Raw genomic sequence first — 288,358 nt, 5'->3', positions numbered from 1 at the left:
GGCACAGAGGTTTCCTGAGCCAGAGCCAGTGGGGAATCCAGCAGCTCTCATCTTGTCCTGCAGAGACTGCCAGCAGAAGAGACAGTGATGCACCACAGCTCCCCAGGCACCCTTATGCAAGTGAGCACTGAGTGAAGGAAGGAAGACAAAACAGACGTCTTTCCCTACAGCATGCAAAATACATAAAATCTGGGGAGGTAGATGGCAGGGAAAAAGATGTGAGAAATGGTTGAGCCTATTTGCATTATTTAGTTCTACCTTGAGATGTTTAAATTCTTTTGTATATTCTTAGATACAGTAATTGATTCTTTCTCTAACCATTCTGGATGTTATGCTATCTTTTCTGCACCTTCACACGAGAGCTGGTGTACTCACACACATATTTTAAACATATAAAGATTAAACTTCATTCTTCCTGCCTAAACAGTGTTTTATCTGCATCATACCTTTCCTCAATTTCACAATATCACGGAATAGGAAGAAAATTTCATTGTCTTTTGCAAATAAAACAATGAAAACAAAGGCAAGTGAAGGATCAGTCAGTGGAATTACAAAGTCGAACATTGCATAGGTTCATGTTCTTCAGTTATAGAGACATGTCTCCAGATGGAACAGTCATGAAAAATTTCAAATCTGGGTGATACCCTGGCTGCCTCAGTGGTCCAGGACTAAACTCTAACTCAGCAGGTATGGGGTGAAAGGTGTTTCATGTCCCAAGCTTCACTTGTTTTGTGTCTATATTGAAACAGAGGAAGTCAACATCTGGAGTAAAACTCTTGTAAATTTATGGAAATATCTGAGAAATGGTGCCAGTATCCTTCTAACACAGGTTTATATTTTTATGTTAGTAGACTGTGCCCTGAACTTGTAAATTCAGCCAGCCATGTCTATAAAATGCAGAAGAGACTCTATTAAATGTTTTAGTGATTAAAATGTAGTAGTTTTCATCAAGTGTGAAGGCAAGTGTTGCTGAGGAAGAAAACTAGATATTCTTCTCCAGATATGCTTGATGGCGAAACAACTGCCCCAACTTGAAACTGAGAATCCGTGAGATCAAGCCAAAACTCAGACAGCTCTGTCCTGATTTGGGGGTAAGTAGTTATCTGGGCATGGCTGAGGTGGCTGTTAAGTGTGGGGCAAAAGTTTTAGTGAAGTGAGCAGCAGAAAAGATAACACTTCAGTCTAGAATGCAGAGTCAGATTTAATATAGATATTATTATAAACTTTAAACAAAGTTTTCATCTATTCACAACTTTGCTCAAAACATTTTAATGAATCAGTTGCAGAAATAAGAAAAAGCCAAACCTTACTGCTTGTTTCTGTGTCCATTGGCTTTTAAAGGAAGGGCATATTCAATCTCCTGTATACTGGGGTCATTTCCTAGGAACTTTACACCAGACCCAGATGGTGAATTTGGGGAGGGAATGGGGAATGAATGTCTCCTTATTCCTACAGTGCCCAGAACACTTTGGCTTCTAGTGCCCAATAAGCAAAACAATACCTAACAGGACCATAGGTGTCCCACCAAGCTGTTGTAGGAACCTGGATACACACAAAACGTTGCTGCATGGCTCACCCTGATCCAGCACCTTGGGATGATAATGCCTGAATGGCCAAACATCATCTGGTTGACCAGCTGAACTCTGTTTCTTAGCCAAGCCAAGCTCATTACCAGTCAATGATCACTCGAAGTGTCTTTTCATGGTCTTTATAATTAGGGACAAATGTCATGATGCACCAATGGCTGTATCAGGCCCACTAAGCCTCATTCCCTAAAATGTTGTTTTCTTTAATTCATTCTCTGAAAGAAAAGTGAAGGAATTAGGGAACATCATGATGAAACAGTGTGATTTCCTTATCTGTTGTCTAGATTGGAAGTTAAAACCTAAAGCTGCACTTATTATCTATCCAGTCCTCTTGTTTTAGGAGCTGGATGTATCCCTGCTATGAAATGTGTTTTCTTTCCAAAGGATTATTTATCCAGATATAAACAATAAAAAGGCAACAGTTTTAAAACCTTTGATATAACATGCAAAGTATTATCAGCTTTCCCCCCCTAATCTTCTTTATGATGGTGAACCTAATGAAGAGCAGAAAATTTATTGATGTCTCCTTCATATCCAGGGGTATAAGGAAGAAATTTTGCTATTAAAGAATAAAGTGAAGTTCCCCAACCTCCCTGCATTGCACACATCCTAGATTATTTAGAGCTCTTGAAATCAAAACAAAGATATAGAGTAGTGGGTGCTTCATCATGGTCATTAAACGATTCTGTCTGCACTGCATCATTTCTTACATGGCAACAATTAAACTCTGAAAGACCTGCCCAAGCAAGCCTTGAACTTAATTTTTAGAAAACTTGAGAGGAATTCTCTTGAGGGGCAATCATTTGTTTGTCTCTTTGGAAGTCACACTGAGGAATTAGAAGGGGATATATTGTGAGCACTGTGCTTAGAATAGGAAATAACCACGTGGTCCCAACAGGCAGCCTCTTTCTGAGGCACAGTCATGTCCTGGGAATGGGGAGATAGAAAGCAAGCAAGCAAATACTCTAAAATATGGATTTCATTCTATCATTCCAGCCCTGGTGACCTCCAACATTGATGGTTTTCTTGTATTTCAGGACTGTGAACCAGTTTGCAAAGAGTGGAGCTAGAAGTCTATTTTTTCTTTTTTATTTCTTTGGTAGGGAAAGAAGGAGGGAGAAGATGGGGCAACACAACAGCCCAAAAATGCAGTCAGTGCAAAACAGATTAGTACTTTTGGGAAATGCCTTGCTTATAAACTCTACCTTAACAGTGATACAACTTTTTCAGTTCAAGTGACATGAAACATTGACACAGCACAATGAAGTCTTTTCAGACTGGTTCCACACTTCAGCAAGTAACCAAAGCCAAGTATCATGCATCCAACTGGTAATTTTTTGCTTCTGTGCATGTTAAAATACCCGATATGCCCCTGGCACAGCCAAAGCAGGTTTGATAGCATCCGCAGGAAGGAGGCCACTTATTTTTTCATGCGTAATTTATCACCACAGGCATTTTTGCCTACCTATGTGTCCTCTGCTTAAACTCATGGTAGCACGTACATTTGCAGCTGGACGTGCTGTTGCTGTAGCAATCATGCTCCTCCCTTCAGCTCACTGGCAGATTCCGAAACAGGATGTCAGCATGAGTTGCCTCTCTGCAGAGCTACTGTCTATCAGAAAGAAACAGTCTTGAGACACCCTGTGGGGCACTTTTTGAGAGGAACAGGGGTAATTACTTAGGATATTTAAGTATAACATTAAATATTTACTTCTCCTGAGAAAACATTTAAAGTGGCAGTGCTTTATACAATTCCTGCAAATGCAAACTCACAAGCTTGGCCAGGACATTTTTCTCTTATTCTTCACAGAAGTAAAATTCCACCTCTTATTTCATATGTATCTGCATTTTTAAGTTTTATTGCTTCTCACTAGCCACCTTACTGAATTACAGTTTTTGTGAAGCAAAAGAGAACAGTTCTGAAGCCTTCTTTTCATCTTAGGCTTGAACCTGTTTGACAAACTTCTGTGAGCTTTTGGGAGAGTTCTGATCAGCATGACAAGATTTTCATTCTCTTTACTTTAGATGTAGGCACACAAACCCTGTGATTATGGCTGTGCAGCTGATTTTGCTTTCCCTCACTGATTTTGCCTCGCCTTATCATGAAAGGTCATGGGAGGAAGTCGTGATGATTGCTGTAAAGGAGTTATGATGCATTTGAAACACAACTTGTGGCTCCAAGTATGTGTGCATGGGCACACACCCCTTTGCTCCAGACATAACTCATTGTTCTTTACAGGCCTAACCAAATCTCACTGCACCCTCTTCCCACACACTCCAAGTACTTCCAGTTTGACGTGTTACCTCTCTATACAGCTTCAGTGGTGAACAACAATCCCCCACCTTGTATTACAGACTTTAATAGCTGGAGTCTGTTGTGACAGGGCATGTGACAAGGAAGAATGCCATAACATGCCTATTATGTACCTTCCTCCACCTAGGAAGATTTCCCTCCATTTTTTTTTATTTTTTTAATTTTTTTTATTTTTTTTGGTGATTTGGACTGTGTGGGAAGATTCAGGGAGTGTTAAGACATGGAAAATTAAATCTCCAATTATCCAGAGGTCGTGACAGTCAGCCAGACTGTGTGCTTCCCTTTCCACCTCTACACCCACTGCACTGTCCTGCTGCTGACCCTGAAATGGAAAGACCACCCTCCTTTGAAATGAAATCAAATCCTCAGAACTTGCTCATCTTTGGGCCTCTCCCAAAAGCTCGTGCTGCCAAACATGCCTAATTTCTGCAGTAGTTTCATAACCTGGTGGGTTTCTACTCTCTTGCGACCTGAGCTGAGGTCATTGCATTCATTTCCATTTACGAAGTTGTCTTGAGATTAAATCTACGTTGTCCCAGAGGCAAATGTGTGTCTGAATTTTTCCCACTGCGTGTGCACTGCCCTCCTCACACAGATGAGGTTTTCTGGCAGCCTTCTGTCATGTTGTTATGCTTTGAATAAATTTTTTTTTAAAAAACTCTCCGGTCCAAAGTTCATTTTTTTCCCTTCTCTCATGCTTTCCCCCCCTCTTCCCTTTTTGACTCCATCGCCATCCTCAACCCCTCCATTTTATCTCTGTGTTATTCTTGGCCACTCTAGGTGCCAGTTGGGAGCTAAGTTAATTTAGGTATTTGTCTGCTTGCCTGTCAGGTTCTATCAAGAGTAAAAAGAATGGCAAGTTAATAAACCTAAAATTATGTCAGGCATGAAGCAGACTCTTATCCCGTGCTGTTTATCTGGCAGCAGGTGCAAAAAAGGCCAGTAGAAGAGAAGAAGTATGGCCTTTCATGGGCACACACAGACACACACGTGCACACGCTCTGAAGAGAGGGTGAATGGCTGCATGTTTCTGTCAGGTGGCCAGCACTGGATTAGCTGGTGGTCTCAGGCCAGACTTTATGGGGCAGGTGTCCATGTTACAGAAACCACAAGCACCATTCACAGGCTTCTTGGCAGCTGCAGCACAAGGACTGACGTGCACTCAGCGCTCCAGGCGAGTCACTTGGTAGGAATTCAAGAATGGAAATGGGGAGGAGAAGAGGGCGAGTTTGTTGTGCTGCTGGTCAGTCACCATTAAGAAAACACATGGCCTCCACAGACAACAGCGTGGTTTTGCTAGGAAAATGGGAACCACGGCGGTGGCCTGGTCCTTTGGAGAGTGTGTTGTGGACTCATGAAATTTGGAGCGAGCACTATTGTACTAGAGAGAAAAGTGTCAAACAACACTACACAAAATCCAGCTTCTGGCATCATGGGGATTTTGTTCAGCTTCATAATGAAAGATAAGTAAAGCTTTCTCAATATATTTTAGATAGTTCAGAACAATATATATCGGGATCAATACTAAAACGGTGCTCTAGTATGGCTAAGTTTAGGATTAAAATGGGTTTGGAGATGTCTAGAAATCTACCCAGGTTCTGATGCGATTAAAACAGAATCACCTAAATGGGAAGAAAGCAAATCCTCCCTTATTTTCCTCTTGGTTTGCTTTATAGAGCTTCACACCTGTAATTTCCCTTTATCTTCTCCATGAGAAGCCTAATGTCCTGCCTCCCAGGCTTCAGGGCACAGTGTTTCTCAGCCTCCTTCCCTCAGCAGATGTGTTATCAGTTTCTCTTTATTCATATCTTCCTTCTCTGCTTTTGCTCCTGGAAAAGAATGTCAAACTGTATCTTTCCTTATAGCTTTGGACAAAGTGCCCAACATGATCTTGAATGAGACTTGTACCCAAGGAAGACCTGTGACTTCAGGCAATTGAAAGCAGTGTACTTTTTGTTTCTGAGTTATTTTCCCCTTCCAATGTCTTCCTATTTATGTGGAGTTATCCTAGGCAACTGACTGACAAAATCAGAGCCTGGCAACTAAGTGAGAACATCTTAATGATATCACTGCCGATGCATCCAGCTTTTCAGGACTAAACTGCTGAACTGCATCAACAATCCAAATTTCCAGTGGACTTTATGAATGCAAGATCAGCATTTAACAGCTGAGTAGTTACTGAAAAATTAAAGTCTTATTATGTCAAAAGCCTTCAAAGGTTTGGCATCTGTAGTGGGTGGCAAAACACACATAATTAATTCATAGATCACAGCATGCCTTTCAGCAGCATTGCATATTGTGTTTGATTATGTATTTCATCTGTGTTTATATGTGTATTCATAACTATATAAATTAGACTTGTATAATTATGTATAATTACATAATTTGGTTTACATTTGTGGCTGGGATTTTCCCACAACCACTGCTGCATTTTTGAAGTCACACACTTGTTGATAAGGATATAAAAGTTCCAATACCATCTGGAAGTTCATGCAGAATATCTTTCATTTAGACACTGGAGGGGCATGCTGAAAACATCACCATTATATTTGGAGTGCAGGGAACAATTTCATTCAAACCATGAAGAAAATTTATATTTGGTGTTTATGTATATTAACATCCTACTTACTTTTAATATTCTAAATAATACTTAAAATATGACAGATGACCAGCCCAAGGGGAAACCACAATCTAAAGAATGCTTTTCTTTTTCTTCAAGGTTGTTCTTCGGTTTATAATTGTTTTAACTTCCTTTTAGTCGACTTCCTTAACCTTATTGATTTTTCTTTCTGTTCCTCATTAATATCCTATCTGGTTATGCTGATCATGTTTTTACTGACACTATGGCTTAAAAGTGATGAAACGGTGCTCTTAAAATCTTCCTGATTCCAAGTATTGCTGCTCAGAGTGGCTACATATTTCAAGCACCTAATTAATAATACCTGTCTTGCAAAATAGGCATTTAGTAAGGTGACAAAGTTTGCTCCAAAGGCAAAAGTGGTGGAGCAACTACACTGGAGGCTGTCTTACCTCAAGAATATAAACTACCCTGGTTTTCTAAGGAAACAGACTTCTTTACCTATCATACCTGTTCGATCATCTGCATCTTTCTGACAACTTTTGAACCCAGGCCTGGATCCACCAAGTAAACCTGACAGAGAGATAATGGTCTCATTCTGGGCATAATGGAACAGTAAGCTGTTATTAGTTGGGAAAAAAGTTGGTATTTTGGGGACAGGAGGAAGGAAGACACCCTGACAGAACCCTAAAGGGAGGACTCAACCTTTAGACTCAACCTCATTGCCTCTGTTGAATGTCAAAAATATGAAATAGAAGTCAGTCAAATGACAAGGGAAGCCAAAGTATGGCACTCTCACCATACTGCCCTGCCCATCTCCTGCTGAGATAGCAAGGCTCCCAAAAACACATAGGAGGTGAAAAGGGCTGAAGATGACCTGGGACTGGGTGGTTTGGGCAAGGTGGAACGAGTTACTGTCACTTTTGGGAAAGTTCTTCCAGGCAGTGGGGAAGGTCCCTAGAGTGTGAGGATATAGGGCATACTGGGAATGTATTAATAAGAATCTAGGCTTCTTTAGTCCTACTGCTGATGGGCCAGCTTCTGTTTCCAGGCTGCTGGGCCCCAGTTCATCACCATGCCATGGTGGGTGATTTGTTTTATGCAACTTAATGACAATAGTGGCAGCAGTGGGACTGTTCACTGCTTACAGGCTTGCTGCAGAGCAGTGCTGGAGGATGGCCACAAACGACCGCAACAAAGAGCTGCGATGTGTCCCACAGATAAAAGACATCAGTTCAACATGTGTAAACCAGCCCAGTGTCTCTTGCATTGAATTCCACTCTTGTTCAACATATCGTTTACAGCACCAGACCTCATCCCTGTGGAGCAATTTCTTTCTCACTTGGTCTGCTTTTGATTAGCGTAAGAGAATGACGTATAGAAATGACACTGTAATAAAGATGATGGATAGGCAGTGAAGCAGCTGCAGATTAGGAGAAAAGGAAGCTGACTACTGAAGACTGGCTTAGCAAAAAACAGAAAAACAAAAACCACAAACAACAATACAAGGTTCTAACTCTCCTTACAAAAGTCACTTGAAATTCTCCTACTGGTATTCTTACTGGCATGCCACTCAGACCGTGTAGAACAGTAATTTCCCAGTGGAAACAAACTATTCAAAATCATGTTAGGGGACTAAATGCCTTTTAGATCTGGCCTTTAGATCAAGCACTTACCCTTAAAAGCCTTCTCCTCTGAAACTCATACTTAACAGGGAATAGGAAAAAAAGATGAAACAGCTTTGAAAAACCCAAACAACATTCTCTTTAGATAAAGCTGTTAGACCAGGGTCTTAGTACGTCTGTGGCTTCCTTAAGCTCATACATGGATTTTACAGACCAGGCTGAGTCAGTCTAGCGTGGGATGAGTGGATGACTTTATATCCTTAATCAGATTTTGAGTGAATAGTTATTTTCCTTCTGTTTGCACCTGAGGAAAAGCTTACAAGTATTTGCACCACCTTCTAAGCGAACAAAATTAATTGGGCAGCAGCAACCTGGAATTCTTTACTGTACTCCTGATTCTGTGGGGACCTTTCTTGCTTTTGCTGCCTTTCACTAAGAGGTAGCCTTTCATTTCAGAAGGTGGTTCAACATGCCATTTTGAAAACAGGGAAGTGAAGTAGAAGAGAGGATGAGATGAGGGTGGGAGGGGGGCCACAGAAATTTTTACATTATGAGTCAAGTAGCTGAGCTGTCCAAAAATTTCCCATAAGATATTCACTTATGTCTGTGTGAGCTCCTACAGAAAGGAATGGAATGTGCCATGGTTTTCCATAAAATCCTCCAAAGAGAGAATTGATCCACTGCTCTATGCTGTGTTTATCCCCTGGTTACAGCAGACTGCACTAGTTTTAGGCCATAGTCTGTTCGTTGAGTTTCTTGAATCTGACATACATTCTCATAAAAGGATTTGATACTATATTTCTCTGCAGCAGAACTGAAGATGATAGTAGCTCAGTCCAGTTTTTTCACTCTTTTGAATCCTTTTCAGAGTACTGAAGCAAAACAAGATCAATCTCAATCTGCAATCTCTGGATGTATTAAAGAAGCAATTTTGTCTGACCACACAAAGCAAAGAACCACACACCACACTCAAAAGGAGCACACACCACAGGGATAGGAGGTGTCAAATTATTTTAAATAAATCTGTTTGAAGAAAGCAGTTTAGTGCCTGTTAAAGAAGCTGACGCAGTGATGGACATCTGATTGACAAGGCATTTAATCAGGCATTAATTTTTCAACTGCATCATAAGGGATGCTGTTGGGCAATTTGTTTCCCTTGTGAGCTGTGAACCTTTCCTCCAATGGAAAGATTGTAGCTAAGATGATGTCCATTTATTCTTGTACTTTCTCCTCAGATTTCTTAACACAATCTTTTACGCTAATGATATGAATGCTAAGGAAAAAAGTCTTTTTAAGGTGGTTGTGATAACATTTATTTCAGATAGTTTTTTGGATCATCATCATAGATTTCTTCTTTTAAGTCATTAGTTTATCTGAACTTAATTAAAACATGTTAATTTAAGCCCCTTCTGTTCAACTAGTTGGCTGCTGGTCCCACAGATGTAATAAATTTTGACATTTTACTCGGTCTTTATGTAGTTTACAAATTTTCTGTAATTTCTTAATATTCAGCCTTAATAGTTCAGGCATTGCTTAAAGGTCGTTAGTGGTTTCTCTGCTATGATTTTAAAATCAAAACCAGTGCCAGCCAATGTGTCACGTATCTTAGCAGATGTAACCAGTCCCTAAAGCAAACTGATCTCCACACTGTAGCACACACGAACAGTGTTATAACAGCCCTTGAACAGCACCTCAGCTGGGAACAACTCACTATTTCTCGGGCAGTGTGTATGCCCCACTGAAATAAAAATATATTTATAAATGAGACACAGACTTTTCAGTTTCAGGATTCCCAAGAGCTTTTACAGAGCAGCTGAGGGTGAAAAAAAAATCATTAACCATTTCATCAAGAATAACTCCAAAATCCTTTGAAGGATTCAGTACATCATCAATGAGTCATTTTAATGAGTAACTTTTTGGTAGCCAAAACATTGGTGGCATTCATGGAAATTCACATCATGATGGTGGCTGATCAAATTTTGCTGTCATCATTATTGGTTTTGCTCACATGCAGAAGTAGTCAAAAGTGGAAAAAAGCAGCCCACACTAACATCTAATTTAAAAATAGTGTTTGCACTACCCAGACACAAAACACTTGTTTGTTTCACTTCCTTCCTACCTGGTTGTTGCAAAAGGTCCGTGGGGTGGGGAGTACTTTTCTTCTGTGTTTTGTTCTGGGAAAGTCTGAAGTAAAGGGAAAGTGTATCAAGGTGTCAGCAGTGTGAAACTGTATTGAAGACAATGGTCAAGAGGCTGTTGATTTTACTGGACCCAAGGTTTTGCCCCATGATCTAAATTGCACTCCTCTGAAGTGCTTCAAAGATCTTCTCTTTCAGTGATCACATATCAGGTTCCCAATACAACTTCTTAATCTACTTTTTGAGAAGACAGAATTAGATTTACAGATGCTCTCACAACTGACTGGAGCAGAACAAGTGGGAGAACAAAGATTGTTGGAAAAAACCCCCTATGTGCCTTTCTTTTCAGGAAGGTTTGTGTTGCATCCTTCCACCTCTGTCCTGCTCCTCAGTCCAGCCTATTTTTAAATTTGGAGGGACAAAGAAAATTCAATGATTTTTCTGGAGTAGCTACTGGAGAATTTGATCCTCACTTCACTAGGAAGTTTACTTCCATAAACCATCCCACTCAATTCTGCAGAACAAGAAAGGCTGAAAGCCTTGAATAAACTGTAAAGTTGTTGAAACAAATGTTTCAAAGTTCTTAAGCTCTACCCGTGAATCTTTGTCAGGTCATTCATTATCACTGTTTGCCCACTTGGGAGAATAGAATGAAATAGATCCCAGTGGCTCAGCTGAAATTATGTGAGCGTTAGTGACACATACTGCCTCATTTTCCTTCAGGGAATATTGAGAGTACCACTGGATTAGCCATGAGCATAAACCATGATTTGGAAAGTAGACAGGATTGCTCCAGATTCTCTCTGTACCATAATAACGTTAAAACTTAACACTACGCTTCCTGTATGGATTAAATGCTGTTGAAAATGGGGTACTTACTTTAAGAAGCCACTACCTCTTGTAAGGAAAGTCAAGGGTGTCAGAGCTAAGGCCACCAGCCTGAAGTTTTCAGAGAGAGGGATGGTGACACCGAGGTACTCAAACCATACCAATACCTAAGTCATATCTTGTTTTTAAGGTAACAGGTACCTGACAGCTTTAAGGTCACATGAAACTGCCTAAGAACCTACCTGCCTGATAGTGGGGAAGATGCTTTAGTAACTTAGGCATAATCCTGTGCTTCATATTTTTCAAAACCTTGGCTGATGACTGTTGGCAAAAATGCTATGCTTTCAGTAAGGGAGGCGGAAAGGGTCATGATTTGGTCATCAACATTTGATGCATCCCAGAAGAGGACCTAGAAAGGTATCCTGCTAGGAGTGTTGTGTTGTTGTTGGCTGTCCTTGTCCCCAGCTGTGACTGAAATAGATTCAACATTTTAGGAGAGAGAATAAAAAAGTAAATAGGTAAGTCCCTTATCTGTTTTTTTTTAACTTGATTTTAAAAATTATGAACTACTGCAATCTTGGATCTGAAAAGAGACTATTTTGTCTGTTTGATTGTTTTGAATAATTGTCAGTGAGATTTCTTTCAGTAGGAAAAGAACATGGTAGGTGTCTTGTTTTGGATACTTAGATTTAAATAACATAAGGCACCTTTCTGCCTTTCTGAACTTAAGCTACTCTCCATCTAGATGTAATTTGTAGGCAGCAAAGCAGCCAACAATCTAAAGTGGCAAAGCAGAATCCATTCTTCCCACATCTTCTAAAACTGGACCGTCTCTAAAGTTCTTCACCTTGTCTGTCTCTACAGTGCCATGTAAATAGCAGAAAGCATTGTTTCCCTTTCGTTTCCAGTTTCCTTCTTTAAATTATTTTTAGTTTTAGTGTGCTATTAAAACATTATTGATGAAAGATGCCGAGTCAGGAGTGACTGACAGGCAGGTCAGTTCTCTAGTAAGACCAAGCCTAGTTTTTGCATTTCAAGATGATGGTCCAAAATGATGGCCTGAATATATCCCCCTTATCTCACACTTGTCAACATAAATCCTTTTACCCTTTCTGTCCTCTCAGAAGATATGCCCTGAAAAGGACCAGACAACTTTGTCACAGCTGTGTGTAGTCCCCAAGTCACAACCTTGCTGCATGCATCTCAAAAGTGAAGTATGCTACAGGGTGGCTGAGGCTGCGTGGACTGGTAAAATCACAAGGCTAAAAGTTCTGTTGGGGCCAGAAACTGATTTTTCTCAATTATTTGAAGCTAATACAGAGTAGAAACCAGGTTCATAAGTCCTTAGAAACTAGAAGAGTGTTAGAATAGACAAGAGTCTGTGTTGGGGTGGCTTCAAGTCTAGAAGATGACCGTTATATCTTTTCCAGAAGGATAAGAATTCATTTACTTCTTGAAGTATTGAATTGACTGTTGTCTCTGCAGATTCACTTACCTTTGGCTGTGGAACAGAAAGGGATATCTAAAATGGTAAAAAAAACCAAAACAGTTGTGAGTTGCATTGCCTTTCCCATGTTGCCATTCCTTCTGAGGGGTACTGTAGCACTCCATGATATAAACTTCCATGTGAAATCACTTGGTGGAAACTCTGAGATGGACTGGAGAAGCAAACTGTTTATGTATAAGACAAATTTTACTGTTTTACTATTTTTTATGGCATATATGCAGATAAATCTTAAAGGATTCCTTCTATTCAGTTTTTCTTTTTCAGAGGAGAACTGGGCTCAGTGGGATGCACTACAGAAAACTCTATCTGAAAATTCAAACCAAACCAAGTTCAATTAAAATTCCCAGTGAGCTCTAGGTAAACAAATTACAATTAGAATGGTAACATCCCTGACTCTTTGACTGAAAGATGCTGTAAATTGTGGTCAGCACTTGAAATATTACATTTTAATCAAGAGAAGGAACCAACAGGAATCTTTGTTTTCTTAATAACATCCCTGGGCATTAATGTGAGTGGTGAATACCACCTGTCTACAGGATGCTGTAGTTTGCTTAAAAGGTCAAATAGTGACATGGTAACAAACCATGACTTGGTTTGTTGGATCTGAAGAGGTTCTGCAGTGAAGTGCATAACAAACTACTTTGAAATCGTTGACTTGAGCCACAGAAGAAAAACTACTTCAGTGTGAATATTTTACATGGAGTGAAGACATAGAAAAAACTTTAATTTCCCACTTCATCTGTCCACCAACAAGCCCCTCCTTCTAGTGGAGAAGAGACAAACACATTTCCTTTTTTTCTGTGCCAGTAGTCCATCTCGTTTTCCTTACATGACAGCAGATGTGTTGAGAAGACAGTAGCCTTGACGAGCAGAAATTGTGACTGTCTGTGTCGAAGTTGCAAAGGCATTCTCACAGCTTTTCAGCTTGGGTCTTCTTTTTAATCCAGGGATGTGCATTGTTTTAGTTGGGAGTAGGGAGACTTCAAAGTAGGGAGATGAGGAGCACTGCTGGGTTGCACTTGGAGATTGGGTTCTTCCTTTGTCACATTGTGTACAAGGTGCAGGAAAGTCACAGAGGAGACAACCAACTATATCACAGTGAGAGGTGGGTAGAATTCTTGGGGTTGTGCTGTGCAGGGCCAGGAGCTGGACTACAATGATTCTTGGGGGTCCCTTCTAACTCAGGATATTCTATGATTCTAGGTGCTACAGAGGTACTTGGGCAAGTGCAGCCCTATTTGCATTACAGCCAGAGTCTAAGACATTGTTAAGTGTCACTCTCCATCACTGAAACTTCTTTAGTCGGAATTGTGCCAACAAAGGAGTTCTGCTCTGCTCCCCTCCTTTATATGCAATTTCCCCCTGCTAACCTCCTCCACCACCCACTGTGTTTTCTATGTCACCACTGAAAGCAAGACACCCTCAAAACGGAAATAAGCCAGCAGCAAACAATGGCAACACTAGATATCTCACTGACCATCAGCCTGCCTCTGCAAGCGTTCACTTTGCATCCCAAAGTCAGGCAAAAAAAGGTCTAACAGTCCAGAGAATGTCCTGGGAAAGGAGAGTCACAGCAAAAGACAGCAGGACACAGACTGAAAATGTGTTTCTGCACTGTCAGTGACACTTCTGAGCAGAAGGCAGTGGTGAAGTCCAGAGATGTCCTCAAATCAAGAGAACATTCTCTGGTGAAGGTGAGAATAAATGCAGAGAACTCTAGCTCTTGTTAAGACAACACAAGCTCTTCTGCAAGATTAGGATCACCCTTCCTTAAAACTGACAAAAAATGTTATAGGTGATGTCACAGAATGTTAAGGAATGAACAGGGCCTCTAGTTCCAACTCTCTCTGCCACGGGCAAGGACACCTCCCACTGAACCAGGTTGCTCAAGGCCTTAGATAACCTGATTTTGAACAGTGCCAGGGATGGGATATCCACAGCCTCCCTGGGCAGCCTGTTCCAATGCCTCACCAATCTCACAGTAAAGCATTTATTTCTAACACCTAACTTAAATTTCTCCCCTTTCAACTTGCATCCATTACTCCTTGTTCTATCACTGCATTTTCTGATAAAGTCCCACTTCAGCTTCCCTGTAGGTCCCCTTCAGACACTGGAAGGCTGCTATGAATCCCCCTGGAGACTTTTCCAGACTGAACAGTTCCAATTCTCTCAGCTTTTCCTCACAGCAGAGCTGCTCCATCCCTCTGATCATCTTGGTGTCCCTGCTCTGGACTGGCTCCATGTCCCTCCTGTGCTGGGATCCCAGGGCTGGAGGCAGCTCTGCAGGTGGGGGGTCTCAGCTGAGCAGGGCAGAGGGGCAGAATGCACACCCCCCCCTCCCTTCCCTACTGCCTTTACTGGGGGCTCAGCTCAGGACACAGCTGATTTCTGGCCAGCTCATGGTGAGTTTTACACCAACCATCATCCCCCAAGTCCTTCTCCCAGAGCTGCTCTCCATCACTTCTCTGCTCAACCTGTCAGTGCTTTGGGGATTGCCCTGGCCCAGGTGTAAGACCTTGAATTTCACTTTGTTGAACTTCATGAGGTTCACACAGACCTACATCCCCTGCCTGTTCAGGTCCCTCTGGATCCATCCCTTCCCTCCAACGTACTGACTGCACCACACAGCTCAGTGTCATCAGAGAACGTGCTGGGGGTGCGCTGATCCCATTGTCCACATCACTGACAGAGCTGTGGAACAGTATCAGCCCCAGAACCAACCCGAGGGACACCACTCTTCACTGGTCTCCTCGAGATGAGTTGACATCCAAAGTTACTGTCACTTCCAGTCTTTCCTGACTTTCCCATCTCTATCCAGTAGCTTGCCTGTTTGAAGAATGCAAAGATATTAAAAAATCAGCTGCAAGTAATTTCTCCATAATAAAAACAAACAGAAATTCTGAAATTAATCCCAAGGCAGCAGCAGGCTATGAACTAAGATCTAGTTCAAAGCCCGATCTCTATCTGCTCATACAGCCAGTTCAGCCAAAATAAATCTTTATTTTCACCAGATGCTACATGTGGCTTAAGTATTCCCACACATCTGTGTTAGAATAACGTTCAGAGAGAAGATAAGTCCTTTCTTGGACAACATAAATGTAACTTTTTTGAACTGGTATTATTATGATCCTTGATTTTCCAGTCTTTTACACAATCCTCTGGCCTTTCAGGGATTAGCACACTCAACAAAGGTGGGGTCACCTCTCAGACAGACTTGACTGTTGTGCCCAAACGATTTCTGGTGATGATCCAGACAGGTTACCCTGTGCCAGCTGACATACACAAGTGCAGTTGAGTGAAGCAACGTGACAGAACTAAGACTAATCATTTTGGTGTGTTAGTCACATTTTTTGAAGGGCTTCATGAGTTGAGACTCCTAACTTGCTCTTAGTTTTCACAGAGAAAGAAAAAGTTTCTGATTTATTTGAAGGCCCAGTGCTCAGTGTTCTTTTTTTCATTATGGTCTTGAATTGAACTGAGAGCAATACTCTTCAGGCCACCACAGCCTAATAAATAAAAATAGAGAAAGCCTGAAGGCATTTTTAATTGGCTTGCAATCTTAAAAAAATTAGTTCTTAGAACGTATTTTCTTTAAATCACCAGTTTCTTAAGAAAGAAATGTTGCTTGCAGGACAGCAGGAATGAGGAGAGAACCTGGGAAAAAATGTACTACATTTTACATTAGGAGAGGGAGAGCTAGAATAGCATTCAGATGTATTAAATAAGAGTATCCAAGACTTCTTGTTCATTTTGTTCTGCCCTGCTAGTCCAGGATCTTCCTTTCCAACGTGCTGCTGGTGTTTGGTGCTTCACCCCAGGTTTAAGTATGTTAGCACTTACCTGCCATAGGGGTATAAAAAGAAGACAATGATCTCTAATTCAATTTGGAAGGCAAGAAACAACAAAAAAAGATGAAGGTGAGGTAAAAAAGATCTGACAGCCTAAAGGGGAAACGTCAGTACTGGAGACACTGCGCAGAAGAAAGACACAGTGTTTGAATGATGTGTTCTTTGTCACAAACTTTAATTCTTTAATTCTGTGTGTTGAGACAATCTTTAAAAAACCCAACAGGAAACAACCAACCCAGAAAAACAGCAATTTTGACTGACAGCTTTAGCAGTGAATGAAAATTCCCAAGCCTTCAGTGAGATGTAGTGACTGGAAAAAGTAAATATTAATGGAAAAGTTAGAATGAAGGATTTCAGGGAAAAGAGGCAGTTGTCATCTGTCCAAAATATCTGTTGAATACTCTGAAAATGTGAGTTTCAGAGTCCCCAAGCAAGACTTCCAAGCCTCTGGAACAGCCCAAGCCACATGAATGTTAGGGAAGTGTACAAAACCACTGCTTTCCTTTGGCCCATTCACCTAGAGTTGTTAGAGTTTCCTGCCTAGTGAAAAAGAATCCACTACAGGGAATTCAGGAAAAATAGCTGCCTGGAACCACTATAGCTTTTTTCCTAAAACTATAATGATGCCCAATTCACTAAAAAGTCCAAAAAGATAATTAAAGTATTTTAATCAACAGCAGGGAATTTCACTGATTTCAACACTAGCCAACATAAAAATACTGCATTTATTAGAAAATCCATCAGAAAAAAAATGTCCCCACAGCAACAATGAAATATAAATGAACATTTAATTCTTTCTCACTTGTAAAATGTCATCTTTCTATGAATCACTCTTCCTGCCTCTGTTGTGTACTAGATATGAGGCCATGTCCTTAAAAAGGCTCCAAGCAAAACTGGTACTAAAAAATGGGTAAGGACAAGGAGAAGGAAGACAGACTGCAAGAAAACAAAGTACCAAACCCTGCATTTTTACTGAACGTGCTTATTTGCAAAGAGTTTTTCACATCACCATAGTGCTCAAGAAGACAATGCCAGAGTGTTGGTCGTGGAGCCTGTTTGTAAATCACGATGGGCAAAGCGGTGAAAGGCGACTCCAGTTTGCTGAACCTGTGTTGTCCTCTACAGCTCCTACGGCTTTCATTCCTCCCTTATCCAATGGAGTTTGGTGAAAAGAGGGAGTGAAAGGGACCATCTATTGTGGGATCACAGATTGTGCTGTGCTGGAAGGAACATATGCTTTGAGACTGCTTTTTTTTCAGGGTTTGGTTGGTGATTCTTATTCCCTCTTCTCCATCAGATGGACAGATGGATACTCTGTCCTCTATTCCCTAAATGATCCCATCATGCCTGCCTCAACTTTCTTTCACTTTATTTAACTTCTATAAATTTCCATCTCCTCTACCATTCTCCCCTTCCTAATGGTGTCTCCTCCAGCTTGTGCTTCACACAGGCCAGAAACTACTTTGGAAATATCCTTCTAGCCCTCTCCCACAATGAGTTAAACATAACACTAAAGGGAAATACAAAATTTTTCAAATTTTAAGTTCTGTGGCATTCTGTCTGCTTTGGCCAAGAATCCTGAGTGAAAAAGTTTGTTCAGTGGATGAGAGGTAGCATTGGGATAGCTTTTGATTTCTTGCTGGGGAATGGATAAACTTGGGTTGAAATGGGAAGCTGCAAAATGTGGCAGCAAAAACACGTCTCTGCGAAAGTCATGTGTTCACTGAAGGGAAAATGAGGGGTTTGCCAGGAGGCCCCAACAGCCTATTGGTGCACTGTCAAACTTTTCACCCTTGCTGTTCCACCACACCCTATTTTAAATCCCTGCTCAGATTATTTTTATTTTTTTTCAAACAGCTCATGATTTTGTTGGGCCTACAGTTCACGGAGACTGTGTTGCCACTAAAAACACATGGCTAAACACAAGCGGGTAGGATTCAAAGGAACGAAGCAGATATATTTATTTATCATCTATTAAAAGATTCTGAATCCAGATTAATGTTACTTACTCGATACATTTTTTTATTGTTTCACCTGCTATACAGTGGGAATTGAAAAGGCTCTCCAGTCATCTAATCTGGTTGTAGTTGCTTGAAGTGTCTGAGGATTCTCTGAGGAAATATAAACCAAGAAACCACCCACAGTAATACTTCCCAGCTGCCCTCTGAAGGTCAAGGCTCCCTGTGGGGCTGCTCCAGGCTCTCCCAAGTCACAAGAGAGCTGCTTCCCATGCCCTTAGTGACAACCACACCTTCTGCTGGTGTTTGCCCGGTTGGATCAGAGAAGGTGGCACAGATATGTCCTGCAATTCAGGCAATGAGCCACGAGTCTTATCCTGGACTCCCCAAAACTGCCCTTCAAAGTACTCATTATTTTTTTATACAAAGGTATATTTTTTGATGCTCTTATGGATTCTTTTGGCCTTCTCTGTGCTGACCATCTGGAGGCCAGAAGCAGCAAGCTCAAATAGGGCTTTTTCATTCATTCTTGCAGGCACACAGGGCAATATTTATGAAATCCCAAGTGGTGCACATTGTTTGGAGTTTTCTGTTAATTATCCTCTGTAATGCTCTTACATATTCCCTCCAGGCTCTCATTCCTTGTTTGTTTTCAGGTCTGTGTGTTGTATGTAGTTAGATAATGATGGTTCCTCTATGGCTTCTTCCTTTTTCTAAGGCTATTATTGAACCTTATTTTTGTAATTTCTGGGCCATCTCTCTGTTACCAAAGCCTGTGTTGTATTATTCCTAAAGCCAGACTGAGATATACTGTATTTACTAGAGGAATCCTGTTTTTTAGTATAATATTATATATAAAGGGCTCTGCATGCAGCCATTGTTTTGCTTCTGTGAACTCAGTCTGTGCAGAAAAAAACCCCAGATTCATATTTCACTCCATAGTGAGTATTTCCCACACCTAAACCAGACTGCAGACACAATACCCATTGGGCACACTTGGAGTTGGTATACTATTTTTTCTCCTGGTTTCAAGTTGTCACCTAGTAGCTGACCCTGTGTTTGGCCAAACATTCTTGGCTTTATCTGGAGAAAAATAATTCATGTCATGATCAGGCTTCCAATGGTGAAAAGTATTTCTCAAGTAGAATAAGGAAATTTCAGCAATTAAAATCATTAGACCTGATTCCACTGAGACAGAATTGCATTTTGCATGCCATGCTAGCAAAGCCAGGATTTTTGTTAGGAGCAAGCAGTTTTGTTTTCCTTTTGCTTTGGGACTAAAGAATCTCGTATGAGGCAAACAGGTTTTACAGAAAAAAAAACCCAAAAAGCTGTAGCACAAAAATTAATGAAATATCACTTTGGGGCTCTGTAACAACCATCCTGCCCAACTGGGAAATTATTATTATTATTTCTTTAAAGAAAACAGAACAGGAATCTCTTGTGGACTTTTGAACCTTTAAACTTTTTTTTTCCAATAAAAATATCTAAATTAACAGAGGAAAAATGAAGTTTCTAAATAAAGTCTTCCCCTAGGACGGCATTTTTGTCCTGCCAAATTAAACTAACCAAAACTTTTGTTTCTCTAGCAATTTAGCTTCCCAAGTAAAACACACCTGCAGCTATCAGGAGCTTTGCTTGAGCATGCAGGCCTTCTGTTTCATGAACAACATTAGAGGGCATTTCTGCATTGTGGGAGGTTTCAGCCAAAGAAAGGGACGAGCCAGACCTTCCCAGCTGAAATGGCACCTGAACTCAGAGGAAACCTGAGATCTGTTCCAGCCTTACTTGGGTTAATAACTTGTTCTGCAGGCAGCCTCTTTGATCCTTTCAAAGCTGATCCTGAAGCACAACCTGCTGCAAGGGCAGGTGGGACCTGGGGTTTGATAAGCAGGTCAGTGCTCCAGGATGTGAGGCTGAGACATGGGCTCCCATCCCGTCTCCCATCCCTGTGCTCCTGCACTGGAAGGATCTCACCCAGGGCTTCACTGATTTGGTGTCTTTCAGCATCTGGTACTCTTACAGCTTCCTTTGACAAAGGCAGCTGATCGAGTAATAATCTCTGCCTGAGCTGATAATAAAACCTACCAAAACATCATCAAAAACCTCTTTTCAATCTGGGTGATTATAGAGAAAAACCTGGAGAGGAGATCTAAAAACCTCAGAAGGTCATTGGAAGGGAGAGTGAGAACTCAACCTCAACCTATGTTTTTTCATTTTTTTTTTTAAATGCCATGATTTTTAAAACAATTTTCTCATTTTGAGGGTGCTGACTCATGTTTTACAAAAGTTTCAGGTTATCAATGCTGGCAAAAGCAAACAAAAATTATCAATATAATTAAATAGCTCTAGTTTATCTGAAACCCTCTAAGCAGCCTTTTCAATATATATGCTTTTCTTCAATGATGTGATTTCTTTGAGAGAGTCATACAAAATTATCAGCACACGCACAGAGGGCTCATTGAGTTAATTTTCCAATTCTTGAGTTTATTTACCACTCCTCAAGGCCTGACCTACAGAACTGAGCTCCTGAACCCAAACTGCTGGGGAAACGCAGTTGTGATTCACTCAAAGTCTCTCTCCCCATTTCAAGGCTGGATTTCACAATATGCCTCAAAAGCAACTTTCAGTGGTTATTATCTTACAGACTAACTGGATCAAAGTCTGCTTGGATCAGGTATCAAAATCCCCTTGGCTTTGAACCTCTCCTTTCTCACTCATAATTCCAGGGAAATGTAGGAACTGTTTGAGTATTTCCTCCCAATCTCCCTGTGGAAGTGAGGAAGTGAACATTGACAGGCCACAGTGAAAACAGCACTCATTCTTTTCTGGACTGAATGACTCTGGCGTCTTCATGGTGAGCTCCAAATTTAGACCTGGAACTCCAAGAATAAGCAATTTCTTATCAGCATTTGCTTATTATTCAAACCATTATTAAAATTCAGCCTTCTCTAAGCACAGAAATCATGGAATCACAGAATGGCCTGGGTAGGAAGGAACCTTAGAGACCATGTGTCTCCACCCCCTTGCCATGGGCGGGGACACCTTCCTCCAGAACAGATTGCTCCAAGCCTCATCCAACCTGACCTTGGACACTTCCAGGGATGTGGCAGCCACAGCTTCTTTGGGCAACTTGTGCCAGGGCTTGACCACCCTCACAGGGGACAATTTCTTCCAAATATCTAATCTGAATTTCTGCTCTTTTAGCTTAAGACTGTTCTCAGTTATCCTATCACTATGTGCCTGTGTATGAAGTTGCTCAGACCAGGACCCCACACAGATTCCCAGTATTTCCTTCTGGGCTGCCTCATTTGCTGTGGGGGGCTGCATCCCACCTAGCTCCACTTGTACTTCATCTACCACATAAACAGCGAGTGCAACTTGATGTGGGGGAGCCGCTTTCTGAATTTGTGGCATTTCCTGGGCAGGGGTCCAAGATTTGGTATGGCAATGGTGATTAGGGTTTTTCCTGTCCTGGTCTTGAAGCCATCATATTTAGACAAATTTGTGAAGCTCAGTGAAGGAAAGGTATGAAACTTCCCTCAGAAATAGGTCAGCTCTGAAGACCTTGCTGTCTGAGGCCTTCATTGACCCACAAGACAGGAGTGAGACATGAACAGCAGTCCTGCAGAGGAATGGGGGGCCTGTTTTGGCCAGGCACTGGAGTGAACAACAACCTTGTAGCTGTGTCAATAAAGTGGCCTGGTACAATGCACGCAGCTCTGAGGGAGCATGAACACTTGTGCATCTGTTCATCTCCCCCACCCTCCTCCCGATTCAGAAACCTGCCTGTCCCTCATCTTGGCAGCCACTCTCTTCAAGTTCCAACCATCTGATTCACGCAGCAAAAAGTCTCCCCACAGAAAACATACTGGCTGAACCGCTTTGTTTTTCCTAGGGCAGTGCAAAGTTATTGCAAGGGGAATTTTAGGAAGATTGTGCCTGGCAAGGAAAGCTCACTAAATAAATACATGATGTTAATTATCCTTTGCCTATTTCAACTGAGCAGTTCAAAGTGCTTTGCAAACCATTAATTAAGCTGCAATTTAGTACCATGTGGTAGTTAAATATTATCAACACTGTTTTCTGCAGGTGGGACGCTATGACACAGAGGGTGAGACAACCTGGATGAAGTCTGTCACCAGCAGACCTGAGCCCCAAACCTACTAATTTTGGCTCACCAGCTCTCTACTCCATTAGACCTTTGTAAATGTGAAAAGATGTGGTTATCTTGCAGGCCATGGTGCATTATCTGGTTTTGGGTCTTTCCTTTGACACATCTCACATCAGATGCTACATTAGTTTCTATATTCTCCCACCATCTTAGCCAGCCTTCTTCCTTTGTTTAATCAGTTGAAGCCTGTTCTCAGTGGTAACTCTAAATGAATGAAAGAAAAAAAGACCAGGAAAAGTTAAGAGTGAAGCATTCAGCTTTGAGGGTTCATTTGTCAGAGGGAGATTTACAGCAAAGACAAGTCCAGGTGCAAATGCTTTGGAACTTCTCACACATTCAGCCATCTCTCTTTTCTTCTCCTGGTTTGTACCATTTTGGGCTATATGGGTATTTGGATTACAGAGGTGGGCGATATGGCAGATGGACAGATGTGGGGAGCCACTAGATGGGGCTCCAGGAGGAAGAAGACAGCTGTGACATCATAGGCAATCCATCAGGATCAAGCTGAGTAGTGTGTTTGGTATCCTGGCCTGTGTGGGATCTTTTTTGGAAAAGATCAACCATAACAGCAGCACGCAGCACCTGTGCTCTCACCACGGGAAGGGAAGGAAGCATGCCTTCCAAGCCAAAATGCACAGTATTTTAACAGGCAAAAAACCCCCAACATTGTATACCTTCAATTGTAAACTCTGGGTGAATGTGCTTATACATTCAGAGCATGAGGCAGATGGTAACAAACCACATACTTGTGGATTATCCCACTTTTTCCACATTTGCATTCTCAAAACCACTTTTGGTGCCCGTGGTTTAACCTCTGTTTCCATAACTTCTGTTTATGAGTTGAATGGTCACATGTCATCATGTTGAGTGGGAAAGTGTGTTCAGGGGATAAGGAGGTAGAAGTGGTTCCATATGGTGAAAGAAGAGACTATGCCAAAATATTAAAAAAATATAGAAAGAGGGAAAAGCAGGAGTAAAATCTTTCTAGGAGATCAGGAATCTGAAATGCTTATGGCCTCCAAGGAAGAAAACAGTTGTCTGCGCCTGAAAGGGAAATTTATGATTTGAAATGGTGATAATATAAATTTCAGTGTTTGTAGAAGGGTGAATGTTAAATAGGTTTGCCTTTCTCTGCTCTAGGCATGGTTCAAGCTGAAAGATTCCAGTCAGAGGCCACTGAGATGCAGTGAAAATACCAGCTTTAGTTCTTCCAGTTTTAATCTATTGATCATAATGGAAAAAAACCCCAACAACACCCCCCCCCAACCAAGCAAACAGACATAAAACTAAAGAAAACAAAACAAAAACCCCCACCAACAAAAAAAACCCATAGAAACAAAAAATAAATCCCCCAAAACCAAAACCCAACCCCCCCAAAAAAAACCCAACAAAAAACCACCAAAAACACATTAAAAATTAGCTCTGTTCACAGTAGTATTATGAAGTTGCTGGCATGGTATTAAATACATGCTTCTGGTTTCCTGAGAAAATTATGCTAGCAAAGGAGTCCTTATGCTTCAGGGAAAGGCGGACAAAACACAACAGATGCCCTTTATTGAGTGTAGCTTGGGTCAAATTTATTGAAGTAGTGGATAGTAAATGAAATACCACAAAACTATGAAAAATATCCCAAACTAATGAGAAATGGCCTTTTTTAATATATGTATATGTGATGTTTTAACAAAAAGCAGAAAACAGTATAAAAATACATTATTCCTGGGCAGGAATTTAATAATCTCTATCCTTGCAAGAAAAGCTTCAGAACCCCTTTTGCCACCATAATAGGTTACCAGTACTGGTAGTTTTTTTTAGAAAGACCAACTGAAGAAACATGTCTGGAAATTCAAACCCAAACCATACTTCTATGATACAAGCATTCCTTGGTGTTATGTGCTGTAAGCATTTGGTAAAGGAAAGGATATTTCAATTACCAAAAGTGGCTGAGGTAACCAAATTTTTATTTAGTGCCATGAAGCAATCTGAGAAGTCAAGATTTTTAGAAGTAGGAAGCCTTCTAAAAATCAAGTCTCTCTAACAGGTTTCCAGCTATGCATGCAAAAAGCAAAGCATTTCTGAATATTCAGGTCAAAGGAAAGGACTTTGGTTTTGAGAACCAATTATGTAACCATAAGCCAGTCCCAAAACAGGGTTCAAAGGCCAGATCAGCTGGCATTTATACAGTTAATTATTGGTGGTCTTAAGGGTTGCAGTCTTGAACTGGGAGTGGTTTCAGAAGTGAGACTAAGAAAACCTGCTTGTGGTTCCAAAGCACTTAAAGGCCTTAAAGCCTTCAAGGGGAAGCAGACTTTGCAATAGTCTTTGCCAGTACAGCAGATGATGCATAGACATTGAGCTGAAATTCCAATTTCTCTTTGCCATCAGCTTCAGTGTGGCCAGGATTCAAACCCAGTTATTTTAGGGACACGTCCAATACTCATTTTATCAACTCAAAGACTTCCATTGACTTAAATGGGAGATGGATCTCGGTCTCAGAGTCGCAGCTCAGGAAAAAGTGTGCCACTTCATTAATTCAGAAGTGGAAGTAGAATGGATTAGACTGGAAATGGGGGAGAAAGCAAAATGACAGTCACAGGTCCAGACTACTCCCTTTACCCCCAGGGTGGCAAACCCAAACCTGCTTCATCCCCACGAAAGAGAATTGGATTTCTTGCGGCAGGCCTGAAACTTTCCCAGAGGCAGATTTAAACCTGCAAATTGTACAGAAACACTTTCTATCCAACAAGACATCCTATTACAGACCTGTTCTATATTCTGTAAAGCTGGTGGTGGGTGGCTTTCAGTTGACTTCCTCCCCACACACTTTGCTGCCAAGTCAGAAAGACGAAAAATCATATATACTTGCATTCATCAAATGATCTCCAAAGCAATTTAATAGTGGTTCAAGTCTTCCTTGTCTTATAAATCAGATTCTTTCTGTAGATTGTTTACCTACCACTTCTAGTGTGTCTCCAATAAATTAAATCCTGCTGAAGTGGTAAAATATACGAAAGATATACTGAATGGTCTGCAGGCTGTACAGTGGAGCCATTATTTCAAGAGGAAGTAGGAACGACAATCATAAAATTTTGAAAAATTATGCAATAACTTTGTAGTTATTGCCCATCTGTATTCATTACAATGATCTACTTCACAGGCGTATAAATACAACTGGCAACTAAAAGATGTGCTGTTTGCCTCCAGACATGGCACTAGACTTCCGCAAATGAAATTCAACTGAAGACTCTAGAAAAACTGCTGTAAGTGTTCATCCACAGATGGAGTCTAATCACCTATCTCCCCCCACTTCTCCTCCCCCTGTCCCCCCACCCTGTTTTACATTCTCCCATGCTTGCTCTTACCCCCAGTCAGGACACCTTTGTAAGAAAGATGACAAAATTTAATTACTTCATTTGCAGGGCAACCCTGATACACTGCATGACTTCATTCTCACAAGGCAACAAGTCCCATAAATCACACCTACTGAGTGCGCCCATTAGAGCTCCAGTATGACAACTTTATGCCTAATACTCTCCAAACAAGGACCACACAAAACTAAGACGGTAAAATTACTGTTGACTCACAGCAGCTTTTATAACAGGCACTCAACTCAAAAAGACTTAACTTATATGGGATTTAATCATATTTGGGCATAGTAGACCTCTGACTGATTCAAGACAACATATGTTTAAAAAAGAAGAAAAGGCAGAATGTATTTGGCTTAGCTCTTTCCCTTGCAGTTCCCAGAGAAATACATCGGAATTTAACGGAAAATTGACTGCTTTATTTTGTAATGAAAGAAGATTCTGAGAAGTGTTTCTTCCTAAAATTGGAGGAAAAATCTTATTTTATGCCACCATGGGTTGGGAAAGGTACTGTTTCTGGGCTAGGTGCGTGCTTCACCAGTGTATATCTTCACAAAGTCCAGGAGGCAGCTGGAGCTACACACCCTTCTGAGGAGTTCCAGTGCTACCAGGTGATGTGGTTTAATCCCAGCTGGCAGCTCAGTGCCATGCAGTCACTGCTCCCTCCTGCTCCCCTGGGTGGAGGACACATTCAGAACAGCAAAAGTGGGAGAACTCCTGTGCTGAGATAAAGACAGTTTAATAGGCAAAGGAAAAGCTGCACACACAAGCAAAGCAAACCAAGGAATTAATTTCCCACTTGCCATGGGCAGGCAGATGTTCAACCATCCCCAGGAAAGCAGGGCTCCAGCACTCAACAATGGTGACGTGGGAAGACAAACACCACCAAGATTCATGTACCCCTGTACCTGCTTCTTCTCTCAGCTCTATATGCTGAGCACAATGCCATGTGGTCTGGAATGTCCTTCTGGGCTGTTAGGATCAGCTGTTCCAGCTATGTTCTCTCCTAGCTCCTTGTGCAGCCTCAGCCTCCTTGCTGGTGGCATGAAATGAAATCCAGTAAAAGCCTTGACCCTGTACAAGCCCTGCTCACCAATAATGAAAACATCCCTGAGTTACCAACCCTGTTTCAAGCACAAGTCCAAAACACAGCCCCACACCAGCTACTATGAAGAAAACTGAGTCTGTCCCAGCCAAAACCAACACAAAGGGTACATCCTGCTCAAAAATATTTGCCTCATCAGGCCAGTGCACAACCATCACTGTAATGGCCCCCCTCACCCTGACTGCATGGACACAATTGCATTGTGAAGCTGCAGCAGTGCAGAACTGCACCAGAGAGGAGTGAGCCCTGGCTGGGGGGACTGACTGATGCTGTCCACACAGTTGGAGAAAGAGCTGGCCTGAAGCCCTGGGTATTCAAAAATATCCCATCCAAGCCTCCCTGCAAAGCTGGGAGTCTCTGGAGCAGAGGCTGTCACTGCAGGCTCCTGTGTGAACAAAGGGTGCCTGTGAGTGTATCCAAGGATTTCCATGTGCTTCAGAGCAGGGTTCCCATTGCTTTCCTCCAGCAATGTGACATGCATCACCGCATTTCACTGAGAATCTCTTATTTCTTTGCACAATGGCTTTTTTTCCCCACCCTCCCTACGGCTACAAAGGAGACAGAGGGGGTGAATCTTCCATGCTGTCCAACTGACTTCCTTGCATTTGGAAGGCAAAACCAAGAAGTTAATATAATCAGGCTAGCACGCAAACCAATTGAAATTACAATGGTATGTTAAAGTATATTCCTTAAGTATTCAAACCACAGTGAAAAAAATCTCTTCCACTAAACTACAAGGGACTGACTGAAATCCGCAAAATCTGGGAAACATGGCAAGGTCTGACTGAAAGCTTGTCCTTACTTCACCCCTGATGAAAAGAGTAGAGAATAGAGATAATACTGGCTGCTTTTTGGTGGTCCCTAAACATATAGCAAATTCCCACTAAGTAAACAGGAGGCTTGCCACCATATCCTCCCTCTCATTCCCACACAACCAGACCTCTAACTCACAGGCTTGCAGGGCAGCTGCTTTCTCTCTGTCCAGGACTTCGTTGTCACAGGCATCAGTCTTGGCTCTGATTCCCTGTTTTATAAGTTTCCAGTTAGCACCTGCTATGCTTTTCTCGTTCCCTGACCTTGCTATAAAGGATTTTGATAGCACCAACTCCAAAGAAAATGCCAAAAAAAAGTGCAAGAACATATCTGGATTCATGGTTTCCTATGGATTCTTCCCAAGTTCCCAAATTCCCTGTTCCCACCATTTTTATCTCATCCACAGCATCATTCCTGCTTCCCTTCTCCATGGTGGCATACTGTATATCTTAGCAGTAGGCTGGGCCAGTGGTCCCAGCTATTTTAAGGCAAAGCATGTACTGCCTACTCTGCTGATTGCTGTTTTTATAATGCCCAAGGAACTAAGCTAGAAGTGCCATTTTCTCAGTGAAAGAACTATTCTGAATCTTCTTTCTCCATTCCACTGCCCCTTTCTCATGAAAATTCACATACACCCACCTTCACTTTCATGCCACTGCCAAACTGAGCTGAAATGAATAGTGAGTTCAGAGGTTATCATGAGGGGTGGATGAACACACCGTATGCTTACAGGAACATTATTTCTATTGAAAACCAACCTAAAAATAACCCCATCACAGAAGGCTTTAAGACCAGTATTACATGAACCAAAACTGTTGAGTTATGCACAGATGCCTCTGTCTTTTGTTTTCATCTAAGATTTGCGTAACTAAAGCTACTCATCTGTGTAAGCCTCACCAAACTATCTCTGAGTCTTCTGAGGTAGCTACCACGGTGACCAGTGAAGGAGGGATTAGAGTCCTTTGGGTTTTCCATCTAAAAATACATTAATGTGTACACACGTATGAATCATACATGCACACATTGGGCCCTCCTTATTTCTTCATAATTGCGGGTTCCAAGCTCTTCAACATCTTTTATAGTTTTTTTTACAAACTGTATTTTCTAATCCCTAAGGTTTTGAAGTACTCCTATTTCTGTTTGTCAGCTGAAGAGCTGAAAACCTTTGACTATAAGGATCCTAATAAAGTAACCAGTTTCTTTGGCTCTCAGGAACATTTAATGACTTATGTACATCTGAGAAATTAGCACTATGAGCCTCAACCAAGGACTAAGGAGAAATTAATTGGAAAGAAAGGAGTTAGATGTAGTTCCAGATCCCAGATGAATGTTCTAGTTCCATTGTCTTCCATCCCTCCTTTAATGAATTACAAACCAATCAGCTGAGGGTGAAAAGAAATACCCCAATCAAACTATATAGGAAAATGAGATAAAATAAAGAAAGGTTCCAGTTTTACTTGTAGAGTTTTCCAGTTCTTTGTTACATTCAGTCTAGACTCAGCTGTATTCTGAGGACACTTTAAATCACCCCAGTAAATCTGAGAGGTCTTGAACAAGACAAAGATTTCTTGGAGAAGACAAAATCTCTTTCTGCCTTCTCAACCCCTCCTGCTATTTAAAAGTTACTTTGGCCTAATGAAAATCAGATTATAAGTCTCCATAAACCACACAGATTAACATCATTAGAATACGATTTTTTCTATGATGCTATCTTCTGAAAGAGAGGCAACACGCTGTACAGATGGCAGCAGCTTCAAACTCTGCTTGAAGCTGCGGGAACAAAAGTCTCCCTGCAAACAAAAAATCATAAATTAAATTTAAAAAGAAATATTTCACTTTCTTTATGGGTTGGCATGAGCCTGCAGGCCCACGGTTTGAGACATTAAAACCATGGGTTCACCCCATGAAAGGCAACCCAAAAGTTCTGACGCTGAAGCATAATGGTTAGGGCTGCTCAAATATTTCATCTGTTTTTTTCCTGTTTTTAAATGAGTACATCAAAAATACATGAGGTTTTTTGTGGTTTCTTTTTTTTTTTTTTCCCTCAGAGAAAGAGAGGGTATTGTTTAGCTGGTAGACAACACAACTGGGAAACCTAAGGACACATGGAATAAATACAAAAATTGGTATAAAGCTCCTTATATCCCATGTAGTCTTATCTGTAATCAGCTCTGCCTTAAAAAAAGAGGTAGTTTCCAGGTTTGCAGAACTAGTGAAAAAGAAAGGACTTCATTTTAGAGAAAAGTAAATATCAAGGGACTAGAGGCTATACAATATCACAGCAGTTTCGAAAAGTGAGAACAGTCACATTCAGGACAGTTAAAGGGCGAGTCACTTAAATATGATGAAAATAAACACATTTTAGCAGGACATGTGACTATGTCCTTGAAACAAAGAATTTAGCAAGATGCAAACAAGATATACATTTATATATATGTGAGCAACAACACTCTCACTGTTATTTATGTATAAAAGGGTTGACAGTATAATTATTGGGATCAGAGAGCTGGATAAACATGATTAGTTTTTCACATGTTTGGAAGATTTAACAGTCACAAGAGACACTCTTGCATAGTGTCGCTTATTGTCACTCCAATCCCCTCACACTAAACCCAGACACTTGAGCTGCAAAATTTCTGGTCCCGGGAGAACATTCTGAACACGGTGAAGGGAGAGCAGGAGAGACTTAATTGCCACTAGTACCTGAGGCACATCCTTGCAAAGACAAGGAGAGGGGGACTGAAACTCTTATAAAGGTGTGGCTAAAGTGCCAGACCACCAATTTGGAGTAATGGGGTTCAATCTTTTTAGGTGTTTGCCCTTAAAAATGTTCGTGTAAAGAGGACTGGGGAAAGACATGTACCAGAAATACATTGTTTTCCAAAACATCAGTGCTTACTGGGATCTAAGGAGAGCTCTCAAGAAAAGCACATCCTTCAGGGATTTGATGCTGACTGTTTTTTTGTGTGGCATACCCATATCTTCTTGAAGATGAGAAGCTTCACATGAAGCTTGCCCAAGATTCTGCTTTTCCCTGCATCCTGCCCCACTTCTTGTGCATGTTCTGTGGCTTCCGCTGATACTTTTGACTCTGCTGTAAAGTAAACTGGGAAAAGAGGGAAGAAACCACCATTAATCCAGGGCACTTATGTAGAGAGGAGGAAGCACTCCAGTGTGCTTGCCGTGATGCAGATGAATGTATAAATAAATGTGCCATGCCACTGTTATTGAAATCAAAGTTTATTAAACCAGATTCCTAAATCCCCAGCCTGGCTGAAAAACAATTTTCTCCTAAAAGTTCTTTTAATGCTCTGTCTGTGTATCAGCATTCCTGCTTTTTCTGTTTGAGCCTTTTGAAGTAATTTTTTCAAGTTATATATATTTATTTTTTTTTTTAGGTGAAGAGCATTGAATACCTACCCATGTATATAGCAACATATAACAACAACAAAAAACCAACAACAGAACAGATGATGCTGGAAGCAGCATTCTTGCCTAATTCCTCTAAAACAGGAAGCACTTTCTGAGTGTCTGATACTGCACTTTCAGAGACGAAAGCCCTTTCTGTCCATCAAGGAGTACATCAAGAAAAGCAAGGGAGATATATTATTTGCCACAGTACACCCTCTTGAAGTTAATTCTGTACTACTTAAAACACTATTTATTGAAAATACTTGTTATTTAATATTTAAACCAGTTTTCAACCAATCATAGAACCGTGGAATAGTTTGGGACCTTGAAGATCATGTTGTTCCAATCCTCCTGCCGTGGGCAGGGACAGTTTCCACTAGGACCCTGATGTATCTCGTACATTCTAGAAAATTCTTTTTTATTATTACCTATATCACACTTTTTTGGATTTTGAATGCTCAGTTTATCAGCAACTTTTATTTTGAGAGATAGTCATGAACAGCACTTGCCTAAAAGAAATTTTGGAAAACACAGGTTGTATGTGAGACAACTTCAGTAACCACTCTTACCAGTTAAGAGGTGAAATTCTCCACTTCTTTATAGCACCAGAGTTGTATTAAAACTTTAGTTTTTATAGGCGGCAGCAATGGATTTATGTAACACCTTTGATCTCAAACTTCTGCTCTGAAGAAGCTGGAAGTTCTCGATAAGAAAAGAACTTTATGACAAAATCCTCTCAAATTTCTCTGCACATACACGTGCATGTAAACATAGTATGGGGTAACAAGCTGCATAGAACTTGTATTAATTCGATTGCACTAGATTATTTAATTAGATTTAAGTCTGTCAAGAAAATGCACGAAATATATTTGAAAAATGCATTCAGACTTTGTACTCTAGGCCTGGTTCCTATTGTTTGGTATGGGATATTGAAAGTCATACCAGTGTGGAGAGCTATGGTCTTAGGGTCGTAAGGAGAGAGAGGTTACAAGAATACTTACTGAAAAGTGCCACATAATTAATATAATATCAGATCCACTAGAAAATTACATCTAAAGTGGAAGAAAATACTTGGGGGTATTTGTTTAAGGACTTGTACATAAGTTTTTTAAACAGGAAAGGGAAAATAATGAAACCGTAAGACTTGCAGGATGACTCAATGAACTGTGAAGAATTCATCCCTTCTGAGGAGCACAGCATGCTTTTAACTGAACTGCCCAGGCCAGTTGTCTCCTAGCACGTCTTCCCAGCTGACAATGAGATGAATTAGGTGAAAGCCAAAATTTGTTAGCAGGTAAGAGTGAAAAACTGTTGGTTTCATCCATGGAAAAGTGGTTTTCACGTTTAAACAATTGTATTGGACTTACAGAAAAAGATTTTGGTAGTGGGGGAAGTATAGGGGTGCCTTCTCTGGGAAGCTGTTGGAAGCTTCCCCCCCGTCTATCAGAGCAAATTCCAGCTGGCTCCAGGACAGACCCACTGCTGGCCAAGGCTGAGCCCAGCAGGGATGGTAGTTGTGCCTCTGCCTCTGAGATAACATATTTCAGAAGGATGGGTGATAAAACAGCACATTTTGCACCTGGAGAGAGAAGTGAGAACATGTGAGAGGAACAGCCCTGCAGACACCCAGATCAGGGCAGAAGGAGGGGTAGGAGGTGCTCCAGGTACTGCAGCTGAGGCTCCCCTGCAGCCCGTGGAGGGCACAGGGATGCAGAGATCTACCTGCAGCCCATGGAGGAGCCCATGCTGGAGTAGGGACATGCCCAAAGGATGCTGTGACCGTGTGGGAAGCCCACCCTGGAGCAGATTTGTTGCAAGATTGTGACCCAATCTGGAGCAGTCTGTTCCTGAAGGACTGACCCTGTGGAAGGGACCCACTCTGGAACAGTTTGTGTAGAACTGCAGGCATTGGGAAGGACTCAGGTTAGAGAAGTTTCTGGAGGACTGCCTCCCTTGGCAGGGACCCTGCACTGGAACAGGGGAAGAATGTGAGGAATCCTTCCCCTGAGGAGAGAGGAGTGGCAGAAATAATGTGTGATGGACCGACCGCAACTGTCTTTCCCTCTCCTCGTGCACTACTGTACAGGAGAAAGCAGAAGAAATTGGGAGTGAAGTTGAGCCTGGGAAGAAGGGAGGGGTGAAAGGAAGATGGTTTAAAGATTTGGGTTTGTTGCTTATTGTGCTACTCTGATTCAATTGGTAGTAAATTAAACTATTTTCTTCCTCCAGGTCCAGTCTGTTGTGCCTGTGATGTTAATTAGTGAGTGATCTTTCCTTGCCCATGAGCGCTTCATTGTTTTCTTTCCTCTGCCCAGCTGAGGAGAGAGAAATGATGGAGCAACTTTGGTGGATACCTGGCATGCAGAAAGGGTCAACCCACCACAATAATTTTCTCTGTGTTTGTGACACTCCTAATGAGAAGCTCAGAGCCATGTCACACTGTGGGAAGGGATGTTGGTACCCCATTGTATTCAGTAGAAGATTTACAGCAAGGCTTGCCCATTTTTCCCTTGATGTGCATTATGACCTCGTGACACTCTGGAATGAACTTTCCCTGACCCTGCCTAACCAGTTTTGTGGAGTGCAAGGGCTGTGTTATTCTCCTTGGAGTGCTCTTGGGCAGCCCAGTGATGAGCGGTGGATATAGCCCCTTAGCAAGTGTGTCTTCCTAGACCATTTGGAAATGTCCTTTATTTCTGTCATGCTCCACCAGTCCTGCCTGCCCTGGCTTTGTTGGCTCTTCCATCTGAAACAAAAAAAGTCCTCTCACTTGTTTGCTCTGGTAGTCACTAGAGAGTTAGAGTCAGAAAACCAGGACTGAGCTGCATCTGAGAAACCCTAACTAAAAAAGCTCCAAACTCCACCTGCTTCTGGCAAGTTTTGCCTTGTTGCCAAGTGCAAAGAGGTACAAGTGCCCCTTGGAGCAGCGTATCACATCTTCTCACTCTTCCAGCAAGTGGTTGCAGGACAGTGAGAGAAATAACTAGACTTTTACCCTGGTAGTGTGAGAACCATCCTTTGAAGTCTATAAGGGCATACTTGAAGAGGGGAAAAAGTTCTGGCAGACAAGCTTTAGGTGGGGTAAGTTTGTAAAACCTCATGAATAGCCCTGTAGCCAGACTCGTGGAGATTTAAAGAGATGAAAAAAAATTTGCATTAAACAGCTATTAAAGTTTGAAAAGGTCCAAATACTTACAGGACTGGTAGGTTTTTTAAATTCTCAGTCATATCAGTCATAGTAGGGCTGCAGAATCTGTCCCTACGTGGGTAATAGCCTTTTTAATTCCCAATATTTTTTAGGGAGATTGAAGAGGTTAGTCTTTCTCTCCCTATGTAAAACCATGATTCATCCATCATCAAGAGCATCATAATAATAAATACACCACCGTGGCTGGTGTTTTCCACTGAATTTGGCAAGTCTACTTAGAAAGAAATGAAATGAAAATTTCAGGAATTTCCAATTGGGCTTGAAAGTTGTGAAAGAAGAGTGATGACTGCTATCAATGCAAAGAGTTATGAGCTGCCTGGTTCTTCTGTTTTATGGAACAGCTTAGCCATAGCACAGGATCTACTTCACTGCCACTGTGGCCTGGTCCTGGCCATGGCCTTAATTTTTCTGAGGATGTTATTCATAAATGTTCTCTTAATCAAGCTCAGGCCCAGAATTTTACTGTAGAGGCCAAACTAATTGCCAGGATACATGAGAAGCCAAACCCTAGAAGGTAAAGCTAAAATTTGTGTGTCCTGGCTCAGAGAACCACAATGTTTCAAACCTGAAATAAAAAGTGGGATTTTACATTTCTTAAATAGTTGATTTTTCCGCTTCAACAATTAAAACTCTTTGCTTCTCAAAGAATTCACACTGATGAACTACATATCCTTAATTTTTTTAATTCGACCACAACAAAAATCTTTCTTTTAATTTTTTTTTGAGAGAAAGAAGTAAGGACTTATTCCAAAATTATCCCTGGCTAGTGTGCATGGTTACCACACTGAAAGAGACAGCAGTTTTCTGGGTGGAATGGCATTGCCCTGGGTGCCAAAACCCACATGGAAGTTATGCCAAGGACTGTGGAGATTTTTATGTCTCTCCTGCCATCATAAACACAAATGTTATACCTTTCAACTAGGCAGCTGGCATGTACCCCATTGATTACACCCTTTAATTGAGAAAGGGAGAGATGAATGGTTTTCTGTGTTCTTTTCACATGTAAAAGCTCCTAGGGGATTAGCAATCTCTTGGTTCCTGATCAAAATACAGGCTACAACACAAAATTCTGTAAGATTTCATTATATCTTAATAGTCTGTTCATAGTATCATGAAACTCTTGTGCTGGAATAGTCTCATCCATCCTTAAGGAACGAAATGCTCTTCAATAAGTGACATAACATCCACGGCAGGTTTTTTTCAGTTGTAAATCTGCCAGCTCTCACTTCTGTGACAGTGGGAAACATTTTGCTTTGTCATCCTCAATCACATGTGTAAGAAGAAGTGAGAAGAGGAGACATGAGGTGCATTGCCTGGACAGAGAAGCTGATGAACCCGAAAGTCTTTTCCTCTCTGTGTCATCCCTTGGTTTCATCAGAGAAGGCCACAACTCCCAGCAGACCATGCACCAGATCTGTGAGCACACCTCCCTGTCTTATAAAGTTTTTCTGCCTGGGCCCATGGCCATCTGGGATATGGCACATCCATAATATTCCCTGGCTCAGATGCTTGTGAAAGAGCAGCTCTGGAGCAAAATCTCTCTGACTGTGTGAGGCTTCCTTTTCTTGGAGATCACTTTTATGCTCAGCCCCTCATCGCTCACCTCAGTTGTGTGGCTGGTACATCCATGCCCAGTTTAACACCTTCCATATTTTGGCCCTGATCCCACTGATTCAACTTTCTAGCTTGGCCTCATACCCATCTCATCAATTTGGACTTTTTGACCAGCATGAGCTATGAGAGTGTATGGGATTTTGTGATCTTTAATAAATGAATGCTGCTGATGCAATAGGAATCCTAATCTGTCATCAGGAAAGATACACAACCCAGAAAACTACTAGGCAGATACATTAGATAGATATTGTCATCCTAAAGGAAAAATTCCTACCCACACCATTCTTGCACAAGGTAAACTTGAAATATTTCACTTGTCCTCTGGAATTTTGAAGAAGATTCTTCTGTTCTGTGCAGACAGTTCAGGTCTCTAAAGGCTGGGTCATATGAGGGAAAGCTGAAAGATTAGTCAATGAAGAAAAAAGCTATAAAAGAAAAACCCACCAAAACCCAGCAGAGAGCTACAAAAAGCACTAATTCTGTTTCCTTTAATGTCAAAGCCAAAAGGAATTTTGCCACAGACTTGACTAAGAAGTGTTTAATGTAGAAACATGTTCTCATCAGCAGTTCTTAATTTATCCTTGCCTGTATTCCAGAGCAGTCATTTGAAATTTTGACACTAGCTGCAGGATTGGATATGATTTGAGTATCAGGAACCATTTGCAGAAGACATAAATTAGACTTCCTGCATGTCAGGAGCAGGCTTTGTTGGAGTTAGATCCAAAGCATTAATGCTGGAGGTTAGGTTTCTCTACAAAAAAAAAAAACCTCACACAAGGCACCACTGCTTTTCACTGCCCTCTCTATCTTAGGAAGTGGTGTCCAAACTTAAAATGTAAGTTTTGCAGTGATCTTAGAGAGATGTGTCTTAACATTGCAGATGCTCTTCCTACAAAGGATCTGCAGATAACCAAAGATTAGTTTTAGTGCCTTAAACCATGGTCATATCTTGGCAGCACAGACAGGCTTTTTCCTTTCTGCCCTTATGCTGCCACCTCAAATCCACTCTCCCACTACTGCAGGGTCATAATGAAACCAAGGAACTAAATTAAGGAAAAGCTGTGGATTGAAAATGACACACCAGGGAAAATAAGAGTTGACTGAAAAGGATAAATCAAGGAAGTCCACAAGTAATTGTTGCCAGAACGATAGACAAGAAAGTCAGGGAGTGGAAATGAGCAGCTGGTGTTGCAAGGAAGGGCATGGAAAGGCTTAAACTGATTTTCTCAATGAGAAAAATGTCTGTGGAACTGTGATGTGACACAGTGTAAGCATCACTGATTTCAAAGCTTGCAACTTTGGGCACCATTTTCAAGATAAAGCTGCAGGTCCTCGTTTTCTTAAGGGGGTCAGAAGTATTACTCATTTGCCACGGAAGTAAAAGTGTAGATTTGAGCTCAGTATGCAAATTGAAAGAAACCATTTAAACAGTCATTTCCCTGTCATTTCCCCTCTTTCCATTTGTCATGATAGAATATCACAGAATCATAAAACATCAAAGTGGAGAGGACCCACAGGGATCATCAAAAGATGCCTAAGGATGGCTTACAAAATTCTCATCTTTGCTTTAATTCAAATCACTTGTGAATATCCTCAGTAGACTGGTGCTGTTGTGGAATATTGTGTGGAATATAGAAAATTTCCATGTACACTTACAACATTAGGCACTACAGGCTGCGTGGTTGAATGGAAAATTGAAGAGTCACATTGCTTTTGGCCATGCAGTGAAACGTTACTGTGGACAGCTCAGAATTCAAGCTACAGGAAAAAGAACGTGTTTTCCATGAAAATTCTGCTAGGAAAGCTCAACCGTTCAGTAAAAGTGTACAATGAAGGACAAGAAATGCATTTTTGAAGTTAGATGGATAGCTATCTGACTGATAAACTTTTGTTTTATTCATTCAAGCCTATAAACATACATGATATTATAATAATAGATGAATAGGAGAAACATTGTGTAGTTGTTCCAGCTAAGCACTCAGAACTGTCAGTTCTTATCCATTTATCTGGATCATTTGGGAATGGAAAAGCTGAGTGGGGAATTGCATGAGATCAGGGAAGAAAAGAGGAAAACTCATAAGAAAAGGGCTGCAAGGATCACTGCTTAGAATGTTTTGGCAGTTTCTCAACCCAGAAGCACAACAGCAAATGAAAACTGGCAATAACAAACTCCAGATACAGTTGGGAATTAAGCAAACTGCCAAGAGCAGGACAGTTTCTGGGACCCTACACACAGATAGAGAGGGCTTGTGGCATGCCATCCTCCGCTCAGTTGCTGGTATAATTGTACAGGAATGGTGTTTACTGCTGACTCACGCTGGCACACAGACCTTATTTATTCCAAGCATGACACAAGAGGGTTTGGAGTGTGCTGGCTGCAACAGAGGAATCCCCCAGAGACAGCTCCAAGAACAATTAAGCTGGAGAAGAATAGCTGGACTCCGTCCTAACTGTGTCTATTGAAATGACAGAAGTGAGGGGATTTGTCTCAACCTGCAGCACGTAGAGCCTGTTCAGAAAAGGGTGGGAACTTCAGCTGCTTACGAACACTTTCCTGACCTGTATCACTCATTTCTAACAAACAGATTAATCATTTGCAAAAGCAGAGCCCGCTTGTTCGTGGTCTACTCTAACCTTTTGCATCATACCAGCACTGATTTTATTAGCTTCAGTTGCTCCCCCTCTGACACATTCTCTTGTTATGTTGGAAGGGGAACTTTGAACACAAACATTCTCATGTGTTTTTTGTTTCACATTTGTCCTGCACTGAGTAGAAATTATTACAAGTACTATAGGACAAAGAAACTCAGAGTCTGAGGGTGTCTCATGGCAACCTGGTAACCTTCCAGTTTGGTCTTCAGGATCTGCTGTTGATCTCTTGGTATGAACCCTTCACAGATGGAGCTGCCGTGAAAAGAATTTGTCCTTACATTGGGTCCTATTCTAGAATGACACAGGTTGGCACAGCCCCAGTAATTCTGATGCAGCTGAGCAGTCAGGAGCAGTGGAGGAGCCCAGTGGGTTTTCAAGGAATACATTGAAAATACGCCCTCCTAATAACAAGGTGACATCATATGTTGGCATAGTCTCAGAACATAAAGGATCTATAGGACCTAGATGATGTGTTCCACCACGGTAAAATAAATAATAGAACTCTCTGTGTAGTGTAGAGAGGAAACACACGCCCTCCCCACACCAAAAAAGGGACAGACCTCCACCAGCCCGGTGAGTGCTCTTCTGCCTCTTCACCGAAGGTTACCAGCAGTCAGAGCTCTTGGTCTCAGGGTTCAGCAACACTAGGGTTTCTCTGTGAGGCAGAACAAGCCCAGAGCCAGAGACATCCCCAGCTCAGGCAGTGATGGTGCCTACAACCCTCCCAGGACTCAGTTCCAGAGGTCTGAACAACCTGGTCAGAGCAGGGTGCTCATAACAGGGTCTGTCAGTCCAGGCTGGGAATAAGCAGATGGAGCAGCCCTGGGAGAAGGACCTGGGGGTACTGGTGGTGAGAGCTGGACATGGCCCATCCCAAAGACCCTGCCATGCCCTGGGCTTATCCCCCAATGTGGGCAGCAGGGGAGGGGGGATTCTGCCCCTCTGCCCTGCTCAGGTGAGACCCCACCTGCAGAGCTGCCTCCAGCCCTGGGCCCAGCACAGGAAGAACAGGCCAGAGCAGGGACACCAAGGGCATCAGAGGGATGGAGCAGCTCTGCTGGGAGGAAAGGCTGGGACAATTGGGGTCAATCAGCCTGGAGAAGAAAATGACTCAGTATGACCTAATTTTGGCTATCTCCTACCTGAAGGGACCCTGCAAGAGAGATGGAGAGACTCTTGACAAGGGCCTGGAGTGACAGGATAAGGGGGAATGGCTGCACACTGATAGAGAGGAGGATTAGGTTGAATATCAGGAAGAAATTCTTCCCTGTGGGGGTGGGGAGGCCCTGGCACAGGTTGCCCTGGGAAATTGTGGCTTCCCCGTCCCTGGAACTGTCCAAGGCCAGGCTGGATGGGGCTCTGAGCAAGCTGGGCTAGTGGAAGGTGTCCCTGCCCATGGCTGGGGGTGAAAATGGATGACTTTTAAGATCCCTTCCAACCCAGACCATTCCATGATCCAACCCCAGGTAAAATTAGCAAGACTAGGCCAGCAGCAGCAGAAGAAAGCTTCCTACAGCATTCAGGTAGAGTCCTTCAGCCAAGTCCTGTGAACAAGCAGAAACAGTCAGGCCTGGACACATGATAGGACTAGAATTTTAAGTGAAGCTGCTAGGGCAATGGGCAGAAGCTTTTGGTGCTTTCAGGGCATTGATACTTGGATTACAACAGAAGACAAATCATTATGTGAAATTGATAGAAATTCAAAGCCAGCTGGCAAAAATATGCTGCTAAAAATTTGTCTCTCTAAAAAGGGCAAGATGTTCTGCTCCTAAGTTTCATGACAGATTCATAGTTTAAAATAACTTTAAGAAAAATGGTTAGTTTGAAAATTGTAGACGCAGCTGAAATCACCTCAGTTTTAGGGTATACACCACACTGCCAAGTCATCAGCACATAAATGGAATGGAACAGTGGACAAGGACTGTACACATTTAGTCTGACCTTCCAGTGTTTCATACTTTCACAAGTACAGCCTAATGAATAGTCACCTCATGAAACTTTACTACCATTTCTACTATTTAGATCTAAAAGGAAGTGCCTCTCATCGTTTTGAACAGGATTTGCAGTTTTTTTCATATGACAGAACAATGGGCTGCAGCTTCAATATCATTACCTTTAGATGCAAAAGAAGGTAATTTATGATTAAATAAAACTCCAGTGCTCTCATGTTACAGATATCGACTCTAAGAGTCACTTGGTTTTGCTTGAGAAAGAGTCTCCTCCATATCATCCTGGAAAGACTAAGTTTTCACAACATGTACTTCAAGCAAATGGGAACTGTCATCTTTGGTTTTACTGCAGCACTTTCAAACAAAGACATCAAAATCAAAGGAACAGGGAGAGGAAGAAGGAGAATCTCTTAACTAGTATTTCTGTACAATATTCATATTAGATTATTGAAATCATCCCTCAGAAGAGCTAAATTAAATGATGCATACTGTCTGAAGTACATTTCTGAAGTATTTCAGAATATCTCTTCTGCTATCAGAATATTGATGTAGTGTGGGAGGGGAAATGGCATTCCTGCTTTTTTTTTAATATTACCGAATTAATTCATAAATTAACTGATTAGAAATTTTTCTATTGAGCTGGTGCAATTTCAAACAAAGTCTGATACTCAGCATGATTATTGTTTTGGAGACAGAGTAAATCAGGTGTAGAAACTGCTCTGTAGAGGACATTATGATGACATCTCCTGCCCTGTAGGCATCTAGCACTGGTGTGACTCTAGGAGTACTCACAAGTCCACTTGTGGTTGTTTTCAAAAGAACCTCTGACAGAATTTTTGTGTTATTTCTAAGCCATCATCAGGCTGTGGCTTTAACCATTCTGTTTCTCCTCAGGTGAGATGGGTAAATTTCCTTCAACCACACAACATCTGGAAGTTTTTCCCCCTTAGAATAGTTCTGCCCAAACAAATTCCATCTTCATTCAATACAAAAGGCAATATAACAACAGTTTATGGGAAAAGAATAAAACCCATAACAGTATTGGTTTTTATACTTACAAAAAATCACAGCCAATGGCAGAATTAGTGACACATGGATTACATCAGGTTAGCACTTCAGGCAGTTATGTGTGTGACTCCTTGTTCATTGACATAATAATGATCTCTTTGGCAGGACCAGAATACATTTGAAATATTATAAACACATTGTGTCACATTCTACCTATTACATCTGAGACTATGGTAGTCAAGGTGCCTGCCACACACAAGATATGGAAGTGAAATTGGTATTTGATCTGAATTCTCCTTCCTGCTGGTGGATTTCTTTACTCCCCTTGACCACTGTGCTTTTGTGTTGCCACAAAATCAAACTGATTTTTGTCTCTTAGGAAGGCTTTGGATATGTCAAGCATTTTGCCAGTATTAGGAAAGCCACTTCTACCCAACTTCACCTTTACCCTGTTGAGTTCTTTTCCATCATCTTACTTTGGAACTGTCATGCTTTGCTTCAAGTATTGGAATGGCCTTGCCAGACACAATGACCGAGATTTCTTTGCCCTCTTTCGTTGCCAGTTGCTGCAGCTGGTTGAATTTAGAACCTCTACTGAATGCCTGGCCTAGAATCCAAAGACTGGTTGTTATCCCTCCCTTGAGTGGAACAGAGTTAATTACTAGTCCTGCAGAATAACAGGAAACCCACAGAATTTCTTACAATAAAAAATCATCATAATTTTACCATCTGCAGAAGTTTTTCAAGCCACAGCCATCCAAAGGCAGGATTTCTGATGTAAGTCCACCAGGTATTCACAGTTTTAATTTAATTAAAGACTGTAGAAGCTTTTACTCCACTGGCTCTGGGCATGAGAAAAATCTAAATTACCCATGCGTTCAAAACAAAGAAGGATCAAATGAATTTCAGGTTGTCATGGAAGCAGATTGTTGTTCCAATGGCAGACCTCTGTAGTTGCAGATAATTAACCTTAATTACTCTGACGTACTGTTACCGAAAATATTTGGTTACCTATGATGCTTGCAGTGCATAACTTTGACAATTGTGCTCACTTTGGGCTGTGCGGTTTGATAGCTAAACACATTTCACTAGCAAACCTGAGACAGAAATTTGATTGTGCAGTATGATAGCATTTTAACCGCCATGCTCAGGCTACCAGTCCACCTTCAAATATCACTGCATCTGAACACACTGATCTCCACATGTTGAAAAAAATTATTCAGGAAAAAAAAGATTGGCAGTTTCATTTTTTATTCTTGAGGGTTTTTTTGCCAACAAATATACACTGTGCATCACCTAATTCTTCTTTACTAGCCTGGCAGAATGAGGAGGAAAACAAGTTTTTCAAGTTCCAAATACCAACAAGAAAAGCCTGGAAATCAACCCCATATTTTACCTCAATGTGAAAAAAAATCAATTTTGCATTTAAAGAATAGTGGGATAGTGATGCAGGAACAACAAAAGTCACACTGCTCCCAGTTAAGGCTAATAGTTTTCCAACTGCCATTCTGAAGATCTAGCTCTAATTTCTTTCTCCATTTCCCTCCTTTTATGACACTCCATTTCAAAGGCTGGCACATCAGCCTAAATCCCAAATTTTTATGGCTTGCACAGAATTGAGAGACAACTTTTATGTGAAATGAAGTGGTTTGGAAGAATAAGTTTAGACATACGATTTTAGTACTTAATTTCTTTCTTGTGATGAGTGGGATCCAGTAATAGAAAGAAAGAGTTCAGGGTTCAGGTCACATTCCTGAGACTGACTTAAGACAAAAAATGGAGCACCTACTGGTGCGCACAGCGTATTTTAGGTGCTTGGTCTCTTTACGTTTTTCTCTGCTTTCTAAAGAGTTCCCAGCAGAGACTGAGGTTGTGCTAGATTCTGTAATTTGAGCTGAGGATGTTGCACCCCAGGCCACGCTTACCTCTCCACCTGAGGCCTTTATAAAAGCTTTTTGTCTTTTCTGGCAAAATAAGCAGTTCTGAGCCCCTCCTGGTGGGTGCCAAGATAACTCATTCCTTCTCATGGCCAAAATACAACTGTATAACCCAGGCCCTCAAAACACCAAAATCGATATACAACCATAATCATCACAAGAAGAGGATCAGCCTTGCTTTAGGGTTCCTATCAACCATTTCATGCCTTTCAGCACCTTCCTCAGATAGTTCTCATGAATTTGTAAAGAATATGGTAAGTCTCAGAAATGGATTAACTCGGGGTTTGTAAAACCTGCATTAACCATATTAACCATGACCAAGCATATTAACCAGGATTAATATGCTTTTTGGTTTATGACACTATGGTAAACCCTAGTTAAAGGTTTCAAGTTCTGAAACCAAATCAGAATAAGAGAGGAATATTAGAAAGATTCTAGTAAAAGCCTTGTCAGAGGGTTTTACTACAGCAGATAAGTTGTCTGTCACTCACTGTTGGCATCAAAACGAACACAGGTAACAGGCTGCTGTTTAGATCAAAGTGCTGAGAATAAAATATATTTGCAATATATGTCCTGGGATAAATATTGCAAATGACTTGCCTTTCCCTTGACCTGCAGGGAAATGATCTGCAGTGTTGGTTGCTAAGTTATTTTATAACACAGACAAAATTTGGAGGGATAAATGCTAAATAATGGTGAAAAAAAATCTACCCTAACAAAAAACCTAAACAACAGCCTCACAAACAACCAAACAACCAAACCAACGAAAAAACAAACAAACAGACAAAAAAAACACCTCCCCCCCAACCCCAAAACCAAGTGACTGGATAAGGAGCAGTGGCCATAAATACAAACACAGAAAGTTCCACCTCAACATGAGGAAGAACTCCTTACCACTCCAAGTGGTAGAGCACTGGAACAGCTATCCAGAGAGGTTGTGGAGTTCCCCCTCTGGAGACATTCCAAACCTACCTGGATGTGTTCCTGTGTCACCTGCTCTGGGTGACCCTGCCTGGGCAGGGAAGTTGAACTGGATGAGCTCCAGAAGTCCCTTCCAACCTCAGGATTTTGTGATTCTGTGAAATGCATGCAAAAAGTGACACTACTACTACAGTGCTCGTGCATTTTTTGTTTTGACTTTTGATACTTTCATGGGAAGGTAATGCACAGTATTGTAGCCAGTCACTCCTGTGGCTGCCTCAAGTGTTTTATCCACTGCTTGCATATTTCTTCCAGAGAAACAAATGGATTTAGAGTAGGAAGAACTGGCTGTTGAATTTGACCCTTATTCAGGTCTTCTTTCTCCTGGTTCACCAAATTCCCAATAATTAACCCACTGCATGGTTTTCAAGGTGTATTTCCAGTGATGATCTACAATTCCATCTTACTTACAGAAAGAGGAAAAAACGAATAGTTTAAATCCTCAAGGCTGAGTTCTGACATCAGCAAAGATGTTTCATGTTGTGATATAAAATACTCTACAATGCCAGGATATCTTGAAATAGATGTCACTTTGAAGTGAAAGACACGTCCTAGAGTAACTGATACACCTTTAAAATGGAATCATTATTTGAAAGAAAAGCCCCCTAGGCCAGAATGTCTCAGAAATGGTTTTTGGTACATGTCAGAGTGTGCAGCATCTTTGGGACAAAAAACCTTTGTCTTAGTATTGTACAGTAGAAGGGAATAGCAGCTTTTGGATTATTATAAAACAGTGTGATAATTGAAACCTGAATTAAATAGTATGCAGATAAAATGATTTGTGTTGGGTATGGCACTGCCCATTTTTGTTTCTTTCACATGAGTGAACCATATGAACACAATTTGCTGCTATGAACAGTCTCAATAAATTCTGAGGAACACTAAGAGAGCATTCATTAGAAGCAAATTCCTAATTCTGACAGATTGAATGAATTCAGAATGAATTCAAAATACTCCTTTAGCACAGACCTACTTGACATCAAACAATGCCATGTGATTCATTCATCCAACTGAAACTGGTGACCAAAGATTAAATTTCAATTTTTAACAGGGAGTGGCTATCTAAACCATTTATAGATGTGACTTTACAGCACAACCAAGCAAAAAATGAATTGAAGAACATTGAAAATTCCTCATGGATGTGCCATAAAATGTAAGAGTAAATTGGGTGAATAATGATTGTTCACAAAGGAATAACATAACACTTTAGAGCAAGTCATTGCTTCAGACAAATAGGGGAATTGGAGGCTGAGAAAAAGGTAGAATTTTGCAGAGTGATGCAAAGAAAGCCTGGCTTCCAGCAGCCTTGTGTCTCATAGCTGAATTCCTTGGTGTCTAAATAGGGAAGGACTCATAAACCACCCCTTTCCTCAGAAAGGCTCTTTCTAACCATTGTCAGAAAACTTGGTGCAAAATTCCTATGGTTAATACTGTAGCTGCATGTCTATGTTCAGCTCATGGTTTCTTATCTGGTTAAAACACCAGCAAATCACAGAATCAGAGAATGGGCTGGGTTTGCAGGAACCTTAAAGACCATCTCATTCAAACCCATCTGCCATGGGCAGGGACACCTCCACTAGACCAGGTGATTTCAAAGCTGCATCCAACCTGGCCTTGAACACTTCCAGGGATGGTGCAGCCACAGCTTCTCTGGGAAACCGCTGGGTGAAAATATACACACACTTTTGAAGGTGATCTCAGATGCACCACTGAACTATGCACAGCATAGGAGAAACCTGATTTAAATGACATTTCTCCCAAGGATGCTGTGGGCCCAGGCAGACTTCAGCTGCTCTCAGACACATGGGATTCTTGGGGTGTCCTGCACAGGGCCAGGAGCTGGACTCGATGATCCTGATGGGTCCTTTCCAGCTTAGGATATTTTTTGATTCTATGATTTCCTTGACGTTTCTGCTGACACACAATCATCCATTAACCCTCCACAGCTTAGTTAAATTTTTTTGAGAAGGATGATTCATTCTAAGAAAAAGTTGGGGAAAAAAAAGCCATAAGAAATGTTTATTTCAAATAAATTTATAGATCTGAACTCTGAGCTGGCATCACCGTGAGCCTGGGAATGGGATATTACTGCCCTCTGGGGAGACAGTGCTGATTTCTGTTGGGTATTTCTAAGCATTAATGTTCCAGGCTGGAGAGTTTTTCATAGTTATTCATTAGGTGGGTTGCTTCTTGGGAGGGCAGTTAATCCCTTCCTTTACCTCTGTGTTCTCTCTCTTCCTCCCAGCCTCCCATAGAGCTGACTCCAAACAACCAGGATGCCCTGCCTGGGTGTTACCACACAGAAACTCACAGAATTCTTCTGCAGGCTTTCCTGTAAGTGAGGAGAAGAGCAGGCATGATGGAATGGTTGCAGTATTACAGCTCTGGAGCAGTGTTGTTCATGGAAGTGATTAGAAGCATGTTTTCTACCACCTCCAAGAGTCACTCCGGGTATCCTGCTGGACAGATTCCATCTCCCTTAATATGTCCTTCCATAACAAATTTATAAAGCCACCAGAGGCCTGTTAACTAGAAACAAATCTCAAATCATTATGATGCTACAGCTATTCACACTTTATTATGGAAATAAATCAAAAGTAGACTTTCAGAAAAAAAAAATCCCCATGGCTGGAATAACCACTGCCAGGTCCCTGAAGATGCCAATGCCCCAATGTCTTTAGCATTTCAGTGTGTTTTGGCCACTGGAGGCTCAGTTTTTCAATTAAGGATCAAAAACTCAGCTTCGGGTAAATTTCCCAACCTAGCCAATGAGATTCTTGTTCTTAATGAGAAATTGTATTTATTTAAGCTTTAAATTTGCGTTCATGTTTGCTTTTAAAGAGTACAGTGGTGCTGGAAATGGACTGTATCATGTTTAAGAAAAAAAATTTATGGGAGCTGGATTGAAAACAGAGCAAGAGTGTCACATGAAGATGCTGACAATTATGTATCATAGGACAAGTGGCTTCAGGGAAAGGAGAATTTCAACTCAGCTGGAAGTGAGGGCTCTTTTGCTTTTCTCCTGTCTTCTCTGTGCTAAGGAAACACATTCCTTGATCAAGCCCAACCCCCAGCTCCCTACAGCCTATAGGGAACCTTCTGGTACCACTGTCATTGCAAATAGAGAAAATAATGGGAGGGCTTTTTTTATCAGTCAGAAAAGTAAGTATGTTCAAAAATCCACATCGGAACAGTTCTTGGCCCTCATATGCTGCACTCAGGAAAAGAAAGGCTTTTCTACAATATATGGTAAAGTTCCCAATGAAGAAAACTAGGTTTAGCAGGTTCTGGGGTACTGAATGCAGATCTCCTTCCTTCAGAAGAATGTTAATAGTGCACTTTGAGCTGCAGACCATTTATCTGACTTTTATACATTTTCAGGATGACTCTTCCCATTCACAGAGACACCTCTGGGGCCCTCTCCAAGCCTTTCCCAGTCTGCAGCAGTAAAGTTAAAACCATAATCTCCTCTTTTACCCTCTTTGTGTTTAAGTCTTTTTCCAGTCATTTTCCAGCAAGAGCTGGAAAGATGCAATGCCAAGGGAACACTGGTCAAAAGTGGATGAGAGAAAAATTCACTTGTGATTATCACAAGAGCCCCCGTGATACCGGTGGGTGTAACACAGTAGAATCAAGAAGGAATATTTTCACCTCTGCTTTAAAATCAAGAAATCGGAGTATAAAAGTGCTCCCAGAACCAATAAAACCACAAAAAATTGTGTGTAAGATTATCACAGCCTATTAACCCTTTCCTATCTTCAAATATTCTGCCTATAAACAAAATACTTTGCTTAGCTTTGGTAGCAAATATTTAAGATATTTATATAGGATTTCAAGCCCTACTTTGAAGCAATTATGGATATCACAAATATCTGAACATATAAAGTATAGTGGTCATTTGAAGGCACTCAGGAATTCCAGGTTCTTCACATACTTTCCACTACCCACGTGAAAAGTTCCAGTATCCATATGAAATAAATAAAGAGATTGTTGCTGTGGAGAAGTCTGTGGCAAGTGACTAGAAGTAGATGGTTACCCTGCATTTTAATACCTGGCACCAAAAGAAAATACCTGATTATCTGCGTCACTGATTGCACATGGATGAACAGTTAATGAGACAGGCAGGTTAATGTGCACCTTGCACTTTCAGAAAAAAGAGCCTTGTGAAGAGATGTTAAGAAGGCTGGAAAATCAAAGATGCTAAAACATAGACAAGAAAGGCTGGAGTTTGGACTATACAGGCAAGTTTCTTTCAATGCACGTTATTTCAAAGGAGGTAGGAGCTTGCTAAAGTTTTTTATTATTTAGTATAGAATACAGATCGCGCTGAAATACATTTTTTTTCAGAATACTGAAAAAAATTATGCCTTTCAAAACCATCTGCTAGACAGAAGCAGAACAATCAGTGTATCTGTGTAGTACACTTCTCTAATTATGAGGTGATTCCCTTCTCTACTTGCAGTGCCCTATCACATCCCAAGTCATTCTAATTTTGTTCATCTTTTTCAGCACAGTGGATCATTTTATAGAAAAAAAAAACAGATAAAATTCTGTACAGCACTGAAGGACATTTGGTATCCGTAGTATGACTTCAAAGGTGAAAACTGAGAGATGTCAAAGAAGTATTTTCATTGTGTTACAGTCAGATTGCCTGCATTAAAAAACTCCACACCTGTGGCTTTAGTACAGCTTGAATGGACCTTAACAAAAGTGATGGCAAGCAGGAACTTGCAGTCAATGAAGACAGAGAAATGAGGTTCAAACAGACTTATACTTCCTACAGTAATTTATATTTTCTTGATATTCTGCCTGAATTATTTTTGGTTTTCTATAGGGCTTAGATTCCAAAACTTCAATCTTGTTTTTCGAATTTGTAAGTTTTAATTACATAGTATACACTCCAGAAAATTATCACATACTGACTATTTTATCCTCTTTTGCTCTTATTTCCTAAATATAAACCCAAGTAATTTATTTAGATATAATTCTATTTTCTATTACAGTCTCTTTATTCTTGATGATTTAAATCCCACAACTTTCAGAGAAACTTAATATTCTTAGTCATTGCTATAAATCACAACTCTGTTGGTTGAGTACACTGAATATGTTCTGTGCAATAACTGTTGCCTGGTTATTTATAATGTAACAGTAAGTCTAGTTTTATAAGAAGGCTCAAGGAAACAGATACACTCTCTTTCTGAGGGTTAAATAATTTCAACTTTGGGTCATTTTCTATTCATAATCCTGATTTAGGCATGTAAACATTCTGATTGTGAACAGCATTGTAGGATTTTCTGTAAAACTTCTTTTATTTTTCCTCCCTCTGAATTGTGCGACTGTCATTTAGGTATCTTGGAATTATATAATTTAGGTATCTTGGAAATAAGGACGAAAAGATGAGGAAAAAAAAGGAAATGCTCAACATATTCTTTAAAAAAGGAAGTAATAGAAAATGTAACATTAGATGCAAAGTAGATAGATGCAAACATCACAACTCTTTGAGTTTTCTCTGCTCTTTAGCAATTTCACAGAAGGGTGATTGTCAGATAAGCAAACTCCAGAGAAAAAAGAATTTTCCATACACTTCATTATAAAATTCACATCTTTGTTCCTCAGATATAAGAAGGCTTTAGTAGCTCTGCTACCAATGCCTATGAGACTGGAGCACTGCTGTTATTTACTCGGAATCTCAGGGATTGGATTTGTGGTTTCCATCACTTCTCCAATCCCTCCATTTGACTGGGTAGAGAAATAAAACAGAAAGGATTGAAAGACCAAGTTAACTGAAAATTTACAGTTTAATGCTGGAATCCAACAAGTTGCTGGCCAAAGTTTCAGTTTCTTTAAATAAACAAACAACCCAAAAAATTACAACATAAAATAAACCTAAAGTACTAATGTTAATATTAAAAAGGCTTGAATTGAACAGCTAGGTGATGCAGTTCACAATATAATACTTTATTGTGTTCATTAGTGGTAACAGTAGTACAATCAATGTTTCGATTATGGGATATAAAAAGGAGCTAACTAGGATGGGAAGGCCATTATACAACATGCTGTACAAACAGGGGAGGATGCAATAGCATATGACCTCCTGCTATTTATACTGCCCAACAAAAATTATTTCCATGCTTAGCTTCTTCTGAAAACATGCTGCTGAATGCAAGTGGCTGATATTCTGTACTGGCTCTTCAGACTGAGGTATGGATTTCCAAAGCAGTGTAATGCTGAGCCCACCAAACTGTGAGTCCAGATTCTACACATTTTCTGAGTATGATGTGTTGACAGGGTGTTAAAATAGATTTTAAGCATAGAAATGAACTGATTGTCTTGCTAGGTTTTGCACGTTAATATTGTGTCAGGGGTGTGAAGATGCATCCTTAGAGTTAATGTTTTTGACTGGTGGCTGAAGGTGATGAGCACACAGTGGTGTCAGATTTTTTGATGCACTTCAGGTTCTGCAGCCATGGGAGATTTCTTTTTTGTTGATTACTGCCTTCCTACTCCTGCTCCCCTCCCCTGTTGTTCGAAGGTATCAATACCTAAGACCAAAGAGCTAAAAGACAAGTAAAAGAACACCAAAATATTTTTTCGGTCTCATGATTCGTAAGTCTATCCTGTGATCCTGGGAGGAAGGTCTTCTGAATTTCAGGCATTTAGATTTAGCCAATTCCAAGAATAAGAAAGAGTGTCTGTATGTTGCTATGAGGAATAACATGCTTGGATGTGATACTGCCTCTTTCTACAGGCTGGAGCTTATTGCTGCTAAAATGCCACAGATGCCAGAAGGGAATCTGTACTCCTTGATAAATGCCTAGAGCTTGGTAATTATGGGAAAGCGAGCAAGCATGGATGTCTGTGTAATTACAATGGTGCATGCTGGAGCAAGTAGGTGAATAGAGTAGGAAAGTCAAATCCATTGGGTACCAATTTCTTCTAAAAATGTGCCTGAAGGAACAGCAGAGGTAACCAACTAAATAAATGTGAAAAGACTTTATACTCTGGAAAGAGAGGAAGGGTTTCTCCCTGTTATCCAGTGGCTTGCAGCTGTAGAAGACTGGACTTGGTGTCCTCCTTGGTGGTTCCTCCAGGTGCTCTGTGGAGGATCCTATCCCATCCGTCTGTGGAGTTTGGTGCTGTATCCCACTGAGTTAGAGAGGACAAAAGGTTCGCCAAAAACATCTGATGGGCATCTTGAGTTTGCTTCTCCCACCTGTTAAGGTTTTTGTCTGCCGAGCCAGTACCCTAAGGCTCAGGAGACTGGGAATTCCAGACTTGGTGCTGTGTTTGAGTCTAGGCTCCTGATATGAACTATGGACTCTCTTGACTGGTCTGATGGTCTGGCAAGTAATGGTTACTGAGGAAGCTTCTTTCCAAAGAAGGCAGTTCATCCCTTGCATATTTCTGGTACAGTTCCACATATTCATAAGAATATTTGAGACCCAACACCTTCTTAAAGCCTTTTTTGTGGGCAGAAAAGTGATATCATATCAAGGACTATCAATACAGCTGTTAAATAAATTATTTATTTTGTTTGGACCAATTCAATGTCCAGTCATTCAGGTTTCATTGTGGACTGACAAATGACAGCAATGGGACCAGTTGGGACAACTGGAAACTGTAGGCCTCAAAATATGACCAAACCCAAAAGTTTTTAAAATAAGATTTTCTCTTTTTTTCAAACAAACAAACAAACAAACAACACCCCCCCCAAAAAAAACCCCCAAAAAAACACCCAAAAAACCCTAACAGAGTACTTATATGATTTTAATTTCATTCCAAGAGCTGCTTAAAAATGTAAATTGCTTCCCAATAGCTGAAATTCAGACCTTTGAAAAATCAAAGTGAAATCACTTCAAGCTAGTCCAAAACTAATTGGGTCAATATTTTTTCCCACTTAAATGTATGCAGACACAAAAAAGAAGAAAAATCTCAGTTAATTAAAAAAGTAAGGTGACTTTTGATGGTCATATTGGCTCATTTCAGTAGTTATTGTGAAAAACAGAAGTGCTTTTTTGTTTCCTTGAGTGGCTTTGAACATGAAAGATGGCATAGGTTGAGCCACATCAGCACATAAGATCAAATTCTAACTTTTGTAACAGGGGAAAAAAAAAAAAGGAAAAAAAAAAGAGGAAAAGATTAACTATGAGCATTTGCATGGATTTTTTGTTAAAAGCATCATGTTTTTGTTCACATTTCATGTCTCTGAGAAGGAGAACATAGTTGTCTGCTGAAAGTGGGAGATATCTGTAATTTAGCAGAATGACTATTTTTTTGTCCTAATACTTTGGGGTCAGGCAAACAGTATTGCACCTCCTCAAAAGACCATGAACAGTGGTTCAAGCACTTTTTAACTCTTTCTTGGAAGTACAGGTTGGCAGCTATAGTAATGAATCAGTCAACAGGCATAGCACTTTAACAAAATTGGCCTCTATATTTTGCTGTTAATAGCCCCCAACCTCTGTCTCTTCATGCAAGCAAGCATCTTCTCTGGGCAGTGATGTTACACAACACACATCTTCTCTTAAGTCATCTCTGTCATGACTTAAACAGCTCTAAATATCGAGTTTGCACTGCTATGGAGCTCTCACAGTGAATCACGTCACATGTGAATAGCGTCACTTGTACTCATGTATAGGAATTATACCCTTGGTATATGAAGTTACCGGGCAAAACGTTTCCTGAGTCCAACTAGCAACTATGCAATAATTATTGTCAATTAAAATAGAACACCTTCTAGGGGAGGAGAGCAACAAATAAGCAACCAAAGCGATGAGCGATTACCTCTATTAGCTGATAAGTTTTCTGACACAGATACTGTGGCCAAATTGTGGGTGTACAAAGCCCCTTGATTCTTGTATAGATTCCTACTGGATATTTACTCTCTGTACTTCAGAAAAAAAAATAACTTGGACTATGTGGCCAACTGGATGGATCACTTCTTCTCTCCCACTTTCTCTCCCACTCCATAAAAGATTAAAGTTTGGGGCAGTCCTGGTGGGATTGGCACCTATTTCTTCCAAGCAACATTTTATTTTGAAGTGGATACTTAGAGAACTGAAGTCAACCCTTTAAATAATCTGTTTGGGATATCTTACATCATCTCCTAGGGAACCGACTTTCATTCTAAAACCATCAGTATGCAGCCTCCAAATTTTACTTATACCTTTGGAAACATACAGATTATTCCTGGAACTCTCCTTCTCATCCTCCATGCTCCCACTTTTGGTACTATTGCTCTTGAGAAACAGAATAGTTTTTCAAATTACCCAATTCTTTGCTCAACTACCAGCCAATGCAGTCTGGCAGCAAGATGCATACTTCAAGTTGGAATTGTTCAAATGTGAAAAATGAGCTCAGAAGTATTTTATTTCAGAGGTGATTTTTTAAGTTGTTTATATTTAAAAAAAATCTTGGCTATGAATCCATTGAATAATTTCTTTAGAGGTATTTTCTAATGTAATCATATTTGTAGAGACAGAAGAGTCACCCTTGAAAGCATTCAGGGCTGTACAGCTGGATGCTCCTGCTCACAGAACACACTGTAACGGGTCTCATTTCTTGGCCACAGAGCCATGCAATGACACAAAGCAGACCTTCTTTTTTGCAACCTAGAGGGACATGTTAATTATTTATACCTTTCCTTAATGGGCCACCCCACAGTAAAGTTATGAACCAAGCTGTGAAAACACCATCAACTCATATTAAACTCGTGTTTAGACAGTGGAAGATGTAATTTTTAATAAGCCTTACCCTGTCTGTGTTTTTTATTTATTAGGGTTACTTTAGTAGCCATAATTCTATCACTTGGATCTGTAGAAGCTGTGCTCTGTCTAAATTCAAGAGAAACACTGCCTCCACTATCAACATTTCTTAAACCATTTATTTTTAAATAATAAAGTATTCTTGAGAAAATGCAACACACAGTTGGTTATCATCTAAAAAAGCCTTCCGCTCTGGATTTATGGCTTATTCTGAGCATGAAGTGGTGCTGGCACAGGCAGCCAGTAAAAGGAGGACAGGATGTGAAAAATCTCCTTTTCATTACAAATGGACTTGTCTGTCTTCTGGCTGTGGAATGCTAACAATGAGAACAATTGGAATGCCTCTGGCCAGTTTTCAGACAGGCACAGATGAATGGAAGCAGCAAGGAATTTCCTTAGCAAGGAGAAATGAATTCATAGCTGTCAGAAACAGGGAGTTCTAAATTTGGAAATTGGAAGTATGACCTAAACACCTGTTTTCAAGCCCAAATCTCATTAAGAATGGAAGCTGGAGGGAAGCAATGAAATAAATGGGAAGAAATTCCCATTCACTAAAACATTTTCAAAGACAAGTTCAGGATGGGAAAACTATCTAAGTAAAACTTTGGCTTAGAGGAGGTCAAACAATAAAAAAATCCCCTTACCTTCACTCTTGGAATATTTCCCCTCTTGGACAATTCTAGGACTGTAAGAGCTGGAACAGGGCATGCTGAGTAAAGCTTAGGCAAAAGCCTCAAAAATTCCATTATAATGAAAGGATATTGACTTCATGACTTTAGCAGACCTGCCTCAAAGAACTTTAAATTAATTTGCCTTCCCTACAGCAAAACCAAGGCGTTGCAGTGGATAATTCCCTGTACTTCCTGCAGCTGGTGTGACAAAGCAAATTTTAAAAATGAGGAATGTGCCGTAAAGGCCTGGATGGCAGAGGCTACATGGAGTCAGCTGCCTAACAGGCCTTGGATTTGGTCAACAGAAGCACATCGTAGTTTATTCACTGTAGCTGAGAATGAGTGCATCAGTTTGGTCATGAGAGTACAGGCCTGCACCTTAGCCTGAAAGTCAGACTTCAGATCCCTTGTCCCATCTCTGAGTTTCCAAGCTGAAGCGAGAAGCCAAGGTGCAAAACTCCGAGGCAAAGCCCTTCTTTAGAAAGGTCTTCCTGCTGAAAACCTGGCAAGAGGGAGAAATACCCTAAGTCTGCCACTCAGGGTGCTCTTTGTTGGAGTCCAAGGCATTCCTTTGGATGTCCTGGAAAGTCACAGACCTCGGCAGAGAGGATTGGGACCCAAGAAAGATGGTTTGAGATCTGTACTAGAGGATTTGAATCCTGGACAGGGGGGTGTGGAACTGGTCCAGGGGGGTTGGAGACCCTGGCACAGAGCCCAGAGACACAGCCTTTGACTTCAGTCCATGTAAAAAAGTTCCTAACGCTGAGAGAAGAATTACAAGTCACAAAGGTGTGACAGACAGTAGTGTAGTGTGTCACAGGGTGGAAAATTTAGTAGTTTTAGGGTTCTTAGAATACAGGTACATGGGGGACAAGATGGAGGATTTAGGGTGTTCCCCTGAGTTCTTCCATCTCCCCTGACCTCCATCTTCTGGTCACGGTGGCACAAAGTAGTTAAAGAAGACTGGGTCAAAGTAGAAATGACCCCTTTAGGATAGGTAATAGGCATTGGCACATAATTGTAATTAATATACACGTAGCCATCTGTATAAAAGGTAGTGACCTCCTACTGAGGAAGGGAGTCGTCCTGTGTCCGAACAGCTGTGAACATCTGGGCCAGGCACAGAGAACATTGTGAGATAAGAAAATGGTAAATGCGAGAAACCAAAGGAAAATAAGACCTTGAAGACTCAGCTTCTTTCTCGTGTCTGGCACAGGGTTTTCAGAGGCAGAAAAACTCTTAACCACCTGAATCTCAGGTGAGAGAACCAAACCCGAGACTCTTGAGTGATACCTGGACATATTTTTAGAAGTGTGCAGTAGGTCTGGTAGGGATGGCATTAATTTTCTTCCTAGCAGCCTCTATGGCACTGCAGCTTGGCTGGGACACTCATACGGTGTAGGTAACACGTCAGTGCTTTAGTTCTTGCTGACCAGCCCTTTCCCAGCCTCAAGGCACAGTCTCTTCTCATTCTCCATGTCCAGTGAGGAGGCTGAGGGCACACAGGTCAACAGGGGACCCAAACTGGCAGAAAGAATTGTCTATACTATACGACATAATAGTCAGTAATAAAACTGGGGGACACTTTTTCCAGAGAACCTGTTACTCCAAGGCTTTTTGGGTCTGAGTCTGTTGGTGATGACTGCTTTTGCACTTGTTTCTTTGTTCACCTTTCCCCTCCACCTTTATTAAAAAAAAGCTGCTTTTCTCTTGACCCACAATGTGGGAGTTTGTCCCTTGTCCCCTTTTGAATCTCTCCTCCATCCTGCTTTGGAAGAGTGAGTGAGACAGAGTGGGGGATTAAACTTCCAGCTGAGGTCAATATGCCCCAAAACACGAAGTTTCTAAAAGCTTTTTTTAAAATGACATTTCATGAATTGGGTGTGTAAAACCTTGTTTATCTGTTTTTTTTGTTGATTTATGGTAAGGTTAGGAGATGAGCAAAATTTCACAGACTATAAGATGAGAAGTGCTTCAGGAGTACCTGGAGTAATTTCATCAGAAATTTACCGGTCTCTGGATTTTTGAGGCTGTTTAGGAATGTTTTCTATGGATGTCATTAATGGTGTTACTGCTATGCATCTTGATGATCTCAGGTGATCTCAGGGTCCGACTCACGAATGATAGTATTCAGTTCAGAATTCTTCCTCTCATCACAAGCTTGAAACAGTGACATTTCCAAGTTCCTTCAGTTTCAATATACATCTTCGTGAATCAGACAGCCAAGACCGTCTTTTACCTACAGAGCTGACAAAGCAGGATAACGCTTGTGCAATTAACCTCTTCTTTCAGTACATTTTTCTAACTACCTGAATGAAGACATTTTAAAGATGGTAGGCCAACCCCATCCATGAGGTGGAAGCAGCTTCCTCACCTGAACTGCCTGAACCAGATTAGAGGTGACCAGTTCCTTACCTCATGGCCAGTCTCTCGACTTGTGTGATCCTGTTCAGCTTTCACACCTTTGATATTAGCAGCATTAACAACAATCTCCCCTCTCTAAACTAGAACTAAAACTTTTATTTTTGTTTTTATTTTATTTTAAGAACAACAAAGCACACGTGCCAGCAGTGGATAAGACACAGGCCAAAGTCTACAGGCTTCTAGCACTGTGGCCCTGCTTCTTCCAGCTGAGGAGTAATAATTTGACACCTCTGAAGCAGCAGGACCTCATACCCTGACAACTGCAGCCTTGTTCTACAGCTCTAAGCCATTCAAACACATGACAAAAATCACAGTCAGCAACATCCATAGTGGATTTTTTTCCCACCTTAGCAGTTCTTTCTCTCCTCTGATGTGGGCTTGGAGATACACTCTGCGGTATCACTGTTAAGCTTTTCATTTATTTTTCCACGCTAACCTACACAGAATTAAACACTCCTTTTTAGACGCCAGTCCAAATTATTCAAGAATACTTTTGACAGTTGCCAAGTAATTTAGAATGATACCTTCTTAACACCTTCTCAAAACAGGCCTGACAACTCTGACAAGTAAAATTCCCCCACTTTTAACCATTCAGTACATACTGAATTTATCAAGCCTGTCACTTTCATTGAAGCACTTTTTTTCCTCTTGGTTGGGTGAAGGGGCTTCATGTTTCTCTGGGCTAGAATGCACATTCCTATTTACAAATTATTATAGTTTTCCTCCACTTGTCACCATGAAAATCCACAGTTTGGCTGATGAGAATGGAACAAAATAGAGAGTGTTTTAAAGGATGTATTGGCTTTCAGAGAATGTCCCCTTGAAATGCTTGATGGGTTTCTGCAAAAAACATGCAAGGTACTGAACTGATTAAACTAAGGTCTTGCTTTCAAGTGCCTGATTGCACCACTTTTATACTTACAGTGCAGCAACTACAAAATCACCAGTTTTGTACTTAAAGTGCAGCACCTACAAATCAATCAGCAGATTCCAAGGTGATTAGTTTAATTCACCTTCCTGTCTGGGTTACCCTCATTTTTATTGCATCAATCCAGAGTAATTTACTAGAAAATAAGGTGGGATGCTGGTTGACTTCTTTTGCAACCCTGATAAGTGGTCTATAGGTAGAGCAGGAAAAACCTGCCATGTGTTCAGAATGAAGGCTGTCACAGAGGATGACTCACTATCAATGAATATTAATAAAACATGCAACTTCAAATGGAACCCTCACAACAATCCCATTAGAGGGCAAGTAGCCAGGAATGCTTTTAGGGATGTGGTCTTCTTTTACTGCATGTGGCCATGAGCAGAAACCCTTGGGGGCATGAGTATTTGGTTCAGGAAACAAACCCTAACTGGAAAAAGAAAAAGCTGCATCACTTACCTAAAACAATATGCCCCTGTGAAATACATGGATATGTAATACCTAGGCAGCATAAACCATGTGTTCATTATTATGGGTCAATACATCTCTCAGCACTAGACATTTTAGAAAGTAGATTTAAAAAAAGAAGCCCCAAGCTGTGTATTAAAAAAAAAAAAAAAGGCTAAAATAAAACAAAAGCAAACAAAAACCCACGAAGGACCTGTCAGTGTTGCAGCAATTAACTCTTCTGCCTTATCCTTTCAATCCTAAGCCCCTGATGACTATAAGTCCAAGAAGTAAGAAAATTAAATTTTATATATTTGTATATCTATCTATATATATAGATATGTAGTAATGAAGAGAAGGGTCAGGCAGGCTTTGGTTTAATTTTTGCTGAAGACATTGCTTATTGAGCAGATTTCTTTCCAGAAGGAACCTGGGAGTTGACATGGAGGTGTTAGGAAAGCAAGATGGTAGCTTGTACTTCAGGCCAGGCCTTGAGAGCCTCAGATCCTATTCTCTAACAGGCACACCAGCTTTCATTATTGCAAAGAGTGTTACAACCAGAAATGCACCCAAACCAAGCAGCACTTCCAGGCCACCAGCAATGACAGCTCCAGAAAGACCAGAAGCAGGAAAATTTGGTTGCTCTGTTTGAACAGACGGGTCAGATGGCTGGTGACTGCCTGTCCCCCTTCCCTGAGCCCTGAGGAGGGGAGCTGTCAGAAATCATGTTTCAAGCACTTGGTGACGCACAGGGATCCATAAAGAGCTCTGCAGCAGCCGGAGCAGGCTGGCACATGTCCTTCACGGAAGAGATGAGCCAAGGTGAGGCCAGGCCTGGGGTCAGCCATTCCCCAGGGGAGGCGGGCCCTTCCTCATTCGAACACACAATATTTGATGAGTCCCCTCCTCGTTCAGTCCACAAGCACCGTTTCAGCACAGCACTCGTAGGCATGGTGTGCTCAGATGTTTTAAAGACACACAGTTATCAGCAAGTTGGGATTTGCCTCCCTTTCTAATCTCACTCACAAGACAAAGTTGCAGTACCTAATCTCCTCTCCTTCAAGAACCCAAGGGCCAGACTGAGGAGGCTGCTCACCATCACAGGCTCCCAGAAACATTGCCTGCTTTTCCATTAAGTATTGAACTGACAAAACCTAATCCAGACCTTTTATTCTTTCATTATGCCAAATATTTTTTGTTTCGTTCCTTTTCAAACTTCAAATATGAAACCTCAAGGGTACACTCTTTAGAAAAACAAACATTTTTGGGTTTTTTGCCTTTGGGCAATAAATGTAGCTCACTCTTCCTATCTACAGACACTTCTCCTAGTGTATGGCCACTGATTTCAGTAATACAGGGAATCAATTTTTTTTTTTACACACATTCTTCTTTATATAGGGATGACTGCACACACTGCCACACATACACACCAAAACCTGACACAAGGTGGTAGTGGAGAGAAGGGAAAGAGAAAGGTGAAAGCATGTAGAAGTAATGTAGTGATCAAATATTTTACGTGTTTTCTGTGTGGAAAGCTCCCAGTAGACTGGAAATTAAGAGTCCAGCAATATGAATGTGATATACAACTTTTAAATTAATGTGAAAAGCTTGAAATTTTGAATCAGAAAAAATTGCATTGATGAAGAAATAGTGTGGGAGTCAATGTTCTGGACATTCCCAAGGAGTGACTTTGCCACAGGATGAGAAGCATGATTGCAAAGAACTAGAAAATGAAATTTAAATCCTTAGAGTTGCAACTGGAATAAGAACTTCATGATCCTAAAGTTGTAATCCCTTTGGTAAAAGAGTATGGATGGAAGAAAAGGAAGAGGGTTTAAAAGACATGCCACCTTCAACAGAAGAAGAGGAGTATCTCATCAATACTTTTAGCAGCTCTTCCACACTAGTCAGTACCTTGGAACAGCTGTCTGAAACTTTGACATGACAAAGCATATCATCTGCACAGAAATCCAGGGGAATCTGTGTGGAATAGAAGCCTTTGGTACTTACGGAACCAAAGAAGGAGTTCAAGAGTAGGGATACTGGAGACTGGTGACCTTTGTAGGCTTCTTAAAAAAAACCCAAACCTGAGAATAATTCATATTATAGAATAATAGGATCATTAAGGTTGGCAAAGACCTCCTATATCATCATGTCCAACCTTGGATTAAACAGCACTTTGTCAATTAGTCCAGAGCACTGATGCCATGTCCAGTTGTTTCTTCGATAATTCCAGGGATGGTGACTTCACCACCACCCTGGGCACCCCGTTCATCCCGTGTGAACATTGCTCAGTGCTCCTCCTGCAAGGAATAGACAAAGCTGAAATAACTGTTGGACTTTCATTTCATTGGATTTTCAATACACAAATGCTGTTAGAGAATAAAGATAAAGCAGGTAACTGCACTGGGAGTAGGACACATGAAGTTAGTCATCACTTTTGGTGCATATAATGATTAATTCACTGGCTTGGGCCAGGCCCCAAGAAAACTCAGTCATTTGCTTAAAGCAGCTATTTCTCAGCAGATGCTGCCAGAAATGCTTCTGATAGGGTCGTGAGGTAGCTGTAATTACTCAGCTTGAGAACAGCTCATGATGTAGGTCTGGCATACCAGAGCCCTGATGGGTTATCAGCAGATTTCAAAATGGGTTTTGTTTTCCTTTCAAACTTTTTCCCAGCCTGTGCTACAATCCTGGCCATTGCAGGTAGCAGCACCCATGGTCACTACAGGTAATTAAAGAGCAGTTACACCCATGCTTTGAAGTGACTGTTGTTAACTGGTGCCTTAGGTGATCACGTCTTTGAATATGACTGGAAATATATAATTTACATTCAGATACACTGTAAATAGATAAATATATAAATACATTAATATGTCTCTAGTGGCTGTCGAGTCAGTACTTCTTTCCTTGTACTGGGTGTGATAGACACATGGGAGTACCTGGTGCAAAGAGCTCTAACAAACTTGAAATTCATTGCTCCAAAAGAAGACTGGATAAATTTACTGAGGAGAAGAGCTCTGTAACTAACTGGACAAAGTGCATCAGACTCAGAAGTTACCTTAAGACTGGGAGAGCATTTGAGAAAGGATAGTACAATTTGATCTTGGCTCTGCTAGTTGAGCATCTGTTTATGGCCACTGTTGGAGACTTCTCTCTTGCTGGATGGTTTCAGATGACCCTTAGTGCAGCCACTCTTGAGCAGCCAGATGCAACTTGGATTCCCTGGAAAGAGAGATGTAATATGACTTTGTAGACAGTGCTTGTATACATGGAATTTGGGTTGGGACTGAACAGAATTCATGCAGGAACAGTCCTCAGACACAGAACCAGACTGGCATTAATAAACTTCATGCGTTTACTACAGCCTAGTGCAAAACAGGTAAAAAATATACTGATTAAACCCTTAATGTTCTGAACTACACTAAGCAGATGAATAAATTTAATAAATTATTTGATTCATGGTTTTGGCATCCTAAAGACATTCAAAATGGTTAATGGAAGTGCTTTCTACTTTTGGATAAAAACTACTAAAAGGGCTGACTCTGAAATATTTGAGAAGTTTGGTTTGTATTAATGCTTAAAGGTTGAATTCTTTTCCCAAACTTTTTGGATATTCTTGGGCAGTGGATTGCATGTGAACAAGCTTTCCCATGTGGTTTTTAGGCCTTCTGCTTGGCAGTGTTAGCATTACCACAGGAAGAGCTTTTCCTCATGGCATTTTGGCTTCCGGTCACAAGTGTAGCCTGGGAGTCAGGAGGGGTGGGAAATTATAAGAAGAAGGGAAACAGTTAACCAAAATTCTATGAAAAGGCTTTGGATTCACTGGAAATTATGGGAAGGTCAGTCCCTATTGTATCCAGATGCATTCTCCCATGACTAATAAATTACAGGATTAGGTCAACCCAGTTTAATATATAAAGAAATGCTAATATGTCTTATGTCTCTCAGTTTGCCAGCTGAGGACTTTCACCTGCCCTGTAGCCTCTCGACCAGCTGAGACAAATAGTTAACACCCTAGTTACAAGAATCCTTATTTCTTTTCCTAGGAATCCATATAATAATTAAGTTTGTAGTGCCTCAATACTTTTTTCCCCCTGGTATTTAGGAATATTGGTTAATTATATTGTTTTTTAATCTAATTACTCCTCTGAGCTCCTTTGGCTTTTAATGGATTTAGCTTGTTACATCTCTGTAAAGTAGGAGAACATATTTTCATTTTTACAAAATGCATTAAATGCCCATAAAATGGCATAAAATGAACATATGATGTGTCATAGACTACACAAAGAATCTGAGACAAATCAGGCAACAGAAGCCAGTTGCTCAATTTTTGGACAAGTATTTTAACTCTAAGTTTATCCGTGTGCTGTTGGAAGATCCGTTTTTGTCTAAACAGTTGTTCAAAATGACATCTGACTTAAATCATCAACCCTGCCCCACTCTCATCATTATCTAATCAGATGCTCTTGCCTTGGGAGTGTACCCTTCAGTTTTCTCCTGAGAGAAGATTTGCTTTATCCTTAGGGCTGGTTTTGGGGTTTCTTTTTCTTTTTTCAAAGATTGCCACAGAGCAGCTTTTCCATCAGGGCACAGATCACTCTGTGTCTTCTCTTTATGATTCCCACCTCTACCTTTTACTGAGAATGAAAACAACCTCACAGTAGAAAGAGAGAGATAGAGGTAACTTAACCTTCAATTTTAATGGAAAGTTGAAACAAGTGTGAAAATTTCAGTTGCATAATCCAGGTTATTTGGAAAGCTTTACTTTTCTGTCTGAATTAGAAGACCTTTTCAGAAAGGATTTCTAAGTTAAGTTGTCTGTTCATCAGCACCCCTTGACCCCATGATATGGTTCTCCTTTGTTTCAATAAAGTCAATCACTCAAATAAGTGAGATATCTGTTTTTGTATGGAGGGAGTTAATTTTAGAGTTGTGGATTTTGGGTGTGCAAAAGCATAGATCTGATTTAGATGGATATTTATTTCTACAAGAATGTAATCTGGAAGTCCAGCAAAGAACAGTCAGTTTCACCTTCAATAATTATCACCAGTTTCATTCTGTAGAGGGTAATGTTTTAGTAGTATTTGGAAAAAGTAAGTGATAGAGACAGTATTTTCCTCTTCTAAAAAAAAAAAAAAATTGCATATTATGTTCAGGAAAGTTAACTCATGTTAAACATTCAGATGTCCTAAAAGTTGTTAAAATATAGGAACTCCACCTCATATATGAGTTGAAAGAGAGTGACAACTAAAAGAACATTTCAGTAGACCAGAGTTTGGGCTGTATCCAGGGGTTTCTGCTCTGCAAAAAGAGCTAAAGAGATCCTGTTCAGCCCTGTCCTTCCCCATAGGTGAGACAGCATCTTCCTGTTACATCCCCTAGCTGTTAAAATCAGCTTAAGCTCCTGGCTGTGAGATTCATTGGCCCAGAAGAAAGGGAAGTGGTGGTAACAGTTATGCAATGACAACTTTCCTTAGGAAATCTTTGGTCCTTTTGATTAAACAACTCAGTATTCATCTGTCTCCTGGATTGATTGCAACAACTGTCTTTTAAGAAAGACTTCAGGGTGATGGGATATTGCTCACAGGATACAGGTGAGACAAGTGGGTCTTTGCTGGGGAGAAATTGTGGGAGAGGGACAGTTCCTAAATGCGTTGTTTTGGTCTGGAACCCCACGGCAGCTGGAATTATTGGTGTGAGGGAAACAAGATTTTAATCTTTAATCATTGACATGGAATTGAAAGTTTGGGACAGACGTCCTTTTAAACTGATTTGCTATAAATCAAATATTTGTATATGGAAATGGCATTTGATTAGAAACTGCCTACTTTTCCTCAGCAGACATAAGGGCTCTGGTTACAGAGCATCCATCTTAATATGTTTATCTTCAGAGACATCCAGAAAGTTTTACCACAGAAAAGTGATATGCAGAGATTAAATGACTCTCCCAAAGTAATATAGGAAGTCTGTGGCACAGCAAGGAAATGAATCCACATCTCCTGGATCCTTGGCTACTTTTCTTAGCCACTTTTTCTTTCCCTGCAAAACAAATTTTATGTTAGAATTTACATTTCTGGGTGTATCTCATTGGGAGTCCAGCTCCATACATTTATTAGGGTCACAGCAAATTTTATCCAAAGCTCTTCTGACTCAGAAAGTGGAAAAATAAAGTAGGCCTTTTATGTAACTGTGTCAGAGGCAACTTAGACCACAGCCAAGCCTTTCAAGGAAAGTGGATTTCCCTTGTGTGTTCTGGCTTATAAATCCTGACTCTTTTATTTTAGGAATATAATTGTTGCACCTTCCAAAACAACACACAAGGAGCCAACTACAACAGTCAGTGTCTTGTGTGCCTGTAATGGTCTTGGCCAATGCAAGGAAAGAAGGGTTGATATAAAATTAATGAAGAGGAAAGACAGAAAAACCAAAACAAGTGGGTTTAATCACTACAAATAACTCACTTTTGGCAAGACATCATGTGTAGGGTGTACATAGATGAGTCATTTTGTCTCTTGTGATCACTCTAATCAAAGGGAAGGACTGGACCCTTCCTGATGCTGATTCAGTCCTTCTGAGTTATGTTTCTAAAATAAGTGTGATGAATCATTTTCTAGCATCTCCTGTCTCCCTTCACTGACTGTAGAGCACCTTACAGTGGACACATGGCTTAGACACAAGCCAAATATTTTTTCTCTCATGTAGGTGCCAGTTGCAAAGTTCGTCCTAAGTTGTAGGTAAAGCGATTAAGGCATCTTTGTGTTTCTCACTCTGATTTGCTCCAGTCACAAGTTCATCTGTAGACATTGCCTAAGAGGAAAAAAAAAAAACAAAAACAAAAATTAAACATGGTGAATGATGAATGTCCAAAATCTTTAAATTATGCAGAAGACATTTTCTTATACATAAATATCACTTCCTGACTCCATGGATTCTTAAAATTCCTCATGAAAGTAAAATCTGTTTAATCACTGAGTTATATTTCTTCTTCAGTCAGTTAATGAAGGAAAGCGATAAACATGAAGTAAAATCAGAATCTACCCTGAAAAGACACTGTCTTATAGAATATTTTAGTTATCCAGAAAATCCTGTTTGTCACTTGTCAAAATAGAGAAAGAATTTCAAACTCATGAACAGATGAGCTGTTGCATCCTTTTACCAGGACATCAGTGACCAACCGGTTCTGCTGCCTAAGGCAAATAAGATGTTTTAGGGAAATGAAAAGAAGTAGCTTCCTCTAATTTCCTTTCACTTTCCAGGCTGCCTTTCACCCAACATGATCTTTTTTAAGGTATCCATTTAGGGCATTTTGCACTTTAGAATCTTTCTTCAACCATGTGATTTGAGAAGAAATACCTTACCGTTTGTACTGCCTAATGTCTAGCACAACAGCACTTTGATATTTCTGAGTGCTACATACATATTTATTATTATTACAAATATAAAATAATATACTGGTATTTATTTAACAAATATAAATGCTAATATTCATAAATATCCTAATAACTAATAATTTAATAAAATAAAACCATAAAGCAAATGAAAAATCTAACCTAAGTGGTAACAGTACCCACAATGCAAAAGCCCATTGCAACACCAAAAACCAATTTCTGTCCCATGATGTTAGGAGTCTCATTCCTGCTTTGAAAGTCTGTAGGTTTCTGCAGCAATTTAAGATCAAATCAAACTTTGAGGAAACTTCTGCAGAAATGTGCTTAGGACAAATGTGATTCTTTCACTTTAAATTCTAGGAACAAAATGGGAAAAAAAAATCATACTTTTTCCATGATTGTGCAACTGCAGAATTGTCGCTGTTAGGGACATGAAAGAACCACACTCAGTCAGGTTCAGAGGTGAGCAGAGAGAGAGAGAATTTATTATCATTTGTGATTTAAATAGGATTTCGAGTTTGGTCAAGGATTGGTAGATGAGAGGAACACCTTTCTGACCCTAGTGGTCAGTTCACCAGTCCATCACAGACTGGAATGAAAACAATCTACTTGTTTATGTTACATTTGTGAGAGACTCCACTAGAAATACGTAAACAGTCATCAAAAGGCTAAGGAATCAGGGCGACATCTCACCCTTTTTGCGTTAGGAAAAAAGAAATAGGAAAAAGAAAAATGAACAATGTTCAGTCTTATTGAAGGGCCATTGGAGTGAACACTCGCGCCGTCTGCATCTGAGTCACTCCATGGTTCATGCACTTTCATTTGGTCACGGTCTCCATCTTTCAGCATGACAAGGTTGTTAGAATTCTGTGGCACCATAAGGTGCTTGATGGCACATAAAGCTTTGCCAATCGACTGTGTGCAGGGTGAAACCTGCATTCCCTGTTTTTGTTTTAAATATTTTTTTTTTTGAAGTGAGGAAAGAAAGGGACATTTATTGTAGTTTTGGGTTTAAATAGGATTTGTAATTTAGTTCAGGAATGGAGGACAAAGGGGACACCCCTCTGACCCCAATGGTCATCTCAGAAGTCCATCACACATTGGTATGTGAAAACAATCTACTTGTTTATGCTACATTCGTGAGAGGCTCCACTAGAAATATGTAAACCATCATCAGAAGGTTAAAGAATCAGGGCGACAGAATAATCACATAGTTCTTTGCTACTAGGTTTTTAATAACCTTGTTTTCCTAGGGAGCTCTTTCTGCCTTTTTCTTTTGCATTGTTTACATTTTTGTGCTTCCTTTCTTGGTTCTTCTGCTGGTGCAGGTTCTTGCACCTGAGCAGCACTGGGAAGCACCCAGGCTGCCTCTGATGAACTCACCAGTCAAGCTGTTGACTCCAAAACATCCTCTGGCCTCAGGATTCCCTACCAGCAGCACAAGACCTGAGCTCACATCGTTGACAAAACAGGAACCCAGCTTAAAATAGTAGATGATGCCATATAGATTGTCTGGATTATATTTTTAACTGGGTCAACCTTGTGCCAGTGGAAGTGATGGCTGAGATGTACATTTAAAGTCATAAAGTGATTTGGGCTTGCTGGTGAGGACCATCTCCCCACAGGCTGTACCAGGGTAACCCAGTCCAGAGCTACTTCCAAGCCTGACCCTTCCATTTTTTCTCTTAATATCTCTCCCTATCTTTGACCATATCTGCTATTACCTTTGCAGTGTGCCTCAGTCCCAGCTCATCCCTTCTGCTTGCTCTTCCTGTCCTGTCTGTCTTCCAAATCCCCTCTCCTGCCTCCTGATAATTCTTCAGAGCACTCTGACACAACTGTAGGAAGGCACTTCCTATCCCACTGCAGGGTTGTTTGACCGAATAAATGGATAAATAATTCCCAGTCATTTCGTCTGTGGGTCACTTGGAGATGAAACTGAAGCATTCTAATCCTGAACGGGAAATTATCAAGCCTGGTGAAGAAAAAGCAGATGTGTACAGCACTTACAGTGCACTTGGGTTTTCTTCATTAGGAAAGCAACAGGCTTATGCTCTTTTTCAATGAAAATAAAGTAGATATCCTTTCTTCAGACAACAGATATCAAACTGTGGTGATTGAAGGAAACCATAGTTTTTACTTGCAGGAATAGATAATTTGTATTAAAGGATATTTAAATAATTGTCCAATTAGATCTCAGAAGCCTAATTAACCTTGTTTTATAAGAGAAACTGGGACACTAAGAAACTCTAGAGGTTTGATAAGAAACTGTTAACAGTTTAAAATTCAGTTGGGACAGGACAAGTTGAGCCTGGCGCTGATCTTACTAAAATCACAGAGAGGCTGCTGTGCGACACTATCCAAAAGGGATGAAGAAATTGTAACATCAAGATGAAAATTATACTGCCATAAAAAGCTTGTAACTGTTTTCTAATTATTTCCTTTCTTTTCAAGACTACAGGGTGAATGGTTAGAGATAGTTATGTAGACATAATGCTTTTAGCACTCCAGAAAGAATGTAATCCTGTGTGACCTGTTTTTACATCTAAAAAATCAACAAAGAATGCTAGCAAAAGTGAATATCAATGTAGTTCATGCAAACATAGAAAAAATTAACAGTTTACAACAGTTTTTGTAAAAAGTGGGATTCATCCACTGCTGCTAATACTGGTATCCCGTGGGCTCCTTTTCCTGGATGACTGCTACTCAGTGTTTCAATCAGAGATCTCAAAAGCTATTAGAGGGGGAAAAAAAGAAAGAAAAAAAAGAAAGAGTGCATTAACATGTGTTGGAACTGCAAGTGAAGTCATATTAACCTGGATACAAATTAACAGAGATCATAGGGTAGAGTGAGTTTACTAAAACAGGTGCATTCTGAACCCTGTGGACAAAGAGAGGTGATCATGCCTTTAAAATAGGCAAGTCAATCCTGCAAATCAGCTGCTCAGGAAAACACACAGATTCTAACAGATGGTTATTTGTGAGTTCTAGTGATGTGTTGAGACTCTCTTTACTGATACAAATTTTGGTTTCAAAAGGAACAGGCAACTGAATAGAAAAACAAATGGAATACTGCTCTTCCATCTGGTACCAGGGAGAGCTTTTTGGGAGTCATCTATCCAGTAGAATGTCTATCCTGGCAAAAAAAATAGAAAGACTGGGAAGCATTTAGAAAGAGCTGTGACAATGACCTGAGATTACAAATACTGGTTTAGAAATACCATAGCTAGAAAGCAATTTCATATAATAGATAGCTTTCTAAGCCAGCAGGACAGGACGTAAACAGGATTCAGTGACTGGAAACTGCAGTTAGACATAATCCAGATTAGAAATTTGCCTTTTTAACAGGGTTGCAACTCAGACACTGGGATTATGGTGCTTTGTTTTTCAATTGAGAGCTTGAAATACAGCCCAGGCCTGGACACTTGGCCTCAGTCAGCCTGAGCTCTGGGCTTGAAGCAGAAATTTCTGGGAGAGATGCTGTAGCCTGTACTATGTAATAGTCAGTATAATTTATAATTTTCCTGGGCAGCTTTTGAAAACTCTGAAAAACTCAATTTACTTGTTGTGGAAAACAGGACCATAATTCTTGTGTCTTCAGGAGAGATGTGGCCATCCATTGAAGTGCACTCTAAAGAACCAGAAAAGGGGAAGAGTTTTATGAGGAATGTGCCCCACTGGATTGTTTAAACTCACTACATCTGTGGCAGACCTGGATGAGGTTTTAATATACATTAAAATGATTCCGTAGGCAGTTATATACTGTGAAGCCAAAACATTTCCTTTCCTCCCCCTTTCCCTCCTCCCAAGCCCTAAGGCTTTTGATTTACAGTAGAAATATTGAGCCAGTAAATCTATACTGTTCTATAAACAGGGCAGCACAATGTGTGTTAAAATTCTGGGCAATTTCTTGTAATCGTATGTACTTAAGTAAAATTTACATGATCATTACGGGCTGCTCTTGGGCAATGGCTCTTTGTCAGCCTATAGTGATTAGCACATTGGTGCTGCCAGGACAAAATTCTGTCAGCACCACAAGAAGCAATTTCATCAGGTTTCTTTTTACAGAGGCTTGCGGCTCACACTGGCCCTGCAGCCTACTAGAATTTTTTGCTTTTTTTCCTTTTCCCTAGCCATGCAGTCTGACTCTTCGGATGGAAATTATAACAATTTCAAGAATGAGGAGTTCTATCCTGTTTCTAAAAATAGCCCTGATCTTCAGCAGGGGATGTGATTCCTTAGCCATGTGCAACAAAGATGACCTCTTTGTCAGGTCTAGCCTGCAGCAGGAGGTGTCTGCTCCTGGTCTACTTTTACATGGGTTCAAAAATAAACAGGCAGTTCCTCTGGCTGGCCTCCCTCATCCAAAGGCAGGCAAGGAACATTCTGTACAAGCAAGCTCTCACAACCATTTGAGGGGCCAAGTCTAATGAAGTTAATTGATGCATCAAGGACGTGTGCTAAGCATTTAACTAACATGTTCATGGGTTGCACAGATACATATTATATCAGTGCACAGTAAACACGGTGCCGTACATATGGGAGACCCTACGGGCTGAGTTGAAAGAGAATGCATTTATTTTTGCAAAATGGAGTCTTTGTGCTCAGATCTGAAACTTATGTAACATGCCAGGGACACCAGAATATATCACTTTTCTGAAAACAGTTGAGTAAACCAGAAATGTGTGTGATATTTTACAGAAAAACAAAAAGCAAATTATAAAAAGGGTCACTTGAGTCCTATATGAATTACATCTTTTAGAAAAACATAACAGGGAAGGGAAAATTTTAAAGTTAAAGCAACATGAAAGTCATTGCAATGTGAACATGATGGAAAATTAACCCCTCTTTTAACAATCTGTAGTATCCAGGAATTAGAAAACTACATTATAGAAGCAGGCTCACTGGGAGAGTAAAATTTGAAATGAAGAATGGGTGTCCAGTGCCCCATTCTGGCAATGCAGAAGAATTAGATAGAATAAAAGAAAAAAGTACATTAAAACATGTTTTCTTTGTGACAGAGATGCTCAGTACAGTTAGAACAAGAATCTGGGTGAGTCACTTTGACAATTAGCTCCATTAAAGTGAGTGGTGACACTAAAATATGTTGATATGTTAATATGTGATCGAAGCTCATCTCCATACAGACAGAGGTGCACAAGGAGGAAAAGGCAAGAAGGGGAGCCCAGGTAAAACCCTGACATGGAACTATCCCAGGAAACATCAACCCCTCAGTGGCTCATCTCCACTCATGGCGAGGAACAGACTGGGGGAACCCCAAAAGCTTCCTCAGAGAAATGAAGCCTAGTGCTGGCCCCTCCAAGGGCAGCCACGGGGGGGGGGGGGGGGGGGGATTGCCAGCCCCAGCACTGGCCAGTGACACCAAGTGAGATAAAATCACCCAGGACACCTCTCCAGGCCACCTCAGAAGCAAGGGTCACAGCCTGGGGGAATGGGACACTTTAACCCATTTACACTTTACGCCAGGCTGTACCAAATGGATGGGGTGTTTTGTGAAGAAACAAAAGCTGGGAAAGGAAGAAATCGAGGTGGTTTGGGAAGGAGGAAGTGTGGAATTTAAGGAGAAAGGGGCCAAAAGGGGCTGATGTAAACTCTTTCTTGCCCATATACTTTTCCAGCTGTGCTCTCTGCCTAGCCATCCCAGTCTGTCCTGCTTTTCCAATAAACACACTGCTCCTTAAGGCTTACTTATGTTTGGAGGTCTGAGTGGCAACCACTGAGAGGAGATCACTGGCCCAGGTCAGAGGCACTGCTTGGTGCTTCTTATGATGAGAAGCAAGATCTACTTTCCTTGTGAGGAATGAGTTATCTTTCTTCCGACCGTGTTAAAATTAAATAATTGCAGAACCTAATTTTCTGAAGTGATGTTTGAATAAAGAACTAGAACATGAACTTTAGCAGAAGAGTTGTGGAGAAATATCCAGAAGAGTGAGTGTGACTGTGACTGTAGGTACATAATTTAATGATTTTCTGGGTCTTTCTAAGTATATTTTTCTTTAAGAAAAATCCCAAACATAAAAATCACCCAGCAATTCTAGGCCGCTGTGCACATCATATGGAAAGCATTTAGCAATAAATGTTGGTGTCATCATATAGACATTTGAACAGAGAGTGGTAGAGTGTGTCCCTCCTCTGCTGCAGCCTTCCAGTGTGAGTTTAGATCTGCTGTTTAAGTTCCCCCCACTGTGGTTTTCCCATTTGTAGAGGTGAGATTTATCTGCCCTTCCTTAACTCACAGAAATTTTGTTTGAGGCTAAAGGATGGTATTTGATGAGGTGCTAAAAGCTGTGCACCACGAAAGACACAAGTGGGTAGGTGAAATGACAGTCTGCATAAAAAACCAAAATCTTTACAGTGAACCTTGTAGAGGGAGGTGCTTGGACAAGGTGGACAGATAGGAAACCAGGTTCTCCTTGTTGATTGTTATTTTATAAAGTTTTAATTATTTTTTTCTCCACTTAAGCATTCTATTTATCTCCATGTTTCCCATTTTCTCTTTCCCATCTTTTTCTGGCACTGGAGCCACCATTAGGCATTTGAGCCAGAGAATCCCAGATCTAAGCTGTTTCAAAGGCTGGAAGATGAGGGATGAAAACAGAGTTTTGGCTCCTAAAATGTAAGGTCAGCTGGGGATTCAAATTCCACTGAGTTTCGGATTGTGTGATTGTGAGATTCCAGTTCAAGCCCATCTCTCCAGTCATAAGGTGGAATTCATGACATTAAAATTCTTTCCACAGCACGAAAGGGATGTCATCATAAACACTACATTATGACTTCCCTACAGGTTGCTTCAGAAGAGGAAACTAACCCAGGAACAGCAGAAACATTTAAAAAACATCATGACCTTTGAGTAACAGAAAACATGGGAAAATCTAAGTCTTAAAGAAACTGATTTGATTCTGGTTTGGCACTCTGTGCAATTCCCTGCATAAAGAGAAGTTGAGGCCAGGGTTTTCAACTCTGCTGCCTCTTTAAACTTTAGGCACAGTTTTGCATATAAATGTTCTAAATCTGAGATCTTCATGTATCCCAAACCAGGCACTGACGCTTCTAAAGTGTAGTAATTAATTAGGAGAGTGTCATTGTGAGAAAGGCAACCACAGTAACACTCAAGCTTTGAATCTGGATGTGGAAAAAATAACAAAGCAGAAACAAAAACAAAGAAAAGAAACAGTCTGTGTTGGAGCCTTTCTAAAAATCATATGCAAGAATCCAGATGGAGAGAGTGCTGGCTGCTGTTCATGTCTAACATGATCAGCAGATAGATGAGTGGCTTGGAGACGTGAGAAGTGGGCTAGAGAAAGTGCCAGACTGCTAGCTGGGATTTCAAGGAGTGTTTGTGGTAAGCCACAGTTCAGATCTTTTTTTTTTCTGTGGCCTGAGTGCTGTCTTAGAGACCATGAATGGAAACTTAAGGACCAAATATTTTGGGGCTGGTCATGATTTCAAGATAGTGATCCCATTTTCCAACCTGTAAGCCATTTCCCTTTTAAATCTTGTGAGCTACACTGGATCAAAAAAACAAGCCAGTCCCACTTCACCAAAAGGCTTGTAGCACACAGACCACAGTATTAATAAAGAGCAGCATAGGTACTCTCCTCTTCCCAAGTTTAAAACTTTTCTTGTTATTACCTTTCAATTCTCCCCATCCTTAACTACCCCAGCGTTTGGGTTGGGGAAAGTCTCTCTCTTTGCATCTCCCTACCCTGTTGCTACTGGCAATGCCCTCAGCCTCCCAACTTCTTCTCCCAATGGACATTTTATGTTCCAGTGGTTACTTTCAGTCTGTGAGATTCTGATCAGGCTTGTCCAAGTGGTTTAGACCCCTTTCTTTTCCCTTTCGCCACTGCAGTTACGTAAGGAGGCAGTGAAAGACAAACCTGGTAAAATTCCTGCTGTAAGTATGTGTGGTCAGGCTTTTGTGGACAGAAGTGGTGGTTTCCTATTCCCAGACTTGCTAGAGTGCAGAATAAAAAGGATGAAAGCCAAAAAGGACATGAACTATTTATGCCATCCAAAGTATCTCAACCCTTTGGTTGGTGTCAGGTCCATTGACTCAGCCACAGATTTTTCTTATTTGCTCAAAGAGAGAAGCTGCAATTACAATTTGACAGGTGAAAATGTTATCTTCCTTCCTTTCTGTATTCTCTGGAATATCCAATACTGCTTGCTTAGACCATCCCAGGTTCTCAGCACAAGAGCAAGATCTGGAAAGGATTATTTGACATTCTGATTTGCAGCAGAACCTGAACTAACCCAGAGAGTGAGGAACCAATTGGCTTGCAGCTTATGCTTTTTATTCTGTTAAAAATCCTCTACCAAATGCGAAACACCAGGAAAGGCAAGGTTCCCACATGCTGGAATGATGTTCCAGAACCCTAGGGAAAAATAGTCATTAAGGCCTGGGCATTTACTGCAGATGTCAGGTTGTTTTGTAGGCTTGATTCAAAGCCCGTTAAAGTCAACAAGCATCTTTATCTTGACAGGATTTGGATGAGGCCTGTGCACGTGGAGGGGTCTCAAGTGACAGCTGGCCTGAGCAGGAGTGATAGAAACTCTTTAGAAAATGTCATGGAAAGGGATTTCCAAGCAGAACACCCATGGAGAATTTCTGTCTCTATACTCATGCCGTGGGTTAACACGGACCCTGCTCCAGGAAACGGCCCAGCACTCTGTGCCTCTTAGTGCTCCAGCACCATCTGCAAGCTGGATAGGGAGAAAAGTCCTTCTCTGGTTGGGTTTCCCCTTTAGCACAGCTTTATGTGCTTGTATAATAAGAAACAGCCCTTTCTATTTCTGTTCAAGATCCAGAGGCTTGGGTTTTCCCCAGAATTTTTCATTCACAACTGAGCCTAAATCAGATCTGCCTGGGGTCTCCTTTGCCTTACTGACAAATCATAATATCCTTTCATCTGCTATTCCAAGCCAGTTCCTGGTTCTGTCAAGCAACTCACTCTCCAAGAGAGACCATGTCAGTCCCTCTCTGTTTCTTATAACTTCCTGAGCTGTTTCAAAGCAGGATTTCCATCACAACAGGGAAAGCCTCTTTGTTTGACTGTCTCAGAACAAGACTCCAAAGGACACTGGATTATGCAGGCTATGAGATGGATTTTGTTAAAGTTAATTTAGCTTCTGTATGCTCAGGTGCACTTCAGGTTTACCTGGGTGGCTCAGGGGCCAACACAGTAAAGCCACAGAAGTGGATTTTCACAGCATCTCATGTAAATTAAAGCACTCCCACAGCATTAGATGGGATCTATACATTATTTCTCACCATCAGTCACACAGAGAAAAATCCCTCTGTGTGGTTTGAACTTGAATAGATTAATTTCTTGGAGGTGGAGGAGACAAGACTAAACCAAATAAAACTCATTTGACATTTTATATGGGGTGCCATTCAATCATCCCTGAATTAACTGAGTCACGTAGGAATTTTTTTTGTTCTGTTTCTGGAAACTTGGTGCAGCTTGATAGCACTGGCAATGTAAACAGCAAAAACTGTAAAAAGTGAATGGCAAAATGGTAAGATTACTTGTGCTTGACCTGCATGTGTAGGAATGCAGCCAGGACATAGCCAAAGCTCAGATGGAGTTGAAACTATCAAGGAAGGTAAGAATAAGAAGGTTTTTTGTGTACATTGGTGGAAGAAAGGGAAAAAAAGAGCGTGAATCCATTGCTCAGTGGGTTCAGGGTCCTAGTGACAAGGTACAGGGAAAAAGATGTGATTCACAGTTCGTATTTCACATGTGAGTCTTGTCCTCAGGCCACCCGAGTTTCTGAGCCTACTATTACAGTCTGGCAGTACTCACAGGAAAAAGAACTGGGGATCCTCTTGCCCAACTGAGGCATGCAGGTCCATCACAACACATAATGGGGCATCCGAGACTGCTAAAGGAGGTGGCTGATGTCACTGAGGAGATAATTTCTATCCCCTTTGACAGGTTCTGGCAATGAGGGAAAATTCCTAATGCCTGGCAAAAGGCAGGTGTTTCACCGACCCCAAAAAAGGGTGAGAACGGTCCAGGGTATTTGTAGCTGGCCATCATAACTTCAGTCCTTGGGAAAATGGGGGAGTAAATGCTCTCAGAAGCTACTTTTTAAACACATGAAGGATGGGAAAGTAACTAGAGGGAGCCAGAATTTACCAAGGGAAAGTGCTGCCTGCCCAGCTTCATTGCTTTCCACAATAGGGCCTAACATTGTGGGCAACAGGAAGGAAAGGGATGCTGAATGCCCTGATTTTCAGCAGGCCCTCAAAACAGCCTCTTGTAGTATCACAGTATTGTGAGATACGGCAGACTAAGAAAACTGAGTAAGCTTTTACTATCGCTCTTTGCCCTTAGAACTCAGCATATCAGGCCCTGAAACATTCTCTAAACGACATGAATAGTCCCTTTGCACTTCATTGTGGGACAAGATGGACAGTGGCTGTTCTAATGGAAGTTATGACCTTCCCAAATACAGAACCTGCCACTTAACTGGACTTATGGGGAGACAGCAGTAGATGAGACTGGAAAGACAGGAGTGTTTAAAATGCTTTGCCCTCTGGTTGTCCTCAGAGAAGACTACAGTTAAAACAGGAATTTGGGCCAGAATAATTTAGCAAAGCACCGATTTAAGCTGCACAAATGTTACCCAAACTCATTCCTACCACCAAGTAAGCACCAGTTAAAGCCAGAGGGACACAGTGACGGAGGAAAATCATCTTCCCACTCTATCAAACCAAGTTCAGCATTGAGGAAAGCTCAGCCAACCGCCAAGCAGCTGTCCCCATTGAATATTCTTCCAGAATGTCACATTTATGCTTTAAATTATGCTGGCCATGTTTTCTGATATTTTTCCCTAAGGATAGACATCTGTCTTTCCTGCCTCCTAATGACTCATGGAAGTTTCAGATGTTTCATTAACAAATATGTAATTGACAATTATATCGCTCCTTCTCACACAAGAAAGGACAATCAGGTAATGACTTCAACCATAAGGTCACTCAAATTAACTGGAATGTAAACAACAGAGGCATGGAACAAAACTATGAAAAGGAAAAGAGGAGTAGGGCATTACTGTACTGCTAAATTTTGTCTGGGTATTTAAAGAAAAACAGGGGTTTTTTTCCAAAAAAAAGCATCTTCTCACTTCCTATACAACACTTTCATTACATAATGTCAAGTATGTCAAAACATCTCCAAATTCCTTCATGCTGACAATCAGATTATACTTACACAAAGTTTGTGTGTGTTGTCCTCTGGCAGATACCAATTAAGTGTCACTGTTTTAAATGCCGTTTTTAGAACTGGCTTTTATTTGTTGCCAGATGAGGTCACAAACTGCTTCCTGTCAGTTGCTAGACATTTTCCTAAAACTCAGAACTGACAGCAGAGGCGCTTTCTGTTTTTCACTTGATTGCTTTACGTAAAAGGAAGTGTTTGGGGAGACGTGGAGCCATGGGACACTGGTTGAGATTGGGAAATATTCATCTTCTAAGCGGTCCTTGCAGCACAGGAAGATTTCAGCCACTCCAAGCAGACAGCTGTCTCACTTTAATTGTGGATCTTTCAGGATGTCTTGCCGCAGTGCAGCCCTCATGCTTCACACAAGTTCCTCACTCTGAATCAGACCTCTCTATAATGCCCAATTTTTGCCCAGAAGCAAAGTACCAGAGAAAGTTTACAGTCCTGTGCTGCAAGTACAACCTGATGATGTGACCCTGGGATACTTCCAGGGAACTCACTTCTCCCAGTCCCAGCAAGACTGTAGCACCCCATCACTCTCAAGGTGGGTGTCAGGAGACATCCCAGTATTTTCCCACTCATACTTTCCATGGTCTGTTCATGTGAGGACCTTCTGTTTTATTCCCCAGAGTCCCTGTGTAAACTAACACTAACTCTTGATCCCCTGTGGTACAGGCAGCCCATAACTCTCACAGGCCTCGGAGTGAAAGCTGTGGGAACGTTTGCCAGTTGAACCAGATGATATCTCCTGTCACACTTGCTCTAGAACTCTGACAGAGCAGGTGAAGTGTGATATTGGCATCCACTACATCTGCACAGGCTGACACAGTGCTTTAAATTGTCTGAGATATCCATATGAGACCCTAGCTGACAGCATGAAAAAAACAGCATTTTTTTAAAAATGCAAGAAAAATTAATTCCTCAGCCAATTACGTTCACTGGGAAAGTTTTCCCCCAATACTTTACCATCTGAAAAAGACAGTTAATCGAACACAGCTCCTGGTATAAAGTGCTAATCAAAGCTTCTCTGAAGCAGCCATTACCAGATTGATTCTATACACAAAATAAATTCTCAATGAAAATGGCTTAAGACAGCAAATGAATGGAAATAGTACAAACTAGTTTTGTGACCATCTGATCCCAATCATCTCATCCAGATGAGATTTTGTGGGATGCTGTAGTGAAGACAGAGGGTTTTCTCTCCAGTCTCTTCTACATACTCTTGTATGTAATCTTGAAAAAACCTTTGCAATGCCATTGCTCAGCATGTGTCTTTGAGCAGGAGAGCTTAGATGGCATTGTTTTTTACTCCTTCCACAGTAGTGGTCTCTGTAAGAATGAAGCTGAGGAGCTTTCAAGAAATCAAAAGAGTAAAGTGCTGTTTATGCCATGAGGGATAGCACTGCAGTACTTTCCCTCAGAGTCCCGTGCACAGCTTTGCAGACAATTCACCTTTTCCCCAAAACAGCTATCAGACCTAAGCCCATGCATTGAAGAGGAGATCATGAATCTAACCTCACTGAGGGCAGAGAGAAAGGAGATCTGGAGGGATTTCAGCAGCTGTGAGGAGTGTATTTTAGTCCTCACAGGTGGAGTCTGACTCTCAGAAGCTGCCAGCTAATTCCAGCATCCAAAGAAGGCTTATGAAGATGGTGAAGGGTCTAGAGGAGAAGCCATATGAGGAGTATCTGAGGTCACTTGGCTTGTCCAGGTGGAGGAGACTGAGGCCAGAGCTCACAGCAGTTCTGCACCTTCCTCACAGGGGGAAGAGGAGGGGCAGGCCCTGATTTCTGCTCTGTGTGACCAGGGACAGGACCCAGGGAATTGCTGGAGCTGTGGGGAGGGTTAGGGTGGATATCAGGGAAAGGTTCTTCCCCCAGAGGATGATAGGGCACTGAACAGGCTCCCCAGGGAATGGTCATGGCCCCAAGGCTGCCAGAGCTCCCCGAAGCATTTGGACAACACTCCCAGGGATGCACAGGGTGAGATTGTTGGGGTGTCTGTGCAAGGCCAGGAGCTAGACTGGATGATCCTTGCCTGTGCCTTCCAACACAGCATACTCTACAGTTCTGATTCTGTGAACTCACTACAATATCCACCTCTGTGTATCCCAAAGAACATCCCATGTTTTGATGTCTGCCATGCTGCTGAAGCTCCTCTCAGTTCAAACCAGCACCATGCACCAGCACAAGCCCCAGTTCACAGTTCTCCACCAAAAGGATTTGGCAGTGTGCACACCCTGAAGTTTAGGTCAAACACACTATTCCCGCATTCCTTGCAGCTCCCCTTTGGTTCCAGGCTGTGTGGAGTTTGTGGCAGGAGTACATCAGCTGTTTATGGACCAAGTAGATGGCTGCATGAAGATAAATCACACAGAGCTTCCTTTGTCTCACATACATATCAGGCTTTTCAGAAAATCCACTAAAACGTACTCATGAATTCAGGATTTTAGGAATATTGGGGATTATTATGTTAATGCTCTTCATTCAATGACTTCTGCAACATCTCAGGGAATAGATCTGGGTCTCTCACTGAAACCTCCCTATGACCAGACATTGATCTTTTCACTTTTTTGCAAGCAATTTGGTTGTACTGGAAATATTTTTTAATTATGAATATACTTGACTTAAAGTTGTCTTTCTGCTCACTTCAATCACTTTTAAATGTGTCCCTGAATTCCCGTTGGAAATGCATATGCAGTGACAGGGTGACTGAAGGAAACAGCTGTGCTAGTCTGAACATCTGTAAGATGGGAATGAAAAGAAAAAGAAGTTCAAGTTACCCCTCCTAAAAAAAGTGACAGATGTGAGTAAGAGGTACCGCTCATGAGACACCTCTGTGGAGTAAACATTTTGGAATAATATTCCAGGCAACAACTACAGAGGTTCTAACAACAGATTGACCAGCCATTTATTACATTTCAAACAAAATGACTCAAAGGAAAATGTTCCAAATAGGCACCACTGGGCATTTGACTCAGCCCAAGCAGTGTTTTAACTATTTCCTTGCCACACAGCATACACGTGCCTCCTGTAACCCATGCCCTTCTACATATGCACAGTACATCTGACTAGTTTTTCCACCAATTTTCTAAAGCCTGTAGCCACCACAGGGTGCTGTTGTTTCCTCTCAGTGTGGCATGCCAGGTCAAAACTAATTATTTAGCTATTTTAAACTTTTTCTTATTTTGTTTCTTTTCTTTCTTTTTCCCCTTTCTTAAATAACATTAGCATTCTGGGTTAGCTGAAGGGCTAAAACCTGGTTTTAATTTAAATATAAATAAAACCAGAAGTGACTGTGTGATTGTACTAAAAATAAATTGTTTTCTCTTCTAAATGTTTCACCGATCTTAAAACTGGGGGAGGAGGGAAATGGGACAGGATGTCCAACTCTTTTTTAGTCTGAGGGTGCCTCAAGTCTGGGGCATTCTGTCTCTAGAGAAGTGGGCTGTTTCTGAGATACCATCACTTTATCTGGAAATGTATTTACCACACTTTACCAGCACATCTATTCAGAATGTGGTTCTGAAATCATGAGGGGAAATCACACACTGTTAAGACGGAGCATTCTTGAGTGAGCCCCAGTTATGGCAAATTCAGCAGCAGAAAAAGAGGCTGTGGTGAGCACAGTTACTGAAATTTTCCAAATAAATAAAGCAAACAAGTTGCTCCAGGAACAAACTTGTACCTATATGATTTATAACAGCAGGAGTTGCGCCATGAAGGCAAGATGAACCCAATGAACCAGCAGTCACAGGCCACCCGTGGGCTGCAGGGCTGCCTGCAGAACCTTCACTCCTTGTATCCAGACCGTGACAGCTGGGACAGACCTCATCTGCTCCGAGGTGTGTGTGGCTTCTAGCAGTGCTCAGCAACTTCTACTGGCTTGCAGGCTGCTCATGAGCTCCAATGTGGGTTAGTATCAACAGGGAAAAATATAGGGATCCTATTTACAGCCTGCTGGCAGCAGATGGGTAAAGAAAAAAAAAAAGCCCTTCTCCAAAATCAATGTTTGCTTTACTGAGGGCCTCCTTAGGTGTACATTGGAAACAATTCTGTCTGTCTTCCACCACAGTTCAGTCACCCTACAGTTTGGTGTGCCAGCCAGTAGTAGTTAGCAGTCCAGAATCAACAGGTTTCCGCTGTTGAGCACTACCAGACCATATTGGCCAAAAGCAAATGGAAAATATTGAATGTGACATGGCACCTGATGAATGGTGATAAAGAACAAAAAGTAAAGTAGGGACTGTGGGCACCTTGGCTCTTTTTTACCCTATTTGTGGCATGACACACTGGCCCACACCTCTGATGTGAGGAGTGTTTCAGCAGCAGGACTTGTCCCTTGCAGCATAAACCAGCTCCTCCTCTCATTCCTTCTTGTCAGCCATTCTAAGCTCAAAGGATGCCATGAGACTGATTGTTGGTGCTGTCATTGTCACCCTGTGCAATCATTTCATCCCAAACAAAGCCACAAAAAAATAAAATCAGTGTGATTTCTGAGTTAAAGTCCTTCAATAGTAGGAACTTTACCCCTGCTGTTCAAAAGCATGGCTGGCCATCCAATGCAAAGAGAATGAGGGAGAAGTGCAGTCTCTGAAGACAGGCTGAAAGTAGGACCTGTGTACTTTGGCCCCTTTCTGATTGACTTGTCTACATGTAGTTCTCTATGACTGCACCTCTGCACATGAATTTTTCAACATGAGAGGCTCCCACATCCAGAAAATAATTGTGTTTCTAACTCTTGGCATTCTGATTTAAGGTTAAAATAATTTCTTTTCTCTTTACCACTTCAAGTCAACCTATGGGGTTCAAGTGCTACATAGTCCATGTCCATTCTGACCTCATTCCTTGGATTCTAGGTGCTAATGGAAAGGTATTATCAAGGCCTTTGCTAAGGGGTATCTGTTTTTTCTCAACAAAGTGGAGTGACCTTTCAGAACCACAAACTATTGTGTTAGATTTGCTGCCTGGTTTTCCAAGTGGCAGATGCTCCTCAGACACTGCATTCCTGGTGACAAAGGGTTTTGTGCAGGTGTGGCAACCTCTATGTTTGCTAACACAGCCCTACACCAAGCAGAGCACCTGAGAACCAAACAGCTCTGACACTGCAGGGGATGTGGCGCTGTTTGGGGAGGCTGCCTGTTGGAACCAGCCAGATGTGTACATGGAATGAAACAGGTGATGGATTTCTGTAGCCAGTCATGAAGCAAAGCAGCCCGAGGCAGTGAAGGCAAGAGTGGACTTTGATCAACATGATTTCATTAGAAGCAGAAGGAAAAACAGTTACTTGCTAGCTAAAAGCTGTTTTCCAGCATTAGCTCCCCTGCCACACGGCCGTGTCTGGGAGCAGTGGATAAAAGTGCCATCCCAGAGACTGGGTGAAGTCAAAGGGACTCGACTCAGCCCTCAGGTAGAGCTGATTGCAAGATAAGTCTGCAGGCGTTGGGAGGGGTTTTGTGCCACTGGACTGTCAGTGTGGGAGATGGAACTTCAGTGCCTCGAGCAAGGAACGACCCATGCAGTGCAAGTTGACTACAGGAGGAGAGTGTTTGGAAAAACTCCTCCCTTTCAGAGTGCCACCAAAGAAGCAAAATTGCATGCCAGTGGACAGAGATGCCTCATTGCTAAAATAGTTATTTAATCTCCAGCTTACTGGTGGCACTGCACACACCTTCCCCTTGGTGTTCTGCTAATAAACAACACACTCCTCAGGGCCTGAGCCTTCTCCAAGCTGGCCAGTTCTGCCAGGGCTTCATTTTTTCGTGTGGCACATACTTCAACGAGCCACATTGGAGCAGGCAGCTGAAATAGACTTTTTTCTCCTGTAAACCAGAAAAAAGAGTTTGTTGTAAATCATTCCAGTACTATCAGAACCCCTTTTCCTACCCACCCCCATGTCTTACTAACAGGAATGCGCATGGTTATTACACCGATTCCATGTTGTCACAATTAGATCCTGAAAAGAGTGTGAAATGTGCTTTTCCACATAATTTACTGTTTCCCTGTGATTCATGAAGCCTCTTTTCACATTAATAATTGGTCACTTCTTGTTTATGTATCACCATGGTACACAGCTCCTAGCAGGCCAACAAAATAGGCACAAAGCTAACATTTAATCATTAGAGCCACATGCAATCTTCCCCCCACCCTAGCTCCCAACTCCTTGATTTTTACCTCCTCCCATAAAAAGAAGGCACAGATTTTTTTTATGGAGAAAATTGTTCCTAAAAAATAAATCCCAACAGTTTTACCTTCCTTAGCACTCATTAGCAATTTTTTTTTTTTTTTTGCTCCATGCTTATTTTGTGTTTCACATTTTCTAGTGTAAAGAAAACAGCTGAAGAGTCCCTTACAAACAAAGTGAGAAGGTACAGAAGGAGGAATGTTCTTAGTGCATGGCTGCTGGGAATGGCAGCTTTCCAAGTAAAAATTTGTTTATTTCTCAGGGGAGATACAGTCAGGACATCACTTACCAATTGTCACCTGAATTAGAAAGTACCTCAGCATGTTCTCAGAATAGCATTTCAGCTTCTAGACACTTTATGACACTTAGTTTTTACAGTGCAGTAAACTGAGGTACAAATTAACTTATTTACAGTCACTACTCAGTGAGTCACTGCTCAAGCAACTCTGCAGTCAAGCTTTGGAAAGCTTTGATTTGCAAAACTCCTCCTCCACCTTCAACTACAGCCTCTTAAACAAGGCTGCATGATTAGCTCAATGTGACAACATCTGTGGATCTCCATGTGTGTGGATATTGGTGCTTCCTGCCTGGAAAGTTGAGGACCACCTTGTGCAATATTTTGACAGTACACAAAACAAACATACACACAAAATCAAACAGACTATTATATTTGTCTTGACAGCATCATACGGGGGCAAGCCAAAAACACATCAGAAAACAAAAATCAGGAGGGACACTTAACACCATAGGAAAAAAAAAACATATTGGCTTAAGACTGGCTATCAATCCAGCCCAGTAGGTCGTGTGATTCTACAGAATGCATGCAAAAAAATTGAATGCAAAAGAAAAGAGAATATTTGTTGTTGAGAATACATGGGGACATTAATCTCCCTTTAACCACAACCCCAAAGCAACATCAGATTTTAAGGCTGAGGGAGAAAAAAAAAAAAAAGCTGAGTGGTTTTACCTCATACAGACATGAGTCAAAACCAAAGCCTCAAGATCTGATTTTGTTAAAAAAATAGAAGGGTGAGCTGTGAAGTTTTTGTTTTCCTTTTTTTTTGGCAGCCAGGTAGAAAGAGGAGGGAACAAAACTTTTTTGAGTGTTGGGGGTTAGGACATGGGAGGAGAGAAGAGGACAAAGGAGAGAGAAAAACAACTGCTTGGAATAGACTTTTCTGATTCAAATACACCTTAGCAGCACTCAGTGGAAAGCAGACTCAGAAGTGGAAAGAATTTCTGGATCCAGATCAAGACAGCAGAAATATCTTAATCTTTTCTGGGCCATAATCTCCTGAGAAGGCTTGTGAGAATTTGATCCTGTCATTCCCAAAGTAAAATCTTAAAACTGATTTGGACCAGAACTGTAGTTGGTTTGCAAATATTATCACTTCTTCCTGTGGAAAAAAAAAAAAAAAAAAAAAAAAAAAAAAAAAAAAAAAGGAAAATAATTCAGCCAAACCCAAAGTGCATGGACTCATTACAAGCTCAGGAAATCAACTCTATTTAAGTCGCTTTCAGCACCACTCTCCAACTTTAATGGTGCGTGTGTGGAAGCAAACATTACACAGAGGTTCATCCTGGTCCCCTGCCTCCCTCTCCCCACCCCAACCCAAATTCTGCATCTCAGTGGTCACTATTTGTTTTTTCTTTATGATTAGCCTTGTCAAGCCTTTCTCTCACTAACCACCATTTTCATTCTTTTTGGTACTGCTTACTCCAAGGTTTCTGTGATCTTCAGTATGGCACCCTTGCACTCTTGTGTCCAGTCCACTCCCTGCTTTGCTGACTTCTCTGGTGCCAGCTCCCAGTGCTGCATGCTCCTTTCTTATGAGCTGCTTTGCTGTTCCCTTATTTTGTCTTCTCTCATCCAGTCTTCTGGCCTTCAGGACAGAATATCTCAATGTTGGCTGAGTTCACCCAACTTTCTGTTAGCTGTTCTCTTGTGCTGCTGGGACCCTCATCAGAAAATGTGTGCTGGGATGGAAGGACTTAGGAAGAAGGAGCAGTGTCTCCTCTGGCTCTGGCACTGGCACTGCATGCCAGCCTTTTCCTCTAGACTATGCCCTTTCTCCCTCTTTCCTCTTATTGTCCCAGCTTCTGATGGCAATAGAAGAACAGTGTGAGATGAGGAGAGAGCTGTGGGACACTCACATTGGTTTTTCAGCCTCGTTGACACCACTGGAGTGGGGATCCACTTAAAGGAGCTGTCACTGAGGCTCCAGTGTCAGTACATGTCTGGTGCATTGTCCTTGGCTGGGTCTGAATGCCTACCCAGCTGCATGCTCACTGTTCTACCTCAACAGAACAGAGGTAGAAAAACAAAGAAGAATAAGCTCATGGGCTGAGGTACAGGGAGCTCATCTTACTGTCAAAAAAATAGGTTCATGTGGAGGAAAATGAATTTAATTTGATGCCAGTAAAATTGGATGGTGAGAAACAAATTAACATTTAAAAAACTTCTCTCCGTGGCCTGTTTTTTTTCCCCTGAATTCCCCTGTGGAGACATGCAGGCTGTGTCTGACACAGGGCAGCCTCTGTAGTTGCCCTTCACCAAAACCTTGATGCCAACACCCAGTACAGTATGAATTTTTTTATTTTATTATTATTTTTTATTATAAAGCTTCAGGTTCCAGCATCTAGAAGATCACCTTTTGTTCTGAATCAGCTCTAACTTCTGCAGGTGGATTCATTATTCCTCTGCATGTTGCTGAAAAGATTGAGAAGAATTTGTAGAACTGCAAATTACTAAGAGCTTTTATATCTGTTTCTTTTCAAACACTAGCAGCATGTTTCTTATTTTGGTTATAAAAATCTAGCCTTGTTATTTTAATTTCATGCTTAGTGCAGTTTTTGCCTGTGCCATTTTTTGGCCTTGGACTGTCTTTTTGTTTAGGCAAATTTTTCTTGGATGGTCTTCATTTCTATTTAGTGTTTGATACTACTTTCTTTAGGGAAATAAACAGTTTTAACTAGCCCTGAAAGTTGATAGCCCCTATACGTTGTTAACTCAAAATCACTTTTTGCAATAATTGCTTGGGTTTTTTGTTTGTGGTTTTTGTTTTTTTTTTTTTTTTTTTTTAGCCTTGCTTGACAGGTAACTCTCTGACACTGAATTCATTTTGAAATGAGTGGATCTCATACATGAGTAGAATTCACATGTCTCAGAATTATCAAAGCAATCCATGGTCTGATTTGGAAGTGGTGAAAACACCTTTCCCAAGGAACACTAAACCCCTGATTATTCTCAGCAAGTTTACCAAGCTGTTTTTTAATTTCCCTCTAAGATAAGGATGTTGAGCCATTTGCTCCACCTTCCTTTTGCTCCCTGCAGTGCTGCTCTCCTTGGGAAATGCATAGCAGCAGACCTTCAAAGGACAATAAAAATCACTCTCCGGCATGGCCATTTTTCATATTTTCCATTATTTTACATGTCAAATATTGCAGCATTGGAAAAAGCAATATGAATATTTCACATTATTAACTCGGTCTTATTCCAGTATTAAATCATTATTTACTTACAGTACTAAGTTAAATCTTACACTGCTGATGGATAATTATTCTTCCACAATTTTTCCATTTTTTCCATTGAAAGACACAAGTTGCCTCTTGGTATTGATTTGTACAATGAGAACCAGTAATTTTCTACTATTTTTCCAGTCAATTCAGGGTGTGAACTGTGCACTTTGTGTGCTCCAATGTGTCAAAGTCCATTGCATTGTCTTTGCCTTAATGAACTTTACGAGGACACAATAAGCTTTGAACATTTCTATGTCTTCTAAGAGCCTGTGATTAGCCACTTTTATTTATGCTCTTTGTCTTTAACCTTAATTTAGATATCCATAGGGTAAGCAACAGGGAAAAGGATTGCTACTTTTCCTCAGCAGTACCAAGCTTTCCTTCTATTCATTGGCAATCATATTTGAAATACAACTGCTAAGGTTTAAGTAATAGATCCTGCAAATAGATGTTTTGACTACTCTATCTCTGCACATTTTATCTTGTTTTATTGTGTACTGGAATGAGGTAAGACTTGCAATTTCTAATGTGAGGAAACCTTCCTGTAAACAGGACCATCGACAGAACTCTGACACATGGAGCACGTCAGCTCCCACGTTTTTGCTTTATCTGCATCCAAGCTGCCTAGCAGCCTGTCAGCTTTGTATGGAAAGTGCCAAATAATGTGGGAGTGATTAATTCAGGGTCTGCATGATTTTGCTCACATTTGTGCCTGACCAGCAACAGGAACTAGCGAGGACTCCACACTCGAAACACAGATACTATAGCTCTGGGAGCTGCAGCAGAGGCAGTTGGTCAATTTTTTACACAAAGTTAAATCCCTCTGTTTTCCAGTGTATCCTAAAGCAACAATGACATTTGTGACATTTTCTTCTGTATAATCTTAATAAAAAATGTTTGCTCAGAGTTTTGAGGTTATAGGATATAAGACAACTTGACAGAGTGGCACAATGCTCATATTGTCTCACTAGTACCAGAGGACTGTAGGATCCCAAATGAAAATGTTGTTAGTGGAAAACCACAGTGCAAATTAGCCCCAAGCCCTCACCCTGAGGGGCAAGTGAAGTTATGACCACATAACTGAAGTTAACAGCAGGATAGAAGAAGCAGGACAGAAGTGTGACACCTTCTTTCAGGAAAGCCACATTCCAGCCACAGCTACTCCCTTGGTGATTTTGTAATGGAATTTACAATATTTGATGTCTTCTTTAATACCATACCTCTTGCAATCCTTGACATCTCAGATCCCGTAAAGGGGGAAAAAAGACTTTCCAGCACTTGCATTTCCAGTGGAAAGGTCAAATGTTAAGGAGTTCAAAACCATGAAGCACAGTAAAAAAGCATGATTATTAAAATGACTAAAGCCACTCTGACTTCTAAAAATACATGAAGATCTTGGCATATTTGATGATAATGTTTGGCTAGGATTTTCTAGCTTTGTCAGGCATGTATGTATTGGGGCACTAGTTTATGAGCCATTTAATGACAGGAAAACACAAAGGTAGAAAGGAGGCAATTCCTCAAACCTGTCAAAAGAACTCCACACACCACATTACTACCAAATCTGAACCTAAAGTTGAATTATATGTGATACCATTTCTGCAAAAAACCCCAAATTCCTAAATTGTGGAGGAAGTATTCTGTCCCATCAGCCAATTTTTAAGCATTGAGGACAAAGGACTCATGTTTGAAGATGTGCAGTAAGAGCCACACCCTACCCATCACTAGAAGAACGACAGAAGTCTTGCAGTACTGACAATCTCCTCCTTCTCTATGCAAAGACATACCAGAAATTTTCACTAATAAAAAAGAACAGAAAATTCAAGATCTTTCCAAGTTTTCTTTCAGTATAGCATCTGAAGTGAGTTTAACACAATGCACAAGAGGCAGCTACAGAAAACTCAACATTAAAAGGCCAAGACAGTAGTACAGCATCTCAGGAAGCACTGCTGAGTACCAGAGGTATCCTCACTGTGCAAGTGTGCTAAAACACTTCCCTCCAAGATTCAGAACATCAGAATCTGTGTAAAGTGGGGGAGCTCCCCCTGCAAATTTGGAGCACAATGACAGATTTGGCTAGACAAGCTGACAGGATGGTGTCTTTGGAGATGGAAGCACCATGTTCCCAGCTGGACTCCAGGCAGTAATACTTTTCAGTGTTTTTCTTCATCAGAGAGTCCTTTCTGAGGGTGGTATGGCTGACTTTCCCTCTAAGCTCCATTGTGAAGAAGGCAAGACAATAGCTAGAAACAATGAGCAAAGTCCCGGCCTTGCTATTTAACAGCAGGAGTAAAATCCACTAGCAAATTTTGACTTGCAAAGTCAGCAAACACATCTGTTCTGGTTGATTTCTGGATGCTTTCATAACAGTATGTATTCTTTTCAGAGCACTGTGAGAAACTTGACTGACCAACAGGCTTTCTTGATTAATAAAACCAAAACAATTGGCACTCCAGTTTTGCCTTCTTTAAAGGAAAAAATGCATTCATTTCATGGAGCTCAACAACAGAAAGTCTACGAAGTGTGGATCAACTCTTGCTATAACATAGAAAATCTTTTTTAAAGTTGTTAATTGACATTTCTAAGCTTTGTCCTAGGTACAGTAATGATTAAATTTTGAGTAAAGACTTTAATCCACTTAGCAGCTTAAACAAGATGAAAAATTTGATCAAAACATGTAATTGCTACAGACAACTGAGTTACATGATTCTTCTGAATACCAGCACAAACTTCTGGATGCTTATGACTTAAAATAAGTATCAACATTTGGTCCAAACATCCAATCACTCAATCACTCAATTATCCATTTGAATCTTTCTTAAATATTGTGGAGAAAGACTGTGTCATCCCTGCCTTCAACTCACCTGTTCTTTGCAAAATTTGTTGAAGAAAAACCATGTTGAAAATGTGCACACACATTGTGACTAAGACATTTATATTACATATTGATATAGCCAAATTGAGCACAATTTGATGCTCATCCTGCTTGTGATAATCTGTATTTTTCTGAGTAGTCTTGTCATTCCTGTGCAAGAATCAGTCCTTTGTAGACCTTCTGCACTTGCTGTCTGGAGCTTACAGGAATTTTTGTTCCAATCTCTGCAAATGAAAAATTATTTAATCCGAGAAGCAAACACATTTCTGATTCCCAAGAAGATGATTAAATGATACATTATCTTTGGACACAACCTCTGGATCCTCTTCCATTTTATTTGGCAGACACATAAAGACTTCTCCGTTGTGTATATAACTTTTTTTTTTAATAGTAGCATGACAATCAAGCAAGAATATGTTCATCATCTTGATTCAGTGGTATCCCCAGCAAGCTCCAGGGAAGCTCCTATAACATTCTGTTCAGGATTCTTAGGAAACACTGACATTAGAGACTTTGGCTGTCAGCATGTCAAGCTTGCAATGCTTCCAAGTTTTAAAAAGTATAAAATTATATTTTTAAATTTGATTTAATTTAATTTCAATTTAAATTTTATTTGGGGGTTTTGGATGTAATTTTGAAGTACAAATTCTCATGTCATATTATTTTCTGAGATGAGACCTTCTTAGCAGCAGGATAGTAATAATGAGATACAAGTTTTTCCCTCATCAGAATCTCCAGTCAGCAGCTCATCCCTCTTCTCCAGGACACCACCAACAGAACAAGTGATGACACTTTCTTCAAAGAACTGATCACAAGATCTGCTCTTGATTTCTTGGTAAATTTCTAGAACCATAAAAAGACAGAACTGTGTGTGTTATATTCATCATGGCCACAATTGCAGGAAACGTGGAAGACATTTTGAGCTGCAAATAACCAACAGTAGAATTCCTGCTGACTTCCTGGGAGTCAGCGCTTCCCAATCAGGCTCTAAATATGTGATCTATGATCATAATAAAAGACTGGGATGTTTAAGTAATGGATTTTTTAAAATTATTGCCACAAAAATAGAGACTGACCATGTCTCACCATGACCAGTCATCTTCTGGAAAATTTATGAAGCAATATTGATGTGAACACTTAACCAGTGCCCTAATTTGGTATTAGTGAAAGAACGGGAACATCCTTCCAAGTTAATTCGGCAATAACAGTTCTGCTTCTCCCTGAGTTTAAGAGCCTCCTGCAGCATTGTTTAGAGGGGGTCAATTAGGACAAGTTTCTTTTTAAATGCAATGAGGCATTTGATGACTATCAATGGACCATTGCTGAAAAAAGAATGCCATTCACTTTGTCTTTTGAGAGAAGACAAAATATTTTAACTTGATGGAAGAGAACAAATGCTAATGATCTCACTTCTGATAGTGTTCTATACCTACTACTATTGACTCATTATGAAATTGGAAAAAAAAAAAGATAAATTTGTAGCATTTTGGTGGGAATCATATTTCAAGGATATGTGTACTAAGAAACATCTCATTGTTTTACTAGTGTTCACTGCTACACTCGTTAAAATTGTAATTGAAAAAAAAAGAATAGTTTGAGTGGTTATTCAGTAATAGTTCGTGCATTGTATTAATTCATTCCAGACAAAGGAAAGCATCTAAAAAATGCTGGTTATGTAAGTCTGAAACATGAGGAATTATGGGCAATATAAGCAAATGGGAATCTCTGATGCATATTAAAATGGTTATAATTACACAGCATTTAAGACATGGATAAAATATCAATTCCACATCTATCACAAGAAAGTATTAATATTGCTACTGTCATAGGAGAATACTATAATTATAATTATTATCACGAGAATGATGTATCACTGAAAGGAGAAACAAATACAAAACCTGAGCAACTCAGCAAACACAAAACTTGATAGTGCAACTTGGGTGGTTTTTCTGTGATGTTCTACTGTTCAAATATGACTCTAATTCAGCAGCAGGACTATTAGTTTTTATGTGGGCTTTAAAATTAATAAACAACGAAAACAATGGTAGCAGATGAATCTTCCTGAAGCCTCAGAAGAACAATATTCTTGGACAGAGCATAGAAAACAATTTTTTTTTTGTCAGTTCCTGCAAGAACATTGAATTGAATAGAAGGCATGAATTGTACCCATGTAAAAAGTGTTTTCCAGTCCAGCATTTCTTTGGCATATTTATGGACCATTGATGAGAAAAGAATGTCACAGATGATATTAAAGCTTTCTATACAGCATTCAGGATGTCCATGTAAAAAAAAAAAATTAAGAAAATATCATCCACACATTAAGTCACTCCTGCATTGGAGTTTACTGCACCTAAACTAAGTCCATTTGTTAACTGCAATGACACTGTATGTGATCTGAAAGTGAGCATAAATTATGTGAATTCCCCTGATAAACAATTTATATTGGTGGCTAATTCCTTCCAGAAAAAAAGACAAAATCTTATCACACGTTCCTTTCATCCAAGGGGTAGGCAGAATCTGTACACTCAAATGTGGGCACAGGAAATACCAGAATAGCAGGGTCTTGAGTTTTGTAAGGGAGTTTTGGTGTGAAAAGGAATTAGGCTCACTAAGGTCATGTCTGCAGGGATGATTTCAGACAGTCGGGAATAACCTCACCATTTACTGAGCTGGCAGGACATGACACACTTCTGATCAGAAGCCAATGTAAAGACGCACAAAAAATTCAAAATACTAAAGTGATCTCAGCTTCTGGAATGACTACTGCTTTTTCTTTGTTCTGCCACCTAATGATGAAGTGAAGGAATTCAATGCTTCACGGAATTCAAGGGTAATTTGTCAATGAGATTCTTACAGCAAGGCAACAAGTTCAAATATTCCCATATCTTAAGTATCCACAGTATACAAAAAACACGTTGCCCATTATTCCCTTTTGTGCATGACTTGCACACACGTGGCCTCAGACCCAATCTAGAATCCTGTAGTGGAAGCAGATAAGGAGTCAACAGAAATCTACAGAAATATAACAGAATTGTGTCAGACTGTATGATGCCACAAGATTCAGCATTAACTCTGTGTAAACTACAGGCTGCAAATCACACAAATCACATGGTCGAGAACTGCTCAGTTAATAGACCATGAAGTAAAAGTGGTAAAATAGAGTGGGCTTGACTAACACCAAAAAAAGACAGCATTTTAAATACTGGATCTACTATTGTCCTGCTTTTTAAGTCACTTCTAATACACGCAACAAACTGTCCAGCCCATGTCTTTATATTACAGGATTTATGGTTTATTTCTAATATGAATTATATGACCATATAGACAAAATGTTTACTAAATGAGCTTTGTTGATGTCCTAGTTCTTGCATTTTGATTCTGAGGATTAGTTCCAGGGTTTCTTGTTCCTTCTCAGTACAGTCTTGCCAAAATTTAATGCTACTAACCAGGCCTCTGAGGCAGAGGAAGTTCTACCCTGCAGACATACAACATGCTATTTTCTCTTTTATGCCATTCTCCAGTCTCTATGTAGAAATAAAAAAAAAAAAAAAGAATTAAAAAAAAAGTGATGTCAACTTTCAGGAGACAGACTGGATTTTGCAAACTTATCCCTGGCTTTAAACTGAAAGAGAGTGGGCTCAGATTGGATATTAGGAAAGAATTCCTTTCTGTGAGGGTGGTGAGCTCTGGCACAGGTTGCCCATAGTAGCTGTGGCTGCCCCATCCCTGGAAGAGTCCCAGACCAGGTTGGACAGGGCTTGGAGCAACCTGGGATAGTGGAAGGTGTCCCTGCCCGTGACAGGGAGTGGCACTGGATGGGCTTTAAGGCCTCTTCCAATCCAGGCCATTCTATAATTCTATGATTCCCTTCTCCCACATTTCCACAAACTGCATTATCCTTTGGTTAGATAGAAATGAAAAGCATGCCTAAGCTTCAGAGCTTTGGATACAGTATGGAGAAGGTGAAAGTTACTGTATGTTGCAAAGCTCACCTACTGAATAGGTCTGGTTTAGTTGTATAAGTAAATTTTTCCTTTGAGACTTGGAGTTTCAAATGTAACCCCGGCTCCCAGTCTGGTCTTGCACATCTGTGGTCTAATCTGCAATTTTGCTTGCAGGGTTGAGAGGAAGATCAAAAGACTTAAACTTACCTTCAGAGATAAGAAAAAAATACGTACAGTTCTCCGTGACCATCACAATACTCAAGAGCTGAAATTAAATAACACATGATCTAATGGGAAAAAATATATCACAGTTGCCTGTGAAATCTTACTGACTCAAATCATAAGCTTCTTCAAAAAGTGTTTTTGCATAGTGCTGCAAGTCAGAATACAAATCTCTTTATTAGAAGAAGGTTGATGGACACCTAAGGCTCTGGCTTTGAAAGAGAACACTTGGATGACTTCAGTAAAAAAGGAATATTGTTACATGTACAGACCTAGAACAAAACCAAGAAGTTCGTTGAGGAATCTGCTCATACCACATCTCCACAATTAAACACACATTGTGAGAAAGCACTAGGCAATCAATTTCCTTTCACAGTACCTTGACATTAAAAAAAAAAAAACAAAAAAACAACAAACCAAAACTCTGTGGGGACATCTATGTCATAGTTGGTGCAGTTACAGAGACAAAAAATTCACTGGTTTAGGACCAGAAAATGTGTAGGGAACTTGTTAACACTGAAGGATTTTCTTGTCTGCCAGAAAAAATGGAAAGTGATCAGTCAATCAAGCATCAAATAGAAGACTGGATTTTAATCCATTTGCAGGGTAAGCTCATCATCTAGTAAAACCAGCACTGTTTACTTCTTCAGTGAACCTTTGTTTCCACTGAAAAGATGAAACCTTTGGGTTTGATTACAAAAATGAAGCACGGAAAAAGATTTAAATAAAAATTCTTAACTTTCTGCAATACATATTTCATACTCCCAAACACATATGCAACCATTTGGTGTTCCTTATGACTATAAGAAAGCAATTTAAAAAGTGCTGATGAAAAAAAAATCAGCTAAACAAAAAAACTCAAAACAACTCCAAATAACAAGAACCACACTTAAAAAATGCCCGTAAACTCACCATTAGAGAGATAGTTCTTAGTTTATTTATATACCTAAGCATGAACACTTATTTTTCCTCATTTCAATCAGAGCTCTTCTACAACTAAAGCCCCAATTCTACAATCAATAGAGTGTAGGCACAGAAATTCCACTCCATCTGCTGCTAGTAACACTAGAAAGACCTGTGAGTGATCCAAAGTCCAATAATGTCAGTTGGGAGCTTTTCTACTTCCTTCAATGTACTCAGAAAGGGCATGTGAGGTCAGCAAGCTGCACTCCTTATTCTGTCAGAAATTCCACTGAGGCAGTGCAGTATCAGTCTCCACATAATTACATACATCTTCTTCCTGAAACTGAGGTCAGTCAGATTAATTGTAATTTCATGATAAAATTACTTTTGGAATTGAGCTAGCTCCATAAAACAGAAATAAAATACATACTATACATTGGTCATGGCAATGTTTTGAGCGACCCTAAACAGATGCACTGTTTAGTTTTTAATTTTTTCTGTTCCTAGAGCTGGATTTGTCTATAAATGCCTGACAGCACTTTCATGTTTCAGCACTGATCCTTCTGTGTATACATCAAAAGCAATAAGAACTAAGTAAGCTACTCAGGCTCACCCGATGCAATGGACTTGGGCAGATACTTTGGAAATAGAGATGGATTTGTATCTATAACCAACTAAATGTTTGTCTCCATTGTTTAAGATATCAAAAATAATGGTGAATCACATTAACACATGGTGCTAAATTTAAAACAGACATAACAGAGAAATGTTTTCATCATTGCTGCAGTTATCTAGAACTTCAACCATGGGCTACTAGAAAATATAATGAAAACAAAATCCTAAATAAAACAAATCCTAAATAAAACAAACCCTAAAACCCCCAATTTTTTTCCAAGGATTTTTTTCCCTTCTCATATTTTCTATCTGATAATAGTAGTAAAATAAATAAATAAATAGAGGAACATCATTCACAAACATTTCTATCAAGCATTTCAGATCAATCTTGACTTAATAATACAATCAAAAAAGATTGGAATATATTCATCATTTGCTAGATGAAGATTTGCAGCTTCACAAATCACACTGTATCATCAGCACTGAGAATGTCAGTTTCTGTTTTCCTCTGGGGCTGGCTCTTCCTTTAATAAAACATTTAACTGTTTCTGTGCACATGAAAGAAAAAGTTCCAAACTATGCAGATTTCTCTGACGGACAACTTCATCAAGCTGTTGAAATAAAAGAAAAAAAAAATCAATCAACTTTAAGAAAGCCTGAAAACAAATGCCAGGGTTTGTCAGCAAAAACCCTACCATACTCAACAACAGAAACTCAACAACTAAAGAACCTAAGTCATTTCAATGTGTATAATTTAATAACAACTTTTTAATGGAGTATTTGAGTTTCTCCAAAATAAAACATACACAAGACTAAAAGTAATTTCAAAGCTCTCAAATTCTACACAATCTATTTGAGAATGCTAAACAGCCTACCTGCCATGCTAGGTAAATCCTCACAGAAATTACAACTGTTGCTTTTATAAAAAATACTGCTTCAGTTTTAAAGGGATCACTATATATTACTGCATATTCAAAAATTCAAAGCCTACTGGTAATTTCAATGGCAGCATGCTTAAGTAGTTCCCAGAGGAAAAGTCAACATATTTTCTATTTACCTAGCTTGTTCCTATATTTTATCCCCTAATGACAAATAATGTGAAATATATATATATATATATATATATATATATATATAACTTTGCAGAATAGACAATCTTCCCCACCAAAAAAGATACGAACACCATAGCAAGATTTGGCAGATTATGTCATATAAATGACAAAAAAATGGTTTACTGAAAAGCATTTGAATTTTTTAACATTAATTAATAAATAAAATGCACTGCAAAATTCCTTCCATTTAAATGTCGAAGTTCAAATGTCAAAAAAATATTATCAGAACTGAGAGATGTTTTCGATCTGATTATCCTTCAGTCAGCCCAAATTCAACTAAATACCCATATAATGACCTCACAGGGGGAGACTGAAAGGTAATGGTACAACGCTAATATGGCATGAAAGTTATGCCACTCAAGGGAAAGGAAGTAATGAAATTTTGAAGAAGTCAGCACTTCTGTCAGACTATGCTGCGCAAGTTCATATGCAATGGAAAATGGTAGGTTTTTCAAAAAATATATGTGACTCATATATCTTGGACTCATAGCTTTAATTACAGCTTTCAACAAAAGCTGATCTGTTTATCAATCAGCACTCCAGTTAATTGTTCTAACAGTCACTTGAATGCCCATTTTGTTTTATAACAGATAGGCTATTTAAAAAAACATCAATACAGAATGCAAGGTAAGGATAGTGACAGCTTCCCACTTCACTTTGAAAATGCACTCAGGATAAAGTTGCAGCGCTGTAATTTAATACACATGGAGAAACATTTTTATGACCCTGTGCTTTTCTGCTCCATAAGTTCCTCTAATTTATGCAAAACTGGGTAGTTAGAATATTTTGGCAATTTTTTTCAACAGAGATGAATATATCAAATCTAGTCACCAGCAGAACACACATGTTTTCTAAACACCACACAATCATAAAACTCTCCTTCAGCAATAGAAGGATAGGATCACAGGATGGTTTGGGTAGGAAGGGGCTTTAAAGATCACCCACTTCCAACCCCCAGCCATGGGTAGGGACACCTTCCACTGCACCAGGTTGCTCAGAGCCCCATCGAACCCGGTCTGCCTGTGTGTTTCTACTTCTGCAAATTTTCAGCTGTTCAAAATTTTGCATCTCTCTGCAAAAAGCAGGTATTAGGGCTCCATACAAATCCTGATGAGAACCTAGCTCACTGATTTACAGCAGATTTTAAAGCAGATCTAACTCAAATAAATGACAGAAAAGTCTGTTCTTTATATATTCAAATAACAGCTGCTACTGACAAGAAAATGGAAGAAACAGCAAACTAATCTCTAAAGAAGCTGGAAGAGTCTGGAACAAATGAACAAAAAAACCCACTCTGTTGTGCTGGTGCATTTTCTCTGATTTGAAAAGTATCTTGCCTCCTTCATATCTCCTGGACCAAAACATTTGGCTTGGGAAAGCTTGCAGGGGTTTTTTTGTGCTTGTGATCCATATTTCTTTGGGGAATGAATGGACAGATATAGCACAGTTCACATAATATCATCTGTTGCATGTTAAGAAAGAACATGAGAAAGGCTGTTTAGCATTCTCTTTCTCTAATTAATATAATTCTCACATCATGTCATCAGAGTCTCTTGCTTCTGGTAGGCGTATCAATTGGAGAAGCTCAGCATGAAACTGAATTTTAGTGGTTTCCTTTTATTGCATATTATATCATTATACACCTAGACAGTTCTTTATTGAGCTTTGACCACGAGCTGTGGATAACTCTCCATTTTCTTCTCTTGCAGTCTTTCCTTGCAAATTCTGCTTTAAAGAGACCAGAGCAGCTCACCAGATGTGTGTTCTGATACGCTGCTGTTAACTTTCTTTACCAAGGCTGCAATCTCAAATTGTATAGGATTAAATTTATTTCACCAAGTACTAAAATAAAAGTTTAATGTGCGTAGTGATTGGCTGCAGCACGAAAATCCAGAATTTCTTCAGGCTTAAGCAAGATTTTAAAAGTCTCAAATGAATTAAATACACATTTGAGGAGCCTTTGTTGAACTCAAGTGGTTAGTTGGTAGTCTCCATTTGTGCATAAGGAAAGTTTATTGCTTGTTAAAAGTTTATGTAAATGCAATAACATAAAACTTGAGAATGCAGTCCCCCTTTGTTTGCTCAGTTTATGAATATGCATTGCCTTGAGCAGGACATTCTAAAAATCTTCAATGCTACAGCAAATGACAAAAAAAATCCAGAAAGACTTGGGATCTTCACAAAACACAAAATGGGAAGCAACAAATGATGCTGGCTTTGAAAATGTACATTTGAATGTATTCAGAAGGAGAATGTGCTTGCTAATGAGAAAATTTGTTTGGCCATGAAATAGAAACAAATGAAGCTTTGTTATATAATATATTGCTTAATGAACTGTTAGCAAAGGACCCAGCTTTTTTGAAGACTGCTTTCACGTTGCTGTGCTCCTGCTTGCATAATACACCAAAAATGGGAAAATTTATAAGATATTTTAAATCTCACTTTTCCAAACAGTCTTCTCTCTATATTTTTAGGTCCTGTTCACTTCATGGAATGATCTCATTATTTAAACAAACATAAAGGGACATCTGGCAAATTCAAAACTGAATGTGACTCATATGCAAATGTAATCAGTATGAATAACATATTTGGGCTGGAGCATTCACACAACCAAACCAACACAACCCAACTGTTCTGATTCTGTACATGCTGAAAAATGCATCATGTTGGTTCAGATCTGCCAAGAAAGGGCATTTTCCTACACCATATTGTTATTGTTGTCATTGTTAGTCAATATTTCTCTTTCACTCTTAAGAAATCTATTAGTTCAAAGTTTCAAAATTCTTTAGACTGCATCCAGTTGGTGGAGCTTGAATTTGTTCAAAGCTTTTATGTTCAAGAACTTCATTATTTTAAGTTACTCAACAGTATCTTTTAACTCTGTATAGATTTTTTTTTCCCCTTAAGAACCAGAGCTTGCCTCTCCAGGCACATGTATGGATCCTGCTGAGAAACTGGATATAAAAGATTTGGAAAAAACACTTCTTGAATTCTTCCCACTATCCTTCAGAGATTTCATTTACCAAAAATAAGCAGAAAGTTGCAGGACCACATTCAGTGCTCTCTTTAAAGCTTTAGTCCACTTCTCAGATCTAAGGGCATTTTCACTCTGCTTCTGGCCAAAGATGCCTGGATGAGGCTCCCTCTGGGGTCTCATCTCACATATAAGCGTAGGCCACCTAGGATGATGTGTCTTTGAGCCATGAAAGGCACCACCTGAAGGCACAAGCCTCAGCAGAGTTCTTGAGTGGATGCAAGAACTGGACTTGGGAAATGAAAGAAAGAGGCACTGTATTACCACCAGGAGAATGCTTCCACCCCAGGCTGCTCTATTTCACTTTAAGTTGACCCATCTTCCCCTGCATCACTTCAGCCACCCATATCTCAAACCAAACTGAAATCAACAACTATTCATAGCTCTTATATTTTCTAGATTCATCTTACCTTTCAACTTTTCTGTGAAATGGAAAGAAAGTCTACATGAGTGATGCCTAATTTCTAAAGTAGAAATTAGTTTCTTACACAAACAACTGAGCGTGCACACCCTCCATATCTTCCCCTTGCAATATCTACTTGCAAACAGGTTTGTTTTCATGGCATTCATGCTTATCTTCTTATATTAAATATTCACCAACTTTTTAAAATACTTCAAAATACTAGAGGAGAAACCCAGTTAGAACTCTATAAATAACTCCTGTATGTCAGAATTATACTCTCCCTTTCTAGTAACTAATAAAATAGCACATGGAAAATATAATTTTAGGTTAAGAACTGAAGGATATGAGATGAAATTCCGATCTCACCACATTAAAGGTGCATTTTGTTATTAATCTCACTGTGGCCTGAAGTTCACCCAGGAAAGTGAAGAAAACAAAATTAATGTTAAATATGGCTCTTCAATTTTCCTGTCTGTATAAATATAAAACTGTTTAAAAGTGAATTTTTCACATAATACAACTTCCCAATACCAAATGTATTAGCAGTTGTAGAAATAGTAGCTACATTTATTCCAACACATACTGAAAAATTTACCTATATTTCAAATGATAATTAGAAGATTAAGGTATTCAGTAGCAGTTCAACTCACTACCCTGGCTCTGTGATATTAACAGGAGTAAAAACTGCAATCTTCTTTTTATCATGGAATTCAACAAATACAATCACCAAAGATTAAAAAAGAGCAAAGATGTTGAGGAAGAAAACCTTTAATTGTACTTTTATTACTGGTGTTTTTTTGTAGTTGAACACACATAAAATCAGTAATAGATAATGCCTTTATATTGTAATGAAGCAGAGTAGTTTCCCAAAGATCATAAAATCAGAAATGAGTTTTTGAGCCCCATTACTTTGCCAGGAAAACCACAAAGAAGTTCATAAAGAAAATATTCCAGCAATGATATTTATGCTTATATTCATCCATTCAGGAGGAAGAGTAAGTGGGGGGAGACTTAAAATCCTTAAAAGTATCCCTGTTACTCAAAGAAAATCATGTTCATGCAAAGACAGGAAAATTTCAAATGCAAAATGAATGTTTTGGGGAATTAAAAACACAGAGATGGACATATGAAGAGAATGTGCTCTGAAGGTGGATTTAAGCAGCTGATGATAAGGCTTTCCATTTATCTAGTGTTTGCAAGTGGCTGCTGGTTGGCTGTTGAATAGGAATCATCACCAAGGCTTTTCTTTGAAGTTAAATATTGATTAACCACAGGTAAGTATTCAGGGACATCAGCCTGGCATAATTTCATAGTTTTCAGAGGACTTGAAGTATAAGCATTCTTATATATTTCCTGTCCCCTCTCTGAGAAATATTCAATAGAAAAGTGACATTTTGACACTGGAGGTAAAAACAATTGAAGCTTTGTTGTAATAATTAGTAAAGTAGTTACCCTAGTTTATTTAGTCTTTAATTTCTCTATGTATTTTTATTACTGATAAATACACTAAAGCTTTGTCTCTTTGCTGTTTGCAAGTTGATATCAATTTGCTATTTTTCTTTATTTTTTTATCATATAAATTTATTAACAAAAAACCTTATATATAAAAGAAAGTAAATACAAATTGAAGAATTATGACAGGCATACTTCAGAGTATATTTTTTTACAATTTAGTTAGACATCTTATCTGAAAAAAATTAATATGCGACTAAACTAACAATTCCCATTTTTACTTGAAAAGAGTCTGGACTAATTTTTCATTTTATTCTATAGTTATAACTTAGCACTGTTTGATCAACACGTAGATGGATGTGTCCATGGAGAGCGAAATACCAGTCAGAAGTGCTGATGATGACAGATTGCTTTTCTAAATACTTCTGTACTTAATTATTAAGGACTAGAGAATCAAATTTGAGTCCCTTTGAAATCAGTGGAATCAGGAATATACATTACTTAAGTATAAGGAAGAAATTATAGTGATGCTCGATTTTTTCATGTATATAAATAATTTACTAACAAATTCTGTCAGTGGCACTCCCTCCTCTGTGCAGGGACTTGCTTGACAATGACAGCATGTTAAAAATATAGTGCGTTGCTCTTGGAGCAGGACATCCAGATGTAACACAACTTCTTGCTTAGAGTCAACCATTGATGTTGCAGCTGAATTTGCCTTTAGGTATTTCTGTTTATCCTAATTACATGTATATCTGTACCTAACAATAATTACCCAACAACAGATAATTATTTCAAAATAATTGTGGCATCAGTCTGAGCTGTAAATTATGGTTATGTTCTTTCTGAACAATGATCTGAACTTCAATTCTAAGTGAATATATGGTTGCATTTTAAATCTGTGATACTTTCTAAATGTTTTTAGAGACAAAGTATTTTGGAAAAATAATGGCTTTTCATGTACAATCACAACATTAACTATTGCAGCCTCCTCTTGGCCCAACTGATGGTTCAAAGCATTACTCCAATTTAGTGCTAGGATTCCACTGTATTGGATATTGGCCAACCAACCCAGTCCAGCAGACCCTTGCAGTGTAATTAAACACTCATCAGTGTCTTCTCACTGCCTGATTGGTCAATGCTCCTCTTCGAGGAAAATTCAAAGATAAGGGATTTGCTTTGTACAATTTTTGTGTCATATAGACAGGCTTTGTTTGGGTTTTTTCCCCCCACAACTAACCCATTCCAGTAAATGAGCCTGACACGATCCTGAAAGGTTCTGTAGCTGCCAAAGTTCAGCTACATGCTAATATTTTCTAGTAAAACTATGGATCCAGAACTCTTTCTCAGTGCACTAGCATGAACTTCTCCCCACAGATTTAACAGAAGGCTTAAAAAAAATCCCTGGCACATTAAACAGAACATATAGAAAAATTATTACCTTGAGGAACCTGCAAATCTGAGAGTAGGATGAGGAAACAATGAACTACTTCCTCTCATTTCTATAATGGATGAGAAGGAAAACAGATCCATCTGGTACATATATGCAGCAGAGCTTATTTTAGAGTTAATCCCAGGACAGGACATATTTGTCTGTCCACCTGTGAATTTCTACTATTGATAACACTAAGTATGTAAAAACAAGGTTCTTCATGGCTGTAATTTATACAGTATCTGCTACACATTAGAAAGTCATCAGTGTTCAAGACAACCTCTAGGAAAGAGTGATGTTTAATAAATTATATTGCCATGTGAAAATGTTTTTTTCCCCCTTTAAATAAATAATTCTGCAACTTCTAAACCTTAAGGATTTTTTGCTATGAATTTGATCATTAAAATAATACCATATGTTGGACACATCTTTAAAACAGATTTGCCTAGTTTGCTGAAGGTGGTGGGAAAACACCCTGTCAAACCTCTCAGAATCTCCACTGTATCCCAGCTGGACCCAGGAATGTAAGAAAACACTAACTTTTCTTCATATAAATACAAGAAAGAAATTTGCTTTCAATCAAGGAAATCAGATCGAGTGCAAAAAGGACTAAAAACGGTTGCAGCACCTGCAGAAGACTTCAGACTACTGTGGAAGGTGAAAAATAGGTATTTTCTAAGCCCACAAAAATAATAATATATATTTATGTGCATTAGCACATGAGAAATCTCTGCAGTGACCTACCAACTTAACAGGTTACAAACATGGGGTTTCTTCACCAAATTATTTATAGACTATCACCATACACTAAAAAAGGAGTTACCATAATTGCTACTATAATTGCTGATTGCTCCAGCAATCTGCTTGTTGTGGTTTTAAGTCTCAGATTCAAGATTCCTAAAACAAACACACAGAAGCACATGCATACAGGGTCTTCAAAATCGCTGACTAACAAATAGTTAGTATTTGGCCCTGGAAAATGCCTGCACAGCTTCTGAAACACAATGGATTACAGTCTCCACAAGGCAGGCACAAGCAGAAAACTAATCCCAATGTGGCCAAATCATCAGATCACCTCCTCTGATATGAAGAGAGAGAACTAGAAATTTACAACAGCACCTAACTAAAGGATTTATAAGTGAGTCAGAGTGGTTTCTATCCAGGCTTCTCAGACTCTGAGTGCTCATAGAATGTAGAAATCCTTAATAGCTTTCTCTCCAACTGTTTTAAGTAACCAAGTCAGTCTTAGGCACTACCACATCCTGACTTAATACAGCTACAAATGACTTGGCAGAAATTACACAGGGCTTCTGTAGAGCTTCATAAACCCAAATTGCCACCTCTCCAGGAAAATGCCTGAAGACTATCAGACCATGCTTCCTGAAAAGCCCTGAGTGCAGGGCTGGGTGATAGATCTGGTACCAAAGATCTGCTTCATTTATCAGTATGCAAATGTGCTCCAAATTAATCCACAGTAACCACACTTGGTTAAAAGCAGCAACAATCTTCCTACACATAAAAATTGCTATTGTTACCAAAGCAAATAAAAAATGCTATCTGATGGGCTCATGTTGAGTCATGCATTGCCTTACAGTATCCAGATGATATCTACAGAACTGGATTAATTAAGCCTAAATGAAAACCAACAGCAAATACAGGCATTAATCAGAACAATTTTTTTTTAGTGTGAACATGTATTTTGCATTATCTGTGAATAAGTATGTAAAATAGAAATAATCATTGCACCATAAGTGTTTGCAGTGTATACGAACTGAAAAAAAAAATTACCCTAATAATGTGCATGACTGAAACCACAGCTGTACACCTGCTCTTCCACTGCCACGGGTGCTTTCTAAACATCTATATCTGATGTGATCCTTCATGAACCGAAGGCTCAGCAGGAGCACAACTTCCTTGTCTCTAAGAAGGGTTAGAGGTGGTTGATAACACACGACAGAAAATCACTGCTTTAGGCTGGGAGGTGAAAAAAATGTGCTATATGGAAAGCTGAAGCTACAAATAACATAATGAGTCAGACTGTAATTAATCTACCTCGATATCAAGGAGACTGGAGTTACATCATGATTATCTGAAAGTACCTGTGAAACTTTGACACTGCCTGCCACAATCTCTAAAGCAAAGTGTCCCCTAACAACACACTGGAGTTTGGTAAACAGAAGCAGCAGGAAAAAAATCCCACTTCTTGGTTTTGAGGAACACTTGATTTAACAGCCAGGTTTTCATTTAAATGAAACTTTAAGATGTGACAGGATGAAACAGTATATTCTAGAAGTCATGGGCAAAGATGATATCACATGGAATACAGGTATCTTTCTAAAATTACCATTGTAGATTACAGTTGATGGATTCACACGGAAAAATTAAAAGAGGAAAAACAGCCTGCAGCAAATCTCTGATAAATTTAGCATTAAAACTGTGGCAATATACATGCCTTTGGATAAGTAATTACACATTAAGGTTCAGGGAATACAAAATTCATGTCCAACAATCCAGACAGAAATTTTCAAGCCCACATTTACTACAGGACTTCTTCAGTATTGAAAAGACTGAAGATAATGTTTTTTACTGACAGTAACATTTTACTGGAAAATTCAGTTTGGAGTTTGAAGCCAAGCTACCACAGCAAAATTCAGGGCAGCAGCTGGCAAAGGAGTTCATAAAGCTGGAGCTGCAACGATGTCATCAAAGACCAGAGCTGCTTGTTTCACAACACATGCAGACTGAGTACCCAGGGCTCTCAGCAGGTCATCACTTACAATACCACAGGCAGGAAGATTCTAAAGGAGGAGGGAGAAATCACCAGCAGGACACAATAATCTGCAGGATTTCTGCTCCACACAGCTCCAAATCCATCCTGCAACTGCTAGCCAGCAGAGACTCCTCAACAACAGGGACAGAGTGTATTCCTCAAAGCAGTTCCTTTTGGGTACCTGCCTGGCTATTCTGCTGCTTTTCCACATGCAAATTTCTGTCAAGGCTTTGCCGAGAAATTACACCCAGGACATACAACCACAAAGAGAACAGCAGTTTTTCACATCAGCAATACCTTGTTTCACATTACTAAAGAAAAAAAAAAAAAACAAACAACCCAAAAAACAGAACGAACTGATGCTTAGCAGAGTGGCGTGGGGGAAAAGGGCAAGGGAGGGAAAAATATGCTTGACCAAATTATATGAGTCAGTAGCCTCCAGCCAAAGCAGAAAAAAATAACACATATACTTGATAAGTCATTGAAGCATCTTGCTGAATTTCTAATACACGGGTAAAGATTTGAATGCAAAAAAGTAAACAGGGAAACACATCGTTTTGCTTCATCTAATATTGCTATTGCTGTAGGCAAGAAAAATTCTTTCTTTACACTTTTCTCTATCTTCATAGACAACTAGATTGAGTCTCAGATTTTGATCCCACTGGCTTTTCTGCAGGAATCCAATTGCAGGAAATAATCATAGGAAAGATTCATCAAAACACATATGGCAAGGCCAACTTTCCCATTTACTTTTTTAAAATCAGAGTTCAGCAGAAGGATAAAAAAAGCAAAAGACATACCTGAAAAAAAGAGCAAAGAAGCTGCAAGATTTGGGGTAAAAATACCTTTAATTTTCCTGCTATGAAAAGTCTCAAGTAATTCCCCAGCTAAAAGAGTAAGCAGGCAAAACTACTGAGGTACAAGTTCATCTCCATATAAAAGGACTTGGGTGTAAATGAGAAGCAGCACAAAAAAACCCAAACAAACCCTGGACTACGAATATTCCTCAGCTGTAGGAAAACAAAGCTCAGAACAGAATAAACCATCCTTATTCACAAAGTTATCTACCCATTTTATTTGTGCAGTGAACAAGAGAAAAAAATAATTTGCCCTCAAAACTCTACAGCTAAGACAATTTGTCAAGTTATGTGACTTTGTGGTGGCTCTGCAACTACTCTGGGCTTATCTTATCCTGGCACATGGACAGAGAAATTCTACAGAGCGCCTCATTAAAACGACTGTGATTTCTGGATCTTTGCAACACAAACACAGAGACCACGAAACTGCCCCTGCATGTCATGGAAACAGTGGAGAAATGGGCCTTCTGTATTCTGTCCTCATCTCTTTGGGGCTCAGTTCCAGTGTAATTAAGATGGTACCACAAAGATCTAGGGATGGAAGAGACAGTGACCCAACTTCCGATCCTTGCACTCATAATGAAGTCAGTCAGAGTGGAACAACTGCCTCTTCTCTTTTGCAATCTGACAGCCTTGCAGGTGCATGCCAAAATGCCTTTGCTGAGCACGGCCATCATTAACTTTCTGAGACTTTAGGATCCCCTCGGTGCTAAGAGAATGGTCCATCAGGGACTTGGAAAAAGCCAAGAAGTTGACCTATGACTAAGAAAATAAAACCGCAGATGATATTCTTAACTTTAATTAATCCAAGTGATCATATTGAACTGATTAAACTTTCCATCTAGTACAAAGCAATGTGGATAACACTAACTTAAAGATCAAATTTATAACTGCTGTTATGTTACAAAATACTTAGTTGTACATACTCATAAATTCTGAATTAAGAGTTACAGCATATAGATTACAGTTACAAGCATATAGATGAATTTGAAAGACAAAGACAGCAAATAATTAAGGTTTATTTTAATAGGAATGACAAATAATCCCCAAAGTCCTCCTCCTCCTCCTCAAAACATTCATTTATTCAGTCTCATAGAATATTACATGTTTAATCTTCAAAATTCAGCTGACCTAACTTTCTCACTAGGATGGCAAGATAAGGGTATTCATATTCATTTGCAAACATGGATGTAGGGATTTTTCTGGGGTTTGTTGTTCTTGCTCTTTGTTTTTTTTCTTAAATTAGTTACTCTTGGTTAATCAAAAGGTCACTTGAAAATGCCCATGGACAAGATCCACAAGTTGCACTAAGAATGCTTAATCCATCATATCTAATCAAGAACTTTGAAATTTTTTGTCTACTCAATATCAGAACATATTTTGAGAAAGTCAAACAGAATACAAAACAACCAGTCTTCAAACAGGTGATATGGTTACAATTCTCACATTTCCACAAGCATGAAATCCTAACATGGGGGGATGGATCAGGAGTAGCACAGGAGAGCCTCACTTACAGGGGGCCAGAGGTGTGTAAGGATGCCCTGCTTCCTCCCATCACACACAGCCTTCCTAATGGACAACAGAGACTTTTGGGAGCCTCCTCTGCCCTCTTACCAAATACTTGCAGAATAGAGGGACCCTGGATGACAGATCTTGCCTTTCCCTGGACTTCAGGTGTTGCCTAATCACCTGATGATGAGAAAACCACACCACTCTTTGCTGATAGATAAATCTGGGTGACATTAGTACAGTGCACACTGCAAGTCTTTATTCCTGTGAATACTCTACATCCACAGAGCCAGCTGAATAATTATGTGCTTGCAGAGCAAATCCAAAGTTACTCTTACAGTAATTAAGATGATACACATTGGATTAAAAGCACAATACATCTCAATCACAAGAGCAGCTTTAAAATAGTGTAGTATCCAGTCATCTCATTGCTGAACATTATAATTCATCCTGTTATTTTTCCCCTTTTTGGCTTTGATAGCACAATATTTTCTCAGTAATAACACCACTTGATTTCAGTTTCAGCTGGAATCTCGCCTGACTAAAGAGTGCAGGCATAATCTCAGTCTTTGTAGATTTATACACTGTGGCACAAAAGGATATATGAAACAGTTTTAACTTCAGTAAAGAATTTAAAACTGGCAATTTTATGCTAGAGTAATTGCAGAAAATCCTACAATAGGCTATGTATGTAGTTTCAACTAAATCGCTTTCATCAGCATAAATGATCACTCAAAGAGTTTGAAAATTTTAATTTTGGTTATTTAAAAATTTCCTTTGTATTTCAATGAAACTAAGTGGCAGAGAATTGTATTTTTCTCCCTTTCCATTTGTTAAAGACAGAGCACTGTAATTTCCAGGAAATTAAAAATTCTCTTGAATGCACAATGTTTCACTATTGAAAAGTGGCAGAAAAAAGCCAAAATGTCCTCTGAAGAAAAATGCCTGATAGGATCAATCGATAGAAATACTATATTCTTCCACAGGAGACTATAATTTCCTTTTAATATTTAGAAACAATAATTTCAAAGCTTATAGAGATCTAAAAGTTCAGGAAGAAATGCCAGGCTCACTTCTGCATCCCATGCAGATACATCACACTGCTTCAGGATCCTTATCCACAGAGGAGAAAAGGAGAGCCAGGTGCACCAAATTCATCTTACACTACAACGTCCCATAAATCCCTGGCTTAATCATCTGGATTTATACTGCTCTTTGAGTTGGGTAAAGGAACAGTGTGAAAATGCTCCTAAAGCCTCAATGTAAATGTTTCTTTAATCCTATTAAAGCCACAAAACAGGCCCAGCTGAAGGAGCAGGAAACTGAGCTGAGGAACTCTCAGTGACCCCATCACTGCTGTCTCTCTTGGCACTGACCTGTTGGTCACAAGTTCAGCCTGGGCATAGCACAGATGTCCTGACATCAGGTGGATTCAGGACATCACCGTGGGCTCCCCTAGGACACACGGGGTGGTGGTGTGTTCTGCAGCAACACAAAGTTTTGCACTAGTAACTTGCAGCAGCTGAGTTATTAAAAGAGCTGGTGCAGAAACAGAAGAAAGGATTAAATATTTTTGAATGTCACTCTGTTGCATTACACAGAACTTTATGTTCCCCAAACATGACACTGAATTCAGCCAAAAATGATACAGCTTCATTGCTTTTCTTTAAAAGTCAGAAGAAGGGGGAAAAATTTGAAAGAAAAATACTCAAGGTGACACCACACTTTAAAACTGGGAAACTGGTCTGTTAAAATGTGTTGGTGGTAACATTTAGGGTTTGGACTCCCATTAATGGGGCCCCAGGGAAAATATAAACACTCTTTCTGAAATTAAATCTTGAGTTTGCCCACCGCAGTCTTGTTTTCAGCTTCAGCTGCTGGCACGTCAGCCTGCAATTGAGGCCTTGCATCAAATGCCAAGGCAAACATTCAGGAACAAGAATGGTAATGACACCCTATTTTGTTCTAAGGCACATTAAAATATAGCGAGTATTATTAAAAAAAAATAAAAAAAGAGATCACTCATTTGAGATTAATAACTTAAGAGAAACTCGGATTTTCGTAACCTCTCCCACTTGCACTTGTCTTCAAATAATAAACCTTCAGAAGAAAACTGTGCTTGACTCTTGAAATCAAGCATACTTGCAAAACAGTAACACATATCAAAGCTCTGATAATAACTGCCTAAGGGCATAAGCTTTACCTACAAGAGTTCAAAACTAAATTCCCTGGTTTTGATACATGATTCTGCAGGTGACTTAGCACGAATGGATCAATAAATGGAAGTCACTAATTTGTAACCTAAGGTTCTCAGATGGGATCCTTCCTATTCACAGGGATATGATACACTAATATCAGAACTCTGTTACTGGAACATCTCCTACCAGCATCTCTTTAAGTTATCTCTTGTATTCTCACATTCTTTTCCTAAACACTGTGGTCAAGGTGAGAGTGTGTTGCTCCAGCTATTAGTTTTTCCCTCTCTCTCTCCCAAATCTCCAGCCTTCTGTAATCTCTCCATGTAGATGGATCTAGAGTAAGGGATGCAATGCAAGATACAGCCCCTGTTCCAGGTAAGGAATTGGGATCTCTTGCCCATGAGGGGAATAGTCAGCCCTGCCTATCCTAATCCCAGCTACTGTGATGTCTCATGATGCATAGGAACTATGCCCTATATGGGAAAAATTGCAGTCTGGATCTACATGGGATGCATGGAGTTTTTTATATAAACACTGCTCTAAAACACTCAATTCCTGATGTGAATCTGGGTTGAAAACTGACCTGACTCAGAGAGCAGACTGTATCCATGATTCAAACCAGGGATTAACAATAATTTACCTGCCATGGGCAGGGAGTTTGAAGAAGCTGCCAATTTACCAAGGAGACAGAGAAAAGGGTGCACCAGGAATTCATACAGGACTTGTTCCATGACTAACACACAATGCTAACTTGAAGAATGTAAGATATAACATACTCTAGCCTGCTACCCAATAAACTGAGTGAATTCCAACCTTTATCTTTAAAATCAGCCCCTCAATGGGAATAACAAAGTGAGACCAAGTAGCTGTCAATTCAAGGCCGAACCAACAGCACTGTGTAGAAACCCAGCACTTTCATTTGCAGACTTAATTGATTTCTTTAATCAGAGGGTGGTGAGACACTGGAGGAAGTTGTCCAGAGAATCTGTGGATGCTCCATGCCTGGAAGTGTTCAAGGCAGGGTTGGATGGTGCCCTGGGTGCTCCAGTGGGAGGTGTCCCTGCCCATGGTGGGGGGCTTGGAACCCAACATGATCTTCCAGGTCCCTTCCAAACCAAACCACTGTGATTCTATGATTCAGGTCTGAAAGCAGCAGATTTGTCTGTTTGCCATGCCTCCCCTGAAGTAAGGAATTAGAAAGAGGGCAGAGTGCTGGATCTTTATTATTGTTCTAAGCTAGAGCCAAAAATGGTTGCAGCAAACACTTTTTAATCATGCAAACACATCAATCCTCAACACGAATCACATCAGCACTCCTGCTGGAACCATAAAGTCAACCATAAATTTCAAAAACCTGAATATTAGATGCAATAACCTGCAGTAATTAGAATACCAGCCTAGCTACTGAAGTTAATGTGGCACTATATGGGAACAGTTCTTTTCTGTTGAAGACATTAGTAGGTAATTTAGAAGCCTTTCAAAGCATATAATTTCACATTCATTTGGAGCACATTTCTGAAAGGTAGGTATAGAAGTTTCCTATTTTATTTCCATTCATCATCCTGTCAGTGGTGTAACTATCTACTTTATTAGAAATAAAATAATTGAGCAAATTTACTTAAAAGAAAATAAATACTGGATACGCACAGTTGAAAAAATTAGGCAGTATAAGTAAAGCAAAAGCAGTAATTTCTAATCTAAATGCAATTAGCACCTGAAGAACCTGAGCTCTTGGGTTTAAAGCTACATTAGGATTCAGTTTCAAGAGGAGATTTTGCAGGGTTGCAATGATTACTGCCAGTAGATGTATCATAAAAGGAGTTACCATCACACATGTATGGAAGCACAGAGAGGAAAGCAAAGGTCAAGGCCAAGAAGGTCAAGGACTTCTCAGCTAAATAGAGATGTTACCCATATAATGAAAGTCTAGAAAGCATCCAATTCAATGATTTCAGGAAAGATAAAATATAGATAACCAGGAGTTGAACTCTATGCCAATTCTTAGTTGGACAGAAAGCCAAACTGCTTTTGAAGCGACTTTTTAATTTTAAAAATTTGCTTTGATTGCAGTTAGGACAATAAGCATGAAGATTCGTGTATGAATAAGATGAAAATGGGTCCAGCCTTGTGACACATCCTCGGTGGCAGAAACACCAATTACATACAGAGATCTTCTACAATGATAAAGTCACCTTTGAAAGCAGAAAATTAAAAATCAATAGAAAGAAAAAACATGGGGATTTTTCTGTCTGATAAGAGAGGCCAATAAGCCATAGTTATTTGCAATTAAACTGATGTTTGAGGGTGTTTTCTAGTAGTAATATTGTTTTCAAATCCTTTTTTACAATCACAGCCAGTTTCAGACACCAGTCATACATCTTATTTCTCTTCTGCTGTACTGACCCCCCTCATTAGCTTGATCTAATTCTTATTAAAAAAGGGTTATAAATTACAAGGTCTTTATAAAGAATGTACCTATATGATAACTAAGGTGTTTAGGCCAATATTGTAAAGAACTAAAATGTTTTTTCAACTGCAGCACTTGATATGTAAAGGGAGAACTTTCAGTCAGGTTTGTTTAAGAAAAACTTAAGAAAACTGACCATTTTCTGTAATGGTTCTGATGGATGAATAATAGAGTAACTATGTAGGGGTGAACATATCTTCTCATAAGGTCAGATTTCAGGAGTGAATTACAGACAATTCCTCAGACAGTTTGAAAACCCAAAGGAATTTGCAGCAGCCTCTCCTCAACAAGGTCGGTAAATCTAATTAAACTTGAGCTTCACACATTCTTTTTCAGTCTTTACCTTAAATAACTAAATGTAAGATATTACTTTTCATCATAAAACCTTCTCTTAGAATATCAAAGAATGAGGAACTTTCACAGAAAATATTTCACACTTTAAGAAAAAAAAAATCTACATAGATAACAGAGGTTATAGCAATTGTAAAACAGATCCCCTTCTACAATCTGTATTGGTAAAGGTGCTTTCAAGATATGTTTATACCGGCTTTTCTGCTAAACTAGAAAACCAAACAAAAAAACCCCAAGAAGTTCTAATATTGCATTCATGACAAATCAGATCTGTATGAATATATTTAATTATGAAACATAGCACATGCCACTTTAAAAAAACCTGAAATGGGATTTTGTACCATAACCAACCCCAAAAATCAGTGTATCAGTTAGAAACCTACTCAAAAGGTGAAAACAAAGGTCTACTTGTTTTCTTCAGGCAAAATAAACATACAAAATACACTCCATAAATACAGCATGTTATTAAAAATAACCCTGAAAAACAAGGATACCCATGGGGGAAATCAGCAATTTTAATCTGATTCACTGTCAGATTATGTCAGATATGTCTTGCTGTCTTGGATTTAACTTGATCACTATTTTTCTTCCCTTAGAAAGCATTGTGACTACGCTGCATTTGAATGAAATGCACAATTCCCCCTTCAAGTGGCAAATACTTCTTGTGCTGCAGAATAATCCCAATGAAAGTGGGAAAGGTATGACTTGCTCTTGCCTGGAATAAGATGACCTTCTATAAAGGTGTTTTATCAGGGTAAAACAGAATTTTCCAAATATTCCAACTCCTCTTCAGAAAAGAGCCAAAATAACTCTGGTTTTTCTGGTTACATGGCAAAGAGCCAAACTGCCTGTCCTGGCACATCCCACACATCCCTGGGATGACCCTGGAATTCTGTTTTCCAAAAGCACCTGCATTATTACCAAACTAAAGGGTCAATTCCCCTTTGCAAAATCAGAAGAGAAACTTGTTGGCTTTTTTTTTTTTTTTTTTTTGCTTTCCTGTGAGACAGACATGGCTTATACCAGCTTGCCAGAGATTCTTAAATATGAATACTCTGGTTGAAACAGACCCTTAGTTTCTGTAATATCAGAAAAAAATGACCTCTTAAATACAAAACCCCCAAATGTATTTCTTTGGCTATTCTCAATTCTGCAGTATTTTGGTAAGCATTAGTCACAGAAATGTTTAGTTCTGTTTTCTTCTAAAGGTTATGAGGCACAGCTGCACAAATCATATGGGAGCACACAGTAGTACAGTGAGTTTCGTTATGATGGTGACATCTCTGCTCTCAGAACCTGACTCTTAAATCAGGATGGGAGTGCATTTATGTGTCTGACCTTCAGGGAAACAGGGGCTGCATTAAAAGCCAATCTGTCATTCCAGTGATTGCTCAAGCCTTAACACATAGTTTTTCCCTGACAGGCCAAAATCTGCCCTTTAAAGCAAATGAGAACTGTGTACAATTAGCCAACAAAAGGTGACTGATTAATATCCTCAGCTTTGCTGTCAGAAAACAAGCAGTAGATTTTCCTGAGGGGAGATAAATGTCAATGTAAACAGGAAAAATTAAAATTTGCTTGTTGGCTAGCTACTCACCTCATGAAGTGAATCTTTGTAATTTAGAAAAGTTCTTTAAATAACCTGTTCAGCACAAGATTTTTTTTGGTAGAAAGCTTTTCCTCTTGTGACTTACTCTTGCCTGTGTATACAAACTTCAAGAATTAATTTTTATCTCTGTACGGCTAATGGTCACAAAAATTAAAAGGTACATAAATAGCAGGCACAATAATACTAGATCACTGGGTTTTTGTCTGCTATAAATACATAAGAAATAAACCATAGCAAATTAATATTTTTAATCATTCAATTGGAATGAATAGGCAGTAAATTACTGAACTATGATATTTATAAACAACTTGAAACCTGTAGCACAGGCAAAATTACAACAGAATACTTTTGTAAAACTCTATTCTACAAGATTTCCTAACATTTGTGTGCTTTTAGAACTACCAAGGCTTCATTTTTAACAAAAGGTTTTGTTGAAAGTTTGTAACATTTGCAGATTATGTTTAAGAACCAGAACTCTGTCGAAGTATGAAAAAAAGAAGAAGCAGAGCAAAGAATTTCCTGACCTTTCCAACAACAAATAATTGGATCTTTGTTTGAAGTGCAGCGGTGATCAATCAATTGCCTTGATCATCAGAATTTTTATGAGACACCTGGAAATATGAAACTCCACCAGAAATCTCTGGGTGACATTCTGGTCTGTATAGATGTTCCCTGACAAGCAGACATACTTGCTTAAGTCAGTATTACACAGCTTTCAATATTTTAATTCAGTTATTAAAAACCTAATTTCATAAAGTTTGGTTCTTTTACTTCCTATCTGCAAATTAATTTTAAAAAAATCATCTCAGCCAGTTATGTAAAATGCAAATAGATTTCAGGAATTGTCTTCATAGAACAGCAGGAGCTACACTTAACTGCACAACATTTGTGGGTCCACATTATGAATGCAAAGAAAAGGCCAACACAGAGCCTCAAAATAAGATTAAGAAGGAGTTTAATATACTGCAATACTGATATTATTTTATTCAGATATTGCTTATCTCCTATTTTACGATTTATTTTCAAGCTTATTTTCAGTTCAGAAATGAAGCATTACTCCCTTAAGTCAGCTGTCTTGGCTTCTCTCAGAGCAGAGCAGTGGATTCTGAATATTCACCTTACTACCTTAAAGCAATTCTTGTCCTTCACTCTTCAGCTTCAAGGACCATCAGGTGCAGGCAGCACCTCCTTTTCCTCTCATCTTGGACCAGTGAGAGGAGACAAAGTGCAAGCAAAGGACGAGGGAAAAGCTGTGCTCTGGACCCCACTTTACACAGGGAATTATCACATTTCTCTTTTGCTCACATATCTGGAATGCTTACAACACACCTCCAAAATTTTGGTCAACCTTGAAACTGCAATGCATCCAGGAGCAAACAACAAATGTGAAAGTTCCTCGGAACTCTTACAAACTGCACTTCAGGAAAAAACTCTGTTTATACCCACTTAATTCAGCATCAGCCAATTGAAGCAAACTGTTCAGTAAATGGGCTAAAGCCCCATGTGAAGTCCATTACAAGTGGAGCAGGGATAGGCCCAGCCTGTCTTTATACTCCTAACAGTGCAGCATGTACGCATTAATCAGATTTTAACCAAAAATTTTACAAAAGCAATGCAGCTGTAAAGGTCAGTGAAGGGCACTGCCCTGCCTCAGGGATCAGGGTTTGGTAGCTCCAATCCTAAGCCAGAGTTTAGAGGACATCAGGCTCTCCCCTCCTTGCTTTGATCCTTGGGTAACAAACACAAACATGGATTTATCACAGAATCACTATATGTAGGCTGGAAGAGACCTTCAAGATCATCAAGTCCAACCCAGCCCTAACACCTCAACTAGGTCATGGCATCGAGTGCCACATACAGTCTTCAAAGTCTTTACACCTACATGTGACAGCCTGTGTACAGATATGTAAGAATATTCTACCACATCAGCAAGATGTTTGAGCAAAATAAAACTATTAGCCCTTAAAAAACCCCTAGAGCTGCTCTACCTCATAAAAGGGAATACCTTCACAAGCATTCAGTATAAAAACAAACACTAGAATGCGAATGCAAAAAACTGGCAAACACTTCCTGGTACTCACTTAGATAGGCGCAGCCTCAGGGGCTGGAAGGTGTCAATTAGTGCATCTTGGGGCAATTAATGTGCTGGGGCTCCTCACAGAGCTGGGTGCTTCCAGAGCACTTAAGTGATCAGAAACCACAATGCAGGGCCAGAGGTTACAGGATGGTGAACATCAAATAGGTGAATCTTGAGCTTACATCAAAGCAGATGGACTTGGGATACTCAAGAACAAGTTCTTCCTTATTCTTTATTTAATTATAACCAAATTGAAAGGTTTTTCTTCCCCCTATATCTGTGTCTCAGGTAGAGCTCTATGGCACATTGCACATGCATTGAATCCAAACCAAAAATAACATTTATTTGTATGGCAGAAGTGAAAGCAGCGGCTTGCCATTTAGCCCTACTTCAGTGCCTTTTTATCTGTGTGCTACCCGTCACCTCTGTCCCCTCATTTCCCACCCCACCAGCAACAAGGTGAAGCATTGTTTTGCGTTCCTGATATTTACTGCAAATGCAGGCAAAGCAAGACCACACAGTCAAATATACCTTCAGGCAATTAATAAAGATAACTTTCTGGACGTAATGTGGATGGACCTTCGCTGGGGAAAACAATTCTGGCTAACAGTGGAAGCATGTGTATTTGAATTTGATGTAGATGGGTTTTTCAATGTGTTACAAATGTTTAAATAAATCTCTATGAGTTTGGTAGCTATGGAAGATGTTTTTGAACAGATATAAGAGCCTGACTCTAGTTCAATTTTGACGCCTGCTTTGGAATGGTGGTGGTTATGAAATAATCATGACATAACAAAGAGTTAACTCCCTGATTGAAATTTGCTTCACATCTTAGATATCCAGATTCATAAGGTGTTAGCTGTGGCAACATTAAAAAAAATGGGGATTTTTCTAGTATAAAAACCTTCATTTCTTATAGAACAGAGAAAATAAAACTTAGACTGCAGTATATAATTAGAACTGCTGCCAATATAGTGCTATATGTCCATGGAAAAACCTGGGTTCATATGGCATAATTAAAATGAATGCCACATCTTCATTTACTGTATGAAAATACCCATTTCCATGACAGTTTTTTGGTTGTTGGTTTTTTTTTTTTTTTAGCTTTAGTGGTTTTTTTTGAAGGTGGAAAGACATGCCAACAAATTCTCTCCTAGATTTGGTGACTTTTTTGGCTTCAATACAGAGGAAGTTACATTTATTCTTGTCAGCATTTTAGCATGATGGTATTTTTGCTTTTTGTTGAGCAACTTTCTACCAAGTCAAATAATCCCCTGCTAACCAAGTACAAATACTGCTGCGCTCATGGTTTGAAGGGTTCTAAAAACAGATTTTCAAAACGATGATGACATAGAGTGTCCACTACCTTTCCAAGTTTGTACCTGGAATGCCCCTGTCACTCAAAAACAAAACAAAACAAAAACCCCTCTCCCAAAGCTAGACAAGGCATTCTCCCTGAGTTCTTTCTAGGAATTCCTTAAATAAGCTGCTACTTTTTAGCACAGTCCATAAAGTATATTTATTACTCTTACAGGTGTATGAGCTTTGACCATTTCCTCTGCCTCTTATGTAATCATATAAAAGCTATTATGCTGCATGATTTGGAGTTAAACAAGTCTTTCACTTCCAACTTGAACACAGACAGTCTTTATAAATCTTATGCCAGAAAAATCAAGTTCTCCTTATGTATGATTTTTTTTGAAATTAATGGATATGTGTCAACTGATCAAAAAGAGAAAAAAGGTTGGCTGGAATATTTGAATATGCTCTATGAAATGAAAGGAATTTATGCTCCTACCAGATAAACTAAAGAAGATTTTGTTTCTTTGAAGGTGATATTTTCACTTATATTTGCACTGGACGCCTTATTTATTTATGACACTTTTATTTATGACACTTATGGTAAGTTATGGTAAGTTATTTTAACAGTAGACCTTCCCCACAGCTTATCCTTCATAAACAACTGACTTCAGATATGCTCAAACATCCTTATGGATCATGTTTTGCACTGGATTCTGTTTAAATTGTCTATCCAAATCAAACAAATCCTGCTAAAAGGAAATGTCTCCACAGACAGCATAATGGAACGAGCTCACCCAACTGCAATCTTAACTAGCAGCAGAGTGAAACTTCTGAAGGTAATCCTATTTCCCATGCTATTATTTAACCCATAAAAGCAGGAAATATAGAAGCAGAGACCAAACTCATTATTAATTTCTCCTTCCTTCTCAGGACAACATTCCCCATTCGATTCAAACTGAGTAATTTTGTTTATTGAGAATACTGAAATTTGATCTCAGGCTGCTACTGCCATATGAAAGAGGTTTTTAAAAATTATTTTTTTGCTTATGTTTTTATAAAGTGCTTCAAAGGGGAGAAGTGTGTTATTTTTTTCTCCTCCTCCTGAAAGCAAATCAAAGTCCCTTGAGCTACATTTTACTGTTTATACACAAGCATTAAACTGCCAGGATATAGCATTAACAGAACAACTGAAAACAACTTTCAGAACACTGCAATATTTCATAACAAGACCAATGCACTGACTATAAATCAGGCTTACCAGAATACCAGTACTTTTTCAGGTTGTCAGATAATATGGGTTGATAGGAAAAAATTAATAGCCTTCATGTGCTTACAAACTGCACAATGAAGCTCATTTGTGAACATAAAATAGCACCTGTTATTTATACTGAAATGTTTTCGATGATCTGAGCACAGAACACAATTTAAATCTGACAGACTGCTTTTATGCCCCACCTTTGTGTTACTTTATGTAATAAGAAATTAACCGAACTATTTAACTGAATTATTAACGTCTGCCTTTCAGCTTGTGATGGCCTTAAAAGTCTACAAAATATATATGAAGAAATGTATCATAATAACAAGTTTTTTGAAAAAAACAGTGAAAGATCTGAAGGTCTAACTCCTGACTCCGTTTTCCTGTGCATTTTAAGAGAGGTTTGAGGTTTAGTAAACTTTAGCAATTTCTCACTTCATGGTGAAACCCATTATTCACTGGTAACTCACCCTCTTCTGCTCTTTAATATATTCCATCAGCTCCTCTCTTGTCCTTTTTACTGCTTCTTCGATTGCCTTTTCACTTCGTTTCTGCTCCTCCATCAATGCTTCCTTGACAATTTCCTTTCCAAAAGAAAAGCATGTAAGTATATATGAAAAAAAATGTCAGAAATGTGATAAAAGATCATCCCTTTTCCTCCTGCTAGATTTTTATCACCTCTACACTCTTTTCTCAGTAATAGTTATCCTAAATGTACGCAGTACCTTTATAAAAATCAATATATCCAGTACTAAATTGTAAATAAGAGAGAAAAGAAAAAAAAAGAGAGAAATAATAACTTTAAAGCTGTGTTAACAGAAACACAATGTTCCCTGAGAGCAGAAAATAATAACGCAATTCAGGTTTTACTTTCCATCAGGAGCAGGGATGGCAGGGGTTTACCAGTTGCTGTTTTCAGGCCAGACCACTTCAGTTGGAAGAGACCTACACGATCATCTGCTCCAGCTGCCTGAGCCCTTCAGGGCTGCCCAAGAACTAAAGCACATTATTAAGGGATTCTCCAAAAGCCTCTGGAACACTGACAGTCTTAGGGCATGGACCACCTTTCGGGAAGCCTCTCCCAGTGTCTGACCACCCTCTTTTAAATAAGAGCTTCACAGTGAACCTCCCCTGATGCAGTTTTGAGACATCCCCACACCGCCAAAGTCAGTTTCTGAACTGTGATACAAATTATCAAAGCTTTTTGTAAGCTTATATAAAACAACCTTGTCAAAATCATTAATTTGCTTCCAAACTTTGGGAACTGCCAGGGACATTCTGTACACAGCAGTAAAAAGCAGGAATAGATGCTCACCCACCCACCCCTCCCAATTAGCATTACCCTACATCAAATGCATTACAGTAGAGAAAGCCAGGAACCACTTCTTAAAACATCTCTATCACCTGCAGTATTTGGTTAAGGAAATAAATTGCTGGGCTAAAGTCACTGTCCCAAAACTGAAGTCCCAGCTTCCCAAAGCCACTCCTGGAAGAAGTAATGACATTATTAGTCCAAGTGTTCTGTTTTCAAGATTCAGGAGAACAAAATGACAAGCCTCAAATTCCTATAAATCCTGAAAATGTAACATTTTCAGAAAGCAAAAAAAAACCCAAAAAGCCCACCCAGTAAAAGGAATCACAGGATCTTAAATGATTTGTCAGGGAGATCAAGAGAAAGATGGAGAATGCCTCAGAAATCAGGCAGAAACTGGCAATTCCTATTTGTTCTAGACATTCCAAATTGGCAGAAACAGAAACACTAGTGGTGCACCTGAAGAATTATGCAGGAAATAATGGAAAAAACCTCAGTGTGTCAAACAGGAACACAACACTTCCAGAGTATTTATTCACTTCCAGAGTATTTATCACACATACCATGATTTATGTGGTTTTTTTAAATCAAAACTTTTAGAAAATCAAAGGTAAATATAAATGGATTCCTTATTATTCTTCACTGGTTAGACATAACACTGCATTACCCACAGATTTGTTTACAGGTTTGCTTGACTGCAGAGCAATACAGACATTTTATGATATGTATTTACAACTTGGATTTGGGGGAGTGGGGAAGGTTGGCTGGAGGACAGGTGGGAGTTCTACGGTTTTGGAAGTAGAAGATATTTATGAATGCATAATTCATCTGTATATTTAAGAGTGGCATTTTACAATATGCTGTTAGTGTACAAAATTAATAACCCACCAAATTGGATCAAACTCTTTCTTATTTTAAAAAAAGTCCTTTCAGTGGAAGTTATTCAACTGAAAAAGAAAGCTCTATTTCTTACCTGAAGTTCTTTGCTCTATTTCAGCCAAAACAGAATAGTTTCTGCAAAACTACACTTTTGCTATTTTTATAGCAGAAAAAGTCTAAAATCCCAAATTTAAAATGTGTAACTATGTAGTCCTCACTGTTCTGAAACACAGTCCACATGAAAATCATAGTTGTGAAAAATGATTATAATTTTTTTTCTATTTTAATTAAGTGTACCAAAGAAAGATCCCAAGAAAAAGGTCTCTTTCACTACAGAACTCTGGCAAGACTAACAGAAAAAGTAGCAGAAAATTACATATTACAGAAATATGCTGTTCTTATAATTATACTCTCATGCCAGTTTAATTTGTCAAAAGGTCCCAAAATACTGTCTTGTGTTAGAATGGAAAAAAATCCCATAATCTATCCTATTAAATTCTTCAAAGCAAATTACAGAACTGATAAGCTGCTATATCTTAATATGTAGAAAATTTTACACCCATAAAATACAACAATCAATTAAAGTATGTTAAGTACCCTTGATACTACCTCAGTTTCCAGTACTTGAAACACTACATTGTCCAAATAAGTATTTGGACTATAAAGTCCAAATAAAAACCCAATTAAATTCTACATGTCTATTAATAAAATGCAAGAAAACAGAAACCACTAGCAATACCCTTATGGAACACTAGTTTATTACACTGATATTAAAACAGAAAAAGTAAAATTGGAAAGAATTCTTTTTAATTTCCACTGGTCTTGGCACAAGTCCCCAGGGATGTGGTTAAATCACCACCCCTGGAGGTATTTAAAAAATGTGTAGGCGTGGCACTTGGGGACATGGGTTAGTGTGGCCTTGGCAGTGTGAGGTTAACAGAGGGACTCAATGATCTTAAAGGTCTTTTCCAACCTAAGTGATTCTATGATTCATCTACCACATTCTAGTTAACCAAATTAGGTGCTGATTTATTTTCCCAATTTATAAACAGTTCTCTGTTTCAGACACTGATCACCTCCTGTTACCACCTGAAAATCATCTCAGCAGTTAGTGTCACCAGACAGATCCTGGAGCCACCAGACTGGACAATCTCATGTGACTGCAAAAGACTCCTGCTTTAGTGGGCTCCATCCCAACGTTTGGATTTACCAGACTGCTGGCAGTTGTCCACAACACTTTTGATTTGTTGGGGTTTTTCTGTGATTATTCACCAACCAAACCCTAGGATGAATCATATGGATCTGTTTCTCTGAGATGTGAGTATCTGTTCCTCATCTGAATTGAAATGTTACCCTGCTCACTGGATTCAGGAGAAATGAGACAGATCCATAAAACACAGACCTTTCCTCACAGGTTATGTCTTAAAAACCAGGCCCTACAACCTCTGACAAGGGTCATGAACTGGCTGACTTTGTTTGCGCTGTCCCATACCTGCAGTTCAAAACTGGCAAACACAGAGTGCTGTGAAACAATGGCACTCAAGACTATCAAAAGACATCTTTGCTTTGATATCAATAAATGGAAAGGAAAATCTTTTATCCCTTTCATTCAGTTCTCAGAAGTCTTCAAAGAGCAAACACTGCACAATAATTCCTTCTCAACTCAGTCATATACTTTTGATCTTCATCAATGATACTAGTTTTTCCTTCTGTGACAGAAACCCTCACTTCTTTTGTACAAACTTCCTCGAAGTGCTCTCCTGTAAGAACTAAGTCAATGTCAGTCTTTGTTCTGTTTAATTATCAACTAATATAAAGGTATTTAAATTCAGATATTACCTATTTCTGTTGAACAAAGCCTTAGCTGCAGGTACATTCCCTCAGCATTTTTCCTTCATCTCTTTGCTCTTTCCTCTTATGCTCTATCTACCTTTAAATCCTATTCTAACTTATATTTTGGTTGCAAAGGTAAAAATTGGCCCTTGTTTCATCTTTAACTACTAAGGGTAGAGCGTTGTTTGAGGCTCTTAGTGCTATTTTAATAGACTCAAGAAAATGGAAAAACTCTGTAAGAAGCTAAGGAAGAACATTCCACAAAATGGCACTTGAGGTGCCAATATTCTTCTTCCTCCTCCCTTTATTAGTTTTTTACAGACTATATTTTTTACATCAGTGGTTGATGTACCAAATTATAGTCACAAAGTTGGCTTCTTTACATGACTCTCTATACATGTGCTTGACGTGACATGACACCAGTTAGAAGATCAAGGATACCTAATCAAAAATAAAATACAATTATTCCAATACTCAATTGAAAAATCACAGTCAACCATGTATTAGAAATGACAACCACACAATCAGAACATATAAATCTGTAGGAAGACAGAAAGAAAAAGCAGTGTACTTGATACACCAGAGAACTCCAGACAGTATTTAAAGAATAAAACAAGCCATATGTTGCTTTGCAATTTCATAGGAAAATTCTTTTGTTTCCACACAAGGATCAGGTGGCAGCACTGAACTTTATCTAGGAAATGCAACCACAGACTGCAATGTTAGTGTTTTTTCAGAAAATAGTAACCCTCAAATTACAATGTCTGTGGTTATAAACTACTACAATCTACTTCTGAAGTCAGACATGGTTAAAGTCTGTATGCAGTGAACCATTCCTTTTCCAGACTTTACAAGCATATTAAAAATAAACTCATCTAATGGCAGGGATCTCTTTCCACTCTGTGCTACTGAGTTGCGTCCTTCCTCACACATTCAAGATTTCGCAACATTTTCTTTTCATGTGTCCCTACAAATACTGGCCACACTGATGTTTCTGCAAGACAGTGGAAAAACAAGAAGAAAGTAAAACTGAAAATAATGGTTCGCCACCTTATTGAGAGAAATGCAAGCACACACTCCCACTGAAAGCCTGAACAATAAAGGCAAGAGAAATAGAAGAAGAGGTTCTTTGAAGAGCAAGTTCTTCTCCAGCACATTGTGTGATACCATATTATCGATAAAATATCTAGGTAGGAATTGGGATATAGAGGAAAAAACTTCTTGTATGAGTCCACAAAATACTGAACATAAAGAGGAATGTTACAACAGTCCAAGCCTGTTACTAAAAAACCATTTTTTATTCCAAAGATTAGCACTGATCCACCCAATCAAAATCCTATGGAGTCGTAAAAAGTTATTTCTGAAATTACATTTAAAAATATGCCACTTTGCTAAGTACTTCAGAAACAGACTAAAGGGAATATTTCAAACTCTTACTCCTCCACAGAGCTCTGCAACCCTTGTAAAAGATGAAAAAAAAAATAACAAGTGGGCAAAGAGAGACCGATAATCATAATAGTTTGTATTCCCTTAACTGACAATGCCCTCAAAGCTCTGTATATCACAGACACAAGGAGGTTTGAGGATAAAGAAATGAAATTTTACGGAAACTAAATTAATATTGTGTCATGTTAAAATCCTCCCTAGTAAACAAAAATCATAGAAGAAGGGCAAGCAATGCCAACACAGGTAAAAGTGGATCTTCTGGTAACAAATACTATAAATAGTGTAATAATGATGAAAAAGAGAGAAAAGCAAACCCTGAAAGAGAGGCAAAAAGCAGTTTATAGCCTATTTAACAGAGAAAGAGTATTGGAGTAAAGGGCTGGAAAGTTGCAACAGCAATTATGGAAATATTTTCAAAGGAGAGAAAAAAATGCATTAATAAAAATAAACGTAAAGTGGGACCTTGCATGAAGACTGTAGCTTTGTTTTTAGATACAATATTTTATCTCCTACAGATATGATGCCAAATGTATGCTGTAAACAAAAAATTGTATTTGCAATTAGATCTGAAAGAAAACCATTATACAGTCCACAGCAACAAGCAACAGGGTTAGTCTTGAGGCTGCAGAAAGTATTTGGGAAGTGGGAAAGGAAAAAATAAAGACTAAGAAAACTTTGAGTGATAGTGGTGCATTTAAAAAGAGATATCACAGAGATTTATCAGGGTTTTCACTGTATACAGAAATAGCTCACAAAGAGGCCATGGAGGAAAAAGTGAGTTAGGCTTCCAAATTTGGTATGAACCAAGAGGCAATCTTGCACAGAATAAATTTACTGGACAATGAAAAGACAAGACAAATGTATAATCCCCATATATTTCCTCCTTTCCCTCTGTACTGTTCACCAAAAAATTCTTTCAATACCTACTCATTTGATGCATGAGAAAAAAGTGAAGTGTTTTTTTACAGATTATAGGGCTAAGAAAGGGCCATTTAATAGCTAATAAATCTGACTGAAAGCTAGAGTGGGAAATAACTTTTTAGAAAACCTTTTTTCCTTCTTAGTCCATACAACCTTCTCAAATGCAGGGCAGTGGAGAAAAATATTTAGACAAACAGTATTTTTTAACAAAAATTTAACAGCTAATTTTAGTACTTGTAGAAAAGAAACAAAAGCCAGCTCCTTAGGAATAAAGGCAACAGCTTCATGTTTTCGTTTACATATCTTTTGTTCCCTTACGCATAACTGAGTGTGGAAATTCTTTGAGAATTTCGATACCAAATTCATTCAGGCTGCCAAACTACCAACAGAAGCACTCCCTCAAGTAGATGTGAACCAAAAAAGTTTTGATAATGTAGCAGGTAAGGATCCATTTACTTTTAGGATTTAGCACCAGGCATCCTAGACATTTCTCTTTTACTTTCCAAGCAACGGCATATGCTGATATTCATAAATCCATGGAAATTCATAAAACACCGTTTAAATAATATATTCTTTTTCAACTATCTAGTTGTTCGCCAGTAAAATTGTATTAATGCTTTTTAAGACCATAGATTACAAATGTATTGTTCTGCAAAGAAGACCACCACATGTACCTTCACAAATGTGAACATATTCAATTGCCTTTAATTCTTAAAGGTTTACTCAGCAAAGACCACTGGAAGTTCCTTTTTTCTTTTTTCTTTTTTTTTTAAATAAGCATTTTAGTTAACTTTTCTTGCAAAAATTTTTTTTCTTTGTATATCTCAGTATATCTCAGTTGTGGCTTGGCTGAATGAGTTTTCCTGAAATACTTTCCCATTGGTAAGATAATTTTGCTTTAGTGCTTTTCCTCATGTCCAAGAGGAAGCAGAGTTTATGTTAGTTCTTTTAATAAATTAAAGGTTCTTCTACCTTTTTTTTTTATTTCCTAAATATTTCCTAAATATTTGCAGCCTTCAGAACACTTGAGTCTCTAATGGATCTGCTGTGTGGATTATGGCAGAGATGAACTCAGGCTCTTTTTCCCTGGTGAATTCAAGTAAACTACACTAGATTATATACAGTACTTTAAATCTAAGCCTTCAGGAAATGACAAAGGTGATTCTTTGCTTCAAATGCCTTAGCAGAATTATTTATTTCAAGCTATGAGATGGACTTAAATTTCCAGGGCTCACCCTGCAGCTGCCAGCTTTCATTTTACTTTAAATGAAATTATTTTAAAACAAAAATAGTGGTGCATAAATTCTCTCCAGTTTCTTTTGCCAATCCTCTCCCACACCACCATGGATTTCACCTCCTTTATTTAGCTGAGTATTCGGCTCCATAAAATGATAACAACACAGAGAGCTCTGTCCATTATAACTATGGGAGTTACCCTGCATTCCCCACTAATTATGAATTTAAAGTAGCAGCCTTTTATTCAGAATTGTATGGATAACATCATCCTATATCCCCAAAGAATTTTTGGATTTCAGCTTTTTCAATGAGTAAAAATAAACATAAAGAAGGATAGAGAGAATTGTCCATTGTTTTTTCAGTTTAGAGTTGTACCCCAGGAACTTTGCTGCAATTTTGAATTCTGGGTAGAAAAGCTACTGCCTCAGCCCCACTACCTGTTATACTTTCTCCTTATCTAGAGGATATCCACTTTTCATTTAAATAGGTGTTCTAGAAAAAAAAAATTCTAGTGGAGAAATTTCACCAGGTATTCCTCTCAGCACTGACAATTACCAGACATTAACTCTCCTTGCAGGGACAATGCCACCGTAAAAAAGACCAGACAATGTATGAAAAACAGAAAAGAAAATTCTGGGGACATGCCAAGCTACATCTAGTCTGCTGAATAGATGAGTTCCTAATCTATGATGACTTTTCAATGTGTTGTAAATGGACCACGAGGTTCCTCTGTAAATGAACATTATCTTTAATCAAAAGACTACTTGTTTTTTTCAAGAAGAGCTTGTTCTTCCTGATTTAAAATGCAAGCCTGCTCTTCCCCCAAACGGAGAATGCTCCTCTAAATTTAAAAACAACAACAACAACAACCAAAACCATAAAAAACTCTTATAAAAGAATGAAGCACCTGAGTAACACAGTTACAAAATCTGAAGATGCTGCCAGTCTCAACCAAAATAGAAATCATCTGGACTTTTACTACTTCACAGCCTCAAGAGAGTGCTCTAAAAAACCATTTTTCCATTTCCCTGGTGATGTAAAATATCTCATTTAGCCCTTCAGAGTTATAAGGCTTCAAAAAATAATATTTTTATTTTAAGTACAAATACTATATCTCTAAGTAAAGACCCCAAGTCACTGAAATATTCAAATCTTTCATGAAAAGTTTTCATTAAAAAGAAAAACAAAATGATTTTCATCTTATTGTAATCCTTTAATTTCTTAAAGAAAAAACAAAGAAGGGGGTATGTCAAGGTTGCTCCATCAAGTTGAAATATTAACTCAGTATGTCTTAGTTCCTACTTGCACTGTAAGTTTACCTTTACTCTGCTGTTTCATATTTGGTAACAAAATATTTGATATTAAATATGATTTATTTATTAAACTGTCTCTAAGTCTCTCGATTTTTCTCTGGAAATGCTAAAACAGTATAATAAATCTTAAATGGAAATAGTATTTCCTTAACTGCAGACTTGACAACAATTTGACTGAGGAAAACAATTTTTTTTTAGGACAAAGTTTTGTCAAGCATGAATATCTCACAAGTAGAAGGCAACTGCATAAATCTCCCAGATTTGCATCCCCTATGGGTCTCCTTCCTGGCCACTCTGCAACACCACCACCCAAAAAGTCTAAAACAATACCTGTATCATCCCTGCAAAGCAAACACTCATCTTTTCTTCTTTTAAACAAATTATTTAGGTGATGAAGGGAAATATCACTGCCTAATTCAGCACAAGTGTGATCTTCAAGCCTCTATTGTTCTTGTGCTTAAATTGCCTAGCCAATGAAATGTAAACAACCCACACTCCGATGTTTTTTTGCATTTGCTTTCTTATATATAGCCATATAACTTCTAGTGCATGTGTTTAAAAACTGGTGGAAAAAACCAACATATATTAATTTAATAAAAAAAATTAAGGGATGGAAAATTACTCTTTTAAGCAAATGAATCAAAACTCCTAATCATGTTTCTCTGGTCCAGAAGGTAAAGGAGAGGCAAACAAATTCATTCCACTTTGACATGGATAATTTTTTCCCCTCATTTTCATAATTTAAATGTTTTACAGATACACAGCGGTGCTACAGTTTTTGAAATACATCTTTTATCAGCTCCTGACAAAAGCATCCATGCAGATGAAAATGCCTTTTTCTCTATGGGTTTGCATCTCAAAGAAAATAATAACATTTTCACTGTTTTCCAGTTTTTCCATTAATTATTCCTAGAGTTATTTGTGGGCACTTTGACTGTAAACCATTCTGCCTCAGCTATTTGCAGAAGGCTGGACTGACCCTTTGTGATCTTCCCATTTTGCAGACTTACTGCATTAGGGAAAGAAAACGCCTTCTCTTTAATACCATGCTTAATTTCTTTTTGAGTTCAAATAAATAATGCAAATCACTTTGAAATAATTTACAGCAAAATAAATTTTTTCCAGGATTTTTTTTACATTTCATTGTCTAAAATGTTAGACTCTGTGTTTGCATTTTGGCCGTTACAGAGCCGACTTAATGTATTGCCTAAACAACAAGTGCCAGAGAGTCAAGAGTGCAGTTATAGCTTTTGTAAGACAAATCTTACAGAAAACAAAACATAAATAAGAAACAACTCTGTGTGGAAGGCTATACATAGAAAAAAAATTAGTGCCCACACACTAAGTGCCTGGTAGGCCCAAGTGTTTTTCATCATTAAACCGAAGTTGTATGTGACATATATACTACATATAAGTTATCATTTGGCACATCAGCTCTGCAGGACTTCTTTTTTTTGACAGAAGATTTTAGTACTTGGTGTATGCATATAATTGTAATAGCCTAAAGGAGGTATGTAAGTTCTTGGCATAGGAAGAAGGGAAAATTTCTACAAGAAAACAATTTCTCTATGAAAGTCCATCTTTCTCAGGGAATTTGTACTCATTAATTAGAGAATAAAGACTGCAACTTCATATTTACCACAGACATATCTGATAGAATTTTGGAAATCTCAAGAAAAATCTGCACTTTTCCTTAATTAAAAATAGATTAGGTATTTGAAAATAAACCTGACAAGAAATTGAAATAATCATGTTATAACCAAGTAAGAGAAACTATTCCTGTTACAACAAAAGTTGTCAGAGCTGTTTGGTATTAAAAGAAAAGGAATTAACTAATGACACTACTAAAGGACTACATAAAGTGCAAGAGATTTACAGGAGAATAAATCACAAGAGCCTCCAACACCTCAGTGCTGCTCATCATCACAACAAGGGCATTACCAGGTACTTCCACACTAGGAACTACTTGATCTAAAAGAAGCTTGAGAGGAAAAACCTGTCCCTTGGAGGGGCCTGAATTGCTTCCTCAGGGAAATGCTGACACTGGCAGCGTATTTAAGGCTTTATCAAAGAATATATCCATCAATATTAAACTACTTCTAATGTCATCCTGTCTTGTGACAACTTCAAAGGCAACATCAACCATGAGAGAGTCTGCAGTACCCTGCAGAGTGAAGGCAAACCTGCCCCAAGTTGCTATCCCAGTTCAGTTCACATCTTTCCCACACCTGGGACACCCAGTGCCCCTCAAATCCATAAATACAGAACCCTGGCTGAATTCCAGCACCCAGCTATGGGAATCTTTCACCAAAAATCTTCAGGATCCACCAAAACCCTTCTCAAACTTTGCTAACATAATCTCTTCATGTTCCATAAGCTATAAAATTGCTGTCTTTACTCCAGTAAACAAACACTTTATCACTCTTCCTTCCAGGAACAGATTCTCTACACCACTGGTACCAGTTCTCATTCTGGACAGTCTGAATGATTTGTATCTAACTAAAGCCCAAGAAATTGTTCTCAGCTTGAATTCAGCTTCAAACTCAGTTGTTTATCCTTCTATTCTGAAGAAGAGTTTGACTGCCTGAAGGTACACTGAAAGTGTACCTTGAAAATGGACACTTCACCATTTAATACTTTATCTTTAAAAGAAGTAAAGAAGATATAAAAATTTAAATAATTCTATTTACATTAGGAATTCAGGCAGTAATGCACAAAGTATGACAATGGCATAGCATCAAAACTTTTTTTTGGTAGTTGATTAGATATATGAGGTTATTAATTTTGTTTAACACTGGAAATGGAAATGGTGTCTGTTTCCAAAAAGTACTTTAATTTTACTTCAAATGCTTAAGTTCTTTTTTTTTTTTTCTTAGGCAAAACATAAAAAAATACAGTAATATCAAACTCCAACACACCAATGGAATATATACTCCTTAAATTTCTGAGGACTATAACATTTGAATATGTCACCAAGAAATCACAGGCTCTTCCTCCAAATATTTCCAGCATCACAGACCACAAAATTCAACTTTTGGAAGAGTAAATTAACTGCTATTATAAAATATTTCATTTCAAATTTGTAGAAATGCTAAAAGCACTGTTGGGAATGTCACTCTCAATTTGTGTTAAGTGACATACAATTATTGTTATAAAAGTACCCCTCCAATGACTAACTCTAGAAAAATTTATGGTTCATTACTGGTTTAAGTTTCCAGTTTTTATAAGCCCTTCTTTATTTTGTACCTGTTGTCTAAGGAACAAAGGTAACATCTTTAGTCTTCCACAGCTATGAAAGTCATCTAAATTGTTTACATCATAAATGCCCTTCTCTGAGCTGCTCATCCTGGGCTCCTTTTGAAGTCAGAGGACAAAACTAGGCTGATTTATATAATTTCAATATATGTACCTGTAAAGGTCACAGGAGTTTTGTTCTGTATATGCCAGCGTCTCTCCATGCACATAGTCTAGGTGAAGATAAACTGCTTGCTGTGCATTGCAAATAGCATCTGAGTGACAGATGCCACAGGAAAATCTACCACAACAACAGAAGACATTCAAAAGTAAAAACAAAAATACACAAAACAGGTGCATGGAAGGGTAAAACATACTAACCTGGTTCTGCTTTCTTTGCTCTTGCATGGCTTCTGAAACAGCCTGGGCAATCTGCTCTCTGTGACTATCACGTTCTGCTTCCCACAGTTTTCTTTCTTCTGCATGAATCTTTTCCATATTTCTCCTCTCCTCCTCTACTGCTTTCAGAACAGCTTTCTGCACTACTTCTTTTTCAGCCTTTGAAACAGATCAGGGACAATTAGATGAGCAACACACCCAGCCTAAATGACTAACTCATATATATCACCTTCTTCTAATGAGGTTTACGAGCTGACAAGATATGGAATGTGAATATTTTCACTTCTGAACTATGAGGTTCAATTTAACTTACGGTGCTACCAAGCAGGTATTACCTCTGGACAATGACTTGTGTAGCTACAGAAAGGAAGAGCAAGTTATAGGTTAGGCTCTTAAATTCCCACCTACTGAAAACACAGGAATTATTCCCATCTAAGCAACATTCCTGCTCTTATCTACAAATATCTGAAGTGCAAAAACTGTCTGAGCATTTTCTGTAGAAAATTAGCCAACATACAGTTAAAACAAATGGGTCTTCCCTCCCAGAGCTCCTTAGCCATGCTACAAGAAGTACTGTTTTATTTTCTCCCCCAACCATTAAATTCAACCATTATCTGAAATCACAGAGAATTTGAAGCCAGCAGCTCCACACATGCATAGCCACACAAATATATTTATCAGCAAGACAACCACTGCATAATACCTACAAATAAATAATGGAAAACTGAAGTTCAAAATAAGCAAACATGGGATAACAAAACTTAATCACAAATCCCTAATTTTTAATAAGCTTATAGGTCATTCCTATGCCCCTTGGAAGTGATATGGAACTGGTCAAATCAAGTCATAAAAAGCAAAAAATACTGTATTCATCAGACACCCACACTTCCAACCAAAGCTGCCTTCAATTCACTGGGACTTGATTTTCTACTTAGATATTAGAAATATAATAATCAAATTCGGATGTTTTATCATACACACATTTTCCTGTAGATATGTAGGAAATGTTTGTGGTAGTACTGGATGTTATTCAGTGAGGTGCTCAGCCAGTGTTCATATACTACACAAAAAAGGCATACAGAAAATTATAATACAGTCTGAAGAACTGTTCTAGGTAATACACACCTCTAGCTTCCCCAGATCATGACATGCAACTGAAGTTTTGTACTGGATTATATATCAGTATTAGAAATTAATTCTTGCGTAAAATTTACAACATTACTGTCTTAGCACCAATGCACTTACTAATGAAATAGACAGGAGAAATCATATTTAAAAACTGAATAGTCACTTTTAGCCAATCATCAGCTTATATAAAATAATTCAAAACCTGTTAAAATGTCCCTGTTTGTATATAATTTTAAGAATAGTTCTCTCCTCATTGAAGATGACCATATTCAATTAAAGTTAAATAAGACATGATGCTAATTAAGATCATCAGTTGACCCTGCTACCCAGCTCTTCAAATCAAGAGAATGATGTCAAAAGACCACAAAACCAGATATTTAGGTAACAGCAACAACTGAACTGCAATATTGTGACTTCTTGTTATAAACAGTTCAGAGGCTATCATCCAAGAGAAGGAAGCTCCATCTCTGTATTAAGGCATGGGATTTGGCAGATACGTTCATTTTCAGTAGAATCAGCTTCTTCGAAATGCAGATGAGAACACAGGGCTTGATAAACATAGTCATGAAACAAAAGTGAGTGTCTGAACTTGGAATTTCTTATGACACACATGGAATCCACATTGCATAACTGTCCGATAATTAATGAGAGATACCTTTGCAGCAGCTGCCAGAGCCTCCTTGCTTCTCTGTCTTTCTTCATCTAAACATTTGTCCAGCACTTCCTGCAAATGTTATGAAAAATTAAACTGCAATAGGCAATAAAGGAGTGGCTAAAAATCATTCCAAACAGCCGAAGTGCTTAAGAAAGCGTCCTCTTCCTGTCAGTAATTGTGACAGGATCATTCCCAATAAACTCCATGATGCTGATCTCTTATTTTTTGGTAAACAAAAGCAGTACCTTGTGCTTTTGTGACTGCTGCATCATAGCTTCTTCTATCTTTTCTGATAAAACCTCCTTTTCTGCTTCCAAAATGTCAAGAAGTCGCTGATGCTATTGGGAGAAAACATTCATATTTTGAAAACAACAGCCAGTGAGTAAAACAGACAAAAAGAATTCATCCAAGACACTTAGACTTGTCAGTTACTCAAAAAATTACTTAAAATGTAGATTCAGTTAAATTACATTCACAGCACTCCTTTAAGTGATTTCATGTCATGGAAAAAATTACAATAATAGAAATATTTTGTTTCCTGAATAGTTAATATTTCCTTTCAGTCTAAAAAGTACTGGGAAAAAAGCTGGAAAATTAATCACTATGTAAAAGCAACACTTACACAATTGATAAAGATGGTCTAGGCAACACCACACTTCATTTCATTTAAACAGTTGAAGAATTTAAATTAGTCGTGTGCTACCTCAGTTGTATGTACAGAGAGTAGAAGGCAAATGTATTTCTTTCAACCATTTGTGATATCATGACCCTTGAGAGGCAGGAAATGTGAACAAATAAGAATGCTGCTTTCTTGTCAATTTCTTGTCATCCATAACATTTTTTCAGGAAGAAAATGAACTCTGAAGTGACCATGTACTCTGTGTGCAGACACAGAACTGTTCATAGTCACAATCCATTTTTTTTTTCTCTGTATCAAGTAAAGAATTTGCAGGATGTGGGTTTTGTCCGTAAAAACTAAACTGTTTCCCAAAACCAAAAATTATTGCTGGAATTTATTGATGCTATGTATTTGTCATGATATAATTGCTAGCAAGTTAGGACTTTTTTTACAAGTTATCTAAGAGATGATCTATTGTAAGTACAGTATCAATGCAATAACATTTTACAAGATCACCAAGGGGAAATTGTTACAGTAGAGTTTTATATTATTATAAGTGTATATAACAAACATAAATTTCTTACAAAAACAGTTAAGCAGGCAAAGTCCCCTTTCACCAGCATTTCTAAGAAACAGTAATTTCTGTTTCACAAATGTTATTATGTTTTATTTTCAAGTGTCTCTAATGGCAGCTAGAAATACATTACCAAACTGCAATACTATGTTCTGAAAAATATTTTTCATTTGAAAAATAGAAAACTTTTAGACTGCTGTATAAAGTAAAACACCAATCTGCCCTTCCAGTATAAACATGTAAAGAGGCATTTTCTTGTGAATTTACTTAAAATAGATCTGAATGCGGCAGACATATTCTAATGGAAAACACCTGTAGAAGGAGAGCAAAATTCACATCATGTTTATACTTAATGATGTGTAGCTCACTTTTCTTGTGTTTTCAGACATTAGCTTTAGCTATCAGGGCACTTACAGAAATTGCATTTTCCCAGTAACTCAAAGGTGAAACAATAAATGGATTTTATTAGTTAAATGCTCTCCGTGACTCTTCACTTGACTAACTGCACAGGTTACAAATTCGTTATTTCACAATGACACAATATAAAACAAACACATGCAAATATTTTCACAGACATATGCCACAAATCCAAGCTTACTAATAATGTCAAGCAAAATACTGAATTTTTATTTTGCTTGTTAAGAATCAGCACAGGAGACTCTAAGGAGAGTTCCTTAGAGAAAATCACCTCTATCTTGAAAGCACCTGCAATAAAATGGAAGTCAGTCTGTTCAGTGAGATGAGACTTTCTAGTTTAAGCCTGGAAAGCAGGGAATTCCAGCTTGACTCTGACCATCAGATTTCAATCAGATTTCTGGGTTAGCGGTATCCACATTTCAAGTTGCCACAAAAGGTCAGCTACCAGATCTATTTCACAGCAGTCTCAACGGGACCAAAATTTTCAGCATCTAAATTCCAGAAGAGTTTTAAAATTTTATTTTCCATGTACGTATAACAAGGCATTCAATCCCTTCCTCGAAGTCCAGGAATGCAGACACTTGCATGAATGCAATATAGAACATGTGCACATGGAGAAAATCAACGTCAGTCCCCCCGATGATGAAAGTTTGATGACCGCAGAGCTTCACATAATCTAAACCTCCACGCAGAGTTACCTTCTCATTAACCTGTCAGGGGACCTGCAATCCTTAAAAATACAGATATCACAACCAAAATTAAAACTACAAAAATGACTCTAACTACAAAAAAGTTGCCTAGTAAGTAAACAATACAAAAAAACTGAAGGCTGCTGTGACTGTAGTGTGATTACTTTAATTGAGCTAGGCTCTCCTATTTCCTTGGTAGACTAGAAAATCTAAATGGCATTGCATTTGGAGTTTTATTGAATTCACAGAAATTCAGCAAGAACTTAATGAAGAATTGCATCTGTTTATAAAAACATGTTAGTTCATATTTTTTAAGATACTACAGGTAAGTGTTTGTAAAGGACATTTGGAATGCTTTCTAAATGTCCTTACAAATAAAAACTCTAAATACAAATACAAACCATATTAGCTTTCAAAATAGACGCTAGTAACTTCTGTCATAATTCAGTACAACTTATTTTACATTAAATAGTATCACTACTTCTCATGGAAACACAGAATTTGTAATTTCAGTAGTGTAAGTCTCTTGTGAATAGCTTGGTATGTCCTTTCCTGTTGTAATATAAATGCTTGTTCATGTGGAATAATCCTCCAATAGATATATACCTTCATATCTGAACTTCCAAAAGATCATTTATCATCACAAATGTTGCAACAGCTGTTCATACAACCCAGTAAAGCAAATTCTCTTGTATTAGTCCCAGAGAAATACCTTGGAGAACTGTTTATTTGGCTTCAGAATCTATATTAGGTCAGTCTTGTTTTTTCAGAGAAAAACATACCTTAAGCTATTACATTACATAAATTATATGAAAAATAAGGAAATAGAAATGGAGAAAACAGAATAAAATATCATATGAACTGTTTCTCCCTCAAACAGGTCTTGAGTCCAGAAAATTCATATGACATAATTAGTATGGATACAACATAAAAGCTTCCATTCTGCATGTAATTAATATGCAATTTAATTACAAATCAGGAATGTCTTGGTTTTTTCACAGTACTATGCCCCACAGCAGTGTTAGTCCTCATATAGAGGCACGGAATGTCCTGAAAAGCTGTGCTTATTAAAATGATGTAGAGTGATCTTGCTGGTATTATTAATCCATTTTCTAGAAAAGATTGCACCTGAATGCATCTGAACTCATTTCAGAAGCACAGATCTTTGAAAGGCATATTCAGGGATCTTGGTTATGCATATCACTCGAGCAGAAAATCTGGGAAGTTATGGATAGTAAAGGCTTCTGTCAACAAAGAAATTTTAGTTATTTCTGTATAATGACAGCATTCAGACAGACTTTGGCAAAAAAAAAAAAAAAGAAAAAAAAAAGAAAAAAGCAGTAATTCAAAGAAAGTCATTAATAATTGCATCAACAGAATTCCCAGCTGTTAGTTTAAATGGCTCTGCATCACAAGCTCTTCTAACCTTTTTGGAACTATTCTTTAGTTTGGGCAGCTGGGTTTGTATTTCAGATTTCAAAATAATCCATACACCCTTTTAAGTAGAAATTATTATAGAGAAGCATCTGATACATTGAATTTCTAGACATGCAAAAGGACTTCAGAGTCTGGTACTCAACGTTCCTGGTGAACTTCACATACAATCAGTGCTTCCTCAGTTGGTCTTTCAGACAAATTTATTAACGGAAGTTGAAGGCTAAAAACAAACAGAAGGTGACAGTTTCACTTCAGCACTTACACATTTGAGAGCTTCCAAGTGTCCTTGTTAACAGAGTTAACAGAGGATAACAGGAAGTTTTAGGTTCATTTACTCGGCTTGTAGATTTTGTTCAGCTCTAGTAAAGTCCTCTGAACAACAGACCACTCCAGAATTAAAGATCATATCTCTTGGGTTAAATGGCTACAGCTAGAGCAGCTTTATCTCACAAACCCTCCCTTTCTCACCAGGAGTTAAAGCCAGACGAAGGGTGGGAGTTGAATGAATCTCATTTGGCATTTGCAGTTTCCACAGGTAAGAATTATCAACATGTTCCTCTCTCTCTCAGACAGTATTAAATGAATAACGGAAGAGCTTCGAGACTTCAGGTACCACTCTGAGCATATGCTTGGGAATTATGAACTCTAATTCCCAAGCAATGGAGAGGCCACTTTCTCCTGGTAATTGTACATGTCAAGAGCACACTGCCTATGCTTCAAAAAATAGACCTAATAAAAGCTTTCAAGGCAGAGTGATCTGTCTCCTGCAAGTAGGATAATGAGTTCATCAGACCTAATGGTCCTGTGAAAAGTAACTTAGTGTCTTCCAGGTTTCCTGTGAAAGTTAGATGGTGACACACATAGGAAGCCTTAAATTTGGAAAAAAGCAATTAACCCCTGCAAGGGCCCATGAAGTTTTTAAACAGAAGTTGAGGAGATGGTTTCTTTTATTCATCAACAATCTAAGAAGCAGAAAACAGGTAGAACCAATCTAAATAAGCTGGAACTTTGAATCCAATTTTGCAACTGCTAATAAACAAATATACCTTATTAGTTTCTGGAATGAAAAGGAAAATGGAAACTGATAAAAAGTGATGGCTACAGAACTGGAAATTCAGTGCATGAATCAGTGAGGGACAAAAATAAATGTCAGTGAAAGCTGCACTTTGGAGCACCAGGGAAATTTTCACCCAGTATAAGTTTCCTAGGCTGCACATTCACACCATGTGTGACTTCTGTAAGCCCCAGCAAAGAGTTGAACACTATGTAGAGACACTCAGATCTAAAAAAAACTTTAGCTTAGGTACAACAAATACAATAGCTCTTTACTACATTACTTTACCTGATTTCCACAGCCTAGCACTCTCACACAGACTTCTTTCCAACAAAGCTGTAACTTACCTCCTCTTATTCCTTAGACAGGGAGAATAGGGTTAAGAGTGCAAAATTCTAAGTTGTGAAAATTCTGCAGAGCAAATTGTCTCATGACCTGATGGCCCAGTAAAACATAGGAAAGAGATTTCAATAAAAAAAAAAAAAAAAAGAAATAGAAGAAAACCTCAAACTTTTCTAAAAAGTGGTGTTCCACAGTGCAGAGAAATACTAGTATTTCTACCCTACCCTCTGGAAAGTAGCATGAGAGGGTCAAGAAGAGTCTAGTGAAAATTATCTTAAAACAAAAGGCATTCAAAAATAGGTTATAATGTTTTCCTCCCTGCAAGAAGTTCTCTAGGCAATGGTTCCAAATGAAAATCGTTTGATGTAGATTCAAATATAAATACAGAGGTCCTGTGGTTTTTCTTGATTCCTGTAAAAAAGAAATCAAAAAAATCTTCCTTTTTTTCCTGGAATGTGAGTCAGAGAAGACATTGTAAACAGATTTAATCACAATAGCAACTAGTCAGTCTTTTCTGTTATTTTTATATATTAAATATATTTCCGACGAATCATGGAATTTTTCTTTCAGGTAAGCAGAATTTGAAGGATTGCATAGAAGATTTTACTTATCAGCTTAAGGGGTGAATGAAATAATGCATGAGATGAACTCCTTTACAGCTAAAATGATGCATTAAAGCTATCAATAACTAATTCTAACAGTGCAGTTATAATTCCTTGCATTTTCTTATTAATCCTAAGCTCCAAATTTAAAGTCAAACAAAAAATTGCATGTCTTGTACGGATTGAAATGCTTTTTTAAGAAAATGGTTTCTTTCTGAGTCCTGTACTGTTTCATTTAAAAGGAAATGTGTACAGAATTTCATCCACAAATAAAAATGCATTTCTTTTTGCTATAATAATGGACATCCAATTTATGTTTCTCCAGCTTGTTTCCTTCTCAATATTGAGTAAATCATTATGCATGGATCACCAAATTTGGCAGGGTTAAATTAATTTTGTTAGCCGCTATTCACAGCTTATGTAAAAGTAGTCAGTTAGATAAGAATTCAGAAATAAAACAGCAAAGAAAATCACAGAACAACTGAAGTTGGTATGACAATCCTAACACTAAACAGGAAGAAGAGGCCTTGCATTAATTAGTGTATCACTGCAACGAGTTATTGGTGTTTATCTCTTCCACAGATCTTTCATCTGAGGAACCAGTTGTCACACACCGAAGAAATTATACCTGAAACCTTCTTTTAATGCCATCAATATCAAAAACAGTATATTGAGACATTCATAAAACTAATTCACCGTCAGTGAAAGACCAGTTTTCCTTTTAACAAGTATCTACTTGTGAATTTTTAGATCTAATGAAACTGCATTGTAGCTAACTGTTTAATAGAAAAAAACACAATAATGTCACCTACAATACTGGGGCTTTTTTGTACCTTCATAACATATAGACATAGAACCATCCTCCTCCCTCAAGACTTGGGGAAAATCATCTTCAGGAACATTTAGTAAATGTTTCAGCACTTCATCCACCAGCACGGAAAACAAAACACTGGATGGGGCTTTTTAAGAATTCAACACTTCAAATCTGTTCACCCATTTTAAAAGAAACCTTCTTAACTCACAAAATTCTACTTTTATTTCTGCCTCTCATGAAGGGATCTAACAGTAGGAAGAAATAACACAGGTCATGGGAAACATTATTATCTACGTGAGAGGAAGGTGACGTAACAAAAATACATCATGGTTTTGTAATGTTATCAAAATATTCCTATTTCTACATCCTATTCAAAATATTATCCTGAGGAAAAAGGCGACCTTATTAAAACAATAATTACAGTTTTCTGCTCCTCTAAACAAGGCTGTCTACATTTTACAGCATTTTCTGTTATACTGCACCTTTTCTTCAGCAGTGCTAAGCTCTGCCGAAGTCAAATGACAAGAAGTGGTAATTGTAACTGGTTTCTTACACTGTCCTCACTATCTGTGGCATCTCAGTGTTTGGCAGTGCAAGGTGGAAAATCTGTCTGGAGAATTTCAACATCTGGTACATATTTCCACTTCCTCAAATTATAACTTATTACTGCATGGTTGAACTGTATCTTTTTGCCAGTTTGAGGTCCAAGTGTCTAAAAGAGAGGCAAAGCTTTTCCAAGAGACAGCTTGGGAATCAGCAAAACATTAGTACATGAGAAAAGCTAAAACAATGTAAATATAAAGAATAATTGTAATAGAAGTAATAAATTAACTAAGGACAGGCTTAGACTCAGTGTTCCACTCAGCAGCATACAGTGAGTGCACAAACTGTATCATTTGAGGCACATCAAAGGATGAAATTAGGTTTAATTTTGCTGCATATGTACTTCATTGTTTTTGTAAGTAAAGTAGGAAGATATATAAAGGCATCTAATAATGAAAGTACTTTTCTTGGAAAGTGTACATAGTAATAGAGACCATTAAAAACCCAACACACTTCAAGATCCTGGGGATACAGAGATAAGCAAATTTATAAAATGTGACAATAATAAAAAAGTGTCAATTACTTCTTCTATTTTGTGATCTAATTCATTTCCCAGCCCATATGAGTTCTCCACAAATTGCTCCATTTATCAGGAAGAAATAAAAGAAATGAACTCCTAAAATATGACCAATGTAAACAGCAAAATATTCAATAATGGAAAGCAGCAAAACAGAACAAACCCCATTTTTTTTTTCAACTACAGCTGACAGAAAAATAACTGAGGAGAAAAATCATTCTGTATAACTTAGCCGTTCAGAATACTGACAGGACTTGAGAGCATTAATTCCTAACAAGTAGTGAAGGTTTAAGGATAACAACTTATATAAGCAAAAGAGAGAAAGAAAAAAAAGTCACTCTAAAGAGCTACTTTCAAGTGCCACTTGACAAATCCAAGGAAGCAAATGTAATTTCCAAGTAAGATTTTTGGTGGGGATGTTAAAAGTATCCTGGCTGAATTGACAGTGAAAAGGCACCACAAAATCAACCTCCAACTAGCATGTGAGAGTGGGCATATTGAAATCAGGTTAGAAAACTCTGGCAAGGGTTTATATTTGAAGAAACACCACCAAGCAGCTACGCCCATTACCAGATTTTTTCATGGAACAACAGAATCACAGACTGTGTCAAGCTGGAAGGGACCACAGTGGGTCATCTGGTCCCACTTCCCTGCTCAATCAGGATAAATCCTGAAAAAAGTTTTAGAATTTAGGAGAAACAACAAGCAAACAAACAAAAAGCCATCCCAGCAGGAAATTACTGATTCTTGCTCATTTCGATTCTCTCTATACATATGGAAATCAAGGAGGTATCAGGAATTCAGGAATAAATTTCTCAAATTTACCACAGGATTTTAATCAATCCTTGTGTTTTTGCTCCTTTTAAGTTCTGAGAAAGTATAACTTTGTTGTCGGTGAAAGAGCAGCAGACACAACTAGAAAAAAGTTGTGAAAAGACACAACTCGATTAATTATGTGAAGGTGAATTACATGAAAATGTAACAGGAAGGACTGTTTGGAAGTACTTGATTTTGAAGGGAATGAATAAATAAATACTTCTACAGCAGTAAACTACAAGATTTCTGGGAACTGAGAGAAAATGCTCAAAGAAGGGGACATGGTAAGTACCCTAAATAATGACATGGTAAGTACCCTAAATAATTTCCAAACCTATCATAGTTGGAATTATTGAACCAGAAAGGTTATGCCCACCGCAGTGTTCATATTTTCAGTCTGCAAGTCTTCAGGATTACTACTCTCACAGCAAAAATTTGGGCAATGTCTCCTAAAAATGCAAATATTCTCAAGACTCTCAGAATCTAGTTTGTATATGGCTCCTTCAAAATCAGGCATTAAAAAAATTTCACAACTACTACCATCAGATGGGAAAAACACAAGAGCCTCTTTTGTTTATGAGAGGAGAAAAACAAAAAGTTCATAAAATAAGCATTATTAGAGAAACATGAGGCACATTTTGAGTAGATATAAAAGCAATGATTTGAAATCAAAGAAAATTATATCTCCTGTGAAACTAAGCTTCTGATTGAAGTAAACATTTTCCCTGGCATACAAACAGTCACTGAAAAAGAACAGTACTTCCTACATTCAAAATTTTAGGAGTTGTCAGGAGATGTACTGATACTTTTCACGAAAGGTTATGCAAAACACATCAAAATTAATTACTCAATTCACATTCCAGCAGTTTGTGACTATTGTCACACCAGTTTTCTGCTTGTCTACAGACTGTTCTTGAAAGCATCATAAACTTTGAAAGATGAGCTCCAGCCAATGGAACTTCTATTCTGACTGACCTTTCAGCAATTGTTTTCTGGTTGAAGATAAACCAGTACTTCTCTGAGTGAGTCTCAAAGAGACAAAAGATTTCATGCAACAGATTTTGAACCACTATTTATCATAGAGATGACAGCCAACATCATGATAAAGTAGCGTGGAAAAAGCATTAAAGACAGGGGTGTAACTCTAGTTGTTTAAATGCTGTTGCATCTATAAATGTGAGAGGTTTCACACACATAAAATCATCATGAAAAATAACTGCTGTAGGTATTTAAGATTTTATTTTACCTTAATACACAGATCATTGACTGTTTTAAGAAGAATAAAAAAAATGTACCTCACTATAGACACATTTTAACACCATCTTCTTTGATTAGTAAGAGAAAATTCTGAGTATTAAAAAAATCTATTCAAAAGTTTGTTGATTATTTTTCTCAGAATGTATTTTCACACAGCTCATGAGTAAAACCACAAGATCACAGTTGCTGTTCATTTTCAGAAGGCAACATCAAAGGTTTGCGTCTCAGAAAAAGACAAGGATGAAATTTGTGACTTTCCAACTTGTAAAGAACTTATATATATGTTTTCCATTGGCATTTTCTGATATCATCAAATTCTAAAAAAGTAAAACTGACAAGCATAGTTTTCCTAAATATTTAGTAGATGACATGACTGATTTCTAGCACAGAGAAAAAGAGTTTTCTTTGTTGGCACAGAGAAAAAGAGTTTTCTTTGTCCTGTTCATTGATGAAGGACACCATGACACTGGTGCCCCTGAATGTGCCACAAGAATGCCTGGTTTGCTTTCTGAAATATTGACATGATGAAATCACAGAATGGCCTGGGTTGGAAGGGACCTTGAAGATCATCTCATTCCAGCCTCTGCCATGGGCAGGGACACCTTCCACCATCCCAGGTTGCTCAGACCTCCATCCAGCCATGAACACTGCCAGGGATGGGGCAGCCACAGCTTCTCTGGGAAACCTGTGCCAGGGCCTCACCATTCTCAGAGTAAAGAATTTCTTCCTATATCCAATCCAAACCTCCTCCCTCTGTCAGCGTGAAGGCATTCCCCCTTGTCCTGTCACTCCAGGCCCTTGTCAAGAGTCTCTCTCCATCTTTCCTGTGGGCTCCCTTCAGGCACTGCAAGGCCACAATGAGATCACCCCAAAGCCTTCTCCTCTCCAGGCTGAACAATCCCAATTCCCTCAGCCTTTCCCCCCAGCAGAGCTGCTCCATCCCTCTGATGCCCTTGGTGTCCCTGCTCTGGCTCCAGCAGCTCCCTGTCCTTGCTGTGCTGGGTCCAGGGCTGGAGGCAGCTCTGCTGGTGGGGTCTCACCCCAGCAGAGGGGCAGAGGAGCAGAATCCCCCTGTTCCCTGCTCCCCACACCACTTTGGATATGGGAATGTATTTCTTTGGGAAAAAAAAAAAGCATTTCTGGAGGCTGTCATCTGGAAAGGAACCATTCCAGTGATCATCATCCAGGATGCTACCTATAGCGAGCCCGTTTGCTGACAAGGCTGACACATAATAATCAAATATCAGCTTCAGGTATTCTTCCAGCTGGAAACTGGGACAGGACCATGCAATGAGATCTTTTGCTTCTTTCTCTATCCTGGAAAACAGCCTTGTACACTAAACAAGGATGACCAGGCAGGATAACACCTCTCTGGACAGGATTTTAACCTGCATCTCCACTTGATAAAATTAAGTTTCAAAATCAGAAACTTTAGTAAACTCTAATAAAAGGTTGAAGACAAACAGAGGAAAATAGCCTTTCTTCCATCTCAAAGATACTTTTGTGAGGGAGGAGCATGGCAATTTAGGCGGGAAACAGGAGTAAGTAGAAGGCATGAGAAAGGAGTTATTATGAGATAATCTTGATTGTATGGAACTGGAAACAAAGGAGCAGAAAATTTAAAAGGAATGGCAAACAAGCACAGAAAACTATGTGGTTTGACAGTTTTACACAGGCTTAAAACTTTGGAGGCAAAATACTGGCTGTAAGGCAAGATTATTAGAAGGGAACCAAAAAAGGAAGCCATTTTTGTGTTGAATGTATACTTGCACTGTGTGATTACTGCTGCACCAGAAAAAATTCTTTACAGTGATACAAGCACTCATAAATCTCCATGCAAAGATAGCTATGCATGTACAATCCCATAACACAAAAGAGCAATGAAATCTGTCTATAAATATCAGCAGTCATTTCATCAAACTCAACGGTTAGCACATAACAGTTGATCATTTGAAGAAAAAGTATGAAAATAAACATGAAAACATACATTTAAGAATAGATGTGTTCAAAATGAATAAAAAACATACCACCCATTTCTCAGATCTTTCAACAAAGTTTTATGAGTGAATAAAATCTGCCAGTATAAATCATATTTAATTAAACCTGATAGCTCAACCACAAGCACCCACACTTGTCTATTTAATTAGGCTTCAAAATCCGTTTTACATTACAATCAGAGGTGAAAAACCTCAATTGTATTGAATGAGAAATGACTTGGAAGTTAGTGAAGAAAATTTACAGGTTTTCTGGGATCTAAAGTGGGTGTTACATGCAGACATGATGTGAACTGGGCACTGTGTTTTGTCGCAACCTCTCTCCTGTCCTATGACCAAGAACAGTTCTTTACATTGTTGGGTTCTCCCCAGGTAAATCTGAACTTCTTCAACGTGTTTCCACACTTCTGTCCCATTTTTTGGGTTTTGATGCAAATCTGACTGATCACAGGTGCAAGTTATTACTCAGTCTATAAGAACAATCTCAAAAAATCTTCCTATGACATTTCTGTATTTTGTGAGGTTCATTCAGAAAGTGATATCAAGTTAGCAAAGGATATGTTCATTTCAAAAACAAAAAACTTTTTTTAAAATTCATTTTTACTTGCTCTTATACAGAGCTTTATAGCAAGTATTAAATAACTGCAATTCTGTGCAATAACCTCACTTGTGATGCAATCAATTTCTCCACATTATGACATCTCTCCTTCATACTGTTTACACAGATGCTTATATATTTAACACACATTTGCACTAGGTGTTAATTGATATGGTCAGAACAGTCAAATGGTCATAAAACACTTCAGGAAATGGTGGAGTCCTTCAAGGGGACCTTTGATGTATTTAGGTTTAAGATATGCCACAAACATAAATAAAAATCAATTTCCTTTGTATTTTTTGCAGAATTGTTGCTAACAGCACTTAAAAGGTAACTTAGTTGCAATATGAATTACTCCAGGGGGCTATGAACAAATTAACTTCTTGTTTTTTAAACTTCTGTGCTCATGGTCATTATTATTTTGATTCAAGAGATGGACTTTCAGTCAAACCAAGATCTTATTGATAACAAACCAGGTTGACACTGTTCAGATACTCATCACTAATTGCTCTAATCCTAAATACTTGCTATGCAGTGTGCCTTACTCAAGTCATGCTATATGAGACAATTTAGGCCACTAATGTGTGTATACATATAGATATATATTTCTAGATATTATATAACTCCTCATGCATTTTATTTTTAGGAAAGATTTCTGTGAAATAAAAAAAGGTGTGGACAACACATGTCTTTGTCTACCATCTAAGAACCATCTCAAAATTTGGACCAAAAATTCATGCAAATCCCACACAATCAAATCCTGCATTTAACTACATAAATTAAAAATAATTAAGTCATTACTCCAAGACCACAGAAAATGGCTGCTGTTAAGAAGTAAGTATTAAGTTGCTCTGAAACTTTTCTCAGTGCTACACTCTCCTTGAATCTGTTCTAAGCAGGCTCCAGCGTTATAGAACATTTTTGATCCCAATAGATAAAGAATCCTTATTTTTAAATACTTGTGGTATGTTGAGGAAACAAGGTGAGAGATGGATCATTTTCTCTGGGGATCATAAATGTTCATTTTTTTTTTCAAACATGAAAGAGTTGAAACTAAAAGAAAATCATGGACATTCTTGCATGTGCACATCCATACCTGAGCATCAAGGAGCTCTTCACATTTGTGAGAATGCTTTTCAATGGCTAATATATACTGCTTTTCAATAGCTGCTTCTTGCTGCTGAACTGTAGATTGTAGCAGTGCCTGAAAAAAAAAAAAGAAGACACAAAATACTCAACAAAGGTATAACTGGGATGTTTATTGGTAACTGCAGATCCACTAAGACTCATCTACAATCAGAATGTGGAATGCTGTTTTAAATTTGGAATGTGCAATGATTAAAGTACCTTCCTATGTAACACTACCTTGTTTTCAGTCAGGACTAACATTTTTTGGATCTCAGATTTCTTATACAGTCTGCATAAAAGACAGCAGCATACAGAAGATAGAGAGGGAGAGTATTTCTGTTAAATATACTCAGTTTAGTGGGACCACACAAGAAGAGGAGCATATGAAAGCTGCTGAAGAGAGAAAAAAAAAAAAAAAAAAAAAAAGCCAGACATATTTCCCTGGCTGACAAAACTCCACATCCTCTCGGCACTGTGTAAGATCCCATGGGCCAAGCATGATCTTCACAACCACAAGTCAAGTAAAAGCAGATGGAAATTCTGAGTAACATAAAATATAAAAGAATGCTCCCCCAGGATGTTCACACTTGAATGTGAAGCAGTGGAAGTCAAAGTGTGGAAAGTCAAAGTACCAAGGCAGTAACAAACAGCTGATGGGAGTAGGAGTCGTGAGTGTGTGAGCACGTGTTTGTGCAAACGCCTGAACTCACACACGCTTGGCTAAGCCCTGCAGAACCTCCAGCATCTGAATGCAGAAAGACAAACAAAAAACTTGAAGATATATGGAGAAACCAAATTACCATTTGGAGAATTTTGCTCAGGTTTCCTTAAACAATAATGGTAGCTAAACATTTACTTGGCTCATGTGATTTAAGCCTTTTCCCCAATACTATAAGTCTTTATGCCGCTTTCCAAATATTCATCACGCTATTTATGCACAATGCACCAAACCATTCTTAACTAGTAATCAATACAGTGAAGTAGTCAAAATGACTGGGTAAGTTAAAACAGACATGACTTTTACAGAAAACAGACCTTTGGCCCAAATGCAGACAATGAAAAAATCCCCATCTTTCAAACAATCCTTATTTTAGAAATATATTTACTTCATGGAACATAACACACACATCAAATAAAATTTTGAATACTTTAAAAAAACCCCAAGAATGTATAAAAAAGATAAAATCTTCTGACAATTTTTGAATTACCTTTCCAAATTTTCCACTAGCTCTCCTCTTATGCCAAAATTGCTGTTCTTCAGAAATGCTGTAGCATGGTAGCAGTTCTTAGCACAAGTTCAGCGATTAAAAATGTTAAAACTTGTGCTTAATCAAAGTGTAAGATTACATTTACTGGTGTTTGCAGGGGATTTAGCAAACCGTAAGTTTACTTCCAAAAAAGCCAATTTATTCTAACTAAATTAAATTATTTCATTCATAGAAATTCTAGCTCTCAGAAAAACTGAACTCTCTAAAAAGTGTAACCTCTGTACATCAATCTTTATACTCTGCATAAACTAGAATAGCCACATATCACTGGTAAAAATTAAGCCTGGACCTTGGGGTTTGGGTTCTTTTTTTTTTTTTTTTTTTTTTTTTCCTAAACTATTGTAGCAAGAAATGTTCCATGTAACTGATACAAAAGAAAATAAAATAATTTTGTTCTTAGGGACTACAGTAACAGAGTGGTCATTAGGCTGCCATGGCATTTCTGAGGCAGTTTCTTGCTCATGCCAAGGGCTGAGTCACCTTATGCACTTTGCTGTGCAAACTTCACTGCCAACTGTTAAAACCCCTTTAAATGGTATAAAGAACTTTCAGTTTTCAAGGAAATAATTACTATTCACTGGATGGCATGTAGAAGCTGTTAAATTTTTAAAATTAACTTATTACTACTATTTTTCTTTAGAAAATACATAAAATTCCAATTCAGAAAGAAAAGCCTTCCTTCTCTGCCATACACACTATTAACCCAGTTAAATAATACCACAGGGCTGATGCTATATCTGACTGTTCCACTAGTTGGCCAAGTAAGGAGAAAGAGAGAAAAATCTCCCTATGCAGCACAGTACTACAGGTTTCTCAATGGGAAATACAGCACAGAGGTGTGATATCCACCAAAAACTCTGGCAAATTTCAAGTTAATCAACTACTCAAATTTAACAAGTAAAAAAAAATTCATTTACCAATTAGCTCATTTACTGAAATGAAACACACATTTGGCTACTTGATGATCGGTATCTAATTTTATAGTTACAACTACAATGACACTAAAAGTATTTTCACTAATTGCTATTCTGGGAAAATACTCTTATCATTGCTGAAATACCACTTTTTTCCTTAACTAGTAAAAGAGGAGTTATTAATTATGCTGCTGGGCTGACATTCCATAAAGCTATGGCCAGTGATTTAACACCAAGCTGACATTCTTGAAACAGTCTCCTTTTAACTGAATCATTTCAAGTAAGGTTACAGCAGAATGTAGCCTATAGTATCTGTTGCATGAAGTCAAGGGTAGGATTTCAATATGAGTGTTCTTGTTAATTAATTTTTCTTTTTATGAATTGTGCAAAGAACTTCCTTGACAGTGGTTGGGAAGGGTCATCATAGAATCACATGATCATAGGATTTTAAGGGTTAGAAGAGAACTTAAAGCTTATACAGTACCAACTCCCTGCTATAGGCAGGAACACCTTCCACTAGACGAGGTGGCCCAGAGCCCCATCCAATCTGGCTTCTTCCCCACTTTCTGATCTCTCTGCTAACAAAACAAACCAAAACAAACCCAAAAAACCCCCCAAAACAAAAAAAACCCCAAAAAACCCCCAAAAACAAACAAAAAAAACCACCACAAAAACTGTCAGAGAGTTGATCCTGCTTTTCCTTCAATAACCAAAACTTCACGGTGGCTTCTGAGAGAACAGAGAGCCTGAAACCCCTTAAGTTCTCTACACAGTCTTCATTTCAGTTTGATATATGATGCATTATGAAAATCACAGAAAAAACATTATTTCCTCAAACCCTTATAAAAATCTTCACACACCTAAATGACTGTACAAAACATTTTTTAATTAAACTCGGTAAACTAAGTAAAATAGTCTGAACACCTGTTTGAGCTCAGGTAAAGATCTAACCTTAGCTTTCAGTTTCATACACTGGAATAATCTTAGAAGAACTTGAGCTGAAAGTAAATCCAAATATCATAATAAGATCCATGATCACCCTGGAGGGGTTCTTAAGGGAATAAACATCTATTACATGTTCTAGTAGTGGTCAGAGTATTTAGTCCTGGAATGGACACTACCTGGAGAACAGGTACAGGGACTGAAAACCTGCACTGGGCCCAGCATGAGAAGAAAAGCTTAAAACCACAAAAGAGCACAACACTTCGTCCTGTATTTCTACAGTGTGTTATGTCCTGAGTACCAGATTATCTCTAACATTTATTCTCATACTTAAAAAGGCAGAAGTGCAATAACTATGGTTTTGCCAGAAGTGTAACACAGACATGCCAGCCCATTTTTAATACAAACTTATTTGCACGGCCCTAGTGCATAACGTGTTCATTCTACTGGCAATAGAGCCACAGCTACTTGCCTAAACAGAATTTGTTGTAAAGCCAGCAGCTAGAATTTATGAGAAACCCTCTTGGAATTAAACAACCAAAATACATATTGTTACCCCCAGTTCTTCCCAAATTCCCTAAGAGTAACAAATTGTCAAACCCCTTTCTTTCAACCCCCCCTTTTTATTATAGGAAAAAAGCTATTTGGAATAAAGGCAACAGAAAACACGAAGCAAATGTAATTATCCTCACCAATCTCTTCTAAAAAAAAATTTAAAAGCAATTCTGACCCATGCAAAACAACAGGCTTCCCAGAAGCATTGTTTGAAAATGCTAAACCTACTCATGTGTAACAGCAGTATGAAATACAAATCACGGTGTACAATTTGCTGGGTTATGTTTTAGAATGTTTCTTAAAAGCACTGTATCAAAAGCCTTAGTCAATCCAAAAGAACATCCTGCTCAAGCATAATTGGCTTCTTTAAGTAGCTAAATGGATGCCAGTACATCAAACCTTTTTACTTCAAAATTGCTGAGTCAGGATGACCAAAACAAGTCATCTTCAAAAATAAAAATTACTAATGAGAAGTTACCACATTGCTTCAAACATATGAACTGTATTAAATACTGCAATAGTACTAATAGAATTTTTATGCTTTATAGCATTAGACAATGATTCATCTAATTCAGCATCCTGTCTCCACCATTTAATTACTTTCCACTACTTAATATAAGGGTGAAATGCAATTAACCAATTACTGAATGATAAAACAGAGCAAAGGACACAATGCAAACTCTTTCCTGACCCATGGAAAAGATATGTTTACTTAATAAAACACAATATTTGATAAGTTGTGTTTTAATTCAGCTATTAGCTAAGACAGAGATGATACAAATAAAACTATTTAAAGGAATTCTGAAAATCTTTTCAAAAGAATTCAATTTACCCACTTTAGCCCAAAATACTGCACGTTTTCATGATTGGGAACATGTCCCATTAGGTACTATGGAATAAGGGGGGTTAAATACCACAAAGGGCTAATGTATTTTTTGCAGTGATATAAAAAATACAGTTTTATATTCAGCTGTTTAGGGTTGAAACTGTTTTGATCCATACCAGTAAGGATCAACAACTTACAGTATGCATACCATGCTGGGTTTATCTAGATAGCTCAGTTTTACTGGTATGGAAGTGTAAAGGATTTATTTTCCACAAAACACTGTTCTCACAGACTCCTGCCAGAAACAAACTGCAAACTCTCTTTTAATTTTCTATTAACCTTCCTATTTTTATAATATTTAACAGAATTTAATGTATTTTTCTATAGTCAGAAGCACACACAAAATTCATTGTTACTAGAAGGGGAGGAAGAGATTCCTTTCAATTTTTATAATTGCTTTCAAAAGGTAAAAGCCATTTAATCAATGATAAAATATTTTTGATAGCCAGATCTCTGAAAGCATGAGACATGATTGCACCTTCCTTTTATCGGAATTCTGTAGAGAGACTTCCACAGTAGCATCACTGTTGAACCGAACTTTTCTTATACTGTAAAATCCCAAGGAATCTCTCCTTTTCCAGCCATCATTTCTCCATGAGAAAAAAAAAAAAAAAAAAAAAAAGTTGTTTTTTATTCGAGGATCACTTGAATTCTAGTGTGACTTGCACATGAACAAGCAAAGAAGTTGGAAATGAAATACAAGCCCTTGCAAAAATTTTGGATTTCTCCTCTTATTCATGTGTCAGGCCTTTCTGAGCCAGGATGTCAACTTGGAAACTTAATAAGCTAAGCTGATGTTTTAAAGAGCTGAGAACTGGCCACATTTCAGAGCTTTCTCTCACTAGGGATAAACTATGTCTAAAAAAAGATATCCTGATTCTAGATTAACTTCTTTTGTAATGAAATCCTTTAAAATTTCCTTTGTTTATTAGAGGGTAACTTTTCAGTTCAGAGGTGTATTATTGACACAAAGATTTTTGAAAGAAAATCTGATGGCCCCCACATACCCCATACTTGGAAAATATGTCTGTTCTTACATTCTGAAAATCTGAAAAAAACCCCACCACCTTACATTGAAACATGAAGGACAAAACTCTTACTGCAGCAAGAGCTGGGAAGAACTTTGCACCTTGAAGTTCATTTCTGTAAATGGAAGACATCTGATTCATGCAGATTGTCTTTTATTAATTGCATAAAATAATCTAAGGAAACAAAACCCATCAAATAAATACACCTGCCTGTAACCTCATATTCTTTAAAGCTTACATTAGAGGATATCTTATATGATGAGAAATAAAACAGATTAAAACTATTAACTCATCTGTTTGCAGAACTGTCACAATTTCAGAACAAAAGCTTGACTAAGCACAGGAGAAATTCTTATGTTGCTTGTGGTAAATATCTGAAGATGTGATGTGATCCCACAAGCGTAACTTCCAAAATCTACATTTACTTTTCTTTACCATGGTTAATTACCAGGGATAAAAGTTTAAAACAACAATGACATGAAAGACAGAAATTAAATAAAATTAGGTAAACATGTGAAGGGGAAACTTGGCCTACATAGAACACTGAGTTAATTTTTAATTTGCTTTCTTGTGGTTTTTTAATACAAATTTCGTGACAATGTTGTGGATGGTTTATTTGTTGTAAGGAAGATTAGAATGTGAGATGCTTAACAAAGGCCAAGGCTTTTGAGGGTTTGTGCTATAAAGCACCTAATGGTCTCTATTAATGGATTTCCCAATACATTCAACAAGTGAACATTCCAAAGACAACTGAATTTAGTTCTAAGGGCTTTGCTATATCCAGGTCCTTGAAAATAAGTTGTTCAATGTTTGACTTCTTGTGTAAGCTGCATTTTCAGCACTGCTGCCATATTAAGAAGGACCAGTCAGGAGTAGGAATTGAGGGAATTTGGCCTCAAACTTGAGTACCTGGTCTGCCCAAGGATACCACACTAGTGAAAGATCCATGTGGAGAAATACTGTCCCTTCTACAACAAGTAAGTCCCCAAAATACAGGAAAGGGACTAGAAGGAAGTTTAAGCCATTTAAGGAAGATACATCAACAGTAACAGAGGTCTGCTGCAGTACATCTGCAAGGAATGGAATTAGCTCTGAATGGAAGAAAACTGATTTTCTGGTTACCAACTTGGCAGCCTTGTACACAGAAGCCGCGAAATGGAAACTCTCGTTTCCTTTGTAAACCAAAAGGAAGGCACATTCAAAAATACATCAACAATGACACTTTTCTATGCCAGGAATACAGACAAGACAAGTCAGTCAACTTTCTTCCACTGTTGTTCCACTTAAGGTTTCAGTACCTAAGTGACAGGATTTGGGGTTTGAGGAATTCTGGGGATTATTTCCTGGGGATTATTTCCTGGGGTTAAGGATGAACTGCTCATATTTTTACAACGTATCCTTAAACAACCAATGTTGGGTATGTTTATAGTGTTAAATGTTTAACAACATTTGACTCATTCACTTAAGAAAAAAAAATCTTAGCCCTGTTCCATATTGAAATACTAACAATGAATTAACATTTTAAAAGAATCCATGAGATCATTTTCTCAAACAAAGCTACAGAACAGTTTTTGCCTTCACTGAATTCCCTGATGATTCAGTGTTACTTTTTTATTTAAAGAACATGGCAAAGGGTTACAAGAAAGGTATTAAAGTATAAACAACCAGCCAAAACATGCTTGGGTTTTTTTTAACTTAGCAATTCTTTTTGATTTTTCTTGCTACCCTGATGAATAAGTCACCTCATGTTTGCAGACAGGGTTGATTACAGTAATTTACTCAGAGGTTGGCATATCTGATATTATTCCTCATCAGTGTTCAACTAACCACACAAGGCAACAGGAAGGCTTGTACGAGGTATATTCATGTCATGGTTCCCTGGTATTAAAGAGTGACTTTATGTAACCTGAATATAAACATGCAATGAGAAATAATGCACTAAATATAAACATTGGTTAGAAACACAAGGCTCAATTAACTCCCTGATCTTTTGTGCCAAATCACTGAAACTGATAAACATAAACTTATTTTCCAGAAGGCATATCAGATCTGCCCAGCTGCTGCTGACTGGTAAAATAGCTTTCAAAAGTGATTATGCCACATAAATGTATCCCTTTACCCAACTACACAAAAAGAAATTATTCCTTTAAAGGGCCAATATAACCCATGCAGACCTCTCCTTTAGTTCACACGAATCAAATAAAATAGTGAAAAATTACACCTAAAAAACATTCAAAACTTCCATTAAATAGTATAAAATTGTTGGATTTCATAATTCGCTTACACTTTCATTGCTAAAAAGAAGGAAAATAAGTGCAGCAATTACCAAAAGCTCACAAGTTTTTTCAAAATGTAAGTTCTCACAGGAACAGCCAGAGATATTTTACACATATCTAGAACAAAACTGAAACTAAAAATGCTGCCATTGAAGATGTTCAATGGCACACCCAAAGGTGCACACTCCAAATAAAACTCCCTTTTGAGAATTTCTAAGGCAAAGGGGTCCTCAAAGAAGCACAATAATTCTCCTCCAGAAGTGAAATGAGGGAGGCATGGAGACACCCCACTGGGACACCACCAGTGGCCATGTGTTAGTTTTTTCAGGAATGGAAAATTTTGAAAATCTTTTCTGGATAGGTTCAGGATGAAATTTGTATAAGTCATATTGATGGAGACAGACATATTTCTACAGAGAGACAGTTTCAATATTAGCTAGAACTCTACTAACATTTATTAACAAAATTATTAAAAAGGCTTTCTTATTATCATAAAATCATTAATATAGGAAATTATCTCTAAAATCATCCAGTCCAACCTCTAAGCCAGCACTGCCAAGCCCAGCACTAAATTTTCCTGCCCTCCATGCCGGATCATTTTTTGGTTACAAAGTACTTTTACCAAACAGTTAAAATCTGAAATTCCTCTTCACTAACTACATTGTCAGATTTGTGTTCTCAGCTCAGAGTTGCCTACCAGGTTTTAAGTTTCCCTTTTCATTTTCAAAACCAGTCTTCATTTCCATTTCCCATTATCAGTTTTCCTCCTGCCAGATCCATTTTAAGTCTAATACGAATTCTCCTTCTCCTTCTAACTTGATTCTAACTCCTCCTAACTTGATTTTGTCCTTTGTGCGTTTCTTAATAGTTTCCGTAACAGAACAAAAGACACAGATTTATGCTCCATGGTAACATCCAGTTCTTTCACTCTCCAAGCTGACAAGAACTAAAACAGCATGAAAGAAGAACTACAGATTCATCTTTATTTCATCCGTAACTCCCTTCTTTAGTGCTGTGTAGATAAAAACCTGCTGAACTGCTCTGTGATGCTGCTTTCCTGCAAGGGCAGCTCTGGAGACTGAAGAGGTCCAAAATGTGGATTTGTGATAAACAATCCAACCCAAAATTTACCACAACTGACTGAGAATTTTGGGGTTGTTCTGGTATTAAGTTTCCTTACTGAAAGTGGCTAACCAACTTTATCTGAAGTTTTCCAAAGTGCAGACTGGGAAAACATGCCATGCAAAATTTCAGACCAAACAATCTAAATTGAAAGCAACAGAAAAGACAGTGAGAGAGGTTGAGCAATCAGCACAAGCAGTACTAATAATTGTGCATGGCAGGCAGTCATCCTATCCACTATTACAATAACACCATTTGGAAACTGTGTTAGCTTGGCAACTCATTTACCTTGAATTCTTCAACAATAATAATTAAGGCTTCATGTCCAGCTTTTCTCATGTCTTCTAATTCCTGCTTATGCTTTTCCTGTACAAAAATACAGAAAACATTATCTACAACATAGGCACCTGACGTAAGAATTAGGAGAATAAATAAATAAACAAATAAATAGCAATTATTTTCCTCATTTTTGGTATCTTTCATGAAGAAATGCACACCGCTTGATCCTTTAGGTGTGATATATATAATATATATGAATGTGTGTGTGTGCGTGTGTGTATATATACACACTAAATTCAAATAGGTCCCAGTATTAAACTTTTTTTAATTTTTTTAATTTTTCCTTTATGGACCCCAGATGATTCTAAATGGTTCTCCAATTTTTATTTTTTTTTAGAACTTTCTTTGTTTCTTGGTATGCCTGTGGATGGCAGAACTTCCAAATCACCTTCTTGGTAAATGTTATTTACTGCCTTTATCAATAAAAGTGTTGAGATGAAGTAGTATCACATTGAATTTCCTCAGAAATGCACACCCTTCTCCTACTCATTACGTGGCTCCTCTTTTACTTTTTGTATTATTCTTATGATTCCTGGGAAATTATTCTTGCAAAAGAAATCCTAAATAGATTTTTAAAACAAAGCTGCATTGTTCTCTACTTATTTTCTGCACAGTTACGTAAAAGGAACATGGAGAGAAACATTCTAGCACTTTTTTCCTTCACCTAATAGTTTGCTAAGTCTACAATGTGAACACCTCATTGGATTCTCACCAGCATTTCCCACTTATCAATGAGCAGCATCACTTTTTCCAATCACCAATTAGTAAGAAGATGAAAAATATTCCCTCCCTCCTTGTTCTTTGCTTCCAGATCTGTTCTTGTATCAGCTCCTATGGCAGGATGTAATTGCTTTAAATCATCTTGGATTCAAATTATTGGATTTTCTTGGTGCAGAAAGCAGAAACACATTAATCACAAATGTTCCTTTGCAGTATGCGGTTGCATACACAACTTACACTATATAATTTTTTACTTTTTGGGTCACAATAAAGTTGAAATTAATACAAATCTATGCTTCGGAATAAGCAAAACCTAGTGTCTAACAAAGCCTGTAAGACCATTAAAATTAATTAATCTGTCTGGAACTGTATTTAACTAGAGATTTCTGCTCTGTCAGTCAATTCCTGTCTCCTGAAAGAGTCATCTTAGCAAAAAGTAGGAAGCTACACCTACGCAATCCTCTTACCTCTGGCCCAAACATAATGAGATATTTGGATTTACTTTAATAAAACCAAGGGGTTTTGTGAAGCCCAGCAAGAACAACTGCTAATAGAAGAAGAATTGAAGATGGAAATATTTTGCTGTGTACATTAAACACTACATCAGACACCAACACACAACACGTGGGTACATAATTTTAATCCTACTGTGATGCAATCATGTATCACTAACAACACAAATAATTCCAATTCTGATATTATACAGGTTAAAAAAACCCAATTGTTTTGACTGAGGAAGTAAGATATTCCATTCTGGTAGAAAGCACAGTGCCTCTCACTCACATTACCAGGCAAAGCAAAGCACAGAGCAAAAAAATGCCATTTGTCCTCTTACAATAAGTTTCTCAAGTTTTTCAGAACCAGTGATTTGTTCAAGGTCACGTCCTAAATGTGAACTGGTAACACAAGTTGAAGCATGGACACCAAAGCATTCCTGTAACACCTGTAAAGAGTTTTCTATTCCTGTAGGAAATATTCAAGGCAGTTATCTGAGCTGCTGCTGGCTGCCTGTCTTCTCTAAGGCTGTGGTACCTTCAGAGGTACCTGCCAGTCTGAGCCAGATCTCAGAAAGTAATGCACTCTCTTCCCTCTTCATTTCTGTACTCATGCAAAAAGGCAAACTATAGTTCCCTGCAGGTAACTGAAGTATAAGACAAATTTCAAATCCATCTTATGCAGCTTTGCTTTACACAGTTACGTCATTAAAACTCTTCATAGCGGACTCCATTGCACTGAGATTTTTGTCTCCATAAAATCAACTTTTCTTTGAGAGCATCATTTAAAAAAAGTACAAACATTTAGCATCAAAATGATTCTGTTAGGAAACTGGTAAGTTCTTATTTGGAGATATAAATATTTCCTTCAATTCATCCAAGTACAGAGAAAAAAATAGTAATACTGAACGCAACAGAACTAAATCAATGAGAAATTGAGGTAAATATGATGAGAATCAGTCATTATCAGAATAATGGCTAATTAATATACACACTAGAGTGTGCTATTGTGTATAAAATAGAGATTGGTCACTATTTCTGCTCAATGTGAAGTAAAAATGTGAGCTCTACAAAATTAAGACACAGGAACAACTCCAGGTCTCTAGCAAAGTATTTTCACTTAGGTCCTATCATCAACATCCTAGTGAAAGATACAGCTAAGAACCTAAAGAAAAAATATAGGGAGAAGAGAAAGATTTCAGATATCCCAAGATAACCAAAATCCCCACATTATGCACCACCTTTAGCTCACCACAGGAAGCAAAGAGACACTGTGATTTATTTCATACAAGTAAATATCATTTATACCTGGTGCATTACAATGGAAGACTTTGAGGTGAATAATGAAGTGAGGTAGCAAACAAACTTTCACAAGCAACTGCCTAACATCGTGGTGGTGAGGACATTTCCTGCTGAGTTAGAAATGAGTTGAGCCAGAGTTGAGTGAGTGTGAACAGAGCAGCCTGTTGGGAATATTATGACTGATTAAATGTGAAAAGCTACGCAAAGGAAATAGTATGGAAGAGCCTGTACATGCCCCAAACTGAAACATAATTACAGTTTCCACACCACTCTCGGAGTATTTGCAGTGTATAACAAGGATCTCTCTACCCTGTCACATTAACGACATTAATGTTTTGTGAAGAACAATTTATATTTGTTTACATCTGCTCTTTTTTTTCCCCTACAGGATGTGCACACAAAGACCCTCCACTGAAGAGGACATTAAACAATAAAAAGAAGTGCTAAAGCTGAAGTGTTGTTAGTATAAATGCACATTTTGCGACCAGAACTGCACGATATGGAAAATAGCACCTATGCTTGACTCAGGAAGCCTTCTCTGGCTGCCTTGAGGTTTTTAAAATATTAAACAGATAGTTACTCCTTTGGTGTGAGGCTACAAATGTGCCAGGGCAACTTATGTCCTGGATACTTTCCTATTCCCCACATAATCAAAATGGTGGGACAGGACGGCAAGAGGAAGCAAGGAAGAAGGGAGTGAACAGGAGGACAATGGCAGGGAAACTGACGAGAGAACATTTCCATTAAACAACACGGTAAGAATGAAAGGAATTCTGAGCTTCATTAGGATATTTTCATGTCTCTTATCTCAAAAGCATAAGTCTTCAGATCAAATTAAATTCCACCCTTTTCCATAAAGAATAAAATATTAATTTGAAAAGGGTTGCCAGCTGTCATCAACAGCTACTGATACTAATGCCAGTTAAAAAAACTCAACACAGCTTTACACAGTGCATGTATTTAAAAATATATCTGTATTTTTGTAGTTCTTTACTGCAGTACACCTCATGGTACATATACATATGTCTGAAAAAACTACACTAGGAGAGTTTTCCTTCTTTCTACAGATAGGAGACTGATCTGCACATTGCAAGGGTCTGGAAAAAGGATGGCTTAGGGAAAGAGGATCATGCTAGGAAATACTTAAGCAAGCTGGACATATTTAAGTCCATGATGCCTGACAGGATAAACCCACAAGTGCTGAGGGAGCTGGCAGGTATAATTGTGAGGGTCTGCTCAATATCTGTGCTGTGGGCTGATCACAATGACCCCAAGGAGTGTCTGAGAACTGGAGGTAGTAAATGTCATCCCTATCTTCAAGAAATGACAAAAAACCACAAGGAGCTACATACAGGCTAGGCAGTCCCAACTCAGTACCTGGGAAGGTAATTGTGACGATTTTTCCTGGGAGAGTGAAGTTTTTCACTGTAGGGGGCTATGTTTTGGATTTTTGCTGGAAAAAGTATTGGTAACTCATGGGTATTTTAGTTACTGCTGGCTTTTGACGCTTCTCTAAAACGGTCATGGAGATGCTGCCTAAGTGTGGTCAGGAGAAGCTGAAAGTGAGGTGGATTTAAAATTGGCTCAATGCCCAAAAGGTGGCAGTGTGTCCCAGTGGACAGGATGCTGAACGTGAGGCCAACAATCCTGGACTGCACTAGGCTAAATATTGCCCCCAGGTCATGAGAGGTGATCCTACCCCTCCACTCAGCACTGTTAGGGCCATTCCTGGAGTACTGTGCCTGTTCTGGGCTGCCCAGTAGAAAAAACCACATGGACATTACTGGGGAGAGACCAACAAAAGGACACAAAGATGAGAATGGGTTTGGATCATCCTTCACATAGAGACTGAGCGAGCTGTTAAGTCTGGAGAAGAGAAGGCTCAGGGGGATGTTATCAATACATATAAATACCTGAAGGGATGATACAAAAAGAACAGAGTCAGGTTCTGGAATGGGCTGCCCAGGGAGGTGGTGGAGTCACTGTCCCTGGAGATGTCTGAAGAAAGACTGGATGTGGCACTCAGTTGAGTTGGTAAGGTGATGTTAGGTCATAGGCTGGACTTGATGATCAAGGTTTTTGCCAGCCCAGTTGATTCTGTAATTGTTTTTACCAAGTCCTAATACACTAGGTATTAAGGCTACTCGGGTTTTCTCAAAACGTTTCCACAGAAAGTACTAAAAAAGATCTTACAAAGCAAACAACGGAGTGCTGCATATTTTTTTCACAGGTGAGCTCTTCCAAAGGACCCATTGCATACAGTTCACTATAGCACACATGTTGTTTTCCAATATTTATTCTGGATACAACCTTTTATTACCAGTTTCAAACATATGAAATGTCAAATGTCAAAACTAACAGTAACCAAACCTACAATTTATATCAACAAAATTTAACTAGAGATACCTTATGTGCCTGTCCTGGGTTGTAGTATAGGATGTGCACAAAGTATTCTATCACTATCTTCATGAACTGTTGAATCCAGGTGGGGCAGTGTTTTCCCAGACCCCCTCCCTCTGGGCTATCTTCTATTAATGGCCCATCAATGCTTGCCCATGACTCATAGCTAACTCCCTTCGGGAGCTATCTCTGTTTAATGGGCCATCAAGGACCCACTGCATGACTCATCATCCCATTGTGAGATGCTCCGCCCACGGGAAGGAACCAAGCATTCTCACCTGGATATGATCTGGGGTTTGGGACAGTACAGGGGGCCCATATCCACTGGATTCCCAGAGGAACAGAGCTACCAGACCTTTCTACAGGATCACTGCTTCAGGAAGACCACCTCGTCTGGATTGCTTCCATCACCCTGCTCAGGTTGTATTCTAACTCTGTCAGAGGTCTTTTGTATTTTTGCATCTATTTTATTTTACTTTTTCTTCCTTTCTTCCAATTAAATTGTATTTCTGACTTGGAGCCTCTCATTTGTTTTGCTTTCAAACCACTACAGTGCCAAAAATCGGTAACATTTCCATCTGCAGCTCTGTTAACCTTTGAGATGTAATCAATATTTGCTTTAGAAATGTAACTAATTGAAAGTATGTACATTGAATTTTCATAGTGTTGTAGTATTCGTAACACATAATGATGTTCACAGCACATTCCTAGAGGATACCTTCAGTCATTTCATGGATATTTAAAAACCCAAGGTGACTACAAAGAAACTCAAGCATGCAGGAACAAATTTCACTTAAGCATGAATAAAAACTTTCCAAAATTTACTGCTAGAATATATAAAAAAGAACATCATTATATGCAAATACTCTATTAATTTTATGTCAAGATGTAAGATTAACATATCTTTGAATTTTTTCCAATGTAATAAAAACCTAATTGTTTTCTTCCTTGTTTTAGAAGTATAGAAATTAAGTTTCATTATAGCATAAACAATCATACTTAGCATAAAATAAACAGAAAGAAAAGTTACATCTTTACATTTCAATCTCCTTTTCATTTTCAGTATTTGTACTATTTTCTTTGGCTGCCTCTTTAATTAAAACTCCAGGAGCAAACAATGTTGATGTACTTATCTCTTCTTTCAATCTTGACTCCTTTTCTGATTTGTAAATAAATTTTAGAACACTAAAAGCATTCCAAAGCAGACGTACTATATGAAAACTAACTGATCAACAGCTATTTTCCCATCAATGTACAAGCAAAGCATCATCAACAAAAATGGTTGCCATGCTCATTCCAGGCTACAAATGCATTTTTGTTTGCTGGTTTCCTGAAGGCAAGGGAGGACGAGCAAGTTGAACAAAACTCAGAGAATTCACTGGACAACCAGAGACACAAGTATCCATCTTTGCATCAAGTTGCTGTATTTGTTTCATTAAAAAACTAACAAGAATTTAGATCAGAAAATAAAATAACCAGTAACCATCCTGGGAAACTGAGCATCCAATCCAAGAGTTTGGGATAAAGTAAATACCAAGAAAAACAGACACTGAAGAAGATGACAATACAGCCTTTCAAATTCTTTCTTAGCTGAAGATCTGCATGAAAAACTTCTCTTAACCTTCTTGTTTCAGATAAAAGAGGGGTATGAAATAAAATCAAACACTTGTCAGTTAGACCATAATGTCCAGACCAGAATGTAAACATCATCTGCAACCGAAGTCCCAACATTTTCCTCCATCAGAGAACTGCTATCAAGCTGTAAACTTCAAAATAAACTTGTTGGTTCTTTGTTTTACTTCCTGAAAAAGTCAAAAATAGCATGAAGGGGGAAAAAAAATCTAAAGAGACAGAAGTTACACCTCTACCAGAGAAAACAAAGAAGTATATAAAGAAAACATGAGAACTAACTAGGGCTCATTTATTTTAAGATACTGCTATGGATTTTGAAAGAAAGGGATTTTTGCCTAACCTCAGAAAAATTCCAGCTGAAAGGAAACATCTCCCACAGTCCAGAAAAAGGTCTCCAAATCACAGATACACAGATTTTATAAGGAGTCCTTCTCACGTCCTGTGTATCTTAGGAACTAGTAATGCAGCTCTACATTCTGAACTCTATTTTGCTTCCTGTAAAACCTCACACTGAACATGGATAGGTTTCATAGTACAAGCTCCTATTCTAACATGGCAGATATGGTGAAAACCGCCAAAAATGTTATATTCCATACAACAATTATTTAGATTTACAGTAACTGATATTTTCACTAGTATACAATTTCAAATACTGCATTAATCAGATTTTTGGTTCAGGCATTCCTGACCCTGCCCTTAAGTGGCAATGAGGTAGGCCAGATTGGAGTAAAATATTCCAAATCCTTCAGCCTGGGGAATATCCCCTGGATTGGAATTATAACTTTAGTGACTGGGAGTAGACTATTTATTTTTCTCAGTTTATGACCAAAGTATTAAATCACAAAATCACACAATCATTCAGGTTGGAAGGAACCTCTGGAGGTCATCTAGCTTAACCTCCAGCTGAAAGCAAGATCAACACTGAATTTAAACCAGATTGTTCAGATCCTTATCCAGTGAGATCTTGAAAAACTCTGAAGATGGGGATTTCACAACCTCGCTAGCTAAGACATCCCAATGCTTATCTTCACCATAAAATACCTTTTTCCTTATAACAAGTTACAACTTCCCATGTTTCTGTCTATCACCATTTCCTGCAACACACCTCTGCAGAACCTGCCTGGCTCCATTTTTCTGACAACTTTTGTGGGTATTGGCCTCTGCTACAATGCTTCCTCTAAGCCTTCTCTTCTCCAGACTATCAATGTACACTGCAATCCTCTCATTCAAAATCTGGGAGCTTCATCGCAGAAGGCAATCAGGGTGGTCAGGTATCATATGTCTTTTGGTAAATCCATGTTGGCCATTTCCAATCACCTCGTTCAGATTTGATTCACCTTGTGCCCAGAAACGGTTGCCATGATTTTCCCAAAGACCAAGAGTCTGGTGTGCCTGGATCCATCCATCCATCCATCATCCTTCTTGTCTCTTTCCAATAATCAGTGGCTTCCCCCCGTCTCTGAGTTACGCAGAACACTCATAGCAACATCCAACTCTCTCATCACTCCTGAGCTCTGTGGCCTGGAGTTGCTCATTTTTAGAAACGACACCTCTTCTCTCCCATTCCTTTTTGCTGAGCTGGTGAAGCTCTGGCTCTGCTTGCTTCCCAGACACCGTGCATTTGTATGTGCACATTTGGCATGGGTGCTCAGAATCCAGCCAATTGTTGTGCTGGTTGATGCGTGAGAGCCTGCTTTGGGTTATTTCTTTCACCACCTCCCACCTCTGAGGTGACTAAACCCCCACTTCTTACAAATAGATGTTAAACTCACATGTGGGAGGAGAAAGAAAGTCTTGCTTTGCTCTTTTACAAGCAACACATAAGATGGACAAATCAAAATGACAGTATTTAATTCCCAAGAATATGTTAAAGAACTTGGGCTTGATTAGCAAAGACAATGACAACATCCTGACAACATCAAATTGCCTGACATCAATGCAGTTCCAATTCTACAGTATTTTCAACAAACAAACAACATCCCGACCTCCCCACAAAACCCCCTTATACTTTGGAGCCTAGATATATAAACCTGGGCATCTAAAGAGCAATCCCAGGTGTAAACTACAACATACATGTATTAATTTCTCTATTTTAGTTACCGTGAAACACTGATTGTACTGAACTAACAGCAAAACTAGATACGCCAGAGGAGAAAAATTATGTTTGAGGATGTGGGAAAAGTGGAAAATCTAACCAATCTCTTAAAAAAAAAAAAAAAAAAGATAAATCTTCCTCAAAGCAAAGCAGTCTCACTAAAATCACAAAAACCAAAGTCAAAATCTTTTATTTTTTTTTCTAAGCCAGAAAACATCAGATGTAACATTCAGTAAGAGTCAGCAATGATTGATGCCACTTTAAGTTACTAAGAAGTAACTAAAAGTTATGTTGGGTTTTAATTTTTTTATTGTTGTTGGTGGTGTTTTTTTTGTTTGTTTGGTTGGCTTTTTGTTTGGGGTTTTTTTAAATTAAACTGTGATTTCAACAACACAGACCTATTAAATTTTAAAAATTACAGATCATTAAGCTATGTCAACTAATCTATTTTTAAAATGTATTACTAATGACCACAAAAAACATATGGATTTAACAGAAAATTATTCAGAATTCTAAAGTTACAGTGAAAATAACAAAAATAGACATATACCTGTGCTTTTCAAAATGTAGTCTGCACAGTAATACAACTCAAGATTCTTGACACTTTTATACACTCCATTTACTTCTGCATCTTGATGATATTAACACTAAACAAAATTGAAAGAAATATTCTGATAAAAGCATAAATATGAGGCAGGGACTGACTTTCCCATTACTGTAACTGACACTCGTTCACTCTCCATACAATTTCCTTGTTGCCTTCACATTGTTTCTAGAACACCCCTCACTTTCTTCCACCCCTCACTCTGTCTTTCCCTCCATTGACATTAAAACCATGATTCTCGTATTTGAATTTTTTATTTTGAACAACAGTGATTCCACAGCTCCCTCTTTAATCTATTCAATATGCTGCAGTTAAAAACAAAAAGGCAATCTCCTCCTCTCCCTTCCAAAAAAACCCCAAAACCAAAAAACCCCACCAAATAACCCACAGCAGCCAAAACCTTTCATCCCCAGTAAGAACCCTTTTGTTGCTGAAAGTGTGAGAGGGAGAAGCAGAGGGATTCCAATTTGGACACAAATATTCTTTCCTCTAACTCTACAAACCCAGACCATACAAATACTGCCCCTTTTGAAGTCCCTCAGTTCCTTTCTCCCAGCCAGCTGGCAAGGAGACAAAAACAAGCTCACTCTTCCTTTGTTGTATGTGAGAAATTAAAATGTAAATACATTTTTAAAGGCTGTAGCATTAGGACTGAATTTGACAGAAAGCTTGAGCTGTGTTTTAGCTTGGTCTGAAACTTCTCGGTATTTTACACTACGTCAGACCTCCCACAAATTGGCTTACCCAGATGAGAAAAATCATGATTAAGACACGTTCTTGTTCTGAGCAGCTCCCCTCTTCAGAGGGGCACAAACACTGCTTACAGTAAGGCTCTTGGCTAAAAGTGTTTGCAAAAAGGGAAAGCAAATCCTGCTGGAATATACCCTTCTCAACTGGATGTATGCAGATTTATTAAGCATATGTAAAGGTATTTAAAGGACTGGAGGCCACATTTAAAAATGTAAAGTAGTGCAGCACCAGTCAAAAAATACAAAATATCATAAAAATGAATAAAAATTTTACTCTTCCTTAATAAATACTGCTGAGTTTCTGTTGTGCAGTGGAAGACTTATCAGCTATGTCAGTGATTGGTCCAGGATAAGATAATTTAATTGGTGGTGACAGAAGGGGACTGTGTTGAAAGTTAATAAAATATTGTCACAGGAGTTGCAACACGCCTCAAAGAGCTGCTATTTTTATTTAACAGATAATCATCTCTCAAAAGAATGTGAAAGTAAAGACAAACAAATCTGATGTAAGCAAGAGGGCAAGTGCCACTAGACCCCCATTCTAATGAAAATATGCACAACATGAGATGTCTTTAGACTATTCCTGTAGTCTTTGTTAGCTAAAATATCCCCTTTCTTCCTGCATGGGAGAAGTCCTCCTGCATGGGAGATGTCCACTGCATTTTTGGCTGAATTCCTTAAAGCCCTGAATAAATTTTCCTCAGTTGACCACTGCCACCACATTTATAGAAAATATCAGTATAGGATATCTAGGACTAATCAATCTTAAAACAACACCACTGAATATGTTAAAGTGACACAGAGTTGAGATGCGTCTTTACAAGCAGCAAGTCCAAGTCCCAGGGACTCAGGGAACTCCTCACCAGCCCAACTGAACGCAGCTGTTTTCCCAGTGGGGATTCTGTGCATGTAATGGAACTCCATAGGGGCAAAGATGTAATCACACTCCGTATGAAACCCTGGAATTGCCCCCTCTACTAACCTTTCTCAGTTTGTTTGTTGTTTGTTTTTTTTCCCTTTGTTTTATTTACTCTTTTAAACAAAGTATTTTACAGAAGTATTTCACGAAGTATTTTCACAAAAGCAGGTATCACACACTGTCTGGAAATAGGTTTTGCTCAAAAAGATGGAAATGGATCTCCTTTTCTGCTTATCACTAACAAGAAGGCTCTTCAAGCATAAAAAGTACCTTTCCAGTTATAAAGTTTGAATATGAGGGAGCTTCAGAACATTTTCCATTCTTTACTGCTTATGAGCTCAAACTGTGTTTTCCTTCCGAGCTTCCCTGAAGTTATCAAGACTTATTGCAGATTCCCTGCCCAGCAGGTCAATGGAAATTCACTTTTCAATGACACATTCACTTCTTATTTATCTCTAAAGTCAGACAAAGTCAGCCCTTTGAAAACCTAGCACAAAAACTTTACTTTCTCCCTACATAAAGAGAAGTACATTAAGCACACACTTACTGGCAGAAATTATTCTTAAAATTAAAGAAATATTAAAATAACTGAAGAAATTCAGAATTTCTCTCAGTCCTTTATTGCAACACCTTAGGTTATTTTTTAAGCATTATTCAGACCTATTATTTCATTTTGTCATTATGGTATTCATTTCTGGAAATTAATGTTGATCATTCTAACCAATTATTTGCCTGAGAATGCTTTAATTTGTAATGCATATCCAAAACCAAAACACTCCATGTGTTTATCAATACATTCAAGTAATTGGTTTATTTTTAAGGAATTGAATAGAACTGGGAAAATCTGTTTTATCTCAATTTCCTCCAAGTTTAAGAACAGATGTTCCAGTTTTCATTAATATCACCTTTCTTTCAGTGACAAAACTTTCACCAAGAATAGTAGAAAAGTTCTCAGTAGTTTAAGTACATGATTATTTTAAATGTCACACGCTCTTCTGGACCTTTTAAGCCTTTAATGAGGAAAAAACCTTATACAAGTCTCAGCAGCAAAATGTATTTATTTAAGAGCAGAAACAGTAAAGTAACTTTATCTCTGGAACTGCTTTCTCAATATCAGGAGTTATACTGAAGTGACCTGTTACACACCTTCGCAGTAGTTTAAAATATTAGTTATTTGTTGACACTTTGCCTACATATTAGCATTTTGGCAGTTCACTCAAATAAAAAAAAGAAGTAAAGGCATAATTAATAAGGTAGTTACCAAGGTTACTGAGAAGGGGTGAAAAAATTCAACTTTGATATGTAAATCACAAGAGTTTCTTGGCTATGTAATAACTTCCAGGGTGTGAATTAGTTAAGATTAGAATACATTTATACAAATAAATTTGCTTAATCCTTGGAAAATTATACATTTTAGCTGGGTTTAGAAATACAAGTAAACTGTGTTTCAACACCAAGTGTACACAATTTATAAATAATATTTAATACAGATTGAAAAAGTAAATGTAAAGGTGTAGCAGGTTGATTAAGCAGTAAAAGTTTCAGTGATGCATTAAGCTGCACTCTGCAGTCATTCATAGTTCATTAATGAATTATAAACTAAATAAGATGATTTAACAGGTAGAGGGCAATGAAGGGACAATCTTTCAAATCTCTCCCCAAAACTTCATCCTGATATTTGCTGTGCATCTTACGCCTCCAAGTGTATAAACAGGAAGTACAAATTCTTTTTAAAGTATTGACTAATTTTGGCTAACATTGGCTAAGTTTTAATATTTTGGTGGTGAGTAATGCTCAGGTACTCACAATAATTACCCTGTCTCAGATGCCTTACACTGAACACAAACAGGACTGGAGTGGACCCAGGGACACGGAGATGCTTTGGCACCGTTCCCCATTTTTTTAAGGTGGTGCATGCCAAGTAGCTGGTAACTGTCCTACAAGTATTGCAACATTTCCCTTTAACTGTTAAATCATCTCGTCTGGTTCACAGTTCATTAATAAACTATGAATAGCTGCAGATAGCTGAAAACTTTATTGCTCATTAACCTGCTACACCTTTAAACTAACTTTTTCAATCTCTATTAAATATTATTTATGTAACAGATAACTGGTCTGAAGCATTGTCGTAGCAATACAGTTACCTAAGTTCCTTTCTACACAGGTTTCTTTTCAGATAAATGTTGCACATTTTCATTATCCCCTTAAAAATCCAACAAGATACTACTCCTACAAAAGCTAGAAAAACCTGGATGTGAAAATCTTGTTGAGACAAGACTGGTGGTAAAGAAGTCCAAGCAATCAGATGCTAAATATATCTGGGCATTTCACAACCTTCTTAAGTAGAATTTTCATATTAAGCAGGAAAAAGTAAAAGATCAATCCCTCTCAATGCACTCACTGTGAATGTGCAAACGAAGACGTGCAGTAGGTGTGACCAACTTGTAACACACTGAACACAAATCAGTAAATGCACTCAAATAAATCCAGGATGCACTGGCATAAAACAGATCAGGACATGTAAAAAGCAGTCAGGACACAAAACTTGGTTAAAAAACCCCTGTTTTGCTAGTACCTCCTTGCACACTAAGAAAATGAAGGTTATTTTAGCACGATTTTTTGAATATTTTGAAAATCAGGGAGGAGAAGGAGGCACATAAGTGTAAAAAAATAAATGCTTCGCATGCCCTATGACTGTAACTGAGTATCAGATTATAAGGCAAGTCAGACATCTCAAAGCTGTTAAATAACAGCACAACAGCATAAGAGAGGTATATTTTTAAAACAAAATTAGAATGCTTAGTCTTACATCCACTCTTCTAATTAATAATTCCGAAAAAAGACAACAAAACAATTTATAAAAGAATTGAAGTTTAAAAGGAAAACATAAGGCAAAAGAGCAGAATCTTTCCATAATACAAATAAAAAGTTATTTTTCCTCATGGATGGAAATATAATTTAGAGGAAAGAAGACATCAAAACTGAGGGGGGGGCAAGGGTAGGAGGGAAAGAGGCCAAATGTAAATAGCTCTGAAATTATTAACAAATAAAGACTTTGAATAAAAATGAGTGTCTGAAAGAAGAGTACAGAGAGTAACATTAAAAAAAAAATAAAGGTGAATAAATAAACGTGAGGTATCTGGCCCTCACTTGAAAAAGAGGTGGGCAAAGGATTGTTGCCATATCCATAAATACCTTTAGCAGTTCAGCAAAAAGATACACTGCTATCTGTTAAAGTGTCTTTTCTGAAATTCCCCCTTTTTCCATATGCCATAATTTTAAACCCTGCTGTGACCCGTGAAATTTCCTGGAATCTCATTTATAAATTTGTTTGCAGGTACAGTACATAAACTTTTTTTTCACACCTATTTTTTTTTTTGTTATTAACATTCTGTCTCCTCTATGTCTGCACCTAAAACCAACCTAAATATTTTCTTAGAAGATGGTGTTTAACAGGATGTAAGTCATATATTAGTTTTGTAAGAAAACATACATTTTCTAGTACTCCAGCCATAAAAACCACCTACCTCCAAGACCTGTTTCCAACCTCCTGCAAAACACCTTTTCCAGGATCATAAATGCACTCTCCTGGAAGGAAAGACCGGCAGGCGATGACAGGGTGTCGCCTTGTGTGTGAGGGAGGAGCTGGAATGTGTGGAGCTCTGTTTTGGGGTAGGGGATCAGGGAAGGATTTGGGGGGCAGGACACTTAGCAGGCAGTCCAGCAAAGCAGGAATTTCTGTGCCAGACACTCTCCAGAGGGATGAGGCAGGTGAGACCTTCTCAAGAGAACAGGAGGGAGCCTCATGTGACTCCTCACGAGGAACATTTCTAACCCCAGAATCTGCCACTGGGACAATGCAGTGATCTAGGAGATTCCTGGGGCACATGAATAACACCCCCTGCAACACAGGCAGCTGAGGAGCAATCCATGAGGCAGTCTGTTGGACCTGAGCCTTAAAAACATGGAAGGACTCTCTGAGGATGTGAAGATCTGCCCTGACTGCAGCGACCATGAGAGGGTGAGTTCAGAAGAAGAAAACCAAGGACCACAACATTGGACAGGAGGGACAAGGCTTTGACCTCTTTGGGGTCTGCCTGGGACAGGGGACACAACCCTAGAGAGAAGGCTCCAAAAGAGCTGGTTCCTGCTCAGGAATTATCTCCTCCAAACTCAAGAATGGTCCATAGGGACATGCAGGAAGTCAAGCACAGGCAGCAGGAGGCCTGCATGGATGATCACTAAACTCTGACATAAAAGGGGAAGTGGAAGCACTAACTTCAAAAACAAGGAGACAGACACAACCAAATATGCATGCTGATTTTATATGAATTTGTGTAATATATGGGTCTCATATATAAAAACTTCCAAAACAACAGGCAATATTAATCAAAGTAAAAATAAAGTCATCCCTCAGAGACAAGAAGGAACAAACTGGCCCAAAATCTCAGGTTTACCATTTCCTATCTTCATAGAACTGCATTTAAAGACTTTTCCTCATAATTCGAAGCTGTATAATTTAAATGTGACATTTGTACAGGTATTCAAATGAAAAATTCCCCAAAACATAAACAGGCATGGAAATACATAAATGAAACAACATCTAACACCAGCAAGGACTGAATTTAGGTTATTGTTACCTTTAATCCCAATTAAGTATTACTGCATGTCCTAGTGAACTTCTTTTGATGACTCTGTACTGTTCTGTGAATGTTTTTCTCAGGATAATCTTCCTCTCCTGCCTTTCTGAAACACCACTCAAACAAGGAGCCTATCTGACCCACTTTCTTACACACAAAAATGTTACGTATAGTGAAGTCACACTTCCAACCAATTCATTTCCAATCACGATTCTTTGCAATAACAGTAATACTGCTACATAAAATATACATACATAAGTCCCTTTTAAAATATTTTTTAAAAGATATTCCCTAAAGAAAAGTGGAACATAAACACTGGTTTCCAAACGAAAAAAAAAAAATTGTTGGTGTTTTCATAACAACTACAGCTTTGTTAAGTTGGAAGAGCAAAAGTCTGCTGTCAAAAGACAAAAAAGAAATTTATTTCAAAAATGATCACACCACAGAAACTATATTGTTCTTTAGAAAAACAGCCTGCTTAACTTCCAGAAACGGATGATAATCGGAAAAAATGTGTATAACCACAAATAGAATTTTCCAGTGGAAATGCAGCACTTCTTCAAATAGGACTGTGTGGTAAATCAAACAAATAGCAGAGAAAAATATGATCCAGTTCTTAGTGAATCACCAAAATCAGTTGTCTGTAGATAGACCAAACATCAGGGGTCTTATCAGCTAAACCATCTGTCCAAAGAATTAAGTTCCTGCTCAGAGCAGTTGAAACCAGGCCCTACTTTTCCTTCTCAAATTAAGTGTTCCCTCACTGATTTGCAAACAGGAGAATATCACCTGCTGAACAGGAATGTTAATTTTGCTATTGATGGTTTTCATTGTAGTACAAATTGGAGTTTGGTAGTTTTAAAATGCAGCCTTTGCCTATTTCTACGACATACTGCAATGTGGCTGCAGTAAAATTGTAGATTTCTAGGATTAAGTGACCACTAAATCTGCATTATCTTCAAAACCTTGTATGAGTTACTAATCTCAAATGACTTAAAAATATGTAGCAACTCACACCTAAGGAAGACCTGGAGTGTTAAAAGTTGAGATGAATATATATACTCTGATCAAAAAAAGTGGAAAAATATAAAACTGACATACCAACCAAGAAAACATAAAAATCAGATACATTTTCACCTGTTTCTCTCCTGTCTAAACTAAGCAAGGAATTATAAGGCTAAGATTGCAACTTTATGGTTGCAACACTGCACACAAGTCAAACCCCCTAAATTTACACTTCCCACAGCAATTTTAACTCAGTTCCAACTTGCAAGTAAAGAAGTTAGAAATATACTATTTTATTCTGCCTTTTAAATAGCACAAACACTAAAGCAGGAATGCGGGAATCATAACTCTAATTTTATTAGCTTATATGAATTCAAGATCTTAAAGAGACCACTGCATTAAATATCCAAACAATTCTATAATACTAGTTAATAGCAATTTGTTTATTCTGTTTATGAAACCACTGCTGCCCCTTTACTGTCTCTGGTTGCTGCAGTTACATATGGGAATAATGTTAAGAATGTGAAAATACTACAAGGTCTATTCAATCTTGATTTTTTTAAAGCTAATCCTATTTAGATGAAACACAGAACTTTTTACCTTTTGGTTTTACACAGTGATAAATGTGGCAACACTCTATTGTCATCCATTGGTTAAATTTAACACTGTACCAAAGACTTGGAATTCCACCTCCCATACTTAGGAATAGTGATTATCACTACCCTTCAATTCTTCAATTTTCATAACTACCAAATTCAGTTTAAGGCTTTTTTCACACCTATGATGAAGAAAGTTTGTGACCAGCCCAGTACAAAACTTGCTTCAATAGAATGGTAACCCAGCTCAGAGAAATATTTTTATGTTCCTACCTTGCCTTTCCAATTTATGTTTTTCTATATCAAAAAACCTAAAGCATATGTCATTGATGCAATTTGGTGAGAACAAAACTGTGGTAACATAACTGTCACCCTTGACTGAGGCAGAAACCAAAAGGAAAAGATGTGAAAAAAAATAGATTACTGACTTAGTTGACCAAGATCAGTGAAATCTTCTCCCAGAACTAAGGAAAGAACCTTCTCCAAAAAAGAAAAGGGCTTTATCTAAATATCACCTTGTTAAAGGTTGGCTTCACCTTGACTGGCTTTGTTATATCTAGAGTGGCTTTTGAGAATTCCCTGTCACAAGTGCCTTAAGCCAGTTAATTAGTAAATATAAAGGTGTATGAAACAGTGCATGTTCATGTAAAAGGCAGTTAGAAAAGTCTCCTGAGGCACTGGTTTTAGACTTTTTACTCAAACATTAACAGAGCAATTTCATTTAAAAGGAATTAACGCACACCTACAGCTTTGGATGCTGGCATCGCTTCCATTGGAAACCTCATCCTGAGAGTTCCCAAAGCTGTGCCAGAGGCATCACTGCAGTCTACTTTAAAGCTTTTCAGGTCAACAGCACTAATAACCAGCTGCTTCTACTGTAAAAGGCAGAGCCAGTGGGATAGACATCTGTCCTCGGGAGCTGCCAGCTCCACTCAGTGTGTGGCCACAGGTGGTGACCCTCGTGGTACAGGAGCCAGAGGAGAAAGACAAAAGAAACTAAAAGCTGTAGTAACAGAAGGCATCCACAATTCAAGTCTCATGAAAGTAACTTTAACAGGCAGCTCTTAGAAGCATGACTCACTCTCCTTCTGTGGTTTGATTCTGGCTGTATCCTGAAGACAACAAGAGGAAGCACATGAGCACTTCTACAAAGTAAGTTAAAGGTTATGACCCTTTTATTGCCATTTTTGAAAATGTCAGTACCTAACTCAAGACCCTTTTATTGCCATTTTTGAAAACTGCAGTACCTAACTCAATGAGTTATGATACAGACTGATAGTTTCAAACCTCAGTAGCATTTTCACTATTCAAATTCACAGTGCTCTTCAAGCAGAAGTAAGTATTAACATGAAATCCACCCATTCTATTGTTTAGGATAACCAATAATTTTAAGCACTATGGTACTCCATAAATCATGAGGGTTTTAAGTTAAACTTCCTTTTATATCAAGGTTAATCAAACATTTCCTTCATTGAGTAAAGTGTTACACACAAAAAAAAAGAAAAAACCCCCCAGTATTAGATAATTATATTACTGTAAATTCCAGAATGTACTGCTGTCAGGAACTCAAATTATTACAGCAACCCTTTAAGTACAAATGGGAAAAAAAAGCAATAGCTATTAAAGATCATCCACAGCAGCAAAAAAAATTAAGTGAAGCTGAATTACAGACACAAATTTCTGAAATGCCGCAAGATGCATAGCTTGCTTTGCTCTAACACTGCAAGATGACTGAAAACTTCAATGAAAATTTTGTCTGGGATGTAAAACTTTACACATGTAGTTTAAGGAAGGTGTTAACCTTCACAATGGAAACAACTGTAATTCCGTTGTCTATCATCTAATTACATTTTACAGATATTTATTATGCAGCATGAATTATTCCATATTGAAGTTGGGTAAGACAGCACAGACATTTGGCCATAGCACTCTAGAACATGCTACGTCATGCTCTTAAACACAACTACTGAGCAAAGCGGTTTTCTTTCCATCTGTTTTATGAAATAGATCCCAAAAAGGAAGAGTGAGTTACAAAATGTAGTTACATTTTGTAATGAGTTACAAAAATGTAGTTAGGCAAGTGGGAAATTAAACTTACATTCCTGCTAATCTAAAAAATTAGACTCTGATCTAAAAACCTTAGAAATTTTTTAAATTCAAAAGGATTTGCAGCAGGCCCACAGATGCCTAAAAGAATATTTGTTGGACATAAAGATGTTCTATACAAAACCTTCCTGAAAAACAAGGAAAATACAAGGAAGAGATTACCTGGAGTGTCTTGTAATGATCTTGATGTGGAAACACTTTTTCTTTTCTTTCCTTCAAGAAATCCATTTCTAGCACACTATGTTTTTCCAGCAAATATTCCAATTCCTATAAAGTTTGTAAAAGAAAACACATGAAATTACAAACGCTTGTGAATTGTAAAAATACAGATTCATTCAACCATTCAAACTTATTTAATTTCTGATAACTGTGATATTTTCTGTCTTAATTATCACAAAGATAAAGGGTTGTGCAAGAAAAATCTGGCTGCAGTCTTTAAATTGAGACAGTATTTTCAAGTGTAAGGCATCTAAAACCCCAAGGTATGTCCGATGTATAAGAATGACCTATGTGAAATGGCCAAGGTGCCCTTAATAACATCCTCTAACTTCTCCTGAACCCTGAAGGGTTCAGGCAGCTGGACCTGTTGTTACAACTGGAACTATTCTCTTCTATTGTATTCCAATTATTTTTGTATTTTTAATATCTTACTCTGCTTTTCTGCATTTAAAAAGCAGCATACTAAATGTACTGTCAGCAAATGCTTTCACTGAAAAGGCAAGAATCCTATGACATTTATGCATGTATACAGTGATCCCTTTCTACATCTCCAAAATTAATAAAATCTGAAAATATTCTGGGATCTTGCAGAGAGCCACTCTAGAAACCCGCCCAACATGAACTAATAGAGAGGAAGGAGAATAACACCACTGACAGTAAACTTCAAAATTATTTGCTGTACAAGGAGCTAAAGATTTTTATTTTTCCTTAATGCAGCCATAGATACTGTACATAAGCTGCTGGCACCCTTTCAGTTGCTCAAGAGCAACTAACTATTTCTTCAAGCCATTCAGGAAGCCAGTATAGAAACAAATGACCTGCCAGGTCACTGCGCAGCTATTCAAACAAAGGCATGACTGAGAGGGTCATGAAGAGGACAAAAAGAGCAGGTCTGCTTAGCTCAAGCCTGCTTTTGGACAAAAGAGTCAAAACAGTTTGAGAAGACTCCACTGGTGAGATAGAAACAGACTGTGGAACGCCCATGCAAAGCCTCTCCCTCAAGCTGCCTCCTCTTCCAGCCTGTATTCCTGCTTCCCTTCCAACCTTTCCTTCAGACACTTATTAAAACCACCCCACTGTAGACTTCCTCATCCTTGGCTCCAGTTATTCACCCTCATTTTCATTTCCAACAAGCCGTTTGCTCCTTCCCCAGCACAACTTGAGGCCTCCCAAGAAACAGCATTAAGAATAACAGAAATTAACCTCACTCTCCCATGCCTCAGTGACCTTTTGCTAACTCAGATATGTAACTACAGGCACAGCCCTGCTTGGTGCTCTTATTGTATTCTGGTCAGAAGGAATATGAAGAATTTAGCTACTAGAACTCCCACCCCACAAAAAAATCATAATAAAGCTCATGCTGATAAAGCTTGTATCTTTTTTTTCATCAGTTAGGCTAAAGAAGTATTTTTTCCTGACACTTCAGAAAAATTCAGCCTAAAACAGACACCAGATAATTTAAAAAAAAAAAAAAATTCAGCTAAATCAAGTGGTGTGCCCAGTTCTGGCCAGTCTCTGGAGAGCATCCAGAAAAGGACAGTAGAGATGGAGAAGGGTTTGGAGCACAAATCTGATGAGAAAAGGCTGAGGGAGCAGTGGGGGCTCAGCCTGGAAAACACAGGTTCAAAGGGACCTTATCTCTTGTAGCCAGTTGGGGGTTGGGTTCTGCTCCCAGAGAAAAAGGGACAGGACAAGAGGAAATGGCCTCAAGCTGTGCCAGGGGAGGTTCAGGACATCAGGAGGAATTTCTTCTTGGAAATGGGAAGTCAGGCACTGGCAGGGGTTGCCTAGGGAGGTTTGCAGTCCCTATCCCTGGAGGTGTCCAAGGAATGCCTGGATGTGGCACCCAGTCTTCTGTGCTGGTGACAAGGTGGGGACCACTCACAGGTTGAACTCGATGGTCTTTGAAGTCTTTTCCAACCTTTATGATTCTGTGATTCTAAATTTGGCTAGTTTCTCTGGAATTTGGCTAATTTCCATGAAAAAATTAATTTCAAATGATTTTTAAACCTCTTCAAGCTCCACCTATATCTAATTCCTAAATAAATGCCAAATGTTTTCATTCAAAAAGACTATTCATACCTTTTTGATTTTTAGTTTTTCTTCTTCAGCACTGCAAAGCTTGATTTCGAGGTTTGCAACAGCTTGTTGAAAGCAGCTCTTTGGTTCATTTGTTCTCTTTGTCTCAACATCAGCTAAAGTCTTGTCTTCAATTACATTTGAAGAGGCAACTGGAATATCTGCTTGAGTCTAATTCATAGGAGAAAAGTGGAACTGAATCATCTCTCTCAATGCATCAGGGAAACAAACTCTCCTTGGATTAGTCATTCTATGTTTTCACCCAGTGCATACTGCAAACAGTGGTCACAGAAAGGGAATACAGAGGGTTTGAGCTAAAATAAATCTCTCATCCTTAGGCTAGACTAACAGAATAAAAGTAATGCAGACATCTTTACAACATTTAGTTACTGCTATATCAGTAAACTGTAGAAGAACAGAAAACAGGTGTAACACTGAAGATAAGCCCACACTTTCAGAAAAGAACACAAATAAATTAGGTGATGCTTAGAACATTTTGTGGTGTAACTGACAAAAAGCTCAAAATAAAAGTCAAAGCTTTATTTCTCCCCTCTTAAAAAAAAATAAAGGAGGGGGCAAACAATTGTCCATTTTGCAGCAGAAGAACTCAAAGGAAAAAGCTGGAAAATTAATTCAGCTGCCACTTTTTCAACAATCTGAAAGCCAAGAACACTTAAGATTTGGGTGGTGAAAGGAACATCTCAGTGTCCTTATTAAAGAGAGGTCTGACTGATCTGACCTAATCCACCCCCAGGACCTTTTATTCCAAACAAACACTCAGATAATGCATTGACTTTCCAATAAATATCTCTCAAAGGATTCAAATAAAGTAACAAAACTAGCTGAGATCTTGACTGTACATGAATATATAAGATACAGCAGACAATACAGACAGAAAGAAAACAGCAGTTTGTGCTCTGAATTCTCCTGTAAGAAGCAAAGAGAAGCCATATGTGCCACTTCCAGTTCTGAGTACTACTCAAGATCAGAGTCTGGCATCACCAAAAACTGTGAGAATGGAACCTATCATAGTGAAGGATTTTTTAATATGAAACCTCAGGAGGCTCTGGACATAGAATTACAAAAAAAATACAGGTCTCCTAGCATTGCACTCTAACAGGTATAAGAATATTTTATTTTAGTTTTCTGCCCACCATCTTCCTTTAGTATACTCCTTAGTGCAAAGTCATCTCCATTTCAAAATAATGTTAAAGAACTTGCTCTCAACTCCTTTCAGCAGGACTTGCTAATAAAGTCTTTTTCATTTGTACTATTTCCTGCATTACAGAGAATTTATGGAATGATTGGTCTGTCAGTAGCTGAACAGAACAAGAAGAGAAAAACTGAAACATGGACAAGAACTAGAATCTGCACGCACATTTAGTCTGAAGTAAGAAAGTGCATTTCTTATTTTTCTGTAAGATTACCTAACTAAATGACTTTATAGTTTTAAAAAAATACCCCTAAGCCTTAGTGTTCTGGAATAACCCAAGTTCTCTTTCCAGAGAACACAAAAGCTAAAATTGCTGGCCTAGCTCAAATAAGAAAGGTTGAAGGTTATTCACTGTTGGCCAAAATTAAAAAAAGGCAGGATCTGTGGTGGCTGAAGAAAATCACTTTTTGATCATCCTGCCAGTAAAAGAAATTTACTTATCAAAACTTTGTTGAAGAGCCAGATGAAGAGCCTTCAACATAGAAAATTACCCTGGCTGGCATCAGTCAAAAAAAGAAAACAAACACTCCTCCCTCTCAGGATTAAAAAAAAAACAAAAAACAAACAAAACAAAACAAACAGAAAAAAACCCCCAAAAAACAACAAAAAACCCCAAACAAACAAAACCCCCCCCAAAAAAACAGCAAAAGCAAAAACAAACAAACAAACAAAAACAAATAAAAACCCCCATACTTTTGGATTTATAAATTTCTTTGATATCATTTACATCTGGGCACAGCTTTTCTTCACTTTTCATAGGCTTTCCCCAAAACATTAGCCTGGGAAGAAACACAAAATGGTAACTAATTAATTAATTAATTCCCAATTGGTGCCACAGTCTTTCTGGAAGTGCCAACATACAGATGCTCCTCTAAGGAAAAGAATAAGACTCAGTTAAAGTAAACCTGTTTTTTGTGCATGTTGTTTAAACAGCTCTAAAGAAATGCTTTTTAATTATCAGAAAATGAAAATCTGACTTAATCATGAAATTCTGCTTACACCAGGCACAGCCTTAAGACTTGATGAGCCTACCTGAAGAATAAGAAACCAAGGAAGTGCTGAAAACAGGAGGGTTGACAATTAGCCCAAATTGTCAAAAAGCCTCACAGTGAGGCAAGAGCATTTTCTAATTCAAGCATATACTACCCTGCATGCTGAAACAAGGAAGTTTACAATGAATTAACATATTGAAATGGGGGTCACTGCAACTAATGGCAATAAAAAACTCCGAAGGGTAAATGTATTAAAGTCTCAGCTGCAGCAGCTCTTGAGATTCTGATAGAATTCTTGTGATAATCTCAGGGAGAAAGTCTTTTCCCTTCCTTGTTCACTTGGTTGTTTAGTTAAGAACTAAACATTTTCACACCCCAGAAAGAAATAAGGATCAGTTCTCAGCAGCACTGCAGCCACAGGGAGAGATTAAGACCCCACAACTAGGACTCTGTCAGACCACCAAAAAAACCCCCAAAACCCCAAGTTTAAAAGTAATGGGGAAAAAATAAAATAAAACAAAATAAAATGCAACCTCCATAAAATTAATTTGATTCTAATTAAGTAGAGATTAAATGTAAATTCTCTAATCACAGAATGGTTTGGGTTGGAAAGGACCTTCAAGAACATCTCATTCCAACACCCTGGCAGGGACAGAACACCTTCCACTAGACCAGGTCACTCCAAGCCCCATCCTTGAAAATCCTAAAACCTAGTCCTAAAACAACTTGAGAAAACATGTAAGTACAACATACAACTACAGTTTTAATCTTTTCAGCTTTAACAGTAGCGTTTTTTTGAGAGACCTCTCCTGCTGATGTTTCACTCATGTATGCTCAACACCATCAGCATGCCTTTAATATTTCTAACACAGTTCTCTCTCTTGCAGTTCATACCAAAGCAGTAGGGTTTCTCTCAGTTACAGGTTTCATAAATACTTTCAAAATCATTTTACTTCAAAGCCTGCATCACAGAAATCCAAGGACCTTTTGCCCTTAAAAAGCATTTCAACCTAAATGTGTACAGGGAAGATGAGACATTGACATTTAATACATTGAGTTTCTTCACTGAAGCTCAAATATTGTGGGTTTACCTGTACTTCAGGAAGAGCTGGATTTATCACACTCTTGCCTGTTTGAATAGCTGTTGCCACATTATCACTTGATAAAATGAAGGAGTCAGAAGGAACCAGGCAGGAAGAAGGCACAGAGCGCTCCAGGAGAACATCAGTAGATCTATGGACTTCAGGTACTTGAAACAGAAAACACACATAATATGAAGAACAACCCAAAAGTTAGTTCTGTTTCTGGAGTCCATACCTTGTAAAATCTATCACAAGTCTAGTCATACCAATGTATGGTTATATACCTCTTATAATCCGATTGCACTGAAGAGTAATTCCACACAAACTGCCTGTGTTTTTCAGTAGTAAAAACCATAGTAGTTTTCAATGTAAGGAAATTGAAAATGGTAGTCACAATACTTTGAGACTTTTAATTCACACAGAGGTTTTACATGACAACAGCTCTCAAAAGTATCCCTTTTAACTCTGTCACTTTTGATTCACACAGCCCGTCAGCCTCAGCATGATCTTTAATCAGTTTCAGTCAACTGGAAAACTATACTTATAATTTCCCAAGTTTTATACATTTTAAAAGTTAAAAAATCCACAACTGTATTAGAAGCCACATTCAAACAGCTTGCCAAGACGTATGATACAGCAGCTTAATATTTTATAAGAGATAAAAAGACAACAAAGTAAGTAAGTCTCCAGCTAATAAAACTTAACTGGACTGAGAGCTCTTCCATACCAAATTCCAGTTATGCCATAAAAACCCTGAACAGTGGATCAGCATTACCAACCTGGCACAACAGAAAGTCTTGTTTTTAAAAAAGACATAAACTAAACAAACTAAACAAAAAGAAAGAAAAAGAGAAAGTTCTGCCTACATTTTTAATTTAACAGCAAAATCCTGCAAACTCTGACAAGGTCAGCTCCAGGTGTGTCTTTGCAGTGGGCAAAAAAAAAGCACATCCAATTGTTTCAGAAAAAGCAGCTCCCATTATTATTACAACTCTGGCAACATGTAAAAGATACCACTAGCCTGGAGCAAGGCTCAGCCTCCGGAAAAATACTGCAGAAGTACTCAGCACAAACCAGTGTGTACAACTGGCCCCAATGAATTCAAAAGGACACAGTAATCCTTGAATCCAAGCACTCACTCTTTATCTTCTTCAGCTCCCAGTTCTAGGATTCAAGTGTAACATAGAGGAACATGCAAACCTCATTGAACGAAAAGAAAATAGACCATGAGGGAGAAAGGTATCAGTAGGGTAACTGCAATGATCGTAGATTTAGACACGGCCAAAAAAATAGGAAAAAAAATCACAGCTCAGGAGAAGATGGAAACTTGGCTGAAAAGCCTGGAGCAGAGTACTTCAGCAAACAGAACAGAAACCAGTTTAGGTAACTGCATTTTAGTAGTTAACTCTTCTCCAGAACAGGAAAAGGGACTTTTTGGGCTTTCTTTTAGGTACCTTAGGATAAAACTCCCTTCCCATTCCAAATGTCTGCTTTCAAAGGCAGCTTCCTGTAACAATTACCTACTCTGTTAGTTCAAGTGGCAGTGAAGTGACATAGAAGATGATTTTTTTGTATCAAAACAAACACTGAAGTCTCAGCTTTATGCTATCACTTAATGCCCTGAGTCTCAGTTTTAAATCAATTTCCATCTGATGGAAAAATAGCTGAAATAATGTACCAGGCAATTTCTGACCAAGCAAGCAAGTGGTTCTCTTACTAAAACTGTCAACTCACACGGAAAAACTGAGTGTGATCCTTGTGATGAGAGTGCTCAACCTTTGGTGAGGATTACCACAGCACAGGCATAATTCACATATAAATAATTTATCACAAAAGTCAAAACAGCCATGGAGACTGGGCACATATGAGGAATGTAGACTTGCTGAGATTAGAGCTTGAGGCATTCACATATTTTGGGGTGTCCAATCCTAGAGATAAAACTCCATTTTTCAGGTAGTGGAGTTTTACATGCAATCTTCTACAATCAGGTGGAGCTTTCAGTAGTTCTAATTATAGTAATGAATATGAATGAGTATTAATGCTTAGCATCTTGAAGGGGAAAAAAAAACAACAAACAAACAAACAAACCCCCAGAAACAAAATCCCTACTCCTTAAGTTGTAAAAATGAAACCTAGGAAATGAGGAGCAACAACTGGTGAGCACTTCTGAATATTGTGGTGTAAAATTTTCAACTAAACACATGACCTTGCAGAGGACAAGAAAAGGTGGCAACTCTCCAAGGTATCATTCAAACATCTTTTTTTACAAAACCTTCTTTTCACTTTTCAGCAATCCTAAAGATTCATAAATTAGACATTCCTAGAATTACATGTGCTATGTCTGTAATTCAAGCTCTCTTAATTAATTCCTCTTGTGTATATACTGGTGAAATCGCATTTTAGTTCAGCTCAAAATTCACTTATAAAGAGAACCTCTAAATCACTCCTGCTTACCATGTCTTAGTTACCATGATGGAACAGTTTCACAACCCCTGAAACAAAAACATGCCTCTGCTGGAGCTACCTGACCTGCCTCCAACAGGTTAAGTCTGATAGCCCTGATAAATTTCCAAATAAATTTATTGGTCATTGGTCAGAGCCGCAGCACTATAGAGCAAAGAAGCATACGCTCCATTACAGGTATATCGAAAGTTATGCACCAAAAAAGGCTGAAATAAGATGCAGATATAAGTTATTGCCAGAACTGGACTTAAAAAGTATCTATTAATTTCTGAAACCCTGGCTTCCCAATATTAAGAATATCCTGGCATAGGTTTGTATGTAAGAACTGCCAGAACCACGCAGTTTGTTAATATAAGCAGAGATCAGGGACAGCCTGCAATCTTGCTAATGCAAGGAAAATTCTGTGTCTTTATGCTGGTAATGAAGCTCAAGCCATTATTAAAATTCCGTGGGGGATCAGAAATTCTGAAAACAAAACCAAGTGGATGAACATGAACTGTTAAATCAACATCCCATTGAGTCTTATCTTTCATACTGACTTTCAGAATGAAGACATCAAATATCAAATGTTCCACATGGGCAATATTTACTAATTGGATGTTACTTACATCCATCAGTTAAGAAGTGATATGTCAGCAGGGCTCTGAGCAAAAGACCATATAATAATTATCTGACATGTTTTTGTAGAATGTTGCAAACTACTTGCAGCACAGTTCCCCTACATGTAGGCTTCAGCTGTTAAAAATAAAAAACCCAAGAAACAAAATTAAACTCCCTTCCTCAACTCCCCTTGTCTTGATATTACAACACAAGGACATTTTCAATTAGACTGTATACACTGAAAACTCTATCCCTGGACATTTTCAGTTAAAAGTAATATTCAGGTAGAAAGATTGAGTTAAAAACTGGTTTTGTGTCCACAGTGGGAAAAATCATTCTGATCCACTCTCAAGATGATTTCTGGTAACTCACAGCATAAAGCTCTTCCTCACATTTTATTCTTCCAAAGCCAAACTATTCTAGAAGAAAGGTAATTACATCTACTACTCTAAGATTTTAAATCTACAGCCACATGGTCCATACTATCAGAAAGATCGTAAGAAGTCCAAGACCAATTTCAAGGACAAATTTGCACTGAAATCACCATTGAGGCCTTAGAAATGATTTCTGAATTCTGCCTGCACACTGAAAAACATGGCCACAGGCTTCAGTGTTTTGTTTTATAACTTCCAAACATCTGATATGTAGGAAATTCATTAGTAATTCCTCCTCTGGAAAGTTCATCAAATCTTGGGTGTATACAATGGTGTCACCCCCCAAATTTATCACTATCACCTCAATAGCTCTATAATACACTTGAATTTTTCAGCAAGCCTTACTGAGAAATTTCTAGGGTAAGACAAGAACATCTTTCTATATAGATAACATTGGGGAGACAATTCAGTTATTTCTGTTTCTAAAAACATCGACCTACAAGTCAATGCCCAGGAAGCACTTGACCATACTATTAAAACCTTGTCTATGGCAATAAACTAATTTATTCATAGCAATATTTGCATGAAAAAGTCACATAAAGATTTTACAGTAATAAAATATCCAGAATGCAGGAGTTTTCCTCTAATTTTGAAATGCTTAAAATACCTTGATATAACTTACCCTACGACTTCTGTGTCACTTAAAATCATACAAAAAACTTCAGTGTTATGTACAAATAATTTCAATTCTATACACCTTACAGAATTTTAAATGGACTTCACTGACAGACACTGCACAGTTATACTGGATTTAATTTATTAAACACATAAGACATGCTACTGAATTTAAGAAATAATTTTAAATATCAGTCAAAATGACAAGATGAATAATAAAGTTATTTGGAAAAATAACATTTCCTCAGTATTTGTTTTCCTCTGTTTCAATGACAAATAAAACTAATCATTCTGTAATAGATGAAAGCAGAAATAAATTAATAAAAAATTTTAAGAACACGATTGATAGAGACCTCATGTTGGGAAAAATCAACTATTTTGCATAATTTATTCTGCATAACAATAAAGTGTGGGTTGTTGGTTATTTTTCCCCCTGATGCTGAAAAAGTGCTGTTTCATTTTTTGAAAAGAGTAAAATCTAGATCACAACAAAATCAGTAACACCTCCATAATCTTTTATTTCTACTGATAATATACAATTATCAATAAACTTTTATCAATTTCCTGAAATCCAGACAGGCACCAGGCACTTGTATAAATTTACAAAATAGTTCCCTAATGTTTCTGCTTCTGCTTGAGATAAAGAATATGTAATATATTTTTCAACTATATAAATGGCTTAAGTAAAAAAGATCATTCTCATCTCTCCCCTCTTCCCCAAAGCAAGTAAAAGATTTCATTACGATCCTATTTTTAACTTTTTCTGTTTTACCACAATTTGCAACAGATCTTCCACACTCAAAGTAAATTCAAGTAAAGAATAACCTTCGAATGTAGAAGTTCCACTCTTTTTCTACTGTATAAACTGAATTTCTCTTTTATTCCTCAACAAAGTTTAACTTTGAGAAGTGCAGCTTCCCAAAATAATTACTCAGGAATATTCTTAGGCTCAAGTCTTGACTGCTGGCTATTCTTTTATTGTGCATTTTTTTATTGTATACAGCCTTCTAAGCACTAATCTTTACAGTGAATACATAAGGACAGGAATAGAATATTAAGATTTTTTACAATGATTCCGTCAATACCTGCAGGAAATGCTGCCCAAGCAATAGCAGGAGATGTGGTCTGCTTTTCACCATTTCCAAACTCATAACTCTCTGCTGCCTGGAAACAAGAAGAAACTGTTACATATTTTACAAAATGCTATAAATGTCCATAAAATAGTTGAAAATAGTTAAATTTCAAAGCAAAGTTATCCAAACAGCATACCTCAAATCCTCCAAAGTCATCATCATCCATCTTTCAGCAGGCACTAGAAAACAAAAGAAATCTTGATTTTAAAACATTTTCATAACCTCATCCCCCGCTCGCTCAGAAATGAGCATTCAGTCCTTCCATCCAGTCTCATCTCTGCAGACTACATGAAGTCTCCATCATTTTTAAGTCCTAAAACAGATCAAGGGTCTCAAATAAGAACTTTTTCACACTGATGATGCAAGACCAAGAACTGCAAGATCTCACTTAAGAAGCACTTTTTTATTGATCAAGTTGAATACAAAAAATTGGGTATTTTACTACAGAATTTGAATAACTTCAGGGGAAAACACAAGCATTGCCCATAAACATAGTCCAACATCATTTTAAAGCAAAAATGCAGGAAAAGCTTTCTCACAGAGGAAAATAGGAAGACGTTACCTAAAAGCTACATCTAAAGATTTCAAGTATAGCAAAAAGGTCCCCAGTACCTAAACAAATGGTACCACAATCATCAAATAATCTAGTCTGGATATATATTTAAAATAAACAAATAAATATGTCCAGGAAATAGGATTTCTGACCACCAGATTACAAAATAAAGGGTTATCTTCCCTCATAAGGAAAACAACCTATCTTAATGCAGTCATGATCTACCATGTAGATCTTGTATAATCTTGTGTTTATGATTTAAAGCATAAAAAATATTTTCCATTCTTAAGTTGCTTTTCCAAATCAGCACTGTGATTAAATCCAAAAAGATTTCCTGCTTTTCCCATCTCTTCTTAGCTGTCTGGCAACATCAGAAAAAACTGCAGCTTGGGACAAGACTGCGGTGAATTTCTGGAAATTTTTCTGCTACCACAGAGGTCCGTCCCTAGGTTTCATGGAGGAGCTGATTAAGATTTTACAAACTGATCAGCATTTTTGACTTGTAGCCCTGAATTCTGTGGCATTTGGATATATTTATAGTTAAATTGCAGTTCCTTTTATAAAAAAGGCAGGCTAAGTTACTCAGCTAATGAAAGTAACTCAAGATATACAAAGCTGTTGAAAGAAAGGTATTAAGTATTAACAAAATATATATATCTATAATTCTGATATGTAAATGAAGGATGATCCAAAACATCTTTATGGTCTTTATAGGATGGTAAAATGTTTATAAAGCTAATTGACTTCAGTTAAAAGAGTCTATAGGCTGGATAAACTTCTATTACCGCAGAAAAGATGGAAAGGGACTGTTTACAAGAGAGTAGGTTTAGACTGGATATCAGGAAGAAATTGTTCCCTGTGAGGGTGGTGAGGCCCTGGCATCGGTTTCCCAGAGAAGCTGTGGCTGCCCCATCCCTGGAAGTGTTCCAGGCCACATTGGATGGTGCTCTGAGCAACGTGGTCTGGTGGAAGGTGTCTCTGTCCATGGGACTGGGTGATCTTTAAGGTCCCTTCCAACCCAAACCATTCTGTGATCCAGTGATAAATCATCACTACCACAGTGTAAGTAGAAATATTTCATAAAATTGAATTATTGTTCAATAGTCTCATGTGGTATAAGAACTAAGTATCTTTTTAGGGACCACAAGGCTTTGTGTTGGCTTTGTGTTGGTTGGGTTTTGTGCTGGCTCATTTTCCAAGAGGGAAAGAGGGTAGTTGGGTGTTTTTCCCATCAGTGTAAAGGTTAATTGGTCAAAAGTAGATTAATTGGTGACTTCATGCATTCTATCAACATTCAGAGCTTTAATACATAGCTCAAGAATACAGAACATGTATGCACAAATGAAGGATGGAGATTGTGTGGACAGCACAGGATGGACACAGCCCAAACTGAGAATGTCACTGTATTCATGCCACATTCCAGGAAAAACCACCCAAACCAGACTGGTGATTGACACAATCACCGCAGAGCACAGGGTTCAGGTAGCAGGCACAGCAGCCAGCTGGAGAAAAGGAGCCTTTAGAAAGGCAAACCTATTTTATCTCTGTACGCTCTGTATCACATCAACAGGTCTTACAGGCTCTACACAAAGTCCCTTCAAAGCAGATTTTCTCCACAAAGTGCATGAGATGTTATTCCCATCGTCTCAGAACTGGTATGTCTCAACCAGGGAAAGTACATTCAGCACTGTATTTTAAAAATACAAACTGGAACAAGTTCAGAGGAGTTCAACAGGAATTAAAGCAATTTTGGAAAGGCATGCTAAAATGGAGAGGCTCTTAAAAAAATAAAAGGCAAACAAAAATATGAAAAATCATGTTCTAAGAAGTGATTTAACTACTTTGATTTCTCTTCAAATACAACACTGACCTGAGGCAGTAAAGACAGAAGGCCCTGTAAGGAAAACATGCGAGGATTTCCATTTCTCCTTCAAGAACATTTATAAGAAACTATGCATAAATAAAATGGAACTTTTGATAGAGAAAAAGAATGCAGGGCAGAAGAAAAACTGGAAAGCAACCTGTTATTGAATCCATCATCTTTTTTATTGCATTTCATATACAATTTTTTAAGTCTGGTAACAATCCCAAGACTATTCTGACCTAAGATTACCTTTACCCCGCAAATTTTAAACATTTTGTGGCTCTAAGAGCATGATTTATTTATGAATTATTCCACATGTCACTCCAAAGGAATAAAAGATAAACAAACTCCAAGTGAGTCTCCGTAGTACTAACAGTGTTCTCAAATCTAGCTGTTAATCCTCCAATTTCCAATTTTTCAGAGACCCCACAGGAATTCCAGGAGAAGTGATTCTCCCCCAGGTGAGAGAATTCTAGCTCTGTTTGTTTGCTCTTTGGGTGTGTATAATATATATTCATACAAATACATGCACTTCTGTTTCCAAATGAAATCCTCATTTGTTTCTATGCTTTGTTTGCTGTGGAAAAAAAAGTCTAAAAATACCAGGAACTGGGGAACTCAGTGCGTATCACAAATATGCAGGCAGCAGATTAGGATAGAAAGCATGGAATAAATCCTGAGGGGTGCTGATATAAGGCACTTCAAATACTCGAAGGCTGAGGTTCTCTTCAAAGAGTGTTGGTGCAAGAGTTTTTATTAGGAGATGTCTTTCCTAAAATATCATCTCTTCTTGCATAAAAAGGGGGCCTTTTGCAGGGAGAAGGGCCACACCAATGTTATAGGAACTGTTTAGAAAAGGAAATTGAAGACATTCACAGTCCTCAAAGTACATGTGCATTTAGCTCTAAAAATGTATTAAAAATTCATTATAAATGTAACTGAGAACAATGCTGAAAATCTGACCAAATACATAATTTCTCAATTCTATCCCTTATTCTCATGATGGAAATACACTTCTGGTACTAATAAATAAAAGAAGTAGCCTAACACCTCTCCTTAGAACTGCACCAAACTTGGGAGCAAGTTCTTTTAATCAACCTTCTATTTCAAAATGGGGAATCGGACTTTTCTTTCCTCATAGAATAGGAACATTATTTGTGGCACCGGAATAGGAAAGAATACATTAAGTGCTGACAATCTTCAAGATTTGAAAAATAATAGAAAAAGACAAAACAACCCACACAGTCTTACCATGACTAAATGTGGTCTCTTGAAATATGCCCGATACTGGAATTAAGTAACTGTAAAATTGGGCAACAAGAAGTCAACCTCAAAATTACAGAGTCATAGAAATTATGGTTGGAAAAGACACAGTAGGTCATCCAGCCCAGGTCATTTTCAAAACATTACAGTTCTCAGACAGTCATGTCCTAAAAGGCTTGAGAAGCTCTCCAGTCACACGCCATGAAAAGAAGGAAATTTTCCATGGACAAGGAATATGCAAGCCACTGAATTTTGAGTAGGTTTTATCAACAAGTTTGTATCCACCAAACAGAACAAAAACTTCTGCCAAAATTCAGACCAGCAGGTCATCCAACCCAACCTGAAAGCAAGGTCAACACTGCATTTCAGATGAGGTTGCTCAAGACTTTCTCCTGCATGGCTGGTAAGGCTGCATGATGAATTTATTCAGATTGATGTGCATACCTGAGAAGCTCACAAGCTTTCCTGTGCCAGATACAGTCACCGAAGCCTGGCCAGCAGCTTAAAACAGGTCAGGAGGACTTAATGAAATGTGCTTACCTAACAGACACACCACAAACATGTTTTTATATGCAGGAAGAGCAAGACCCATTCTCAAGAAATAAGGCAGAAAAATGTAACCTGGGGGGGAAAAAGCCCCTCTTCCCCATTCCAACAGTTAGGGAGAGAAAAAATGTAATCCCACCAGAAATCCTGGTATTCTTCATATCAAAAAGGCAAAAGTGGTGGAAAGACCAAATGGTCAATTAAGAATTCCTCATTCCCATCCACCACTGGTTAGTGAGAATTCAAATTAATCAAGTCCTGATCCATTACTTGATTATCTAAATTTGTCTAGGTAATAGAGAACTGATTCTGCCAGGTACAATCAAGTGACCTCTGTATAACTTGGCCTGAAAGTTTGAATCTGAGGCTGAATTTTGTACATTTTAATGGAACAAGTGACAGAGTATATTGCTGTTTTGTCAGAAGGGGGTGTGTGGAGCTGCCTGAGGGTGGGGCTGCTGCATTTGTATTTCTGGCAACCCCCAGGGGTGGGTAACTCCTATCTATGACAACCTATCACTTTAACTTTCATTCTTATGTTTCCTAGATGCCTCATCCAATGTGTTCAGTCGAGGACAAGCTTATCAGCTGTTCCTTGACTGGACATAATATAGACCACAGCATTTGAAGAATAAATCTTTGGCCAAAACTGCAGGCTCCAAAAAGTCTACCCAGGAAAAGTATGAGATTTTTAAAAAAAGAAACAAAAAAAACCAAAACAAAGCACCCAATAAAACAAAACTAAAAAGTGGTACTTCAGAAAGCATGTACACTGGTAATAAGTCTGTGATAAAGAGCATGGTAGATGATAAGTTTCTATATCTCCAAGATCTAACCAGATCACAAGCACTTTTCCCCATGGCTTTTTCACCAAAACTCCAAGTACCTCCTGCAAATTTTAAAACAGGAAAAGACTTTCTTCTTCTTACCTAGCTGGTGCAGGCTTTTCTCCTGAGCTATACCAATTACAGCTGCAGGATAAGCATCTGGCATCTCAAAAACTTATAGTAGCTACTAAGCTATTAATTGGAAAAACTTAATTACAGAATAAACATATCCCAAAGGATACCTAGCTCAAGACCAGAATATGAATGTACAGCATAATGAAAACTAAAACATGTTTAGAGCATTTGCAAAAGTTCCTAAAGAAGAAAAACCACCTTAACAACTCTGCACACTGTGTGTCCTACCCCATTGAAAGAAAAGGAAAAACTGGGAAACGCCAAAATAGCAGTGTTCTCCATCATGTTCCAGTGTGGATTCCATCATAAAAAGGGACATGTGGGAAATCTCCCCTGCCAGGAAGCAGAGTGCTGGTCAGCTCCCAGAGGGAAAGGCACAGTGACAGGGCTGCCAGCATCTTAATTTTAACAGGGGACAGGAGCCTGTCCACCCACACCATGAATTAAGACACTTCAAGGTTATGGGGAAAAAGAAGACAACACAGAATGTGTCACAGCAATTTTTCCCTGGGAACTGAGGCTGGTTCACTCAGCCTGGAGAAAAAGAGGCTCAGGGGGACATTATCAGTCTTTACCACTCCGTGACAGGAGGGTGCAGCCAGATGAGGGTCAGAAAGAAACTTTTTTAATCACTTAGTCCTTTTGTCAGGAGACCCTATGAAATAAAAGATCCAGAGTCTGCAAGAAGCATGTAAGATTCCACATCCTATGATGTGATGTTTCACACCTAGCATCACCAGTAATTTTGAAATAACTCTACTTTTACATGCCAATGCTGCAAGTTACAAAACAGCACCAGAAAAAGCTGTAGCATTTGTATCAGCTTCATATAGCAAGACCATCTTACACAGTCTATAATACTTCCATAACTGCCTTTTCCCAATATTAAAAGCATTTTTAGAAGGAAAAAGAACCATATGGTATAAATAAACACCTTAGCTACACACAGCTTTTATTAAAGAAATTTGAATAATCATTAGAAAGAATATTCTCATCTTCGTGGTACTGAACTAGTATGAGAAAAAACCTCAGAAACTCCACAAAAACTGGTATTAAGATAATCTACAAAATGAATTCCACAAAAATTTGTGGTTTAGAATTTGAGGGCACTCTTCTTTGGCATATACCTTCTGTCTTTTTTAAACAGCGAGCAAAGCAAGAAAAAGCAACGAAGCACAAATTAGAAGTCCATTTCATTTCCATAGTTCAAACACAACTACACAAAAAAGAATGGAAGAGTTCCTCTTTCACCCACAAAAGGAAAATGAGTAATGGTTTTCAAATTAACTTATGACAGAGGAGGGAAAATAAAACCCCAAAGCACCATAACCTTGTGTGGAAAACATTCAAGAACTGTCAATTCCTCGGCCATATCCTAAAAGAAACTAACCAAGAAAACTGGGAAACCCATGTTCTATGAAATTTCCTCTAACTTTGTCTATCTTCTACTGAAAAAATACCCTTCTTCTCTCTAGATATTCACAGATAATTTTAAATAATATATTACTTACTCCACCAGAAGTATTAAAATATGGTATTATTCAGCATATTTCAATATCTGCAGAACCTATCTTTCCCAAGACTTAATTCTAACAATTTCAGGAACTCAAGGGTTAGAGCCTTCAGTCTTCACCTTCTTAGATCTACAGTCTTCACCATAATTGGTTTCTTGTGACCAGAACATGGAAAGGCTAGTTTTTGCCTTATAAAAATAAGGAATCACACAGTTAACTATTTTTTTACATTTCTCTAATGGCCATGTCTAAACTTTCTCTATCACAAATATCCTTTTACTTCAAAAGCCACACATTTTTACAAAATGCACATAAACTTCTGTGAGAAGTCTGACAAAGTGGACACAATTCATACTGTGCTTTGGAAGAAATCCCTTTCCTTTCACCAAGCCTACTCCCCATCCACCTCCAAAAAATCTCAGAAAACAGCTTGAATTAAACTCAAATTAAACATTTGCGTTAAGTACAGCCAGGCAATACCTATAATTAATCAACATCATGTCCAGAACAACAGTCTCTGAAACCTGATTCAGACTAATGATAATCAGAAGGTCTGGAATTTAGTTTGTACTCTACAGGTTAAAATAAATAAGTAAATAAGTAAATAAATAAATAAATAAATTATATATATATATATATATATATATATATATATATATATATATATATATATATATATTTATATTTATATATATATATTTATATATATATATTTATATATATATATTTATATATATATATATATTTTTTTTTTAGGAAAGCCTGAATTGTCATCTGCTAATTAGGTCACAAAGATCAGACACCGTGTGCCCCAAAAATGCCTGAGAAAAAGTTATCATGGTAACTAAAGTATCCTCATTTAACTGGAACCCATAAATTGGGCACAGGTCTCTAAAAGAGGGAGCCAGGCTGTTCTCAGAGCTGCACAGGGATTAGGACAAAACCCCTAGGACAGAAGTTGGAATAGTGAAAATTGTGACCAGATATTGGAACAGGCTGCCCATGGTGGACTCTCAATTCCTGAGGATAATCACAGAGAACTTAACTGGACAGGGCCTTGACCCACCTGTTCTAACCAGATCTGCTTTACACAGAGGTTTGGATTAGAAAACTTCCAAATGCCCCTTCCATGGATGGTCTATGTTTCAATGTGTTGAGTTTGACCCACAACAGTATCATTAAAAGAAAAAGTGAATCCACTTTTGACATTGTTCTTCAGCTGAACCTTACTCGTAACTACCAACATCTATCCAAGATCATTTATGACTGGGTTTGCTGATGACAGAAGAACCAGCCTCAAGGGAGGAGCATAAAGGCAAAGAGTAGCTCAAGAATCTTCATTGCTGTAAGAGGAATAAAAGGAGTGAGTCTCATGAAATGTGCCTGGAGCCCACAGCAAAGATGGAGAGAGACTCTTGACAAGGGCCTGGAGTGACAGGACAAGGGGCAATGGCTTCTGTAGTAGTTTGAAGGCAAAACAAATGAGAGGCTCCAAGTCAGAGATACAATTTAATAGAAAAAAAAAAAAAAAAAAGAAAGAAAGTAAAATAAAATAGATGCAATAATACAAAAGACCACTGACAGAGTCAGAATACAACCTGAGCGTAGTGATGGAAGCAGTCCAGATGAGGTGGTCTTCCTGAAGCAGTGATCCTGTAGAAAGGTCTGGTAGCTCGGGTCCTCTGGGAATCCAGTGGGTAAGCGCCCCTCTGGTGTTCAGAGTCTCACCTTATATCCAGGTTGGAATGCTTGGTTCCTCCCTCTGGGCGGAGCATCTCACAATGGGATGGTGAGTCATGTGATAAGGCCTGATGGGCCCATTAACAGGAGGTAGTGCAGGAGGGGGTTATCTGTGAGCTGTGTAGCAAAGGTGCTGATGGGCCCATTAACAGAAGATAAGCCAGAGTGGAGGAGGCAGGGAGCACTGCCTCACCTGGTTTCAACAGTTCATGAAGATGGTGATAGAATATACTTCAACCCAGGACATTATCCACCCCTTATTCTATCACCATCTACATCATCCTAAATCAATACCTTTCTTAAACTACACACACACACATATATATATATAATGAAATCCTACACACAGTTCTCACTTAAAATAAGGTCTCCTTGTGGTACACAGTGGGTGTCCCCATCCTTTTGCATCACCCACCAAGTGTAACCAGGTCCTTGTGCAAAGACAACCCCACGGATGGGTTTGCCCTTGCCCGAGGTGGGATTAATCCAAACAGTCTTTCCTAACATACCTCTCATGTGTACCACAGGGACCCCATCTCCATCCACTGTGTGCAAGGATTCAGACTGGGCAGGACCAGCTCGATTGATGGACCCTCGGGTATTGACCATCCAGGTGGCCTTCGCTAAGTTCTGTTCCCAATTTTTGAAGGTCCCTCCACCAAGTGCCTTAAGGGTAGTTTTAAGCAGTCCATTGCAGCGTTCCACCTTCCCAGCAGCTGGTGCATGGTATGGGATATGGTATATCCCTTCGATTCCGTGTTCTCTGGCCCAAGTGCTTACGAGGCCATTCTTGAAATGAGTCCCGTTTTCTGACTCAATTCTCTCAGGGGTGCCATGTCTCCACAGGACCTGCTTTTCCAGGCCCAAGATGGTGTTCTGGGCAGTAGCATGAGGCACAGGGTAGGTCTCCAGCCATCCAGTGGTTGCTTCCACCATGGTGAGCACGTAGTGCTTGCCTTGGCGGGTTTGGGGAAGGGTGATGTAGTCAATTTGCCAGGCTTCCCCATACCTATACTTTGACCATCGTCCGCCATACCACAGAGGCTTCACTCGCTTGGCCTGTTTGATTGCAGCACAGGTCTCGCAGTCATGGATAGCCTGGGAGATGCTGTCCATAGTAATGTCCACCCCTCGGTCACGAGCCCATCGATATGTTGCATCTCTCCCTTGATGACCAGAGGCATCATGAGCCCAACGAGCTAGGAATAATTCTCCTTTGTGCTGCCAGTCTAGATCAACTTGAGATACTTTCACCTTGGCAGCTCGATCCACCTGCTCATTGTTATGATGTTCTTCATTAGCCCGACTCTTGGGTACGTGCGCATCCACGTGTCGAACCTTCATGGTCAGCCTTTCTACTCGGGTGGCGATGTCCTGCCAAATCTCAGCAGCCCAGATGGGTTCCCTCTGCGCTGCCAGCTGGCCTTTCTCCAGCAGTCCAGCCATCCCCACAGAGCATTAGCTACCATCCATGAGTCAGTGTAGAGATAGAGCCTTGGCCACTTCTCTCGTTCAGCAATATCCAAAGCCAGCTGGACAGCTTTAAGCTCTGCGACCTGACTCGATCCACCTTCTCCCTCGGTAGCTTGTGCAACTCGTCGTGTGGGGCTCCATACAGCAGCTTTCCATTTCCGGTTAGCACCTACAATTCGGCAGGAACCGTCAGTGAAAAGGGCATATCGTCTCTCACTCTCCGATAGCTCGTTATATGGTGGGGCTTCCTCAGCCCGTGTCACTTGCTCCTCCTCTTCTTCAGAGGATAATCCAAAGGTCTCACCTTCAGGCCAGTTTGTTATAATTTCCAGAATCTCAGGGCGATTCAGGTTTCCAATACGGGCGCGCTGCGTGATCAGGGCGATCCATTTGCTCCACGTGGTGTCGGTGGCGTGATGTGTGGTAGGAACCTTTCCCTTTAAACATCCACCCCAGCACCGGTAGTCGAGGTGCCAGAAGCAGCTGTGCTTCAGTACCAATCACCTCTGAGGCAGTTTGAACTCCTTCATAGGTGGCTAAGATTTCCTTCTCTGTGGGAGTGTAGTTGGCTTCGGATCCTCTGTAGCTTCGGCTCCAGAATCCCAGTGGTCGTCCCCGAGTCTCAGCCGGCACCTTCTGCCAAAGGCTCCATGACAGACCGTGGCTCCCGGCTGCAGAGTAAAGCACATTCTTCACCTCTGATCCCGTCCTGACTGGGCCAAGGGCTACTGCATGAGTGATTTCCTGCTTGATCTGGGCGAAAGCTTGCTGCTGTTCTGGGCCCCAGTGGAAATCGTTCTTCTTGCGGGTAACCAGGTAGAGAGGGTTCACGATTTGGCTATACTCGGGAATGTGCATCCTCCAGAAGCCTATGGCACCTAGGAAAGCTTGTGTTTCCTTCTTGTTGGTCGGTGGAGACATTGCAGTGATCTTATTGATGACTTCAGTGGGAATCTGATGCCGTCCATCTTGCCACTTCACTCCCAGAAACTGGATCTCTCGAGCAGGTCCCTTGACTTTGCTCCTCTTGATGGCAAAGCCGGCCTTCAGGAGAATCTGAACGATCTTCTCTCCCTTCTCAAAGACTTCTGTTGCAGTGTTTCCCCACACAATAATGTCGTCAATGTATTGCAGGTGTTCTGGAGCCTCACCCTTTTCCAGTGCAGCCTGGATCAGTCCATGGCAAATGGTGGGACTGTGCTTCCACCCCTGGGGCAGTCGGTTCCAGGTGTACTGCACGCCCCTCCAGGTGAAGGCAAACTGAGGCTTGCATTCTGCTGCCAGAGGAATGGAGAAAAAGGCATTTGCAATATCAATGGTCGCACACCATTTTGCTGCCTTGGATTCCAGCTCATACTGAAGCTCCAACATGTCTGGTACGGCAGTGCTCAGTGGTCGTGTGACTTCATTCAGGCCACGGTAATCCACTGTCAGTCTCCATTCTCCGCTGGACTTACGCACAGGCCATATAGGGCTATTAAAGGGTGAACGAGCCTTGCTTACCACCCCTTGGCTCTCCAGCTCACGAATCATCTTATGGATGGGGACCACAGAGTCTCTGTCGGTGCGATATTGCCTACGGTGCACTGTTGCTCGGGCGATTGGCACCTGTTGTTCTTCAACTTTCAGTAGTCCCACAGCAGAGGGGTCGTCTGAGAGTCTAGGCAAGGTACTCAGTTGTCTGATGCCTTCTGTCTCTAGGGCATCTATGCCAAAAACCCAGCGGTATCCTTTTGGGTCTTTGAAATGCCCATTTCTGAGATAGTCTATGCCCAAAATGCATGGGGCCTCTGGACCAGTCACAATGGGGTGTTTCTGCCATTCTTTCCCAGTTAGACTTACTTCAGCTTCCAGTACAGTCAGCTCCTGGGATCCTCCTGTCACCCCAGAAATGGAAATGGGTTCCGCTCCCACATACCTTGATGGCATCAGAGTACACTGAGCACCGGTATCAACCAGAGCCGTATATCTTTGTGGGTCAGATGTTCCAGGCCATCGAATCCACACAGTCCAGTAGATCCGATTGTCCCTTTCCTCTACCTGGCTAGAGGCAGGGCCCCCCTATTCCTGGTCATGGCATACCTTGCTCACTTCTTGTAAATATGTTTCTGAGGTTCCTTCAAGAGGATCAGTCATATCATCATTCCTGTACCGTCTGGAGTTCTGTGCACGAGAGACCGGAGCAACATTGATTCTAGATGGGCTCTTTGTGGTAGGTGTTTCTCTTTTCAGTTCACGTACTCGGGCTGCTAAGGAGGAGGTGGGTTTTCCATCCCACTTCCTCATGTCTTCTCCATGCTCCCGAACAAAAGACCAGAGGTTACCTCGTGGTGTGTATCCTCTCTCCCTGGCTGGGGAGTGCCTACTCCTAATGGCAGAGACTCTCATTGGCTCTGGTTGGATATGGTAAATTTCTTCCTTAAGTTCTTTTTTCAGTTTCTGATGGCCTTCTTCAATCAAGTTCCGGACTTGCTCAGCCAGTCTTGTTTCCACAGACAAGACATGGGTACGAACTGGAGCAGTGACAGTGTCCTCGTAAATTCTTAGTTTATTAGTCAAGACACCTACCCTGTCCTCACCTTCCCTCCAATGCAGTGTTGCCAGGTAACGTGAGTACATCTTGGGTCCAAGCCGTGCAAATCTCAACCACATCCGTGATGTGCACTGGACACCATCTGGGTTTTTAGGAAATCTCTCATCTTCTGAAAAAATGATTTCCAACACAGCCAATTCCCTCAGGCATCGGATACCTTGTTCTATTGTGTTCCATTTTCCTTGGTGCACTTGGAGGTCTTCTTTACAAAGGTATCTATCCTTCACACTTGTTAGCAGTCGCTGCCAGAGGCTGAGAGGTTCTTGGCTTTTCCCAATCCCCTGGTCAATGACCACATCCCGGGACAAGGATCCCAGTTGCCTGGCCTCACTTCCATCCAGAATGGTGTCATTGGCTGCAGCGTCCCAGATGCGAAGCAGCCAGGTCAGGATGGACTCGTTGGTCTGGTGGGTGAATTCCCTTCGCAGGTCACGCAGCTCACCCAGAGACAGAGAGCGAGTGATGATTTCTGGCTCTGTCTCTTCTGCTGATTGTGAGGGTCCTGCTGCACCCTCATCAGTCACTATGCGGACTGATTTGGTCCTTGATTTCTTCTTCTGAACGGGGGCAACTGCTACTGGTTTAGGCTGTTCCGGTTCAGTGATGGTTTGTGTGGAGATGCTGATGGCACCCTTAGTCCCTTTCTCCTCTGAAACAGTCTGCATAGATGTGGACAGTGTTGCCTCACTTTTGGCTTCTTTTTCCTCAGTGATGGTCTGTGTAGATGAGGACACTGTTGCCTTGCCTTTGGTTCCTTTCTCCTCTGTGACACTCTGTGTAGACACTGATACTGTTGCTCTGCTTCTTTTTCCCTCTTCCTCCAGAACATGCTGTATCACACTACGTAGTGTAAGCATGGTGCGGGCCGTGCAGAGAAGACAAAGCAGGACTAACAACAACATCATGCTGTCCTTGGCATCCAGAGGGTATTCCATATTTTCAAAAACTGCTGTGTCATGCCTGAAAAGCTGGAAAAAATCATTCTTCACCCCTCCCCACAGGGGCTGGGTGAGATTGTTGAGGCCCCAGATGTAGCATCCTAGACCAGAACAAGAAAACAAAAGTGGGTGTATATTCTGAATAATGTTCATTGCCTCAGAGTTTATCAAGCAATGGATATAATAGACCACTAAAGCAATTTTAGTACCATACCCTGGTCTACGCAGGAGCAGTAAGACTGGCAGATAGTACCCCAGTTGTGGAAAAATATAGAGAGATAGATATAAGACACATATAAGCATGTTGAGCATCATAGCGAACAGGTGTCTTCTTCAATACAAAATTGTAATTCTGACTTTTCTCAGTGCCTTGTGCCGCACGTTGGGCGCCAAAAAATGTAGTAGTTTGAAGGCAAAACAAATGAGAGGCTCCAAGTCAGAGATACAATTTAATAGAAAAAAAAAAAAAAAAAGAAAGAAAGTAAAATAAAATAGATGCAATAATACAAAAGACCACTGACAGAGTCAGAATACAACCTGAGCGTAGTGATGGAAGCAGTCCAGATGAGGTGGTCTTCCTGAAGCAGTGATCCTGTAGAAAGGTCTGGTAGCTCGGGTCCTCTGGGAATCCAGTGGGTAAGCGCCCCTCTGGTATTCAGAGTCTCAGCTTATATCCAGGCTGGAATGCTTGATTCCTCCCTCTGGGCGGAGCATCTCACAATGGGATGGTGAGTCATGTGATAAGGCCTGATGGGCCCATTAACAGGAGATAGTCCAGGAGGGGGTTATCTGTGAGCTGTGTAGCAAAGGTGCTGATGGCCCATTAACAGAAGATAAGCCAGAGTGGAGGAGGCAGGGAGCACTGCCTCACCTGGTTTCAACAGTTCATGAAGATGGTGATAGAATATACTTCAACCCAGGACAGCTTCACACTGACAGAGAGGAGGGTTAGATTGGATAGCAGGAAGAAATTCCTCCCTGTGAGGGTGGTGAGGCGCTGGCACAGGTTTCCCAGAGAAGCTGTGGCTGCCCCATCCCTTGAAGTGTTCCCAGGCCAGGCTGGATGGTGCTCTGAGTAACCTGGGATAATAGAAGGTGTCTGCCCACGGCAGGGCATTGGAAATGAATGAACTTTGAGGTCACTTCCAACCCAAACCATTCTATGATTCTATGTTTCTATGAAATATTTTCATTATGAGCTCAAAGAAAAAATGTCTGACATAAATCTTTGTACTCAACAGAAGTGTTTCTTGTAAAAGGCTGAGGTGAACTTTTGGCATTAAGAAAAAAATCTTGACAAGAAAGCAAAACTGCATGGGGATGATGCTTCTTTGGAAGTAATAAATTACTTTGTTAATTCATTAATTCATTCAAAACCTTTCCTAGGAACCATTAAAGGGTACTATTTGATCATGAACATGGTAAGACATTTACAAATAACAACTCTTTTTCTCAAAAAGAAAAGTCTAACCCCTCATAAGGAATCAATGCCTCTTTGAGCCAGTTTCAGTAGTATCAGCCTTTTTCTTCCTCTCTGCCTTGATGAACACAGTGCTTTGTAATTCAGGCCTTTCCTCTTAAGAGAACAGCTGATACCAGTTCCAAGAAGTTCATGCAATCAGGCACTCCAACTATATGCTTGATTTTTGTACAGCACTGATTTAGGAACACAACCTTTTTACTTAGAAGCAAAAAAAGGGTACAGGAACACCTCCTGTTAGGGGTTTGGGAATACTAGAACAAAGCGAGGCCTTTCTTTTACAGTTCATGTCTGATAAACTTAAGAAACTGAGGATTCAAAAGCAAAATACAAGGGTCACATGTGTTTCAAATGCATTCCCACGAAAAATATTACTGAGCTTCAAGAATTCAGATTGACAACTGAAATTCTCCTGCTTCTCCATGTTACTGTTAATAAGCAGCACTAGCAAATGCAGTCAGTTCTTTTGATTCTTCTACCTGCAAATCACAGTAACATGCTTTAACAGAACTTAAAAAGAGGTGTCTGCACAACGGAGAAGCTTTCCAAGAGTAAAAACCACTAAGTTCTGCCTCAAGCGAACTCTGTCACTGAACAGGTATGTGAAAATAGAAGGTTTGACACAATCTTAGTAACAGCAAGAGCATCACAGCAACACAGTTTAATATAACAACATGTCAAACAAAAATCTAAGTCTTTGAATGCATGCTCATATCAATGTGTGGTAACTTGCACTAATAAATGTCATTAATGTTATGAAAAGAGTGCTCAGGACCTTTCCCATTAAGAAGGAATATATGTTTAGAAAAAGTAAAAAACCCAACTAAACAAAAACAAACTCAGGGTAATGCCAGGTTTTGGCACGATGCACTGCCTAGGAAAATCTGGTGCTGAGTGAATCACTTATTCTAAAAACTGACACTCCTTCACCAGAAGAACCTTTGAAGTAAAAAAAAAAGAAAAAAAAACCTTTAAAAATTCTGTAGATAATTTTTTATGCGCTTAAAATGAAGCTTTTTCTGTTAATTGAAAGTAAAATAAGATAGTAAAGGTCTAAATATAAAGGATAATCAGTAGACCTGATAGTTAAATATTTTGAAAAAGATGCTCTTTAGCTTACATATAGACAGTTCACAAAAATTGTGAACTGTCAGCATTTACAGGTTATCATTCTAATCTTACGTTAGAAAAGCTGACACGTAACCATGGATATTTCAAAAAAACCCCCCAAAGAATCAAAAAAACCCCAAAAAATCAGCAACACATGATAAGATAGGATTATACGAAATAAATACATTATGTAAGGTAAGATTGTACTAAATAAAAATATACAGGATTCTTTTATCATTCCTCTATGCCTCCTAATGAACTAGAAGACTCACTTTTCCAATTTATAAAACAACTCCCCTCAGCTTCCTCCAAACCCTGCAAGTACAGCACTTCCCACAGGGATAGGTACTTATTTCAGGAGAAAAACAACAACAACAACAACAACAACAACAACAACAACAACAACAAAAACACCCAACAAAAAAACCAAAACATGACATTACCAAAAAGAATAACAATTATGTCTCAGATTTTCAAGTCCTTCTGATTTTATATGATTCAGTTGCTGGTCTTGAAAAAGAAAACCTTAAATAATGGTAATAATATTAATTTATCCTAATCACCTATTAGAAATCCAGATTTTATGGAAGTTTAATGCAAAACCTGAAATACAACACATCTGGTGATTAAAAAACCCTTTTCATCCTTCATTTTACAAGCTCTAGATATACTGTTAGAAGCAGAAAAGGCCAGATCTTACTCTCCCTCTCACACAGAAAGAAGAATGTATCATCACTGCTTCTTTTTCTCCCTTTACTAATACTTAAAAATAAGATTTGATGACATTTTAAGCAGATTAATTTGATTTCCCATACTCCCCTAAAGAGATTGTCCGTTTCATGAAGAAGCAACTCACGAATGACTTAAAATTCATTTTCACATGACTCTTAGGAAGCAATCTGGAGAGGTTTCACATCGTCCAACTCCCAACTCATAAACAAGTAAAATGAAAATGCTAATGTGCTTTCCAACAGAAAGCGCTGCTGCCAAAGTGTCTGTGCACATTATCTTTCATTTTTTCATCTTCGTTTTTGGTCTGCTCCTAAGCATGCAACACAATACTTTTCATCACATGACCTTTGACCAAATGGAAATTATCATAATGGTATGTTCCCTGTTGCAATAAAAAATTTAAAAAAAAAAAAAAAAAAAAAATTCTCCCAGAAAAGGCTGATTGCCATCAATGCCTTTGTAATATGCTGAGGGAGCTGCAAACAGAGATTCCAGATCAGGACAGAGCGAAAACAGGATTCAAGCTCAACACCTAAATGCTTTTCTTTCAATCAGATCACAATACTTCAAAATAATTTATCACTTCAGGTTGATTCTTTATGCCTACTATGCCTTTCTAGAATACAGTTCTTCTCTGAGCCCAAAGCGTTTGACAAAGATTTGCCAGAACTACCAGGCCCTTCTCAGAAAGAGGGAGACGTTTCCTGAGAGGTTCCATATTCAGCAAGTTACCAGGACATTTAAGTATGTCAAGACATTATTCACCAAGTATGTGAGGAGGGCACTGATACCAAGTATATCACACATCAGTTAACAATTAAGAAAAAATAATTTCTCATTCAAGAATAGTTAAACTCCCCCCCAACCCCCAACAGACAAAACCAAAGTGCTCCACATCTTCCTGGTTTAAAAGAAACCAATTGCTCCTTCTCCCAAGCAATTTATTTTAAACCACAATTTTATAAATCTTCTAAGACCTTTGCTAAACTGGAAATAAATGCATGCCTAACAGATATGCATCCTAAAGTATAAAACTTCTATGAACTTAGAATACATGTACAAGAACAAAATAGTAACAAGCTGTAGTGGACACCTAGCTATTTATACAAGCACACAGTGAAATTAGAAATAATCATATTGAGAATTCATGGAATTATTTAAGGTAGCAAGGGCCTAACATATTCACAGAGCTTAATGGCTTTTGAAACCAGCACTGTTTAAAGAGAACTACTGAAATCTTTCCAGAAATTACTATGCAAAAGTATCCCTTCTGGCAATGCTGTGAACACCAGCAGAACATTCAGGTTCCAAAGTGCAAACTACACGTAGAGTGATATCTTTTAACTACGTTAATTACTGGGCAATTACACAAGTCTTCAGTCAGCAAAATTCCCAATGAAAACAAGTTCTGCTTGACTAAAGTCAGCAAGAAAAAACTTGAATATTAGAAAAATAACCTACACTTACACTCAGTAGTAATTAAAAAAAAAACGCATCCAGCAATTAAAAGTTTCAGGTGATAACTATAATTTTCTGTAGAAGCTTTGACAAAAAAATGTATGTGAATGGCCACCTTCAAGCTAATCCAGTAATCTTCTAAAATATATGATTGTAAAAAACAAACAAACAAACAAACAAAAACCAACAACAACAACAACAAAAACCTACAGAAAAACTCACAACTATCTTCCTTCACGCATAATGAATAGTATTCTAGGTTATTCCTATAATCAACTGACTACTTTCCCCAGGATAAATATTGCTCACTGCACAACTTACACAGAAAATTAATATGTAAAATATTTCACTAGATAGGAACAAAGAAAAAAACCCTTTATCTTAATCCAAAATAATTTTAAGAAATTCAAATCCAGTGCATTTCATGAGAGCAGCTACTCAGGACAGAGCCTGGCTGGCTGGCACCAGAATTCTGACCAGGAGCCAGCCTGTTCTAGTCTGCCTAAGACTAGAACTAAACTCAACTCTGAGAATCTCAGTCTCCTTTCAGCCTTCTCTCACTTTTTTATTGGGTGTGTGGGTTTACAAATCAAACATTATGAAGGAACCTGGACAGGATTAATAAGCAAGAACTAATAATTAGCCCCTGCTGTACCAAAGACACTGTCAGTGTTCTAGCCTTCATTAGCTTTACCAACTCCACACGTTCTGCAGTCATGTAGAGTTAAACCAGGTTAAATATACGTAGTTTTCTAAATACAACAATTTTTCCATGGGATTCAATGTTGACATAAAATTAAACGTTAAAAATATTTTTTAAAAACCCTCAAAACTCTTATTTGAGTTTTAACTAGAGACTGTAATCAGATCATGGTGTATTTTACACCAGGAGGAAATTGGAAAAGATTTTAGTATAGATGCTACTGGGAGACAACCATTTAAAACCAAAATGTATGATGTTTTTGCAACAACTTTGTTAACTTTTTTCTTTTTTTCATATATTCAAGTATGTTAGAAGAAGAATTACTTCATTTCTGATTGTTTTAGACATACTACATCTAGATCATAACTTGTAAAAAGTGATTTACATTTTTGTAAAGTTTTTGAGCACTCTTGCTACTCAGTATGCATCCATTTTACAAAAAACATGTCTTTAATACAGTTATCATCACAATAACTAAAAAAATTAACCCCTTCCGTCTTTCCTAAACACACTCTGGAATAGATTAAGGCAATTTAGCAAGCCAGTATCTTGTAAAAACATTTTGAAACCTTTTACTGATAAGTTCATTTTCTAACAGTATTACCTTGGTCCATTATAAATGAATGACAAAGGTGGCTAACTTCTAAAGGCATGCTCTGAAAGTACTAGGGATTTATACTACATTATTTCTGCTTGCTATAATAAAAAAAAAATACACAAAACAAAACCCCAAAAAACAACTACTAACTTGCTCAACTGTGAAAGCACCACGGGGGCAACACAGGTGTGTGTACATAGATACAGACAGAAATAGATAGATATAGATTAGATATAGATATAGATATATAGATATAGATATAGATAGATAAAGACAAAGAACACACTTATTTTCAGATAGTAAAATATAAAAGATCTATGAATAGCAAAGTCTTCAGGGCACAAAGTCAATTTAAATGAAATAGTTTCCAAACGTAAGAATAATTTGCCTCAGTTTTTGAAATTCTCAAACACATTAGTTCTTGTGTCTTCTCCACTTCAAGATTCTAAAACCAATATTGTTCTTTCAAGCCCAACGAGAGGGCAAGTCAGGCCTCTTTATTTAAACATTAAAGACAGTTCATAAGTGCATTTGCAAGGATAATTTAACTAAACCCCAGCTACATTCAATATTGATGGAAGTTAAATAGCTGTATCACACACTTTTTAAGCACTCTTTAACTAGAAAAAGTATTTATCAAAGTCGTAAAGCAGAACCTAATTTTTAGCTCCTGATAATAAAATTAATCTGGTCCTGGAGTATCAGTATCTCATTTTATCATTTATCACACTGTAATTAATCCTAAATTTCTGTAAGAATCATTTTTAAGTGGATTAAATAAAAGGGGCTTTAAACTCAGTTTCTGAGACTCCTTCCAGAGACAGTTTCCAATGCCACTGTCCATCTGTGATAACCAAATGTGCAAGAACTTGTCCAGGGGAGAAAAAAAAAAAACAAACCACCACAAAAAAACCCCAAACAAACAAACAAACAACAACAACAAAAAAACAAACAAAGAAAAAAGGGGAGAGGGGGTGTAAAGTGTTTTGGGTGCAATTGGAAGAAAGGTGAACAAGGCAGATATCCTGGTAGGAGCATGTTACAGCCCACCCAACCAGGATGAAGAGACAAATGGAATATTCCCTAAAGGACTGGGAGAAGTCTCATGATCATTGGCCCTTTTACTGAGTGTCTGCTGAAAATACAACGCAGCAGAGGGGAAACAGGACTGCAAGGATGGCATGAGGTTCTGCAGGGAGGAATTTAGGAGGGAGGGCTCCAAGCTCAACTAAAACTTAACCTGGCTACTGCCATAAAAGACAGTACAAAATGATTTTATAAATACAAGGGCAAGAAAAGGAGGGCTAAATCTGCATCCTCACTGGATGCAGCAGAAAATAATAGTGAGAAAGAATGAGGAAACAGCTGCTGAGGTACTTAGGGTACTTAGTGCTTAGTCTTTGCCTCAGTCTTCAGTAGCAAGACCAGGTGTCCCAAGAGTACCCAGCCCTGAACTGGAAGAGAGGGAGAGGGAGCAGAACAAACCCGCACATTCCAGAGGATGCTGCTGTGCCTCTCAGACACACACAGGTCTACAGGGCTGGCTGGGATCCACCTGAGGGTGCTGAGCAAGCTGCTGAGAGAGCCCACACAGACACTTCAATCATTTCCCAGCAGTCCTGCCTATGTAGGGAGGGCCCAACTGGCTGGACATTAGCAAGCATTCCTCCCGCCTACAAACAGAGGGAAGAAGGATCTGACCTGATTCTCTGTGACAAAGTGACCCAAGTTTCGGATGAGGGAAAGGCTTTGGAAGTTTTTTACCTGGACTTCAGTAAAACTTATCTTTTCCCAATGTTTTCATCCGGCAAAACTTTTTACTCCTGGCTTGGACATGTACACTCTTTGCTGGGTAAAATAAATGGCTGGGTGAACAGGCACAGAGAGTTTGGAGTGGCTGAGGGAGCTGGGAATGTTTGGTCTGGAGAAAAGGACGCTTGAGGGGAACCTTCTGGCTTTCCACAAGTCCCTGACAGGACAGTGCACTCAGGTGGGGGTCAGGCTCTGCTCCCAGGGAACAAGGGACAGGAAAAGGGTAAACAGCCTCGAGCTGTGCCAGGAGATGTTTAGATGGAATATTGGGGGAAAAAAATCTTCTCCAAAAGGGTGGTCAGGCACTGGAAAAGGCTGCCCAGGGCAGTGGTGGAGCCAGTAACCCTGGAGGCATTTCAAAGGCGTGTGGATGTGGCACCTGGGGACATGGGCTCGCGGTGAACGTGGCAGTGTGAAGTTAATGGCTGGACCCGACCATCTTGAAGGTCTTTTCCAACCTTAACAACTCCATAATTTCAAACTAACCTTTCTTCAGTCTGTAGCTGATCAGGCCAAGATACTGATTTTTCACTGTGGCAACTTACGAATTAAAAGCAAGCTTGACTGTGGGATGTGCATAATGTGGAAACCTCTTCAGAAACTCACTATTACACTATTTCAGAAGCTGCACACCATGGAAAGTCCTTTTAACAGCTTAATGGCAAATGCATGCTAAAATATTTTGGTTTCCATCTGAATTCCAATCCTCAGAGACAGGATTTCCACTTTATTTCTCTCTATACACACACACTAAGCTCAAGAACGGTAACATAGTAAAGTGTTTTTAAAGTTTTGAAAAAAGCAAGCCTAGCACAAAGAACTTGACTGTAGGTCTCTTTTCCTTAGAAATTTTGAAAAATACCAAACATCACTGTGTTCTGCAATAAACAGAAGATACTTAAATGAAAACATAGGTATTTAATATAAATGGATACTAAAACAAATTTTAAGTAAAGCAATTCCACATTTCTGTAAACACACCTCAAGATAAAAAAATCCTAGCAGTGGGTTCTGGCAAAGTATTTAATGAGGAATAAAGAACTACAAGACCAAGTTCTGGCAACAATACACAGAATACTGGATAGCTTTTACCTGCATTCACTTTATTCAGAAACCTTAAGGAGACACAGAACAAACATTCAAGAAACACAGAATGAATTTATAATATTTAGTACATTTATTCAGTACATTTATTTATTTACAATTTAATGTAAGTTTTGAAAACAAAATAATTTCTAAACCTTTGGAAGTTTTGTATTTCAAATCTTCAAATTTCATGTGGAATCATTTCACTTGAATATAAACACCTGGGAAGGAGACAAAAAAATTACTTAAGAGGTTCTAATTTTAGGGCTTGTAAGGTTGTAACAAAGAATCCTTTCATAATCTTGTATATTGAGATCAAATTGCTTATGAATTGATGTAATGGATTGTTAAGTTTCAGCTTCCCAGACGAAGGGGGTTTGTTCAGCTGGGTTTTTAAATGTTAAACTACTTCCAGGGCTAGGTTAAGCAACCTGTTTCACTGCAGAAGATTATATTCTGTTTCTGTGAGCATGGCTATTAACGGATGAAGCACCTCTAAACCTGTTCACCTTCTTCCAGATTTCTTCTGCCTCCAGCTGATGTGCCCAAAAGTCCATGTGCAATAGCAAGGACGTCTACAGCAGCGATTTTCTTGAAAAGTCCACAGCTTAGAGCATGCATCTGTCATCCCTTTCAGCTCACATTTATTCAATATCCTCTCCCACAGCTGCACCCCCTCCCCAGAGCATTCACAGAACAGAGTAGTTCCAGCTACAATGGACCTATAACAATCATTTGGTCCAACAGCCTGAGCCCTCACCAAAAGTTGGAGCACATTAGGAAGGGCATTGTCCAAGTGCCTCCGAGACAAGGACATGCCTGGGGCACCGACCACCAACCTGGAAGCCTCGGCCCTGCCTGGCCACCCTCACGGAGGGCACCCCTCAGCCTCCCTCTCTGCAAACTTGGACAAACCCAAAGTCCCTGGATGCTCCTCACAGGACACGCCTTCCATCCTACCCATGCTGAAGTATGGAATTTCCACTCCACTTTCATACACACTCATCACTTGAAAGAGATGATTGCCAGTTGTGAATTTTTCATCTTCTACTCAGATCAAACAATGCAGTGCCTTGGTGTGGCTGTGCCGCCACATGAGAGCTCTTATGAATGCAGTGGTTCATAGCCAGAGTGCAATTCTCTAGTATGTACAAAAACTGAAACATGAGCAGCCAGCACGCTCAAACACTGATAGCAGTTGTCCCCGTGAACTGCTTTTCTATAAATAACACAGTGCATTAAATCTCATTTTAAGTCCTTTGTTGAAGGAAAAGCAACAGCTCTAGTAACAGATCCAAGGCTACAGCCTTGAAATTACTAGTTTTCACACTGGAATAATTTGAGTTTGGATGTTTTGCACCTCAAGATATGCCTGCACACCCTAAAACCTTCATTTCCAAAGATATGAAGTAGTAAATACCGTCAGTCCTTAGTGCCAGACTCCAACTGTATTCCTACAAGCAACCTACCTACAAGCAATCCAGCAGAGATTGCTTTGCCCTGTACACATCTGCTACAGCCTTATAATTCAGAGGAAAGATAAAGAGAAGCAAAAGTCTCAATTTGGAACCACCCCTGCTACCAGCATTATTTTAATTACTTTTTCCAAAAGCAAACAAACAGCCCCAACCATTATGGTTGCACAGTCACCTAAAATCAATTTTTATATGTGCACAAAAACTTGCCATCTTTTCCAGGACTGCACTAAAATGAGATCAGTATGCCTGGAGTCTAAGAAAGAATGGGTCTGAATGGGTCTATGGAAGAATGAGTCTGAACCTTATTTATGTTTCACTGGAGGTGCAAACTTACCTGACTATTTAATATTTGATTATTACAATGCCGTATGTTTATCAGATAAGAAGGTTCAAATTTGGTTATTTAATCAAGTGCTGAATAGGTGAAAACTCTACATCCTAAAACTTACCACAGCTGTTCATGGGAGCCTTAAAAATCAGGATCTAGCCCTATATCATTTTCACTAAGTGTAAGTTTTTAAGACCTCAAAGTTCCGCACACTGACTGAGATTTTAAGTATTTTTTTTTAACTAAATTAGCACTATAGTTTAGATATGCTTGATTTTCTTAAAACTAAAACTTAAAACTTTTGCAAATGTAACACAAGATATATTTTAAGCTAAATCCATTTCCAAATTCGTCTCTGAAAGACATTCAACACTTGAATTTTAATCATTCCAATGACAACTAGAAAAACCTGATTTTCTTTTATGGGCATTATATGGGTATGATAAATATTTCTCTTTCTGAGAATCCAAAATGACTTTATAAATATTATGACCATTTCTGTAGCTCTGATTCAAAGGATTGGAAAGTTTACTAGGCATTGTCTGTAACAAGGTGATCACAGGAAATTTTAGCCTCATGTACACCCACAAACTTAAGGCAGAAACAGATGTCACATAAAGCTGCTGGAAAACTGCAGAGGAACTCAATAAAAATTACTTCCCTAAGAATCTCCTGAGGAACATCCATTGCCACTTGTATGCGCAAGTAAAAAACTTAATTCACTTTTCTTAATTCAGAAAGTCCTCTGTGATTACTTAGAAAGAAATTTACGGGTATGTAATTCTGTTCCTCCAACCACTCCCTAGAATGGAATTTACATTTTTAATCGTTTAATTGAAAAAGTGGACAGAACCCCCAGAATCCATTTCAGTCACACCTAAAATAAATCTGCCAACTGAACAATGGAAAGGAAAAAAGCCTGCTATGTCAGAAAAGCTGAATTCTTCACATTGGTCAATTCCAAAAGTTTCAGGACAAAGTAATACAAATCCTACTGTATGCTAAGAAAGTTTAGATAATATAATTCTACATTAAGAAAATTACAAATCACTTAATTTTTATTTGTAAAAATAGTGCTACTTCTGGAGACTCAGGTCCAGAGAGCAGATACCTTTGCTTAAAGGGTGCAAAGTGATGAGGGAAGATTAGGGTTGCAAGAGGCCTTATCAGAAAAGATAAATTCAACCCTCAAATTTAAGGCATTTATTTTTACTAACATCAGCAGGGGTTACTTCCACATAAACCTTAAGTCTTCAGAAACATGAGGTAGAAAAAAGAAAAACAAGCCCTGCACTTTGAATTTCTGATGCAATCTTGCACTTATAAGTATCAACGAAGTAACAAAGTAATGAAGCGTAACAGATGTCAAAATACAGTGTCTGAAAGTCATCAGGAAACACTTTTTAGATGATCTGCCACTTACACTGCACCTAAAGATAGATTTAGTCCACATGACTTAACATTTAGAGTCTGTAGCCTGAGATTTGGAGTGTACTGGGGGAAAGCCCCCCTCCCCCCCAAAAAAAACCAAACAAACAACAACAACAACAAAAAAAAAAAACACCTAACCCAAAACCAGCTGAAAAAGTTCTAAGTATCAAGACTGGTTTAACAAGAATTTTTCTCCTTCATTATTATGACCAAATTAGTATTCCATGAGCAGAAGGAAATTCCCTGTAAGGGCACTCGAGCATGAAGAACTGCACAGATGGACAGCAGCAGATTACACCACACACGAGGATAGACACAGGATACATACCTGCACACACAAACCACACCCTAAGTACCTGAACATGGGCAGGAAGACACTGTGATCTTTACATTTAAGGACTCATAGAAAGTGTGTTCCCATCATACCACAAACGTTTTCCCATTTGGTGTTGCAAGATTTCCTGGAAGCTGGATTTTCAGTAGGAACCCAGCCAAGCACTCAGAGACACACCACACTTAGATATCTGTCTCAGCAGTTCTCTTAAGATTTCAGGAGTGATTGCCCTTAAGACTGCAATCCAATTGCTCCTCTGGACCAGAAATATGCTTCAAGCGTAACTGCTCTTTGACAACTCTAAATCTGCGTGGCTGTCATCAGCCTGACACCACAGAAGCAGCTAACAGTGCCTAGACAGCAGACACTGTTCACCAAGCTCTGGCAGTAGTTGTGTCACTTGGAAGGAAATATGAAGGAGATGGCTCAACAGCCCACGGTGTTCAAACACATGCAGAAAACAGTCAAGGAGCTCCTAATTAATTGCAAAAGGGCTGAAACTGCACTGGGTGTTCTACTGAGGCATGGTCTGATCACTGTGTCTCCAAATCCTCGTGGCGGTTTCTGTGTGAATGTGACAGAAGCAAATGTGTCACCTGGTATGCTCAGTTTTCAACCATTCCAGGTAGACCCAAACCAGTAGGAAGCCTTAAACTTAATTATAGCAATAGTCAGAGAAAGATTTGGATAAAAACAAATCCAAAGGCAACAGACCCTATTTTAATGCCAATTGTCTCAATCTGGTGTGCACACGACCCACCCACCCCCTCAGCTGAGCTACAGTAAAACACCATTTCAGCTTCAGTGTCCCAGACAAACAGCAGAAAGCACCACTGGTGGAACTATTCACACAGACACATTGAGGCACAGAGCACATAAATTTATCTCCTGTATTTAACTGTCTTCCTTCCAAAATACTCTTAAGAACCTCTTCAAGAGGCTCTGAAAAAAGGCTCTGGGATTATCTACCCTTCATTGAGCAACCAAGAATCACCTGTTTGAACACTACTGTGATTTTCTTCTTTCAGATCCTGCCAGCATGAGGATCACTACTGCACTCAACAGACACTGTCTGCCCTGCAGGCTGTGATTGAGGATGGTCAGCAGTCTGCTTCCAGTATTAGGGAGTGAGAAACTGAGAGCCCCTGAAGGAAAAACAAGGAAGTAATTACAACACTTGCATCAACACTTACTTTGAACAGTCAAGCCATGGATGTGGAGGTACTGAAATCATGGTCGTATATTTTAAAAATATATGTGGAAGAGCAAAATCTGAAGAACAGAAAGGCAAACAGCCAGGAAATGTTAAGAAAAAAAAATTAAGCAGGTCTACTGAAACAGGTCTTCAAGCACTGTGACAAAAACTACCCAAAGTTCCTTTAAAATGCTGCAGTAAGGTGGCAAAAGATGCATTCATGGTGTGCAATTGACAGGCAAAAAGAACAGCTAAGGTAGAAAAGAAAAACTGATTTTTTCAAGAGAAGAACCTGACAAGAACCAAAGGTGCAGGCACAGCTCATCATGCCAATACCCAGAGCAGAAGGGTAGGCTTAGGCACTGAAGTATCAAGGGGAAAAAATCAACCCTATTACAAAGATCAGAAGCCTCAAAACTCCAAAAATGTTTAAAGACCGGATTTATAGAAAGTGGTTTAGATGTCTGAAGATTCTGAGAAATTTTCAGGAATACTTCAACACCTAACTCTGTTGAGAGTAACAGATAGTAGGCGCCCACACACCTCTAAAAAATCACTCAGGATATTTCACAACTAAAAGGTTCTGGACAACGCTTGAAAGCTTGGCCACGTACAGTTTGACCTTGGAAGCAGAAGACCAAAGAACTCAGCCAGGATTTCCAAACCTCTGGGCTAGAGAACTACTCCAAGAGTTCTCCCGTTGACAGGGTCATCAATTTTCTGGTGTGGAGAAGAAAGGCGCAAGGAAAGAGGGCAAGGTCCCTGCTGTTCCTCTGAACTAATTCCAAAATCCCCTTTTGCAGCGACCCTTACGCCCCATCATTAAGGGCATCACCAGCGCCACACACGACTGTCAGTGCTGCGGCGCGGGGAGGGCTCGGACGGGTCAGGCAGGTGAGGGGGCAGATGAAGGACGGAGAAGGCAGGTGCAAGTAGGTGCAGGCAGGAAAAGGCAGGAGACAGGTGAGGGCAAGTGAAGGCAGGTGGAAGTAGGTGGAGGCAGGAGGAAACAGGTGAAGCTGCAAGCAGGTGGAGGCAGGAGAATGGCGGGAGGTGAAGCCGGACCTCGAGAGCCCATCCCGCAGCCACGCTCCGACCGGGCTCTGCCGCCCGCCCGGCCAGCGCAGCTCCTGGCTGTGACCCGGGCGGGCAGGGCTGTGACCCGGGCGGGCACGGCTGTGACCCGGGATGGCACGGCTGTGACCCGGGCTGGCACGGCTGTGACCCGGGATGGCACGGCTGTGATGCAGCGGGCAGCAGCGCCCGCTCCGTCCGGCCTGCCCGGCCCGTCCCCACTCCCCGCCGGCGCGGCCTCACCCGGATGTGGATCCGGCCGCCTCCCCCGTCTCCGCGGCCGCGGTCACCTTGATGCCTCCGAGCTGAATTGTCTGTCCCCAGGCTGGGCTGTCTCACCTGGTGCAAACGCAACTGATGGCGTCAGATAACTTCTACAATACGTGTTGCTTTAATGAAGGAAACAACCTTGTGTTTGGAGCATTACGTAAGATTACATCACCGGATAATTATGCATTAGGTAGGCGGAGAGCAATGGATTAGATAGGCGGGTCCATGTGAGTTTTGCCTTTTATAAAAGATGTTGCTATCTGAGCGTGGTTTGTGGGAAGTCCCGTCTCGCGTCCTTTAGAGAATAAACAGTATTTATTCTGTAAACTCTCTAAAGTGCTCTGGCTGTGTTTAGGGAGCTCCTGAAGTCGGGAACAGCCCCCGCAGCGCCGGGCGCTGCTGCTCGTCCCGGCCGCCCCCGCCGGTCACTGTGCCTGCCGGGCAGCCACCGGAGTCACCGCTGGAATCACGGCTGCCATCACCCCGGCGCCGGTGTCGGAGCAGCCCCTGCCCTCGATGGAGCCTCTCCCCCTTGTCCCTTGGTTCCCGGTCCGTGTTTGCCCACCCAGTCCGATCGTAGGCTCGGTGCGTGGCAGAGCACCAGCGGCGTCCCTTCAGTGTCATCCCAGAATCACAGGATCCTGCGGGTTGGAAGGGACCTCTGGAGACCATCCAGTCCAGCCTCCCTGACAGGACAGGGTCATGCAGAGCAGGTGGCACAGAGATGGATTTGGAAAGTCTCCAGAGAGGGAGAATCCACACCCTCCCTGACCAGCTGTTCAGTGCTCTGCCATCCGCAATGGGAAGAATGTTCCTCATGTTAAAATGTAACTTCTCATGTTTTACTTTATGGCCTTTGCTCCTCATGCAGTCAATGGGAACTGCTGGAAAGAGTCTGGTCCTTGCTTTTGGCACTCTTTTGAGATGTTCATCGGCATTAACAAGGTCCCCTCTCAGTCCTCTCTTCTCCAGAATAAACAGACCCAGCTCCCCTAGTCTTTCCTCATCAGAGACCCACTCCACACTCAACACTTTTGTGGCCCTTCTCCATTAGCTCCTTGTCTTCCTTGTACTGAGAAGTATGGAAATCAATCAGGAACTGGCAGGACAGTGAGGATCATGCGAGCCCTGGGCTGGGCAGGAGAAGATAAGCCTTTGTACCATTCTCTGAGAGGACATGGCATAAAGAGGCCAAAGTAAGGGGGAAGAGCCAAGTTGTGAATGACGCATTGTGAGGAACTGGGAAAACAACTGGTTAATTTCGCTACTGAACCTCTTTTGTGAATAGAACAGTGTCAGTATCTAGTAGATAGATACTTAATGAACAGAAAGTCATGGAATGAAAAAGATGTAACATTATGCCAATGTACCTTGCGGCAGTTTTCCTGTTCCATACTACATGAAGAAACATAAGATCACAGAATTGCAGACTGGTTTGGCTTGCAAAGGACCTTAAATCTCGTCTAGTTCCACCGCTGCCCTGGGCAGGGTCACCTTTCCACTTACCCCAGACTGCTCCAAGCCCCATCCAACCTGGCCTTGGACATTTCCAGGGATGGGGCAGCCACAGCTTCTCCGGACAACCTGTGTCAGGGCCTCAGCAAAATATTATTAAAAAATTAAGAGATATTACGGTGTAGATTTTGTGTCCCATTATACCTGACTGCAGTGTTCCCGAAGGTAGCTATAGAACATGATTTTTTTGGGGCAGTAAATAGCATACACCTTTATCAGTCTTCTTCTAAGATATACCATGAAAAAAAAAGCTTGTGCCTGTGCACCTGAGCACTATAAAATTTGACAGTTTGATGGAAGTTTCTGAATCATTATACTCAGCAGACAAAAACAGCAATTAAGGGCTTGTTTTCTGCATTAGTTAGTCTTCTACTGCAGTATTATCCCAGCTAAAGACCATTATATAAATCAGCCAAAATTTCTTCTTGGATGTAAAGGGTGAAAAAATCTCCCTAAAAAACCCTTCTCAATGTTCTATATTAATGTTGGTACATTCAATAGGTTTTATAAAGTTTTGGTCAATAGTTATTTGGTTGGTTTCTGTAATGCTAAAAGTGAACATTCAGATTCTCAGAACTTCAGGAGGTTACTTCCAGGGTGGTGTTCAAACCTGCTCTGAAGCCTGGAGTGCCTGCTCCTGTTTTGTCAATAAACTGAAGTTTTCACTTCTTTTTACTATCAAGATATTATTCTCTTTCTGCAGATTAATGTAAATTTGGATTACGGAAGGCAGTAATCCTTAAGTATGTTACATTTGTCATCAGTGTGTTCTTGTATTGCATCTCTGTAGCGTGTTCCTTTTCTGTTTTAGAATTTGCTATACTGTTTTTTCAGAAGAAATAAATGTATTCTGGGCAAAAAGCCAAGAAAAATAGCTCTTACCAAGCCAGATTAGATAAGTACAATTTCACTGTGTCTTTAAAGCACAGCTATGTCTTTTGGGTTGTGAGGATTAGTATTTAGTGCACATAACTTTACACTTTTCTTCTTATCTAAAGAAAAATGTCCCCTCACAATTTAGACTCTTCTAGCTCAGTGTCTCCATTTTGAAGTTTAGTAGAAGTAAATGAGTTCTTTGTTACAATCTATTATTATTAATATTATTCCTGAGTTTAGTTAATCTTTTATAATCGCTATTATCAGATTTCTGTTACTTTTTTTCCATGTCAGAATTTGGTAGATGAGAAAAATGAAAACACTTTTGTTTGGGTCTTCTGCTGAAGTGACTGTGTTACTTTTGTATCTTTTATCCTTAATTTATAGACCGGCAGCACAAGAGGAAAGAGTGCCTAATGTACTAGAACTGTTCCAAAAAAGAATTCAAATATTAAGCTTTTTGTGTATGATTATGTCTAGCTTGTCCAAAAATCCATTTCAACATCTCTTCCATGCAATTTAGATCTTTGTAACACAGGCCTCTATCTCTGGTTTGGGTTCTTTGTTTATTTGATTGTTGGGTTTTTTTAAGGTTATAATTTTCAAAATATCTGTTTTTGGTTTCCTTAGGGTCTGATGTGGTTTTATTTTGATAATCATCTTCCCATCTCCCCTACTGAGTTGCTATACTGTAGTCTTTTAAATAAGCTGCTCTTGGTGAATCTCGTTTGATTTTATTTCATCTGACCTGTCTCAGGGCACCCATAACTCACTTTGAAAATCTCCCTGGATAATGCCCCTTTTACTTTAGGAGTAGCGTGCCCTAAGGAAATAGCCAAAATTTTCTTACTGTCCAGCACTGCATTTCATTGAATACCCCAATTTGGTCACACTATCAGTAAAAATTGTTGGCATTTTTTTCCAAAGCAGTATTGATTCTTGACAGCCACCATATTTTGGGAAACTGAAGGGCTAAGAAGCAAAACAGAAACAAGAAAATCCATTTGTCTCAGCCTCAGGCTCATTATTTGAAGTGGACAATTTAATAAGCACAAATTCAGCAAGCAGAGAAAAAAGCAAGAGAAAACACATTGCAAACTATACACTGATTACAACTTTTAAAAGGAATCGGGAAGAAGCTGTATGGGAGGCTTGTTTTTTGGCTTAAGGTTGCATGTAGTAAAAAGCAAAAAGTTGGTTGTTTCTATTTTTTAGCTGTACTCGGCTTTAAACTATGTTCTTCTCTAGAGCTTTATGAAATATGAAGAAGACCTTTCATAATATTGAAAAACAGAAGGTCCAGTATATTTGTCCCCAAAATAGTTTGAACCAATCTAAGACCAAAAAACGTCTTAATTTGGGCTGAATGTTATTGTTTTGTATCCTAGAGAGCAAAGTTTATAGAGATTCCTGTCAGTTCTGGAACTTTTTTTTAAAATTCATTCAGCCTTACATGGTAACACTGGGTGGTTATAAATAGGTGGGTGATACCCCCCTTTATTTGAGCATGTTTGTGTGGTATGAAGCCAGTCATATTTGTAGGCCTTCCAAAGGAAACAATGTTTGTAATGCTGTTGGACTGGAGGCTTTTTTAAAATCCTAGGAGAGAAACAAGCAAAACTGCTGAACAAGCATGATTTATAAAGTAGATATGGATTGATTTACCACTATTAAATGCCATCATTAACCTACAGGGATGACTTCTTTACTGAAGGAGGTTGGTAATAGAACACAACAAAATGAAGTATTTACTTTTCTTACCCTGAAGGAAATGGAGACAATGTGGTGTGGGACAATGAGATTCTTTATATGACACATAATCACTATTTTTTTCGTTTTTTCAAATACAGCCGAGGCTTAGGGAATCTGAAGTCTTTATGATCCATTGTTTGGTGATCAGCAGGGGAGAATGGACCAAATTCATCTTCTTGCCAAACTACCACTTCCACAACAAGAACCAACATCCTCTCTCGTTCTTGTGGTCACTATTAGGAGCAAGGTCCAGTCAGTTTGAAGGGGCAGGAGAAGAAAATGTTGTTTAACTGTGAAAGTAGACATCATGTGTAGGATAGTTCAGTCTGTTTCAACTTAAATCTCTGATTTTGACCCTATTGAAGTACCCACCTACTTCAGTCCTCACAATTGGCAATAAAGCAAAAAGTGTATTCGTTGCTAGGCCACAGTCCAGCTTCTAAAAGTTATGTCACCCATTTCTGCCCAGTAAAAAACCCACAGTCAAGGCATACTATACTTGTTTGCCTTTTAGTGTTTTAGAAGAAAAAATATAGTGTAGAAATCATTATCATTTCCTTTCAAGAAAAATTACTAGAAGTAGACAATTAAAACTCCTGCTGTAAAACAAAAACCACAATAGAGTAATGTTTCTCCTCTACCTATTATATTTCTTCTCTTAAATGAGGGTAGCAGAACCCAGAGGCCATATTCTAAAGTGGCTTTTTTTTTTTTTTTCTGTTTATAGAAGGTGTTTATTGGCAGAAATACCAAGGTTTCTGCAGCTTCACCAAGAATCATTCTGGTAACATGATGTACTGTACCAGCAATCTCGAGTCATGCAGTTCTGTCCTTGCAGTCAATTAATAGTATCTGCCTAACTAACCTTCTCTAATTATCTCAGCTTTTATGCATTTAAATAAACACTGTACTAGCTGGCTTGGTTTTTTGCTGGGTTGAGTGTTTTTGTTTTAAGTATTGGATCCTGCTGTTTTTTAAATCCTGTGGAAGTACTTTTGAATTTGTAATCTATTGATCTATTTTTCAGCTACCTTTTTTCCTGGTTTAATTGATTTATATTTTAAGTGCATTTGTATAAGCAGCAATGCTACACTGGAGACGTTTTTATGAAGTCATATTAAAGGGTTTAAGACAGATTTTTGATTCACAGGAACAATGGTTTTTCAATTACCTTTTGCTTACATCTGCAAGAACAATTTATGAATGGTGCTCTTACTTCAAGTGGTGTTTTCCTACAGCATTTTAGCTTCCCTTATTTAATGTCAAAATAAATAAATATTTGAGTTCACAGAAATTCTGTAGTAAACAACATTGCACAAAGAATTCACCTAGTTAATCATGGGAAATGGCACGAGTGCAGGGAGGATGGTTTAGCTGTGAGGGAAATGTCCTAGTAATTATTTTTAAAGCCATTATGTACATGCTTGGGGCACTTAAAATCAGCCATACCTCACCAACAAGAACTGGGGCTGGATTCTTCAGCTGGCAGTTAATGTACACATATTTTGTGGGCATTTCAAAGAGTGGACAAACAAGGTCCATAAGTTCTCTCAACACTGAGGGTAAGAATGCTGAACTTTATCCAGAAGAAATAGTTTTGGAGGACAAAAGTATGGCCACTAGAAAGCAATTATATTTTCACACTTGGCTTTCTTAAAGCTTCTGTATTCAAGGCTTCTATGGATTGCACTGAAACGTAACTTTATTTATAACATCATCAGTATCTTCTCCACAATGTTGCCAAAATACATGGAGTTAAGCATATGTTGTGGGTTGATGTCCAGTAGCAGAGAAATTCAGTGGGTCAAAAGTTTTTCTAAACCTTTTAGCCCTCTTTCTAAGTTTTCGCTATGTTGTTTTTCTGCATTTATTTTAATTTTTAATGCATAATTGAAAAGAAAATAACACGCTCTGCAGCACTACTGGATCTATCCCATTGACGCTGTTTTGTGGAGACTAACTCAAGAAATAAGAGAGTTAAATCATGCCACTTCCTTACATTTAGTACCTCTACTCAGAGTACCTATATTTGAAAGACAGAGCTTTATCATAAGAATTTTGGGTTTTTTATTATTATTTTGCTAAAATTACTGAGAAAATTTATAATAATAAGATTGCTGTATCAATAGTAATGACTTGAAATGGACCTTAAGTAGGAACTGGCACAGTTTCCTCCAAGCTGTGGAGATCCAGAGCTGACTGTCAGAATTTCTAGAATCTCAGAAATGTCAGGTAAATGATCCAACAAAGAGGCGGGTGTAAAATTTTCAAGAGAACTTGCGTGGGCAACTACTTCAGTTACTCAGGGCATGAGCTGGAGCCCCAAAGAAGGGAAAACACTATTGGAACTGCTGCTTGGAATTGTGTATCCTACTATGCAAAGCAAGACTCCAGTAGAGTAGTTGAACCAGATGCAGTGCCACATTATTCAGTCCTGGAATCCTCTCTGACCAATCTTGCTGGAACCAGGTACTGCCTCAGATTGTTCAGCATATCAGGATCTGATTCCTTATGAGTGTCTTAATATCCACTGTTAAAAATAGCTTGCAGTAAGACCTAAAAATCTTCAGACTGAGTGTCTGAGTGCAATCCTGGAGTTATTTATAACCACCTATGAATTTGTTATGTTTGAGACAGATGCAGGCAAACAGCCAGAAAGGTTCTGGAAGGAAAAAATCCTCAATTAATTCTCGCTGTAAAAAGCATGCACCTTTTTGTGAGACCTGGACTTTGTCAGCAGCAGTGGCTGCAGCCATTGCTGTTGGACAGCTCTTAGCCAGGGAATGGCATTCCTTCCACTGGCAGTCAGAGGGGACTGACCATTCCTTTCTCCAGCAGTAATTCAGCAGTGCCGGGCCATTGCACCACCAGGAATGTCATATCCATGTCTACATATAGTCAAAGAACGAGCTTGAAATTATAACGCTAAAAGGAACACATATTCCTGTTCCACTCCTCCTTCCTGGATGAAGACATATTTTTGCCATCTCTTCACGCTGAATTTTAGGGAGAATGGTTAATCACACATGGTCCTTTTTGGGGGGATAACATCATAGTTATAATTGTCAAGGAAATAGGTGATTACTATTCTGATCTCCATTGTTCATTCATATACTATAGGTTGTTTCTCTGTTTAATACACTTCCAAGTAATTCAGCTGCTATGCAAAGGTTTAATTTAAACCATAAAAAGATAGTTTGACTAGATATTTTTATTGAACTTATGTAAATGCTCATGTGCAGGTGTATCAGAGTAACCCCCTGTCAAGCAAAGAATTACAGGTAGCATTGGAGACTTTTGATACTCATAAATTACATTGTCACAAAGGGAAAATGGGTGAAAAAGACACCCTTAATGATTCTTTTTTTAAAACAGCTCATTGGGCAAACCTGGAAATTGCTAAGGAGATTATAAGTTATAAACCCTTACTGTTTTCAGAGGGAAAATTTTCTGTTGATGCAGCTATCAAGGTATTACCACTTCAAAAAAACTCCGTCCAACATAAAACACTGTTAAAAATTTAGCAAGTATTTTAATTACAAAAGGAAAAGTAAAATATTTGCTATGCCATAAACTAAGATTCTTGCATCTAATCCTAAAAAAAAAAAAAGCCATTATAACATTGGAAATTAACCTCTACTCATGATCTGCCAGTGGTACTTGAAATGCTTGGCAATTATTTTTACCAAAACAAGCAATTAAAAAATGTATTGTTAGCTTTCTGGTGAGATATTTCAGTAGGCAAATTGTGATGGCCACTACTGTTAGTGGTTTTCATGAACCAACATTTTCATTTCACAATGAGCAAAGGAATATTCAATTTAGGAACACTACAGATGTATTCATGGCACCAGAAAGTTTGGTCCTAATGTTTTGTGTTTGCATACCCTTTAAGATCATAGAATCATATAATGGTTTGGATTGGAAGGGACCTTAAAGATCATTCTTTTTCAAACCCTCTGCCATGGGCAGTATTAATTGCATAGCATTACTTTGGGCAAGCAAGGAATTGATGAGAAAGTATTGAACACCTGGCATGGCCTGCAATGTTGCAATCTCGGTTTACTTGCAAGAGTTTGTGAAACAACTTATACATACAGACAAAATTTGCATTTGTCAGTTGCACATAAGATTATTAAACCTTTAAAGTAGTGGAAACTTCTGTCTTTTTGAAAATCTGTATTAAGAAATGTGTCCACGTTAAAAAAATTAGATGAGGAGAATTACTGAGGAGAATTTTGACTTTAATCCATTGATCCACATTTTAGTACACTATGTACATTAGAAATAACATTCCAAACTTGAAGATTTCATGATTTAAACAAGAGTCTTAGAAAAACAGTTGTGCTAGGAAAGACCTGGGAGTTCTGGTGGACAACGAATTGAACATAAGCCAACAGTAGGCTCTTGTGGCAAGAATCTTAGTTTCTAGTGTAGCAAACATTTTACACTTTCTTTTATAATTAAAATACTTGCTTAACGGTCAACAGGGCTTTTTTTCTTTTCTTTTCTTTTTTGAAGTGGCAGTAGCTTGATAACTGCATCAACTGCCTACTAGCAACTGGGTATTGCCAACAGCCTGAGGGATGCTTCCTCACAGATCCAGTTTTATTAGTTGGGATCAATGGAATCACTGGGATGTTTCGTGTGAGAGAGATCTCCGACCATAAAAAAAGGACTAGTGCTAGCTGCTCCTGCTGACACTCAGCTGGTACTTTTCTGTTCTGTGGATGATGAGCTAAGTATTAGAACAACCCTGAAGTTCTCTTCATTTTGTCAAAACACTGCTTTCTTTGCAGCTGTGAAAGATTTCTTCTTCCAATGCCCCTAAGCAAATAATCTGGCAAAGTGGTTTTGTGGCCTATAGCTGAGATGGAAACAGGAGTTGAGTCTTAAATACAAGAGAATCAGATCTTGTAACACATAATCACCTCAGTTACTATCAAATGTCTGTGCATTGCTAAAGGAAGGGGATTTCTGCTCATTTGTTAGAGAATGAATGAATGACTCTGTTGTTAATTAGAATCAGATTGCAAAAAGTGTTTGCATTTCTGTGAACAAACTTCAATTTGAAAAGTGGCTGTTCAGTCTTGCCCACAGTTTTGTGCACATACTTTCTGCAGTCAGCAAGTGTTGGTGAGCACTGTAGCGAATAAATGACACCTGCATGTGTGTCTAGGGGCAAGATTGACCCCACAGGCTGTAGGGCTTCCACCACCTAAGCCTTCACATTCCACAGACACTGCAGGGATAAACCCAGTTCACGCTCAGAAAAGTGCCTATGCTTTCAAAAATTCATCATTAGTAATGTTCATCTGCATAGGTTTTCAGCTTGTACACCTATTTATAAAGCAAAATGTGTTATCCCTAGTGATGTACATTTTCTGTTCACTCAGATTTACTTTGTGATGGTTTTCAATTTATCACAGTATTCTAACTAGGTTTATAGAGAATTCGTTTTCAGTCATGCCAAGAAAATTAGGAAATGTATGTAGGATAGGAATTTTCACCAGATAATTATTTAAATACTTGTTTTCTATAGTATGATACCTATTCTCTTGTGCTTTGCCCTTCTGGTATGTCCATATTTTTGTGTTTCACAGAGATACGAAAGACGTGAAAGGTGCAGCCCCCAGAGTTGTGTGCAGACTACCCCCATAGCTTGTGTCTACTCATCCTGGGCTCCAGCACTTAGAAAATTTTCACAGTAGAATTTTGGATTTCCCAGTTTTTCCGTATGTGCTGCACCTTTCATGACAGACCCCACACCTGTGCTCACCACTGTAAACATCTGCATTACACCTGTGCAGTCAACAGGGTTTGCTCCAAAGGGCCTGCAGTGATGGTCTGCAACTGAAGTGTGTGTAGGATCCAGAGCTGTGGCAGTGGCATTTCCAAAATCCACCTACTTGTTAGGGTCCGATGCCCTGTGGTCTCATACCTTGAGTGTGTCATGGGGGATATGGCCTAACTTACCTATTTCACTTGTGGTCCTGCCAGTGAATTACAGGGGCTCAAAAATTACATCATGTAAGTTGTATCCACCCTATTTTCCAGGGAACAGGCATGTGTGTCCCTGCAGGGCTGGTTGATATTGAGGCTCCGTATGAACAAATATTAAATTCCTCACTTTTTAATCTTGTGTTGTATTCTCCTGTCGCATCCAGATCAGAATCACATTCCCTCTGTGGCCTTCTTTGTTTGGTGGTAAGAGGAAAATTTTTCTTCCTTTAAATATTTCCAGAATTTTTATTTTTCTCCTAGGCTCATATAATTCTCTTCTATATTGTAGTTCACTAACCCACTTCATGTAAGAGCTACGTAATCCCATAAAGGCTCCCTCAGGAGGCACAAGTGTGTTTCATGCCTAACAGATTTTTAATAGAACTCTGAGATTATGTTGCTATTGAGTCATGGTGGAAGGACATGGCAAGCTGATACGGTTTTTGGAGGACTGGAGCCAGGACAAATTAATTCAGCCATGCCCATTGCCTTCTGTAACAATAGAGCTGAATCATAAATCAGATCCCAATCCTCTGTTCATGTTCCTTCTCCAGCACAGAGTTTCCCTGCCAGTGAGCATGGAGGTATATGCTGAAGCTCAGTCTGAACATGCATTTACACATAGACAATAAAGGTATTGCAGAAGCTATGTTTTAAGCTTGAGATTGTGAACACATGATAGTGCAGGTGTATCCCAAGGAACCAGGAAAGTTTATGCTCTGGTAAGGGGCCTGCTGACAGAATATATCCTTTATTCAGGAGATGGCTGTCGTTCTGAAGTCCACTGACACATTTCAGGTCTACTGCTTTGTTCTAGCAAGCATTGTAAGAAGCCATGAGAGTAATTATGTGGTACTGATAGAATCTATCCAGCTTCAGGAACACAGGACCAAACGTGTTCTTAGTTTTGGGAAGAGATTCATTCTCAGGGATTCCATTTTGTTTAGGGTGGGTTGGTTTTGGCTTGACTCCAAAAAATATCCTGAGGTTTAACTGAAGTCAAAATTTACTTTTTTTTTTTCTTTTAAAAAGCACATTCATTAAGTGCATTCTTTTGAAACAAATGTTAAGACTTACATCAACACTGCCAGTTATGATTCTTTTGTGCAGCAAATATGAAATGAGAGAAGAAAACCCCCATGAATGATGTGTAGACAGTGTCTGGTTGTGACGGACTGACAGTGGCAGTCATGGCTTCTTATCAGGGATTTGAAAGGAAAGGAATTATAAAATTATGATAGTCATACCATGGACCTCACCAGATAACATTGAAAGGCAGGGGTTTTAGTGGGAAAGTGCTTATGGGTTCCAGAAATGGGTAATAACCTTATTCTACTGAAAGTGGAGAATTTTCAAATTATTCATGTTCTGTATTTTTACTTATATTTGAATTTTCTTCTTTTTTTTCTCTTTCGTGTTTTTGGTTTTTGTTGGTTTTGTTTTTGTGTTTTAAAGCTGGGTAGTTGAAAGAGGCTTTTCTCTTCACAGAAAAGCAAATATCCTGCCCACAGTCCCACAAAAGATGCTCTTCTTCTATGCAAAGCCAATAAATACAGCAAGGCATTTGTGAGACAGGCAGGTGGCAGCTGCTGTTTTTCTATACTTGATTTTTATACATCTTACCAGCATGGAACTCAGATATTATTAATAATGATTAATTAGTGATCACCTGATTATGCTGCCCTGATCAACCTGAACTATCAGTTGTTTAGCAGTGAATAACATGGTGCTGTAATAATAATGATTATATCTACCTACAGTTCACAACATTTATTTACTGTATCTTTCCCTTACAAATCACTTTCAAGTCAATGCCATTCTCATAGGAAGCCAGAAAAGGAAACATTTAATGTGTGGCTAAGGGTGTGCCATAATAAAGATATTTTATATTGTTGGACCATTCTCTAAGTAAACTTCAGGGGTTTTGAGCTTAATTAAAGTAGATAATAAAATATGTTGCCACAGCACTAGTAAAATAGCTTTATTTTTTCAATTGGAAAGGAAATATTCATATGCTAAAATGAGATATATTGTAATTCATACTGCATTTAACATTATTTGTTTATAATTGCTTTCCTTGATTACTCCTACAAGGCTTTCAGAGAGCAGTAAAAGAGAAAAACACTATCAAAACATGGTTATAAATCATTATATTTAACTACTCGTATTTCAAGTTCATTCTAGAAACACATTGAATTTCATTCAGTTTTGCACATGGCACATTTAGATTTTTGTTTCCCCTGGAAAGCAGAATAATCAGGAAGTTTGTGAAATGTTTTAAAACAAATCTTAATTGCAATTTCCTTTTCTGAACCCATTTTGTATTTTCAGTAGAAGTGTTATCAAGTTACATTTCATTTTGGATGCATGAAAACAAATTTAGCAACTACTTTCTACCAAAATAAACAGCAGCAGAGGTGATTTGTCATGGAATTATCTACTTAGCCCACACTGTTATCTGTGTAGAAGATGTGTCTGAATGGCTTCCGTAGAGCTTGAGAATGCAGCATTTGTCTGCAAATATTTTAGTTGAGGTTTTAATTGAATATAAACATGAACTGCATGAACTTTGGCACTTGAAGGACTCCTGAGGAAAAGCTACCACCAGGAATACAGAAGTGTAAGTACTCATATATTGTAAGGATATTGCATCAAAGCTGTCACTTAGTAAGCAGATCAGCCTTTCACTTCTGTCTTAGAAACCAACAGGATGCTATCTAAGTGTGTTTAGCCAGCTGAAAGCTATCAGAGAGTTCCTCCAAACAAACATTGTTTGAATTAATACGTTATTTCCAAACCAGTTACATTGGCAAGGTAAAAGGTAACATGTGGTTTAGAAAAATAAACCTAAATAAAATGAAAACAGAAGCAGCAGAAACTCTGTTTGAGTCTTCTATGAACTGTGTGTGGATTTCATCTCATATGGCAAATGGTTGAAAATTAGAAGCAATATTCTGAGGAGGAAAGGTCAAAACACACAGGGAAAATTTGAATATAGTGGAAGCACCCACTGACTCTTAGTTAGGTGTGGAACTACACATTTGGTAACATGTCAGTGAAATTGGTATACCTTGTTATATAGGTATTTTTCAGTTCTCATGGTACTACTGGCACCTGTTTAAACAAATTTCCCTTACATTTGAGATGTGATCCAGAGGCCAGCAATGTCCATGGGTCTTTTCTGTGATTTCTAATGGCTGAAGGTGTAGATTTGGAGAAGCTGAGAGTATTATTTGTAGATCAAGGATGACTGACAGTCAGGCTAGACTACAGACACACCTGGGTTCCCTGCAGGTTCTCCAGTCCTGCCTTCTTCAGCTTTAGTTCAACATGTTCCCTGATAAAACACTTGTTGATCAGACACCGCCCTGAGTTATGAATAAAACAGGACTGTGAAAATTACAAGAAATTCCCTAAATGCAGATTACAGTTTGTTTTGTTATATTTGGGGTTTTTTTGGTTTTTAACCTGAAAACATGGTGAAGATGCTGATAGGTGAGGTTTAGGGATAACTGGGGAATTAATCTAAAATGCCACATTTCTTGCAAGATACTTTTTCTGTACAAGTGTAGCTCATTCAGAAGGATCTGATCTTTGGAACTGCAGCTTGCAGGATCAAACCAGTAAATGGTGCAAGAATGGGAGATGAAAACTATGACATACATGCCTTTCTTACATATAAGAATAGTAATGTGGGAGAGGTTAATGGGACAAGAACTTTTATTGGACTTAACTGATTGATAGTACACATTAATTTCTAAAACCTGTACAAATACTTAAATTTTGAAAGGTTCACTGAAAATAATTTATATTCCCTGAAAGTTGCTACTTTTTTATTATTTTAATTATTTCTATTAAGTTACAAATATTTCTCGTTCTCCGTTTCTTTATGAATTACATTTCTTTTCATGGCCATGGAAGTAGACAATACAGGTAGACCCTCAAAATGATCTGTAAGAAACAATCTGTTAAAAAGAAAGAATTGTGTTTTGTTTTCTTTATTCACAGATACACACAAACCAAATAGATGTTTATAGTTTTTTAAAAAACACCTTAATCTTCTCCATATAGCATCTCCTACCACAAAGCTGTTTCCAGAAATTATTTAGATCCCTTGATGAGAGATTGTACTTTGATGTTCTTAAAATATTAAAATCTATTGTAATATGTTTAATCTGTTCAATTAAAAAACACTTCTTTCCACTATGAAGAAATCCAGTCAGTGAAAGTACATTTTTTTTGGTTTTAGTTTGTTTCTGAACAATCTTCCTTGTTTAACAACAGCACAAACTAGTAAACGGTTAGGGAAAAAAGGCTGAGAGAGCAATTAAAATAAACAAAGAAGGAAGGGGTGTAAAGTTGTGTAACCCAATTTCCTTCAAGTTGTTCAAACATTGTTATGCTCCTTTAGGTCTATTTGGAGTTACACAGCAGGTACTAGAGGGGACTGACCCCTCAACTTCTGATTTGCTCTAACCTTTATTCTGAACTGAGGCCCAGAGGGAGCTCAAGTTTTGTTTGAATTTATCTCTATTTATCTAAAGAGTCTCTTACTGTCCAAGCTGTAGGCATGCCACTTCCTTTCCATGAAGTATTTCTCCCCCTGGAATCAGAGTTCAAATTCACTGGATAGAAATATGTGTTCAATAAATTTTCAGTGGAGCTGTCCTTGGGAAAGATCTTAGTGTAAATTACTTTCAGAGGGTTAAGGGAATATGTTTCCAGTGTCCCCTTATGCTTCGAGATTCTACCTCCTTTATTTTCTGTACTTTTTGTCTTAAAAGAGCTCTCTCACACAGGCTAGGTAGCATGATCTCCTGAAGAAGCAAATGACCACAAGATGAGACAACCCAGGAAATGACAAAGAAAGATGTTCTTTGTCAATGCTGTAATTATTTATCCAAGCCTTATAGGCATGATTGTATGTCCATGCAGTTTTTACATGCCACTATTTTTATACCATCTTTTTGAGAATTTAAGAATTCTCTGGGAAATAATTTGAATAATTTATCAAGCATGGCACTTTTATGAAATCCCTTTTCCATTTTGGCTTGTATTTAGTATTCATTCAATTTCATCACCTGCTAAAAGATACATTTTGGAGAAATTTAGGTCAAAATCAGTGAAAGTTTAAATTTCCAGCATCTTCCCTCCAGATCTCATTTTGATACTGTTGCAGTTTTTAATCTTCCTTTGGTTACTGTGAGTGCATAGGTAATTCCATGTCATCCAGTACATATACTGTGCTATGGCAAATTGCTTTGTCAAATGCTTCTTCTGCATTTAAAGAGGTTGAAATGGCCTTGGAACAAGTGACTGGATGGATTCATTAGAATTGTACTCAGTAGCAAGAATTGTGGCCAAACTTTATTTTGTAGTCAAAAACTGTGACAGCTTTGGTCTGAATGTGATGTTTGACAGCTGTGTCTTGCTCTCCAGAGCACTGGTTTGAGTTGTATCTTCCTTTTTTGGACAAGTAAAACGTATTGAATGTTGGAATCCATATATTTAAGCATATTGCTGCCATCATATGGCTACACAATTATCTGTCAGAACGGCATAATGAAAGCAGTTCCGCATCTGAAAAGAAAGGCTTTTATGCAAGGGAGCATAAAGCTGCTCAGAGAAGCAGTAATGAGTGTTATGATGTTTCTAATCCTTTTTCTTATTTAGGCTGTAACAGCTCTGCCTGTCTTGGAGTGTGAAATACTTGTCTCCTGAAGCTAAATGAGTAAGATCTGTGTGATCCATTGCAAGGTGACATAGAGATAAGGTACATAAATATTAGTCAGAAATGACACCGTGGGAGATAGGTTAATGGGAGTTTTGCCTGAATAATGAGTGAATAAAAACTAGGAAAAGCTGTCAGAACTCATCCCAGGTGACTAGAAAAGTATTTGTGTCAGTGTTTTACAGTAATTTAAATCAAAATCACTCATTCCTTTTGTCTCTGATCATCCCCTTTTTGGAGCTTCTTGTGCAACTTTCATCAATTCATTCTTTGGCTGATTTAAAAAAAATGAAATAAATTGTCTTTCCAATCTCAGGCCTATATTTGTGCTGGCAGGCACAAGTCATGTTGAAGCAAACTCTATTTCCTTTCTCCTTATTTGTCCCATAAAGATCATAAGCACAGACAATCTGGCAAACACAGTAAAAGTGTGGCTAGTAAGAAAAAAAAAGAAAGGATGGGGATAGGAAAGGAAGAATATACCATTATGAATATGTTATATAAAAATTTTACTTGGGGTAGGGAAAACTAGTGCCAAAATTAATGAAATTTTTGAACATTTTTGGAAATAATAACTATCAGTATGATATAAACTGTCGGTATTTGAAGAAAAAATTACTTTTTATCTTTTAACTTCCAGTATAAACTTTCACATGATCAGACCTGTTCAATTTTACATGATCAGACCTGTTCAATTTACCTCAAATCATCCACCCTATATTAATTTTTACCACATCTGATTATTTATTTTGAAATAATTCCACAGGAAATGACAGACTTAGGGTTAAACTAGAAGGTTCATAGGGTTGTGTGAAATATAGCCAAGACAACTTACTCAGCCATCATAAAATGGATTCTGACTCTATAATCATAACAGAGGAAAACAACAGAAGAAAAAAGTGATAGGAAAGGCAATAATTAAATATTCTGTTCCATCAGTGTAATAAATTTTAAAAAGTTCAGAAAGACATTTATGTAGAATCTATGAAGGATCCTACATAAAGGATTATGTAAGATCTATTATTATTATTATTATGGATTATTATGAAGGATCTATCATTTCCAGGTGAGCTTTTTTGGATTGGTCCAAAATTCCAGATCAACAGAATGGTGCATTCAAAGGGGATTTTAATCCCAAATAGAACTGCCAGACTCCAGCAGACAACAAAGATAAGCCCAGCTCTCACATATATTGGAAACAGATGTTGAAAGGATGTAACAGTTTTATAAACATGAGTTTGGAATTGCTACATTGCTCATAAGTGATGAAATAACAAGTGCAGATTCTCATAAGTTCGCAGGGTTTTATTCATCCACAGGAAGGAATGACAGAAATAAAAAACATCCCTGTGATGGTGTTGTCTCCCTATAGAAGGATTTCCTTTACCTTTTTTATTTTTCTTTTTTTCTCTTTTTTTTCTTTAAATAAATGGGGTTACAATCTGAAACTGGTTTTGCATCTCCCATTGCCCAATGATGCTCACTTAGTGGCATGGGCCAGGCATCTTCTGTGTCCCAGGTATCTTCAACATTTGTGTTTAATGAGACTTAGAGGAAAGCACTAGAGGAAGGCTGTAAATCCTCTGGCTATCCCTGCCATATATCATAGGAATATCATCCCAAATCTCCCTCCAATTCCCACTCCTGTGGCAGTCAGCTGAGTACTTTTGGCCTACGGGGGGGGGGGCGGGGGGGGGGGGGTCAGGAGGAGAGGAGAGTGGGTCATTCCAAAGCTGAGGCATGTCAGCAGAGCATACTCCGTGGGTAACCTGATGTCCTTTAAGTCAAGAGAGATTTTCCAAGGTTATTTCCACTGCAACAACCTTTGGTGACTTGGGCCAAAAATACTCAGTGTGTTTACTCAGGCCAACACCTCACAACCACCGTAACAGCCACGCACAAGAGCTCACAACCAACGCCTTACAGCCAAAATCAATTTCTTATATTCCAGCTAGCAATCATTCCACAGCAAGGAACGCCAGGGGCATATATTTCTGCTACCAGCAGCTGATCTTCTGGTGCTGTGATTTGTAGGATTTTGGATTGCACCCAGTGTAGTTTACTTTGAGGTAATCCAGTCCTGAAGTACGAAAGGAAGGATCCTAACAGGAAATTCCACAGTCAAAGATAATGTTTAAACCATAGGCAATACAGCATTTTTGGTATAATCTGCTCCATGATCAAAGAGCAGCTAGTATCCAACATGACCACAGATTTACAAACGCCAGTAAGAAATAGTGAAACAATGAAAGATTTAGGGGTTTTACAAATCTGCTGCAATGCCCAACCATGCCATCAATTTAATCCCTGTTGCACTGGATAGATCAGTAGATTTCATCCTTCTGCAGTTTCCCCACACTTTTGGCAAGGCACTACTGCACTGATGGTTGGAGGAGTGCTAAAATTGTGATAACACCCTAGAAATAATACCTGGACCCTACCTCCCTCTCACACAACAGTCTCAAATACACACTGGACAGGAAAGAGGACAATGCAGATCCCCAATGCAGTCCCTCCTCAGATAGCGTTCAGGCAAAGGAAATGAATTTTGCATGAGACATTCTGAGAAAAGCAAATTAGGAGAGAGAATAGCAATTCAAAAGCAATGTTCACCACTGTTGTGTATTATGAAAGCTAGTGAAGTGTGGAAGAGAAGCCTTGTAGTGTTACTGTAGCCATGAAGTCAAAATTCAGTGTCAGACTGATGGAACCAATGCAATTTCTATCCCATACCTGCACAAAAAAAAGTACTGAGAAGGATCGTGAGGCTCTGAGATAAAGACATCTTTGGTAATTTTCTTTGCCATGGGTTTGATGTGATGTAATGTAAAATAGAATGCAAATAATAGTTAATCAAGTCAGTCAACATCATGTCCATCTTTCTTCGTTACAAAAAAACAGTTACTGCATATTATCATACACAGGTAAAATTGAGTTAAAAGCCTTAAAAGATTTATAGTATGGTGAAATCATAAAGTTCTTAGACTGTCAGAATTTTGTGTCACCTTTTGTATATCCATTGAGATCATGTGAGTAAAGACCGTATTGTTTTTTATTTTCTCCAGGGAATCTCAGTCTCATTGAGAACAGAGTGGGGAGAGACTTCAGTTAATGAACAGGCATCTTTAACACAGGGTTTTCTTCAGCATCCGATTTAGTGCCCTGTTCATTGCAAGCACTTGGATCCTGATATAAACCCAGAATTGTTCATTTCTCCCTGGCTTATTCTGTTTAATATTCATGTCTACAGTTAATGAATTCTTCACAAATATTTCTGGTATAATTTTCACAAGACAGCCTCAGGGATCACAGTATTACAGGGTAGAGAGGAGAAGCACAAAGGTCTCGAGGTCAGAAGTTTTCACTGATTGTGTGGGTTGGATCTTGCATGCCTAGAAATAGATCTTTTCAGAACTATCTACCACTTCATGTGCTCAAAGCACAAGTCCCATACGTACCGAATGTGGTCTTGAGGAATAGGCATTTCTGTAAACCAAGCAGACACCTAAAAAAAGGGAGAACATACTTGCAGGACATCTGGGAAGGACATATTTAAGTCAGCTGTCTGATATTACATGGGAAGTACCAGAGTCCAGAAGGGAATCCTCCAGGTTGGTATCTGGTAGTCATTAAGACATTCTCTTAAACTGTGTTCTCTGCCTTATGACTCCCTTTGTCTTGGACTTCTGCTGTAGCTAAAGTTTCCTTCATTATATTGAAAAAATCTGGGATCTTGTGTATAAATTACTCTTCAACTATGTAATTAAATATGATATTGCTACCCTGTATGTGGTGGCCAAGTGAAGGTTGCATAAATAATTCTAGTTTGGGCTTTTCATAAATGTTAGCAGTTGACATTATGACCATAGCGCATAATTGCCATGTTATGTTTTATTTCTTCTTAAATTTTTAAGAAATGAACTGGAAAAAAGTATTCACATGCTGTATTCTGGCAGCATGTGAAATGTCAGCAGGATTGGAACACAAATGCACAGTACTGCTTTGCCCTACATGAACTGATAGAGTGATTGATTGCTGGATGACTAACCATTGTCTAGGTGAACGAGCATAAACAGAAATAATTTTTTTTTCCTACCAAAGTACAAATATGATGTCTGATAAATCCTGGTTCCATTCAGGATCAGTCTCTTTGCCTCCCCCTGGGATTTTTTTTTGATCCAGATTGACTTTCCTTGTACAGCTCCTGCAAGAGCCAGCAGATATTCATTGGACAGTTGACCAGTTCTTCTTTCTCCTCTCACTCTTGCTTGTCTGCATCCAGCGCACTGGGAATGTCCAGGCCCAGCTTTCCTTTAGCTGAAATTTCAGGCAGTTCCAGATCCAGGCTGATGGGAATGACTGTTTATCAATCCCTTCCTCTCCTCGGCCCAGACCTCACCAGTATCTCCCAGGGTCTTTCCTTCCTGTCAAAGGCCAGTTCAATATTGCTCCCTCCTCCCGTCTTGCTCAACTTAACCCCTCTTCCTCTTCTCACCATGTATTCAAGCATCCTCTTTCCCTCTCCCTGCCTTTCCTGGCTAAAGGGACAAAATATTTTGAAATGTGCCTCCAGGTTACCTAAACCTGCCCCACATGGCTAGCACAAAGCAATCCTGGCAAATGAATGTGGTCACTGGTTCTCATTCCAGTACATCCCTGTTTCCCACAATTTCTGTAAGTAGATAATTCTCGGTTTTGCGTTGTTTGGGTTTTTTTCTCCATCTATGCATTTTGATCAGCTGCTTTCTTGTTTTACCTCCAGTCAGCATTATTTTGGCTTATCTGTTTTCAGACATGTACAGAACACTTAGTGTGCTGTGAAGTGGAGTAAAAATGCATTCTCAACTAGATATAATCAGAGTTTGATTTCTGCCTCATGCTCTAAGTTTGAGCAGGACTGGTTCTATCAGTCCTTCTAGTCCCCACCTTCACTGCAAAGAGAATAAGATTTTACATGCAGAATAATAGTGTGTAAGTTCTAGGCAATGGAATGTTTTGCCATTATGGGATTATGCTTATGAGGCGGTGCAAAGAACTCCCACGGACAAAACCCGATGATTAATTGGGTATTGTGGGTGCTTGATGTTTTTAATTTAGGCTTTCAGAAGTTCATGAGCCCCGCCGCCCTGTGGTGGACATCTTTCTTCATCACAACATAGTGAGTATTCACAGCTTTTGAGCCCACAGACTACTCAGTTATGGAATTACAACAAAAAAAATCTTGGTCTCTATATTTGGGAGGATTAGCCCTTGCATTTAGACCAATTTTCAGCACAACTACATTGGAAAACTCTGCTTATTTGATTTTTCCGTTATTATTTTGAAGTGAATGGGATGTTATTCTTCTGTTTTGAAATCCTGTATGTTGTTAAATGACTGCATTTTGGTGGGCTTGCTTTATGAATTCAGCTTCTTCCCAGCAGCAAAAAGCCAGGGAACAGCTGCTCTGCAGCCACAGGAAGGCGTTTTGGAGAGAGCTGGAGGCAGAGAAGGGGAAGCAATGTCAAAGGTACTCAGTGTTTTCCTCTTCTCTGGGGCAGTGGCAGCTCATGACTGAAATTGCGCAGCAGAGTGAGAACATGTCCCCATTTACTGCACATCCGGGGCAGTCTTGGCCAGAGCAGGTTTGGTGGGACCCCACCCCTTTCTCTATCCGTGGTAATATTTCATTCGCTTTTGATTGCCTTTCCATATTAAGCAGATGTTTTTATTAAGCTCTCCAAGGTGACACACAGGTCATTTTCTTGGGTGGTTACTGTTAATTCAAAATTCAACAATGTGTGTTAGTAATATCCTTCCAACACACCTTATTTTGAATTTTCCATCATGAACTTCCTCTGCCATTGTGCTGCCTAATTGCCTAGGTTTGTCTTGACTAACTTAAATAACTGCTCAGTTAAATAATTGTTCCTTGTTGAAAAAACAGTTCCATGGTAAGTCATGCCACCATGCTGATTAAGGCCTTTTCCAGGACAGCCATGAATACAGTGAAGTTCTGTTAGTGGTCTGCTGCTAACCACTGCCATATTGAAAACTGAGCTTTTCATTCCATTCTCTTCTCTTCCAGCTAGCTTGTGATCCACACACAACTACAACTCCCACCCCACAACCTCTCAGTTTCCTTACTAGCCTCTTGTGAGGTATATTGTCAAAAGTGCTTTTAAAATCCCAAAAAATTATGTCAGTGAAACAATTCTTGTTTCTCGTCCAGCTGAATTCTTTCAAATGTTCTCTGAAAACTCTCAAAATGCACTAATCTAATTCAGAAAAGAATCAGGAATGCTAGTAAATTATGGTTGACTTGCTTGTTTTTAGTAGTTGGCAGCAACTCTATTGATGATATGACTGGCTCTAAGCCATTTAGATTCCTGTCAGAAAAATTAGTAGCAGTAATTGTTGCTCTGGGATTCCGCTGAATCCCAAACAATTTCCGGTACCAGAGGGAGGCACAGAACTCTCACTGCACACCTGGTCTGTCTGGGAACTCTGTGTTCTGGGCAGTAGCAGCAGTGGAGATGCTGGGCTGGAGGTCAAGGAGCACTTTCAGAGACTGGATGAGGTCAAAATTCTGTGTGAAGTGAGTCCCATCACATCCCAGTGTCTGTCTCCCCGCTGCCAGGAAGTCTTAATTTCTTCCATGGAAACCTCGCACAGCTGACCCAACCTCCTCACTGCCAGCTCTCTATGTCTGGGGGACAGGAAGTGTTTTTGGCAGGGAGAAGACAGAGAACATGCTGAAGGTACTGCAGAGAAAGTGCAGTCAAAAAGGGCTGAAATTATTTTGGGGGAGTTTTTGAACTGAGGGGGGGGAGGGGGAGAGGTAAGGGAAAGTCACATGGTTCTGCAAAAGATAAGAGGTGAGATAGGAATGATAGTATCATCTTTATTGCTAAGAGATACAGTAAATCTTTAGGGAGAATTCCTATTGACCGAGTTCCACTGAACCTTTCAGTTTCCAGAGTTGAACTGACATTGCACATCTCCACTCAAAGATCTGGCCTGGAATATCTGCATCATATCAAAGTGGTCTGAAAAAACGGTCAGAACTCTTTTAAAATTTCATTGTCACTCATCAGTGTGCACATTTGCTCAATGAACTTCCCGAGCTCCACCAAATACATATATTCAAAACAAACCTCAAAAGGGAATAACTTAATATCATGGAAATAATTACCAGGAAGTCATGTTATGCTTCCTGCCAGTTCACAAGAACCCTATTTTTCCAAAATGTGAATGTTATATTGCTGCTTAATAGACTCTAAACTTCAAAAGAAATGGTGAAAATCTTTTATCTTGGCAGAGAAGAAAGGCAGCATTGGCATACTCCCCAGCTACAATCTAGAACTGCTTTAAGCCAAGTGTATGATCCAAACACTGTTCAAAACTGGAAGGTGAAAACTGTCTAGACTGGGAAGCTCCTTCCATATACCTGTAGTTTTGGTGGTAACAGGAAACACTGCTCTCGCTTTTCATATATTTGCAGCTCTTAGTAAGTAGATTTTCCTACAGAGAGAAAGTTATCTCTTTTTTAATGAATATTTAAGTAATTCACTGGTCAAGTTTCATCTCTTTGGTTTCTTCTATCACACCACTGAAGTCTCATGGAAGAAGTTAAAAATGTGGCAGTTGAAGACTGGCCTCTCATGCTGTGGGGAGTTGCACTATCAATTTCCTTTGAAATGTGATTTATCAAAGTATCAGGCTTTGAGTGGTTCTTGTGAAGTGATGTAAAACAGGAGCAATGCCACTGAGGTTCTTCACACAGTGCTAAAGCAAAGTGGATGGAAACCACTGAAAATCACAACTCTGGACTTGGTGGCATTTGTTTTTCTTTGCTAAAGAAAGAAAATCTGCAGTTTTGTCAATAAGGAGCAAGATAAATTAGTGTTTGTTGAAATATTTGCTGCCCTATGTTACACATTGCTGGCAGAGAAGCTGAAGTGCCACCAGTGCTAACAGAGGAGCTGTTCCAAACCTGCTGGGGAACATCCCTGTCATGCTGCAGGCAATGGCTGTGATAGATTGCCCTTTATCTCTTTTATTCTTGTTTTAACATAGACTTTTTTTTCATAGTCCACAGATGGCACCTGAAAGTACAGTATGTGTTCCAAAAGAAATTCCAGGCTCTTTTTTTCCCCTCATCTCCTTCCAAGAGAAAAAAAGCACACATACTTTCTGTGTGTTATGGCCTTCTGTGGGACACCACCCACAACCTCACCCTTTTTTCCCTTTCCATGGATAATCTTTTCACAGGGTGGAGAGGGGATGGGATGGGATGGGAAAGAAAGAGTGGCTTTCATGTTTTCTAGCAATGATTTTGTCTACAACTATTTCCTTCTTGACTTCTTACTCACTGTTTATAAATTCTCCCTGTACTTTAACAATAGTATTGTTGCCACAGCTGCACTGATTATATTTCTCTAACTTCTCTCATTTTAGGGCTTGGAATCAGTGTGGTTTGTTTTCATACATGGTAACTTGGAACAGCCTATAATAACATTACAGAAAGCCTTGATAATATAATTGCAATGTGAATACACACTACTTTCTCTGCTTTTTTGTCTCAAGGATCAAATATCTAATTTGTTGTTGGTTTGTTGGTTTTTTTTTTTCAATACTCTGCCTACAACAAAAAGTGAAGCATTGATTCCAGATAGGTACAGTACAAAATGTAGGGTTTTGACAAGCATATGAACAAGGGGTCAGCGAATGTTTTAAGTGTTTCATTGCATAGCTATGTATCTACACATGTGAGATTTGGGTTGGGTTTTTTTTTTCTGGTTGTTTTTTTTGTTTGTTTGTTTGTTTGGGTTTTGGTTTTGGTTTGGTTTGGTTTTTTGGTGGTTTGTTGATGATTTTTTTTTGGTGGGGGTGGGCTTTTTCTTTATGTATTCATTTGTTAATTTACTTATTTATTTATTTTAATCTTCTATATCCATTATTCTCATTAAGATAATAATAAAATACCGAGAAAACCATTTAAATGTGTAACATATTTTAATTAGTTTTATTTTAGGTTATAAAAAAAGTCTTTTGCCCTTCTCAGCTGCTACTCAAAATGAAGATGTGGTTCTTGTTTGTACTGAAAACTTGCATGATAACTTTTGCAGAACTAAGGAACCTGATGATGCAAGGTTCCTCCCCACAAGGCTGAAGTTCAACCTTTGAACTTCAGGACAAGTTCCCCATTGCTGGAACACCTCTCAGTGTTCTTGATGTCCTTAAATAAGAAGCATGTATATTAAATATGTCAGATTAGAAAGGCCTTCACTTGCTAGATTATGACCTGAAGGTGTGGAGGTGTAAGTCATGAACAGCTACTGCAATCAGCAGCTCCCCAGCACAAAAATATAGGTTATAGGATGTTCATTTAGGCATGTTAGGTAATGCAGCAGGTCTGCCTCCCTTTCAGATTGCATCAGATACCTGTGCAAGTCTTAACACTCTGAATTTCCCTTTGTTTTGGGGCTGATTAGTGCAGACAGAACATGGCTTACTGGCAGTCAGGGACACAGTGTTTCCTTAACCTGCAAAGCCCAGGCAGGGTGAAAGGAAGCCAGGGCATCACCCTCCTGTCCTGCTTTACTGCACAGATACTCTCAGAGAGTTTAAGGGCTGGGGTGCATGTGTTCTGAGCTGCCCTGCTTCAAACCAGCCTCTGGGATGGGCACTCAGGGACAAAAATCTGGAGCAAGCTGGGCAGGGCCCTTGTCACCTGCAGGTGGAACAGAGGGAAATCTTCCAGCACTGTCCTGCATTAAAAACCTTTCTCCTGAACAATGATGTCACCTAGAAAAGCAAAGGGAATTGGACACTAATGGTATTCCATTGTTACCACTGAATCAACCAGTCTCACACAAGTATCTTAGAAGCAAAGCAGACTGGCCATTTTTTTAAATTATTCCATCAATTATTCCATTCCTCATGTTTTATATAATCCATCCCAATTACAATATTTTTCCTAGCATGTGGGATATAAATAAGGGAGCTATTAAATCCAGAGCTGATGAACAGCTTTAAATGCTGGCTTGGCACCATTTGCTTTTAGAGATGCTCCCCATATGACGACTTCTAATGAACTAGAATTGCAGAATTCACAGTTGGTTTTTATGGTGTCACTGCATATATTTAACTGATAAGAAGCAGGAGGCAGCACGCTCAGATTCCTGGTACATTAAAGGAGAAAGTGAATTTAAAATCCGTAAGGCAAGTCTTTCTGCCTCTCGCTAGTAATTGCTTTTTGGCAAATTCTATTTGAAAGAAGAGCCAAAAACTCTTTAGAACCAAGCCTGGGAAACAAGAATGTTTTCAGGTTAATCGATGGATCAAATCACTAAATGCTCTCATGCATTGTCTAGCAGATTCCAAAAACCCTTAACACAATTAAGGAGCTGGATTGTCTGCACAGGCCATGATAGATTTTACTGTCAAATAAGTAGTTGGTTAAAAAGAAATTAGTGTCTGATGTTGAAAGAAAATGTTTGCACTGAAGGAATTAGAGAGGTCATCAGTCAAGACTCTTTAATACAAGTCAAAATTTCACCCTCGCAATAAACTGGCAAACTTAACATCAGTTTGTGTTATCTCTTGTTGTAAGCACACAGGTTTTATGTGCCTAAGGGAATCTGTTGCAACTTGCATATACTTAAATCCGTTTCAAATGATGTTTTTATTTTATTTTATTTTATTTTATTTTATTTTATTTTATTTTATTTTATTTTAATGAGCAGGGATTTCTATTTCTCTTTAACTTGCCTCTTACCTTACTGAAGGTGTTTGGGAAGTACCAGATGCACATCTGAAGAGAAATCATTCTGGTGACTGCAGGTTAAGGCCAAATTATAAACCTGTTGTGAAATCAGTGTAATTCTTAGGAATACCTTATACGAAGTTGCTTGCTTTTTATTGAAGTCAAGAGCTTTCTCTTAATAATGGCATCAAAACTTTACAACTGCCCCTTGGATGCACTACTGTTGTTACTCCAGTGGAAAAATTCCCAAGAACCATATGTATGTTACACTTGGGATTTAAATACCAACCAACTGTCGTGGGTTTGAGCACAGCCTCAGTTCATCTACAAGTTCTGGGCAATTAATTTCCACATTTAGCTTATTGTTCCACATTTAGCTTGTCGATCCCTGTTTTTGCAAGCATCCATGCTTCCTGCTTTCATCTAGTATTAGAAGCAGAAATACTGATACACGCTGAAACAGCTCAGGGAGAAAATTGTGCTGATTCTCCCTCTCCCCCCCCCCCCTCCCCCCCCCGCTAAAATTTCAAAACTTCATCCCCGAGAAATCTGGGTAATGTATACTTGCTTAAGTACTTTCCTGAACATAAACTACCAAACCCCTCAATACTGAACAGTATTAATAATGTAAGACACTTCCAGAAGAAATACTCTTGCATAGGTTAATGTATAGGTCAAGGGGCATGAAGATCTCAGTCCTTTTTCTTCCTCTTCTGATGTTCTAAGGAGAAGGTCCTATGACATCCCTAGGCTGTGTTCTCTAACTCTGATATTGACAACTTGGGGGAAATATTGCAAAATTAGGTCCTACTCAGTGTTAATGAAAGAGCACCAGGAGGTTTCTCATTTTTTAAAAGCATCCCAGCACTTTGATTCAGTGGAAATTAGGCACCTCAGTGCCTTTGGTACTCAGAGTCTCTCTCTAGAAATTTGGGGTAACTAAACCACTTAAAAGAAAACACTGACACCTTAGACTTTGGGGCTGTAAATGTTTCTGTAGATGCTCACATGAATGGATTCATTTATGTTACACGGTCCCAGATGCAGCAACTCAGAGGTTTATGTAAAAATATAAATATTTGCAGGTCAGGAATTTCATTTTCCCAAAATCAAATGACATTCAAGGCATTTTGGAGGATGATGGGAGTTACGGATCCCTTTGCCACCTTCTTAACTTGTGATGTGATCAATATTCACCAAAGCAACATCATTTGGTATAGCTCTTACTTGAACTCAGAGGTTCTGAATGAAATTACAACATTTTCATGTGCTTCTGCTTAATGGGAAACCATTAATTGTGTTCATTTACATCCTCATTTGGTGAGGAAGACCCAGCCCAAAAGGAATATTCTCCACATTTGTCTCTTTTGCAATTTGAATGTATTAAAATAGTTGCACATGATAACAAAATTGCCAGTTTTAGAATGAAAATGGCTACCATAGGCCTAGGAAGAAACACCCTTTAAAATCCATATTAGCCCTATTAGCCTCAGTCTAATCTGTGGCACAGGATGTCCCTTATGCTCATGTAAATAAATGACTTGGGTAGGGAAATATTCTCCTGCTCACAGTACCAGTGTTCACCAAAAAGAGAAAGAAAATGTTTCTTATCATGTCATTTGAAAATCAAGTCAAGATGTTCTAACTGTATTGATTTTTTTTTTTTTTTTACCATTGGAAAAGGATTCTGAGTTATTGGGTCATTATCTCTTCCTATGCTGTTTTGACAGTCTCTCCAATTTAGATGCACTTTTTTTTTTTTTCTCCAGAAAATACATTTATAAATTTTTGATCTGTTTCCCTTCTAGCAGTAAAAGGCACACAGCTTGAATTTGTAAAACAGTGAACGAGTGCTGTGCACCTTTTAGGGCTTTACCTCTGCACCTGAAGATATCCTTAGGAAAGACAATCCTGCTGTCTACATTCCTGCAATTACCGAATATTATGTCTAATTGGAAAGAAGCAATCTAGTGTTTATTTTAAAAAGATATTACACAATTTGTGGTATTGTTTTTTGAAGCACAGTCAGAGAGAGGCTGGAATTATTATGCTTTCAATTGTAACAACAGGGAATGGCATTTTCGTTAAAAGACAGGTTTAAATTTCCCAAGAGGACTCTGAAATGTGGAAATTGCTACCAAAAACTTCAGCCTTAAGAATTAGTCACAACTAGTAATATGCTTTGCAAAATACAGGGAAGCAGGTGATGTTCATACAGTGCCCTGTGAGAGACGGTAATTGCATTTTAGAGAAGTTTATGGGGAGAAAAGGAAAATCTGACCTGGCTTTGTTGCAATGCCTTTGGGAGGGCACTGAAGCTACTGCAGGCAGCCTGTGGGGGAGCCTGGCAGTCCCTTAATCATCTTCCCTCTCTGTTTCACTATTCAGACATCCAGGCTTTGTCAGGAGAGTATTATGATTACTTTGCTCCATCATTGCCACTTACCTTTGCCAGACTTTCCCCTATCAAACTATCTGTCTTCTATTTCACACCGCAGGAGGACTGAAGCCAGGGATGAGTCTCGTCACTAGAAATCTATCTTATTAATCTCAAGCTTGTTTGAACAAGAATCTGCTTTCCAATAATGTTACCACTGGGTCTGTTTTTTTCATGTCACTTATCTTGCCTGCAGCAAAGAATACACTAGAATTTAGACATACCACAGAGGTAGGTCTCTCAAAGCAGCTGGCACTGCACTAAATCACAAAATAATCTGGAGGGACTACTTTAAAGCATGCTTCTTTTTGGAGTAAAACATCCCTCTTCTGTGCTGCCTCGATGAAGTTAAAGACTGTAGAGCCTTCTGGTGTTTTGATAACTGTATTTTTTCCTTCTTTGTCCAAAACAACACAGTTAAAAGTTCCACCTTTCCCTCAGTTATGATAAAAGAGCACTGGGGGATCATGAGTGGTTAGGCAGGGAAGTGATTATATTTTCATATGCCATCAATAGACATTAGGGTTTTTTCTGGAAAAAGAGAGATGGTGAATATTGGAGATGTCAAGAAAACTGGAATACTTTTGTAGTGCTGAAAGTCTCCTCAGACATGCTGAATCCAAAAAACATATGAAGAAAGGGGATTACACAGCCCAAACATTACCAGCCTGTCTGCTGCCTTGCAGAGAGGTCTCAGCATCAATAAGGGAGGGCTTTGCTTTCTTCTGAAGTCATCGGTTACCATTACACATGGATGGGAATGTTGCTGAATAAATGGGGTTAATGAATTTTTTCCTACCTGGAGAAATTATTAAGAGGAATAAGTGTCTCTGGGAGCTTTTGGTACCTATCCCAAAAGGATTTGAACAGAACCATTGAGAAACCTGAACTCTTCCACATGCACATCCTTTCTCCCCTGTATCTGGTGGGGACCTCACCACAGATGGCCACAACAGGCAGATGGAAGAAGAAAGAAGACACAAGACTGTATCTGCTTCACTATTTTTCTAATAATACTTGTTACTTCCAATTTTATTTTTTTTTTTATTTTAAACTCCGGTTCTAGTTCAGATATATTCATAATAGCAATGGAGTAGGGTAAAATCTTACTAAGAGACTCCCCTTTGTTCCCACATCTCCTGGCTTTGATCAGATTTTCATAAGTTCCTGTTCCAGCATGGTCAACATTGGCACTACCGTCAAGGTTTTCTTTGGTCCTTTTTATACCTTCCTGATGATCATGGAATATACTACTCACTCTGTGGGAGGAAGATATAATCAGAACAATGAAGACTGGAGCGATATGGAAACAAAGACAGAATCTATGGAGTGAGGAGGAGAAGTAGAGCAAATGTTGAATTCAAGAAACTTTGACAATAGAATGGGAAGCCTGTGGCTTCACAAGATAGGACTTCAAAAATAAAGAAGTGTGGAATATTCAAAGACATAAGAAATTATACTATAATAATTATCCTAAGAAAAACAAACCCAAATGGGGGAAAAAACCCCAACAAACAATACCAAAACCATAACAATCCCACCCTCCCTCCAAAAAACCAGCAAGGACAAATAACACAGAGAGAGCAGGTTATTTATAGCTGTCCTGCCATGTTAGTCACGCTGCACACCTTAGTTTGCATTTAACATTTAAGAAATAGTGCTGGTTTCTAACCCACAATTTCCACCGTTGCTTTGAGGGAGTGGATGTTGTATGGCCACTGATCAGTTAAGATCTGAATTATTTTTGAACAGTATCAAAAATAATAGTGAAATTCATAGATTTTCTGACATTTGCTTAGAGTTCTAAGGTAAACTGAAACACTTTCTTTGGGTAAAGACCTTACTTTTCCCACACAACTTCTAAATTTAAGTGAGGATAATCAACATCCCTGGTAAGACTTCACCTCCTTTTTTGGCTGCAGATATTAATATTTTTCATTGCTTATTATGTTACAGCACTTTTCCGATGGCCCTTTCTGTGAGACACACTCTGTGAACACAGGGCCCTTGTCCTGAACAACTTCCAATCGCTGGATATTTGGACTAACCCCAAGTAACAAGGAAATAAAACCACCACTTATAACACTGAAGAAATTCAGGGTGGGAGCACTGGTCCAGGATCATTATCAGATTTTACCCCAAGCCTCCTCACATATCCACAGTTATATTTTAAAAAATCTTAAATTATATTAATTTCTAGAAAATAAAATCTGACAGGAGACCCCCCCCCCTTCTTTTTTTTTCAAATGGAATCATCCAATACTGCCATGTCTGGCCTGCCTGGATCTTGACAAGTATCTTTCATGAGTGGTGTGTAAAAATAGAGCTTTCATGTTACTCAGAGCACCTTAAACAAGGGGAACATCATAAAATAATAGTAGACTTGTTCATATTAGGGCAGAATGTATAAACCACAGTATCTCTGTGAGGAAATAGACTTCCTGTCTGCTGGTTTTGTATACTAATTAAGTACAGATTTTTTGGCTACTAAAACATTTTTCCAGAGCTACTAAGAAATAAAACCTAAACAAGTCCAGTAAAGCCATGAATGGATAAATACTGTAGGACTCTTTCACAGTAAACCTTGAAACCCCCACATGCAGGTGAGCCCAGTTCTTCTAACATGGCTATTTTTTAGTCACGGTGTTTCTAACAAGCTCTTACTTAGGTCTCGTGGGAAAAACATCTCTAAGCAAGTGTTATTTGCTAAAAAAAAAATCACTTTAACTCACCTTTTGATTTCACAACTGGCTCCATTTAAAAATAAATGCTTGTACCAAGCAGACAATCATGCAAGTGTCTTCCAAGCCACCTAGCTGTTAAAACAAAGTAAAAGAAGGGATAGAAATGGGCAGAGGGAATGGATGGAGCAGACAATTAACTTCCCTAGAAATGAAGATTGAGGTTCTGCCTCTACCTTTTGAACTCCTAGGCTCCATGGATGAAACTTCTCTGTATTTTTCCCCTTTAGCTGACTGACATCACATGGAACAGGGCTGTACTCCCTGACTCTTACAAGAGCTCTGCAGGGTGAAATGTTGCCTGGTAAATCCGACAAGTCCCTGTGCACTTTTGACAGGATGATTTTCACTGCACACCACGTTCCTGCAGCACTTCTGCACATATGTTCTGGTCCATCAGAAAGGAAAATCACACAACTTCACAGCAGAGCTTTATGCAAGTCCGTTCCTCCCAGGAGATATTCCTGTGGCCCCCGGGCACATCTGACTGACAGATGAGGCTGGGGAGTACATGAAGAGATTTTCAGTGAAGAGAAAATGGCAGTGTTTCCTTATGGAGTTGTGGGAAGCAATGGGGTTTTCAAAAAAGCATAGCTGACATAAATGGAAGGAAACAATTTACAGGCGTTTCAGGAGTACTGTGGAAACTGGGAACTCTGATTACAGCCCTGATCACTGTCCTGTAGCAACTTATCTATTCCATTTGATAGACATAGGCTGGTCATGCAACACATCGAGATTCCCTTTTCTGGCTGACAGGTAACCACCTTCACTCCCTTCAAAATATTTGAAATGCTTTTTTTACTGTTTTCCTTGCCCTCTCATCATGCAGCAAGGACACCTGAAGGTAAAAAAACTCACTAAAGGGTCTTCAAAAGCTGATTACCACCACTGACTGATAGGAGTATTTTTACAGAAGGAAACAAAGCACCAAACTGCCTCAGGAGACATCTGAAGTGACCCATACCTTTTCTAGGAACTCCCACAGAACCCAAAGCAAAAAGGCTTAAAATGCTGATAATGGCAGCAGGAAACCCAGTCTTGGGAGGCTCTCACCAAGGTTCTGAAGGGAAGAGGCTTCTTACCAGTGATGTTGGACTTAGTTTTGCAGAGGGATGTGGGAAGTGACACACAGAGAACCTCAGACAGCTGACAGATTTCTTGAATCCAAATGATTCTTTTAAGTTTATGCAAACTGATGGGTCAGAGAGACACTTGGTGCTTAAGATAAGAAGTCAAAGGCTGCTGTCCTAAGGAAGGAAATGATAACAAGCTCCTTTTCTTGCTGGTTATCCACCTTGCAATGCTCTGGGACATCCTTGCAGTCCTTGCTACAGCATCACAGGGCTTTATGTACTTGCACAGTTTCACTAAGGGTCAGGTCCTATTGTTGCTCCTTAATGAAATAACAAGTAGTTGGTCATTAACTCTTCTATTTCCAGATCCAATGCCTTCAGAGTACAATGGACTTGAAAATGAGGCAATTTCTCACTTTCCTAATATTTTCACTATTGGCTAGGGAACAAGTTCTCACGCGAAAGATTGCCTCACTTACTCTGGTGATGGACTGAGTACTTCATTCTGTCTCCAGCTCTCAGTTTTTACAAATGGGAAAACTGTAAACAAGTATCTTATCCTGAAATTTGGAATTTATCTATTCTGCATCCAGAGAACATCAACAGGAGACTAGTCATAACAGTCAAGCTACTAATTTCATTTTCAGATAGGAGTAAGTTGAGAAGTTGGATGCAAAAACATGGGATTTTGAGTATGTGTGGTTACTGCAAGAGTGAAATAAGATGAAAGGTTCATCTTATTCATCTTAATAAATGCAGGGAAAGCCACAAATAGTATTCTCATGTTCTTTTGTTTTTGAGCCATGGGCCTAAAGGGTATTTTTAATGCAAAGGAACGTAACCATGCTTGTCCAATGTATTTTCCATCAGCTTGAAGTTGTATATCACTGTGCACATTTACATGTATTCAGTCTTTCTGCTGTATCTTTGTGGCTGTTAGCCAGTGGGATTAATGGAATGTATGAAATAGCAGAGGAGCTGTGTAGACTGAGTCCCAAAAAACAAAAGCTAAAAGGCAGGGTGGTCCTCTGAGTTCAGTTTTCACTTAATCTACTGAGTCATTTGGTGACCTTGGACAAGCAAACTGACCTCTTGGCACTGTGGTGAGGCCGAGTGTAAAGCGGTGTAAAACCAAACAGGGAAGATTAATTGCTGCAAGAAGAACTGAGTCAGTATGGCAGGATAGTATCCCCCAAAGCACCCCTCCTGCTCATCAGGGAAATCCCAGATAAGGTAATATATTAATTTGTGTTTGCTTGTGTCTGCAGTGATCAAACTCGGAAAAACAGTTATTCTTTGAAAGTATTTGCCAAGCCTTACAGAGCTACTTCCTCTCTCTGCACTGTTTCTTTTCTAGACTTCTTCATTGCCAGATTGAGTTATAGGCTCAATGAAAAAAGGGGGAAAAGATACATGTCTGCCACCCGGCCTTTTGATGATCCCAATTTTCCAAACTTGGGAATCAGAAAAGCTGTTTCCGAGGAAGCTAATCACTAGCTTCTGAGCCCATTCTGAAAGCAAAATTTTGAGGTTTGAGGGGTCCCTCTGGTTTTGCTTGTTTTTGGTTTTGATTCTTAATGTCTGTGAGGTGAGCCCAAGGCCAGACTGAGGATTGCATCAGGAAAATGGAAAGATGAAGAGAAGAGAGAAAGAATGGCCTCAGCCCTAAAATAGCACTGTAAAGGGCGTTTTACTTGGAACTTTCCTTCAGCTGACCTCAGTCAGAGTAAGAAAAAGATATTAATTCAAAAGTGTAAAGCTAAACAGAGATTCAAGGCTGGATGTAACACTCATATCTACTTGGTGTCGTGAAAAAAAAAAAAAAAAAAAAAAAAAAAAAAAAAAAAAAAAAAGGATATTCCACCTGGACCAGAAGCTTAATGTTTTTTTAAACTTCAGAAACATTTGTTTTGTTTGGATGTCTTTGACCCTGGACTAGACAAAGGCAGCAAACACCTCAAGACATACTCAGAAAAATAAGAGGAACTGAAGTGCAACAGAAGCTATTTGCTTTCTTTTTTTTTTCTTTTTTTTTTTTCTTCATTCCTGGTGAGCTGGAAATTTCAGGAAAAGCTAGTTTAGAACAGGAGGTTTTCAAGCCAGGCTTCTGATAATCTCTGATGTCCAAAGTCAATGCCAGTGGGATTTTTCCAGCAAAGCCAACAAGGCTGAAATTTTTTAGTGCAATATATAAACAAGAAACTATTTTCTTTTTGTCCAAAAGCTACAGTTTCATCTGTGGAGCTCCTTCAGCCATGACTTGTAAACCAAAGGAGGTTTTTATGCATATTTTCAGTAAGCAAGTCAACAGAGCAGGCCTGGAAGCCACTGTGGCTCTGCTCTTCAGCAGGAAATAGGTTTGTCTGAACCAGTATTTGCAATGATGCCTCTAAGGTCTACCCCATCCTCAGAAAATTGGGTAAAACTATCATGTTACCCAGAAAAAATAATCCCTTCCTTCCACCAAATTGTCTGTCACAGATTCAGATTGTAGTGCATAAAACTGACAGCAAGCAACTTGCACATGAAATTTCACCTAAACCTCAGCAGTGAACAGCTTCCATCCGGCTGGAGAAATGGGTGGGAAAAACAATGCCAGCATCATGTTCATAATAACAGCAGGATCTTGGGCCAAGTGATGAGACCCCCTCAGTGATGAGAAATGAGAGGATTTGTGGTTATTCATTAAATTTTTTTGTGTTTCTCATATGGTGTTATGCAAGTAGAGGTGGTTTTCAACCCTGAATAACTCTTGATGGGCAAACCTCAGCTGTAAAGGAATGCTGGAAGAAGTGTTCTCAAAACAATGTCAGCTCCTTATTGTAAAACAGCTCCTTACAAAAATTAATGTTACCTCCAAGAGGTTGGCTTCTTTCATGAGGATGAATTATGTGGATAAGGTGGTCCACTGACAAGTGAACAGATTGAGAATCTGCTAATCAAAATTCTTACCATTGTGCTACTCCATCTGTGTTTCATCTTTGTACTAACAATAAATAGAAAAGAAGGGGTGAGGGAAAAGGAAAAACAAGTCTTTTCTTAAGGCAGGTTTGTACATGCTTAGCCTGCTCTTCTGTTCTGGTGTTAGGGCAAAAGAAAAAAAAATCCACTGAAACATAAAGCTGTGTGGATTGTATGGAAAATTTGACTCAGATCAAGTGCCTGGCCAACACCACAAAATGGACTGGAGACAAATCTGATAATTAGAAAAAGCAGTGAATAACAAAATGTTTTTGACTCATGCCATATCAGGCAGCCTCCGAAAATTCTCAGAGGCAAGAAAACAGATTTAATTCCCTGCAGCTTATTGCAGTTTTATGTTAGAGCAATACCACTGATTCCAGAGGCATTATACTAGTGTAATACTGCCACTGGCAGCTAAGCCAAAATTCACCTTATTCTTCCATGACAGTTCATTTTGACAGCAATTTTCTCAAATTGCACAAACAACCAGGTAAACCAGGAGGGACCACACTTACGTCAGCTTGGTACAACTGACACAAACAAGGTCAGAAACACTCCTATTGTATTAATCTAATTTACAGTGCCTGAGGTTTGTTTTTGTTTTATTTTTAAGACCAAGTGGCCAGGGTAAACACATATGCTGACCAGTCCACAGCAAGGGTGGGATAAGCATGCTGTCCATCACACCAGGGATGCCATATAGGGGTAAGAATGTCTGATGCCTGATTTTTATCTCGTGCTGCTGCCACAGCCTCTGCCAAGTCCAGCAGGTGTTGGAGGCTGGAAGGCACAGTGATAAGAGCTAGAAAAGAAGACTTGCCAGAAAACAGTCAAATAGGAGCAAGAGAAGAATAATGCCTGCGAAGGAGCCAGCACACACAAGGACAACACAAGGAAAGAGCTGAACCAGGCAGTAAAGTGAAGATATGAGGAAAGCATCCTGGAGAAGCCAGAGCTGAGAAGAGATGAAGCAGGAGGAGGTGTGAAAGGGGAGAAGAAATGCCTGAAATCAGGTAAGAGGATGCACAACAACATCTTGTCATCTCGCACACTGTCTTTAACTCCATTCAGGAAAGCAAGATGATAGTAGCTGTTCTTGCCTGGGTGCTTTAAATGGCTACAGAAGATTAAAGTCAGTGTGTAGAAAGCAGTTCTCTGTGTTTCTGTTTGAAGAGAGACAGAAACATCTAGCATGGTCTCATGTGGCGCTGTTTATTTCTTTGGAGATACATTAGGAAAGTCAGGTGAGCAGAGAGTGAATAAGTGCTGTCCCTCTCATCAGAATTTTTGATTTTTTTGGGATGTTCAACAGGATTTTCTCTCTTTCCTACATATTAATGAGCAATCAATGTTGGAGATGAAGGAGGAGGAAGACAAGGAGAAGGAAAAAGAGGAAGTGCTTTAGGCAGCAGATGAGATTCTTCTGAAGACTGTGAAAGAGACCACAGTGGAGCAGATAATCCTCACAGTTGATGGAAAGGATTGTGTTGGAGAAGATTTTTGTGCTGCAGCTCATGGAGGATGCCATGCCCCCTTTCACCACCCCAGGGGGTGAGGGGAAGGATATAGAGAAACTGGGACTGAAGGACAGAAGTTGTGATTGAAGGGAGAAAAAAAAAGGGGGGGGGGGGTTTGCATTTTTTCTCTGTTTCCTGCAATAAATTAATTTTCTCTGTTTTGCCTATTGTCAGTAACTGGGAAGTGTTCTCTGTGTTTACCTCAACCCATAAGTTTCCCACCTTGGGGATGGGTAGGGAGAGAGCCTTTGGATGGCACCTGGCTGGCAGACAAGGTCAGCCCACCACAGTGATACACATTCTTATTTTGCCTCTCCCATCTTCATCTCATGTCATTTAGCTTCCTTCCTCTCTAGGAAAACTGAATCCTAATGAATAAAGAGAGGTACATGCTACTCATGATGTTGCACCCACAAAGCAGCAGGTGGAACAAAGAGCTCAATATGTAAAAACTGGTGAAGATTTTGACTAGGAACACTATCAAAAATAAGACATTAAGCAGAAAAATGACAAACTCTGAACAAAATTTCCCCTTTGTGATTTTTGTCCTGGTGCTCCAATTGTTGGATGAAAGGGAAAGCCTTTTTCCAAGTGAGGCACAACTAAACAGTCACCTGCCAAGAGCCAAGGACTCACTACTTGGGAATGCTCATTTGCAAAGCAAGTGGAGGAGATGTAGAAATGCACTTCACCTTCATGTGCTATTCTGCCATCTACATAAATCACACATGGAAGCAGCAATGCCAAATTTGAAGAGAGTTTTGTCTCAGAATTATTTAAAAAAAAAAAAAAAGCAAACTGTATCTGAAATCCAGTATATGGAATTAAATTGGATCCTTCTGAAGCTCTACTTCAGCTGTCAATGCTGAAGCCTTTCTGTGACCAGCCTTTCCAAAGCAGTTGTAGTGCTGAGAAAGGAATCACGAAATTTGCTCCTTTCAGACCCTCTGGATGCTGGATATGTCCATGGCACTGAAGCTGTTGTTTGAGATCCAATACAACTGACGGCATTTAGATGTGAATTTTGGCATTAGCCTTTAACAGCTGTTAGTTCCCATCCATTCCCATCCATTGCCAACCATTCCCATGTGTCCTGCATACCCTTGTATGATTGTGATCCATGACTCCTTCAAGATTTCAGTTCACAGCATGATGTGCCTATAACCCTGTTAGGCTTCTTTTCCCTGGACTACCTAGAAGTCTGTATTTCTATCAAATTAACTGATTACGAGGTGGTTGCCACTAAAAAAACCCACATCTCCATCAACTTCCATGAAAGGATATTAGAAATGTACTTTTATTTCTACTTGCAATTATTCATTAATTCTACTTGCAATTGTATGGCAATGCTTTTGTAAGTAATTTGCTTCTGTAAGATTTCTGTAGATATTCTAGGTAGTGAGTAGAGAATGCTGAATCATAAATTTAGGGAATTAAATTAATTCATATCTCCATTTACAAAAAATCATTCCCATTTCTCAGGGGTAATATTATCTACTCACTTTCTTAGATTGCCCAAAGATTTATGCCTGAAAAACTGATTTAGCAGAATATGCCTATGGCTCTTTATTCATAGAAGGCTCTCCTGAAATGTCGCAAACACTTTCTGAAATCTTTAAATTCACTATCCAGAGGCTGGCCTGACACAGGCACATTCTAAACCACTTTTTCTTGTCACTCCCTGTTATTCAGGAGAACACCTAGGAATGTTTGACAAGCAAGGACAATCTGCAAATGAGGCAAAATGTTTGTGAGAGTACCTTTTATGATGTACACAATTTGAAAACTGTTTAGCAAACAGCTATTCCATTGAAATAAAACTGGTTAACTTCAAAATTAATCTAGAGTCTTTTCATCATTTGTGGATTTGACCTTTTTTGAATCTCTATTAACTCTTCAATAAAGAATTAACCAAATAAACAAATTTAAATTATTATTAATAGGTCAAGTGTTGATGTGTTTGTATTTTCTACATTTTAGTGTAGTAATTTATTTAATGAGTCATAATTTCAATATCTCCAGTGTCTGTATCTTGGATGACTTTGGTTTCTTGATGTGTACTAGTTGTTTACGTCAGACTGAAAAAATTACCAGTATCATAAAATTATCAAGGCTTTTTGACTTCATTCTGATTTGGATCAGAAACTAAACATGTCAAAATTCTGTGTGACATGGAAACAAACTAAAAAAAATTATTGGGTAAAAAAGTAAAATTTGAAATCCAAGAATCCTGTCTGCATGATATCTGTGCAGATTTATGCAATGAATGTTACTCATGTAACATCCAGAGCTCACTGAAGTCACTGAAGTGGTGGGAGTTTTTTCACTTATGTCACTGAAATTTGGATGACACCCATAACACTTTATTAGTATCTATAAAATGCTTTAAAAACAAATGATGTAAGGAAAATTGTCAGTTATGGAGTTTTTCCTTCTCTTACTTTGTGTTAGAAGCAAAGAATGTATTCCTGTGTTAGGAAGTGTTTTATTAGCCTATGTGAGGGGTAGATGGAAAAAAAGTTTTAAAAAGCAAAGGAGTTTTTCTATTCTCAAATCAGGGATCACGGTACAGAAAGTGGTTTCTTTGTGACTGGATGGACAAGTTGCACTGAATGGTATAAATAAGGTCTGGTTCACTAAAAAAAAAAAGCAAAATTAGGTTAATTACCACTTTTGACTTGGCATTATGGCACATTTCAGGATCATAGGATCTTCTGAAAGATGAAGTATTTTGCAAATATTCCTGTACCATTCAGCTTCTTGAAATATTGCAGCCTTCTGCATGTTCAGTTGTATATTCCCAGCACAGAAAACTTTCTATTCTATGGCTACTGCTGCATAAAAGGTAAAACAGAAGGTAGAAAAGGATGGATTTTTTAGATCCCTTCTCACTGGAAATCCAGTTTTCTGGTATGATCTAACTGCTGAGAAGGCAGTCATGCCTGCAAAAGAGATTCTTCAGATTTAAAGACAGAAAAGAGGAGACCAGAAATTGATGAAGACCTTACCTTGTCCTGTGTTGACTCCTGACTTCTTCATCTGCCATCTTTATCCTTGAGCCAGCTGTAAATATGTGGGTGAAGAACTTCATTTTGCCTGTGAGCAGCTTGTGTCACCTGATGGCTCCACACATGCAGGGCCAACCATGCTCTAGGGAGATAACTCTTCTTCATCCAGGTCCTCTGGCCACAGACACCGAATTCTAGTGTCTGTAATGACCTCTGCTGTGATTGCCTTAAATAAATAGAGAGAAATAAAATCAGCAATCCTGCCCTGGATTTATATTCTACTTAAGTGGAGACAAGTCTTTGCAGGAACATAATTCTTGGGGCAGTTGTAGGCCATGCAGACTCCGAGTGCTTTTTAGAGATCAGATGAAATTAGGTCAAGAACATCTGGGCTTTTTAAGGTATGTCAAGTATATAAAGAAGCTGCTGAATTCTGATCTGTGACACTTCTGCTATTCTAATCTTTAATCCCCAAATGGCTTTGCTAAAGCATCATAATTTTAACCAACAAATAAATCAGCTGCCATAGGAGAGGCTGATACCACCTGTGGATTCTTAGATGGCTCTTTCTTACATTATAAGGCAAAAACATGCCATTTATACCAAAATATATCTATCTGACCCATATTTCTACTAGATTTCCCTGCACTTTGTTTTTGCTGCTTGCTGCCATTTGGATTACGAACTACTTTCAGTTGAAGGTTCCATGTGTCCTGCTGTGACAGTGTTATAGTGTTACAGAAATGAAACCATTTGCCTCTCCAAAAATCTGTTAAAATTATCGGGCATGATTTTTTTTTCCTAATACTAGATGTTTGTAGAAATTCAAACCACAGCACTTTAAAAAAATACCAAACACACAATTTTTAACTTTCAAAACATTGCCAAAAGGAAGAGAGCAGGAAAAAACACCCCAAACCCCCTAAGGTCTCTGTCACCTGCCGCAAGATTTATGAGAGTAAAATAATAGAGTCAAGATGTGCTTCAAGTTCACCTTCCTTGCTCCTTTAGCTGCTGTTCTATTTCACTATAACCAGCATTTACTGAATATGTTAGAAATTATATCTAATTACAAAATACAAAATCTTACTGTTGTTTACAGTGTATTATTTACAGATGGGAAGGTGACTGAAAAGGACGGTTATGATGACATATAAAGCTGAAGCTGGTAAAGTGGGAAACAAAAAGCTGAACATTTTTATATATATTTGCACAACCTCTCTTCCTACTAGTTGTTTCCAAGTTCTGGTCAAAGCACCTATTTTTATTTCAGCTGAAGACTGGCCCTTTTCCTGTACAGAGATTGCCAAATGTGACAAACCATAAACTGTTTGTCAGCAATTTAGAACATGGTGAACACAGGGCTCCATGCTGAGTTTATGGGTGAGTTATGCTGACTGCTCTATTAAAGAAGTCTGTACTCAATCATTTAATCAATTGAAAAGAGAAACACTTTCAGTTTTCATGTGATCAAGCCCACAGTTATGTCAGACTGACAGCAGTGTTTGGCAAGAAACTCCTTGTTCCCGTTCAAGAACTGTAAAGGAAAAATTAAGTAAGTTAGAGAGCAGAGCTTTTTGCATTGTCAGGGAACAATGAAAAAACAAGGGTGAATTCTATGCCTGAGATACAAGAATGACCATAAGGGAGTTTGACCTGAAGATGCTCTGCTTGCCTCAGCTAAGATTGGAAATGAATTCCTAAATAATGGATTAAAAATCTATTTCTCACATAGGGTTTGTGGAGATCACAGAAGATGCCATCCATGAAGGACCACCCTGCAATCCTTATATTGACATTGTTGGGACAGGCCTCTGGTTGCAGTTTGGACCACTCAAGACAGGCACAATCAGGAGCACTGAGATTCCAGACCTTTGTGAGCTGGTTCAAGAGCACTCCCACAGCTGGTACCCTGCAAACAGCTTCAGTTCATTTCCTGACACAGTGCTAGATTGCATAAGCACAGCTGCTTTGCTGTAAAGCAAAAAGAAGTCTGGAGAAGTCTTCGAATAAAACACCCTGGAGCAGAAAACCTTTCATCAGTTCACAGCAGTATTTTATACTGCTACTTTTAAAGTATTTATGTTTACCTATCCAGTTCTTCACATTTCTCCACAATACCCTTACAACTGCCTTTCATTTGATGTTTCCAGTTATGCTCTGAGGTCAGAGCCTGATTTATTAGCTAAATAAAAATTGAAAACGTTTGGTGGCTGGAGCCTGCTGTATTTATGGTGCATAGTTATGGAATCAGCCTCTTGTTTATATCTGGAAATCAGAATCTGATTTGATTTTTAAATCAAAACTGAAGAGGCATGTCTGTTTTTAATTAGATCAGATCTGTGAAGTTTGATGGGATTCTTTCTGAATGATAGTGCAAAAAACTGTGGTGAAAGATCATCACTTTCTTTTAAGGATTATGGCACTACCATAGCTGTGAAAACACAGAGCAATACAGAAATCTCAGCCATTTATTTGCATTAAGTTTATTTTATGCAGGAGGACGTAGTAAAATGAGATATAAGTATTCTAATACATAAAAGTTGCATGAAATATGGCCCCTTAGTACATAGATGGAAAAGTTTCTGTAATTCTGGGTCATTCTGACACAAAATTAACCTGCCTTTACAAATAAAACCAATGTATCAAACCTTAGCAAAACCTTACCCTAGATTCTTATCTTCTTGTTAACTACCTCCACGCCTGCTGAATTCTCTCCTCAGAAGATTTCCTAGTTTCTTATTTTTCTCCTCAACCTCCCTGGTTTTCTCTCAGTGCAGAAATCGAGTATCATTTCTGTTGGTGCAGAATTAAATAGTATTGAGTGGCTGGAAAGTCATCTGAGAACCTAATCTGCTCAAGCACTGGCTTGAAATCTCAGCCATCAAATCTTTGTCTTTGAATTTAGTACAAATTAGCTTTTTTAATTATTATTTTAGAATTGTTCCATCCTTATTAGGTGATGATCCTCCATGTGTGAGACTCGGTGACTTTCAGAGGAGTGGATAAGAGGGAAAGAACAGCAGGACTACTTCATGCCATTGGAGAGAAAATGAGCTGTAAAATAGATGTCCAAGGACAGCTAAAAAGGATCAAGCAGTGGTAGAGAATAATCACTCTTTCTGCTGTGGAAGGGAATTCCCATCCAGCTTTGCAGTTGCTGCCAGGGACTTGCCCTGAGCTCCCTGTCTTCTTGTAAGAGGGGAAGTAGGGAAGTAGTGAATGACTAATTCCAATAAGGTGTTTACCTCCATTTCTGCTAACACATTTCCAGGCACTAAAGCCAAATCAAAACTTTTCTCTCAAGGTAATGTGCTTCTCTTTAGGTCTTTTTCAATGCAGCATTTTTTAAAAAATAAATTCTTTAGGCCCTTTCAGAAAGCTGCCTCTCAAAAGAAGAGTGATTAGGCCTAACACAGAGCAATGTTAAATAGAAATGTAACATAAAAAACATGATGAAAGAAACAGCTGTCACTGGGCTAGACCAAGTCCTTTCAAAATGGCCACAGGCAGGCTTTACTGGGAGTATGTGAGTATAAACTGAGCTCACTGAATTTCCTCTACTACCCTTTCCTTCTCCATGAGAGAAGTTGCCCATTACAGTCATCATCTGAGGGCAGCTGGTGGGAACTGTGGGAAGAGCGAGATGGGGAAGGAGCTCCTTCGAAGTGTCCATTGGGTACTTTTGCCAAGATCAAGACTTCAGCTTTTCATCCCAGTGCATTTTTTTCCCAGCTGAACAGAAGAAACCTCATTGTTCCCAGGCTTTCTCTTAGCTTTGGTATAATTCAAAGACAAAGTTTTTGTTTTCAAAGTAATATTTGAAGTGTGTTCTCTAGGCTGTGAAAGAAAAAATTTGCTCCTGAATGCTGATGCCATCTCCTCATTCAAAAGGCAATTGCTAAAAATGCATCAGAAGTCTAGCCAGGACTAAAAACAGGGAAAAAGAAAAAAAGAAATCTCTTACATCCTACTACTTATTTCCAAGCCACCCATTCATCCACCAGAGGTGTGTTTATTTTCACCCTCCTGTCTCAACAAGACCTACAGAAAAAAGCTGAATGAGACCGTAGGAATGCTGGAAGCACTTACTCATGGAAGAACTTTGTGGGTAACGTTTTACAAAGAGAAAATAAAAAGATCCTATGGGAGATGTTCTGGACTGAACCATGTTCTGTTTTCACTGAGCTCTACATGCAGCCAGACCCAGCTGGTAAGGTCAGAGAACCAAGTAATGGATGCTGTTGTTCCAAGATGCCAGGAGCAATGGCAAAAGTACATTTTCTTCCTAAGGAGCCATGATAGACAGGTGTTTATGAGAGATTTTTGGGTGCAGCATGCATGCCCTGTTTCCTAATAGGCACTGCCAGTACCTCAGAAGTCAGAGAAAGCAGAAGTCAGAGAAAGGGCAACAGCAGAAGAGCAGCAGAAGTCAGAGAAAGGGCAACAGTGCCATTTCAGACAAATCTACAGAAAAGTCCCCTGAGCTTTGTCTTTCTCTTTGTCATTTTGGGCCATAAGTTTTTGGGAGGCAAAGAAGCAACTTTCACCTGCTTGTAGCAATTTCAGCTTGCTCCCTCATATGGCTGATGATCCTTCTAACTCTAGTCACACACCTGACATATGCAAACCACGTTGAAACCATGGAACTTAGTGTGTATATATTGTAGGACTCAGTGTGTGTGTATAATATATTTATATATGTAATATATAAGTAAATATACATAAAACTGTTGATAATGGGCTTCTGGACTGGAATGAGCTGTGGCAATGCAAAAGGAAGATCCAAAAAGCAGAAGGCAGGTCTTTGATTTGGCATCCTGGAGAATGAGACAACAGAGTAGTTAATCCCTTTGTCCATTCTTGCCCTGAGCTTGCTACAGTGAGAAGGGTGTGCAGATCCAGGCATGTTATGATTCATTCTCCATGTGTCATCTGGTAGAACTTAGCTGTAAATGCAGCAGTCCAAATTACCACACAGTTTATGACATGGCCTAAAGTGCTGACCTATACTACTTTTCCCCTGCTTTTCCCCCCTTATGGCTTGTTATAGGAGTTGTCAGGAGTCTGAGGAAACCAGATGATCCCTAAGCCTTCTGGAGGAGGTAAGAACTTAAGGCACGGGCGTCACGCCACTCATGACTACCTGACATGGCCTCAGTTTGTTTCCCATCAAGGATAGCAAAGATATAAAACCAGATCAAAGATTTCTCAAAGCAACAAATGAATGCCCCGCCCTAATTCATCACAGGAAAATTACCCTGTCTAATACTTCCTGTCATTCTGTTTCTCAAGGTCTTTGAAAAACAGCAGCAGTCAGTCTGCCAAAGCACAGTACCTGTAAGAGAAGAAAGAAAATTATTCACAATCACACTCAATGAGCTCCTGAAGACCTTGTGAACTTGATCCAAACTCATGGAAAGGAACAAAATCCTTTCCATGTCTTGCTGGACAGGGAGTACCCATATTTGCATTCTCTCCGATATCTGGTTCTTACTGGAGAAACAGAATAGCAAAATGCTTGAACAAAATACTGGACCACGGTGCAAGTGTGCCACTGACAGCCTCCCAAACCTTGCAGTTCACCTCAGCTGCTGCACTCAGATATGCCCTTAAACCAGGAGCTTGTTCTGCTGTGGCTTGCTTTGAGGTCTCTGAGTTTGGCCTCATTTCCCACTATCTAGGGTTCATTAGCAAGGATCAAAGAACTGCTCTTTTCAGCCTGGGCTTTGGGAACCACAACCTAACCACAGGTAAACTTTGAAGCAGACCACATTGTTCCCCAGCTAGCTGGTGCTTCAAGCCTTCACCCTTAGCTTTTGGCTCCTCCTGTCCTTTCAGCCTTTGGCTTTTGACACCAGACTCAGGTCCTTTTTGATTCCTGCTTTGTTTGTTCCACTTCCAAAGAAGAGCAATGGACCTGGTGAAGGGTCTGGAGCACAAATCCTTTGAGGAGTGGCTGAGGGAGCTGTGGGGGCTCAGCCTGGAGAAAAGGAGGCTCAGGAGTGGCCTTATTGTTCTCAACAGCTCCGTGACAGGAGGGTGTAACAAAATGAGTGTCAATCTCTGTTCCCAAGTGACAAGTGACAGGACAAGAGGAAATGGCCTAAATTTGTACCAGGAAAGGTTTAGATTGGATATCAGGGAAAATTTCTTCACAGAAAGAGATGTCAGGCTTTGAAACAGGCTTCCCAGGGAAGCATTTGGGTCACAACCCCTGAAGGGATTCAAAAGATGTATAAATGTGGCACTTAGGGACATGGTTTAGTGGTGGACTTGGCAGTGTGACTTTAATAATTGGACTCAGAGATCTTTTCCAACCTAAACAATTCTATGATTTTATGATACCATGATTTTTTATTTCTGTCTTGGCTTTGACCCTAGATATTGTGAATTAAAAGGTTTTTCTTCCTTCCATGACTGATTTCTGCTGTTTTCCTTTCAGGTAACCCTTTCATGTGTGTATTTCAGTATTTCAGATCAGGTTTTTGGTGTTTGCCAGCAGCCTTGGAAAAGCACTCTATTTGCAGATGTGAAAGACTTTTCATTAAAGCACTCTAGCACAGCAGTGTCAGCAGGCTCAAGCTCTATTTTTATTGACTAACAGATATCCCCTGAGCAGGGAAACAGTGGGACTCAGATTGCCTTAGGGAGAATCTTTCAGCAATACTATCCACTTTAGGGAACAGAGATTGGCAATTTGAGCACTGATATTCCCGTGGGTTTTGCTAGAGAAAAATGAATCTGATTCCCAGTGAAAGAAGACAATCTGAGAAGTCCCAAGAGTGAACATCTCTGTATGTTCACAGGAGCTGTGTGACACAGGGAGCAGAAGCATGCACTCCCTCAACTTTATTTTGACAGTGCAGCGGAAAATTGCCCTTACAAACCTTATCCAAAGAGTAAGAGAGTAATTTATTCCCCTTGTTTATTGAATCATTGTTTTCTCTGAAGCTGCCTGAGGAAAAACTACCCCATTTCAGCATGGATCATTTTATTAATGGTACAGACAGCCTTCTACTAGAACTTGAATAAATTCTTACAGGTTTCCAAACAGTTGTGAAGTGTTTGTTATGAGAAAGGAAGTATCAAAACAGAGCTGAAAGCACTCTGGTCTTTCATGATAGTTCATCATTTTCTAATATGGAGAATCTAAAATGCTGTTTTAGATACCTTTCCTCCTTGAATTTGCGATCCCACTGCTGGCTATTAAATTAGATTGACATTTTAGTTGGACGGTCTAAATCTGAAATGCTTCAGCTATCTTGTTTAAGCATGTAGTGCTCAGCATCTTTGCAATGGTTTTATAAGCTTCTAGAAAACTGATTTGAACCTGGTGCTTGTCTCTATTTATGCGTCCTAAGAAAGAAAAGTCAAGCTGTTTACAACAACTTGATGGTCAAGCACTTGTTTAAGTAATCTGCAGCTGGGTAGAATTCAAGATGTGTCTGCACATGGATGTGACATGAACACATGGATGTGAGTGTTGCCATTTATGAGGAGCACTTCAGAGTTTATAAAGATGTTGGTTCAAAAGGATAACATCTTTCCTTCCTTTATTTTGCTTTATTTTGAAATGTGATCTTATAGTCACATGTCCTCGCAGGGAAGTGAGGCATACTCACTCTTGAAAAATTATTACTTATGTTCCTTCCAACAAGGGTAAAATCAGGGCTGAGGTGTATTTCTAGAAGCTGTGGGGAAAGCTTTGACTGATAGGACTAACAACAGCATTGTAAACAGAAGGTGTCCTTTTCTCTCTTGTAACTAACTCATATTCTTCCATTCCCTCTCAAATCACAAAACAGACCTCTAATTTCTGATAGCACACAGAAATTTTCCCCTCCCTATTAAATCTTCCTATTGGTTTTCTGTGGGGATTTTTGTGGCAGTATTTTTTATGAATTTTTTAATAAAATTAAAAAGCACCTTTTGGGTGTTTTCAGCTTAAACCTCAAATCATTCTATAATGTTATTATGAGTTAGCATGAATAAGCAAGTCTAGCTATAATTGTTTCTACTGTTGACAATAATGTGTAGTTTCCACATCCTGAAATAAAATAGTATATATTGCTTCAAGGATTCATGCCAAGCACAAAAGTAAATTGTGTCACCCTTTTAGCTGCAGTGGTTCCAAGAAAGCACTTTTATGGATTTAACTTATGTGTCTGATTACCAGAAAAGAGCCCTGAAGGCCTGTATGTCTAATAAACCCCAACCATTCTGCTTTAAAACTGAGTGCCATAAAAATGGCACAATATCCCATACCTTGTATAGATCATACTTAAAGAATGATTTCATATTAAGAATCCAGCTTATGCAGAATATTTTTTTAAAAAAAGTCCCTGATAATTCTTTCAAAATACAAGTACTTAAAGCTCAGAACCACCTCTCTTCTGACCTTCTCTGGCTTTTCCCCAAGGATACGAGGTTCTTACAAAGCAGTCTTGCATTGAGTATATCTTTTACAGCCACCCTCTTCCACTGCTCAAAACAACGAAGCACAATCCAGTGTATTTTTGAGAGATTGAAAAAAAAAGGTTTGAAAGATATTTTTGAATTGTTAAAAAACTGTATAGAATGTAGAACTGGGTAAAAAAATGATGCAGTAACAGTCTATGAATAGTCAGAAATTTGTGAACAAGGTCAAAGATGTAGCTGCTGTTTCTAGGCTCTGAATGGTGCATGAAATACCTGGTTTCTAATCTCTTGACTGGTACTTGAACTCTCCAAATGTGAGGTTGTTTTCATTGGAGAGAAGAACATTTCAAATTTGGAAGAAATGAAGATAAAGAAGAGGAAGATGGGAAATACCCAAAGAACTGCGTGGCAGTAACCCAGGGCCACTTCCATAGAGTAACAGCACAGCTGAGGTTAGAAGCAGACTCTGGAAGTCTCTAGACTAGGATCCTGCTATCTGTTTTGTAAGTAGATTTGGTTGCTCAGGGACTTGTCTGATTGAGTTTTAAGGATTTAAGGAAATCCAACAGGTTCTGTGGGTACCTTTTCCAGTGTTGTGACTCTCTCAAGTGAATACATTTTTCTTATGTCTAAGCAGGACCTCCTGAAATCTCTTGCATTTCATTGCACATGTTTGAGAAAAGTTCTGTGTTCTCTATAATCCTTCTCTAAGTAATTGAAAAAAAAAGGAAAAGCCCTCCTATCCTCAACTCAGTCTTTTCTTCTTCAAAGCGAACAATTCCAACTCTCACAGCCCCTTTCATAGATCATGTGCTCCATGGACTAACTGCAATATGACAACAATTTTCTTGCATGGGAAGCCCAAAACTGGACCCTGTAGTGCAGAAGCCACCTCACAAGGGCTGGGCAGAAGGAAGGAGTCCCACTGGCAGCACTCTTGCTCAAAAATCCCTGGATATGTTTGACCTTCATCAGCTCAAGGATTTCACCCCAAATTTGGTATGGAAGTGGCAGGCAATGGTCAGATACTTGATAAGAGATAAACATTTGGGTTATTCTATTGCTTGGAAAATTTGAGGCATGAAGAACTAAAGCCACTGTCAGCACACCTTTATCTTTCAGGGCAGAAAAGACAATTTCTCCAATCAAGTCAAACTGTACAGCAATGAAGAGAGATGCCTTTTCTGGAGACACATGGGCATGTCTTTCTTCTGGGACACATCTATTTAAGATAGAAGTTCCTCTTCAGTATCAGGAGGTAACAGTTAAATTCATTAATACCCTTCATGAGTTCCCTTTCCCCATATGAATTATTTGTGCTGAGCCTGGTTATTCCATCCAAGAGTAAACCTTGAATTAGATAACTGAAACTCAGGGAGGATGATTATCTCAGGCTACAAAAATAAACATTTCCAGCTTTATTGTTTTCAAACTTAACTCTAAGCTTTTTAAACACAAACACAGTAGCCCTGAGAGGCCATATCTGACCTATAAACTAAAGGCTGTAGTGAATTAACTGTGTTTGCTTTGTTCTGCAGATGTTAGAAGGATTGCCCTTAAAATATGACAGGTTCAGTTAATTTTTTCTTAGACAAATGTAATTAGCATCTGTTTTGGTTTTTCTCAGTCACTGATATGATCCCTTTTGAACTTGATACCAGTTGGTTTACACAAGTGTGCGAAAGTTGTAAACAGCCAAGGATGAAGCTATTCCAGTGCTGAAGAACATTTATTCATTCCACTGTTATCTTTATACTAATAAATATAATACCAAATTAATAAGAAAAAGTAAGGAGTACTTCAAAACACAGCAGGACATGTATCTATAAATAGGGTCCCATTTACAAAATGTTCTATGTGTCTTTGTGAATATTATATACGGCATATGCTTAAATGTATTGGTGATGTGTTATCCTCCCAGCAAGATAAAGTGAAGAACCATGCCCTACATAATATTTATAACATGGCTTCACAATTTATTATGTGCTTCTGAAAACCTCATCTGGCCTTTCCCTACTCACCTCTCTCTTCTGGGACTATTTCTACCATTCCACACTTCTCAGCACCTTCCAACAGCTGTTCTCTTCTCTCTGGGCAACCCACAGCAAAGGGGTGGGGTTTATTTCTCAGAAGATCCATCTGCAAAATTGGGATTCTTGCCTCTCAGCTCACTGAGGTGGGACAGGCAGGTGGCACCACAAAACTCTGCAGTGGCTCCTGAGCCCAAGTGCCAGCACAGCCCACATCTCTTCATCACCCTTCCCCTCACACACCGAGGTGGGATCTGAGTGTCATCCCCACTACTGGATACTTGTCAGCACTCCACGGCGCACACACACACAGAAGGAAATGGAGGGGCTGCTTCTCATGTAGCCACAGAGTCTGGACTCTGCTAAGTCGTGGATGTGAAACACCACAATCCTTTGTGCTACTGAATGTAGGGTTTTGACCTGTTTCCAATGCCTCCCCTTAAAAAAAAAAAAACAAAAAAAAAAAAAAAAACAAAAAACAAAACAAAACAAAACAAAACAAAACAAACAAAAAAAAACCAACGAAACAAAAAAACCCCCAAACCTCCTATACTATTCAAATTGTGGGCTGTGAAATGCCTGTTCCACAATTATGAATCAACCGAATGTAAACTGACATTTTTGGAACCCACAAAAGGCACCTCCTTAAGCTGGGATTTATCCTTCCAGGAAATTTTCAATCATACTGTGAGTGATAGAAATATCAGGGTAATAAAAAAGGAATGAGTTTATGTGTGCTTGCAGGCATGAAGGTGCAACAGTAAATACCACTCTTCTAACAACAAACACAGTGGGGAAAAGAGCACTAAATGTCTTCTCAATGACTTGTGATGCAAGATCAACTCTGACATTAGATTGCTTTTGTTTGTCCAGCATTTCAAAAGCTCCTGGCTAGAAATCCTGACCACATGGCAATTTTCAATCCCTTTGTTCCATATCTTTGGGGTAAGGAAGACTCATTCAGTTTGCTTGAATGCATTCAGCTATTGTGAACAGGAACCATTTTTCTTTCCCCCATTTAAATTCCAGTGAATATTGAGAACAGCTCAGAAGTAAAATGAAAGACAAAGAGAAGACAGGGAGATAGACAAGTAGTATGAAAATGGACAGAATAGAGAGGGAGCTAAACCTGTAATTCAGAATTTCACTCCTGTATTTTGTAAAGAATGTAGATGCTGAAATATTCTTGTTTAGCATTAGTGACAGACAATACATGATGAAGCCTCTTGTCTTCAGGGAATGTGTCTACACCTATAAAGGTCTTATCATTCTTACCATGACCCACAATGCATGAAGAAACACTATGCTTAATTTCTACTTGCAAAAGAATAGAAATAGACCCAGACGCATCACAAACAAAGTTTTTCTGATATATCATAAAATGTCTTTAAAAGCTACTTCAAATTATTTCTTTGCCTCCAATTATGCACTAAACCTCTTTTGCAAAGGTGCCGCTTGCTTTCCTTGCTTTCCTTCCAAACCAAGGAATGGGAAGGTGTTATGGTTGTTTTAAATTGTCTAGAAATGGCTTTCTCCTTTGAAGTTAATAGCCATAATTGAGACTTTGTTTATTTAGTGGAATATCATACTCTCAATTTCCTCCAGAGGTAGGTTTTCTTCAGTGTGTTTATTGCATATGGCATGGATTTTGTTTATTTGGGACAAATACAGTCTTGCATAGGGAGGTGATCTGAATTGATAATTGGTCAAAGGAAAAAGACTGTGCAGTATTTATTTGTGTATTTCTTAGATTTAATTGCTATGGCATTCCTTTCAATCTGTATGGGTTTCTTCCTTTCTATTAAACTGGGTGTGTAATGGCTGCCATCTGCATCTGCCACAACTTGGCCCAGTAATTGTGCATATTGCTCATGAACAAGAAATATATAGATTGGAAGATAAACAGGTTGCCTGCCACAGATAAACTACCTGAAAAGGCTGTGGTTCTTTCTTCTGCTTTATGAACATATGGGACAAAAGAAATATATAATAGAATCCTATACAATGTGCAATACATAATATATAATCCTCCCCATATAGGACAACACAAACAGTAACAATCCCAATACTCAATTTCATGTGTCAGCATAATGAACTTAGATTCTCAAGGGAAAAATAATATTTGTTTGTGATTATGTCCCAGATGATAACTCCTCAGAAGTTTTATAGGAAAATATTTCTTTCCTCCCTGCCAAAAAAAACCCCAAAGCTTTTTTAAACTGGAGGATTCTTGTAAGTGGTCCTGTGTGATTACAGGGTGATATCCCTATTAACTGTTTTGAAATAATGAACCTTCATTTTGGTAAAAAATGAAAACACAAGTAGCTGAACCAAGATCCCATCCCGGCAATCAGATCTCTGCAGGTGGTCAAGTGCTCCTAGAATGCAACTGTGGGAAAATAAAAAAGGTGGCTTAGCCATTCAAGGTAACAAGGCTCTCTAGACAAAGAAAATATTTGTTAAAGAATACAAGTATGTGATAGTATCTTCTTCTCAGAAGCAAGACAGTTTTTCAATGTGCTTCATGTCATCTCTCACTGACATGAAAAAGAATATATCTTGATTCTACTTGGAACATTTTAAGATTAATAAATGTTACTCTGATGGAAAAGCCTTTCATGCTTGTTTAGGGACATAGTCCCTCACTGTTTTCAGCCTTCTGAAATAGCTCCAACAAATCAAAAATTTCAAGTTAACAACCAGATCAGTGAAAATGCTGACAGCATAAAGGGCTCTGTTTTATTCACTGGCCAGTGCTACCTGTAAACACTGTAAAACCTAACAGCTGTTAGAGCAGACCCATGTTACCACAGCTCTTTAGGATTTATCACTGTAGCAGTCCCACTCCCAGAACAGCCAACTTGTTTTAATGAAATGTAGCTTTCAGTTTCATATTGTAAAGCAATCAGCCTTTTCTATAGATTATGCATTTTTCTGGAGTAGAGACATGCATTTCCTACACAGGGTGTGCTGAAGGAAACATATCTGGAAAAGGCATTCTCTTTCTGTTAGTGGCTCTGCTTCTGTGGAGTTAGTAAGAACATAAATCTATAGACAAGTTTAGCAAGCATTTTCCACTTCTTTGCATCAATCTTCAGAAGCTGTTAAAAAAGAAACATTATAATATTGGTGTTTTAAATGGCCATGTGAAATGAGGAATGAGAAAGCAAATCTACACCTCTCTGTCTTTGTAAGGATTTTTGACTGATTGTTATCTCATGATTTACACAATTCCATGGAAATCTTTGATACACGATTTCCAAAATTCATACTACGTTTCCAGGATTCATTAATTCATGTTCATCTTCATCACATTAAGATCCTGTCTTCAGGAGCATGTTCTCTCTGTTAGCATATTTCTCCTTTCCATTTAGGTGCATATAATCTGCTAACAAGTCTTCCCATGTCATTCTTTTTGTTAAACTGAGCAGTAGGAGATCCTTTCTGTTTCCCATTTACCATCCATCATTTTCCTGACTCCTCTGTGAAATACCTGATTTATCAACATACCATTTTTTATTTTCTGGCCCAGATGAAGTGCCTGTGTCTGGCCTCCTCTGCTAGAGGCTCTGCTCAAGACCGGGTTTTGCAGCAAATCTTCTGTCTGGTAGGATTGACTCCACGCTGGGGTCATGGCCCTGTGATTTTGTTCTTCCTCACCTCCAGAGTCCTTTTTTGCCTTCTCCTGCCCTCCTGCAAATTTCCCTAAGCTTCTCCAAACTCGATCCTCCGTTGCCACAATGTGTGGAAGCAAGTTATTTGCCCTGCTCATGCCAAAGTTACATGTTTCCTCCATCAAAAGTAGTCTTGGTTTGAAAAATGTTTGTCCCTTCCTGGACTCTTAACACTTGAATTAAGCTGGAGAAAAAGATTTTGCCTCTCACTGCCATCCCCAGCCTAGGGAACATGCTTGACAACGTGTCACGTTGACATCCAAAATATTGGGCCATCCCATCAGTGTAATTAATTCCTTCCTATCCCACCAGTGTAATTCTTTAAGACATACCTTCCTGGTAGCCTTAACCATGGATAGGGGAAGGAAAAGCCATGGTGTGCTCCATGTTTAACATTCCACAAGATAGGTAGAATCTTGCGTATCTGCCAGATAATAAAATCATTCCAGAGGATGCTCTCATCCTGTTCTCAGTCACATTGAATTTGCGTATTAGTTAACTTTGTTTCTTATTTGAAAGCAAAGTGATACATATTAATATTTTCAATGTATTTTCAATTATGTGGTTAGATCAACATGTGTTACCAATCCTTAAAATTTATTTGAAACAAGGTGGATTAAAGTGGCCACATGAAGTATCTTTTGGTATTGTACAATGAAGTTTGTGTATATTACCTTATAATGTTTACAACTCTGCTCAGTTTTAGGCACTCAGGTCCTGTTAAGTCCCAAGAAACACTAACAGTTGCAGGGCTGATTTTTCTTGCAACCCCCTTTCTGGATGACAGTATAAACATTTCCAAAGAAAAACACATTTTGTAAGAGTCAATACTATTCATTTGCCATTAAGCAACACAAAAATTATTATAATAAAGTGTAGCTTACACCAAGTGACATTGTGGTTCTTAAATGTCTGGCTTGCTTTAGTAGTTAGAGTCAAATTTTGCTGCCACTCAGATCAGTGGGGAATTCTGGAAAATTCAATGAGACAGATCCTAGAACCTCCATCAGCTTCAGAAACTTCTTTATGTAGGGTAACTCTTCAAGAATCATCCCTTTCAGTTATACATGTCTGCAAAACTGTAGCTTTCTTAACCTTAGCCAAGCAGGAAACACTTCCTCAGAGGACTAAAAGATGCCTAGTTAATTATCTTCACTGTATTTCAACTCATGAAGCAAATTTGAACCCCTCCATGGCTCATAATGCAGTTTTGAGGTTTTTTATTGTGGGTTAACAGGAATATTTAACTCTTGGTTCTTACATGCTGCCTGATTTCTTCTCCAACACTGAGTTATTCACTGAAAGAGCCAAACTTTCATATTCTACCTGTGAAACAGAGGGGACTTTATTTCTGGAGTGATGGCCCAAATTCAGGTGTCTCAACAGCATCTCCTCTCTCTCTGCTGCCCTCCCCAAGGAATGTTGATGGGACTCACATCAGTGCCGAGTTACACAACAGGCATTTGATAAACCTTTCTCCATTCTGTGCTTTTCCTGCATTAATGAGAGGGTGATGATAAGGTGTTACAAGACACTAGTGCAAGGCTGGGCACTGCTTGTTATGACAGAAGGACTAACTAGGTTCATTGGAAATAATCTAACCTCTCCCTACCAGAAGAGTGAGTTCTTAATTAGCACAATGGGCCTGAGTTTCAGTCACCATCTTGTAGATTTACAGACCCTGATGCTTGTGCAGGTGCAGCACTAATTAAAGACCCAGGCTTGCAAGCTGGGTAGTGTAACAAAGCTATACCACCTGCCTATTGGCCTAAAAAGAAAATTTGTAGCACAAAGCTACCAAAAGTAGAGATCGATTTTGTTTTATCATCTAGTAGTGGAGATAATCCTTCTATGTGCTCATCTTTGTTTTCAACGAGAGACAAAATTGAACTGGAATGTATTTCACCTGAAATAAAATGTTTTGGCAAACAAGGCAACTTGGTTGTTTCTTACTCTTCCAGGGATTTGAGAGATGCTTGGTAGCATCAGGTAAAGTTTTAGGTTTTATGATGGTAAAGTTTTAGGTAAAAGACCTAAGGTGGTAAAGCTCTTTTTCTCCCACTGTGATTAGCTTTGCCAAACCTCTGACTGCTGAATGCAGATCAGCACATTGGTACCATTTTCAGGAGGGTGATGAACTCTGTAATGACTGATCCCAAACCAGCTTTGGTCACCAGACAGTGTAGGCAGAGCCATGGCACTTATCACACCACAGTCTTGCCAAGGACTCTAAAGGACTCTCTCCTTCTTCTCTAGGAGAGGTGCTGCCATGGGGCCACAAAGGGAGATCCAAAAAATTCCCATCTGCCCCTTCCATAGGTGCATGGGCAGCGATCACCATATGCGAGCACAGAGAAATTGCATAAGAAATCTGATGAGGATGAGGGACTAAACCCTCTGAGCCAAGAAGCTTTTGTGTGAAAGAGCAAGCAGGGAGCAATGGAGGGGAGGAGCACCGAACCCAGACGTTACCTCAGGCATTAACGCCCCAAGGGCTAGTGAGAGATATGTTGGTGTGTTTATAGAGACAGATTAAAATCAGATTTCACACATAGATATCAAGCACACCAAGGGTTATGAAAATCCTCCTTGACTGGTGAAAGAACAATAGAATCGTGGTTGGTTGCCCAGCAAACCTGTGGAAGCTTGGCTGTGCTCCATGCCAACAGACAATACAGAAACCACACAATGAACAATTGCTTTTGTACCGAGCTGAGGAAATATTCTCAAGTGAAGGAGGACAAGATCTGAAAGGTAAGCTTGTAGTTACACAAATCCACCCGATCTTTTACGTACACTTCAGTAAACTATTACTCAGCCTGTGAAACCATGCATTCACCTCCTGTGCCTTTTCACAGCAGTGTCACATACGCTCAACCGCTTCTTTAAGCCTTTGAGCAACCCTTTTTTTCTTGCTTTTCCCAGTGTCCTAACCTAACATGGTGGGAATGCCGACATGCCAATTGGTCTGCAGACCAGAGCCACGATTGCATGTGCCTTGAGCAGCTGCCAGCCCAGCCTGCTGGCTCTCCCAGCTACCCAGAGCAGAGCAGCCAGTGACCAGAGTGTGGTCACTGCTGAGCACAGCTCAGGCTGCTGTGCCAAAGATAACACTTCCCTCCCAGCTGAGCTCATGGAAGCTCCATGGTGGCTCTTTCAGTAGCCCAAACAGACTCTGGTCAGCCTGGAAAATACCATGTAGGTAAACCCAGAGTGTCTTTCAGAGGAGGCAAGAAATGTCTGTGCTCGGGGCGGAAGAACAGGGTCTTCACATGCCACCTGGATCTCCAAAAGCATTCAGCAAGTATGATGCACACCAAGTCACTCAATCTGAACTCTGTCCTGCTCCAGCAGTCATGTATTTCCTGTTATTGAATGCTTTTAAAACACTCCAGCATGCAAACCTAAGCACTCAGTGAATCAGTAACTGTTTTTTCTGTCTGCATCTCAATCATGGAGCCTATCTACGCCCATAACTGAAAATAATGTGGGACTTTGTTAAGACATGATACCAGAAGGACTTTCTCGTGCTAAAACATTAGGAAAGACATTTTAGCATCTCTCCTTCCTCCCAAAGTTACTAGACATGAATCCATACACACTTATTTTTCAGTCCTAGAAAATTACTAGGTAGAAATAACCATTTCAGTGCTGTCTCCCAGAGGAGCACTTCTGGATGTTTTCCATTAAATAAAATGAAAAGGTAATATTTCTCATTTATGTTTTTATGTCATTCCAGCTCAAGGAAACTCATAACCATGAGTCCCACTGGGGCTAAGAAGCAGGTATGACAATGTCTTGAACTGTAGGGACAATATTCATGTCCCACAGGAAAGAAAAAAAGAGCATGTTCCTATCAAATTCCTGAGAGCTAAAAAAACCATGCACACATGGGGATGCATTTACAGACAGTCAAATCACAAAGCTTAACTCACCTTAATCTTAGGGAACATCAGTGAAGCCAGTGGAAGCACATATGGTTAGATGAACTGGAACACTGTGTCACAGCTATAAACTATCTGACCACATTTTGGCCAAAGTTTTATTATTAAGACAGCATCTTAAACAACTTCCCCTCCTGTTTTTGAGCTGCATAAACACAGATATTAAACCCACTCTTTATTGTCTTCATAGACATAGAACCTCCAATGAGGAAAATACAACAGGTCTGTGAGTAGAAATTTGCATATCTCTGGAATATTAAAAATGGGTCATAAAAGAGTGATTCTGCATAATTTCACTACCTGGGACCAAATCACTGTAAAACACTTAATAGAAAAATTGTCAAGGGATTACATGTCAAAATGCCAGCAAAGTCATACAAAATAGTCCTGGAAGAGGTCTGGGTAGGTTATGGAGAATATCCTGCTGCCCAAGACAGGATAAAAACAACTTCAACTTAGCTGAGGAATCCCCAGTTTCTTCTCACAGTCAGTAAACTCCAGAAGAAACTCTTCCTAACATTAGGAAGATTTTTCCTAGTATCCAGATTAAACACTCCCCCATCCAGTTTGCCCTATTACTTTTACTCCTATCCCGTAAAAACATAAGAAAATGAGTTATCCTCTTGGTCTTTATAGCAACTTCTGTAAATATCAAGATGAGCCTCCTCACTTTTTTCTGTAGACTATTCATCCATAGTTCATTCAATTTTTCTCTACATTATCTTTTTCCTAAGCTTCCAATCATTTCTGCTGCTGTCCTGCTGACTTTTTTAGCCTGTGAAAAATCAGAGTTGGAAAAGGTTCACACAGCCTAGTAGGAATTTTGACCTTTTTGAAATTTAATTATTATTGACATCTTTTCAGTTTGTAACCTCCTATCGGTAGTGCCTCTGTGATCCTTTCAAATACCAACTTTCTCTCATTCTTCAGAAGACATTCTGAAAATTTTGTCCTTTGTTTTGAAAGGGGTTGCAATAGATACACTAATTAAATTTCAGCCATGTAATTTCTTTTAACATACTAATCCATCTTCTTTAATATAGGAGATGGAAACCACAAAAAAATCTGATATTCTTGCAGGAGCCTCAGCTTGGGCAGGATTCTGTCACAGGCCACAGATTTTGTACCTACATGTACAAATATATATATAAACAGGTAATTATCTTAAAGTTTGATAAATTGAAGCCCTCCAGGGTTAGATAAGTGAACTTTATATCTTTTGGAAGAGAGAATTTCCCAGCTTCCCAGTGAAATACACAACTGTTGCTTCTAGCTATGTCAGAGCCCAAAATAAAACTAATTAAACACCAAGACCAGTGTAAGTAAAATTCTTCGAAAAAATAGCCCAAAATAGCCTAGCCTGGAAGATCTGTCCTGTTTTATCCTGCTCCTAAGTTTCACATGTATTTACAATAGATAGGATATTATATGCTCAAAACAGAGGGAAAAAATTTACTTCAAAGCTTTCTAAAAATTAATTTTTGCAATTTGCGCACATATTTACAAATTATTTTTAATTACCCAGCCAAGTTTATCTCCACATTAACTATTGCTTATTCTCCCTGATCCAACCTTTGATTTACCTATGTACTTGATCACCAGATATATGCAAATATTTTACATATTCAGCCATACAATTGATGCACAGGTAATTAATGTGCTATGGGTGAAAATTTCTGAATTGTTTAGCATGAAGTTTTGAGTATTTTGAAAATGTAATCCAATAATTTTCAACATGTGCAAGATCAAGTAGCACTTTGTGGACTGATTCTTCTGGAAGCCCTACAAGTAAATGTATCAGCTTTTTAACCCATCTCATGCCACATTAGGTATAAAACGTTTCCCATTTTGGGGACATGCAACCTTCACAACTGCTTTTACTGTGGTCTGGATCACTTCTGCATCAGCACTACTTATTCATACAAGTGCAAAAGTAATTAACAGTTACACTGAAACATTCCAGCTTTGTACTGATCTGATCTTTACCTCTGTGACATTTTAGGTCTTTACTTACCCCCTCCCTTTCCTCTCAATGTAATGTCAGCAATTTGTACAGTAGAACTAACAATTTCCAGATGCATTCAATTAGTTTGAGATATTAAAAAGCTCTTTGAACAGCAAAATATCTGTTTAAAACAGTGGACATTCAGCTTTTGGAAGCACAGACTAAATCAAAGTATCCTTGAAGTAACTTCTTTAGGGTCTGAGGTCTTCACTTCCTCAGTCTGAGCAGCAGCACTAGAGTTATTAAAGTCTTTCTGTTCAGTACATTCTTCCAAAGACTAGAAAAAGTCCTAGTTTGTCTCTTTTCTTTTGAGATTACTTTCAGAGAAAGGTGAAAATAGAAAATCACAAACAATTATGAGGATAATTCATCTGAACCTTGATGGATACCAGAGGTGCAAACCAGCTCTTCTATCTTTAAGATTGTTTAGAAACAGCACTACAAAACTAGTTCCATAACAGTTTGCTCTTTCCAGTACAAAGGACTTTTAGGGTCAGTAAAAGAAAGAATTCATTGCAGTAGCTTAAGTGTAGCTAACAGGTGCTCAAAGGCACCTCCAAAAACCTCTCAGATGGAAAGAAATGTGCTGCCTTTCTTCTGTCAATCCTGGCAAATATTATGTTTGAGGTTTACCTGCACTTACTCCCAGGGAAGAGATCTGAAATCAGAAGATGATTTGGAAGGCAAGAGAAATGGGAAATAATTAACTTTACTTGCACACAGACCTGTCACACGTTATGACTCCAAGTTTAAACCTTACTGAACAATACTTGCATAGAACACAGAAACAGAAAAAAAGTAGCATAGGAAACATCTAATATGTCCTGAAAATCAACCAATCTGCCTTTTTGCCCTTCCTCTCTCCTTTGCTTCATTCCTTCTTCCAGGTTTCAATGGGACAGAGCTAGGAACTGCTCCAATATGTTTGGAAAACTGCTTTGCTCAGCAACTGTAGCTTTCACAGAGGCTGCAAGATCCCCAAGGAGATCCCTGCTTTGCCTCCTTCTGATCAACCCCTTGAGCCTGCATCATCTGTGTCTGGCAGGAGTCATGTGGGCCAAGGCATCTCATTCTCTCAATCCCTTTTTCTATTCTCTTTTCAGTTTCTGAGAATTCATTCCTCATTCTTATTTCCTCACAACAAATGTAGTTCTGCAGAAAGAATCACTTGAGCAGGTCAGCAGTTTCCACAAACAGTAAAATAAGTAGTGGCAGATAATTCTCCACTAGCTCTGTAAGTGTTTCTTATGAAATCTCTTTTTGGATAAATGATCCTATCCCTGTGACTCCAGGGAGAGAAGCTCTGTGTTTAGTTCATACAATTAATTGGAGCATGGGAGCAGAATTTGGCCCAAGCAGATGAGTGGAAAGGAAGTCTGCAGGAAAGTACTTGATTCTCTTGAATAATATGAACCATATCTTAGAATAAACAGTGTCTCCATCAACAACAGGTCACACTTGTTCCCTCTCAACCTTAAACAATGCCACAAGGAAACATCCCTTCTTTTCTTCTTCCTGCAAATCCAGTGCAGAAAAAGGAAGTACCAACAAATGGTGAACATATAGGGAAGAAAAGTGGGTTTGTTTGGGTTTCTTGATGGACAGGTTGGCAAGAGGCAGTGGCAGTGTCAGAGGAGGAAGAATAGAAGACAGTCTGGGAAGGACACCAAATCCTTGGGATTATATTCATCTAGTTCCGAGCAGGACTTACCTAATAGTACCAGAAATGTATTACCTAGAAATCTCATTTCTTACATGTACTCAAATTGACATTGAGTCAGTTATGAGATTTCCCATATCTCTGTCCTGTAATCACTCAGAATAACAATGACTTCAGCCATGTCTTGAGAAATAGCCGTCATGATGTTTTAAAAATTGGCAAGAGGTTCTTGAAAACTACTTTCACTGTGGCAAATTTAAAGGGAAACTGGGTTGCTTAAAAAAACGCTACCTCTTCAATCTGTATGGCTGTCACGTGAGCACTGGACAAACTGGAAAATAAAGGCAGATTTTAAGCCTTCATTTTTCAAATAAAGTCTCTGATGTTTGGCCATAGTTTTAGTTGTGTTTTTCTAGTTATCAGTCCCTAGGAAATGCCCATACACTGGTTTCTCAGTTCCTTTTCTTGCTAATTCCTGTACTACAGGGGGAGGAAAAAAAATAAGTGGTCTAAGTTTTTTCGGTTCCTACAACTGGTTTCTCCCCTGATACTGCACAGAGGTGTTCTTATGAAACGTTGTGTGAAGCATAGATTAATATCCTTTTATTCATTCGAGGAAATGCCATCTCCATCTGCTGTGACTGAGATGAAGTGAAGCAGTGAGAGCAAACCCATATTGCAAGTCTACATTTTATATGGAGGGAAATGGTCCACAAAAATACAAAAAGGATAATAAACTTGCAATAAACCAGGACAGTTATGAACTCTGCCTGTTATAAATATCCATGAAGCTTTTTTTTTTCTATTCCTTGCAGTCTTTTGAATTCACTGTGTGTCAACTGGATGAAGTCTGAACACTTATTATTACTTTAAAAAAGGGGGAAAATAAAAAAGATAGGGGCCATGAAAGAAAAATAAATTTTCTGCTTTGTACCACACAGGACAATCAGGATACTTCTTTTGTTTTAAGGAATTAAAAGATTAAGCAATGTATTTGATGTTTAAGGAAATAACTACTTGGTTGAGCTCCCTTGAAATATGATAGATAGCAATTAGATGAGTTCTAGCCTACAGGATGATACATTTTATTCATTCACTACCAAACAAACTCAAGAGTTGAAAAGATCTGAAAGAATACGATTCGCAAAGCCAGCACAATCCTGTGTGAAGCTAATCTCTGCTAACGACCCAACAATGTTATCCAAATTGCCTAGGGTGAAGAATGAATATAAAGGGAGAATGCACATTATGTTTCACTAAAGAGAATAGATGTTAATTTAATTAAATAAAAGGGCTTCACAGTGCTTTCAAAGCAACCACAAATGTAAACACATTTAATCCCTGGGAAAGTGTCTGTTATAGCAGATAGTGCAGCTCAGCCAGTGAAACTGCAAGGGAAGCGTGACCAGAGCCTTCACATGGAAGCAGCACTGACCCAAAACCCTCTTTGCAAAGTATCTCTTGCTTTGACACTGACTCCTGGAGTTCAAAAGGACCACGCTGGTGTCACCGCCATGACCACAGATTGCTGTTGTTGGAATGCTTGGTAAAAGCACAGCCCTTCTCAGCCACGTGAAGCAAAACTGATGCTTTGGTTGTTATTTTTAGTTAGCCCTTACATGTGTGAGAGCCAAACCTCACCATACATCTGCAACACAAAAATGATGTTTTTTTATGTCACAGGCCCAAACCAATACCTACTGGCTCTAGAAATCTGGTAAACATCCTTCAAATTTTACTCCAGTTTAGCAAAAATGGTCCAACAATGTGAAATGTGTGCCTGTGCAATGCACCAACACCATGCATCTAACCTCCACTGAATATTCAAATTCAGTACAAACAGGAAAGAAACCTTTACTTCATGAGCCCTCTCTATAGGGGCTGAAACAGGTATTACTAAAACAGACCACCAGAGGACACATAAAAATGACTGGGACAAGCAGATACAGTTTTTGCTCAGGTGTTCCCCTTCCCTTCTTTCTCCAAAACATTTTTAGTGGGACCAGCAAGGACCAGATTTCATTATTTTTATATACTGCCATCTCCAATTTGGTTGATCCTATTGGTTCTTTCAGCTGCAGAAAATCAATATTTCACAAGATTCTCTGTACCACTGTAGGGTCACAAAGGTAACCCCATGCCTGCTTACACCCATCCAGAAAATTTAATAGAGGAAAGTGCACGTGGACTTGCCTACACACAGCTCCTGTACATACATGAGGGGATAATTGTCCTTGTTCCCATTGTCATAGCAGGATATAAGAAAAAGTGTTATTTTTCTGTCATGTATATAAGTTAAATTGGTGAAGTCACATGTGTCTGTGGAATCTTAGGAAGAAAAACATGGGAGGTGAAGGAAAAAAACCACTACTTTGAAATTTTTGAGAATTAAATTGATGAAATTGTTTCAGTGAAAACTAATGAAGCTCTTCAAGAATGGAAAAATACCCATTAAGAGTTCGCTACAGTTACTAGTCACCACCACATCGAAATTTCTAGGGCCTTTTGAAATGCAAACAACAAAAGGCACTTGTAGATGACCTCCAGCACTTTCCCTCGCACACATTTCACTGATGTCTCTTAATTGCCATTAAAAGCAAGCCTCTTTCAAAATGAATGCAAACCTTATCTGGAGGATAGCTCAATGTCATTCCTAATTTCTGCACTGTATCACCTACAATGAGCCTGTTGTGCATAAAGACCTTAAAGTGTTGTGGACACTTCCCTTCCCACCCTCAGCAGCTCTACTGGTGGCTATCCAATGGGTCCTGGGGCTATCAAATACTCCTCATTTCCAAGGCTTTTACTTTCTAATGGAATGGAATCATTTGGGTTGGAAAAGACCCTTAAGATCATCACACCGCAACCAGGATCCAGATCATGGATGAGGATATTAAAGTAAATGGGCCCTGGGGAACACCACCGGTGACTGGGCCCCAGCTGGACCCAACCACACTTCCCACCCTCTGGGCCTGACCATCCAGTCACCTTTTTACCAGCAAGCTGTCCACCCATCCCAGCCATGAGCGGCCAGGAGAGTTTTGTGGGAGAAAGTGTCAAAGGCTTTACCAAAGTCCAGGTAAGCAACACCCACAGCCTTTCCCTCATCCACTCAGCGGGACATCTTATCAGAGAATGGGATCAGACCAGTCTTTTATAACCCCAGGATAGCTGGGGATGATCTCCTGGCTGTCCTGTGTGTATTGTGTGGTGGCACTCAGGAGGATCTGCTCCATTATGTGGTGTTTTGGACCCACATGTACCTGGGCACTTTTTTGACACTAGAGACAAACAGCAGTGAAAACTGAGAAGCATCCCTTTTCCAACATGCTCAGTTTTGTATTTGAACATGCTCTGAACTAAGTGTAACACAACTGCTCCACTCCCCAGGGGCAGAGAGTTAAATACTTCCTTTTGCCAAGTTTGCCATATAAATCAGAGTGGGTTCCATCACCTTAGGAATGTATTCACTGTCCTTGTCATTTGAATTATGACATTACATGCTCTGCAGAAAATGCAGTAGAATATGATTAGTTGAAGAGGAGACTGGGCACAGCTCCTGAGGACTTCAGAGACCCCAACTATTTTGAAGTCATGCTCAACTTAGAAAAATATGTGAAAAATGACATTAAAAATGGGTTTTTTAAAGTAAATAATAAGGGCAAAGGAGAATAGTGAGGAAAGGGATGAAGGGTGAGAAAAATGAGAAAAGGGCAGAAATGGAAAACGGTAAGGGAAAATGGGCGGGGAGGCAAAAAAGAGAAAAGGAAGAAAAGTGGAAGAGAGAGAAAGGCTGGGGAAGTGAATATGCAAGCAGAATTCCAGTCAAGACAATGTGGATCTGTATAGTTTCAGGTCTCACCTATTTTACTGTTTATGTTCATCTATTTGAAGATTCTGACTGCTCTTTTGTGTAGTGTACCAGTCTCTTATCCTTTCAAAATGAATAAACACACTAAGGCCCTACACTGCCTGGGAGTCAAAGTGAAACAAAGTCCTTATTGGTCACTAAGGCATTCTTCCTGCTGCAAATACAAGATATCATTTTGAGAGCAGAGCTTCTGCTGTATAACCTTCCAGAGAATTTAGAACCTTTCTGACTAGCCCAGCTCAACTTATTGCAATGGAGGAAACCTGTCTGGAGTTTTATGATATATTTATATTGCTAAATCTCAGGAATTCTACCTAAAGATTATTTTTGAAACTTGGGTGTTGCATGAGCCCCATTCTGACTTCCAGCACAAATAAGAATTCCTTTCTCAGTGCTGACAATTCCATTCATTGCTCTTCAAATATAGTTTTTTATTAAATTGTTTCCTTCATATATTTATGTTCATATACACAAGCAAATACACGTACATTTATAGCTTTAGCAAATGCCAAGCACTAAAGGAAGTAATCATTGATTAATTCTTAAGTGTGGCCACAAAGCAGAGTTTCAAGAGCAATTAGCTGATGCAAAGATTAATACTTGGGAAGAAAAAAACGTAATTCAGAAGAGGTGTGGCAAAAAGGAACTAATAAAACAATTCTCCCAGACTTTCATGTAGGTGGACCATGGCCAGAGGCCTCCCCATTTCCACCTCCTCCTCCTCAAAAATCCCAAACCCACAAAACCTCTTCTGAAATAAAACAAACAAACAAACAAAAATACCTTAACAGAAACCAAGACTCAGCATGTATTCATTAGTATGGTTTAACAAGACTATCATGTGCTGCTTTTCTTTTCCTGTTAATAAAGTTTGATAGATTTTATTTAAATTGTGTAAATGTTAAAAGATGTTATAATTGACATTTCAAGACGATTCTTCAAAAATTAACCATATAAAGACATGAGATGAGGGGAAGGAGGCAGGGAAGTGAGAACTCTACAACTGAATCCAGGATTTACTTTCTCCAACTCCTACTAATTTTCTTTTTTTTTCAAACTGTGGGGAGCAATGATAATATCAAAAATAAAGAAAAATAGCAACTGGAATGTACGTGTGTGATGAAATGGTCATGGCAGCATTCACTGGAGTCCTATAATTCCAAATGGTATTGAGGAGGTGTAAAATAATAGTGCAGACCTGGCATAATTATGACAATTGCTACTTCAGTCAAGTATTAATTCTGAGGCTTCTCATGAGGCTTTTTTTTTTTTTTTTTAACAGTGAGTAATGTCCCAGACCATACAACTCCTCTGTCTCCATCACCTCTTTAAATCAAAACTGCTGTTAGGACACAGTTTATATTTAGCAGTAATAATGTATATAGTCACAGGAATCCATGAATGAACACAGGCAGACAGTTTTCCCTACAATCATGCTTGCCTGGGCAATGTACCTTAATGCAATAGAGCTACGTGAAATTCTTGTGCTACGTGTTGCTTGGAAGTCTTTTTTTTCTTCAGCACAGGAAAGATGGCATGTGTAGATAGTTATTTTTCAAACATACCCTCATTAAGACACCAAGAGTTAGTTGGAAATGGTTTCCCTCCCCTTCCTCACCATCTGTTATCTAAGTATTTCACCTAAACCCCAGGAGACTGAGGGGTAATGCTGGAAAATTCTCCTCTGTTTGAAGGTGTGGATTTCACCCTCTGCCAAATAAGAGTTAAAAAATAATAATTTTTTTAAAAATCAGCTTCACCCTGTACATCTGGATTGAGGATCTTGGCAGAAACTTCATCGGGATGCAGAGTTCCAGTAGCCTGCTATTACATTCACAGCAGCTGGAATTGTAGACCCTAATTTGGAGTTATAATGTAATACCATAAAGGCAAATACTTATTTGGGTTTGGTTACAGCCCTTCAGCTTTCGCAACATCTGTCCCCACCCACACAGGGCCAGTTTCATCTTACAAAAGTGGAGATAAGCCCTGTTACCTGCATCCGTGTGTCAGGAGACATTTGCAGGACCTACATTTCCAGACTATGTTCTGGCAGTGGTCCTTCTGATGAATTCCTGTCCCCTTCAAGGCTTAGCTGTAAGGTCAGCAAGTTGCTTGTCAATTCTCAGACAGTTCCCCTTCTCCACATCCCTGATCCTTGGCATCACTGCTGCTCTGTGGCCCCAAGATCCTTTGAACACCCCACCCCTCCAGCACTAACTCAGTGCTCAGCAAGGGCAAAGAGCACAGCCCCGCAGCTTGGGGACCATGTTTAATACGGCACAGCAAACCCTTCTGATCTCACCAGCACTTGCTTAACAAGGGGCCCTTCAGCACTCATAAAGAAAAAAAAATGCCCAAACTTTAAAAGCAAGCAAACAAACAAACAACTTCCTTGAAATTTTAATAGCTCACTTAGTGGTGCTGACAGATGTCGGATTGACAGCGCCGAAGAAGACAGCTTTCAGTGGTGCATGCACAGCTGCTGCCGGGGCACTGATGGTCCTTTCTGCCTCCCGTGCCACCCCCAGACCTCCCCTCATGAATGCAACGTGGTGCTGAAGCCATCACCTTGAGAGACCACCTTGAAGGACAGTGTAATCCCCATGCCAAATTAATGCTTGGGTTCCTGGCTAACACTGCCAAGAGAGGTGCCAGTCCTGATGGTCTTTTTACTGTAGATACCCGCCACCCACTGAGAGCCAGACTGAGAGACCATCAATTCATAAATTTATTCTATTTATTTTATGACATCACATCAATTAAACTTCTATTCCAAAACCTCGGGTTGTAGCTGAAAATACCTCCAGGCAATACCTTCACATTTAAATTAAAAAAATATCTCACTTCATCTGGCATCTTCTGTTCCTCCTTCCCTCTCATTGTAGCTCAGAAATGATATACAACAGAAGAAGGAGTATGGAAACAAACTGAAAATCACCATTTTAGACATTATCCCAGCAGGTGTGCATGTTTTTCTTGGAATTTATGAGAAAAAGTAAATATTGCCAACTCACCTCTGCCCATCTTGCTGCAAACTGTGGCCAGCTTATAAACACCATCCCATTGCCACTGGTGGCAGTGGGCATGGTCATCAGAACCCACTGTGGGAGACTCTAAAGAGCTAAAACTTTCTATTATTTCCTCCTATTAATGCTTTAAATTTGTCATTAAAATTGGGGGGGGTTTTTTAATTTTCTCTGTTTTAATTAGCCATCAGCAGAACAAACCTCATGGTAAAGTAATGCTTTGGGGCCCTTTCAGTTCAGATGAGAATCAGTTGGCCTAAATAAGCAGCTTGTCACTGCTGAATTTCATTACTCATTTCCTGTCATTAAATAGGATGAGATTAATAAATAGAAACTGAAAGATAGTTGGCCAAATTCAGCCCTTCAGTGAAACTCATCCCCAGACAAAGCTGTGAAGGGAGCCTAGTCATTCACTGTATCTGCTATAGGGCATTTCTTGCACCTTTTAGAGATGCTCAAGCAGAATGGAATTGCTTTTTCTAATATCTTCTCTTAATCCATTTTGTCCCAGGTAGGCATCCCAGCCTGACAGAAAGCAGTGGTAGACCCCAGACAGGTTTTGAAATAAATGAAAAGAGAATCCAGCCCCACAGCAGGAGTGAGACTAATTGATGACATTTCAATGAGACCTTAATATGCCAGAGATGGGAAAAAATTCACAAAGAGAAGTCTCAAGCAGCCTATACAGACTTTGAGGCTGTTTTCTCTGTGAGGGGATCCTATTCCCGATGCCTCATTAGTGCCCATCCCTCTGAGGTGCTGACCTGAAACTGTCCCCCACACCCAGCTCCCCATTCCCCTCTGTGAGCATAGAACTGTTTGATTAAGCAAAGGGAGTGAGTGAGAAAAGGTGAAAGAGGAATCAAAATCAGGCTGCAGTTGACACTTTGCACCAAATCTGATCCTGTAGTGCCTGGGCATGGTGAGACAGACGAGACTGTTATTGTAGTGGGAGCTGGCACCAGCCCCTGTATGGAAGTTGCCTAATGCTTTCCATCCTAAGATTCTTTCAATCAATTTTTGAATAACGTTAACACCTCCATTGTTTGTGTTTGAAATCTGGCAGAAGTGGGGATTGCCTGAGGGCCAGTGTCATGCCTTTCACTGGTACCGTGAATAAATTCAAATTTGGACAAGTAACAGAGGTGTTGAAAATCATCATTTTTTTCTCTGTATTTTCCAGAACTCAGAGTTATTTTGGCAAGTAGCAAACGCCCCCAGAGATCTGATGTGTCTGCCTTCATGCTGCACCCTGAACATCTCCATGAATGACAATGTCTTGGGCTGGTACAGCCAAAACTCCTCTGCCAGTCCACCAAGGGGACTCGGTGTAATAGGCACAGGATTACCACAGCCAGTGTGGGGTCATGGTATGGTGGCAGGAAACGAAGAAGGAAGAACAAGTCACTGGGATGAGGTATCTGGAGTGTGGGAGCTGTTGACAAAGAGAAGAGAATTGAATGAAAGGAAGAGGGAGTGTTACTAGCAAATATGTAATAAAGGCATCACTTAAAAGTAAAATTAAGAACTAGAAATCATTGTACATCTCCCTCAAATGTCCAGTTCACACAGGGAAAGACATTTTATACTGAACTGAATTACCTCTTTCTGTCTCATGACACTCAGTTGAAAATTGCTTGCATCGTTAGGTCTGGAGGTCAATTGTTATCAATGGGGAATGATAAATGACTCTTTAGAGTAGAGCTTTTATTTGTAACATCTATAAATTAAATACCTGTAACTAATGTGAAATTGCATACATATGGCTAATGGGAGAAGGCTGCTGGTTTAATTTCCATTGTAAGTCTTCCAAAGGTAGAAAACCCACAGATTCACAATTGCCTTCTGTAAGTCAATGAATTGCAGACCTCAATGGCAGGAAAACATTACTGTTTTGTCACAGGAGCCCTGTGTCAATCTGGAAAATGAGGCAGCTCCTGGTCCCCCTGAGGATGTGACAGCTTGAACTAAATACACCAAATTTATCTGGACCTAATACACCAAGTGTTGGAGAAAAGAATGAAGGGGGGGGGGGGGTAGCAGGAGGGGAAGAGGAAGGGAAAACCAGCACACCTCCTAAGGTCCTGCACGTTGTCATAGTTGCCTTCATTTATTTTAGTGCTTGAAGTAGACCCTCACAGCAGGAACAGAGAGTGATGGGAAGCAAGTGAGCAGCACAGGGTTACCAGAAAGCAGTGTGCTGAGATTCTGAGAAATCAGTGCACTGTGACCCTATTGCTGCTGGCAGGTGGAGGCAACGGCAGACCCACAAGGCATCATGAAGAGAAGCCCGTGCTTAAGGAAATGAGAAGCAGCGTGGCAATCTGGTCTGCTCAGGATTAGGCAGAACTGCTGCTTTTGGGGTGGGAATCCCAGCACAGCCCTGGGGACAGACATCCACCTGCTGCCCAAGAGCAGTTCTGTATCCTTTGTCTTCCCAGCATCCCAACAAGTGTTGTGGTTGTGCTGGGAGTGCTCCCAGCACTCTGGCATGCTGTGCTGGTTTGCTGCTCTCTTCAGACCTCAGGAGCTGCAGACCTGAGCTGCGTTTGTGCCAGCAGAGTTGATATAACAGAAGGTGGAGTAATTGAGTACTACATCCATCTGGGCCAAGGCTACTCGGGTACGGTTAGAGCAAGGTTTTGCAGTTGTTCAGCAGAAGCTGAGCTCAAAAACATTCCAACAAGGCAGGAGTAACAGCAGCCTGCTTTGGCAGGGGAAAGCAAAACACAATGCCCATGGTTTCCTTGTCATCTTGGGACCCTTTCATGTAAAAATCTCAAACTCAGCGTGTTGGAACAGAGATATTCAAAGGCCATCTTGTGAGGATTTCTGAACTTCTGTGATTCAGCTGATAAAAGGGAAGAATTCTGCAAAGAAGGGTCTGGAAATTAACAATTCCCATTCTGGCTGAGACTATCATGATTACCTCTGGGATTACTGTTTACTCACTTTCCAGCAATGCCTATGGATTAAATATTTCAAGGCAATGTTCCAAACTTTTTTCCCAAGAAGCCCTGTTAATTTAACCTTCCTTAACTACTCTGTTGGTCAGTATATGCCAAAGAAAGGCTATGCAATGCAAAGACTTGAGGAAGTAGAGTAAAGCTCTTTTGATACCTAAAATTCCACAATTCCTGTGAGTAGACTAGGCAAAAATAATGTTCATGTCCCACTCAAACTTCTCTCAAGGTACTATATTTAATTTTGCTGCAGCCTTTGAAGGGTGTTATGTTCTCTTCCTGTGTGCATTTTCATGAAATATTATTGAGAACTGACATGCAGTGTTGAACTGCTTTTTCATACCATCCCATTTTAACAATGAATAAAGTCACAGTATCTGGAGGGAATGTAGAGCCATCAAAGCTAATGGAAGTCATTCCCTGGGCTTTAAAGCAAACTCATATTAAGACCTCCATGTTATATTTTAAGTCTGTATGGTATTTTGGAAGGACCAAGAAGGAAGATGTTCCATAAAGGAGAAAAATCATTGTGAGGTGTAGGTGTTCCTACAGGATAAATTATTCTTCAAGAATAAAATATGTAATGTAATTCTTGTAGAATTACATTACAACAAAACTTTAAAAAGACTGCACAGACTTTGTTAAAACACCCATTCATCACAGTTTCACAGCCTAAAAAGACAGTAATTTTTTCTTATTTTAAATTAATAGTTTCCTACTTTCCATTTAGCAGTCAGAGTGTAGCGGGAGAACTGAATCAGTAATGACATGGAAATAATGCTCAAATAAATATATCTAACTTTAAGGAAAGGGCTTGTTCATCTCTGCATTTAAAGGAGGATGATTAATACTTCAACTATTGTTTGAATACCTAAAGGGCATCAACTACAATTTTCCCATTAAAACCAGCACTGACTCAGCGTGTGGTTGCATGAGGTGTTTCTTTTTTGGATGTGTCAACTAAAAAGGAGCCTGCTGCAACTGCAGCCCAGCTCTGAAGTCAGAGCAAATGGAAAGAGGCACGTAGTCAGGGCCTGATGGTGCTGAGAAAAATATTGTAA

The 288,358-nt window shown here is 39.0% G+C and overlaps 1 protein-coding gene across 5 annotated transcripts; it reads right to left on the bottom strand.

Moving 5' to 3' along the window:
• Positions 1 to 94,462: 94,462 nt before the first annotated feature.
• On the bottom strand, positions 94,463 to 215,492 carry CCDC91 (coiled-coil domain containing 91). 5 transcript variants are annotated; one of them, XM_066183632.1, is made up of 14 exons: positions 215,351 to 215,432; positions 213,985 to 214,063; positions 186,932 to 186,974; positions 186,748 to 186,826; positions 181,560 to 181,717; positions 178,267 to 178,434; positions 176,128 to 176,232; positions 156,653 to 156,730; positions 147,342 to 147,449; positions 134,158 to 134,250; positions 133,913 to 133,981; positions 132,112 to 132,288; positions 120,027 to 120,140; positions 94,463 to 96,339 (listed from the first exon to the last, which is right to left on the bottom strand). In XM_066183632.1, exons 3-14 carry the CDS (start codon positions 186,959 to 186,961, stop codon positions 96,220 to 96,222), a joined length of 1,299 nt encoding a protein of 432 aa, XP_066039729.1. In that variant the 5' UTR covers positions 186,962 to 186,974; positions 213,985 to 214,063; positions 215,351 to 215,432; the 3' UTR covers positions 94,463 to 96,219. The 5 variants fall into 5 exon arrangements, with proteins under 5 accessions (XP_066039729.1, XP_066039728.1, XP_066039730.1 ...); XM_066183631.1 differs by lacking the exon at positions 213,985 to 214,063 and having other exon boundaries at positions 215,400 to 215,492; XM_066183633.1 differs by lacking the exon at positions 213,985 to 214,063 and having other exon boundaries at positions 215,351 to 215,434.
• Between the last annotated feature and the right edge of the window lie 72,866 nt (positions 215,493 to 288,358).

Source organism: Chamaea fasciata, unplaced genomic scaffold, assembly GCF_029207755.1.
Source record: "Chamaea fasciata isolate MVZ Bird 193981 ecotype frontalis unplaced genomic scaffold, bChaFas1.0.hap1 SCAF_5, whole genome shotgun sequence".
NCBI lineage: Eukaryota > Metazoa > Chordata > Aves > Passeriformes > Sylviidae > Chamaea > Chamaea fasciata.
This window is presented reverse-complemented; position numbering and strand designations above follow the sequence as displayed.

Bases quoted from the DNA above. Each gene is read 5' to 3' on its own strand.
- CCDC91 (XM_066183631.1), bottom strand. From the start codon at position 186,961: ATGGATGATGATGACTTTGGAGGATTTGAG. The intron at 181,718-186,747 runs GTATTGACGGAA...TTCTGTTTCAAG, and splicing joins TTGGGCAGCATTTCCTGCAG to TACCTGAAGTCCATAGATCT. The intron at 134,251-147,341 runs GTATGGATGTGC...TTCTCCCAATAG, and splicing joins AAGAGCTCCTTGATGCTCAG to CATCAGCGACTTCTTGACAT.